The 288,358-nt window shown below is 43.3% G+C and overlaps 1 protein-coding gene across 6 annotated transcripts; it reads left to right on the forward strand.

The window, feature by feature from the left end:
* Window positions 1–128,018: 128,018 nt before the first annotated feature.
* On the forward strand, window positions 128,019–219,805 carry RGMB (repulsive guidance molecule BMP co-receptor b). 6 transcript variants are annotated; one of them, XM_077289638.1, is made up of 6 exons: window positions 128,019–128,033; window positions 128,177–128,339; window positions 129,327–129,374; window positions 172,223–172,431; window positions 193,127–193,635; window positions 216,234–219,805. In XM_077289638.1, coding segments are annotated over exons 3-6 (1,386 nt in total). In that variant the 5' UTR covers window positions 128,019–128,033; window positions 128,177–128,339; window positions 129,327–129,372; the 3' UTR covers window positions 216,900–219,805. The 6 variants fall into 6 exon arrangements, with proteins under 6 accessions (XP_077145753.1, XP_077145745.1, XP_077145763.1 ...); XM_077289630.1 differs by lacking the exon at window positions 128,019–128,033 and having other exon boundaries at window positions 128,045–128,339; XM_077289648.1 differs by lacking the exon at window positions 128,019–128,033 and having other exon boundaries at window positions 128,047–128,339; window positions 172,227–172,431.
* The last annotated feature ends 68,553 nt before the right edge of the window (window positions 219,806–288,358 follow it).

Consider the following 288,358-nt stretch of genomic DNA (forward strand, 5'->3'; position numbering starts at 1 on the left):
GGGCTGTCTAAAACTTTGGGGTTATTTCTCTGAGGCAAGTGAGGTCTTTGCTTTCTCTCTAGGGGTAGTCAGTTTCTCAGGCTGTGAAGAGGCGTCTAGGTTTTTAGGTAACGCTCCACGGCTGCCTTTAGTGTGTGTGGATAGGATCAGGATTGCGGTCAGTATAGCTTCCACATCCCCAGAACTTGTCCTAATATTCTGGTTATATGTGTCAGGTCAGTTTTGAGATCCTACCACCGGATCATAACATCAGTCACGTTTACTGCACAAGTTCTGTCAGTCACAGTGCCACTTAGTTCAGTCACGTTTACAGAATAATTTCTGTCAGTCACAGTGCCATGTAGTTCAATCATGTTTACTGCACAAGTTCTGTCAGTCACAGTGCCACATAGTCCACTCACGTTTACTAAACAAGTTCTGTCAGTCACAGTGCCACATAGTTCACTCACGTTTACTGAATAAGTTCTGTCAGTCACAGTGCCACATTGTTCGGTCAGGTTTACTGAATAAGTTCTGTCAGTCACAGTGTGACGTAGTTCACTCATGTTTACTGAACAAGTTCTGTCTGTCACAGTGCCATGTAGTTCAATCACGTTTACTGAACATGTTCTGTTGGTCACAGTGCGACATAGTTCACTCACGTTTACTGAACACGTTCAGTCAGTGTGACATAGTTCAGTCACGTTCACTGAACACGTTCTGTCAGTCAGAATTTTCTAGAATACCCGATGCGTTAGAATCGGGCCACCATCTAGTCTACTATATACTCATCTAATTCTGTCTGTTTGTCTGTAACGGAAATCCCGCGTCGCTGATTGGTCTCGCCAGCCGCCCGTGACCAATCAGCAACAGACACAGTTCTGTCAGTCACATTGCCACATAGTTCAGTCATGTTTACTGAAAAAGTTCTGTCAGTCACAGTGCCAAGTAGTTCAGTCACGTTTACTGAACAAGTTCTGTCAGTCACAGTGCCACATAGTTCAGTCACGTTTACTGAAAAAGTTCTGTCAGTCACAGTGCCACATAGTTCAGTCACGTTTACTGAAAAAGTTCTGTCAGTCACAGTGCCACATAGTTCAGTCACGTTTACTGAAAAAGTTCTGTCAGTCACAGTGCCACATAGTTCACTCACATTTACTGAACAAGTTCTGTCAGTCACAATATATTATAGTGTCGATGTACTTCTTTCGTCCGATGATTTATTTAAATACAGTTAGATATTCATGTAATGGTTTATATATTTTGATGATCTGTTTAATAATTTTGTTCAGTTGTATTAAGTTCTATGAGCAATAAAATTTAACGATAATGTATATATTTTACCCGGAAAATCCTGTGTATTCATTGCATTATTCTTAAATCTTCATAAATATACTACATACATATTCTAGAATACCCGATGTGTTAGAATCGCGACACCATCTAGTTCTGCATATAAATAGAGCAGAGATTGATTAAACCCTCAATGGAGCCCTAATACCCCACATAACTGCTTTGTGTGGATTATTGAGGTCAGTTATTGCATGTTGATAAAGCAAAATTGTTTTGTAATTCCTTTAGGTTGCTTTAAAAAATAGTGAAATTTGAAATGTGTCACAGAGATACTTGTGATCTAGATGTTAAACTTATGTAGAACAATTGCTGTAAATAATTAAATTGCTGATTCCTGTGTCCTTATTGATATGTAGGGATGTAGAGCAGGTTTCCAGCTATGTCTTACTGTAAAAACATAAGAGCGGTCTACTGAGCTTCAGACATACATGAGTAAAGATAACACTGATGTGTCTAAACTGACAGATTCTTGTGGTATGCTATGAGCCTGAAAAATGTTTGTTCTAGTGATTTTGTTCCCATGAGTTCCCATGAGAGCGACTTATGAAAGTACTACACCACAACAAATGCTGACAATCTTCTGTGTATGTAATGAGTTAAAGGCGTACAACTGTCAGAATTAAAAAGCAATATGCAAACTATGCATCTCTCATGTCTTTGACCAAAGATCATACAATAAACTGTAGAGATTTAATGAATAGGTCATCATAAAAGTAAAATGTGTTAAATCTGTTACAAATTACACAACCACAATATACAATGGGAATGACAAAAATAATACTATCTACAGTAGTGCAATCATCTACATTGCAGGGCTGATTTAGAGGAAGGAAAGCAATCCCTATAAGAAGGGGCGATTCTAGCTTTATCTGCTACCTGAGGTGACAATTGAAACGTTCCCGGCTCACTGTATTGCAATATAAACCTGCAGTGAATAAATGAAGTTCCATCATTCATTTTTGAGTTTTGCCTTTAAGCTATTCATTGTATGCTAAAAGTGATCCATGAATATTATTCCCCAGGTCAGTGCCATTACAGAGATACGAAACATTCATAGGTTTTTTTTTTTTCTGTAACAAGCTTTGGGCATGATCTGGACTTGGCCAACTGAACAGCTTATGTTGCTTCATGAGCTGATGGGGAGCAGTAGTTCCTAGACTATACAAACCAGGAACTCCACTGCATAATTTCCTCTTGTAAAGCTTGCAGAGTGCTAAAGAATTATCTAATGGAAAGTGCAAAATTTTTCACATACACAAGATGCCTACACGAACGACTTTCCACCATCGACAATAGACCTTTCTATGCCACATCATATGCTCCAGGGCTTACTGCAGAATATGGTGATTTTGCCACAGCAAATCTTTTAGCCACACCTTGCTTATGACAAATGTTGCTGTGGCGAACAACCTCACTTACTTAGCTCCCTGTCTGGTTCTCAGTTCTTATCGACCAAAGAATCATCATCATCGTACCTGAATCAGCTGACCTGACAGATGTCTCTGCATGGAATAACCTGAGCTCCCTGTCACCCCCACCTGATTCCTACTTCGAGATGTGACCTGGCTCAGAGGGCTGCTACCATTGCCAGTGTCACTAATAGTTCACAGAGGCAGTAGCTTAGCTTAGCGTTAAAGTCATGGTTTCCATCTTTTCCAGCCCATGTCATCTGCTAACAAAGGCTGGCTGTTCATCTGTTTCAAAAATGAATCACGGAATGTTAGAGTCCCCTGCTCAATGCAGGATTCACTAAACCATCTTGGAATATGTCTGTCCAGCCTCTGTTTGAAGACTTCCATTGAAGGAGAACTCACCACCTCTTGTGGCTGCCTGTTCCATTCATTGATCACCCTAATTTTCAAAAAAAAAAATTAATATCTAATCTGTATCTTCTCCCTTTCAGTGTCATTCTATTGCTTAATAATAATAATAGAATAAGGATGATCCCTCTACACTGTGACATCCCTTCAGATATTTGTAGACAGCTATTAAGTCTCCTTTTAGCATTCTTTTTTGCAAGCTAAACATTCCCAGTTCTTTTAACTGTTCCTTGTAGTACCCATTTTGCAGTCTGCTTACCATCCTAGTAACTCTTCTCTGAACTTGCTCCAGTTTTTCAATGTCTTTTTTCAAATCTTGTGCCCAGAACTGGGCACAATATTCCAGATGAGGTCTGACAAAGGAGGAGTAGAGGGGGATAATTACTTCACGTGATCTAGACTCTAAGCTTCTTTTAATACATAACTAAATCCCATAATGGATACAATCCAGCTCCTATGTTCGTTCATCATACCATAGATGAATAATGAACACTAGGCCACCAAGTCATAATAGGACACTCCATACTCAAAGCATGAACCATATACAAAAACGGAGTTCAAGTCCAAATTAGTATGTAAAAATATCAATTTTATTAATCTTAAATACTAATAACGATCATTATAAAATACCATATACCTAACATTACATGCTCAGCAAGGGAAAGCACCAACAGTGCCAGACCTGTATGACCAACTGCTCACTGCCATAACATAAATAAAGTGCTTAGTGCTATTGTCATATTTGATGGGACAAGGAAAAGAGACCCAGGATCAAGTATCATTATTTATCTAACATCAGCACGATATAATACACCTGGCACGTTTCCTTACCCATATAGCAGGCAGCGGATGGTCACACAGCACAGCCCCAACGCGCGTTTCGCATTGGCTTCGTCAGGATACTTGATCCTGGGTCTCTTTTCCTTGTAGTTCTTTGTTAGGTGGAGACAGCGTAGGGAGAGATTTAATATGAGGGAGAGTGAAAGGCTGGCACTTGGCTGTTATCACATCATCATTGCAAGTACGTGCTGCAGATCTCTGCTAGTTTCCATTGTGTTGTATAGTTTAGGATTAGGAATAGACTGTGGGATAAGGGAGAGATGGGCAGGGTTTCATCCACTACCATAATGTACAAAACAGCTTTTTTTTAGAGCCAAATAATATTAGTTAGTACCAACATATACTAAACCAATTTTTTGGAGCTGCATTTTTTTACAGCTAAATAATATTCCTCAGTGCCAGCATATAGTAACATCATTTTAAAAAGCTAAATCCTAAGTAATATTCCTCATCTATTGCTTAAATAGCAAATATTTATTTAGCAGTTGTGCGACTGTCGCAAACCCTGCAGAGCTACAGAAATGTCACTATTTACCAGTAATTTCCCTGATCTCAAAAATAAAAAAAATTCTATTGGTTAAATAAATAGCGTATTTTTATCTAGCAGTTGTGCAACTGGCGCAAACTGTGCAGAGATACACAAACGTCACAGTTTACCAGTTGCAATATTTTTCCTTAGTCTGCTGCTGCCATCAATGCGATTTAAAAAAATACTAATTTTCTATTGGTTAAATAAAAAGCGCAACTTTATCTAGCAGTTTTGTGACTTGCGCAATCCATGCAGAGATAGGCAAATGTCATAATTTACCAGTGGTAATAATTTTAATGCTGCTGTTGCCATGTGTCAGCAAGGAGATATAAAAAAATACTAATTTTCTATTGGTTTAATAAACAGTGTATCTTTATCTAGCAGTTGTGCGACTCGTGCAATCCATGCAGAGATGAACAAATGTCCCAATTTACCAGTGACAATAATTTTCCTTAGTCTGCTGTTGCTGTGTGTCAGCAAGGTGATATAAAAAAATAATTTTCTATTGGTTAAATAAATAGTATATCTTTAGCTGTTGTGCAACTGGTGCAAAGCCTGCTGAGATACACAAATGAGACTATTTACCTGTAATTTTTGTGAATCTGCTGTTGTAATGTGCAATAAAGCTGATATCTGAAAAAAATAGCCACACATTGCTAGATACTGGGAATTTGTACAAAACACCTCTGTGAGGGAACTCGTGAAAAAAAAAGCCAGGAATTTTTTTTTTTCAGAGCGCATTCAATATGAGAAAGTGTGACATTAAGGGACGTAGATGTGGTGGTGCCCACCAAGGCCATGTGACAGATCAGAAGGTGACTGTATCTCGTTCTAGATTCCTGTCAAAATTTGTTCAGCGCGCTACACCACTGTGGAACCCACACAAGTGCAAGGATGTTTTGGGTTGGATGGCAGACAAAGGCTCCAATGTTTTGACAAGCAACATGAAGTCTTCCACACAGTACAGTCTCAGTAGCCAAGAGAATGGAACTTTGAATCGTCAACCTGATCCCCCTTCCTCTCCCTATCAAGAGTCCCAGCAGACATATGACCACAACTCTGGCCACTTCAAGGAGCTGTTTACATTCCCTTGTAATTATTCAAGCATCTCAACATGAACCATTAAAGAGGGTCATGAGGGGGTGGGGTGCAGTGATGCCCAAACATTTGAGGACCCACAGCTAGGAGAAAGCCACTTTGGGAAATGTCAATTCATGTCTGAAGAAGTGGAGGATAATGATGATGCACAGTTGCCATCAGGTCAACTCAGAGGGAGGATTAGATTGAAGAAATGGAAGATGACGTGGTGGATGGTGAGGCCACTGATCCAACCTGGCACACTGGAACAACTAGTGAGCACAGCAGTGTAGAGAGGGTTGGATCCATATCAAGAAAACAGGCAGGAAGAGGAAGAAGTCAACTGTTTCACAGAGCCCCCCCACTCAGCTAGAAAATAGGCCAAGGGTGCGTTGTTCGCCTGTATGGCAGTTTTTTCTGAAAGTCCTTCAGACAAAACAACTAAGAAGAGGCAAGACCAATTAACCTGAGCACCATGAGCATGCAAAAGCACATGGCAGCCAAGCACCCCAGTAGGTAGGCGGAACACCTGAGTACAAAATCTGTGTCTGAGGGTGAAACCACTACCCCTTCCCCTGTGTTATGGCCTTCCCAATCCGCTTTCCAGGAAGCAGGCGCTGATGCCTCCTGCCTCTAACCTGCAGTTGCACAGACACAACAGTCAGCAACCATGTCCAGTTCATTGTCCCAGCGCAGCGTTCAGTTGTTCCTGCCCCAGATGTTTTACAGTACGCAGAAATATCCACCCACCCACACACCCAAACGCTAAACATCCACAATGCCAGATTGCTAGCCCTGGAAATGTTGCCATTTCGGATTGTGGGAACTGAGCTTTTCCAAGACCTATTGGCGGTGGCAGCCCCATGGTACTTGATTCCCACTATTTTTCCCAGTGTGCCATCCCCACATTACATAAGCACGTGTTACACAATATAAGCTGTGCTCTGGCCAATGAAGTCACAGGAAAGGTCCACCTAATCACAGACACGTGGACAAGCTCTTGTGGTCAGGGACGCTACATTTCCCAGATGGCACACTGGGTGAACCTGGTGGAGTCTGGGACAGAGTCAGAGGGTGGGACATCACACATCTTACCAACACCAAGAATAGCGGGCCCAAGTTCCATGAGGGATTCAGTCTCCTCGTATTCCAGTTCCTGTATCTCCTTCTCATTCTCACCCTCAGCATAACTAGCCTCCTCATGACACCCCCCAGCTGGAGGGTTTGCAGCACTGCCTTGGCAAAGTGTCAGCACACACTGCTGAAGCTAATCTGTTTAGGCAATAAAGTCAAATAAATTGACCCATGGTACAACGGTACAAGGAGAAATTTCCTTTTCTCTTGTTAGAGACAGACATGCCATTTTCAGTGTATGCATGCCAGAGGGCCATTGTGGAAGACTTGCTGAAAAGATTACCCTAAGACAATGCTGCTGACAGAGATACCTGCTCTTTTCACCCACAAGGATTACATGGGAGGGCCACGCACACCAGGTGCAACTCAGGGGGATAAAAATGTGCACCAACTGGGCCATTTTCATGAAACCGTCAGCAAGGGCTATATCTGTGGATGTACTATGATGAGGAGGGAAGTTGACCAAGATGGTGAAGGACTACTTAAGTGATCATACCAGCATCCTTCCTGATTCTTCAGTGCCCTTTAACTATTGGTTGTCTAAGCTGCACACTTCGCCCGACCTCTTCATGTACACCTTGGAGGTGCTGCCATGCCCTGCTGCAAGTGTGTTGTCTGAGCGTGTTTTTAGCTAGGCCGGTGCAATCATAACAAATAGTCACTCATGCCTGTCAACGCAAAATTTAGACAGGTTGACTCCTCTAAAATTTAACAAGGGCTGGATTTCCTCCAACTTTGTAAGCCCTACGGATGACAGCAACGTAAAGTAAATGTAGCCCAAATGTCTTTTGGGAGAAGTTGTCTTAACGTCCATGCCTTACCATCCAAACCCATTTTGTTCAGGAAATCACCTCCTCCTCCAGCTTCTGCAACAAATACATAGTGGTCATCTGTGTACACCCTACGTGGATAATGTTTTTCACTTTTTGAAAACTTTGCACATTGTGCAATGGTGAGACTTGTACTCCCTATCTCTAGCAATTATAATAACTGCAAAATGTATTGTGAGATCCCCATTACGTTCTCTTTCAGCCAGCCTCTTTCAGCGTCTTTCGGCTTGTATAATACAGATCCCTTGAGTAATTTTTTGAAAACTTTGCATATTGTGCAATGGTGAAATATGTTCTCCCTATCTTTACCTATGCAAATAACTGCAAATGTATTGTGAGGTCCCCATTACGGTCTCTTTCAGCCTGTATGATACAGACACCTTGGGTAATTTTTGGAAAGCTTTGTGCATTGTGCAATGGTGAAACTTGTACTCCCTATCTCTAGCAATGATAATTCATAACTACAAAATGTATTGAGAGGTCCCCATCACGGTCACTTTCAGCGTGAATGATACAGACCACCTTGTGGCAAGCTCTATATATATGCTGCTAGTTTGAAAATCTTACCCACACATCCCTTTATAAAGGCAAATTCAACATATTATCTCTTTTTATTACCCAGTTTCTGTACCTTTTAAGCATGTCTAAGAGACTGGATTAGACCAATTCAGGATGCAGCTGTCATGATCCAGACCGGGTTTTGAGTCCTGTTTTCCCTTTTTCCCGGTCTGGTCATGTCAAGAGTAAACCTTTCCTAGCCTCTGTCTGGGTTCAGGTTGGCTATTTATCGCAACTGCTTCCCACAGGTGATGTCAGTTATAGTTTTTGCCTAGTGCTGCTGTAGCTGACTCTGATTGGTCCTGCTGCGTTTGATGTCTGAACCCGTGTCTCTGTTTTTCCCTGTTCCCGTCTTGGCATAGTGTTTCCCTTTAGTGTGCAGACTCCCTGGTTTTGACTTGGCTTGTATCCTGACCTGTTTCTGCACTTTGTCTTTTGGCTTATCTGCTCCTGACTGTTACGGACCCCCTGGCTTGTCTCTGACCGTGTTTGCTTATTCCTTTGGTACTGCGCTACAGTTTAGATTTTGACCCGGCTTGTTTGACTATTCTGCTGCCACCTGTGATAGCCTCACTGCTGCACTGCAGGTCAGCTCTGTTTAGGTGCAGACCTGCTTCCTTTTTACTGCCATTTAGTGGAGCCTGCACCTACCTGCATTGCAGCAGCATGACATTATAACTCACCAGAAACAGACAGTTTTTTTCTCTGCTCTGCTTTCTATGGATCCGCTCTGTACCTTGGCAGATCAAATGGCTAGTTTGACACAAATTATGCAGGATCTATCTGAGGAACATAGGGCCTTCGCCATGTCTCATAATCACTTGCAAAAAGGGCTTTCTGACACGGTAAGGTCTTTGCAGAGATCTTCTTTCCAGTCTGACTGTAAGCACTCTGACACTGTTGATGTCTCATTGCACTCTCCTGAACATATGGTCAGGCTCCCAGACACCTTCTCTGGGGAAAAGGAGAAGTCCCATATGTTCAAGGAGAATTGAAAGCTATTGTTTTCTCTTAGAGCCCGATCTTCTGGAGATGAGAGTCAACGAGTGGGGACAATCATTTCCTTACTTCGGGAGGGACCTCAATCATGGGCTTTCTCTTTACCTGCTTCCGACCCTCCCACATACCTTCTCCAGGAAAAAGGAGAAGTTCCGTATGTTCAAGGAGAATTGCAAGCTATTGCTTTCTCTTAGACCCCAATCTTCTGGAGATAAGAGTCAGCAAGTAGGGATAATCATTTCCTTACTTCGGGAGGGATCTCAATTATAGTCTTTCTCTTTACCTGCTTCCGCCCCTGAATGTATGTCTGTTGATGGGTTCTTTGAGGCCTTAGGACCTATTTTTGATGAGCCTTACCAGGTCAGAGTGGCAGAGGACACAATCATGAGTCTCTTTCAGGGTAAGCTATCGGCTTAATGGTATAGCTTTGAGTTCCGTTGATTGTCCACTGAGGTGTCCTGGGATGACTCTCTGCTGAGATGTCAGTTCAGGAGAGGACTGTTGGATCACCTGAAGGATGCTCTGGCTCTCCATCCACCACCCAGCTCATTGGGGGAGGCTATCACTCAGGCTATCCCTATGGATTGGAAGCTGCGGGAGAGAGGTGTTACACAGCAAGAGGTTACATTGCTCCCTGCTAATCCTGTTGTTTTGCCACGGTCTGAACCTATGGAGGTAGGGACCACCATCCTCAAGGAGAAGGAGAGGAGACAGCAACGTGAAGGAAAGCTGTGTTTATACTGCAGAGATCCCGGACATTGGAAAAAAGACTGTTCCTCCTGCCCACCGACTAACAAGTAGCTGAGTCTGGGTGATTATGATGAGGTTATCCAGACTCTCAGATACCTTTTTCCTCATTATCTAAAGTATTGTTGGAAGTGGAACTTAGTTGTGGGAGTTGCTTCACACCCACTTCTTGGATTGCGGGTCTTCCATGAACTTGATTGACTCTAACTTGGTGACCAAGTGTAAGTTAGGGACAGTTAGGCTGGAGACACCTATTCAAATTGTTGCCATTGACAAAACACTGATGGCTAAGAATGTCATTAAATTGGTCTCAGAGGAGTTTTTCCTTAAAGTGGGTTTCTTGCACCAGGAACGTATTTCATGTTTTGTTCTGGACAATTTGCCTGCGGGACTGGTGTTGGGGTTCCCCTGGTTATGGTTACATAATCCTGTGATAGATTGGGAATCTCGGGACATTGTCAAATGGGATCCTAATTGTGTTAAAAGTTGCCTTACTACGGTACTTGTGTCATCCTTTAATGTGAAAGGTATTCCGGAGTACCTGAAGGATTTTGAGGATGTTTTTTTCGAAAAGGAGGCTGAGGTCTTACCACCACACCGCCCTTTTGATTGTAATAGTGATCTGGTTCCGGGTGTCAAATTGCCCAAGGCCCATCTGTTCAACCTTTCTGGACCGGAGCAAACCACTATGAAGGAGTATATTTCTGAAAGCTTACGTAAAGGCCACATCCAAGCCTCTGTCTCTCCTGTGGAGGCTGGATTCTTTTTTGTAAAGAAAAAAGATGGTGGTTTGCGGCTCATTTTCGGCAATTAAATAAAATCACAGTGAGAAATACCTATCCCCTTCTGCTCATCCCTGATTTGTACAATCAATTGCCGGGGACAGGGCCTTATTTGCCACTAGGCACTTGAGGGAATGTGCCTAGGGCGGGACAATGCAGGGGGCAGCACCTGAGCAAGGTTTTATTTATTTTTTTTATAAGTCCTGGGTCACCTCCCGACCAACCGCCCATATGCCCCCCACAAACCCCCCCCCCCCCAGCCGCCCGCCCGCCTCCCACCCACCCTCCTTGAAGACAATGCTCACCCTGCTCCAGCGATGCATGGTCTCGGCATCTGCAGCTCGCCCTGAATGAGCGGTCACGTGGTACCACTCATTAAGGTCATGAATATGTGCATATTCATGAGAGTGGAGAGATGAGACATGCATGCAGGGGGGGAATATGAGCCATGCATACAGGGGGGAATATGAGCCATGCATACAGGAGGGGGGGTGGAATATGAGCCATGCATACAGGGGGGAATATGAGCCATGCATACAGGGGGGAATATGAGCCATGCATACAGGAGGGGAGTGGAATATGAGCCATGCATACAGGGGGGAATATGAGCCATGCATACAGGGGGGAATATGAGCCATGCATACAGGAGGGGGGGGTGGAATATGAGCCATGCATACAGGGGGAATATGAGCCATGCATACAGTGGGGAATATGAGCCATGCTTAAGGGGGGATATGAGCCATGCATACAGGAGGGGGGGTGGAATATGAGCCATGCATACAGGGGGGAATCATGTGTGGCCATTATACACTATGGAGCATCATGTGTGGCCATTATACAGTATTGAGCATCATGTGTGGCCATTATACAGTATGGAGAACTGTGTGTGGCCATTATACACTATGGAGCATCATGTGTGGTGGCCGTTATACAGTATGCAGCATCATGTGTGGCCATTATACAGTATGGAGCACTGTGTGCCATATTTTTTTTGTTTACAATTATTGTATATAAAACAGTGTGGTCAGCAGTGTTAAATGGCTGTGGTGTGGCTATGGGTGTGACTAGTTGTGAAATGGGTGTGGTCAGAGGCGTGGCCTAAAATTTGCCTCGGCGCACTATGCGCGCCGCAAACTTTATACCTCCATCCCTTCTTCAAAAGTTGGGAGGTATGGTACCGCATTTACCAGATCACAGCAAGTGCCGCAAATCCCATAGGAAATTAATGAGGCCGAACGCAGTGTTGCCGTTACGCGGCACATGCAGAAAAACTGCTGGATCTGCTGCAAAAGGCTACTTTCACATCAGCGATTCTTGCCAAAGTCACTGCCGATAGTGTCATACTCACCAAAGGGGGAGCAGCACTAAAAGTGCCTAGGGCAGCAGAAACTCTAAATATGGCCCTGGCCGGGGGCCAAATGCTTTTCTAAATTGGACCTCAGGCACACATATAATCTTATCCGTATTTGGGAGGGGGATGAATGGAAAATGGCATTTCTCACTTCTGAAGGGCTATTTGAGAATTTGGTTATGCCCTTTGGTCTCACTAATGCGCCAGCTGTTTTTCAGAATTTTATCAACCATGAATTTTCTGATTTTATTGGGCACTTTATGGTCGTGTATTTAGATGATATCCTTGAGTTTTCATCTAACAAAAAAGTTCACATGGAACATGTATATGCGGTTCTCTAGAGGTTATGGGACAACTCACTCTTTGCAAAACCTGAAAAATGCACATTTTTTGTCCAAGAATTGTCCTTTCCGGAGTTCATTGTGTCTGACAGGGGGTTTCGTATGGACACTGGGAAGTTACGGGCCATTGTGGATTGGGTGCAACCCAGAGACTTAAAGGGTCTTCAGTGTTTTCTGGGGTTTGCAAACTATTATAGGAAATTCATTAAGGGGTTTTCACAGATAGTCAAGCCCCTCACTGATCTGACTTGTAAGGGGGCTGATCTCAAGAACTGGTCTAATCTAGCTGTGGAGGCGTTTGCTTTATTAAAGAAATCCCTTATGTCTGCCCCTGTTTTGGTCTAGCCTGATCCGTTCATCATTGAGGTGGACGTGACGGAGGTGGGGGTGGGGGCCGTGTTGTCTCAAGGACCCGCCACTTTGACCAACTTGAGGCCCTGTGCTTTGTTCTTGAAAAAATTCTCTCCGGCTGAGAGGAATTATGATGTTAGGAATCGGGAGCTTTTAGCTATCAAGTTGGCCTTTGAAGAATGGAGGCACTTTTTGGAGGGGGATGTTCATCAGATCACGGTGAGTATGGACCACAAGAATCTGTCTTATATTGAGTCGGCCAAGCGTTTGACTCCCAGACAGGCTAGCTGGTTGCTTTTTTTTTCACGCTTTAAATTTTCTATCACTTTTCGGCCTGGTTCCAAAAATGTCAAGGCGGATGCCTTATTGCGCAGCTTGAATCCGATATCACCTCACGAACCTCCTTCCTCCATTCTTCAGCACGGGTGGTCGTGGCTGTGGTGTACTCAGAATTGGAGCGGGAGATTTGTGAAGCTCAGTCTCTTGCTCCTCCGTCATTGCCTGACAACATGCTCTTTGTTCCGGTCCAGTACTGGTAGAGGGTGCTCCAGGAGTTCCACTATTCTGCTCTTAGTGGACATCCTGGAATCTGGGCCACTGGTAGAGCTATTGCTAGGCTTTTTTGGTGGTCCTCTATGGCTTCTGATGTCGCCGTGTATGTGTCTTCCTGTGATAATTGTGCCCGTGCTAAAAGCTCTCATAACCAGCCAGTTGGGGAATTGGTGTCATTGCCAATTCCAGATAGACATTGGACTCATTTGTCCATGGACTTTATCACTGATCTTCCAATAGCAAAACTGTGGTCTGGGTGGTGGTTTATAGATTCAGTAAAAGAGGCACATTTTGCACCTTTGGCAGGACTGCCTAATACTGAAGCGCATGGTGTGCCTTTGAATGTGGTTTCAGATAGGGGAATACAATTTGTGTCCAAATTCTGGAGGACGATTGGTGTTCTTTGTTATTAGTGGCTGAGTTTGCCTTTAATAATTGTATTAATCAGTCTATGGGCACCAACTCCGTTCTTTTGTAATTATTGCTTTCATCCCCATTTTGGTGAGTTTTCCAGGATGTACTCGGGGTGTCCAGAGGCTGATTCAGCCATTCAGTGGTAGAGGGAGGTATGGGGTGAGGTTCAGAGGAACATTGGGGAAGCTCAAGGCAAACATAATAATAATAAATAATAATCTTTATTTATATAGCGCCAACATATTCCACAGCGCTTTACAGTTTAACAGTTTCAAACAATCATAGGTAACAATGTTAACAATACAATAATAAAGCAAAATAAGACTACCTTGCTCATGAGAGCTTACAATCTACAATGAGGTGCGGGAGATACAAAGTACAGGTGTGTATTTACAATGATGTATTTACAATGATGGTCCAGCCATCTTCAGGGGGTGGGGGATAGATGGAGATAGTGAATGGGCTACACACACACAAACATAAAATGACTTTGATTAGTTAATGTGGTAGGCAGCTCTGAACAAATGTGTTTTGAGCGAGCGCCTAAAACTATGCAAGTTGTGGATGGTCCTAATATCTTATGGTAGAGCATTCCAGAGGATTGGCACAGCACGGGAGAAGTCTTGGAGTCGGGAGTGGGAGGTACGGATTAGTGCCGAGGTTAGTAGAAAGTCATTTGCAGAGTGCAGCAGTCGGCTAGGCCGATAGACCGAAATGAGGGAGGAGATGTATGGGGGTGCCGCACTGTGGAGAGCTTTGTGGATGAGAACAAGAACTTCGAATTGTATCCTGTAGGGTTGAGCGACTTTTATTTTTATAGGATCGGGTCGGGTTTCACGAAACCCGACTTTCTCAAAAGTCAGGTAGAGCGAAATCGGCCGATCCTATAAAAAAGTCGGGGTCGGGGTCGGCCGAAACACGAAACCCAATGCAGTGCAATGGGATACTATGGTTCCCAGGGTCTGAAGGAGAGGAAACTCTCCTTCAGGCCCTGGGATCCATATTAATGTGTAAAATAAAGAATTAAAATAAAAAATATTGAAATACTCACCCGTCCGGAGGCCCCTGGACATCACCGCTGGTAACCGGCAGCCTTCTTTGCTTAAAATGAGCACGTTCAGGGCCTTCCATGACGTCACGGCTTCTGATTGGTCGCGTGCCGCTCATGTGACCGCCACGCGACCAATCACAAGCCGTGACGTAATTCTCAGGTCCTAAATTCCTAATTCTAGGAATTTAGGACCTGAGAATTACGTCACGGCTTGTGATTAGTCGCGTGGCGGTCACATGGGCGGCCGCGACCAATCACAAGCCGTGACGTCATCTAAGGCCCTGAACGCGCTCATTCTTAGGAAGGAAGGCTGCCGGAAAGAAGGAGGGTACTGTCATGATCCAGACTGGGTTTTGAGTCCTGTTTTCCCTTTTTCCCGGTCTGGTCATGTCAAGAGATAACCTTTCTCTGCCTCTGTCTGGGTTCAGGTTGGCTATTTATCGCCGCTGCTTCCTGCAGGTGATGTCAGTTATAGTTTTTGCCTAGTGCTGCTGTAGCTGACTCTGATTGCTCTGATTGGTCCTGCTGCATTTGCTGTCTGTTTTTGTAATGATTATAAGGGATAACTCAGGAGACTCTTTGCATGGAACAAGACAACTAAAGGACACAGTTTTATAAGTGGTAAAGTCTATATTATCACACGGTGATTCAAACAGGTGCAGAGAGAAACTCAAGTCCACAACACTTGGTGTAAATATAAACACAGCTTAGCAGTCTATAGGGAACTTCAGAGGAAAATGCAATCATGCAGAAAGTCTATGAAGCACAATTATTCTTGAGGATACTTGACATGAATAAGTCCTTGGTAGTCCGAAACACAGATAGATATGCTTATAAGGCAGTTCAAATAATATCTTAGCACAACCAGGGAGGCCTGGGTAAAAGTCTCAGGTTTAAGCAGAGCAGCAACAGCTTACATGTCCAGCAAATGCAGATGGAAACAAACACAAGCAACCAGATGGAGGATTACTGGAAACTGATGTATGCAGCAGAAACTCGGAGCTGAGTAGCAGGATCTCCACACAGGTTCACAGGAGCAGGTGCAGGTGCAAAGACAAGGAGTCATCAGGAGCTGGATGCAAGGCAAAATACTCTAGCACAGACTAAAGGCTGGGGTGGAGTTATATAGCAGGAAGACACAGTGCACATGAGACCAAAGATGCCAAAAAAGGGCAGTAATGCACAAAAGGTAATCAAAATGTTCAGAGTCCTGACATTACTCCCTCCTTAGAAGCGGCCTCAGGACGATCCTGGACCTGGTTTCCCAGGGAATCTTCTGTTGGGCATTGATGTTTTCTACAGGTTCCCAAGAGTCTTCCTCAGGGTGATATCCCTGCCATCTTATAAGATATTGGAGCTGATTCCTGCGAAAAGATTAGATCCAAATAGATCACCACAAACTGGTCCAACAAATCTCTGAAAATGTCATTAGCAAGGTGTTGAAACGTTGCAGGGGCATTACAAAGCCCGAAGGGCATCACGAGATATTCAAAGTGTCCATACCGGCATCGGAATGCTGTCTTCCACTCATCCCCTGGACGAATACGCACCAAATTATAAGCCCCAGGAAGATCCAGTTTAGAGAACACCTTAGCATGGCGGACTCTTTCCAGTAATTCGGAAATCAGAGGCAAAGGGTAACGATTCCGTACGGTTACCTTACTGAGCTCTCGATAGTCCACACAGGGTCTCAGGGACCCATCCTTCTTTTTTACAAAAAATATAGGTGCCCCTGCTGGTGAAGAAGAAGGACGTATGAAGCCTTTTGTCACGCTCACGCCCTGACTGGTGGGCGTGAGCTCGGGGGGTTTGTGGCCCCACTGTGCCACAAACCAGACTACCCTGGAAGGGGCGTGACTATGACAGCTGCCTGGGTTTTCACTGGAGCCTCTGATGGTGAGGTCAGGCTTGTGCAGCAGGCAGCTGCCAGGTGCTACTCCAGGGTGGTGTCTGGCTGTGGCTGCTGATCCCATTTGGGAGACAGGAACACCAGGATTGGTGTGGGCATCAGGCAGGACTGGCAGAAGAGCACGGCTGAAACTCAGACGAGTAGGCTGGCATGGCTGAGACACAGGGCTGGCAGAGACATGGCAGAGAACACGGCTGGCAGAGACACAGCAGAGAACACAGGGCTGGCAGAGACACGGCAGAGAACACAGGGCTGGCAGAGACACAGCAGAGAACACAGGGCTGGCATGAACACAGGACTGGCAGGAATGGCAGGAAACACAGGACTGGCTAGGATGGCAGGAACACAGGACTGGAAGGCATGGCAGGAATGGCAGGACTGGCAGGAACACTGGATTGGAAGGCACGGCAGAGAACACAGGACTGGTTGATGTGATTTATGAAGGAGCAGGTAGGGACCTGTTCACACTGGAGGTGCAGGTACGGATATGTAGTGTGGAGGAACAGGTAGGGACCTATTCACACAAGAGGTGCAGGAAAGGAAACAAGCAGAAAGGAATGAGGTATGAAGGAACAGGTTGGGACCTGTTCACACAGGAAGAGAACTGAAAGGCTGCAGATAGGAATGGTAGAGCAGCAAGAGATAGTGTAGCAACAAAAGCTAAGCAGAGCAGAACCGCAAGGAATACAGAGAGGAGCTGGAGCGAGAGGTTACTGCTAGTGTTGAGCATTCCGATACTGCAAATATCGGGTATATTTGCTGTATCGGAATTCCGATACCGAGTTCCGATATTTTTGCGATATCGGAAATCGGAATCGGAAGTGTGCGGTGCGTATGGTTCCCAGGGTCTGGAGGAGAGGAGACTCTCCTTCAGGCCCTGGGATCCATATTCATGTAAAAAATAAATAATAAAAATAAAAAATATTGATATACTCACCCCTCCGGCGGACCCTGGCTCTTAGCGGTGCCTCCGTTCCTAAGAATGCAGGGAGTGAAGGACCTTTGATGACGTCGTGGCTTGTGATTGATCGCGTGAGCGGTCACATGAGCGGTCACGAGACCAATCACAAGCCGCGATGTCATCGAAGGTCCTTCACTCTGCATTCTTAGGAACGGAGGCAGACGCTTGGACTGGTGAGAACCGGGGCCGTCGGAGGGGTGAGTATATCAATATTTTTTATTTTTATTCTTTATTTTATACATGAATATGGATCCCAGGGCCTGAAGGAGAGTTTCTTCTCCTTCAGACCCTGGGAACCATTCCGATATTTTGTATCCCTTTGATATGCATTGGTATCGGGTATCGGCGATATCCGATATTTTTTGGATATCGGCCGATCCAATTCGATACCGATACCTTTGCATATCGGAAGGTATCGCTCAACACTAGTTACTGCAGCAAAGCAGAGCGGAGCCACAAGGAATGTGGAGAGGAGCTGCAGCAAGAAATAACTGCAGCAGCAGAAGATAAGCAGAGTAGAAAGGAGCAGAACTGCAGGAGTGTGGAGCAGAGGTAAAGCCACAAAGGTACAGAGCAGGCAGAGCCGCAAGAGTGCGGATTGTAAGCAGACTGAGAACACGAGGAAAGACACAGCAGGGAAGGAAGCCACAGACAAGGAGACCGAGATAAGACTAAGTTCAGACAAGGAAATGGAACAAGACAAGAAACAAGGACAAGGACACAGGGACCAGGATATTCTGCCTCCTGGAGGGTGGACAACAAGACCAAGGCAATAGCACAGAGAAAAGCCTCCAGAGAGGGAGTAACACAGAGCAAGGCCTGGCAAACTCAGAAGCTAAACACTAACTGAGCTAACACATTGCACAGGCCCAGACCACTGGGTGGAGCTGCACTATATACTGGAGGCCTCCAGGCAATTGGTCAGGAACAGATTAGACAGATGCACCTGATTCCTATAAGAACGAGAGAGTTCAGGTGCCGCCCCCCTATACACACAGCCATGAAGCATGCAGAGAGTAGAGACACAGAACATGGAGCTGGCATGAAACAGAAACCACATCATGACCTGGAGCAGTGGGTAAGATAGTGTGAGAGATGCGAGGCCATGCCGTGATGCCAGCAGAGTTGTTACAGTACCCCCCCTTTACAGCCCCTCTTCTTCAATCCCACCAGAATAACTTGTAGAAGAAGGATAGGAGCTCACATAGTCAGAGCCATCACAACATTCCTCTGGTAGAATGAGGTATATGAGACATTAGAGATCTCAGGTTGCCCAGTCTCTTTGAGTCCAGTAAGATCAGCTTCCCACACAGAAGACACAAGGGACAGGACTTCTTTCACCTGGTTAACTGAAAGCAGGAACTTAAAAGCTTGTGATTTGACCACAACATAATCTGATTCTTCGGAAACTGAAGACACGTCCACTGGATCCAACTTAAGCCCATCATAACAAGAAAATTGAACCTCCTTTAGACTGGTGGAAAGCAGAGATGAGAACACTTCTGTCTTGGGATCTTCACCCAATAGCCAGATGGAAACTGGAGGCATACATACAGGAAACATCTTCAGCCTGGTACCCTGAAAAAACTGGACCTTCTCTTCTGGATTAGAGGATGAGTATGTCTCTGTCTTAGTATCAAGTAGCCACTTGAAAGCAGAAGGCATACATTCAGGAAGCCTCATCAGCCTGTCACTCTGACAAAACTGGACCATCTCTTCCTCCGGATTGGTGAAGATAGAACAGAGATACAAGAGCTTCTGCTTCAACTTCTTCTTCCACCTGCCACATGGAGTCTGAAGGCATCTTTACAGGAAGCATCTTCTGCCCATAGTTCAGAGAAAAACTTTTAAGCGACAGGGATGTTCCTGGAAACTGGTCACTGGTATTGTCACTGGAAGTGTGCGGAGAGGACGCCACTGCTTCCTTTACTTCAGTGAGGTCAGCACACCGTGACACAATAGCCAGCAAATCAGATGGAGAGGATGTTAACACTGTAGACTGACTTTGCATTATAGGAACTAGAGACCTCTGGAGACTGGGTAATTCAAAATTCAGCACCATGCTGGGTCTTTGGACCAGACTGGACAGTAGAGTACCCGGCTCAGAACGACCGATGGGCAAACTGGTCAGCAAGTGAAAAACAAATTTCTTTACATATAATGCTCCAATTTGGAGCTGTAGTTGTCCTTTCGACACTGGACTGTTCATAAGTAGGACTCGGCAATCACCAAACACCTTCACAGGATTCTGGAGCAGTGGAACAGGAACCACACTTAGACTCCGCCTAGTTTGCAGCTTGAACACATCTGCAGGACTGAAGCTCCCACAAGGCACTAGAACAGACACAGACTTGAACGGAAGGGAGTTATTCTCACCAAGTGCAGTCTCTCCTACTGGCCCAAGGTTTTGGAGCTTTAGATCCCCTGGACAAAGGCTATCCAGGTGTTCCTCACAACAGCAGCGACATAGTAAGCCCTTCTTATGACTGGTCTTAGACTGGTGCTTTACCAGTCCACACTTGACAGTCTTTTTGGGTTCTATTTGAGAAGCTGCTTTAACGGGTAGAGGAACTGGAGGGTCACAGACGGTCATGGCTTGACGTGGAGGTTTCTTCACGGGTTTTGCCCATCTGGAGCGCCTCTCGGATCTAGATGGGGAAGACTTCACAGGAGCAGCAGGACGAGGCTTGTCAAAGACTTTACGGAAGGCCACCAGGAAGGCCCCAAGACTCATGACGATAGGATGCCCTGCTTCTCAGAGGGGAAAAATCCATAATAAAGCATCTCCTGCTAGGTAGGACATGATGTAGCCCACCTTAATCCGGTCAGAGGGAAAACAAGCTGCATCCTGCAGGATGTAGCGCAAGCACTGTTCCAGGAAGCTTTGGCATTCTTCTGGATTCCCATAGAACCTAGGCGAGTCTGCTGGGTTGTGCTCTTCCTCATAGGCCAGAAGTTGATTGTAGAGAGCATTTGAAATTATGATTGGGCCCGAGGTCTCCTCAATTGGAACGACACAGGGTGGAACAAATTCTTCAGCTTGCTCATACGGGTAGAGAGAAAGTTCATCATGCTCTGCGAGCGGTAGGACATGGGATACAGCGGAGGCTATGGCCTGTGCAAACTGTCACGCTCACGCCCTGACTGGTGGGCGTGAGCTCGGGGGGTTTGTGGCCCCACTGTGCCACAAACCAGACTACCCTGGAAGGGGCGTGACTATGACAGCTGCCTGGGTTTTCACTGGAGCCGCTGATGGTGAGGTCAGGCTTGTGCAGCAGGCAGCTGCCAGGTGCTACTCCAGGATGGTGTCTGGCTGTGGCTGCTGATCCCACTTGGGAGACAGAAACACCAGGATTGGTGCGGGCATGAGGCAGGACTGGCAGAAGAGCACGGCTGAAACTCAGATGAGTAGGCTGGCACGGCTGAGACACAGGGCTGGCAGAGACACGGCAGAGAACACAGGGCAGGCAGAGACACGGCAGAGAACACAGGGCTGGCAGAGACACGGCAGAGAACACAGGGCTGGCAGAGACACAGCAGAGAACACAGGGCTGGCAGGAACACAGGACTGGCAGGAATGTCAGGAAACACAGGACTGGCTAGGACGGCAGGAACACAGGACTGGAAGGCATGGCAGGAATGGCAGGACTGGCAGGAACAATGGATTGGAAGGCACGGCAGAGAACACAGGACTGGTTGATGTGGTTTATGAAGGAGCAGGTAGGGACCTGTTCACACTGGAGGTGCAGGTACGGATATGTAGTGTGGAGGAACAGGTAGGGACCTATTCACACAGGAGGTGCAGGAGCGGATATGAAATATGAAGGAACAGGTAGGGACCTGTTCACACAGGAGGTGCAGGAACGGATATGAAATATGAAGGAACAGGTAGGGACCTGTTCACACAAGAGGTGCAGGAAAGGAAACAAGCAGAAAGGAATGAGGTATGAAGGAACAGGTTGGGACCTGTTCACACAGGAAGAGAACCGCAAGGCTGCGGATAGGAATGGTAGAGCAGCAAGAGATAGTGTAGCAACAAAAGCTAAGCAGAGCAGAACCACAAGGAATACGGAGAGGAGCTGCAGCGAGAGGTTACTGCAGCAAAGCAGAGCGGAGCCACAAGGAATGTGGAGAGGAGCTGCAGCAAGGAATAACTGCAGCAGCAGAAGATAAGCAGAGTAGAAAGGAGCAGAACCACAGGAGTGCGGAGCAGAGGTAAAGCGACAAAGGTACAGAGCAGGCAGAGCCGCAAGAGTGCGGAGTGTAAGCAGACTGAGAACACGAGGAAAGACACAGCAGGGAAGGAAGCCACAGACAAGGAGACCGAGATAAGACTAAGTTCAGACAAGGAAACGGAACAAGACAAGAAACAAGGACAAGGACACAGGCATCAGGATATTCTGCCTCCTGGAGGGCGGACAACAAGACCAAGGCAATAGCACAGAGAAAAGCCTCCAGAGAGGGAGTAACACAGAGCAAGGCCTGGCAAACTCAGAAGCTAAACACTAACTGAGCTAACACATTGCACAGGCCCAGACCACTGGGTGGAGCTGCACTATATACTGGAGGCCTCCAGGCAATTGGTCAGGAACAGATTAGACAGATGCACCTGATTCCTATAAGAACCAGAGAGTTCAGGCGCCACCCCCCTATACACACAGCCATGAAGCATGCAGAGAGCAGAGACACAGAACATGGAGCTGGCATGAAACAGAAACCACATCATGACCTGGAGCAGTGGGTAAGATAGTGTGAGAGATGCGAGGCCATGCCGTGATGCCAGCAGAGTTGTTACACCTTTGGCCAGATTTTCATCAATATACTCCTTTATACTTGAAGCTCAGGTGCCGCCAAAGGATATTCGTTACCAAAAGGAATAGCTGCCCCAGGAAGCAACTCAATGGGACAATCATAATGCCTGTGTGGAGGAAGCTGATCTGCATTCTTCTTGTCACATATGTCAGAGAACTCTTTATATGCTGAAGGTAAAGTAAATACCTGTACAGGTGGTTCCGTAGCTGTGGACTCGGGGACAGCTTCAGTTAATGCTGAGTTGCTCCTTGTTGGAAAGATAATCTCCTTGGTCTCCCAGTTGGTAGTTGGATTCTGAGAACGCAGCCAAGGGATGCCTAAAATCACAGGAAAATGAGGAGAAGAAATTAACAAGAAAGAGAGTTGCTCTTGATGATTAGGCTCCAACAAAATCTCAAGGGGTGCGGTGTCCTGATCCACAGGCCCGGAGATTAAAGGTGACCCATCCACTGTTTCCATGGTAATTGGAGAGGCTCTTTGCTGAATTTCAATACCATGTTCCTTGGCAAATGCGATATCCATAAAATTGCCACCTGCACCAGAGTCAATCATAGCTGCACTGGAAATCCACTGTCCTGTACACAGGATCTTAATTGGGAGAGAACAGTGAGAGTTCTTTTCATTTAGCTCCTTGGCTGGTGAAATCATAGAAAATGAATGGAATACAGCGTATAAAGGCAGGCTACATTCAGAGATGTCAGATTCATCATCATAGTTGTCATACTCCCCTACTGCTGCTAGCACCTTGTTAGGCCGCTTGGGACACTTGGGACAGTTGATAAGAAAGTGGTCAGACTGGCCGCAGTAGAAACATAGACTTTCTTGAAGGCGATGCTCCCGGCACTCATTACTCTCATGCCTCTGAACAGAATCAATTTGCATGGGCACCTCCTCTACCTCTCGAGATGTTTTACCTGCAGGCTCTTTGGAAGGAAGGGAAAAGTTAGAAATACGGTTATATGCAGCAAACTTCTCCTGCCTATGCTCAGTAAGGCGAATGTCAATGCGCACACAATGCTGTATAAATGTTTCTAGCACTTGTGGTGATTCAGAGCGAGCTAATTCATCCTTTACAATGCTAGACAGACCCCTTTTAAAAATAGGTAATTGTGCATAACTGTCCCAATTAGTATCTACCGCTAATCTCCTGAATTCAGTAGCATACTCAATAACAGAACGTTTAGCCTGGCGTAAAGACAATAAAGCAGATTCAGCGGTTGCACGGCGATTAGGGTCATCAAACATTAATGCCATAGTGGCCAAAAAATCATCCAAATTATTTAACCGCGGGTCACGAGACTCAACCATCGGATTCGCCCAGGCGAGCGCTCGTGCGGTCAGCAGCATTATTACACACAATACTTTGGATCTATCATTAGGAAAACGGTCAGCATGCACATCAAAATATAGCATACATTGATTCACAAAGCCACGAAATTTGTCGCGATCACCATTAAATCTGAATGGGGGCAACTTAGGTGGGCTAGCTGGTGGCGGTTGCCCAGATGGTAAAGTCGCTTGTGCAGCCATTTGTGTGCTTATGTCCTGAAAAGCCCATCCATACTGGGACTCTATGCCAGCAAGTTTGTTTTCCTGGGCTGCCATGCGGGTGCCTAAGTCCTGCAAAGTTTGTCCAAACACTTGTTGATTGTGTTCAAAGCTTCCAAACGTCTTTTGCAGACCTTCCACATCTTTCTGCAGTGATCTAATTATGGAAAACACCTGCTCTAGTCTGCTTTCTGCAGTCATTGTTCCAGCAGTCTGCTCTTTTGAGGCTAGAGTATCCTGTAATGATTATAAGGGATAACTCAGGAGACTCTTTGCATGGAACAAGACAACTAGAGGACACAGTTTTATAAGTGGTAAAGTCTATATTATCACACGGTGATTCAAACAGGTGCAGAGAGAAACTCAAGTCCACAACACTTGGTGTAAATATAAATGCAGCTTAGCAGTCTATAGGGTACTTCAGAGGAAAATGCAATCACGCAGAAAGTCTATGAAGCACAATTATTCTTGTGGATACTTGACACGAATAAGTCCTTGGTAGTCCAAAACACAGATAGATATGCTTATAAGGCAGTTCAAATAATATCTTAGCACAACCAGGGAGGCCTGGGTAAAAGTCTCAGGTTTAAGCAGAGCAGCAACAGCTTACATGTCCAGCAAATGCAGATGGAAACAAACACAAGCAGCCAGATGGAGGATTACTGGAAACCGATGTATGCAGCAGAAACTCAGAGCTGAGTAGCAGAATCTCCACACAGGTTCACAGGAGCAGGTGCAGGTGCAAAGCCAGGGAGTCGTCAGGAGCTGGATGCAAGGCAGAATACTCTAGCACAGACTAAAGGCTGGGGTGGAGTTATATAGCAGGAAGACACAGTGCACATGAGACCAAAGACGCCATCTTGGAAAAGGGCAGTAATGCACAAAAGGTAATCAAAATGTTCAGAGTCCTGACAGTTTTCCCCTGTTCCTGTCTTGACTCAGTGTTTCCTTTTAGGCTGCAGACTCCCTCGTTTTGACTTGGCTTGTATCCTGACCTGTTTCTATCCTTTGTCTTTTGGCTTATCCACTCCTGACCATTTCAGATCCCCTGGCTCGTCTCTGACCGTGTGTTTGCTTATTCCTTTGATACTGCACTACAGTCTAGGATATGACCCAGCTTGTTTGACTATTCTGCTGCCACCTGTGGTAGCCTCACTGCTGCACTGCAGGTCAACTCTGTTTAGGTGCAGACCGGCTTCCTCTCTACTGCCATCTATTTTAAGCCTGCACCTACCTGCATTGGAGCAGCATGACAGCAGCCATACACATATTGGAACATGGTCATTGCCACGCTAAGGCCTTTACCTGAGCTCTGTAGCACAGCCTGTCACCTGAGTAATACGCTCCACAGACCTCGTCATTCTCTGGGATATATCTTGTAATTACTCCATTGTTGTTCAAAACAATGCAAAATATACATTCTGCCTGGTTGTGTAGTTTCCAGAAGAAGTGCGCAGGCTTGTGCAGATTGGTCAATGGCACTCCTGTCTCTTTCCCTTGAGGAGGCTGCTTCCAAGTAAAATGAGGCTTGTACATGTTCCTGACATGGATTTCAGGCCTGAGAGACTGACCACAATACAGGCCCTCGCTTGCATACACTGTATTCAGAATTTAATTCTAATGCTTTTGGTGTCTGGTAGAATCCAATTTACTGACATTGATCATACAGCTCCCCCAACTACTGTATTACATTCATCTTACAGCGGCTTCACCCGCTATGACAGTGGCTCCATTGTGATGTGTTGGCCAAAATGAACTGTGGAGCTCACAAAACTCATGTTTCATAGCACCTGCTGGCCCTTTGAAAATGTCAAGCGAAGGCCACATAATGACATGGCAGTGGACGTGGTGGTGGTGGCGGGTGAAGCTCAAAATTCAAATGGGCATGTTTTAGCTGGCATTGTAAAGTGATGGTAAATATGTATTCCACTATCTAGCTAACAATTTGGAATGAGGGAGGGGCCTCCCAAATGTATGAATGAGAACTCTCACTAATGTAAAAGGAAAAAACAAAGCTAAAACGCTCCTTGTGAACATATGAAAGAGGGGAGGTATCATTTTTTATTTACTTTTTTATATTTATTTCTCATTATATATATGTAATTATGAAGGAAAAAAATGTTTCTTAGCATTTTTCCCTTTAAAAAAATGTAGGTTTGGTTTCGTAGGTCTTCCTATAAATCCGTAAAACTGGTGCAACTCTCACAACATTATTCCCAGATACTATATGTGAGTCAGAAAGGCATACAGACATCTTCTCCATGCTGTTCCCATTTAGTTTTAGCTCTTTCCCATCCATTTCAACATTTTTCTCATGCCCCCAGACATGTTTGTTGGGTCCAGAAAAAAAATATTCAGCTTTCCCATTGACTTACATTGGATTCATTATTCGGTTCAAATACACGGATATTAGAAATTGTTTGTGCTGATTTTCCCGAATCCGAATATTTCACTATTCACTCATCACTAATAAAAATGTTGAACAACACTGGGGCCAGGACAGAGCCTTGTGGTACCCCACTTGAAACACTTTTCCAATTGGATGTGCAACCATTTATTACCACTCTTTGAGTACGACCACTGAGCCAGTTATGAATCCACCTAACCGTAGCCTTGTCAATCCCTTACTTGGTAATTTTTTCAATAAGGATAGTATGAGATACTTTATCAAATGTTTTGCTGAAGTTGAGATATACTATATCTACCACATTTCCCTGATCCACCCAGTCAGTGATTTCATCATAGGAGGAAATTAGATTAGTCTGGCAAGACTTATTTGCTACAAACCCATGCTCGCTCTGGTTAATTACTGTGTTCTTACTCTTAAGTATATACATACACACTGTTTAATAATTTGTTCAAATATATTTCCTGGTATAGAAGTTTTGTTTGTTCCTTAGCCACTGGGGTACTGTGGGTTAGGAGACTATGTAGCAGAATAGAAACAGTTTTCTTTAAATAAATGCAAATTCCGCTCAGTACAATATTAAGTGTTATAGTGATGGAAGAGTATCAAGGCTGGTGCTGCAGTTTCAGCAGTGCTCGGTGGTGCTGGGACTCCAGCGACATTTTGTGAAAGCTGGAGCTCCACACTTCCATTGCATCGATGCTGTGGCCTAAGGTATAATGGCCACAGGACGGAGGCGGTGCATGTGCAAACTGAGATCTCGGCAATGAGATCTCGTCTCTTGAGATCTAGGGACTAGATCTCGCTGCCGAGATCTCAATCTCTGGGAAAATGGCCGCCAGATGGAGGCAGTGCATGTGCTAACTGAGATCTCTGCAATGAAATCTCATCTCTCGAAATCTCAGGACGAGATCTCATTGCCGAGATCTCAATCTGCACATGCACCGCCTCCGTCCAGCGGCCATTTTCCCGGAGTCCACAGAATTGAGGCAATGGAAGTGCAGGGGTCCGGACTTTCACAAAATGTTGCTGGAGCCCCGGCTCCACCGAGCATGGCCAAACCTGTCGAACATGCTGCACCTGATGCATCAGGATGGGACAGTGTTGGACCACAGGAAGAATCACCCGACTCCTGCTGCCACCCCGCTAATTGTAAGTACGACACATTCCGACTATTAGACGCACCCCAGTTTTCCCCAAAAATTTTTGGGAAAAAAGTACGTTTTACATCCAAAAATACAGTATTTCAAGTGTTTATTTCTGTTTATGTTGATGATTATGGATTACTTACAGTCAATGAAAACCCAAAAGTCATTACCTCAGTAAATTAGCATAATTAGCAAAAAACACCTGCAAATGCTTTCAGAGTTCTGTATCTAATCATATTACAGGAAAGTTGAATGGAAGGAAAAAGTATGGTAGAAAAAGGTGTACAAGCAACCAGAATAACTGCAGCCTAAAAGATTGTTAAGAAAAGGCCATTCAAAAATTTGGAGGAGATTCACAAGCAGTGGACTGCTGCTGGAGTCATTGCTTCAAGAGCCACCACACACAAACATATCCAGGACATGGGCTACAAGTGTCGCATTCCTTATGCCAAGCCACTCATGACCAATAGACAACGCCAGAAGCATCTTACCTGGGCCAAGGAGAAAAAGAACTGGACTGTTACTCAGTGGTCCAAGGTGTTGTTTTCAGATGAAGCACACAATCCAAGCTGCTTGAGGTATACTGTGAACTTTCCACAATCAGTGATGGTTTGGGGAGCCTTGTCATCTTCTGGTGTAGGTCCACTGTGTTTTATCAAGACCAAAGTCAGCGCAGCCGTCTTTCAGGAAATTTTAGAGCATTTCATTCTTCCCTCTACCGACAAACTTCTTGGATATGGAAATGTTATTCTCCAGCAGGACTTTGCACCTGTCCACACTGCCAAAAGTACCAATACCTGGTTTTAAAACAACAGCATCACTGAATGATTGGCCAGCAAACTCGTCTGACCTTAACCCCATAGAGAATCTATGGAGTATTGTCAAGAGGAAGATGAGAGACACCAAACCCAACAATGCAGATGAGCTGAAGGCTGCTATCAAAGCAACCTGGGCTTCCATAACACCTCAGCAGTGCCAGAGGCTGATCGCATCCATGCCATGCCACTTTGATGCAGTAGTTGATGCAAAAGGAGCCCCGACCAAGTATTAAGTGCATTTACTGAACATATATTTCAGTAGGCCAACATTTCGGATTTTAAAATAATTTTTTAAGCTGATGTTATTAAGTATTCTAATTTACTGAGATAATGGCTTTTGGGTTTTCATTGGCTGTAAGCCATAATCATCAACATTAACAGAAATAAACACTTGAAATAGATCACTCTGTTTGTAATGACTCTATATAATATATGAGTTTCACTTTTTGTATTGAAGAGCTGGAATAAATTAACTTTTTGATGATATTCTAATTTAGTGAGAAGCACTTGTATATGCCAGGTGATTTTCACTCTAACACTTTAATGTTTTGCCCATTTCACACAGTCTTTGTTGCTTATTGTGAACTCTTTTGCCCGAAGTATTACACATGCCCATATATCTGTATATTTACCAATTATCTTGTAGGCTCCACAGTTATTGTCATTAATTTTTTCGTTTTTTGATACGTCCACCATATTATTGTATCATTGACCTATTTTTTTGGGTTTTTTTGCACAATCCCGAGTAGATCGATCCATGTGATATATGTGTATCCATCACATTATATGATAATATCAGACATATTTGCTCCATCATTACTCTTTTTTCTGACATGCATATACTATCTGTGTATTCTTTCATCCTTTTTACTAAGGTTTTTAAATAAATCAAGTAGTAGATAATTGAAGAGATGAGTATATAAATTATAAATAAGTGAGGTGGGAGTATATGGATGTTTACCAAAGTTTTCTGTTTCTCATTTCCCAATTTGAATTACCAGACAATGTAGCTTGTCGAGCCATTAGTCTCTTATGATGTTGCACTATTGACATGGGAATTCAAAAAGTCTAACGAAGCTGAAATGTTTCAATATCGAGATGTTTAGATGCCAATTAACTGTGTTGATTGGACTGAAGAGATGTTTTGCAGGAAAGGGATTTGTATAGCAAGTGAATTTGAAGCAAGCACAGGGATTAGGAGCACCTAGTGTTATGAATATGTAAATTGATTCCCATTTGCTTTTCAATGAGAAGTTTAAGAGGCCTAAAGAGAATATTTCATTATGTTTTACACATTATTAACAAAATGCTTGAGTTATTATTGTTTCAATTTAAAACCTGAACAAATGTTATTTAGACTTTCAAACCAGCTGTAGCATTTCCTTCCCTTGTGCCGACTCACAGCAGATTTCGGTTAATTACTATGGAAAGACATTGTTCCGCCAAAATTGAGCACTTAAAGTATGAGCATGAAAAGCTCTAATGTCCCATCATACACATAAGGGTCACTGGAGAAGACATGGGTATTTGTTAGTTTTATTACCCTAAATTAACTGGTATCAAACTGTAAATATGTCCAAAGACATAGGTGGCCAGAGCCAGTGAATCTCAAGCTGTGAGGTCGTCCTAACTGATGAAACATCCAAGTTGTTGGGAGAGCAGTTTTAAAGAAAATATAAATTGCACAGACCTCTCTCTGGTTGTTCCACACTCTTTTGGCAGCATGAATAAACATTTGGGCACATTTTTTATTATGATTATTAATTTTAAAGTACCATTAAATTCAGAGTGCTGTACATGCAAAGATGATTTACATATACACGTAGTCAAAATTGTTGGTACCCCTCATTTAATGCTTTCATTGCTTTTCAACCATGCTTCCACCGAATATTTAAAAAAAAAGAAAACTAATGAAATAGGCCTGGACAGAAATGATAGTACCCCTGAAAATAATGTGACAAAAGGGACAAGTTAAATCAAGGTGTGTCCACTAACTAGCATCACAGGTGTCTACAATCTTGGAATCAGTGAGTGGGCCTGTATATAGGGCTACAGATACTCACTGTGCTGTTTGGTGACATGGTGTGTATCACACTCAACATGGACCAGAGGAAATGAAGGAAAGAGTTGTCTCAGGAGATTAGAAAGAAAATTATAGACAAACATGTTAAAGGTAAAAGTTATAAGACCATCTCCAAGCAGCTTGATGTTTCTGTGCCAACGGTTGCACATATTATTCAGAAATTTAAGATCAATGGGACTGTAGCCAACCTTCCTCGATGTGGCCGCAGGAGGAAAATTGATGACAAATCAAAGAGACGGATAATACGAATGGTAACAAAAGAGCCCAGAAAAACTTCTAAACAGATTAAAGGTGAACTTCAAGCTCAAGGAACATTAGTGTCAGTCGCACCATCTGTCATTGTATGAGCCAAAGTGGACTTCTTGGGAGACGACCAAGGAGGACACCATTGTTGAAAAAAAATCATAAAAAAGCCAGACTGGAATTTGCCAAACTACATTTTGACAAGCCACAAAGCTTCTAGGAGAATGTCCTATGGACAGATGAGACAAAAATGAAACTTTTTGGCAAGGCACATCTGCTCTATGTTCACAGACGGAAAAATGAAGCTTATCAAGAAAAGAACACTGTCCCTACTTTGAAACATGGCGGAGGCTCTGTTATGTTCTGGGGCTGCTTTGGTGGATCTGGCACAGGGTGTCTAGAATCTGTGCAGGGTACAATGAAATCTCAAGACTATCAAGGAATTCTAGGGAGAAATGTGCTGCCCAGTGTCAGAAAACTTGGTCTCAGTCGCAGGTCAAAGGTCTTGCAACAGGATAATGACCCAAAACACACAGCTAAAACACGCAAGAATGGCTAAGTGGAAAACATTGGACTAGTCTGGTGGCCTTCTATGAGCTCTGACATAAATCCTATTGAGCATCTTTGGAAAGAGCTTAAACATGCTGTCTGGAAAAGCCAACCTTCAAACACGAGACAACTGGAGGAGTTTGCACTTGAGGAGTGAGCAAAAATACCTGTAGAGAGGTGCAGATGTCTCATTGGCAGTTACAGGAATTGTTTGATTGCAGTGATTGCCTCAAAAGGTAGTGCAACAAAATATTAAGTTAAGGGTACCATCATTTATGTCCAGGCTTATTTCATGAGTTTTATTTTTTTTAAATTCTGTAGAAGCATGGTTGAAAAGCAATGTCTGACTTTGATTTGTTAATTTTCACAGATTTTTTATTTATTATTAGTTTTGTCAGATTCAAGTTATTTCTGTGACCATTGTGGGTTTTTCTGTCATTAAATGAGGTGTACCAACAATTTTGACCATGTGCGTACATGTAATACACAAATAAAATACAACCAGTACAATAAACTAACAGAGACAGATTGCCACATAAGGGGGGGGACCTGTTCTCTTGGATTTACAATATAACAGGTTTAGGGGCCTTGTGAGTCAGGAAAAAGTGCAGACTCTTACTGTAATAGAATAGGCTGGTAAGGTGGTTGAATGATATGTAGAAAAGTAGTGATGTGAAGGGACTCCACGTCATTTTTTCATTTATTAGTTTATTTATTAGGTTGATCCATGTACAGAAAACTATACGCACAAGGTACTAATTATATATGTTACAGATATCTAATTATTTTTCTAGAACAAAAAAAGGTAGGCAGCACTCTAATAGTTAACAAAATAGATGGACTTTATTAGCCCATATGGTGTAGCGTAGCTACCGGGGGGACAGAGGGGGCGGTGGCCCAGGGCCCTGCGCTCTGAGGAGGCCCACCCGGAGCTACGCTACAATAACTGTATCGGCGCGCGCAGAGCGGGGAGAATCGATCTCCCTACTCTGCCGCCCACTATGGGGACCCTGAGCAGGCATGGGGGCCCTGGTTCCAGCAGTGGTCCCCCCGCCTATCATCTCAAGGTGCCCATTACGATTTAAAAAGAGAAAACACAGTAGTTTGACAATAAATGGCTTCACCCAACCACTAACCGTGAGTGTAGAAAAACTTCTAGTGTTATCATTCGTATTCTCTGAAAAGAAGCCAAGAAAGCAAAAATTCTGCCGGGGTATGTAAACTTTGAGCACAACTGTATCTATCTTGCTTCTGTCTATCTATATATTTGAACATCTTTACAATCTAAAAATCTATCATTTCTATTCTGTATTCTATTCCGATACATGCCACACGGATGTCACACAGACATCACACAGATGTTAAGTGGATGTCACACTGATGGTACACACATAGATGCAGATGGAACACGCATGATAGACGGATGGCACATGGATGACACAATGATACACACACTCACTCGGACGGCAAACAGAAAAACCACACGAATCGTAAAAACAGACTGTCTGACATGTACGCTTTTTAAGTGGATGTATGAAGAGGGACTTACATTATAAAAACATAACACAATATGGATCTTTTGCTGTATGGTGGGGTGGCAAATGGGCTGTACTTCCTGTGTTTTTTCATTGCAAGAGCTGGAAATCATTCTGTATATTGTAATATTCCCTTATAAATAATAATATAATTGACCATCCCACACCTAACTATAAGTTGGTTAATTACCATGTTGTAAGTATGACAAATATTAATCAAGTATATGTCCGCATAGGAACTGGTGTAAATGTTATTTGGGGGATGTTTTCTTCCAGCAGAAGTATCTGGTTCTTTCTTCTGGACTACATGAAGAGAAAATGAAAAACAGATTGTAGCTGCTGTGACAGGGTCACTGGCACAGTGTATGAGGGGACATATGTGTCACTGCGCATAATGGTGTCAGTGATGTGACACCAGGAGATGCTTCCTCCAGCACACTACGTGTTGAGAGGGTTAAACTAAAGTTGCTTACTAGGGCTGGTTTTAGGTGGGCACCCATGGAGCGGGTGCTCACCATATCTCCACCGGCTTGTGCACTGATAGGACCTGCGATGATGTTACGGTCATGTGATCATCACATGGTTTAGGTTAAATAGCTGGACATGAGAGTCAGTGGGTGTTGTGCCTTGGGAGAGGAGGAACTCTCACGTGGCTCCAGGAGGAGATGAGGACTTTATGTGCTACCTGCGGGTGATTCCTGCAGGGAAAGGACTCTTTTGAACTTTATATTTATTTTGTTTTACCATTAGGCTGGAAAGGCCACATTTGCTTTATTCAACTCTGCTATGGTTTATGTTACATAGTTACATAGTTATTAAGGTTGAAGGAAGACTTTAAGTCCATCTAGTTCAACCCATAGCCTAACCTAACATGCCCTAACATGTTGATCCAGAGGAAGGCAAAAAAAACCCATGTGGCAAAGAGTAACTCCACCATTGGGAAAAAAATTCCTTCCCGACTCCACATACGGCAATCAGACTAGTTCCCTGGATCAACGCCTTATCAAGGAATCTAGTGTATATACCCTGTAACATTATACTTTTCCAGAAAGGCATCCAGTCCCCTCTTAAATTTAATTAATGAATCACTCATTACAACATCATACGGCAGAGAGTTCCATAGTCTCACTGCTCTTACAGTAAAGAATTTGCGTCTGTTATTATGCTTAAACCTTCTTTCCTCCAGACGTAGAGGATGCCCCCTTGTCCCTGTCTCATGTCTATGATTAAAAAGATCATCAGAAAGGTCTTTGTACTGTCCCCTCATATATTTATACATTAAAATAAGATCACCCCTTAGTCTTCGTTTTTCCAAACTAAATAGCCCCAAGTGTAATAACCTATCTTGGTATTGCAGACCCCCCAGTCCTCTAATAACCTTGGTCGCTCTTCTCTGCAAAATCATCAAAGAGAAAAAATAAAGTACCAAAAAAGGGGAATCAGACGTGTAACATATAACCCTTTAAAAATATAATTTTATTAATTAGATATATTTTAAAAATACCACTTCCCAGTGAAAACGAAAAAAATGTATTAATATATAAAGGGATACAAATATAGGTGCACCTATCCTGATGGATAACCCTACGCTGACCTACTGCCCCTGCCTGACAGTGGAGGTTGGCACCCTGATAGTTTATTTGGTGCCCCCACTCCGCGACGGCTATCTCCTCCTGGCCCTATTAAATACCTAACCAGCTAAAGGAGAGAAAACAATGAGCAATTTAAAGAGATGAAGGAAGGGCAAGCAGGCAAAAACTAAGGTGCACGCTATATATATGTTGACCAACTCCCTACTTAAAGTCCCTATAGGGACAATATGCTAAAGGCATATAGCCAGGATAACTCATAGAATTTTAGTACAGTTGTCCTTGTATGCACTCACTAAAGTTGTACTGATGTGCATACACAATGAGACCTCGGTAGGGAGGGAAATATAGATACAAATGACCTGGTTCAGTCTGGATACAAAATTGTGCATAGCTACACTGCCTGGCAAAAGATGCTTTCAATTACCACCACTGCACATAGAATAGGATACATATAACTTAGCTGTAAGTGTTTCTTTTAGGGGGAATATCTCCCTCACTGGCTGCCTTTGTTAGCACTTAATCATTTTTTTTGGTCTAACATACCATGCATGAGCATGAACACTGACTACTGGCTACTATTGATTTATTGGCACCTGCATGTGATTTTGTATGCAGTGGTGTTACCACACTGTCTAGCTAAAAAACATCTTTTGGACACTGCCGGCTAGTTATATGTATCCTTTTCTATGTGCAGTGGTGGTAATTGAAAGCATCTTTTGCCAGGCAGTGTAGCTATGCACAATTTTGTATCCAGACTGAACCAGGTAATTTGTATCTATATTTCCCTCCCTACCGAGGTCTCATTGTGTATGCACATCAGTACAACTTTAGTGAGTGCATACAAGGACAACTGTACTAAAATTCTATGAGTTATCCTGGCTATATGCCTTTAGCATATTGTCCCTATAGGGACTTTAAGTAGGGAGTTGGTCAACATATATATAGCGTGCACCTTAGTTTTTGCCTGCTTGCCCTTCCTTCATCTCTTTAAATTGCTCATTGTTTTCTCTCCTTTAGCTGGTTAGGTATTTAATAGGGCCAGGAGGAGATAGCCGTCGCGGAGTGGGGGCGCCAAATAAACTATCAGGGTGCCAACCTCCACTGTCAGGCAGGGGCAGTAGGTCAGCGTAGGGTTATCCATCAGGATAGGTGCACCTATATTTGTATCCCTTTATATATTAATACATTTTTTTCATTTTCACTGGGAAGTGGTATTTTTAAAATATATCTAATTAATAAAATTATATTTTTAAAGGGTTATATGTTACACGTCGCTCTTCTCTGCACCCGCTCCAGTTCAGCTATGTCTTTCTTATACACCGGAGACCAGAACTGTGCACAGTATTCTAAGTGTGGTCGAACTAGTGACTTGTATAGAGGTAAAATTATGTTCTCCTCATGAGCATCTATGCCTCTTTTAATACATCCCATTATTTTATTTGCCTTTGTAGCAGCTGCCTGACACTGGCCACTGAATATGAGTTTGTCATCCACCCATACACCCAGGTCTTTTTCATTGACGGTTTTGCCCAGAGTTTTAGAATTAAGCACATAGTTTTACATCTTATTACTTCTACCCAAGTGCATGACCTTACATTTATCCCCATTAAAGCTCATTTGCCATTTATCAGCCCAAGCTTCTAGTTTACATAAATCATCCTGTAATATAAAATTGTCCTCCCCTGTATTGATTACCCTGCAGAGTTTAGTGTCATCTGCAAATATTGAAATTCTACTCTGAATGCCCCCTACAAGGTCATTAATAAATATGTTAAAAAGAAGAGGGCCCAATACTGACCCCTGTGGTACCCCACTGCTAACCGCGACCCAGTCCGAGTGTGCTCCATTAATAACCACCCTTTGTTTCCTATCCCTGAGCCAGCTCTCAACCCACTTACACTTGTTGTCTTTTAATAAACCAACAAGAGATTTACCTCAAAAGGCATTCTTGAGTCTACCTGTGCAAGCAGCCAAGTGAAGCACACATATTTTGATTATGATATCCCTGTGTTTGCATTCATCATGGGTAAGCAAAGCCATTGGCAATATGAATTTTGAAAATTATGAAATGTTATCACTTACTAGTTACTACTGTAAATATTAAATAAAGTTTTTCAAAAAGCATAGAAAAATCTAAAAATATATATCTGGCATAAGTGCAGACTTTTAAAACAGTTTTCTATGAAATGTCTATTAATGAGGCACCATATTGTGGATCTGAGTTGTATTAATTTGTAATACAGCACTCGCAGCTTTCCATACTAAACCTCCTTTTATATATTTTATCTGGATTTTTTTTTTAAAGTGTTTGGCCACCCCGATAATGATTTGTTTGAAGGCAGAGATAGAAGCAGATTGAATGACACCGGTTCTGCCCCGCAACTTCTGTCACCTCCTTCAAATAAATTATCATCAAGGGGCGGCACCTGACTCAAACTGCTTCCTTATGATGATTCATTTCAGGGAAAGAGACTGCCATGTTAGAAAGAGTGACAGTGTAGATGGCGACGATTGAAGATGTTTTCACTTATTGATCACCCCTGCTGAACCAGGATGTCCTCAGAGGACCACCTAATGATATCCTATTTCAGGAGGGGTGACAGACGGTGTAGAAGTGAGAAGCGAGTGCAGCACCAGCCTCCTGTGATGTCACATTTGAGTCTCCTCTCAAATGAAATGTCACCAGAAGTAAAGAAAAAGGAAAAAAACATATATGATATAGCAGGATAAGGAGAGGTGTAGGGAATTTAATTATAAAACAAAAGGGTTTGTTAGGTATTTATAAAGGCCGCTATAAGTATTTAACCACTCCTTTAATGTTGTACGAGCACTTCATCATATTCAAACAGTCCCTCACTACTTTCAAGACCACACTCGCCACAGCTAAACAAACCTACTTCTCATCTCTCATATCCTCCCTGTCTCACAACCCTAAACAGTTATTCAACACCTTCAATTCTCTCCTCCGTCCCCCAACACCTCCTCCCTCCCCACTTATCTCCGCTGAAGACTTTGCCTCATTTTTCAAGCAGAAGATTGATAGCATCAGAGACAGTTTTGGTCAACAACCCCCAGAGCCCTTCCTCCTGACTTCCCAGCCCTCCACCTCCAAAACCAACTTCTCCACCATTACAGAAGATCAACTCTCCACTCTACTCTCAAGATCGCATCTCACCACCTGTGCACTTGACCCGCTCCCATCCCACCTCACCCCAAATCTCACCACAGTCTTCATCCCAACCCTAACCCATCTCTTCAACCTATCACTAACAACTGGTGTTTTCCCCTCAAGCTTTAATCATGCCTCCATCACACCTATCCTCAAAAAGCCCTCTCTTGACCCATCCTCTGTATCTAGCTATCGCCCTATATCACTTCTCCCTTATGCCTCCAAACTACTGGAACAACACGTTTACCTTGAACTGTCCTCCCATCTCTCTTCTTGCTCCCTCTTTGACCGCTTACAATCTGGCTTCCGGTCACACCATTCCACTGAAACTGCCCTAACTAAGGTCACCAACGACCTCTTAACCGCCAAGAGCAAGCGACACTACTCTGTCCTCCTCCTCCTCGACCAGTCGTCTGCCTTTGACACAGTGGACCATTCCCTATTATTACAGACCCTCTCATCCCTTGGCATCACAGACTTGGCCCTATCCTGGATCTCATCATACCTAACAGACCGGACATTCAGCGTCTCCCACTCACACACCACCTCCTCACCTCGCCCCCTATCTGTCGGAGTCCTGCAAGGTTCAGTCCTTGGGCCCATGCTCTTCTCCATTTACACCTTTGGCCTGGGACAGCTCATAGAATCTCATGGCTTTCAGTATCACCTCTATGCTGATGACACACAGATCTACATCTCTGGACCAGATATCACCTCCCTACTAACCAGAATCCCTCAATGTCTGTCCACTATTTCATCCTTCTTCTCCGCTAGATTTCTGAAACTTAACATGGACAAAACAGAATTCATCATCTTTCCCCCATCTCACGCGACCCCCCCAACGAACCTAACCATTACAGTAAATGGCTGCCCACTCTCCCCAGTCCCACAAGCTCGCTGCCTCGGGGTAATCCTTGACGCTGATCTCTCCTTCAAACCACATATCCAAGCCCTTTCCACTTCCTGCCGACTTCAACTCAAAAATACTTCACGAATCCGTTCATTCCTCAACCAAGAATCTGCAAAAACCCTAGTCCATGCCCTCATCATCTCTCGCCTTGACTACTGCAACCTCCTGCTCTGTGGCCTCCCCTCGAACACTCTCGCACCCCTTCAATCTATTCTAAACTCTGCTGCCCGACTAATCCACCTATCCCCCCGCTATTCCCCGGCCTCTCCCCTCTGTCAATCCCTTCACTGGCTCCCCATTGCCCAGAGACTCCAGTACAAAACCCTAACTGTGACGTACAAAGCCATCCACAACCTGTCTCCTCCATACATCTGTGACCTCATCTCCCGGTACTTACCTACACGCAACCTCCGATCCTCACAAGATCTCCTTCTCTACTCCCCTCTTATCTCCTCTTCCCACAATCGTATACAAGATTTCTCTCGCGTATCACCCCTACCCTGGAACCCTCTACCACAACACATCAGGCTCTCGCCTACCATCGAAATCTTCAAAAAGAACCTGAAGACCCACCTCTTCCGACAAGCCTACAACCTGCGGTAACGACCGATCGACCAAACCGCTGCACGACCAGCTCTATCCTCACCTACTGTATTCTCACCCATCCCTTGTAGATTGTGAGCCTTCTCGGGCAGGGTCCTCACTCCTCCTGTACCAGTTATGACTTGTATTGTTTAAGATTATTGTACTTGTTTTTATTATGTATACCCCTCCTCACATGTAAAGCGCCATGGAATAAATGGCGCTATAACAATAAATAATAATAATACTGCATTGGAAAAATATAAAAGAACCACACAAAGACACATGGAGTGTCTTAAAGTACTATGAACCTAAATCGGACTTTGTCATTCTTTTTGGGAAACATGAATGTGTCCTAAGCAAAGAGTATCAGAGAAATTCAGAACAAGATCACAGTAAGAGCATTTTGCAACTATACTTTTTACTAAAAGGTGTCCCTTCTTAAGGAAATATTGAACAAACAAATAATTTCCCAATATGTTTATGTCAGGGTTCCTAAATACCATGTTTCCCGGATTAAAAGATGCACCTCATCCCAAATTTTGGGGAGGAAAATAGGGATTTTTTTTTTTCAATAAACTGGTGGTATGCCTTATGGTCCAATGGTATTTGCCAAGATCTCAATGTGCACATATGCTGCCTCCAATTGCCATTTTCCCAAAACCATCACAGAGAAAACAATTGGAAGTGCGAGGACTCTGCCGACATTTTCTGAAAGTTTGAGGCCCGCAGCGTTATCCCACTCCTGCCGCCAATGTCAGTGCCCTGCAACAGCCACCCTGCCTGCTGTGACTCCACTCTAATACAGCTGCCCCCATTCCCCTGTAAGCTACTTTTGGATTATAAGATGCACCCCCATTTTCCTCCCAAATTTGGGGGAGGAAAAGTGGGTCTTATAATCTGAAAAATACGGTATATACATTAAAAAATATATATGTAGTTTGATCTAAATCGTATATTTTTAAATCCCCTGCATCACTTTTTCTAGCACGTTGGCGTGTGTCAGGAAAAATAGCCAGGGTTAACTCCAGCCAAACAAAAACAGTTGTACACATACAGTATATAAATGAATCCTGCTGGAAATATAGACAAAACAAAAGCACCTTCTTCTACATATGGTTATGTATACCCCTCCTCACATGTAAAGTGCCATGGAATAAATGGCAGCACAGCGGCACTATGGGAAGGCTGCGCAGAGCCAGGGAAAGCCCCGGCCAGTGGCGTCCCTGGATACGAGCGGTGAAGAAGGATGCCCGGCAAAGGTGCCTAGCGTGTGACATCACAGGAGCTACGGGTCGGCAGAGAGACCAAAAAAAATACCGACGCATTTCGAAGGAGTTGCGTCCTTCTTCATCAGATAGTGCTGCTGTGCTGCGGTTGATTCCTCCTGCCTGCTTGCTTCTTCGTTCACTACGTACACACCGGGCGCTCCACCGCAGAACCGGACGGACACTGCTGCATCATATACCGTTACACCCGGACCTCAGTGAGTCCTTGCCTGGTGCACTAGTATTTGTGTCCTAGATGTCTAGTATGGTCTGCTTCCATGTGCTGCACAGGCTCAGTTGCATTTCATAAGTTGACTTTTTATGCGGCTTGCAGGATCTATTAAATACATCTATCATTAACCCATTTGGGTTTACTATATTACTGTACCACTATTAATTTCCCTGGATCAGTGCACAGCACAGAGATTTGTTTGATGTGTTTGTGAGATCACAGCAGGTTTATTCCTTTGTACCCCTTTTCTAAATAACTTCCCTTATATGCATGGCTGTTTGAGCATTACTCTCTCGAGCGCGGTTTCAGCTGTATTATAACTATTGGTAGTTTATCTGACAGTGGTGGCACCTACCTGTCTTGATTCCTGCAGCTGAGGGCTATCTCTGGGAGTTAGCGCTTGTGTGTTCTCTTACACTAATGAAATGTATGTTAACTTTGCAGTAAGTGATAACAATGCCTTAAAACATTCTCTCTCTCTCATTATTCTGGCATTTGGCAAATATTAATAATTATGGTAATCCTAATTGACCTAAAATGGGAAAGGTATATTCTGATTTCATGTCAGATATTGAGAAAAACTGTAGTGCCCGCATCTCTGCCTGCAGTCCCTCTCTCCCTGTAGAGAAACCAGCGCACTCCCGTCCTGCTCCTTCCGGGTCTGCTGCTGCCCAGGGTGCGTGCACGCCTAGCAGGTCTCCAGGCACTGTGCATAGGGCACGCACACTTCCTCTTTCTTAAAGGGGCCTCGTGCGTTCCTCTAAAGTGTCCACAGTCTATAGCTGGAGGTCACTTACTATTTAAGGCGCCTCCCCCAACATGGAGGTGCCTGTGCAATGTTTTTATTACTATTATTATTCATTATTATAGCGCCATTTATTCCATGGTGCTTTACATGTTGTGAGTTTGTTCCTTACACGCTTGTCAGTTATCAGGTCCAAGTACTTGTATCTTAGCCTGCTGCACCTGCCAGTGCTTTTGTTGAATGGTGGCCAAGTCTGCTGCATCCGCCAGTGCTTTCTTCAATGGCAGCCGAGCCAGCTGCACCCGCCAGTGCTCACATCAATAGCAGCCGAGTCAGCTGCACCCACCAGTGCTCACCTCAATGGAAGCTGAGCCAGCTGCACCCACCAGTGCTCACTTCAATGGCAGCCAGCTGCACCCGCCACTGCTTACCTCAACGACAGCTGAGCCTGCTGCACCTGCCAGTGCTCATCACTCTGTCAGTCTGTCTTGTCTGCACCTGCAGTTCTCGTCATCTTCTCTGCCTGCCTGCATCTGTTGGACATTCACCCGGGCCATCAAAGCTACCTGTTCCTAGGGGTCAGCTGCCATCTACCCAAGGTCAGTCCTGGAGTAGCACCTGGATCACCTCCCTTGTCTCTTCACAGACCTCAGTGTCGATAGCTGTTGCATGTCCATAGTCAGATTGGGTGAGGCTCCTAGTCACTCCCCTCCAGGTCTTCTTTGGGCTTTAGCAAAGTGGTTCCACCACCTAGCCCATTACAAAAACATGCTTATGTGTCTTTTTATATAGTGTATGTAAACTTCTGGTTTCAACTGTAAGAGGCAGTTTGCAGGATTCCCATACAAGGACCACAAATTATTGAACTGACCAATGGGTCATGCAAATCATTTCACTCTTCTCTAGAGTCAGACTAATATGAGTGAAACGTACAAGATTTTGGATTCTTTTGAATATAGTTAGTAAGGCAAGAAATTAAAAAAGAAACATTGTTTCTGAAAAAAAACCTGTTTGAAGGATATCTGCCTCCAGGTTTTGCTACCTCACCTGAGAGCAGCATAATTTGGGAAAAGAGACCCTGAATCCGACAATGTATCACTTAGTATACTGGGTGCAGCAGTTGTAATGCAGCACCCCAGAGTCCTGGTCGTTGCAGTAATGTCGCTCTCCCACCAGGGGGGGTGATATTACGTCTGATGGTACTAAAGGAGTTCACCTGACCAAGTATCACAAGTCACACACTACACTTCACACTCCAGTCCACCAGGGGGAGCCTTGCTTCTATCTATTAGGACAGTCCTCACACACGGGTAAAACTGGTGGGTTGGATAGGAAGTCAGTCAGAAGCTACCTGGCTTTGACCCAGAAAGGACCTGTCAGGCAGACAGGGGGAGAAGGAGGAACATCTGAGCTGCAGACAGAGGGTCCCTGTCAGGGGTGGGATCCTGACAGAGGCCAAGCACAAGATAGAACGTTACGGAGCTGCGCCTGCACCCATTGTGGCAGCATCCTAAGAAAGGACAGGAAAGGAATTATATTGTGGAGAGTGAGAAACGAAGTCACAGCACAAGGAGATAATACCGGGAGGAGTTCTGCCCCAAGATCGGCAGCCTCCTTCTGAGGCGCGCAGCCGGTGGCCGGAACACCGAGGGAGTAAATGACGCTACGTATTACTTCAGAGACCGGCAGGACAGTCAATTCCAAGTTGGTTGCCCGACCTTAATACCTAAGAAGACACGGAGGCAAATTGTGGGAGAGGGGCATCTCTAGGGGTCCCTATAAATAAGCTCCAGGCCTACCCCGTCATACGGGTTGTCCTATCCATACCATCTGGGGGACAGAGAGAGAGAACATCAGAAACATCCACAAAAGTTGTGAGGACTATCCCGTGGTGCTCAGCAGGGAAGTACTACAACACACAGGCGCTAGTAGGAAGGCTACTGATTTCCACCTGGATAAGGAAACTCTGGATGTGCCTTCGGACCGGCCGGATTCTGCCTGCCCTGTGAACGGTACTCTGGACTGTGGACGCTGAAGTCTTCAGTAAAAGGTAAAGAGACTGCAACCTTGTGTCCTCGTTATTCATTGCGCCTTACATCGCCCACCATCACCACCTACACATCTGGGAAGCCCTGGGGACATGCTTCACCTGTGGGGAGGTATACCATCTAGCTGCCATTCCATCACCCCAGCGGACCCCTAAGCAGCATCGGCCACCCTGACCGAATACTACAGGTGGCGTCATGAACACCAGACAACTTCACCTTTAATTGGGCGCCCCTCAAAGGGCCACGGACCGGGTCGGGCCACTGTGACATCCCCAGAACCGAGAGAAATAGACCCGGTACCGACTACCCCATTCCCCTACTCTGGGGGCGATCCAGTAACACAATCAGAGTTTTTAGGTGCAGCATGAAGCAGAGCTGAAAAAGCTGCCCATGTCCACACCACAGCTTTCTGTGTACATTAGACATTGACAGTGAGCTGCTTATCACAAGACGGGTCGTGATCGGACCAGGACTCATGTGAGCTGTAGTTCAGAAGTGATAATTTCCCGGTGATAAAACATTCATTGTATTGAAACAACAACACACAGCATAATAAGTGACATCGCTGAAATCTGGGTCTCGGTCCCTACCTCATGTTGTCCTCAGATTACAGTGCAAAAACCACCTGAAGGATTTCCTTTATCATAAAAACTTGATTATAAGAATAGGGCATTTTCTATTGGTGCATTCACTTTAAAGGCACATGCATTTGATGAACTTACTGAGGTGAGCAAACTTACTGAGTTTATCAAGTGGAAGAAGCTTCATGGAACGCAGGAGCATTTTTTTCACCCGAATCATCTTTTTTTTATAGTTTTTTGTCGTTTCCTGGGTGCTTTTTCAACAGTTTTTACTCCCAGTGTTTTTCTTTGAGCGTTTCTCCCATTTTTGAGGAGTCTTTTTACTGGTGTTTATCGTAAATTTTTTACCTTAGTTTCACAATAAATAAACCTCTAGCGGTTTTCAAGCAAAAGTCCTCACATAGACACCTGGGCATTATCCATCATCGTTTTTGAACCTTTCCTATTGACATCTGTTAGAAAGCATAGTGCGTCTTCAGAGCGGAAAACACCAATAGAATGGTCAGCTTTCTTCTTATAACCGTTTGGCATCTTTGGAAACATAAAACAGTTAAAAGACGCTCAAAATCCTGAATATATGAACAGCAAATTGCTTTTTACATAGAAATGCCTTCGTGTTTAGGTAATGCTTTTTAATGCGGAATCCACTTGAAAAAGATGTTTTATGCACATCCTACATCAAATTTCTAGATTTCTATCCAATTTTAAGGACAAAAATGTAATATGTATAAATGTATAAACAATATTACATGTCTTTCTGACATGAAAAGTATGGCTCCAGTCTGAATCTGTAAAAGAAAGCAATTCATCATGCTACCTGTGAAGCTTAACAACTTGATTAAGTCAATATTGTGCAATGTCAAGAGTCTATTATTCTGCCATTTGATATGTTGAACCTGTTTTGAGAAAGAGGTTCTGTGTGAATATTTAACCTTTTCTTTCATGTTCTCTTTAATATCACATAATTAAGGCATAACAGTTATATTTCTCCTGCATTAAGTCTACTAAAAGTGCAGTAAGAACTTAAAGAGTTACCGTCATTAAAAATTTTATTTCTTAAATCAATAATACACATGAAAACAAGAAACTTTGTAATATATCCTATCAGAGACATCTGCTTCATTCTCCTCCTGAACTGATCATTTATTTTCAATTTTCTCAATTTTCACATAAAATCTGTAGTCAGTGAAAACAGAATGCTGAGATAGGAGATGGAAGACAAGATTCTGTGTATATGGAGTGAGAGGAGGAGGAGAGAGGAGTTCTGCTTGTAACTCCACCACTCTCCCCTTTACATAGAACGCCTGGAGTAAGATTTCTGCCATAAGAAAAGCCACAACTCCTCATATATTAGATGAGCTGTGGCGTCACATCCCCACGTCATGTGCCAGCTCCATCTATTTTGGTAGAGTTGAGTGAAGCAGGCGTGAACAGTTGAAAGCCACATATTTTTTTGAGCAATTCTGAGTTTCATTAGAATTTACCAACTTTTCAAAGCAAGTTGTGCCAGAATTCCGGCAAAATTGCTTTGATGAATCGGTGCCAAGGTCTTCAAACCTAAATCAAAGCAGTAGGCTCACATGCCCCCATGGAGAATGAATTGGGAGGTATATTATTTTATTTTTTTTAGTACTTTAGTTCCAAGTCAAATAAATTGGGATTCAATGACCTCTACCTATCAAAAGTGAATTTGTTAAATTGGAAAATCATTTTTATATCTTTATATCTTTCTATTCCTTGTCCTGCTCCAGTGACATCTGCCTCTGTAGCCAAATGAGGCCAACATTACTCTGCAGGGGGCAGTAGTAATGGAGTAGACGGCTATGTGGTCTTACTAAATAACATAGGCGCGGTCCAGCCAAGTTTATTAGTGTGATTGGGACTTATGTAGCCAGGAGTGTGTGTGTTTCTATTAAAATCTAATTTAAGGATATGCGAACATTTAGAGAATTAGATAACCACCATATTTTGCCCTAATGTCAATATGGACATAAATATGTATTTGTATGCATGTATATACACACATGGCTGTGTGTACTAGGTTATATAAATTAAAAAACATAACAGAAAAAGGCAGCTGTACTAACTAACACTATGTCACAAATACACAAGCAAATGCAGCAATTCCCCCATGATAAAGGCATGGACCGCACAAGTGCAAAATGCTAATGAAACAATCACTTGTAAACCCACCTTACATCAGGAGGTGATTGCTAGGTATTCCAAATTCACCCATGATTGTATAGGGTGCCATTCACACCATTACATGAGTCACACTTTTGTCCAGCTCAAAGCCCTTTACTAACACCACTACTATTAGATCAGGCAGGCTGCTCAGTACCATAATTTCGCAAAGGACAGACACCCCAAATTGTGCAGCCACCACTGAAGAGCCCGGCCTACACCCTGCAGAAAAATGAAAAAATGTGTTGTAACTTGGTGTTGGCAATTTAGTACTGCTGCCTTTTTTTCTGTGATGTTTTATTTTTACTATGTAAAAGACTATTGGAATCAACTTTTTCAAATAAAGATTTTAGTAATTCTGAATGTGGATTAATCCAAATATTCTAATTCTCTTTCAGAACTGGAACATGTAAAGCTAAGTCTTCGCTTGTTGCTGTTGAGGTATTCCACATGCTCATCCAAATCTACAGATGTACCTTTTCAAAAAAAGATTAGGTCGTTAATGTACCTCTTATTCATTATAATATTATCATACCACATATGAGTCTTGGTGATGTATGTGTGTTGGAAATCTCCCATATATCAGTTAGTAAACGAGGGGCAAAATGTGTCCCCATGGCTGTACCTTTAATTTGTAGAAAGGTTTGGGTTTAAAATTTAAATGCCTTATGTTTTAGAATAAATTATATCCCATCAAGAATTAATTCCTTTTGTAATGTTGGAAATAAGGAATCATTATTAAAAAATTTGGCTATAAATACAACACCTAATTCATGTGAGATATTACTGTCCAGTAACTGCACATCCAATGTAACACATTTATTGGAGGGGTCCCATGTACTGTATATGATTTCAACATATAATTATTTAGTGCTATTTTTCCTACTTTCATAAGGGTAGTGGACTAATGTTTTTTATATCTCCTATTATTGCATTGCTATCAATGTGAGCTTTGCAGACACATGGGCAGAAAAGGTCTCTGTTCTGTTGGGAAGAAGAGTATCTTTCTCTAAGATTGGTTGTAAATGGAGAGGGTCCTAATATTGAAGGAATTGGTGTGGTATCTGATTTGTTTGCAATACCATTAGAATTTTGTTATTTTTTAATGGAACAATATCCACTGAGCATATCCACTGAGCATGAGTTAAAATCTCAGATAAACAATTCAATTTAGATGAAATCCATTAAAATATTGTCATAGCAGAAGAGTAAATTTTATTTAATCGTATGAACATATATTTAAACATCATATAAGAATACATAAATGATAAACAGTGATTGAAAAGAACAAAGGAACAGAAATCAGAGTCGGATATCGAGATTTTCTATGTATGCAATAACATTGTCATTTCCAGTATAGAAATCATTCTTGTCACCAGTATAAGATCCGAGGGGACATTCCTCGACAATGTGCTGAATTGTTAGATGGTCAGCTCCACAGTCACAGGCAGGAGAGTCAGATTTTCCCCACTTATGGATAAGATCTGCACAGACACCAAAGTTTGTTCTGATACGATTCAAAGTGACCCAGGTTTTCTTTGGCAGATTGAAGCCTGGTGGTGGATTTTGAAAGTGAGGAAAAGTTTGAGGCTCACCGTCTACTGCACTGACCCAAAGTTCACGCCATTTCTCTTCTAAATTGAAATCATGTTCATACAGGGTAGTTGCGGTTCGGATGGGTGGATGTCTTGATTTCAGTCGCTGTATTTGAACATCTTGGATATTTTGATGTATTGGAAAATTTTCATTATTCACTACTTTGGTGCATTCTTTAAGTAGGAGCTTTTGTCTTCTCAGATTTGCAGGTGCGATATGGGTCAAGACAGGCAACCAATGGACGGGCATAGGTCTGATAGCACCAGAACTTATGCGCATAGAGTTGTTCAACTGATTGTCGATTGCATTCACATGACAACTATTCAGCCATACTGGAGCACAATATTCTGCGGTAGAGTACACCAAGGCAAGGGTAGACGTTCGCAAGACAGGTGTGGAGGAACCCCAGGAAGATCCGCAGAGTTTCTGAATAATATTATTGCGTGCTTTCAGTTTCTGTGCTGTTTTTTCCAAATGAGATTTGAAGGTTAGGCTTCTATCAAGGATTATGCCTAGAACAGTAAAATGAAATGTTGATGTGTTTCAACCCTCTGGTCTTAATCGTGTCCGATCCAGTATATAACCCCTCATATACCACTGTCAAAGGGAGATCACTCCCTCTGTCAGCCCATTGACACTTCCGCACTGCGATCGCGGGATGCCAATAGTTGCTATGGAAACAGGAATTGTGAGGTAATGTATAAGTAATCAAGAGGAAATGAGAGCTGGAACTGGCCGCTCACTTCCTGTTAATTACTTATACGTCCAAAGGTAGAGACAGTGAAGCCGGCATTGATTGGTCGCAGGGCTCGCATAACGTAACCATCTTATGTGAGCCCTGGGAGAATGAGTGCTGACCCTGCTGAGACAGCACCTGTATGGGTGGGGAGTATAAGCTTTTCTTTTTGAATGGGGCCACAAACATGGGGAATGAGAAGGGGTTGTCCAAGTAGTAAATTATTCCTTTAAGGCTCAGGCTCCTCCACATCTTTTGTTTGAAAAAAAGTGAAGGTTACTGTGGCAGTTGTGCAACTATAATGTTTGCTTTCTCAAGCCCCCCTTGAGAATGAGTGTGGACCCCTGAAACATCCTCAGGTGCGGGTGTTTTGTGTCTGATATGGTGTCTGTGCCCGACCTACCCTGGAATGAAGTTTCTCCCTCTTCCACGACTTTACCATGGTAGGATGTTTTACATCATGGTGAAAGTGATGAAAGTTCGACGATTGATACTGTAAGATGGATGGATACTTTTTGATATAAAAAAGCTTTGAGAAGAAAATGATGGTGTGCCATAGATTTTTTAGATTTTTGTTATACAATATACACTGTACCCTGCAATTTTTCAGTAACCATCCCCCAATGTAAGTCATTATGTAGCCATAGCCTTGGGTTAATACATAATGTATAAAATAATATAGACAGTTACATCCTATTTTTATATATATAGTAGGGGCTGCTTCGTATTTTGAACCATATAACATTAACTTTTGATGTTAAAAAAGGTCAGGGAATCTAAGAAAAAATCAGGGGCTGAATTAAGTCGAACACCACTAACAACCTTCGCCATGCCAGAAGCATTCGTACCGGAGCTTTGAACTTCTGTCATTATTATTTCATGCTCAGCACGTCTTTGTGCTATGACTATGATGGGAGAGGGACTGAATAAACTCCTAGGATTTTATTATCAAAGCTAATGCCCTGGTTTACTGATTACGGTGGAGCTGTATTTCATAAATGAAAGCGCTGAGTAAATTACCAACCCATGTTAATATATACTGCAAGAAGGGATTTCTAAATCCTTCGTAATGAGAAGAACATATTCAATTGTGTGTCTAAAGCCCATCAATTCCCGCTCTGCTTAAGAAGAGCAGCCAGCCTATTATGTCCAGTAGCATTTCCTAATTTAACAGTGGCATCATTAGAGGGATAAATAAACCACAGACTGTCTTCTCTCATAACGGAGAATAGTTTTGCTCAACAAGAAGATTAGTGTCACCACTCTACTTTTCGACACTGTGTTTACTACCTCAGATTGCAGCAGTATTGGCATAGATGAACTCAGGAATGCAGTTCAGCAAAAAATTTCATTAGTGCTACCCTAATTTGTACAGCAATTATTGAGAGACATGTTGGGAACTCATGACTTACATTCTTTCTATAACAGCAATGCTTAAATCGTTATTCTCATAATTACAGAGAATCTGTCACCAAGTTTTTGCCACCTAATTTCAGAGCAGCATATCGTAAAGACAGAGACCCTGATTCCAATGATGTATCACTTACTGGGTTGCTAGCTGTAGTTTTGATAAAAACCAATGTGTTATTTGCAAGAGATTATCACTAGAGGACTAGTACAAAGGCTGATATGTAGTCCTCCATATTCATGAGCTTTGTATAACCCAACCTCCACCACTGATTGTCAGCTTTCTGCTTATGCACAATGTATACAGTAAGCTGCTAATCAGTGTTGTGGGCGGGATTATATGGAGCTAAGCATTCAGAGTACTGGTAGATCTGCAGCAAATAAAATATTGATTTCAACAAAATTAAAGCAAGCAGCCCAGTAAGTGAAACATTGCTTATCAAATAGATCTCTTAGACCAAATTAGGATGGTGTACAAGCTCTTGAAACTCTTGAAATATGGTTGTTTATTATTTTAATTATGTTACAGGAGTCATTGGCTTCAGTGGATTGGACGATGATGTAAGTATGGTTTAATTTAGATTAGCTAAAGGAATCTGTCATTCTTTCAATTAAAGGAGTTTATCCAGGGTATGTGTTTTTTTCAAACCAATATCGCTATGGGGTTAGTACTGGGGGCATCTAATAAACACCTCTGTATTACTGATCTCTGGGCTTGATGTCACCTGATAATACAACGGTAACATCAATGACCCAACTATCACCCCACTTGCCACCGCACCAGGGCAAGTGGGAAGAGCGAGGCTAAGTGCCAGATTTGGCACATCTTATGCATATGCCTTTTCTTGAGCGATTGAGAGCTGATATTTTTAGTTTGGGAGGGGGGCAATATAAATGGCCCCTACATAGGCTATTAATATCAGTCCACAGCGGTCTGCCTAGCTTTTGCTGGTTACTAATTAACCACTTATCAACATCAGGCACAATAGTACGCCGATGTCGGTATCCCTCCCTTTGATGTGGGCTCTGGCGTGAGCTCACATCTTTCCTGGGATATGTCAGCTGTTTTGAACAGCTGACATGTGCCCGCAATAGACACGGTTGAAATCGCGATCCATCCGCAGCTATTAACTAGTTAAATGCCGCTGTCAAACTCTGACAGTGGCATATAAGTGGCGCTTCCGGCAATCGTGCAGGAAATATGTACACCGGTGACCTGCACATATTTGGTATCGCCGTGTTTAGAATTGCCCCATCTATCAATAAATAAAAAGGATTAACCTGATTGCTAAACGGCATAGCGAGAAAAAAGTCAGAAAGCCAAAATTACGTTTTTTTGGTTGCCGTGACACTGTATTAAAATGCAATAACGGGCGATAAAAGATTGTATCTGCACCAAAATGGTATCATTAAAAATGTCAGCTCGGCATGCAAAAAATAAGCCCTCACCTAACCGGAGATCACAAAAATGGAGACACTACGAGTATCGCAAAATTGGCGCAATTTTTGGGGAATTCTTTTTCACCACTTAGATAAAAAAGAACCTAGACATGTTTGGCATCTATAAACTTGTAATGACCTGGAAAATCATAATGGCATGTCAGTTTTAGCATGTAGTGAACTAGACAAACAAAAGACAAGTGTGGGATTGCACTTTTTAGCAATTTCACCACACTTGGAATTTTTTCCCATTTTCTAGTACACGACATGGTAAAACCAATGGTGTCATTCAAAAGTACAACTCGTCCTGCAAAAAACACACCCTCACATGGTCATATTGACAGAAAAATAAAAATGTTATGGCTCTGGAAATAAGGGGAGCGAAAAACTAAAACTCAAAACCAAAGAAAGCTACGGGGGTTAAGGGGTTAAAGGGGACCCTACATCATTTTTTGGTGGGGTCCCTCATTTTAATAACCAGGAAAGGCTAAGTATACAGCTGTGAGCTGATATTAATAGCCTGGGAAGCTCAATGGGTATTACCCCCTTTCTAGGCTATAAACATCTGCCCCCAGCTCTCCCCTTTCCCTCTGCTGGTTAATAAAATGTTGGGGGATTTCACACAATTTTTTTCAGAAAATAATTTAGTATATAAAAAAAATACAGACAGGGTTTTGGGAAGACCGTATCTTATGGTATCTGTCTTCTCTGTCAGCTACAGGCTCTATGGTAGGGACAGGTTGCATCTCAATTGGGAGGGTGCAGCTGTGTTTTGTGGAAAAAGTGGTCAGGCAGATGGAGGAGCTTTTAAACTAGAATCTGGGGGAGGGTAGATGTGCTAAAAAGGGATACAAAGAGTAGATAGAGTGAAACAGTTGGGGTCATTGAGGATTTGAGGGGGGCTGGGAAATGCAAGGAACATCTTAAAGTGAGAAGGAGTAATAAATGTGCTAATAGTATTAAATGTCTACTGGAAAATGCAAGAAGTCTTGCAAACAAAATTAGTGAACTGGAGACTCTCATGTCAGTACTGTAGAAAACTTACACCCTCCGGTACTAAAATGACCAGGAATAAAAAGAAACAATTATGGATAAATAAGACACTCTAAAGTTTAATCAGACTAAAACAAAGGGCATTCAAAATCCTGAAGGCCAAAAATACAGACATAGCATTTCAGGAGTATAAACATCTAAGTAAGAAATGTAAAAAAGAAATAAAGCTGGCAAAGTTATCAACACAGAAACAAATTGCCAGTGACATTAAAATAAATCCCAAAACATGTTATAAACACATACATGCCAAAAAGGAAAAAAAAGATGTTACAGGCCCCTTAAAAGACAATAATAACAAGATAATAATAGAGGACAAAGAAAAGGCTGAGGTATTAAACATGTACTTTTCACCAATGAACTAACTGTTCCAGGGATCATTCAACAAGGCAAAAATCAAAATTTACCACCTGATATAACTAGTTTAATATGAGAAGAAGTATGCCCGTGTCTGAGAAAATTAAACATTGACAAATCCTCTGGCCCAGATGGCATTAATCCACAGATACTGAAGGAATTGAGCCTAGTAATTGACAGACCGCTGTATCTTATATTCTTAGGCTCTCTTGTAACAGGTAATCCTACAAACGGAATCATGATAATTTATTAAACATAAACATATAATACAATACACATTAAAAAATATGGGGATACATGTACAAAAACAACTGCAAACACAGAGTATAGCTATCTAATCGAAAATAATAAATATATGAGTTATAGGTAAATCCCAAGATTAATAGATAATGTGCATATTACACATAGATCATTTATGATCAGGTTATTCCAAGGAGAGTAAATGGGTAAAGGTAATTTTCAAAAAATTAAATCCATTAGAAAAACCTGTGCATATCATAAGCCAATCTATTTCACAATTATGTTGTTAACATATTAACACTAAGCTACTATATACAGTGCCTTGCGAAAGTATTCAGCTCCCTGGAACTTTTCAACCTTTTCCCACATATCATGCTTCAAACATAAAGATACCAAATGTAAATTTTTGGTGAAGAATCAACAACAAGTGGAACACAATTGTGAAGTTGAATGAAATTTATTGGTTATTTTAAATTTTTGTGGAAATTCAAAAACTGAAAAGGGGGGCGTGCAATATTATTCGGCCCCTTTAACTTAATACTTTGTTGCGCCACCTTTTGCTGTGATTACAGCTACAAGTTGCTTGGGGTATGTCTCTATCAGTTTTGTACATAGAGAGACTGAAATTCTTGCCCATTCTTCCTTGGCAAACAGCTCGAGCTCAGTGAGGTTTGATGGAGATCATTTGTGAACAGCAGTTTTCAGCTCTTTCCACAGATTCTCAATTGGATTGAGGTCTGGACTTTGACTTGGCCATTCTAATACCTGGATACATTTATTTGTGAACCATTCCATTGTAGATTTTGCTTTATGTTTGGGATCATTGTCTTGTTGGAAGAAAAATCTCCATCCCAGTCTCAGGTTTTTTGCACACTCCAACAGGTTTTCTTCAAGAATGGTCCTGTATTTGGCTCCATCCATCTTCCCATCAATTTTAACCATCTTCCCTGTCCCTGCTGAAGAAAAGTAGGCCCAAACCATGATGCTGCCACCACCATGTTTGACAGTGGGGATGGTGTGTTCAGGGTGATGAGCTGTGTGGTTTGATTTTGGTTTAATCTGACCAGAGCACCTTCTTCCACATGTTTGGTGTGTCTCCCAGGTGGCTTGTTGCAAACTTTAAATGACACTTTTTATGGATATCTTTCAGAAAAGGCTTTCTTCTTGCCACTCTTCCATAAAGGCCAGATTTGTGCAGTGTACGACTGATTGTTGTCCTATGGACAGACTGTCCCACCTCAGCTGTAGATCTCTGCAGTTCATCCAGAGTGATCATGGGCCTCTTGGCTGCATCTCTGATCAGTCTTCTCCTTGTTTGAGATGAAAGTTTAGAGGGACAGCCGGGTCTTGGTAGAGGCTTATGAAGATAATACATAACCTGAGGATGCAGACCAGAGCCTCGATGCGCATTTCGCATAAGCTTCTTCCTGGGGGGTTTTGTTGTGTCACCTCTTTCCCTGTTCACACTTGCTGTTTACTTGTAATATGGGTGCAATATTGCTTGTTCTTATTATATCTCTACATTCAGCACATGGCACTTCAATAATGTATACCTAGCTTGTTAATACTGGTCATTTGCACTTTGCACTAACTATTGTTTATTTCTAAGCTGGAGTGCTTACTTTAATGCAATATTAATGTACTTTTTGGATTCCCCATCTGACTAATCTAGTCTTAGTGCCTGTATATGAGCAATATCATCCTTAGCACTTTGCACTTGTAATTGTTTCAATTTTATTATTGTATCTATATTGAGCACTAAGCACTTTAATGGGATATGAAATAATAACTGTTTAATATCTTATATGTGCGCTTTGCAAGTTTACTCTCTCTCTCAGTGTAATATTTCGCCCATTCAAGATACTTGGGCATTTTCTTTGCACCATATACCATTGTACGTATATAGTAGCTTAGTGTTAATATGTTTACAACATAATTTTGAAGTATATTGGCTTATGATATGCTCAGGTTTTTCTAATGGATTTAATTTTTTGAAAATTACTTTCACCCATTTACTCTCCTTGGAATAACCTGATCATAAATGATCCATGTGTAATATGCATCTTATCTATTAATCTTGGGATTTACCTATAACTCATATATTTATTATTTTTGATTAGATAGCTATACTCTGTACATACTTTTGTACATATATCTCCATATTTTTTAATGTGTATTGTATAATATGTTTATGTTTAATAAAATATGATTAGTCTTTTGAAAATTGGCATATGCTTCCGTTGTTTGTAGGATTGCTAATTTTGGAAGTGCCAGCAATCTAGGCCTATTTATTGGTTCTCTTGTAACAGGGGTGGTGCCACAGGATTGGAGGATGGCTGACGTGGTACCAATATTTAAGAAGGGTAAGAAGGTGGAGCCAGGCAACTACTGTCCGGATAGCCTGACATCAGTAGTGTGCAAAATTTTTGAGGGAATTATAAGAGATGACCTGCAGAAATATGTTGCAGAGAATAATATAATACCTGGCAATAAACATGTATTCATGATGATAGGTGGTGTCTAACTAACATGCTGAGTTTCTATGAGGAGGTAAGTGCAAATCTGGATGTTGGTAATGCGTCTGATGTGATTTATCTGGACTTTGCAAAGGCATTTGATACTGTACCACTTAACAGCCTTATACTGAAGCTCCATAAGCAAGGACTGTGGGAATTATATGCAGATGGGTAGGGAATTGGCTAAATGACAGGAAACAAAGAGTAATTATAAATGGTACCTTCTCTAAATGGGATATAGTCAGCAGTCGCGTACCACAGGGATCTGTGCTAGGGCCAATTCTTTTTAACCTCTTTATTAATGACCTTTTGGATGGGATTGAGAGTAAAGTGTCAGTGTGTCTATGCTGATGACTGCTTACTACTAGAAAACCCTCTCTAAAATCTAACTTTTATTCAGTTAATGGTAAAAACAATCTACATGCCTACTCAATGAAGGTGACACTGTGTGCTCAAAGAAAAAACACAAAAAAGTGTAAAAAATATATTATAAAAATATAAACTGTGCAGGGCTATCTACCACCCAAGGGAGTCTACAGTAGTGATAGACATATAGCCTAGGGGTTATAGTAGTACTCCTGAGATACTTTTGTAGCTCATAAATAGTGTTGAGCATTCCGATACCGCAAGTATCGGGTATCGGACGATATTTGCGGTATCGGAATTCCGATACCGAGATCCGATACTTTTGTGATATCGGGAATCGGTATCGGGATTGATATTAATGTGTAAAATAAAGAATAAAAATAAAAAATATTGATATACTCACCTCTCCGACGCAGCCTGGACCTTACCGATGTAACCGGCATCTTCCGTTCCTAAGAATGAGCGCTTGAAAGACCTTAGATGACGTCTCGGCTTGTGATTGGTCGCGTGAGCGGTCACGTGACCGCCACGCGGCCAATCACAAGCTGCGACGTCGTCTAAGGTCTTTCAAGCGCTTGAAAGACCTTAGATGACGTCTCGGCTTGTGATTGGTCGCATGAGCGGTCACGTGACCGCCACGTGACCAATCACAAGCCGCGACGTCATCTAAGGTCTTTCAAGCGCTCATTCTTAGGAACGGAAGCTGCCGGTTACATCGGTAAGGTCCAGGCTGCGTTGGAGAGGTGAGTATATCAATATTTTTTATTTTTATTCTTTATTTTACACATTAATATGGATCCCAGGGCCTGAAGGAGAGTTTCCTCTCCTTCAGACCCTGGGAACCATACAGGATACCTTCCAATACTTGGTGTCCCATTGACTTGTATTGGTATCGGGTATCGGTATCGGCGATATCCGATACTTTTCGGGTATCGGCCGATACTATCCGATACTGATACTTTCAAGTATCGGACGGTATCGCTCAACACTACTCATAAAACAATCTCTGCTCAGAGGATAATATGCAGAGTATAGCCCCTGTGAACATGAAGCCTCAAAAAATACCCTACGGTCCTGGGTACTATCTAGAGAGTATAGGATATATCATAAGGTGATCTATGATAGTGCACCATCCATCACATTATTACTCAGCTGAGGGGCCGAAATGAGTGATGTAATCCTGCGTTTGTACCTGTCTGACCACCTACCTAGACGCGGAGGTTGGCACCTCCCAGATACTTGGAGAACACTCAAGCAGGCTAGGAAATCTCGAATAATGAACACACTCTCTCATCACTAATAACAACTTTTAAAAAGGGGCTGGATGATTTCCTCAATACACATAACATTGTGCGTTATAGTTAATTTAGTGACAAAATGAACAATTGGCGGAGAAAGGTGGAGCTTGAAGGACCTATGTCTTTTTTCAACCTATGTAGCAATGTATAAGGCCATTTCCAAAGACCTTGGTATCCCAGTTTCAACAGACCGCTATAATATTAAATAGTTTGCCAAGCATGGAATGGTGAAGAATTTCCTGGACATGGGGGGAAAAGGAACATTGACAAGGGACATCTTCAAAAGGTTGGTGTGAATGGTGACAAAAACATCATGTCAAACATTCAAAGACCTGAAGGCTAATCTGGAACAGTCTGGGGTTATGATTTCAACAAGTACCATATGTCACTACCTAAACCAAGCAGAGCTTTATGAGTGAAGACCAAGAAATAAACATTACTGCAGAAATGACATAAAAATGAATGACTGATCTTTGCCAAAGAGTACCTTCACAAACTGCAATCCTTCTGGGAAAATGTTCTGTGGACAGATGAAACAAAAATAGAGATTTTTAGCAATGCAAAGCAACAGTTTGTTTACAAATGGCGCAATGAAGCTTATAAGGAAAAGAACACCCTACCAGCAGTTAGGCATGGTGGAGGATCCATAATGCTGTGGGGTTGCTTTGCTGCATTTAGTACTGGAGGTCTTGACCGTATCAGAGAAATCATGAAATTAGAGAATTATCAAGAGATTTTAGATCGAAATGTCCTGCCCAGTGTAAGAAAACTTGGTTTGAGTCGAAGATCATTTGTCCTTCAGCAAGGCAATGACCCAAAGCACACATCCAAAAGTACATAGGACTGGTTGAAAAAGAAAATACAAACTGTTTTAAAATGTCCATCAATGAGTCCTAACCTCAATCCCATTGAAAATCTTGGGGTGAGCTGAAATCTGCCATTGGGAAAAAGAACCCTGCAAACATTTAAAAGCCTGAACAAACTGCAAAGGAAGAGTGGGAGAAAACACCAGCTGAGACATGCAAGAAGCTTATAGATGACTACAAGAAACCTTTGGAGGCTGTTGTCAATGCCAAAGGGTGTGCAACCAAGTATTAATTAGGGGTGCTTTTATTACTCCGCATGCTGTTATTCTGTTTCTTATTTGAAATTGCAACATGTAAGTTCAAAAACAATATTTCATTGTTGTATTACTTCTGATCACTAGTTAAAAAGACCTGAGGGTAGAACTTTGGTACATTTACATTTATTTCTGAAAATATTGTACAGTCTATGAAAAAAATGAAGGGGTGCCAATAAAGGTGAGCAACACTGTATATATGCATTCCATCTATTCTATTATGTCGGGTCACGCTGTGATTTTACTGTACGCGTGTAAAAATCGGGGGGACTCGCATAGTCCGAGTGTGATTTTTTTCTGGCTCCCATTGACTTGCATTTGAGAGTCTTGTCCGAGATAAGAGGACAATTGCAGCAGGCTGTGATTTTTTTCTCAGTCCGATTTAGGCTGAGAAAAAAAAATTGGAAAAGAGTTGTGACTCATTGGTCAGAGTGCAATGCGATTTTTGATCAGATTGCACTCATCTGTTTTCCTCGCATATGAGAATGAGCCCTTATGGAAATACACAGGTGAAACCATGGAGATGTTCGTGTGATACCACCCATATTTGCACTAGATGTTAATGTAGGAATCATGCCAGTAGAACCTACAGCTAATTTAGAACAACACATTTGTGCAATTCAAAGAGAAACAACCCATTAGAAAACATCAATGCAAGCCATCTAACCTGTTGATGGTTTCCAGGTAGCACCAAGAATTCTAATTTTAGAAATAAGTAAAAATGCGGGTGGATTTTGCTATATAGAGAATATTTAAGATAATGACATGTGGAGCTTCTTGGCAATGAAGCTTATGCCTTTCTCAGAACTCCAATTACATTAGATGTGTTACATTATTGATACTTTGTACTCACATAACAATTATATGGATCTCCGCTATGTATAGAAATCTGCCAGATGCATGCTGCTTAGAATATTGTTGGTTTCAACAGAAATTTTCATTACTGAAAATGTGCAAAAGTTCTGTATTGCATTCTCTTCGCATTAAGAATGTAATCTATCACACAACCTGCCATATGACAGCTGAATGTTTACAGAATGTCAATAAGTCCATTGGTAAAATTCTGCTACTAAATCAATATGTCAAGAGTTTATAAAAACACTATTTGACATAACACTGATGGATAAAATTGACTACAGTGCTGCACTATTTTGCTTAGTATATTGATGACCACCATGACCTATATATTTATATATATTTATATGGATATATATCTTGGAACATCCAGGATGGAGAAAAAACTATCAGGGTCATTATTGTCTTCACTCTCTCTCTGAAATGTTACATGAATGGTCTAAATAACTGTTATGCCTACATCCAGTCCATGAAATGTTTGCAAATAAAAAAGGCTCTTATTAATTATGCAATAGTGCACCACTTGTTTGGAAAAAAAAATCAAAGGGGATCTCTGGCAATAGAAAAAAATAAACAACTGAAAGAAATGCAATTATAAATAAATTCGTTAATACATTTAATTAGCAGATCACATTTAATTTTATCTGTTATAGTAATTATTGTAAATTAAAGAAGTACTCCCATCAAAGTTTTATCTTCTTAATATATTGCCATCATCATCATAAGGCTTATTTTACACTAACCGTGATTTTGCGTCCTGTTTTTGCAATAATTCCATGGTGCACTGTGCCGTATGGCCGTAAGGGCCGTATTTACGGCAGTGACAAAAGATCGAGCCTGCTCGATCTTTTTCACGGCTTACGAACACGGCCCCCATTGAAAATCAATGGGGCCGCAAAAACAACAGGAGCTTGTTTTTATGGTGCACCGTGACTTCCGGTTTTGCGGAACGCCGTTTTTTTTTTTCCAATACTTTTTCCATAGCATTAGAAACCCGAAAAATGGCAATCTGCAAGTTTTTTGCGGTCCGTTATTGCAGCAGACCGTGAAAATTGAGGTGATACGGCCTGCAAAAAAGCCTGCAATAACGGACCGCAAAAAAACGGGTAAGTGTAAAAGAAGCCTTACACATACCACTCTGTACTTACAGTTGCTCATTTTGCCTTTCTACCCAGTTGATTATTCTGTTTCCTCTGGTCTTTCTTAGAAACAAGAAGTATCTTCTCGTCCCTGAATTTATCATCTCCTTCTTGAACTTCTGACCCAACTGCTTTCTCCTCTCCCCGGCCAGGGACTTTTGCAGTGACTCATAATTTATGCAGAGAAAATTGACCTCCTGCTTCTACATAGAGCTTAGAAGGAATCAGCAAATCAGTTTTTAATCATGTGATGTCATAAACCTAATGGAAAACAGAAGAATTAAAGGGATTGTCCATACGAAATCGATAAATCAGCAGTCACTCTGTGTGACTGCAAACTTATGAATACCCGTCCCCCAGCTCATGCACTGTGTGCTGTGGGGATTTGCCAGTTTCTCAGCCACCAAAGGGAATGTGTTATATAAATTCCCAGGCAGTGGGCACAGGCTCGTTTCCATACACTTGTATGGAGCAGGGCCCTGCCCTCTAGTCAGCCATGCCAACTGAATGACCGCGTCACTAGTGTATGGAGCAACACCGCATACAAGTTTATGGAGTGACACCACGCCCACTGGTCAGGAGTATGTATAACTCATACATACCCTTCGTTCCTGGTTCATAAACCAGCAAAACCCCACAGCGCACAATGCCCGTGTTGGGGGGGATTCATACATCTGCAGTCACACAGAATAGCTGCAGACTTACCGATTTGGACTGGACAACCCCTTTAACTGGGTAGAAGGTCAAAATGAGCAATTGTAAGTACACAGTGCTATATAATATGATGATTAAAAACCACAAAAGGAGGAAAAAGAGGAAAAAACTGCACTATTCTACAAATAAACTACAGAAAAAGAGGCAAAGGTGCTTACCTGTCTAGGCCTTGAATCAAATGCACTATCATGGTGCAGTGGGCCCAAGTAAAGATGGCAAATACACAGGTGCGGTAATACCAATGAGACGGCCAGCCTACAATCAGGGATTGGCTGCTTGGCACACCAGTGCAAACAAATAATCTGTAGTAGTGTTCACATAGAGAATGCAAAGCATCTGGATCATAGCCTATTAGTAACGCTCTGTGGCTGGCTGCCCACTGCTAACTGTAATGCGTCCCGTGTGAACAGAGGCCTAGACAGGTAAGCACCTTTGCCTGGTTTTCTGTTGCTTTTTTTCTATTATATGATGATTGTAATATATTAAGAGAATACAAATTTTGATGGGAGGTGTGCTTCTTTAAAGAGGCCACCGAATTGTTATACTGACAGAAACCTGTGCTACAATGTTATTAGGACACATGCTTATGAGCATGTGCAATATAAGCTCCCCCACCTTCATGAGTAGAAATATGTAATCCCAGAATATATTCTGATCTAAAACTGCAGATATCCTGACTCCTGAGGCTAAGAAAAAGATACTGGAGATACTGTTGGTGCCGAGGTAGAGTAGAGGCACTTACATTAATGTCCAGCCTGTCTTTCTAATTTAGTACTGGAGATGCCAAGGGTGGTGAAGTACATACATTGCTGTCCACCCTGTTCTATTCTAATACTGGAGGTAATAGGGGTGCTAAGGTAAAAAGAGGCTGCTCATATTGCTGTACACCATGTGTTTCTGAAATAATAATAAAGATATTATGAATGCTGAGGCAAGAAGAGGCTGCTCACACTGCTGTCCACCCTGTCTTTCTCATCTAATACTGGAGATACCAGGGGTGCTGAGGTAAGAAGAGACTGCTCACACTGATGTCCATTCTATCTCATCTAATACTGGACATACCAGGGCTGTTTAGGTAAGAAGAAGCGGTTCACACTGATGTCCATTCTGTCTTTCTAATTTAATACTGGAGATACAAGGAGAGCTGAGGCAATGAAAGGCCGCTCACACTCCTATCCACCTTGTCTTTCAAATATAATAGTGAAGAAGATAATAGATGTGCCAAAGTAATAAGAGGCTGCTCACACTGCTGTACACTATGTCAATCTGATGTTATAGTGGAGATAACAGCGGTGCTGCAGTAAGAAGAGGCTGCTCACACTGCTGTACACCATGTCTATCTGATGTTATAGTGGAGATAACAGCGGTGCTGCAGTAAGAAGAGGCTGCTCACACTGATGTATACCATGTCTATCTGATGTTATAATGGAGATACCAGTGGTGTTGCAGTAAGAAGAGGCTGTTCACACTGCTGTACACCATGTCTATCTGATGTTATAGTGGAGATACCAGCAGTGCTGCAGTAAGAAGAGGCTGCTCACACTGCTGCACACCGTGTCTATCTGATGTTATAGTGGAGATACCAGCAGTGCTGCAGTAAGAAGAGGCTGCTCACACTGCTGTACACCGTGTCTATCTGATGTTATAGTGGAGATACCAGCAGTGCTGCAGTAAGAAGAGGCTGCTTACACTGCTGTACACCGTGTCTATCTGATGTTATAGTGGAGATACCAGCAGTGCTGCAGTAAGAAGAGGCTGCTCACACTGCTGTACACCGTGTCTATCTGATGTTATAATGGAGATACCAGCGGTGCTGCAGTAAGAAGAGGCTGCTCACACTGCTGTACACCATGCCTATCTGATGTTATAATGGAGATACCAGCAGTGCTGCAGTAAGAAGAGGCTGCTCACACTGCTGTACACCATGTCTATCTGATGTTATAATGGAGATACCAGCGGTGCTGCAGTAAGAAGAGGCTGCTCACACTGCTGTACACCATGTCTATCTGATGTTATAATGGAGATACCAGCGGTGCTCTAGTAAGAAGAGGCTGCTCACACTGCTGTACATCATGCCTATCTGATGTTATAGTGGAGATACCAGCAGTGCTGCAGTAAGAAGAGGCTGCTCACACTGCTGTACACCATGCCTATCTGATGTTATAATGGAGATACCAGCAGTGCTGCAGTAAGAAGAGGCTGCTCACACTGCTGTACACCATGTCTATCTGATGTTATAATGGAGATACCAGCGGTGCTCCAGCAAGAAGAGGCTGCTCACACTGCTGTACACCGTGCCTATCTGATGTTATAATGGAGATACCAGCAGTGCTGCAGTAAGAAGAGGCTGCTCACACTGCTGTCCATCCTATATTTCTGATATAACATAGGAGATAAAAGGAGTGTTAGTTAAACAGAAGTTACTCACACTGCTATCCATGCTGTGTTTCTGAATTAGTACTGGGAATATTCTGGGGTGCTGAGGTAAGAAGAGGGCTGCTTCCACTACTGTCCACCCTGTATTTTTAACCGTGAATGCTATACTACCTGCTATCTCCAAGTCACAGAGCTAACTATTGCACATGCTCACAGGCTGCTGTCTGATTATCATCCAAGGACAGATTTCTGTCAGTCAAGCAAAACAACAGCCATTTTATAGTACTATAGTGATTACCTTCAGAAAAAAATGTATTATTTGCTTATTAAAGTCATCCAGGAACTTATTTGTGTATTCAATTCCTTTCATTATTATTATTTTACCCTGAAACACAGCAGAGTCACACAGTAAACATACTTTGAAAATCTGGGGCTATATGTCTTGGCTAACGAGTCCAAGGCATGTCCCTGGCCACTTATCCTTGCCCCAATCCTTGTGACTGACTGCTCTCTCCCTATGCATAGACATGGGAGAGAGCACAGAAACATAGTACCCAGCCAGATTTTCAAAGCATGTTAATTCTGATACAGAGCCAAACTCTGATTCATGCAGCCTGTGGTTCCAGCCATGTCTGCAGGATGTTACAGTGCCTACAAGTAGTATTCACTCCCTGCAGATTTAGCAGGTTTACACATTTGGAATTAACTTGGCATTGTGACATTTGGACTGTAGATCTGCCTGGAAGTGTGAAATGCACTGCAGCAAAAAAGAATGTTATTTCTTTGTTTATTTTTTTTTTAAATTGTGAAAAGTTTTTTCAGAGGGTCATTTATTATTCAACCCCTCAACCCCCCAGAATTCTGTTTGGTTCCCCTAAAGTATTAAGAAGTAGTTCAGGCACAAAGAACAATGAGCTTCACATGTTTGGATTAATTATCACTTTTTCCAGCCTTTTCTGACTATTTAAGACCCTCCCCAAACTTGTGAACAGCACTCATACATGGTCAACATGGGAAAGACAAAGGAGCATTCCAAGGCCATCAGAGACAAGATCGTGGAGGGTCACAAGGCTGGCAAGGGGTACAAAACCCTTTCCAAGGAGTTGGGCCTACCTGTCTCCACTGTTGGGAGCATCATCCGGAAGTGGAAGGCTTATGGAACTACTGTTAGCCTTCCACGGCCTGGACAGCCTTTGAAAGTTTCCTCCCGTGCCGAGGCCAGGCTTGTCCGAAGAGTCAAGGCTAACCCAAGGACAACAAGGAAGGAGCTCCGGGAAGATCTCATGGCAGTGGGGACATTGGTTTCAGTTAATACCATAAGTAACGTACTCCACCGCAATGGTCTCCGTTCCAGATGAGCCCGTAAGGTACCTTTACTTTCAAAGCGTCATGTCAAGGCTCGTCTACAGTTTGCTCATGATCACTTGGAGGACTCTGAGACTGACTGGTTCAAGGTTCTCTGGTCTGATAAGACCAAGATCGAGATCTTTGGTGCCAACCACACATGTGACGTTTGGAGACTGGATGGCACTGCATACGACCCCAAGAATACCATCCCTACAGTCAAGCATGGTGGTGGCAGCATCATGCTGTGGGGCTGTTTCTCAGCCAAGGGGCCTGGCCATCTGGTCCGCATCCATGGGAAGATGGATAGCATGGCCTACCTGGAGATTTTGGCCAAGAACCTCCGCTCCTCCATCAAGGATCATAAGATGGGTCGTCATTTCATCTTCCAACAAGACAACAACCCAAAGCACACAGCCAAGAAAACCAAGGCCTGGTTCAAGAGGCAAAAAATCAAGGTGTTGCAGTGGCCTAGTCAGTCTCCTGACCTTAACCCAATTGAAAACTTGTGGAAGGAGCTCAAGATTAAAGTCCACATGAGACACCCAAAGAACCTACATAACTTGGAGAAGATCTGCATGGAGGAGTGGGCAAAGATAACTCCAGAGACCTGTGCCGGCCTGATCAGGTCTTATAAAAGACAATTATTAGCTGTAATTGCAAACAAAGGTTATTCCACAAAATATTAAACCTAGGGGTTGAAGAATAATTGACCCACACTTTTATGTTTATAATTTATAAAAATTTAACTGAGCAACAAAACTTTTTGGTTTGTAAGATTTATGCATCTGTTAATAAATCATGCTCTTGTTTGAAGTTTGAAGGCTCTAACTTATTTGCATCTTATTAAACCTGCTAAATCTGCAGGGGGTTGAATACTACTTGTAGGCACTGTATATACGGTTTCCTTTTTTGTGATAGACCTTGGATCATGTGATAGTGATCAAAGAATGATGCATAAAACACAGCAGTTAATAAAAACTGCTTGTGAAAAAGGGTTGTAAAAGATAGAAAAAACAGTCCTTGGATTGAGTCTGACATTGCAGCCTGAAGCCATTGAAGTGCAATTATGCTATACCAAACACAACTTATAGATAAGTATGGCTCTGTTTTTGAAAGAAAGCACACAAATGTATCATCACGGGCTCAATCTCTGGTTGCACAAACAATCAACACAGTTTAAGACACTTTATAGCAATGATCAGTGTTTCACCTTGTGTGACCATGCATGTTGGATACCCTTATGGCCATCATAACCCCATGGTAGCATGGTGACTGATGTTGCAGCATTCTTCTATTTGCTGCTTTCTCACATTGGCTATATAATCTGAGCTGCTCCTTTCTCTTTCTGTTACTAGTTGCCAGAACAGCGTAAGTAAATGGAGCAGGTTGGGGATATTACTTAGCAGCATGTATCAGGCTACCTTTTTCTGATGCCAGTTGGTGGAGGAGCCACAAGGACACCGTGATAGGTAGTCACTTAAAATAATTCCTACATTTATATTTCAATGCCAAAATATTGGTCTCCCCAAAAATTAGGAGAATCCTTGATTCCTTACCACACAAGGAATGTGAAATTGATTGTCCTTTTTACCTCTCACATTTCTTGCTATTAAATATTGCAATTAAGAAAATAAATAAATAAACTTGTGGTTCGGAGTATATTGAAGTTACTTGCTTTGTATTTAGACATATAGTGTTATACTGAATAATTTTGCTTTATTACCACCCCTATGACATCAGCTGTATTCTGGGGTTTTGATGATGACATTAAAAGCTCATCCCATGGGGAACTTTTGACTTCTTCTGTCATTGCTATGAAGAATGGGGCTCAGATGGATGCTAGCGAACAAAGTGTATTATGTAAACCTTAGCTAACAAATCATGGGCTGATAGCATGAATCTGGCTGTGTCAGCGGACAATGAAAAGTCAAACATAGCCAGAAGGAAACATAGGTAAAGTAATGACTTTCAGTCAATCCCTAGAAATTAAGAGCATATGATTAAAAGATGTAGTGGAATAATAACCTTTGGGGATCAATGAGACGGTGTATAAATATGTATGGAAGTAAATGAACATAGTAAAGAGAGTGAATGCATGACATCTGAAGATAATGAGAAGTGAAAATACAAAATACAAACACCTTTATCATAAAGTGAAAGGAAACAAAAACCCAAGGAGAGCTCTGACGCATATAGAATATTTTACTTGTCTTGATCTCCTCGGTCATGGATGATTCTGGACCTCTATAGCTTACCTTCACAATGACCTAAAGGTTTGTTAACCAGATTTATTTAATTTTGCATGCCATTTATTTCTGCCCTCTTATCCTCCTGGTCTCTCCCTGTGCCTTGTGACCCTGTGCCCCTCTTTGTTCATGTGGTCTATTACCACAGTCTTACCGATTCCTTGATCCTAATATTTTCAGATCAGGAAAAATTCTGCAATCCTTTGTCAGATATAATGTCATTTTATTAAAAATTATTTTCTAGTTGTGTTGATGCAAATGTTATTAAAAAGAAGAGAAGAAGGCAGCTAATAGATATTTGAAATCCAACATGGCTGACCCTTCTTTACTTTAATGAGTAGGATGAACTTCTTGATTTTGGCAAGGTTGACCAACAGTCTACTGTGAATGCTCCCCCTTGTCTTATGCATCACGTTAAGACACCTATGCTAAATGTCAGCGTGAACCAACCTACCATCTTATTTCTGTAGGGGTCACGAGACTCAACCTCACTGTAGATGTTAGGGGAAAGGAAGATCAGGCAAGTTGGATTTCTTGAGGATTCTGGTAGAGGCTTGTCTCCCGATTCACACTGAGACAAAATGCAAGTTTCGCTGATCCTTGCATATAAGTTTATCTTAGGCCCTGTTCACACTAAATTTCTGCTTGACTCTGCCTGAAAATGAGATTTAGATGAACCCCTGATGGAGCCATAAAATGCAGTGATACAAGCAAAGTTCAATTAAACTCTGATTGTGTTTTTTTCTGAAAGTATTCGTCTTTTCAGACGGACATATAAATGTAGGCGACTATGTTTACTTGCTAGTTTTAAAAGAGGGGCGTATGACGAAAAACGCACAATTGGAGTTTACTTGAATTCTGTTCATGTTGTTGCATTGTAAGGTCCCAACAGAGTTCATCTGAATTTAGGCAGAACTTCTGAACTCACTGCAGAAAAGCAGTGTGAACATAGCCTTAGGTACCATTGTTTACATACACATTGCATAAATAGGAAGTTGCATAGGGCAGCATGGTGGCTCAGTGGTTAGCACTAGGGTTGAGCGAAACGGGTCGATCATTTTCAAAAGTCGCTGACTTTTGGCTAAGTCGGCGTCTCATGAAACCCGATCCAACCCCTGTGCTTGTCGGCCATGCGGTACGCGACTTTCGCGCCAAAGTCGCGTTTCAATGACGCGAAAAGCGCCATTTCTCAGCCAATGAAGGTGAACGCAGAGTGTGGGCAGCGTGATGACATAGGTCCTGGTCCCCACCATCTTAGAGAAGGGCATTGCAGTGATTGGCTTGCTGTCTGCGGCGTCACAGGGGCTATAAAGGGGCGTTCCCGCCGACCGCCATCTTACTGCTGCTGATCTGAGCTTAGGGAGAGGTTGCTGCCGCTTCGTCAGAAGCAGGGAGAGCGTTAGGCAGGGTCCACTAACCACCAAACCGCTTGTGCTGTAGCGATTTCCACTGTCCAACACCACCTTCGGTGTGCAGGAACAGTGGAAGCTATTTTTTTTTTTTTTTCCTCAGCGCTGTAGCTCATTGGGCTGCCCTAGAAGGCTCCGTGATAGCTGTATTGCTGTGTGTACGCCACTGTGGAAACCAACTGCTTTTTTCAAAGCACATATCCTCTTGTTCCTTCCTTTCTGCACAGCTATCTTTTTTGTTTGTCCACACTTTTTATTTAATTTGTGCATCAGTCCACTCCTATTGCTGCCTGCCATACCTGGCTTAGATTACTGCAGGGAGATAGTAATTGTAGGACAGTCCCTGTTTTTTTGTTTTTTTGTTTTTTTTTTGTGGGAGATTAAGATTGGCATTTCTGCTACAGTGCCATCCCTGTGTGTGCCATCTCTCACTGAGTGGGCCATAGAAAGCCTATTTATTTTTTCCGTGATTTGTGTTCTAAATTCTACCTCAACACAAAAACACTACATCAATTAGTGGGAGAAAAATATTGGCCTCAGTCAGGGCTTGTGTGTCACTGCTGTGTGTGCTATCTCTCATTCAGTGGGCTATAGAAAGCCTATTTTTTATTTTTTTTTTTTAAATATTATTTGGTTTCTAAAGTCTCCCTGAAAAAAAAAAAAATACCTAAAAAAACAGTGGGAGAGTAATATTGCCCTTTCAGCTTGTGTGCCAGTCTTGACTCCTGGGTGTGCCACCTCTCTCTCTCATTCAGTGGGCCATAGAAAGGCTATTTTTTTTTTTGGTTTTTTTAATATTATTTGGTTTCTAAAGTCTCCCTGAAAAAAAAAAAAAAAACATAAAAAAACAGTGGGAGAGTAATATTGCCCTTTCAGCTTGTGTGCCAGTCTTGACTCCTGGGTGTGCCACCTCTCTCCCTCTCATTCAGTGGGCCATAGAAAGCCTATTTATTTATTTATTTTTTTTCTTATTATTTGGTTTCTAAAGTCTCCCTGAAAAAAAAATAAATAAATAAAAAAACAGTGGGAGAGTAATATTGCCCTTTCAGCTTGTGTGCCAGTCTTGACTCCTGGGTGTGCCACCTCTCTCTCTAATTGTGGGCCATAGAAAGCCTTTTTTTTTTTTTTTTTTAAATATTATTGGGTTTCTAAAGTCTCCCTTAAAAAACAAAAAATACATAAAAAAACAGTGGGAGAGTAATATTGCCCTTTCAGCTTGTGTGCCAGTCTTGACTCCTGGGTGTGCCACCTCTCTCCCTAATTGTGGGCCATAGAAAGCCTTTTTTTTTTTTTTTTTTAAATATTATTGGGTTTCTAAAGTCTCCCTTAAAAAACAAAAAATACATAAAAAAACAGTGGGAGAGTAATATTGCCCTTTCAGCTTGTGTGCCAGTCTTGACTCCTGGGTGTGCCACCTCTCTCTCTCATTCAGTGGGCCATAGAAAGGCTATTTATTTTTTTGGTTTTTTTAATATTATTTGGTTTCTAAAGTCTCCCTGAAAATAAAAAAAAAAAAACTTAAAAAAACAGTGGGAGAGTAATATTGCCCTTTCAGCTTGTGCGCCAGTCTTGACTCCTGGGTGTGCCACCTCTCTCTCTCTAATTGTGGGCCATAGAAAGCCTTTTTTTTTTTGTTTTTTTTTTAATATTATTTGGTTTCTAAAGTCTCCCTTAAAAAACAAAAAATACATAAAAAACAGTGGGAGAGTAATATTGCCCTTTCAGCTTGTGTGCCAGTCTTGACTCCTGGGTGTGCCACCTCTCTCTCTCATTCAGTGGGCCATAGAAAGGCTATTTATTTTTTTGGTTTTTTTAATATTATTTGGTTTCTAAAGTCTCCCTTAAAAAACAAAAAATACATAAAAAAACAGTGGGAGAGTAATATTGCCCTTTCAGCTTGTGTACCAGTCTTGACTCCTGGGTGTGCCACCTCTCTCTCATTCAGTGGGCTATAGAAAGGCTATTTATTTATTTATTTTTTTTCTTATTATTTGGTTTCTAAAGTCTCCCTGAAAAAAAAAAAAATAAATAAAAAAACAGTGGGAGAGTAATATTGCCCTTTCAGCTTGTGTGCCAGTCTTGACTCCTGGGTGTGCCACCTCTCTCTCTAATTGTGGGCCATAGAAAGCCTTTTTTTTTTTTTTTTTTTTAAATATTATTGGGTTTCTAAAGTCTCCCTTAAAAAACAAAAAATACATAAAAAAACAGTGGGAGAGTAATATTGCCCTTTCAGCTTGTGTGCCAGTCTTGACTCCTGGGTGTGCCACCTCTCTCTCTAATTGTGGGCCATAGAAAGCCTTTTTATTTATATTTTTTTTAAATATTATTGGGTTTCTAAAGTCTCCCTTAAAAAACAAAAAATACATAAAAAAACAGTGGGAGAGTAATATTGCCCTTTCAGCTTGTGTGCCAGTCTTGACTCCTGGGTGTGCCACCTCTCTCTCTCTTTCAGTGGGCCATAGAAAGGCTATTTATTTTTTTGTTTTTTTTAATATTATTTGGTTTCTAAAGTCTCCCTGAAAATAAAAAAAAAAAAACTTAAAAAAACAGTGGGAGAGTAATATTGCCCTTTCAGCTTGTGCGCCAGTCTTGACTCCTGGGTGTGCCACCTCTCTCTCTCTAATTGTGGGCCATAGAAAGCCTTTTTTTTTTTGTTTTTTTTTTAATATTATTTGGTTTCTAAAGTCTCCCTTAAAAAACAAAAAATACATAAAAAAACAGTGGGAGAGTAATATTGCCCTTTCAGCTTGTGTGCCAGTCTTGACTCCTGGGTGTGCCACCTCTCTCTCTCATTCAGTGGGCCATAGAAAGGCTATTTATTTTTTTGCTTTTTTTAATATTATTTGGTTTCTAAAGTCTCCCTTAAAAAACAAAAAATACATAAAAAAACAGTGGGAGAGTAATATTGCCCTTTCAGCTTGTGTGCCAGTCTTGACTCCTGGGTGTGCCACCTCTCTCTCTCATTCAGTGGGCCATAGAAAGGCTATTTATTTTTTTGGTTTTTTTAATATTATTTGGTTTCTAAAGTCTCCCTGAAAAAAAAAAAAACATAAAAAAACAGTGGGAGAGTAATATTGCCCTTTCAGCTTGTGTGCCAGTCTTGACTCCTGGGTGTGCCACCTCTCTCTCTCATTCAGTGGGCCATAGAAAGGCTATTTATTTTTTTGGTTTTTTTAATATTATTTGGTTTCTAAAGTCTCCCTGAAAAAAAAAAAAACATAAAAAAACAGTGGGAGAGTAATATTGCCCTTTCAGCTTGTGTGCCAGTCTTGACTCCTGGGTGTGCCACCTCTCTCCCTCTCATTCAGTGGGCCATAGAAAGCCTATTTATTTATTTTTTTAAATATTATTGGGTTTCTAAAGTCTCCCTTAAAAAACAAAAAATACATAAAAAAACAGTGGGAGAGTAATATTGCCCTTTCAGCTTGTGTGCCAGTCTTGACTCCTGGGTGTGCCACCTCTCTCTCATTCAGTGGGCCATAGAAAGCATTTATTTTTTTTTTCCTTGATTTGTGTTCTAAAATCTACCTCAACACAAAAACACTACATCAATCAGTGGGAGAAAAATATTGGCCTCAGTCAGGGCTTGTGTGCCACTGCTGTGTGTGCTATCTCTCATTCAGTGGGCTATAGAAAGCCTATTTATTTATTTTTTTTTTTTCTTATTATTTGGTTTCTAAAGTCTCCCTGAAAAAAAAAAATACCTAAAAAAACAGTGGGAGAGTAATATTGCCCTTTCAGCTTGTGTGCCAGTCTTGACTCCTGGGTGTGCCACCTCTCTCTCTCATTCAGTGGGCCATAGAAAGGCTATTTATTTTTTTGGTTTTTTTTAATATTATTTGGTTTCTAAAGTCTCCCTGAAAAAAAAAAAAACATAAAAAAACAGTGGGAGAGTAATATTGCCCTTTCAGCTTGTGTGCCAGTCTTGACTCCTGGGTGTGCCACCTCTCTCTCTCATTCAGTGGGCCATAGAAAGGCTATTTATTTTTTTGGTTTTTTTAATATTATTTGGTTTCTAAAGTCTCCCTGAAAATAAAAAAATAAAAACTTAAATAAAAACTTAAAAAAACAGTGGGAGAGTAATATTGCCCTTTCAGCTTGTGCGCCAGTCTTGACTCCTGGGTGTGCCACCTCTCTCTTTCTAATTGTGGGCCATAGAAAGCCTTTTTTTTTTTGTTTTTTTTTTAATATTATTTGGTTTCTAAAGTCTCCCTTAAAAAACAAAAAATACATAAAAAAACAGTGGGAGAGTAATATTGCCCTTTCAGCTTGTGTGCCAGTCTTGACTCCTGGGTGTGCCACCTCTCTCTCTCATTCAGTGGGCCATAGAAAGGCTATTTATTTTTTTGGGTTTTTTAATATTATTTGGTTTCTAAAGTCTCCCTGAAAAAAAAACAAAACATAAAAAAACAGTGGGAGAGTAATATTGCCCTTTCAGCTTGTGTGCCAGTCTTGACTCCTGGGTGTGCCACCTCTCTCCCTCTCATTCAGTGGGCCATAGAAAGCCTATTTATTTTTTTTTTTAAATATTATTGGGTTTCTAAAGTCTCCCTTAAAAAACAAAAAATACATAAAAAAACAGTGGGAGAGTAATATTGCCCTTTCAGCTTGTGTGCCAGTCTTGACTCCTGGGTGTGCCACCTCTCTCTCATTCAGTGGGCCATAGAAAGCCTATTTATTTTTTCCGTGATTTGTGTTCTAAAATCTACCTCAACACAAAAACACTACATCAATCAGTGGGAGAAAAATATTGGCCTCAGTCAGGGCTTGTGTGCCACTGCTGTGTGTGCTATCTCTCATTCAGTGGGCTATAGAAAGCCTATTTATTTATTTATTTTTTTTCTTATTATTTGGTTTCTAAAGTCTCCCTGAAAAAAAAAAATACCTAAAAACACAGTGGGAGAGTAATATTGCCCTTTCAGCTTGTGTGCCAGTCTTGACTCCTGGGTGTGCCACCTCTCTCTCATTCAGTGGGCCATAGAAAGGCTATTTATTTTTTTGTTTTTTTTAATATTATTTGGTTTCTAAAGTCTCCCTGAAAATAAAAGAAAAAAAACTTAAAAAAACAGTGGGAGAGTAATATTGCCCTTTCAGCTTGTGCGCCAGTCTTGACTCCTGGGTGTGCCACCTCTCTCTCTCTAATTGTGGGCCATAGAAAGCCTTTTTTTTTTTTTTTTTTTTTAATATTATTTGGTTTCTAAAGTCTCCCTGAGAAAAAAAAATAAATAAATTAGGTGGGAGATTAATATTGACATTAGTGCTTGAGTGACAGTCCTGCGTGTGTGTCATCTCTGTGATTTTGTGCCACAGAAAACAGAGTGTGTAACATTGTGCCTGATTTTCCTTGTGGTCTCACCAACCTGTTAAGGGATATTGAAATCATACTGAAGTTATAGCTCACCGTGTAAGTTGTTTGACAGCAACAAATAAAGTTACTTTGGTTAAGATTTTAAAACAATGAGGAAGTCTGGTGCAAGATGTCGTCGTGGGCGTTCATTGTCAGCTGGTAATGATGGTAGTGGTAGTGGAGCATCAGGTGGTCGTGGGGATAAAAATATTCCACCTAAGTCTGGAGCTGTGGAGCCAGTTTCGTCGTCAGGCTACACAAGGCCTCGAACGCTCTCTTTTCTGGGAGTAGGAAAACCGCTTTTAAAGGCGGAGCAGCAACAGCAAGTTTTGGCTTACATTGCAGACTCAGCCTCTAGCTCTTTTGCCTCCTCTTCCGAAACTGGTAAATGTAAAAGCAGCGCGTCGCTTGTGGATGTTCACGGTCAGGGACAAGTCGCTTCCTTGTCCTCCTCAGCAAAAACTACAACAAGAGAGAAGGATGCAGCAGGCGACACAACGGGTCACTTCATGGAGCTCTTTACACATACCGTCCCTGGCTTAGAAAGTGAAACATTTAACAGGCCATGCCCATTACAAGTAGATTCTGACATGGAGTGCACTGATGCACAGCCACAGCCAGAGTACTATGCTGCTCCTTTGACTCAGACCACCACATTGCCCTCTCAGGGTACAGATCCACAATCAGACCCTGATGAGACTATGTTGCCCCGCCACGAATGCTATACCACCGACCGACACAGTGACACAGACGAAGTTGCACACGAGCTCGAAGAGGAGGCAATAGATGACCCAGTTATTGACCCCGATTGGCAGCCATTGGGGGAACAGGGTGCAGGCGGCAGTAGTTCAGAAGCGGAGGTGGAGGAGGGGCCGCAGGAGGCATCAACATCGCAACAGGTTCCATCTGCCGGGCCCGTATCTGGCCCAAAACGCGTGTCAAAGCCAAAACCTGTTGGAGGACAGCGTGGCCATCCGGTTAAAGCTCAGTCTGCAATCCCTGAAAAGGGATCCGAGTCTAGGAAGAGTGCAGTCTGGCATTTTTTTAAACAACATCCAACTGATCAGCGCAAAGTCATCTGTCAAAAATGTTCAACTAGCTTAAGCAGAGGTCAGAATCTGAAAAGTCTAAATACTAGTTGCATGCATAGACACTTAACCACCATGCATTTTCAAGCCTGGACTAACTACCAAACGTCCCTTAAGGTTGTAGCACCCTCGGCCAATGAAGCTAGTCAGCAACGCAACATCCCTTCCGTCACTGTAAGGCCACCATTTTCCGCACCACCGGCAGTATCTGTGCAGGTTTCTTTGCCAGCCAAAAGCAGTCAGGGTCAGGGAACCACCAGTTTTGTAGGAGGAAATATTGCATCTAGGGCACCGGCGGAAACAATACCGTCTCCAACCGTCTCTCAGTCTGCCATGTACACCGGCACACCCGAAAGTTCCACGATCTCCAGCTCTCCAGTCCAGCTCACCCTACATGACACTCTGGTTAGAAAAGGAAGTACTTATCCTCGCATCCGCGTACACAGGGTTTTAACGCCCACATAGCTAGACTAATCTCGTTAGAGATGATGCCCTACCGGTTAGTTGAAAGCGAAGCTTTCAAAGCCCTGATGGAGTACGCTGAACCACGATACGAGCTACCCAGTCGACACTTTTTTTCCAGAAAAGCCATCCCAGCCCTGCACCAGCATGTTAAACAGCGCATTGTCCATGCACTCAGGCAATCTGTGAGTACAAAGGTGCACCTGACTACAGATGCATGGACCAGTAGGCATGGCCAGGGACGTTATGTGTCCATCACGGCACACTGGGTGAATGTGGTGGATGCAGGGTCCACAGGCGACATCAATTTAGGGACAGTTGTGCCTAGCCCACGGTCTAGGAAACAGTTGGCTGTAGGCGTTCGCACCCCCTCCTCCTCCTCCTCCTCGTCCTCCTGCAGAAGCTACAGCTCTTCCACAGAACGCAGTCTGCCAACCACTCCATCGGCAGATGACACTGTTGCACACCAGTTGTCCCATTATGGGCCAGCTACTGCCAAGCGTCAGCAGGCTGTATTGGCTATGAAGTGTTTGGGCGACAACAGACACACCGCGGAAGTTCTGTCCGAGTTCTTGCAACAAGAAACGCAGTCGTGGCTGGGCACAGTAGATCTTGAGGCAGGCAAGGTAGTGAGTGATAACGGAAGGAATTTCATGGCTGCCATCTCCCTTTCCCAACTGAAACACATTCCTTGCCTGGCTCACACCTTAAACCTGGTGGTGCAGTGCTTATTGAAAACTTATCCTGGGTTCTCCGACCTGCTCCTCAAAGTGCGTGCACTTTGCTCACATATCCGACGTTCGCCTGTACACGCCAGCCGTATGCAGACCTATCAGCGGTCTTTGAACCTTCCCCAGCATCGCCTAATCATAGACGTTGCAACAAGGTGGAACTCAACACTGCACATGCTTCAGAGACTGTGCGAACAGAGGCGTGCTGTTATTTATTTGTGGGAGGATACACGGGCAGGCAGTAGGATGGCAGACATGGAGTTGTCAGGTGTGCAGTGGTCTAAGATACAAGACATGTGTCAAGTCCTTCAGTGTTTTGAGGAATGCACACGGCTGGTTAGTGCAGACAACGCCGTAATAAGCATGAGCATCCCCCTAATGCGTCTGCTGATGCAAAGTTTGACGCACATAAAGGAGCAGGCGTCTGCACCAGAGGAAGAGGAAAGCCTTGATGACAGTCAGCCATTGTCTGGTCAGGGCAGTGTACAGGACGAGGTAGCGGGCGAAGAGGAGGTGGAGGACGAGGAGGATGATGGAGATGAGTATATTTTTAATGCCGAACCTTTCCCGGGGGCACAGGAAATTGATTGCGTGTCACGGCCGGGTTCTGGTTTTTTGAGGGACACAAGTGACGTAGATTTGCCTGCAACTGCCCCTCAACCAATCACAACCGGAGATTTGACAACTGGAACTTTGGCCCACATGGCGGATTATGCCTTACGTATCCTAAAAAGGGACACACGCATTACGAAAATGATGAACGATGACGATTACTGGTTGGCCTGCCTCCTTGATCCACGCTATAAAGGCAAATTGCAAAATATTATGCCACATGAGAACTTGGAACTAATATTAGCAACCAAACAATCAACTCTTGTTGACCGTTTGCTTCAGGCATTCCCAGCACACAGCGCACGTGATCGTTCTCACACGAGCTCCAGGGGGCAGCAGACTAGGAGTGTTAGGGGTGCACACATCAGAAGTGGCGTTGGACAGAGGGGTTTTCTGACCAGGTTGTGGAGTGATTTTGCTATGACCGCAGACAGGACAGGTACTGCTGCATCAATTGAAAGTGACAGGAGACAACATTTGTCCAGTATGGTTACTAACTATTTTTCATCCCTTATCGATGTTCTCCCTCAACCGTCATTCCCATTTGATTACTGGGCCTCCAAATTAGACACCTGGCCAGAATTGGCAGAATATGCATTGCAGGAGCTTGCTTGCCCGGCAGCAAGTGTCCTATCAGAAAGAGTATTCAGTGCTGCAGGTTCAATATTAACCGAAAAAAGGACTCGTCTGGCTACCCAAAATGTTGACGATCTAACATTCATTAAAATGAACCACAACTGGATTTCGAAATCTTTTGCCCCACCTTGCCCGGCCGACACCTAGCTTTCCTATGAAAAGCTCTTGCCTGTGAATTACTTTTCTAATGTCTAATTTGCTGCAGCTGATTGTACAGCATACGACATGTTTACACCTCCCTAAATGGCAAAACTCCCCACACGGGGCCGTGGTATCGCGACTTGGCGCAAGCACCCGTGAGACTGCTGTTTGTCTGAAGAGGTGGGTGTGCTCGCTTTTGGTTGACGGCATTGCTACTGGGTCCCTCATAGTACAATGTAGTGTCTCTGGCGGTGGTGGTGCGCACCCAACGTCAGACACACCGTTGTAACATGAGGGGCCCTGGGGCGGTCCCGCCGGCCTCAAGAGAGTTCCCCCCTACCCCAGCTCAAAATGTGCTCTACCACGTGCAAAATTATGTCGCACAGCTCCACCAATCTTTAGTCTATTCGCTGACATCATTCAATGTCTGGCACTGACAATACAAATTTGTAGACATCTATGATGCAACTTAAAGTAGTCTGTGTCTGTGTCCTATATTGGCACCATTAAATAGTTACTGCCAAATTACTATGTCAGAAACTCAGTAGATGAGCCCACCCCTGTACCTAAGTATGCCACCTTTTTTTTTGTTTTGGTTGTTTTGCGAGACATTAACATCTATTTATATTTTGGGAGTACTGGGACAGACACTCCTTGCACTACTCCTCCACTCACCACCAAGCTGCCTGTGTATCCATGTAACCGCTGTAAAGCTGCCATGAGCCTATTGTTTGTTATTTTAGGCCTTTGATAGCCTGTCTGCGGTCCCTACTTTAAATACTCCTCCACTCATCACCAGCTGCCTGCCCGTGTATCCATGTAACCGCTGTAAAACTGCCATGAGCCTATTGTTTGTTATTTTAGGCCTTTGATAGCCTGTCTGCGGTCCCTACTTTAAATACTCCTCCACTCACCACCAAGCTGCCTGTGTATCCATGTAACCGCTGTAAAACTGCCATGAGCCTATTGTTTGTTATTTTAGGCCTTTGATAGCCTGTCTGCGGTCCCTACTTTAAATACTCCTCCACTCACCACCAAGCTGCCTGCCCGTGTATCCATGTAACCGCTGTAAAACTGCCATGAGCCTATTGTTTGTTATTTTAGGCCTTTGATAGCCTGTCTGCGGTCCCTACTTTAAATACTCCTCCACTCACCACCAAGCTGCCTGTGTATCCATGTAACCGCTGTAAAACTGCCATGAGCCTATTGTTTGTTATTTTAGGCCTTTGATAGCCTGTCTGCGGTCCCTACTTTAAATACTCCTCCACTCATCACCAGCTGCCTGCCCGTGTATCCATGTAACCGCTGTAAAACTGCCATGAGCCTATTGTTTGTTATTTTAGGCCTTTGATAGCCTGTCTGCGGTCCCTACTTTAAATACTCCTCCACTCATCACCAGCTGCCTGCCCGTGTATCCATGTAACCGCTGTAAAACTGCCATGAGCCTATTGTTTGTTATTTTAGGCCTTTGATAGCCTGTCTGCGGTCCCTACTTTAAATACTCCTCCACTCATCACCAGCTGCCTGCCCGTGTATCCATGTAACCGCTGTAAAACTGCCATGAGCCTATTGTTTGTTATTTTAGGCCTTTGATAGCCTGTCTGCGGTCCCTACTTTAAATACTCCTCCACTCACCACCAAGCTGCCTGCCCGTGTATCCATGTAACCGCTGTAAAACTGCCATGAGCCTATTGTTTGTTATTTTAGGCCTTTGATAGCCTGTCTGCGGTCCCTACTTTAAATACTCCTCCACTCATCACCAGCTGCCTGCCCGTGAATTTATGTAACCGCTGTAAAACTGCCATGAGCCTATTGTTTGTTATTTTAGGCCTTTGATAGCCTGTCTGCGGTCCCTACTTTAAATACTCCTCCACTCACCACCAAGCTGCCTGCCCGTGTATCCATGTAACCGCTGTAAAACTGCCATGAGCCTATTGTTTGTTATTTTAGGCCTTTGATAGCCTGTCTGCGGTCCCTACTTTAAATACTCCTCCACTCACCACCAAGCTGCCTGTGTATCCATGTAACCGCTGTAAAACTGCCATGAGCCTATTGTTTGTTATTTTAGGCCTTTGATAGCCTGTCTGCGGTCCCTACTTTAAATACTCCTCCACTCATCACCAGCTGCCTGCCCGTGTATCCATGTAACCGCTGTAAAACTGCCATGAGCCTATTGTTTGTTATTTTAGGCCTTTGATAGCCTGTCTGCGGTCCCTACTTTAAATACTCCTCCACTCATCACCAGCTGCCTGCCCGTGTATCCATGTAACCGCTGTAAAACTGCCATGAGCCTATTGTTTGTTATTTTAGGCCTTTGATAGCCTGTCTGCGGTCCCTACTTTAAATACTCCTCCACTCACCACCAAGCTGCCTGCCCGTGTATCCATGTAACCGCTGTAAAACTGCCATGAGCCTATTGTTTGTTATTTTAGGCCTTTGATAGCCTGTCTGCGGTCCCTACTTTAAATACTCCTCCACTCACCACCAAGCTGCCTGCCCGTGTATCCATGTAACCGCTGTAAAACTGCCATGAGCCTATTGTTTGTTATTTTAGGCCTTCGAAGCCTGTCTGCGGTCCCTCCTTCCACTAGGCCTCCACTGACCAGACCACTGCTGCCCGTGTACCCCTGGAACCAATTTTAAAGTGCCTACAGCCAGCCCATTTTATTGTGTTAGGCCTTCAAAGCCTGTCTGCTGTCCCTCCTTCCAATAGGCCTACACTGACAAAGGTACACCTGACAACAGACACATGGACCTGTAGGCATGGCCACGGAAGGTTACGTGTCCTTTGTGGCTCAATGGGTTAATGTATTGGATGCATGGTCCACACAGGGGACAGCCTGCTAAGTCTGTATGCAGTCCCTAATTCAAGTTGTCCTCAACTGAATAAAGCTGAGCTTCTACCTTCTGGCTCTCATTAAGTGTTTTTTAAAAAACAAAATGGTGGTTAGGGCCTACTAACGGCTTCTGCCCCTCCCTGGTGTTGCCCTCAACTGAATAAAGCTGAGCTTCTACCTTCCGGCTCTGATTAACTGCTGTTTTTAAACACATTGCTGGTTCCGGCCTACTAACGGTGTCTGCCCCTGCCTGGTGTTGCCCTCAACTGAATAAAGCTGAGCTTCAACCTTCTGGCTCTCATTAAGTGTTTTTTAAAAAACAAAATGGTGGTTAGGGCCTACTAACGGCTTCTGCCCCTCCCTGGTGTTGCCCTCAACTGAATAAAGCTGAGCTTCTACCTTCCGGCTCTGATTAACTGCTGTTTTTAAACACATTGCTGGTTCCGGCCTACTAACGGTGTCTGCCCCTCCCTGGTGTTGCCCTCAACTGAATAAAGCTGAGCTTCTACCTTCCGGCTCTGATTAACTGCTGTTTTTAAACACATTGCTGGTTCCGGCCTACTAACGGTGTCTGCCCCTGCCTGGTGTTGCCCTCAACTGAATAAAGCTGAGCTTCAACCTTCTGGCTCTCATTAAGTGTTTTTTAAAAAACAAAATGGTGGTTAGGGCCTACTAACGGCTTCTGCCCCTCCCTGGTGTTGCCCTCAACTGAATAAAGCTGAGCTTCTACCTTCCGGCTCTGATTAACTGCTGTTTTTAAACACATTGCTGGTTCCGGCCTACTAACGGTGTCTGCCCCTGCCTGGTGTTGCCCTCAACTGAATAAAGCTGAGCTTCAACCTTCTGGCTCTCATTAAGTGTTTTTTAAAAAACAAAATGGTGGTTAGGGCCTACTAACGGCTTCTGCCCCTCCCTGGTGTTGCCCTCAACTGAATAAAGCTGAGCTTCTACCTTCCGGCTCTGATTAACTGCTGTTTTTAAACACATTGCTGGTTCCGGCCTACTAACGGTGTCTGCCCCTCCCTGGTGTTGCCCTCAACTGAATAAAGCTGAGCTTCTACCTTCCGGCTCTGATTAACTGCTGTTTTTAAACACATTGCTGGTTCCGGCCTACTAACGGCTTCTGCCCCTCCCTGGTGTTGCCCTCAACTGAATAAAGCTGAGCTTCTACCTTCCGGCTCTGATTAACTGCTGTTTTTAAACACATTGCTGGTTCCGGCCTACTAACGGTGTCTGCCCCTGCCTGGTGTTGCCCTCAACTGAATAAAGCTGAGCTTCAACCTTCTGGCTCTCATTAAGTGTTTTTTAAAAAACAAAATGGTGGTTCCGGCCTACTAACGGTGTCTGCCCCTGCCTGGTGTTGCCCTCAACTGAATAAAGCTGAGCTTCAACCTTCTGGCTCTCATTAAGTGTTTTTTAAAAAACAAAATGGTGGTTAGGGCCTACTAACGGCTTCTGCCCCTCCCTGGTGTTGCCCTCAACTGAATAAAGCTGAGCTTCTACCTTCCGGCTCTGATTAACTGCTGTTTTTAAACACATTGCTGGTTCCGGCCTACTAACGGTGTCTGCCCCTGCCTGGTGTTGCCCTCAACTGAATAAAGCTGAGCTTCAACCTTCTGGCTCTCATTAAGTGTTTTTTAAAAAGCAAAATGGTGGTTAGGGCCTACTAACGGCTTCTGCCCCTCCCTGGTGTTGCCCTCAACTGAATAAAGCTGAGCTTCTACCTTCCGGCTCTGATTAACTGCTGTTTTTAAACACATTGCTGGTTCCGGCCTACTAACGGTGTCTGCCCCTCCCTGGTGTTGCCCTCAACTGAATAAAGCTGAGCTTCTACCTTCCGGCTCTGATTAACTGCTGTTTTTAAACACATTGCTGGTTCCGGCCTACTAACGGTGTCTGCCCCTGCCTGGTGTTGCCCTCAACTGAATAAAGCTGAGCTTCAACCTTCTGGCTCTCATTAAGTGTTTTTTAAAAAACAAAATGGTGGTTCCGGCCTACTAACGGTGTCTGCCCCTGCCTGGTGTTGCCCTCAACTGAATAAAGCTGAGCTTCAACCTTCTGGCTCTCATTAAGTGTTTTTTAAAAAACAAAATGGTGTTTAGGGCCTACTAACGGTGTCTGCCCCTCCCTGGTGTTGCCCTCAACTGAATAAAGCTGAGCTTCAACCTTCTGGCTCTCATTAAGTGTTTTTTAAAAAACAAAATGGTGGTTAGGGCCTACTAACGGTGTCTGCCCCTCCCTGGTGTTGTCCTCAACTGAACAAAGCTGAGCTTCCACATTCTGGCTTTCGGCCTATACTATCAGATATTAAACTGCATTTGGCCTACTAGTGTGGTTAGGCCCTTGAAACAGTGTCTGCTGCTCTTGGGTTTGCTACTCCACTGAACAAAGCAATGCCGCCTGTTTAGTCCTGTTACCAATTTTGATCTGCATTTAGCCTACTTTATTCTTTGGCCCTATATCTGTTTCCTCATCATCCTGCCCATTGCCCAGCCACTGCTAGATGAGTCTGCTGGTACATTGACCTAGACCACTACATTCCCCTTGTACTCTACACAGCCAGAATCTGACCCTGCTGAAAGTAAGGTTCCCCTTCCCGCATATTATACCACCTTACACAGGGACAAAGAGGAAGGTGCAGATGAAAGTGCAGGTTCCTTCATCAGGTGGGGGGGCATACTCGTTGGCGACGTCACTGGCACAGGGCCACTCAGAGTACGCAAAAGTGTCGCTGCTGGTGGGAGGCGCCCCCGCCATGCAAACACACCGCCGTACTTTGAGGGGCCCTGTGCCAGTGCCAATGCGAACGAGTGGGCCCCCCCTGCTTGCTCAGGATCACAGCACTTGCAACGTTGAAATACTTACCTCTCCCTGCTCCACCGCCATGACGTAGTCCATGTTTCCTGGGCCCACTAAAACCTTGAACCAGCCCTACCCCCACAACTTTTGCCAAATGACCCCCAATTTCCAGTGCCCAACTATTATTATAAAGTTAATTAAGATTGACAAGCTTCAGAAAACAAGAATGGATGTTTTTGGCAGTAAAATGTGCACTGTAGGTGTTTTCCTGGCCTCCACTCACTGCCGGCTATGCTTCCCCATTGACTTGCATTGGGTTTCGTGTTTCGGTCGATCCCCGACTTTTAGCGATAATCGGCCGACTTCACTCGACTCGACTCTGGACTAAATCGGGTTTCACAAAACCAGACTCGATCTTAAAAAAAAGGAAGTCGCTCAACCCTAGTTAGCACTGTTGCTTTGCAGCGTTGGGGTCCTTGGTTCAAATCCCACCAAGGACAACATCTGCAAGAAGTTTCTACATTCTCCCCGTGTTTGTGTGGGTTTCCTCCCACACTCCAAAGACATACAGATAGGGAATTTAGATTGTGAGCTCCAATGGGGACAGTGATGATAATGTATCTAAAGTGCCGTGGAATTAATTGAGTACATTAAGTAAATAAATCAATAGTACAAACAAAATACACAAAGCTTTGTGTAACCATCAAAGAGAAACATTTCTTCACTTATGAGTCACTTCTTCCATCCTAGGTAGTGCATAAAGATTAGTAGTGGCTATTAAGATGAATACTGTACATATACTGTATAATGTTGATTTTAATATCAGGACTATACAGCCGTTTGGACATGGATTTTCAAAAAAAATTACATCAGCTTCATCAGGTCTAAGAGATCTGCATACTAATGTATGCAGTTTACATTATGAAATCAGGAGACATACAGTATCTGCTTTAATTTGAAGAGCTGGGGAAAATGTGCTAGGATTCCTATTGTGTGGTGAAACATTTCATTTTCTGTGTATACCAACCATATTATCCTCATATCAATAGCAGATCTCACCAAATCTCACCAATAGTCTAGACATCTCATGCCTATAGCCAGGCATGGAGCTACACACGTGGTCAAAATTCTTGGTACCCCTCGTTTAATGACAGAAAAACCCACAATGGTCACAGAAATAATTTGAATCTGACAAAAGTCATAATAAATAAAAGATCTATGATAATGAACAGATGAAAGTCCGACATTGCTTTTCAACCATGCTTCCACAGAAATTTAAAAAATAAAACTCATGAAATAGGCCTGAACATAAATGATGGTTCCCTTAACTTCATATTTTGTTGCACAACCTTTTGAGGCAATCACTGCAATCAAATGATTCCTGTAGCTGTCAATGAGACTTCTGCTCCTCCCTCTCGACAGGTATTTTGGCCCACTACTCAAGAGCAAACTGCTCCAGTTGTCTCGTGTTTGAAGGTTGCCTTTTCCAGATGGCATGTTTCAGCTCTTTCCAAAGATGCTCAATGGGATTTAGGTCAGGGCTCACAGAAGGCCACTTCAAAATAGTCCAATGTTTTCCTCTTAGCCATTTTTGGGTGTATTTAGCTGTTTTGGGTCATTATCCTGTTGCAAGACCGATGACCTGCGACTGAGACCAAGCTTTCTGACACTGGGAACCGTCTGCGAACATAGAGCAGATGTGCCTTGCCAAAAAATTCCATTTTTGTCTCATCTGTCCATAGGACATTCTCCCAGAAGCTTTGTGGCTTGTCAACATGTAGTTTGGCAAATTCCAGTCTGGCTTTTTTATGATTTTTTTTTCAACAATGGTGTCCTCCTTGGTCTTCTCCCATGAAGTCCACTTTAGCTCAGACAATGACAGATGGTGCGATCTGACACTGATGTTCCTTGACCTTGAAGTTCACCTTTAATCTGTTTAGAAGTTTTTCTGGGCTCTTTTGTTACCATTCATATTATCCGTCTCTTTGCTTTGTCATCAATTTTCCTCCTGCGGCCACATCCAGAGAGGTTGGCTGCAGTCCCATGGATCTTAAATTTCTGAATAATAAGTGCAACTGTAGTAACAGGAACATTAAGCTGCTTGGAGATGGTCTTATAACTTTTACCTTTAACATGTCTGTCTATAATTTTCTTTCTAATCTCCTGAGACAACTCTTTCCTTCGCTTCCTCTGGTCCATGTTGAGTGTGATACACACCATGTCACCAAACAGCACAGTGAGAACCTGTAGACCTATATACAGGCCACTCACTGATTCCAAGATTGTAGACATCTGTGATGCTAGTTAGTGGACACACCTTGATTTAACATGTCTCTTTTGTCACATTATTTTCAGGGGTACTATCATTTCTGTCCAGGCCTATTTCATGAGTTTTATTTTTCTTTTAATTCTGTGGAAGCATGGTTGAAAAGCAATGTCTGACTTTCATTTGTTCATTTTCATAGATCTGTTATTTATTATTACTTTTACCAGAATCAAGTTATTTCTGTGACCATTGTGGGGTTTTCTGTCATTAAACGAAGGATACCAACAATTTTTACCACGTGTATATATAACAGCACTACTGCAAAGAATTAGGAAAATGGACTTAGCAACATAATGTTAATGCGGTTGTCCAATTGTTGATCTAACAATATGTTAATTCTTGCTTATAGATATTGCTGAGACATTACATTTTCTTCACAGTTGGCCCTACTTCATTTGAACTCTTCAGTGACTCCGACACAGGTCGCTATAGTTTTTGTGCGTCTGTGGTGGTTAGAACTTCATGTTTAGACTATTATTATTATTATTATTTATTATTATAGTGCCATTTATTCCATGGCGCTTTACATGTGAGGAGGGGTGTACATAATAAAAACAGGTACAATAATATTGAACAATACAAGTCACAACTGGTACAGTAGGAGAGAGAACCCTGCTCACGAGGGCTCACAATCTACAAGGGATGGGTGAGGATACAGTAGGTGAGGATAGAGCTGGTCGTGCAGTGGCTTGGTCGATTGGTGGTTACTGCAGGCTGTAGGCTTGCCGGAAGAGGTAGGTCTTCAGGTTCTTTTTGAAGGTTTCGATGGTAGGTGAGAGTCTGATATGTTGTGGTAGAGAGTTCCAGAGTAGGGGTGATGTGTGAGAGAAATCTTGTATGCGATTGTGGGAAGACTCACTGTTTAGGTAAAACACAAGACCAAATTAAAACCAAGCCAATTTCTTATAGAAATAGAAACTATAGGCAGGGTCGGACTGGGCCACCGGAGAACAGGAGGATTCTCCGGCGGGCCCAGGCCCTGACACCCACTGCTCCAAGGGCCCCCAGCCAGTGGGGTGTTGCTAATAGCGGCATACCACACAGCTGCTATGGGGCCCCCCGGTGCCAGCAGAGCAGCAGCGGGTGACAGGAAGCCTAAGCCTGTCCCGCTGCTAATGTGAAAGAATATTCACACTTCCCCACATTAATAGCGGGCAGTGTTTGCCGCAGGCTGCAGCTAACACTGCCCGCTATCAGTGCCCCCACACCCTCAGGGGCCCACGCGGGGCTGCATTTTACCTTATGAGGGGGTTGCACTATACTCTAAGGGGGCTACATTATACCCTATGGAGGCTGCATTATACTCTATAAGGCTGGTTGCATTGTATTCTATGGGGGGCTACATTATATTCTATGGGGGGCTTCATTGTATGCTATGAGGGGGCTACATTATATTCTTTATGAGGCCTGCATTATATTCTGTGAGGGGACTACATTATACTATATGAGGGGGCTACTTTATATTCTATGAGGGGCTACCCCAATCCCTGCCACATAATTAAGACGTGTACTACTTTATATTATACCCTGATATTAGCGCGTTTTACCGCACAATTGGTGGTCTTGTATTTATTTCTATGTAGCTACATAGTGGGCCCCAAGAATGATTTTCTCTGGTGGGCCCAAGGTGCTCCCATTCCTACGCTGACTATAGGCAACTAATCAAATAGGATCTTCTGCTGAATATTTTACATAAGGGAATCTTCCTGATGCCTTTACAAATTAAACCTTGTGTATTTTTTCCACTACAATAAAAGTTATTATTAATGAACCCAGGATGATGAATGCAGGAAAAAACCTAAACTCACCTCCCAGACCGACACTATTTTGCTGCACTCCATTTTATGTCCCCCAATGGTTCACAGGCATCAACATCCATCCAAAGGGCTGGATCTACAGCCAAGATGAGAGAGGAAGCTGCTGCTTCCTTAGAACTGCCCGGATACATTGGCTAGGACAGACGTGTTTCACAGACGGGGCACTGCCAGACCCCCCGAATAGGAGAGGTCTGTTGCCCCAGGCTTCAAGGACTTTAAGGGCCCCAGGGACTCAGGAAGGGTCCCGAAAACTACAGGACTGAAGACTGCAGCACTGGCCCCAGGACTCTGGAAGGACCCCCACTTCTGAAGGGTTAATCCTGGCGTGTGTATATTGTTATATTTGCATAGTCCATATTCTAATGCAATTAACGTGCACGTATGTCTGTTAGGACCTGAGACTAAGTAATGTGACAAATAAGGTTTATGTGATAGGCTGATGTGCACTATAAAGTATTTCAAGGTGAGATACAGAGCTAAGCTGTGACAAAGATCTGTTTAGATCAAAGCGCGTCGCTTAATTCCTCTTTCTGGCATGTTGGCACCCGCCTAATACAAGGATTTTATGGCCAACTATGAAGTTTTAAAATGGATCAATAAAGACTATTATTTTTAAGGAGCTGGAACGCCTCCCTCTTCAATTACTCTAACACCTATTACTGCCAACTTAATAAAGCAGACGGTGTAATAGCAGTTAGCACTCTCTGCACAGGGAGACCAATAGAATAATGCCGGCTGATCCTTGGGTGACATCCTGCTAGTGTATGTGCTGACCTGCTTATTACTCAAAGATCAGTGGACATGATCACCGTGCTACCTTTGCGTAACATTTGATAAATGCTCACTGTCTCACCGCTGCCCACTTGACTGGTAGCAAGCAGTGCAGGGAGAATAAAACTTCATTTTTTCCCTGGAGCTAAACATCCTGTTTGACTGCTGTATGTGTTTTGAATGGCATTTACCTGCATATTAGTGCTATGGCTATAAGTAAAGAAAACATGTCTAGGACAGTTTTCATTGAGCTAATCACACTCTAGTTTTAAGTAGTAGATCCATGTTCTTTCTCATTAAAATTGCTTGTGAAGCATTGATCCACAATAGATCCCTTTTTTGCAACCCCGTAAAACATACTTTCAGATAAAAAAAAGGCTGCAGAAACAGCTGTCAAATTTGATAGTCTGTTTAAAGAGAATTTGATCATATGGGAGCCAGTGGATTCCTTGTGTAAAGCATATACTCCATTGTGTATCTGTCATGACTGGTGGACAGGAGGTCTAAAGGCCCCACAAATACGGGTGCTTCTCACAAAATTAGAATATCATCAAAAAGTTCATTTATTTCAGCTATTCAGTACAAAAAGTGAAACTCTCATACACTATGTTCCAAATTATTATGCAAATTACATTTTTATCAGATTTTCCTAAATGGTCGGTGCAAATGACAGTCAGTCTAATAAAAGTCATCACCCGTTAGATTATACATCGTATTTTATTGAAGAAACCTCCCAATGATAACAGTATAATCTCCAAAATGAATAAAAACTCAAAATGCACTGTTCCAAATTATTATGCACAGTAGAATTTCTAAACACTAGATATGTTTTAAGGAACTGAAAATGCTCATTTGTGGAATTTGCAGCATTAGGAGGTCACATTCACTGAACAAAAAAGCTATTTAACGCCAAAACATCCCAACAGGCCAAGTTACATGTTAACATAGGACCCTTCTTTGATGTCACCTTCACAATTCTTGCATCCATTGAACTTGTGAGTTTTTGGAGAGTTTCTGCTTGTATTTCTTTGCATGAAGTTGGAATAGCCTCCCAGAGCTGCTGTTTGGATGTGAACTGCCTCCCACCCTCATAGATCTTTTGCTTGATGATCCTCTAAAGGTTCTCTATAGGGTTGAGGTCAGGGGAAGATGGTGGCCACACCATGAGTTTATCTCCTTTTATGCCCATATCAGCCAATGACTCAGAGGTTTTCTTTGCAGCATGAGATGGGGCATTGTCAGCATGAAGATGATTTTGCTCCTGAAGGCACGTTTCTGCTTTTTAGACCATAGAAGAAAGTTGTCAGTCAGAAACTCTATATACTTTGCAGAGGTCATTTTCACACCTTCAGGAACCTTAAAGGGCCCTACCAGCTGTTTCCCATGATTCTGGCCCAAAACATGACTCCTCCACCTCCTCGCTGACGTTGCAGCCTTGTTGGGACATGGTGGCCATTCACCAACCATCCACTACTCCATCCATCTGGACCATCCAGGGTTGATCAACACTTATCAGTAAACAAGACTGTTTGGAAATTAGTCTTCATGTATGTCTGGGCCCAATACAACCATCTCTGCTTGTGAACACTGTTTAAGGGTGGCCGAATAGTAGGTTTATGCACCACAGCAAGCCTTTGAAGGAGCCTACACCTTGAGGTTTGAGGGACTCCAGAGGCACCAGCAGCTTCAAATATCTGTTTGCTGCTTTGTAATGGCATTTTAGCAGCTTCTCTCTTAATCCGATGAACTTGCCTGGCAGAAATCTTCCTCATTATGCCTTTATCAGCACAAACACATTTGTGCTCAGATGCAGCCACAAATCTCTTAACAGTACGATGATCACGCTTATGTTTTTAGAAAATTTCTAATGTTTTCATCCCTTCACCAAGGCATTGCACTATTTGATGCTTTTCAGCAGCAGAGAGATCCTTTTTCTTTCCCATGTTACTTGAAAACTGTGACCTGCTTAATAATGTGGAACATCATTTTTAAGTAGTTTTCCTTTAATTAGAATCACCTGGAAAACCAATTATCACATGTGTTTAAGATTGATTTCAGTGATCCATTGAGCCCTGAGACACAATACCATCCACGAGTTTATTTGAAAAACAAAACAATTAAATCTTTATGACACTTAAATCCAATTTGCATAATAATTTGGAACACAGTGTATATTATATAGAGTCATTACAAACAGAGTGATCTATTTCTTGTGTTTATTTCTGTTAATGTTGATGATTATGGCTTACAGCCAATTAAAACTCAAAAGTCCTTATCTCAGTAAATTAGAATACTTCATAGCACCAGCTGGAAAAATTATTTTAAAATCCGAAATATTGGTCTACTGAAATGTATGTTCAGTAAATGCACACAATACTTGTCTGGGATCCTTTTGCATCAATTATTGCATCAATGCGGCATGGCATGGAGGAGATCAGCCTGCAGCACTGCTGAGGTGTTATGGAAGCCCAGGTTGCTTTGATAGCAGCCTTCAGCTCTTCTGCATTGTTGTGTCTGGTGTCTCTCATCTTCCTCTTGACAATACCCCATATATTCTCTATGGGGTTAAGGTCAGGTGAGTTTGCTGGTCAATCAAGCACAGTAATACTGTGGTTTGTAAACCAGGTATTGGTACTTTTGGCAATGTGGACAGGAGCAAAGTCCTGCTGGAGAATTACATTTCCATCTCCAAAAAGCTTGTCATCAGGGGGAAGCATGAAGTGCTCTAAAATTTCCTGGTAGATGGCTGCGCTGACTTTGGTCTTGATAAAACACAGTGGACCTACACCAGCAGATGACGTGGCTCCCCAAACCATCACTGATAGTGAAAACTTCACACTAGACCTCAAGCAACTTGGATTGTGTGCCTCTCCACTCTTCCTCCAGATCCAAATGCAAAATTTACTTTCATCTGAAAACAACACCTTGGACCACTGAGCAACAGTCCAGTTCTTTTTCTCCTTGGCCAAGGTAAGAGGCTTTTGGCATTGTCTATTGGTCATAAGTGGCTTGACACAAGGAATGCGACACTTGTAGCCCATGTCCTGGATATGTCTTTGTGTGGTGGCTCTTGAAGCAATGACTCCAGCAGCAGTCCACTCCTTGTGAATCTCCCTCAAAATTTTTGAATGGCCTTTTCTTAACATCCTTTCAAGGCTGTGGTTATCTCAGTTGCTTGTGCACCTTTTTCTACCACATTTTTTCCTTCCACTCGACTTTCCATTAACCCTTTCACCCTCTGAGCTTTTTTTCAGTTTTGCGTTTTCGTTTTTCACTCCCTTTCTTCCCAGAGACATAACTTTTTTATTTTTCCGTCAATATGGCCATATGAGGGCTTGTTTTTTGCGGGACGAGTTGTACTTTTGAGCGACATGATTGATTTTACCATGTCGTTTACTATAAAACGGGAAAAAAAATCCAATTGTAGTGAAATTGCAAAATAAAGTGCAATCCCACACTTGTTTTTTGTTTGGCTTTTTTGCTAGGTTCTATAAATGCCCAAACTGACCTGCCATTATGATTCTCCTGGTCATTATGAGTTCATAGACACCAAATATGTCTAGATTCTTTTTTATCTAAGCGGTGAAAAAAAAATACAAACTTTGCTAAAAAAAATTGCGCAATTTCCATTACCCGTAGCGTCTCCATTTTTCATGATCTCGGGTTGAGTGAGGGCTTATTTTTTTGCGTGCTGAGCTGACATTTTTAATTATACCATATTGATGCAGATACGTTCTTTTGATCGCCCGTTATTGCATTTAAATGCAATGTCACGGCGACCAAAAAAAGTAATTATGGCATTTTTACTTTTTTTGACGCTACTCTGTTTGCCGATCAGGTTAATCCTTTTTTTTGACAGATCGGGTGATTCTGAAAGCGGCGATACCAAATATGTGTAGGTGTGATTTTTTTTTTACTGTTTTATTTTGAATGGGGCAAAAGGGGGTGATTTGAACTTTTATATATTTTTTTTTACTATTGCCATGCTTCAATAGTCTCCATAGGAGACTAGAAGCTGGCACAACTCGATGGGCTCAGCTACATAGAGGCGATGTTCAGTTCGCCTCTATGTAGCTGAATTGCTAACTTGCTATGAGCGCCGACCACTGGGTGGCGCTCATAGCAATCCGGCACTGACAACCATAGGGGAGACCTCTGGTTGTCATGCCGATTACCGGATGACCCCCGATCACGTGACAAGGGTCACCGGTGTGCGTATTTCCCACCCGATGGCTGGGAGTTTGACAGTGGCATTTACGATACGATACGATATGATACGATACACTTTATTGATCCTGTGGGAAATTATGGTATCACAGCAGCACAACTTAAATCATAACTAGTTAATAGCTGCGGGTGGATTGTGATTCCACCCATGGATATTGCAGGCACATGTCAGGTGTTCAAAAGAGCTGACATGTCCTGGAAAAGATGTGGACTCACTGATGGAGCCCACATCAAAATGAGGGATACCAACAACAGTGTACTATTATGCCCAATGTAAGTAAGGGGTTAATAAGGGGTTATTATGCTTGGATACAGCACTCTGTCAGCAGCCAGCTTCTTTAGCAATGACCTTTTGTGGCTTACCCTCCTTGTGGAGTGTGTCAATGACTGCCTTCTGGACATTTGACAAGTCAGCAGTCCAGAGAAACATAGGAAAAACAAAAATATGTAGTAGACACAAACAAATACAATAAGAGGGGGGAACGGATGTGCAAAATAATTACTCAATTCATAATGTATTATACCATAATTATCCATAAGATGCAATGTGAGACATCAGGTATAAATCAATAGAAGTTAGAACAAGACCACTGCATACAATCTAGGGTATAAAGGAATCATGAAAAAGTGCTGCGTGCAAGATATACACTCACCGGCCACTTTATTAGGTACACCTGTCCAACTTCTTGTTAACACTTAATTTCTAATCAGCCAATCACATGGCGGCAACTCAGTGCATTTAGGCATGTAGACATGGTCAAGACAATCTCCTGCAGTTCAAACCGAGCATCAGTATGGGGAAGAAAGGTGATTTGAGTGCCTTTGAACGTGGCATGGTTGTTGGTGCCAGAAGGGCTGGTCTGAGTATTTCAGAAACTGCTGATCTACTGGGATTTTCACGCACAACCATCTCTAGGGTTTACAGAGAATGGTCCGAAAAAGAAAAAAAATCCAGTGAGCGGCAGTTCTGTGGGCGGAAATGCCTTGTTGATGCCAGAGGTCAGAGGAGAATGGGCAGACAGGTTCGAGGTGATAGAAAGGCAACAGTGACTCAAATCGCCACCCGTTACAACCAAGGTAGGCCTAAGAGCATCTCTGAACGCACAGTGCGTCGAACTTTGAGGCAGATGGGCTACAGCAGCAGAAGACCACACCGGGTACCACTCCTTTCAGCTAAGAACAGGAAACTGAGGCTACAATTTGTACAAGCTCATCGAAATTGGACAGTAGAAGATTGGAAAAACGTTGCTTGGTCTGATGAGTCTCGATTTCTGCTGCGACATTCGGATGGTAGGGTCAGAATTTGGCGTAAACAACATGAAAGCATGGATCCATCCTGCCTTGTATGGAGCATCTTTGGGATGTGCAGCCGACAAATCTGCGGCAACTGTGTGATGCCATCATGTCAATATGGACCAAAATCTCTGAGGAATGCTTCCAGCACCTTGTTGAATCTATGCCACGAAGAATTGAGGCAGTTCTGAAGGCAAAAGGGGGTCCAACCCATTACTAGCATGGTGTACCTAATAAAGTGGCCGGTGAGTGTAGTGTTTATACATGATCTGATCAAATAAAAAAAGATAATAAATAAACAGTTTTTATATCAAATGGAATCAATTTATAATTATAATAAACAACTGATCAGACAATAGCTAGGTGTATTGCACATAGCCACATTGCATGATGCCCAAATCCAAAAGTAGAAAATGTAATCCTATAAAGCGAAAAAGACAATTCAAGGCAAATAACCACCATCAAATAGAAGACACAGTGGATACTACTTATAAACCTGTATATTGGGCCTGATGGAAGATAAATACATACCAGCAGCAATGGAGCACACCACGTCCCCCTCCACAAACTCCAACGTGCGTTTCGCACCGCTTCATCAGGGAGAAGTGGTCTTGTTCTAACTTGTATTGATCGATATCTGATGTCTTACATTGCATCATATGGATAATTATGGTATAATACATTACACTGGTCTACAAAAAAAAAAAATTCTGGCATGGACTTTAAGAACAGTTTTAGACTAATTTGAGGGTGCTGAATTCAAATCTGATCTTATGATTTCTCTATCACATCACGTTTTTGCGCTATAGGTATATAGCCCATTTTCATGAATTCCATGATAAATATAAGTAGTGTATGAAAAGTGCCGCTTTATACGGTTCACTAAGGTGAATTTAGTTTTCATTTAGTCTCCCAATAAATGTGAGAATATCTTTGTTTTCTTTGAACATGCATAATTCCCATTTGTTATGATAACACTCTTGTTTTCTGTGCTACTGGGACAGTAGAGCTACAGCAGAGCATTGGGTGAAAACTGAATGGCCTCAGCGACAGAGTTTGGCATCTGGTGATAAGAATGTCATCCATGATCCTCTAGTGGATAGGAAGGACATTGTCTTTCCTCCCTTACACATAAAACTTGGATTGATGAAGCAGTTCGTCAAAGCTCTCAATCACAGTGGAGAATGCTTTAACTATATATGTCCAACTTTTCCTGGTCTTAGTGAAGAGAAGAAAAAGGCTGGAATATTTGATGGACCTCAAATAAGAACACTTATGAGAGACCCAAATTTTATCACATCAATGAATGAGACAGAAGAAAGAGCTTGGAATGCATTTTGTAATGTGGTGCAGAATTTTCTAGGGAATAAGAAAGCAGACAACTATGAAGAGATTGTGGAAGAGCTACTAATGAGTCTGCGAAATCTTGGATGTAGAATGAGTATCAAGATTCACTATTTACACAGCCATTTGGACTTTTTTCCAGAGAACCTTTGGGATGTGAGCGAGGAACAAGGGGAGCGTTTTCATCAGGACATTAAAACAATGGAAGAACGGTATCAAGGCCGGTGGGACTCACATATGATGGCTGACTATTGCTGGAGCTTGATGAGAGACAACCCAGAAGCTGTACATTACAGATCAGCCAAGAAAAGAAAGTTCAAATAACTGCCATTTGTCATTCATCTGTGTGCCATATATATGTGTTTTTATATTTTGCAGTTTAATTCTGTAAGTATATTTGATTTGCTGTACACAGACTTTGTGATCTTTGTTATTCCTTGATTAAAAATATACAAAATGTAGTACCGAAAATCATGTGTTTTTATCATAAAACATTAGGAGTAATTTTCATCAAAAATTGAAAATATCTCGAAATCCTGATGTGATAGCCAAAAACAGAGTTCATATTCGTAATCAGCAGCCAAAATTGACTTAAAATATGTTTTAAAACCTTTTGCCAGAAAAATTGCGTTGACCAGTGTTATGAATTGATTGTTTAATTATTTTGCACACCTGTTCCCCTTCTTATTTGTATTTGTTTACTACATATTTTTATTTTTCCTATGTTTCTCTACTTTTATGGTGTTATGTGTTATATTGTGCCAATAAAAATCTGATTATTTTTAATATATTTTGATTGTCTTTACCTAATTCTTGAACAATTTTTGTAGGTTTTGAGTATAATAAAAGGTCTTTTTCTTGTCTTGCAAGTCAGATTGGGGGCAGATATAAAGCATTACAGAATGCTGTATATCAGGCCTGAAAAGTGGTGGCCTTACTTCATATTGGCCAAAACTGGTGACATGTTCCCTTTAACATTGCAAAGTATAGGAGAAGTATTGTAATTTCATTCTTTCTTTATCCATACCGGAAAAACACAAACGACACACTGATGGCACACTGCTGGCTCACTGATGGCACACTGATGGCTCACTGATGGCACACTGATGGCTCACTGATGGTACACTGATGGTACACTGCTGGCTCACTGATGGCACACTGATGGCTCACTGATGGCACACTGATGGCTCACTGATGGTACACTGATGGTACACTGCTGGCTCACTGATGGCACACTGATGGCTCACTGATGGCTCACTGATGGCACACTGATGGTACACTGATGGCACTGTGATGGCACACTGATGGCTCACTGATGGCTCACTGATGGCTCACTGATGGTACACTGATGGTACACTGCTGGCTCACTGATGGCACACTGATGGCTCACTGATGGTACACTGATGGTACACTGATGGCTCACTGATGGCACACTGATGGCTCACTGCTGGCTCACTGATGGCACACTGATGGCTCACTGATGGCACACTGATGGCTCACTGATGGTACACTGATGGTACACTGCTGGCTCACTGATGGCACACTGATGGCTCACTGATGGCACACTGATGGTACACTGATGGCACTGTGATGGCACACTGATGGCTCACTGATGGTACACTGATGGCACACTGATGGCTCACTGATGGCACACTGATGGCTCACTGATGGCACACTGATGGCTCACTGATGGCACACTGATGGCTCACTGATGGCTCACTGATGGCACACTGATGGCTCACTGATGGCACACTGATGGCTCACTGATGGTACACTGATGGCACTGTGATGGCACACTGCTGGCTCACTGATGGCACACTGATGGCTCACTGATGGTACACTGATGGTACACTGATTCAGGGCTGTCCCACACGTCCAGATAATTCCGGTACCGGAATAAATCGGTACCGGAGTTATCCGTGTCCGTGTGCCTGGGAACTCATGGAGGCCATACCTGCGGCACACGTGTGCCGCCCGTATGGCGAGTGGGTACCACACGGAGCGTGTGGTACCCACTCTGCATGGTGCTGAAGCTGCGATTCATATCATCCCTGCAGCAACGTTTGCTGTAGAGAAAATATGAAGAATAGTGTTTAAAATAAAGATCTATGTGTCCGCCGCCCCCCCACCCCCTGTGCGCCCCCCCGCTGGTCAGAAAATACTTAACCGGGTCCCCCGTCGGCTGTCGCTCCTTCCTGGTCTAACCGCGGCTTCTCCTGCATGCGGTCACGTGGGCCCGATCATTTACAGTCATGAATATGTGGCTCCACCTCCCATAGGGGCGGAGCCGACTATTCATGATTGTAAATGATCGGCCCCACGTGACCGCATACAGTAGGAGGCGCGGCCAGACCAGGAAGGAGCGAGGGAGCGGGTAAGTATTTTCTGACCAGCGGGGGGGCGCACAGGGGGTGGGGGGGCGGCGGACACATGGATCTTTATTTTTAACACTATTCTTCATATTTTCTCTATAGCAAACGCTGCTACAGGGAAGATATGAATACCGGCTTCAGCACCATGTGGGGGGGACAGCGCTTACTGTAGCGCTGTCTCCGGCACGCACACGGACCCCAGACGGAGAATGTCCGTGTGAGGTCCGTGTTTTACGCGGACCCATTGACTCTATTGGGTCCGTGTAAAACGTGCGCTCCCACGAACACTGACATGTCTCCGTGTTTGGCACACGGAGACACGGTCCGCAAAAAATCAATGACATCTGAACAGATGCATTGATTTTTATGTGTCTACGTGTGTCAGTGTCTCCGGTACGTGAGGAAACTGTCACCTCACGTACCGGAGCCACTGACGTGTGAAACCGGCCTCAAAACACTTTTGACAGTTTTAGGCCGGTTTCACACGTCAGTGGCTCCGGTACGTGAGGTGACAGTTTCCTCACGTACCGGAGACACTGACACACGTAGACCCATAAAAATCAATGTATCTGTTCAGATGTCATTGATTTTTTGCGGACCGTGTCTCCGTGTGCCAAACACGGAGACATGTCAGTGTTCATGGGAGCGCACGTATTACACGGACCCAATAGAGTCAATGGGTCCGTGTAAAACACGGACCTCACACGGACATTCTCCGTCTGGGGTCCGTGTGCGTGCAGGAGACAGCGCTACAGTAAGCGCTGTCCCCCCCACATGGTGCTGAAGCCGCGATTCATATGTTCCCTGCAGCAGCGTTTGCTGCAGAGAAAATATGAATAATAGTGTTTAAAATAAAGATCTATGTGTCTGCCGCCCCCCCACCCCCTGTGCGCCCCCCCGCTGGTCAGAAAATACTTACCCGGGTCCCCCGTCGGCTGTCGCTCCTTCCTGGTCTGGCCGCGGCTTACTGTATGCGGTCACGTGGGGCCGATCATTTACAATCATGAATAGTCGGCTCCGCCCCTATGGGAGGTGGAGCCACATATTCATGACTGTAAATGATCGGGCCCACGTGACCGCATACACTAGAAGCCGCGGCCAGACCAGGAAGGAGCGACAGCCGACGGGGGACCCGGGTAAGTATTTTCTGACCAGCGGGGGGGCGCACAGGGGGTGGGAGGGCGGCGGACACATAGATCTTTATTTTAAACACTATTATTCATATTTTCTCTGCAGCAAACGCTGCTGCAGGGAACATATGAATCGCGGCTTCAGCATGATGCAGAGTGGGTACCACACGCTCCGTGTGGTACCCACTCGCCATACGGGCGGCACACGTGTGTCGCACGTATGGCCTCCGTGAGTTCCCAGGCACACGGACACGGATAACTCCGGTACCGATTTATTCCGGTACCGGAATTATCTGGACGTGTGGGACAGCCCTTAGGCCGGCGTCACACTGGCGAGTTTTACGGACGTAAGAGCGCAGAAACTACGTCCTTAAAACTCGCATTACATACGGCACAATTATTCTCAATGGGGCTGCTCCTATTAGCCGTATATTACGGTTCAGTATTATACGGCTTTCTACGGCCGTACAAAATCGCAGCATGCTGCGTTTGTCAGCGTATTGCGCAAATAATACGCCAATGAAAGTCTATGGGGGCGAGAAAAATACGGATTCCACACGGACCTGCAGTGTGACTTGCGAGAAATACGCAGCGGTGTTAGTGAAAAGTCGGTAATTCAATTGCCGGCTTTTTCCTTCTCCTTCACAAACCGACATGATATGAGACATGGTTTACATACAGTAAACCATCTCATATCCCCATTTTTTTTGCATATTCCACACTACTAATGTTAGTAGTGTGTATGTGCAAAATTTGTGCACTGTAGCTGCTAAAATAAAGAGTTAAATGGCGGAAAAAATTGGCGTGGGCTCCCGCGCAATTTTCTCCGCCAGAGTGGTAAAGCCAGTGACTGAGGGCAGATATTAATAGCCTAGAGAGGGTCCATGGTTATTGGCCCCCCCCGTGGCTAAAAACATCTGCCCCCAGCCACCCCAGAAAAGGCACATCTGGAAGATGCGCCTATTCTGGCACTTGGCCACTCTCTTCCCACTCCCTGTAGCGGTGGGATATGGGGTAATGAAGGGTTAATGCCACCTTGCTATTGTAAGGTGACATTAAGCCAGATTAATAATGGAGAGGCGTCAAATATGACACCTATCCATTATTAATCCAATTGTAGGAAAGGGTTAAAAAACACACACACACACATGATTAAAAAGTATTTTAATGAAATAAACACAGCGGTTGTTGTAATAATTTATTGTTCTCTCAATCCATCAGGAACACCCTCGCTTGGCAAAATAATAAACGCACAATATACATACCTTCTGATGTCAGATCACGTCACACGATGTAATCCATCTGAAGGGGTTAACTAATATTACAGGCAGGAGCCCTGCTAAATGCAGCTGTGCTCGTGTCTGTAATCCCCCTGCGAATGAATGAAATGTAGGTCATTGACCTACATTTCCTACAGTCGCGGTGATGCGCCCCCTGGTGGATGTCCTCATATGACCTGGAGCGTGGGAAAAAGTTCCCAGGCTGAAGTTCATGAGAACATCCAGCAGGGGCGCATCACCGCGACTGAATGTAAGTATAGATCACTGCTTTCCTTTCAGCACCCAGGGGATTACAGGCACGAGCGAGTGGTTTATCGCAGCTCGTGCCTGTAATATTAGTTAACCCCTTCAGATGGATTACTTCGTGGGACGTGATCTGACATCAGAAGGTATGTATCTTGTGCGTTAATTATTTTGCCAAGCGAGGGCCTGGAAATGGATTGCGAGAACAATAAAATATTACAACAACCGCTGTGTTTATTTCATTAAAATCCTTTTTAATAATGTGTGTGTGTGTTTTTTAACCCTTTCAAACAATTGGATTAATAATGGATAGGTGTCATAATTGACGCCTCTCCATTATTAATCTGGCTTAATGTCACCTTACAATAGCAAGGTGGCATTAACCCTTCATTACCCCATATCCCACCGCTACAGGGAGTGGGAAGAGAGTGGCCAAGTGCCAGAATAGGCGCATCTTCCAGATGTGCCTTTTCTGGGGTGGCTGGGGGCAGATGTTTGTAGCCGGGGGGGGGCAATAACCATGGACCCTCTCCTGGCTATTAATATCTGCCGTCAGTCACTGGCTTTACCATTCTGGCGGAGAAAATTGCGCAGGAGCCCACGCCAATTTTTTCCGCCATTTAACCCTTTATTTCAGCAGCTACAGCGCTGAAATTTTGCACATACACACTACTAACATTAGTAGTGTGGAATATGCAAAAAAAAGGGGATATGAGATGGTTTACTGTATGTAAACCATGTCTCATATCATGTCGGGTTTGTGCAGGAGAAATGAAAAGCCGGCAATTGAATTACCGGCTGTTCACAGATATCGCGCTGAATGAAATCTAAATACAGAATATATATATATGTGTCTCAATGACATATATATATATATATATATATATATATATATATATATATATATATATATATATATATATACTGTATATATGTTTTAATGAACATTTGAGCACATAAATCCATTAGATGTCGGTTTTGCAAGCCTGCGCGAAAATCTCGCAGTACGGATGCCATACGGATTACATACGGAGGATGCCATGCGCAAAATACGCTGACACACCCTGACTACGGATCACTATTTTGGGAACATTTCTCCGTATTACGGCTGTAGTACGGACGTATAATACGTGGCGTATTGTCTTACGCCAAGTGTGACGCCGGCCTTATACAGATGGGCGAAGGTACCTAAAGGTGCATGGGTCCTATTTTGGGGGATAAGGTTTAATGGTAAGCTCTGCCTGGTTTCCTTTTCACTCTCCATTCAGATGAGGCCTGGTTTGGTACATGGAGAGGCAGGACAGCAGTGACAGTGACCATCCATATTTAGGTACACCTTGACATGGCTGGATAGGTTTTGTGATGTTTGATCAAAAAACACTAACGGTTAGGCTTTTGACATTTACAGCAATTGTGGAGATCACATATTCATGAGTCGCAGTGTGCTCACGCATCTACTGCACATGTTTGTATATTGGCCACAGAGCATATTTGTGTATCTGTTCTACTGTATAATTTAATACTAGAGATAAGCGGGGGGATTTTTGTTGTTGTTTTTTTACTTTCCATGGTTTTTATTTATTTACTTTCATTGCTTTTTTTCTTAGTAAACCCAATGGGTCTGTTTGGTCTCCAATGAAAAATTGAGCAGCACACCGACACTTCACAGAGATGCGGGAATGCAGCCTAAGGCTGCGTGTCCACGTTCAGGATGGCCGGCGGTATCGCCGCAGCGGCGAAGCCACTCGGCGCTAAGCCCCGCCCCCTTTCTGGGACGCGATGATGCCGGATGTGTACTGTACACATCCGGGATCATCGCACCCCTCGCCATAGGGTCCTGTGATATTACCTGCGGCGACGCAGCGTTGCCGCAGGTAGCGCGGACATGCTGCGATCTGAAAAGACGCGCAGCATGTCTGGAGTCGCAGGCCCACCGCGTGCGGGTTTCCACGCATAGTGGACACGGGATTTCAAAAAATCCCCTCCACTATGCTGGAACATCTGGACGCTGCGTGTTTGACGCTACAGCGTCAAACACGCAGCGTCTACTGACGGTGGACACATACCCTTAATGTGAATATGATATATATATATTAATACACAGTAATAATACAGTAATTACGATCCTAACAATTATTTTAATATTATTCTGCAATTTTGCTAAACACTTGTATCATATTGCCAAATTGGATTTGACTGAGTTTTCCAGTGTTATGCAAATGTGAAACAAGCCTTTCTTGCAGTTTGGGATGAGTTAAAATGAGGAGTATACAGTATTTAAGATTACATGACAGCATTTACTTGACTATTTTATTGATAAAGATATTATCATGTCTTCATAAAAGATTTATCTTCATAAAAACAGGCTGCACAACTGAAAGGAAACATTTCCATTCTTACATCATAGATCTTTGTGCTTTTGAACAAAAGAAGGTACCGATGGCAGCGGAGGTGTATAATAGCACTGCTATAATAGGAGAAATGGAAAATAACATATAATTACTCTGTTCTAATGATAGTTATAAGAAATTGTGAAGTCATTTTGTACTGAAACGCCTATGATTTATTGTTATATACAGTATATTATGAGAATATATTTATTACCTTATAATGCTCATCTTACTAATTTATTCATAAAATATCCTCTCTTTTGATCATATGCTGTCTCATCTTATTAAACTCTAAGAAATGTATCCTTTATATGTCTAAAGAAATCTGCCATTACCTCCTTCTCACAAACCTGTGTCTGACTGTAAGGCTATGTGCCCACGTTGCGGATTCCATTGCAGATTTTTCCATGCGGATTCTGCAAAATCCGCAGTTAAAACGCCCTGGATTTACTGCGGATTTAGTGTAGTTTTTGTGCGGATTTCACCTGGGTTTTTACACCTGCGGATTCCTATTATGGAGTAGGTGTAAACCGCTGTGGAATCCACACAAAGAATTGACATGCTGCAGAAAATAAACAGCAGCAATTCTGTGCGGTATTTTCCGCAGCAGTGCACAGCGGATTTGGTTTTCTATAGCTTTACATGCTACTGTAAAACGCATGGAAAACAGCTGCAGATCCGCAATGTGTGCAAATACCCTAAAGTTGGCAGTGGACATAGGAATCACCTGATGGTGTCATGTGTATTTGGGGCCTCCCTACTCTTCTTCATCAGCAGATGTCAGAGAACGAGGAATTGAGTATGCTTCCAGTAGACAAATAGCTGTCTTTTGGTTGACAGTTGGTTGACAGTTGACCCTAGTGTATGGCCAGCAATCAATCATTGGCTTTAGACTGGGCCTTTCCCCAATGCTACACCACCTGCAGTTGGCAACTACTAAGAATCACCTTTATTAGTAAGATAAAAACACTCAGACATCAGGAAAAAATTAATGGACTTCAGATAGCTATTGAGGGGTGTATATATTACAAAAACATGAGAAAACAAAGAGCATTATATTTAATTGCAGTGATGAGGGAGTGATGACTGTAACATCAGTATGTTACAGAATAAACCGACTGACGACATGGTGTATCAGGTGTAAGTAGTGTCAGACTGGGGTGTCAAGGGCCCACCAGTAGGGTTGAGCGAAACGGGTCGTTCATTTTCAAAAGTCGCCGACTTTTGGCTAAGTCGGCGTCTCATGAAACCCGATCCGACCCCTGTGCTTGTCGGCCATGCGGTACGCGACTTTCGCGCCAAAGTCGCGTTTCAATGACGCGAAAAGCGCCATTTCTCAGCCAATGAAGGTGAACGCAGAGTGTGGGCAGCGTGATGATATAGGTCCTGGTCCCCACCATCTTAGAGAAGGGCATTGCAGTGATTGGCTTGCTGTCTGCGGCGTCACAGGGGCTATAAAGGGGCGTTCCCGCCGACCGCCATCTTACTGCTGCTGATCTGAGCTTAGGGAGAGGTTGCTGCCGCTTCGTCAGAAGCAGGGATAGCGTTAGGCAGGGTACACTAACCACCAAACCGCTTGTGCTGTAGCGATTTCCACTGTCCAACACCACCTTCGGTGTGCAGGGACACTGGAAGCTACATTTTTTTTTTTTCCCTCAGCGCTGTAGCTCATTGGGCTGCCCTAGAAGGCTCCGTGATAGCTGTATTGCTGTGTGTACGCCACTGTGCAAACCAACTGCTTTTTTCAAAGCACATATCCTCTTGTTCCTTCCTTTCTGCACAGCTATCTTTTTTGTTTGTCCACACTTTTTATTTAATTAGTGCATCAGTCCACTCCTATTGCTGCCTGCCATACCTGGCTTACATTACTGCAGGGAGATAGTAATTGTAGGACAGTCCCTGTTTTTTTTTTTTTTTTTGTGGAAGATTAAGATTGGCATTTCTGCTACAGTGCCATCCCTGTGTGTGCCATCTCTCACTGAGTGGGCCATAGAAAGCCTATTTATTTTTTTCCTTGATTTGTGTTCTAAAATCTACCTCAACACAAAAACACTACATCAATCAGTGGTAGAAAAATATTGGCCTCAGTCAGGGCTTGTGTGCCACTCCTGTGTGTGCCATCTCTCATTCAGTGGGTCATACAAAGCCTATTTATTTTTTTGTTTTTTTTAATATTATTGGGTTTCTAAAGTCTCCGTGAAAAAAAAAAAAAAACATAAAAAAACAGTGGGAGAGTAATATTGCCCTTTCAGCTTGTGTGCCAGTCTTGACTCCTGGGTGTGCCACCTCTCTCTCTCTAATTGTGGGCCATAGAAAGCCTATTTATTTTTTTGCTTTTTTTAATATTATTTGGTTTCTAAAGTCTCCCTGAAAAAAAAAAAAATACATTAAAAAACAGTGGGAGAGTAATATTGCCCTTTCAGCTTGTGTGCCAGTCTTGACTCCTGGGTGTGCCACCTCTCTCTCTCTAATTGTGGGCCATAGAAAGCCTATTTATTTTTTTGCTTTGTTTAATATTATTTGGTTTCTAAAGTCTCCCTGAAAAAAAAAAATACATAAAAAAACAGTGGGAGAGTAATATTGCCCTTTCAGCTTGTGTGCCAGTCTTGACTCCTGGGTGTGCCACCTCTCTCTCTCTAATTGTGGGCCATAGAAAGCCTATTTATTTTTTTGCTTTTTTTAATATTATTTGATTTCTAAAGTCTCCCTGAAAAAAAAAAAATACATAAAAAAACAGTGGGAGAGTAATATTGCCCTTTCAGCTTGTGTGCCAGTCTTGACTCCTGGGTGTGCCACCTCTCTCTCTCTAATTGTGGGCCATAGAAAGCCTATTTATTTTTTTGCTTTTTTTAATATTATTTGGTTTCTAAAGTCTCCCTGAAAAAAAAAAAAAAGTACATAAAAAAACAGTGGGAGAGTAATATTGCCCTTTCAGCTTGTGTGCCAGTCTTGACTCCTGGGTGTGCCACCTCTCTCTCTCTAATTGTGGGCCATAGAAAGCCTATTTATTTTTTTGCTTTGTTTAATATTATTTGGTTTCTAAAGTCTCCCTGAAAAAAAAAAAATACATAAAAAAACAGTGGGAGAGTAATATTGCCCTTTCAGCTTGTGTGCCAGTCTTGACTCCTGGGTGTGCCACCTCTCTCTCTCTAATTGTGGGCCATAGAAAGCCTATTTATTTTTTTGCTTTTTTTAATATTATTTGGTTTCTAAAGTCTCCCTGAAAAAAAAAGTACATAAAAAAACAGTGGGAGAGTAATATTGCCCTTTCAGCTTGTGTGCCAGTCTTGACTCCTGGGTGTGCCACCTCTCTCTCTCTAATTGTGGGCCATAGAAAGCCTATTTATTTTTTTGCTTTGTTTAATATTATTTGGTTTCTAAAGTCTCCCTGAAAAAAAAAAAATACATAAAAAAACAGTGGGAGAGTAATATTGCCCTTTCAGCTTGTGTGCCAGTCTTGACTCCTGGGTGTGCCACCTCTCTCTCTCTAATTGTGGGCCATAGAAAGCCTATTTATTTTTTTGCTTTTTTTAATATTATTTGGTTTCTAAAGTCTCCCTGAAAAAAAAAAATACATAAAAAAACAGTGGGAGAGTAATATTGCCCTTTCAGCTTGTGTGCCAGTCTTGACTCCTGGGTGTGCCACCTCTCTCTCTCTAATTGTGGGCCATAGAAAGCCTATTTATTTTTTTGCTTTTTTTAATATTATTTGGTTTCTAAAGTCTCCCTGAAAAAAAAAAAATACATAAAAAAACAGTGGGAGAGTAATATTGCCCTTTCAGCTTGTGTGCCAGTCTTGACTCCTGGGTGTGCCACCTCTCTCTCTCTAATTGTGGGCCATAGAAAGCCTATTTGTTTTTTTGCTTTGTTTAATATTATTTGGTTTCTAAAGTCTCCCTGAAAAAAAAAATACATAAAAAAAACAGTGGGAGAGTAATATTGCCCTTTCAGCTTGTGTGCCAGTCTTGACTCCTGGGTGTGCCACCTCTCTCTCTCTAATTGTGGGCCATAGAAAGGCTATTTTATTTTTTTGCTTTGTTTAATATTATTTGGTTTCTAAAGTCTCCCTGAAAAAAAAAAATACATAAAAAAACAGTGGGAGAGTAATATTGCCCTTTCAGCTTGTGTGCCAGTCTTGACTCCTGGGTGTGCCACCTCTCTCTCTCTAATTGTGGGCCATAGAAAGGCTATTTTATTTATTTATTTTTTTATTAGTATTTGGTTTCTAAATTGTCCCTGAAAAAAACATTTTATCTTATTTGGTTTCTAAAGTCTCCCTGAGAAAAAAAAAAATAATTAGGTGGGAGAATAATATTGACATTAGTGCTTGAGTGACAGTCCTGCGTGCGTGTCATCTCTGTGATTTTGTGCCACAGAAAACAGAGTGTGTAACATTGTGCCTGATTTTCCTTGTGGTCTCACCAACCTGTTAAGGGATATAGAAATCATACTGAAGTTATAGCTCACCGTGTAAGTTGTTTGACAGCAACAAATAAAGTTACTTTGGTTAATTTTTTAAAACAATGAGGAAGTCTGGTGCAAGAGGTCGTGGCCGTGGGCGTTCATTGTCAGCTGGTAATGATGGTAGTGGTAGTGGAGCATCAGGTGGTCGTGGGGATAAAAATATTCCACCTAAGTCTGGAGCTGTGGAGCCAGTTTCGTCGTCTGGCTACACAAGGCCTCGAACGCTCTCTTTTCTGGGAGTAGGAAAAACGCTTTTAAAGCCGGAGCAGCAACAGCAAGTTTTGGCTTACATTGCAGACTCAGCCTCTAGCTCTTTTGCCTCCTCTTCTGAAACTGGTAAATGTAAAAGCAGCGCGTCGCTTGTGGATGTTCACGGTCAGGGACAAGTCGCTTCCATGTCCTCCTCAGCAAAAACTACAACAAGAGAGAAGGATGCAGCAGGCGACACAACGGGTCACTCCATGGAGCTCTTTACACATACCGTCCCTGGCTTAGAAAGTGAAACACTTAACAGGCCATGCCCATTACAAGTAGATTCTGACATGGAGTGCACTGATGCACAGCCACAGCCAGAGTACTATGCTGCTCCTTTGACTCAGACCACCACATTGCCCTCTCAGGGTACAGATCCACAATCAGACCCTGATGAGACTATGTTGCCCCGCCACGAACGCTATACCACAGACCGACACAGTGACACAGACGAAGTTGCACACGAGCTCGAAGAGGAGGTAATAGATGACCAGGTTGTTGACCCCGATTGGCAGCCATTGGGGGAACAGGGTGCAGGCAGCAGTAGTTCAGAAGCGGAGGTGGAGGAGGGGCCGCAGCAGGCATCAACATCGCAACAGGTTCCATCTGCCGGGCCCCTATCTGGCCCAAAACGCGTGTCAAAGCCAAAACCTGTTGGAGCACAGCGTTGCCATCCGGTTAAAGCTCAGTCTGCAATCCCTGATAAGGGATCCGATGCTAGGAAGAGTGCAGTCTGGCATTTTTTTAAACAACATCCAATTGATCAGCGCAAAGTCATCTGTCAAAAATGTTCTACTAGCTTAAGCAGAGGTCAGAATCTGAAAAGTCTCAATACTAGTTGCATGCATAGACACTTAACCACCATGCATTTTCAAGCCTGGACTAACTACCAAACGTCCCTTAAGGTTGTAGCACCCTCGGCCAATGAAGCTAGTCATCAACGCAACATCCCTTCCGTCACTGTAAGGCCACCATTTTCCGCACCACCGGCAGTATCTGTGCAGGTTTCTTTGCCAGCCAAAAGCAGTCAGGGTCAGGGAATCACCAGTTTTGTAGGCGGAAATATTGCATCTAGGGCACCGGCGGAAACAATACCGTCTCCAACCGTCTCTCAGTCTGCCATGTCCACCGGCACACCCGCAAGTTCCACGATCTCCATCTCTCCAGTTCAGCTCACACTACATGAGACTCTGGTTAGAAAAAGGAAGTACTTATCCTCGCATCCGCGTACACAGGGTTTTAACGCCCACATAGCTAGACTAATCTCGGTAGAGATGATGCCCTACCGGTTAGTTGAAAGCGAAGCTTTCAAAGCCCTGATGGAGTACGCTGAACCACGATACGAGCTACCCAGTCGACACTTTTTTTCCAGAAAAGCCATCCCAGCCCTGCACCAGCATGTTAAACAGCGCATCGTCCATGCACTCAGGCAATCTGTGAGTACAAAGGTGCACCTGACTACAGATGCATGGACCAGTAGGCATGGCCAGGGACGTTATGTGTCCATCACGGCACACTGGGTGAATGTGGTGGATGCAGGGTCCACAGGGGACATCAATTTCGGGACAGTTGTGCCTAGCCCACGGTCTAGGAAACAGTTGGCTGTAGGCGTTCGCACCCCCTCCTCCTCCTCCTCCTCGTCCTCCTGCAGAAGCTACAGCTCTTCCACAGACCGCAGTCGGCCAACCACTCCATCGGCAGATGACACTGTTGCACACCAGTTGTCCCATTATGGGCCAGCTACTGGCAAGCGTCAGCAGGCTGTATTGGCTATGAAGTGTTTGGGCGACAACAGACACACCGCGGAAGTTCTGTCCGAGTTCTTGCAACAAGAAACGCAGTCGTGGCTGGGCACAGTAGATCTTGAGGCAGGCAAGGTAGTTAGTGATAACGGAAGGAATTTCATGGCTGCCATCTCCCTTTCCCAACTGAAACACATTCCTTGCCTGGCTCACACCTTAAACCTGGTGGTGCAGTGCTTATTGAAAACTTATCCTGGGTTCTCCGACCTGCTCCTCAAAGTGCGTGGACTTTGCTCACATATCCGACGTTCGCCTGTACACGCCAGCCGTATGCAGACCTATCAGCGGTCTTTGAACCTTCCCCAGCATCGCCTAATCATAGACGTTGCAACAAGGTGGAACTCAACACTGCACATGCTTCAGAGACTGTGCCAACAGAGGCGGGCTGTTATGTTTTTGTGGGAGGATACACATACACGGGCAGGCAGTAGGATGGCAGACATGGAGTTGTCAGGTGTGCAGTGGTCGAAGATACAAGACATGTGTCAAGTCCTTCAGTGTTTTGAGGAATGCACACGGCTGGTTAGTGCAGACAACGCCGTAATAAGCATGAGCATCCCCCTAATGCGTCTGCTGATGCAAAGTTTGACGCACATAAAGGAGCAGGCGTCTGCACCAGAGGAAGAGGAAAGCCTTGATGACAGTCAGCCATTGTCTGGTCAGGGCAGTGTACAGGACGAGGTAGCGGGCGAAGAGGAGGTGGAGGACGAGGAGGATGATGGGGATGAGTATATTTTTAATGCGGAACCTTTCCCGGGGGCACTGGAAATTGGTTGCGTGTCAAGGCCGGCTTCTGGTTTTTTGAGGGACACAAGTGATGTAGATTTGCCTGCAACTGCCCCTCACCCAATCACAACCGGAGATTTGACAACTGGAACTTTGGCCCACATGGCGGATTATGCCTTACGTATCCTAAAAAGGGACACACGCATAACGAAAATGATGAACGATGACGATTACTGGTTGGCCTGCCTCCTTGATCCACGCTATAAAGGCAAATTGCAAAATATTATGCCACATGAGAACTTGGAACTAATATTAGCAACCAAACAATCAACTCTTGTTGACCATTTGCTTCAGGCATTCCCAGCACACAGCGCACGTGATCGTTCTCACACGAGCTCAAGGGGGCAACAGACTAGGAGTGTTAGGGGTGCACACATCAGAAGTGGCGTTGGACAGAGGGGTTTTCTGACCAGGTTGTGGAGTGATTTTGCTATGACCGCAGACAGGACAGGTACTGCTGCATCAATTGAAAGTGACAGGAGACAACATTTGTCCAGTATGGTTACTAACTATTTTTCATCCCTTATCGATGTTCTCCCTCAACCGTCATTCCCATTTGATTACTGGGCATCAAAATTAGACACCTGGCCAGAATTGGCAGAATATGCATTGCAGGAGCTTGCTTGCCCGGCAGCAAGTGTCCTATCAGAAAGAGTATTCAGTGCTGCAGGTTCAATATTAACCGAAAAAAGGACTCGTCTGGCTACCCAAAATGTTGACGATCTAACATTCATTAAAATGAACCACAACTGGATTTCGAAATCTTTTGCCCCACCTTGCCCGGCCGACACCTAGCTTTCCTATGAAAAGCTCTTGCCTGTGGACTACTGTGAATTACTTTTCTAATGTCTAATTTGCTGCAGCTGATTGTCCAGCATATGACATGTTTACACCTCCCTAAATGGCCAAACTCCCCACACGGGGCCGTGGTATCGCGACTTGGCGCAAGCACCCGTGACATTGCTGTTTGTCTGAAGAGGTGGGTGTACTCGCTTTTGGTCGCCGGCATTGCTACTGGGTTCCTCATAGTACAATAAAGTGTCTCTGGCGGTGGTGGTGCGCACCCAACGTCAGACACACTGTTGTAACATGAGGGGCCTTGGGCCTGTAACGCCGGCCACAAGAGAGTTCACCCACCCCCAGGTCAAACATTGCTCTACCACTTCCACAGTTATCTCTCACACTTCCACCAATGTTAAGTCTATGCGCTGACATCCTTCCATACCTGCCACTGACAATACCATTGTGTTGACATGTATGATGGTACTTAACATAGTCAGGGGCAGTGTCCTCTATTTACCACAGTAAATACTTTGCGCAAAATTAGTAGGTCTGAAACAACGCAGAGGATCCCACCCCTGAACCTAATGATTGCACCCTTTAGTGTTTTTGTTTTGTTTTAATGCGAGACATTCACATTTAGTTGTTGTTTTGGACTACTAACTGGCAGACACTCATTACAATCGGCCTCCGTTGACCAGACCACTGCTGCCCGTGTACCCCTGTAACTAATAATAAAGTGCCTACAGCCAGCCCAATTTAATTATGTTAGGCCTTCGAAGCCTGTCTGCGGTCCCTCCTTCCACTAGGCCTCCACTGACCAGACCACTGCTGAACGTGTACCCCTGGAACCAATTATAAAGTGCCTACAGCCAGCCCAATTTAATTATGTTAGGCCTTCGAAGCCTGTCTGCGGTCCCTCCTTCCACTAGGCCTCCACTGACCAGACCACTGCTGCCCGTGTACCCCTGTAACTAATAATAAAGTGCCTACAGCCAGCCCAATTTAATTATGTTAGGCCTTCGAAGCCTGTCTGCAGTCCCTCCTTCCACTAGGCCTCCACTGACCAGACCACTGCTGCCCGTGTACCCCTGTAACTAATAATAAAGTGCCTACAGCCAGCCCAATTTAATTATGTTAGGCCTTCGAAGCCTGTCTGCGGTCCCTCCTTCCACTAGGCCTCCACTGACCAGACCACTGCTGCCCGTGTACCCCTGGAACCAATTATAAAGTGCATAGAGCCTATTTTTTAATTTAATTTAATATTAATAAAGCCAGGATGAACTACGATATACCACGCTATGAGCTACCCAGTTGACAATTCTTTTGCGAGAAAAGCCATCCTACCCCACCACCTGCATGTTAAAGACCGCATTGTCCTTGCATTCTGTCAATTTGTCAGTCCAAAGGTATACCTGACAACAGACACATGGACCTGTAGGCCTGGCCACGGAAGGTTACGTGTCCTTTGTGGCTCAATGGGTTAATGTATTGGATGCATGGTCCACACAGGGGACAGCCTGCAAAGTCTGTCTGCAGTCCCTAATTCAAGTTGGCCTCAACTGAATAAAGCTGAGCTTCTACCTTCTGGCTCAGATTAACTGCTGTTTTTAAAAAAATTGGCTTTTCCGTCCTTCTAAAGGTGTCTGCCCCTGCCTGGTGTTGTCCTCAACTGAATAAAGCTGAGCTTCAACCTTCAGTTCCAAACATACAACAAAAAACTGGTACAATACAAAAAGTGGCCTCCAGCTACAAAAACTTTCTCCTACAAGTAGTTAACTGACAGTTTTTTTCCAGTGAAAACACAGATATGGCATCCAACGAGTGTTGTCCTGTCTCGTCTTCTTTATATTATTGCCAAGAAGCTGCAACTGAATAAAGCTGTGCTTCAACCTTCTGTTCCAAATTACCATTTTTAAAAATGCAATTGGCTGTTCCGGCCTACTAAAGGGGTCTGCCCCTGCCTGGTGTTGTCCTCAACTGAATAAAGCTGAGCTTCAACCTTCAGTTCCAAATTACCATTTTTAAAAATGCAATTGGCTGTTCCGGCCTACTAAAGGTGTCTGTCTGCCCCTGCCTGGTGTTGTCCTCAACTGAATAAAGCTGAGCTTCAACCTTCAGTTCCAAACATACAACCAAAAACTGGTACAATACAAAAAGTGGCCTCCAGCTACAAAAACTTTCTCCTACAAGTAGTTAAATGACAGTTTTTTTTCCAGTGAAAACACAGATATGGCATCCAACGAGTGTTGTCCTGTCTCGTCTTCTTTATATTATTGCGAAGAAGCTGCAACTGAATAAAGCTGTGCTTCAACCTTCAGTTCCAAATTACCATTTTTAAAAATGCAATTGGCTGTTCCGGCCTACTAAAGGTGTCTGTCTGCCCCTGCCTGGTGTTGTCCTCAACTGAATAAAGCTGAGCTTCAACCTTCAGTTCCAAATTACCATTTTTAAAAATGCAATTGGCTGTTCCGGCCTACTAAAGGTGTCTGTCTGCCCCTGCCTGGTGTTGTCCTCAACTGAATAAAGCTGAGCTTCAACCTTCAGTTCCAAACATACAACCAAAAACTGGTACAATACAAAAAGTGGCCTCCAGCTACAAAAACTTTCTCCTACAAGTAGTTAAATGACAGTTTTTTTTCCAGTGAAAACACAGATATGGCATCCAACGAGTGTTGTCCTGTCTCGTCTTCTTTATATTATTGCCAAGAAGCTGCAACTGAATAAAGCTGTGCTTCAACCTTCAGTTCCAAATTACCATTTTTAAAAATGCAATTGGCTGTTCCGGCCTACTAAAGGTGTCTGTCTGCCCCTGCCTGGTGTTGTCCTCAACTGAATAAAGCTGAGCTTCAACCTTCAGTTCCAAACATACAACCAAAAACTGGTACAATACAAAAAGTGGCCTCCAGCTACAAAAACTTTCTCCTACAAGTAGTTAAATGACAGTTTTTATTCCAGTGAAAACACAGATATGGCATCCAACGAGTGTTGTCCTGTCTCGTCTTCTTTATATTATTGCCAAGAAGCTGCAACTGAATAAAGCTGAGCTTCAACCTTCAGTTCCAAATTACCATTATTAAAAATGCAATTGGCTGTTCCGGCCTACTAAAGGTGTCTGTCTGCCCCTGCCTGGTGTTGTCCTCAACTGAATAAAGCTGAGCTTCAACCTTCAGTTCCAAATTACCATTTTTAAAAATGCAATTGGCTGTTCCGGCCTACTAAAGGTGAATGTCTGCCCCTGCCTGGTGTTGTCCTCAACTGAATAAAGCTGAGCTTCTACCTTCTGTTCCAAATTACCATTTTTAAAAATGCCATTGGCTGTTCCGGCCTACTAAAGGTGTCTGTCTGCCCCTGCCTGGTGTTGTCCTCAACTGAATAAAGCTGAGCTTCAACCTTCAGTTCCAAATTACCATTTTTAAAAATGCAATTGGCTGTTCCGGCCTACTAAAGGTGTCTGTCTGCCCCTGCCTGGTGTTGTCCTCAACTGAATAAAGCTGAGCTTCAACCTTCAGTTCCAAATTACCATTTTTAAAAATGCAATTGGCTGTTCCGGCCTACTAAAGGTGTCTGTCTGCCCCTGCCTGGTGTTGTCCTCAACTGAATAAAGCTGAGCTTCAACCTTCAGTTCCAAATTACCATTTTTAAAAATGCAATTGGCTGTTCCGGCCTACTAAAGGTGTCTGTCTGCCCCTGCCTGGTGTTGTCCTCAACTGAATAAAGCTGAGCTTCAACCTTCAGTTCCAAATTACCATTTTTAAAAATGCAATTGGCTGTTCCGGCCTACTAAAGGGGTCTGCCCCTGCCTGGTGTTGTCCTCAACTGAATAAAGCTGAGCTTCTACCTTCTGCCTCTTACTAACTGCTGTTTTTTAAAAAAAATTGGCTGTTCCGGCCTACTAAAGGTGTCTGTCTGCCCCTGCCTGGTGTTGTCCTCAACTGAACAAAGCTGTGCTTCAACCTTCTGTTCCAAATTACCATTTTTAAAAATGCCATTGGCTGTTCCGGCCTACTAAAGGTGTCTGTCTGCCCCTGCCTGGTGTTGTCCTCAACTGAATAAAGCTGAGCTTCAACCTTCAGTTCCAAATTACCATTTTTAAAAATGCAATTGGCTGTTCCGGCCTACTAAAGGTGTCTATCTGCCCCTGCCTGGTGTTGTCCTCAACTGAATAAAGCTGAGCTTCAACCTTCAGTTCCAAATTACCATTTTTAAAAATGCAATTGGCTGTTCCGGCCTACTAAAGGTGTCTGTCTGCCCCTGCCTGGTGTTGTCCTCAACTGAATAAAGCTGAGCTTCAACCTTCAGTTCCAAATTACCATTTTTAAAAATGCAATTGGCTGTTCCGGCCTACTAAAGGTGTCTGTCTGCCCCTGCCTGGTGTTGTCCTCAACTGAATAAAGCTGAGCTTCAACCTTCAGTTCCAAACATACAACCAAAAACTGGTACAATACAAAAAGTGGCCTCCAGCTACAAAAACTTTCTCCTACAAGTAGTTAAATGACAGTTTTTTTTCCAGTGAAAACACAGATATGGCATCCAACGAGTGTTGTCCTGACTCGTCTTCTTTATATTATTGCCAAGAAGCTGCAACTGAATAAAGCTGTGCTTCAACCTTCAGTTCCAAATTACCATTTTTAAAAATGCAATTGGCTGTTCCGGCCTACTAAAGGTGTCTGTCTGCCCCTGCCTGGTGTTGTCCTCAACTGAATAAAGCTGAGCTTCAACCTTCAGTTCCAAATTACCATTTTTAAAAATGCAATTGGCTGTTCCGGCCTACTAAAGGTGTCTGTCTGCCCCTGCCTGGTGTTGTCCTCAACTGAATAAAGCTGAGCTTCAACCTTCAGTTCCAAACATACAACCAAAAACTGGTACAATACAAAAAGTGGCCTCCAGCTACAAAAACTTTCTCCTACAAGTAGTTAAATGACAGTTTTTTTTCCAGTGAAAACACAGATATGGCATCCAACGAGTGTTGTCCTGTCTCGTCTTCTTTATATTATTGCCAAGAAGCTGCAACTGAATAAAGCTGTGCTTCAACCTTCAGTTCCAAATTACCATTTTTAAAAATGCAATTGGCTGTTCCGGCCTACTAAAGGTGTCTGTCTGCCCCTGCCTGGTGTTGTCCTCAACTGAATAAAGCTGAGCTTCAACCTTCAGTTCCAAATTACCATTTTTAAAAATGCAATTGGCTGTTCCGGCCTACTAAAGGTGAATGTCTGCCCCTGCCTGGTGTTGTCCTCAACTGAATAAAGCTGAGCTTCTACCTTCTGTTCCAAATTACCATTTTTAAAAATGCCATTGGCTGTTCCGGCCTACTAAAGGTGTCTGTCTGCCCCTGCCTGGTGTTGTCCTCAACTGAATAAAGCTGAGCTTCAACCTTCAGTTCCAAATTACCATTTTTAAAAATGCAATTGGCTGTTCCGGCCTACTAAAGGTGTCTGTCTGCCCCTGCCTGGTGTTGTCCTCAACTGAATAAAGCTGAGCTTCAACCTTCAGTTCCAAATTACCATTTTTAAAAATGCAATTGGCTGTTCCGTCCTACTAAAGGTGTCTCTCTGCCCCTGCCTGGTGTTGTCCTCAACTGAATAAAGCTGTGCTTCAACCTTCAGTTCCAAATTACCATTTTTAAAAATGCAATTGGCTGTTCCGGCCTACTAAAGGTGTCTGTCTGCCCCTGCCTGGTGTTGTCCTCAACTGAATAAAGCTGAGCTTCAACCTTCAGTTCCAAATTACCATTTTTAAAAATGCAATTGGCTGTTCCGGCCTACTAAAGGTGTCTGTCTGCCCCTGCCTGGTGTTGTCCTCAACTGAATAAAGCTGAGCTTCAACCTTCAGTTCCAAATTACCATTTTTAAAAATGCAATTGGCTGTTCCGGCCTACTAAAGGTGTCTGTCTGCCCCTGCCTGGTGTTGTCCTCAACTGAATAAAGCTGAGCTTCAACCTTCAGTTCCAAATTACCATTTTTAAAAATGCCATTGGCTGTTCCGGCCTACTAAAGGTGTCTGTCTGCCCCTGCCTGGTGTTGTCCTCAACTGAATAAAGCTGAGCTTCAACCTTCAGTTCCAAATTACCATTTTTAAAAATGCAATTGGCTGTTCCGGCCTACTAAAGGTGTCTGTCTGCCCCTGCCTGGTGTTGTCCTCAACTGAATAAAGCTGAGCTTCAACCTTCAGTTCCAAATTACCATTTTTAAAAATGCAATTGGCTGTTCCGTCCTACTAAAGGTGTCTCTCTGCCCCTGCCTGGTGTTGTCCTCAACTGAATAAAGCTGTGCTTCAACCTTCAGTTCCAAATTACCATTTTTAAAAATGCAATTGGCTGTTCCGGCCTACTAAAGGTGTCTGTCTGCCCCTGCCTGGTGTTGTCCTCAACTGAATAAAGCTGAGCTTCAACCTTCAGTTCCAAATTACCATTTTTAAAAATGCAATTGGCTGTTCCGGCCTACTAAAGGTGTCTGTCTGCCCCTGCCTGGTGTTGTCCTCAACTGAATAAAGCTGAGCTTCTACCTTCTGTTCCAAATTACCATTTTTAAAAATGCCATTGGCTGTTCCGGCCTACTAAAGGTGTCTGTCTGCCCCTGCCTGGTGTTGTCCTCAACTGAATAAAGCTGAGCTTCAACCTTCAGTTCCAAATTACCATTTTAAAAATGCAATTGGCTGTTCCGGCCTACTAAAGGTGTCTGTCTGCCCCTGCCTGGTGTTGTCCTCAACTGAATAAAGCTGAGCTTCAACCTTCAGTTCCAAATTACCATTTTTAAAAATGCAATTGGCTGTTCCGGCCTACTAAAGGTGTCTGTCTGCCCCTGCCTGGTGTTGTCCTCAACTGAATAAAGCTGAGCTTCAACCTTCAGTTCCAAATTACCATTTTTAAAAATGCAATTGGCTGTTCCGGCCTACTAAAGGTGTCTCTCTGCCCCTGCCTGGTGTTGTCCTCAACTGAATAAAGCTGAGCTTCAACCTTCAGTTCCAAATTACCATTTTTAAAAATGCAATTGGCTGTTCCGGCCTACTAAAGGTGTCTGTCTGCCCCTGCCTGGTGTTGTCCTCAACTGAATAAAGCTGAGCTTCAACCTTCAGTTCCAAATTACCATTTTTAAAAATGCAATTGGCTGTTCCGGCCTACTAAAGGGGTCTGCCCCTGCCTGGTGTTGTCCTCAACTGAATAAAGCTGAGCTTCTACCTTCTGCCTCTTACTAACTGCTGTTTTTAAAAAAAAATTGGCTGTTCCGGCCTACTAAAGGTGTCTGTCTGCCCCTGCCTGGTGTTGTCCTCAACTGAACAAAGCTGTGCTTCAACCTTCTGTTCCAAATTACCATTTTTAAAAATGCCATTGGCTGTTCCGGCCTACTAAAGGTGTCTGTCTGCCCCTGCCTGGTGTTGTCCTCAACTGAATAAAGCTGAGCTTCAACCTTCAGTTCCAAATTACCATTTTTAAAAATGCAATTGGCTGTTCCGGCCTACTAAAGGTGTCTGTCTGCCCCTGCCTGGTGTTGTCCTCAACTGAATAAAGCTGAGCTTCAACCTTCAGTTCCAAATTACCATTTTTAAAAATGCAATTGGCTGTTCCGGCCTACTAAAGGTGTCTGTCTGCCCCTGCCTGGTGTTGTCCTCAACTGAATAAAGCTGAGCTTCAACCTTCAGTTCCAAATTACCATTTTTAAAAATGCAATTGGCTGTTCCGGCCTACTAAAGGTGTCTGTCTGCCCCTGCCTGGTGTTGTCCTCAACTGAATAAAGCTGAGCTTCAACCTTCAGTTCCAAATTACCATTTTTAAAAATGCAATTGGCTGTTCCGGCCTACTAAAGGTGTCTGTCTGCCCCTGCCTGGTGTTGTCCTCAACTGAATAAAGCTGAGCTTCTACCTTCTGCCTCTTACTAACTGCTGTTTTTAAAAAAAAATTGGCTGTTCCGGCCTACTAAAGGTGTCTGTCTGCCCCTGCCTGGTGTTGTCCTCAACTGAACAAAGCTGTGCTTCAACCTTCTGTTCCAAATTACCATTTTTAAAAATGCCATTGGCTGTTCCGGCCTACTAAAGGTGTCTGTCTGCCCCTGCCTGGTGTTGTCCTCAACTGAATAAAGCTGAGCTTCAACCTTCAGTTCCAAATTACCATTTTTAAAAATGCAATTGGCTGTTCCGGCCTACTAAAGGTGTCTGTCTGCCCCTGCCTGGTGTTGTCCTCAACTGAATAAAGCTGAGCTTCAACCTTCAGTTCCAAATTACCATTTTTAAAAATGCAATTGGCTGTTCCGGCCTACTAAAGGTGTCTGTCTGCCCCTGCCTGGTGTTGTCCTCAACTGAATAAAGCTGAGCTTCAACCTTCAGTTCCAAATTACCATTTTTAAAAATGCAATTGGCTGTTCCGGCCTACTAAAGGTGTCTGTCTGCCCCTGCCTGGTGTTGTCCTCAACTGAATAAAGCTGAGCTTCAACCTTCAGTTCCAAATTACCATTTTTAAAAATGCAATTGGCTGTTCCGGCCTACTAAAGGTGTCTGTCTGCCCCTGCCTGGTGTTGTCCTCAACTGAATAAAGCTGAGCTTCTACCTTCTGCCTCTTACTAACTGCTGTTTTTTTAAAAAATTGGCTGTTCCGGCCTACTAAAGGTGTCTGTCTGCCCCTGCCTGGTGTTGTCCTCAACTGAACAAAGCTGAGCTTCCACATTCTGGCTTTCGCCCTATACTATCAGATATTAAACTGCATTTGGCCTACTAGTGTGGTTAGGCCCTTGAAACAGTGTCTGCTGCTCTTGGGTTTGCTACTCCACTGAACAAAGCAATGCCGCCTGTTTAGTCCTGTTACCAATTTTGAACTGCATTTAGCCTACTTTATTCTTTGGCCCTATATCTGTTTCCTCCTCATCCTGCCCATTGCCCAGCCACTGCTAGATGAGTCTGCTGGTACATTGACCTAGACCACTACATTCCCCTTATACTCTACACAGCCAGAATCTGACCCTGCTGAAAGTAAGGTTCCCCTTCCCGCATGTTATACCACCTTACACAGGGACAGAGAGGAAGGTGCAGATGAAAGTGCAGGTTCCTTCATCAGGTGGGGGGGCATACTCGTTGGCGACGTCACTGGCACAGGGCCCCTCAGAGTACGCAAAAGTGTCGCTGCTGGTGGGAGGCGCCCCCGCCATGCAAACACACCGCTGTATTTTGAGGGGCCTTGTGCCAGTGCCAATGCGAACGAGTGGGCCCCCCTGCTTGCTCAGGATCACAGCACTTGCAACGTTGAAATACTTACCTTTCCCTGCAACACCGCCGTGACGTAGTCCGCATTTCCTGGGCCCACGAAAAACTTGAGCCAGCCCTACTCCCCCCACAACTTTTGCCAAATGACCCCCAATTCCCTATGCCCAACTATTATTATAAAGTTAATTAAGATTGACAAGCTTCAGAAACAAGAATGGATGTTTTTGGCATTAAAATGGGCACTGTAGGTGTTTTCCTGGCCTCCACTCACTGCCGACTATGCTTCCCCATTGACTTGCATTGGGTTTCGTGTTTCGGTCGATCCCCGACTTTTAGCGATAATCGGCCGACTGCACTCGACTCGACTCTGGACAAAATCGGGTTTCACAAAACCCGACTCGATCTTAAAAAAATGAAAGTCGCTCAACTCTACCCACCAGTAACCAACTCCAGGGCCCCACTTTTCAGCTACATGCAAATCCGACATTATCCTCAATCACAATTTCATAAAACAATGAATCGGGAAGATTGTTAAATGAATAATATGCTGCCTTTGTCTATACATAGTGAGTCAAGTACGTAGTGCCAAGTACGTGTGTGTTCTGTTTTTGAGTGGAAGCTAAGTAAACAAGGTGAAGCCAGGCCAGTAGCCCCAGGTATAATCCTTAAGTGAGTTGAAATGGTCTGTAGTACTGAGTGGAGGGGAATGTGGTGTGCATTGGTGCAGAAATGGCTCATGAGACTGGCTTGTGTATTTAGTCAGATTGTACCCACAATGTGGGTCAGTCAGCAGAGTGTAAAACAGGGATAACACTGCTGCCTTGCCCTGCAAGTATAGGGAGAGTGGGAGTAGCGTTCTAGTTAAGCTACAATAGAGAAGATTATCTCCTTGATTGTCCTGGTCTTAAAACATCAGCTAATGTAGGGTAAGAAGAAGGAGTCTTTCCTTCTTTGAGCTAAAAAATGGTTTAAAAAGAGACAGGGAAATGTTTTACCTCACAAAAGAATCAACTGTACTCCCACGCTGTCCTGTCTGTATACTCTTTTTTGATCCTCCCCTGCCCATTAGATGTGGTATGATCAGACCATGTCCCTGTATGGTCACACACAGCTATTACACAGTACACAGCAGGGGAACATTTTATAAGAATATCTCAGCACAGGAACTTTTTAACACATCCAATTATATAACAATTATTATTCCAAGATCAATTAATTAAAATGTACTTTGTTCATGGGACAACCCCTTTAAGGAGCAATGAGCCACACCCCAAGGGGAAAGATTGCTGTCTATTAGAAGCCCACTGCAGGACCAGTGGCCTGAGGTGCAGTTATGAGATGAGCAGAGTTCTGCTGAGAGATCAGAAAGAGTTCTAGAGGTCACGTGCACACGTTCAGCATTTGGTCAATTTGGTCAGTATTTTACATCAATATTTGTTATCCAAAACCAGGAGTGGGTGAAAAATACAGAAGTGGTGCACAAGTTTCTATGATACTTTTCTTCTGATTGTTCCACTCCTGAATTTGGCTTACCAATACTGATAGAAAATACTGTCCAAATACTGAATGTGTGAGCGTGGCCTTAGGGTACCGTCACACAGTGCCATTTTCATCGCTACGACGGCACGATCCGTGACGTCGCAGTGTCGTATGATTATCGCTCCAGCGTCGTAGACTGCGGTCACACTTTGCAATCACGGCGCTGGAGCGATGCCGAAGTCCCCGGGTAACCAGGGTAAACATCGGGTTACTAAGTGCAGGGCCGCGCTTAGTAACCCAATGTTTACCCTGAGAACCACAATTTAAGCGGGCACCATCCACTAACAAAATATATCACGGGGATCACCAGATGCATATACAATTGACTAAACACTCTATAAGAAAAAAGACTGCATCATAGAAATGGGATCACCACAACACAATTTACAAAAGTATAACAAATTTTATTGGAACCACACCACAACAACAACTGTAGTAAAAACAATTAAAAACACCCATAAACAATGGGAAATGAGGGTCCATATAATGCAAAGTACAATACCATAACAGCATGTTAGGGTCTCATCATTCTGATTAATGCCGGCTCTTACAATAGTGGGAGAAAGAGGCAAGTGTCAATGGAACATAGGTCCTAGGTGCTAATACACAAATGTAACCTATTTATACATTCCCAATGGTAGGAGAAAGGCACATATTAATATAGTTTACAGCCCCTATGTGCATACTGTGTCACCTGCAACACTCTGCTTGACCACTTATCCTAATCAACATAAATATGAAGCAAAAATAATTTATGCAAGCCGGTGACAAAATGCTGAACACTACCCAGGGGAAATAGCTGAGATCGGCTAAGAGATGAAAAAGGGCCACCCAGTATAGACCCCCCTTCCCACACAAAGAGCAAGTGAGCGGCTGAATAAAAACCCGACCCTACAGCTGCACGACCAATGTTTACCCTGGTTACCATTGTAAATGTAAAAAAAAAAAAACACTACATACTTACATTCCGGTGTCTGTCCCCCGGCGTTCTGCTTCTCTGCACTGTGTAAGCACCATAGCCGGAAAGCAGAGCGGTGACGTCACCGCTGTGCTCGCTTTCCGGCCGGCAGGCGCTCACAGTGCAGAGAAGCTGAGACGCCGGAGGACAGACACCGGAATGTGAGTATGTACTGTTTGTTTTTTTTACGTTTACACTGGTAACCAGGGTAAACATCGGGTTACTAAGCGCGGCCCTGCGCTTAGTTACCCGATGTTTACCCTGGTTACAAGCGAACACATCGCTGGATCGGTGTCACACACAACGATCCAGCGATGTCAGCGGGTGATCAAGCGATGAAAGAAAGTTCCAAACGATCTGCTACGACGTATGATTCTCAGCGGGATGTCTGATCGCAGTAGCGTGTCAGACACAGCGATATCGTAACGATATCGCTAGAACGTCACGAATCGTGCCGTCATAGCGATGAAAATTTCACTGTGTGACGGTACCCTAAGAGTGATCCTCACTGTGAAGCCAGAAGATCATAGGAGAGAGATCCGAAGGGTTGGACTGCCACATGATGGGATAAAAGTCCAGTGTGCACTGAAGAGACCGGGCAGAGAGGCCTGTATGGGGTGTGTAATGGAGGCGCAAGTTCCCGCTACCCTGGCAAACTCAAAGAAGTGACCAGAGCTATAAATAAACTGTAAATAGTTCTACTAAAACTTTTAAAATGAAATGCCTTCTGTGGGAAGAAACTGAATAAACAACCTTGATTTACCATTATTATGTCATGAGGCTGATTATAAGGGTTCCCGATGTAGTCCTCAGAATATAGAGCTCGTTCTACATGCATCACGTGACATATAGAAAATATATAAGAGATGTGACGGATTAAGGCAAAGAGGAGCTACTGGAGCTGGGAAGAAATTTAGATATATGGGGCAGTGACCAAACAGCCCTTCATTTAAATTTTTTAAATTTGCATGTTTGTTAAAGATTAGGATGAAAGTTAATGTAAGAGTATAAAAGATGTTAAAAAATATTAAAAGGAATCTGTCAGTAGGATGATCCCTCCTAAGCAGTCTATGTGAGCATGTAGGTCATAAGAAGATAAATAAATTGACACCTTGATATCTGCGATCAGATGTCTTATTCCAGAGAAATCTACATTTTTCTTATATGCACATGAGCTGTTAAGATCTATGGGCAGGACACTGATCTCCTTGAGAATCTGCCTCCAGAGATTATTATAAATGAAAGAGGGAGTGTGGTGATCTGAGATTTTGGGTTGTAATAATCACCTAGGCAGGTTAACAATGCAACTATTTTTTATTCCTAATGTCCATGGTCTTACAGCAGCTCTGGGCAAATGGCCAAAATACAATGCCGCCAGTCCACAAGATCCCAACCTGAGGCCAATAGTTTCACTGCCCCCATTCCCTGCGATACCCCCTGTCTCCCAACTTTTGGTTGGCACACAGCTTTTTTATCTCCCACCAGTATAGTCTGTAGTCACAGTCCATGCAACTTCAGATGACGGATACTACGACCATAGTACGTGTTTCCAGTTCCAGCCAGCAACAACCTCTGTATTCCCTTGTCAGTGTCCTAAAATCCCCCAAATCCCCCCCTGAATTGAGCCCGACCCTCGGGAAACACTCCCCCCCAACAGCTAAGCTGTGCATTGATGGAGGTATTATCTTGATGCTGAGCCCATCACCTGGGACTACATGTGAGATCTCCTGTGATAAAGGCTCCACTAGGTCTACTACCCCCATCCACATAATGGGACTAGAGACTGGGAGACCAACAAGATTGACATAAATGGTGGTCCGTGCTGGAAAAAGTCTGCATCCCTTAGAGCCGTGGATTCCTCTCTATGTCTATTGGTCCTGTAATCTTTAGTCTGTGGACAGCTCCTCACATTCCTCCCCCACTGCCAGAGCTGGGCTCCAGTTCATGGGATGACTATCCTCCTTCACTTGTCAAGGACTGTCCATCAACATTTCTTTCAGCACAGACACGGATGTAAGAGGTTTCACCTTCATAAGAACAAAACTTTGTATCATCCAGTTTCTTCAAGGCATATTCCATGTCTTCCTTGAATATAAACTCAACAATCTCCATTCAGTCCTTGTGAACATCAGCATAGCAGAAATCTGTAGCTTCTCTCATTTGATCTTTCAGATCCTGCCAGCTCCCTGATGGGGAAAGCTCTGAGACGAGGACTCTGTACTCAGTTCACTGGGACAGGGATTTGTTAATCCACGGGGTCCATCATATCTCCCTGATCCGCAGATTGACCTGGGGATCTCCACATATACCCAATGAGACCCAATCTTGTATCCGCTGTGTTCAACCATGGCGTCCTCCGCATTCTGCGGATCCTGGAAACTGATGAAGGCGAACAGTGCTGTGCTGCTCCCAGCTCAATTCTTCACATCAATGGTATGGGTCTGCTCGTACCAATGGAACAACTACTCCAGCTCCTCCTCCTGTACAATGGCCTGTTCTTTTACACATAGATGCGCCCATCCCCGGAGCACTATCCAATACAGTTCAACCGGAATCAGCATAGGGTTTGGTACAATAATTAACAAATTCCCGAATGGCAAATAGGCCCTAACTAAAGATTCTGAGATTAATAAACTAAAACTTTTAATGGTTAGATTATAATGATAATAATAAGAAAAATGTGCTCATTAAAATTACAGAGTCCACATTAGTTATTGGTGTCCTAGCTTAATGTATTGATCATACAGTGTAGACGTACTACCTCATGCAGTGTGGCTGTTGACTTCTGGGGGCTATTAATGCAGGGATCAATATTGGAAAATTCACTAATAATGTATGAATATAATATTCATAGGCTAATTCATGTGGGGGTAGATATTATTCAATTTCTTCTTTTGCGCAAATTTTAGTGATTCATTTTGCTGGCTGGTTAGCCTTTGTGGGGTAATATCTCTCAGTACTTCCCCACATGAAGCCTATCTACAATTTTTAGAACATCAAGTGTAACACCCCAGGTAACCAGTTGTTACAGTGATGTTGCCTTCCTTTCAGGGAGGACGATATCATGCTCAGAGGCAAGGAGGATTCCCTTTACCAGGTAACGCACCTACATACAACACATTCTGAATCCAGGCCAGAAGGGGGAGCTCTGAACCCGGATTCAGGGGAGCTTCCCTCAGATGGTTATATCCTGGTCTGAAGGAGTTAGCCAGTTGTTGCGAGACAGTGGAAGAGAGAGGACAGAGAGCAGACTGTGGGGCCATGCAGCCACGTGTGAGTTGCAGCTCCAGGAAAAGAAAGGGAACCTGAACGGTTGCATGTCAGTGAGCACCAGAGGAAAGAAGCACAGGAGCAGGAAAGGGCTTAGAGGGGAACTGTGACCGGGCACCCTCAGAGCCGAAGCGCAGGAACTGGGCACCGGGAGCCCGAGGCTGTGTTGTATTCCAGGTCACACGGCTGAATCGGAGGGCATAAGACTTTATGTAATTTGCCAGCATCCACACCTGAATGTGCAGCCGTACACTAGGAGCCCGGGTCATGCTAGAGACCCTATAAAAAGGCTCACACTGCCCACCATATGAGTAACTGTCACAGGACAGGAGAGAGAGGACTTTGCCAGCAAGCTACAGGCAGCAGGGACCTCGCATACGAATGCAAATAGGAAGGCTTATGGACCTCACCTGGGAGAGGGATCAACCTTTGCCTCCAGGCTGGCCAGACCATATCACCACCTGTTCCTGGTACCCTGGACTGTGGCTGCTTACAACCAATAAACCAGGTAAAGACGTTACAACCTAGTGTCCTCTGTTTATTTGACGGCACCCACCATCCCTGCCAATGCACACTGGGAGCCCTGGGGACCCCGCTTCACCTGTGGGAAGTGTTACCATCTTTGTTGCAGTAACATCACGCCAGAGAACCCCTTTAAGCAGCATCGGTCACCTCTGACTGAGAACCACAGGTGACGTCACGAACACAAACTTTATTACTACTCCCTTTAAAAGATCTTTCCCTTTAACTGGGTGCCCAGGGCCATGGACCGGGTCGCAGCCACCATGACATCCCCTTTAAGTGCAACAGGACCCGGTACCGAGTGCCGCACTGCCCTGGCAGCGTTCCACAGTTATTATAAGATTTTAGCCTTAAAGGGAACCTGTCACCACGTTTTTGGAAGATGGGATAAAAATAGCGTTAAATAGGGGCAGAGGTGGGCGTTACATTAGTGTGTGTGTTATGCGTTTATTACCCACCTAAGTTGCCGAAATAACTTTGCAAAGTCTCCGTTTTCGCCTGTCAATCAGGCTGGTCAGGTCACATGGGCGTGGTGTCTTCACCCAGATTTGGCGTAGTTTTCCGTTGGTGGCGTAGTGGTGTGCGCATGCCCAAAGTCCGGAATCCTCTTCCAGGGGATTTAAAATAGCGCGGTGTTCGTTATTGCATTGGTGATCGGTGGGCGCGGCCATCTTCCTTTGGCCGCGCGTGCGCAGAAGCGGCGCTCTGCTGGCCGCGGCTTCAGGAAAATGGCCGCGGGATGCCGCGCGTGCGCAGATGGATATCGCGGCGGCCATTTTCCTGAAGCCGCGGCCAGCAGAGCGCCGCTTCTGCGCACGCGCGGCCAAAGGAAGATGGCCGCGCCCACCGATCACCAATGCAATAACGAACACCGCGCTATTTTAAATCCCCTGGAAGAGGATTCCGGACTTTGGGCATGCGCACACCACTACGCCAAATCTGGGGGAAGACAACGCCCATGCGACCTGACCAGCCTGATTGACAGGCGAAAACGGAGACTTTGCAAAGTTATTTCGGCAACTTAGGTGGGTAATAAACGCATAACACACACACTAATGTAACGCCCACCTCTGCCCCTATTTAACGCTATTTTTATCCCATCTTCCAAAAACGTGGTGACAGGTTCCCTTTAATGGCAGCGGACCCCTCTTATGGGGTTTTGCAACAGTGTGGACTATCTGATCTAAAACCAAACAGCTGTCCCCTGACATGTTTCACCATTACTGACTTCTTCAGGGAAATGAGGCTGCAATTGGTCACCATATGGGACCTACAGGCTTATATAAGATTGGTCCATGATGTCATAAAGGGTCATCCTATAAGAGAATCAGAAGGACTGGACCAATCAGGGATATTTGGAGGTTAAAGTAAGGTTATTGCTAATGGGTTAAGCACGGTGTCCATCAAGGAGAAGGGACCTATAAATGCTTATGGCGCAACAGCGTTTTAAGATTATGTTTTATAGTGATCACCGTCTATAACAAGCCAGTCCAGAGAGTTGGCGCCATGTGAGGACCAATGAAGTATCCTTCCAGGTTATTTCCTCGGAGTGGAAAGATACATGACCTTTGTAAGAAAAACATGGAATGGATCACAGATGCCCATATAGACGACATAGGAAGATTGATCCTACTGACAAATTCCATTTATTGCTTTGGATTTGTGAGAGGAGAGAAACATGAGTGACATTTGAACCCCTGCTTTGCGAATAAAGTCTTGTCTTTCTTCATTAATGTAATTCAAAATTAGTGACATTGCAATTGTAATAAATATAGTCATAACACTATTAATACATGATCGTATGCGTGTTGTTACCTGTGATTAAAAGCTAAAGCTTTCCACACACAGGGCATAATAATCTGCCAGTTAAATCAAACTCCGATTTGGCTCCTTTGTAGTTTTCTACGGATATTTTCTTCTTAATGATATACTTAGAGCATAGGTCTAGTTACATTATAAATAAAGGTATGAAAAGCAACATGATTCAATGTCTATTTTGCAGTGTGATCCATTTATTTTTTATTTTAGAAAATCAACCAATAAAGTCTATACAACAAATCAATTCATGAATCCTTTAAAATGAAAATGTTAATTAGCTATTGCACATTAAAGGTTTACACCCATAATACAGAAGATCCCACCGAGTATTGTCTAACTGTACTGCATTTACAGAATATTGATAGCATCCATGATGGTCATGCATTATACAGAGGGGGTAGTAATGAGGTTTATTGTGACCAGCCGAAATACTAAGTAACAATTGGTGGCTACAGGCTCTTGCATGGTTTGTATGTGTAATCTGCTTTCAAAACAATAGTTGGAAATGTATTCTGTTTTCCAGCATGGTCCATCCTTTGTCTGTCTGGAAATGATCCAGAGGGGTGAGTGTTACAGACATCACTGGCTGTGTCTGATTCTGTTTCTGTGCCACCCATGCCAAGATGCCACACCAGACGGTCTCTACTTCACGCTGCTAAGTGTGTCACAGTTTTCAGTGACAGGAGCCTTCATTTTCCTCTTACAGCTCAGAAATAAAACAGACACACACAAAGAAAGGGCGAGCAAGGCAGGCAAAGCAATGCAAGCATCCTAGATGAAGGCAGCAGCTACCTGACTCCTGGCTGCTATGTCTCAGCACCCCCATCAGCTGGGCATCACTCATAAAGCCTCCTTCTGTCACCTGCCTGGTAAGTACTTTGAATGCTTCTACTTCATTCTTTGCTTCTTTGTCCAGATGCAGAATATTATTGTGTCTTACAAGGTGGGAATCCTTACATGTAGTCATTCTTCCACCTGCCATTGCAAAGAAATAAATGGAAATCATAGAAGTGTCAATTATGCAGTACAGGATTTCACTGTGTTCTGAAAAATTGACTTGAAAATTCTATTTGTTTAGTGTGACACAAAGACCTGCCAGGTGAGTACATATACTGCCTAGCCTTGTCCCTGATATCTTGCCTAACATAGGCTAGCTGTGAACTGTAAAGTTTCTGGAACTATACGATAGGACATAGACTGATTCACAAATAGCCAATTCTTTATTTATATTTTCATTTACTTGTTTCTAGTCTTTATTTTCAATGTTTTAATATTTGCTTTCACTTATGGTATTTTACAAAAATACTGTCATGTTAAACCCCAAATTGAAACAGAAGTAAAAAAAACCAAATGTTTAACCGAAATTGGAAGCGGACGTACGTTATTTGACAGAAGGTATTGCGTTTGTGCCTGCAATGTTACTGGGACAAGTAAAGATCACAAAGGCCAAAAAGCATCTGGTCCTTTTAGTAATTGACTTTACATTACTTCACCTTGAAAAGACATTATTGACTGGGTATTCTCACCGTAGAGCTTCCCTGAGTGCTTGGCTAATGGGGAGCTAAAAGTGTTTTAGGACTGGAGGCTGTGTGCAGTTTAGCAACTTACCTTAGGCAACAATATTCTCAGAACACTGGATCTAAAGGGAAGATGCAACATCCAAATCTTTAGCCAATTTGCTATTATTGTGATTATTTATTAATGATCTGTCAAGCTCCCTGGCAGAGATCAGTCTAAACCGGATGCTCAATAATTGGAAAGCTCATCCAGGGAGCTTACAATCAGATCTGGGTTACAAACTAGTTAAAAAAAAGTCTTTGAAGTCTCTGAAGAATATCCCTAATAATGTTTTATAGCTTGAAGATTGGAGAGACCCCTTGAATCGCAGCATCTTATAGCATCATGTAAGTATTACTATATGTTCCTTATCCACCTGTTACTATTGTGTGCTGTTAGGGTTTAACCCTTTCACTTCATTTTTTTTTTTAACCTTGCTGTATATTGAAGGTTTTTCTTCTTTTTCCAATTTTCTTCACATTCATGTTTATCGTTCCACGTCTTTCTTTCACTTCTTCCATTACACATCCCCTCCCGCCTTCGCAGTCCTTACCTCCCCATTGTCTGTTCCTTTAGTCTTTTTCACCTCCACCCTATTACCCATGCTTCTCCCTATCCATCCTATACCCTTTGTCTTCTTGATACGCGTCTCCCTTTCTTAGCATCCGACTTTCCATTACACATCTATCTCTCCTCTTATGCTTAGCTGTATTGATTCCTTGTACTATAATAACCAGCAACATGTGAAAAGTTAATAGTTTACAGATTCCTGCGGAAAGATTACTTGGGTCGCATCTTATATATCTCTAAGGATCGACCTTTCTTTGAAACAGAAAAAATTATCTTGCTGCTTCACACAAAGCTTCCGGGAAAAAAAAAAAGGGAAAATGTATTCTCTTTAAAATCCATTAATGCCTCTCGCATGTGTTTGAGCACATCCCATCTGTATATCACTTTTGCTGTGTTTCCGACAGTCCCCAGGCAAAACGAAGGATATGTGATGTGGCAACAAGATCATTGTTTCAACAATATTGGATAAATGGCACACTCTAAAGATATGCTGAACCAATAAAAGAAAAATATTAACATAGCTCAGGGTCACAGAGGCTTATTGCTCGAACACGGAGAGAGTTAATCAAGTAGAAGATTGCAAAATAATGTTTTTTTAATAATGTGCCCAGAGTGTCACAAAGAGCGATAGTGTAATTGCATTGTAAAAACGGTGTAATCTTGAAGTATAGCTATGAAAATTAATATTTTGTAACAGGGCTATAAATGCATAATAATCATAAATATTCAAATGCAAGTACACCGGTTATTGCTAGACTTTCTTCTCCAGCTGCGCACAACCTGATTTGCTGCTCGTTATACTTCCAGATCTTATAACTCAACACTGCCCTCTATGGTTTTTATAGTTAAAAAACAAACACTGATTACAAGGCAGTTAATCAGGGCTCAGCTCAAATTTGGATTTTTACACAATTTTCAAAAGTTAAAAGAACATAACAGAACAAGATGGGTCAGAATTAAAAAAATACAAGAAAAATAAAGACTCAATTTTTTTTGAAGATTAGACAATTCGCCTGATCATACATCCAAAGAAATTTTGTTAAAGGTAGAAGCTGCTGCACACGACCGTTTTTTGTCTCCATCTGAGAAAAATAGAGTTTGATCAGAGCGGGATCGGATTTTCTCGGTGGTGGAGAAAAAAAAAAAGTTTCTCCACCTTCTCTGTTATGTCTGTTCCATGAAAATCAGATCGCATTTAGATGTCTTCCCAGTGTGGTCTGAATTTTTTCACGGACCCATAGAGTTGAATGGGTGAGTACCATCCGATTCTTAGAGGCAAATCATGCATGCTGGGATTTATTTCCTCGGACCACTCGGTCTGAGGAAAAGATCGGTCATGTGCACAGCCACATAGAATAACATGGGTATTAGTGCTATCCGTGAACACCATGGATGACATTCGTGATCAGCGAAAATGTGCCCCATGTGCACTTAGAATTTTTTCTCGTTTTCCAGTACATTATATGGTAAAACCAATGGTGTTGTTCAAAAATACAACTTGTTCCGCAAAAAACAAGCCCTCACACAGTTTTATTGATGAAAAATAAAAACGTTATGGCTCTGGGAAGAAGGGAAACAAAAAACGAAAACTCAAAAATGGAAAAATCCAAGGTGGTAAAGGAGCTAAACTTTTGGGTAAAGGAGCGTCAAAGAGATGGTTTGCTATGGTCATAGTTCACACCTTTACGGTTCCACGTGGACATAAATTAAAAACTATGATAGTAGTAAAAATGACTAGTGAGTAGGGCTAATAATTAAGCAAGTCTCAAGAGAAAATGATAAGGAACCTTAACAACGTTCAGTAGGCTTGCAAAATACAACTTGTAATCCCCCCATTCGAGGCATGAGAAGATGATTTCTCTCCATCAGTTTTAGGGTTCGCTCACACGGGTGTTTAAAAAATCAGCCCCATTCTCATCCAGGAGAGTGGGATGATTATTCCTCACTTGTCATCCATGTACTGTCCGTATACAATCTGTTTTTTTACTCAGCACATATTAATCTTTTACAGGACCATTTACAGTTTCCCATCTTAGAGAATTGTAATGTAGCTATAAAAATTGTATGCCATACTGATGGTCCATATGGCATCCGATTATTTTCTTGCACCCACCCAATATTGGAGTCAAATTATAACATTCTGTGATTTTTGACTCACGACAAATACAGCTTAGAAAAAATACTCAGATCTGCAGAGCCTCACTGAATAACATTGGTCTGAGTGCAATACGTCTGTTGTCAGATCGCACTCGTCCGATTTATACCCTAGTGTGAGCAGGGCCGGACTGGGACTAAAATTCAGCCCTGGCATTTGAAGTTACACAGGCCCACTTGTCACATGGTGACTGTATAATATCTTTGTACACTTGTAGGCAGGGCCGGTTTTAGGCAAAGTGGGGCCCTAGGCAAAGTTTAAAATGGGTCCCCAAATGCTAACATATTGCACATCACACAGAAGCCTTTCTGTTGTATTTACGTGCGCTGAGTTCAGGCCGCTAAACGAGTTTGATCGACAATACTGAAGTTGTTCAACGCTTGTTTCCCGGCCTCTTTCCACCAGCTGAGGAATAATGATGAGACAGAACGATCACTAATAGATCACCATACAGTATCATGTTTTCAGCAGCACATCTACAGTTTACACTGGCAATGTGCTGCTGACAACAAGGCTTTTTGTTCCAGCAAAAACAATCCGAATATGCAGCATTTTACTTGTTTAGTAAAATACACCCCATAGTCCTCCATATATTATAATGTGCTCCATAGTCCTCCATATAGTATAATACACTCCCTATAGTCCTCCATATATTAAAATACACTGCTCAGTCCTCCACATAGTATAATACACTCCTCATAGTCCTCCATATAGCATAATACAATCCTCATAGTCCTCCATATAGCATAATACAATCCTCATAGTGCTCCATATAGTATAATGCACCGCCACAGTCATCCATGTAGTACAATTCACTTCCCATAGTATAATGCACCCCATAGTTCTTCATATAGTATAACGTATTCCCCATAGTCCTCGATACAGTATAATGCAGCCCACATATAGTATAATGCAGCCACCCCAGAGTATAATGCAGCCACCCCAGAGTATAATGCAGCCACCCCAGAGTATAATGCAGCCACCCCAGAGTATAATGCAGCCACCCCACAGAGTATAATGCAGCCACCCCAGAGTATGTAACCCCCATAGAATATAATACAGCCCACCCCCCCATAATATATAATGTAGCCCCCCATAGAATATAATGCAGCCCCCCATAGTATATAACGCAGCCTCCCCCATAGAATATAATATACCCCCACAATAGTATATAACAAAGCCACATAGTACATAACATGGCCTCCCCCATAGAATATAATATACTCCCCATAGTATATAGCAAAGCCCGCATATTATATAGCACAAACCGCATAGTATACAGCACAGCCTGCATACTATAGCACAGCTCGCGTAGTAGATAACACAGCCCACACAGCAGTATTCAGCACAGACCACACAGTAGTATACAGCACAGACCACACAGTAGTATACAGCACAGCCCACGTAGAAGTATACAGCACAGTCCACACAGTAGTATACAGCACAGCCCACAGAGTAATATATACAGCACAGCCCACAAAGTAATATATACAGCACAGCCCACAAAGTAATATATACAGCACAGCCCACAGAGAACTATATACAGCACAGCCCACAGAGAACTATATACAGCACAGCCCACAGAGAACTATATAAAGCACAGCCCAGAGTACTATATACAGCACAGCCCAGAGTACTATATAAAGCACAGCCCAGAGAGTACTATATACAGCACAGCCCAGAGAGTACTATATACAGCACAGCCCAGAGAGTACTATATACAGCACAGCCCACAGAGTACTATATACAGCACAGCCCACAGAGTACTATATACAGCACAGCCCACAGAGTACTATACACAGCACAGCCCACAGAGTACTATATACAGCACAGCCCACAGAGTACTATATACAGCACAGCCCACAGAGTACTATATACAGCACAGCCCACAGAGAACTATATACAGCACACAGTAGTATACAGCACAGAGCACAGCCCACAGAGAACTATATACAGCCCACAGTAGTATACAGCACAGAGCACAGCCCACAGAGAACTATATAAAGCACAGAGCACAGCCCACAGAGAACTATATACAGCCCACAGTAGCATACAGCACAGAGCACAGCCCACAGATAACTATATACAGCCCACAGTAGTATACAGCACAGAGCACAGCCCACAGAGAACTATATACAGCACAGAGCACAGCCCACAGAGAACTATATACAGCCCACAGTAGCATACAGCACAGAGCACAGCCCACAGATAACTATATACAGCCCACAGTAGTATACAGCACAGAGCACAGCCCACAGAGAACTATATACAGCACAGAGCACAGCCCACAGAGAACTATATACAGCCCACAGTAGCATACAGCACAGAGCACAGCCCACAGATAACTATATACAGCCCACAGTAGTATACAGCACAGAGCACAGCCCACAGAGAGCTATATACAGCCCACAGTAGTATACAGCACAGAGCACAGCCCACAGAGAACTATATACAGCCCACAGCAGTATACAGCACAGAGCACAGCCCACAGAGAACTATATACAGCCCACAGCAGTATACAGCACAGAGCACAGCCCACAGAGAACTATATATAGCACAGAGCACACAGTAGTATACAGCACAGAGCACAGCCCACAGAGAGCTATATACAGCCCACAGCAGTATACAGCACAGAGCACAGCCCACAGAGAACTATATACAGCCCACAGTAGTATACAGCACAGAGCACAGCCCACAGAGAACTATATACAGCCCACAGCAGTATACAGCACAGAGCACAGCCCACAGAGAACTATATACAGCCCACAGCAGTATACAGCACAGAGCACAGCCCACAGAGAACTATATATAGCACAGAGCACACAGTAGTATACAGCACAGAGCACAGCCCACAGAGAGCTATATACAGCCCACAGCAGTATACAGCACAGAGCACAGCCCCCAGAGAACTATATACAGCCCACAGTAGTATACAGCACAGAGCACAGCCCACAGAGAACTATATACAGCCCACAGCAGTATACAGCACAGAGCACAGCCCACAGAGAACTATATACAGCCCACAGCAGTATACAGCACAGAGCACAGCCCACAGAGAACTATATATAGCACAGAGCACACAGTAGTATACAGCACAGAGCACAGCCCACAGAGAGCTATATACAGCCCACAGCAGTATACAGCACAGAGCACAGCCCACAGAGAGCTATATACAGCCCACAGTAGTATACAGCACAGAGCACAGCCCACAGAGAACTATATACAGCCCACAGCAGTATACAGCACAGAGCACAGCCCACAGAGAACTATATACAGCCCACAGCAGTATACAGCACAGCCCACAGAGAGCTATATACAGCCCACAGTAGTATACAGCACAGAGCACAGCCCACAGAGAACTATATACAGCCCACAGTAGTATACAGCACAGAGCACAGCCCACAGAGAGCTATATACAGCCCACAGTAGTATACAGCACAGAGCACAGCCCACAGAGAACTATATACAGCCCACAGCAGTATACAGCACAGAGCACAGCCCACAGAGAGCTATATACAGCCCACAGTAGTATACAGCACAGAGCACAGCCCACAGAGAACTATATACAGCCCACAGTAGTATACAGCACAGAGCACAGCCCACAGAGAGCTATATACAGCCCACAGTAGTATACAGCACAGAGCACAGCCCACAGAGAGCTATATACAGCCCACAGCAGTATACAGCACAGAGCACAGCCCACAGAGAACTATATACAGCCCACAGTAGTATACAGCACAGAGCACAGCCCACAGAGAGCTATATACAGCCCACAGTAGTATACAGCACAGAGCACAGCCCACAGAGAACTATATACAGCCCACAGCAGTATACAGCACAGAGCACAGCCCACAGAGAGCTATATACAGCCCACAGCAGTATACAGCACAGAGCACAGCCCACAGATAACTATATACAGCCCACAGCAGTATACAGCACAGAGCACAGCCCACAGAGAACTATATACAGCCCACAGCAGTATACAGCACAGAGCACAGCCCACAGAGAGCTATATACAGCCCACAGTAGTATACAGCACAGAGCACAGCCCACAGAGAGCTATATACAGCCCACAGTAGTATACAGCACAGAGCACAGCCCACAGAGAACTATATACAGCCCACAGCAGTATACAGCACAGAGCACAGCCCACAGAGAGCTATATACAGCCCACAGCAGTATACAGCACAGAGCACAGCCCACAGATAACTATATACAGCCCACAGTAGTATACAGCACAGAGCACAGCCCACAGAGAACTATATACAGCCCACAGTAGTATACAGCACAGAGCACAGCCCACAGAGAGCTATATACAGCCCACAGTAGTATACAGCACAGAGCACAGCCCACAGAGAACTATATACAGCCCACAGCAGTATACAGCACAGAGCACAGCCCACAGAGAGCTATATACAGCCCACAGTAGTATACAGCACAGAGCACAGCCCACAGAGAACTATATACAGCCCACAGTAGTATACAGCACAGAGCACAGCCCACAGAGAGCTATATACAGCCCACAGTAGTATACAGCACAGAGCACAGCCCACAGAGAGCTATATACAGCCCACAGCAGTATACAGCACAGAGCACAGCCCCCAGAGAACTATATACAGCCCACAGTAGTATACAGCACAGAGCACAGCCCACAGAGAACTATATACAGCCCACAGCAGTATACAGCACAGAGCACAGCCCACAGAGAACTATATACAGCCCACAGCAGTATACAGCACAGCCCACAGAGAACTATATATAGCACAGAGCACACAGTAGTATACAGCACAGAGCACAGCCCACAGAGAGCTATATACAGCCCACAGCAGTATACAGCACAGAGCACAGCCCCCAGAGAACTATATACAGCCCACAGTAGTATACAGCACAGAGCACAGCCCACAGAGAACTATATACAGCCCACAGCAGTATACAGCACAGAGCACAGCCCACAGAGAACTATATACAGCCCACAGCAGTATACAGCACAGAGCACAGCCCACAGAGAACTATATATAGCACAGAGCACACAGTAGTATACAGCACAGAGCACAGCCCACAGAGAGCTATATACAGCCCACAGCAGTATACAGCACAGAGCACAGCCCACAGAGAGCTATATACAGCCCACAGTAGTATACAGCACAGAGCACAGCCCACAGAGAACTATATACAGCCCACAGCAGTATACAGCACAGAGCACAGCCCACAGAGAACTATATACAGCCCACAGCAGTATACAGCACAGCCCACAGAGAGCTATATACAGCCCACAGTAGTATACAGCACAGAGCACAGCCCACAGAGAACTATATACAGCCCACAGTAGTATACAGCACAGAGCACAGCCCACAGAGAGCTATATACAGCCCACAGTAGTATACAGCACAGAGCACAGCCCACAGAGAACTATATACAGCCCACAGCAGTATACAGCACAGAGCACAGCCCACAGAGAGCTATATACAGCCCACAGTAGTATACAGCACAGAGCACAGCCCACAGAGAGCTATATACAGCCCACAGCAGTATACAGCACAGAGCACAGCCCACAGAGAACTATATACAGCCCACAGTAGTATACAGCACAGAGCACAGCCCACAGAGAGCTATATACAGCCCACAGTAGTATACAGCACAGAGCACAGCCCACAGAGAACTATATACAGCCCACAGCAGTATACAGCACAGAGCACAGCCCACAGAGAGCTATATACAGCCCACAGCAGTATACAGCACAGAGCACAGCCCACAGATAACTATATACAGCCCACAGCAGTATACAGCACAGAGCACAGCCCACAGAGAACTATATACAGCCCACAGCAGTATACAGCACAGAGCACAGCCCACAGAGAGCTATATACAGCCCACAGTAGTATACAGCACAGAGCACAGCCCACAGAGAGCTATATACAGCCCACAGTAGTATACAGCACAGAGCACAGCCCACAGAGAACTATATACAGCCCACAGCAGTATACAGCACAGAGCACAGCCCACAGAGAGCTATATACAGCCCACAGCAGTATACAGCACAGAGCACAGCCCACAGATAACTATATACAGCCCACAGTAGTATACAGCACAGAGCACAGCCCAGAGAACTATATACAGCCCACAGTAGTATACAGCACAGAGCACAGCCCACAGAGAGCTATATACAGCCCACAGTAGTATACAGCACAGAGCACAGCCCACAGAGAGCTATATACAGCCCACAGTAGTATACAGCACAGAGCACAGCCCACAGAGAGCTATATACAGCCCACAGCAGTATACAGCACAGAGCACAGCCCACAGAGAGCTATATACAGCCCACAGTAGTATACAGCACAGAGCACAGCCCACAGAGAACTATATACAGCCCACAGTAGTATACAGCACAGAGCACAGCCCACAGAGAGCTATATACAGCCCACAGTAGTATACAGCACAGAGCACAGCCCACAGAGAGCTATATACAGCCCACAGTAGTATACAGCACAGAGCACAGCCCACAGAGAACTATATACAGCCCACAGTAGTATACAGCACAGCCCACAGAGAGCTATATACAGCCCACAGCAGTATACAGCACAGAGCACAGCCCACAGAGAACTATATACAGCCCACAGTAGTATACAGCACAGAGCACAGCCCACAGAGAGCTATATACAGCCCACAGTAGTATACAGCACAGAGCACAGCCCACAGAGAACTATATACAGCCCACAGCAGTATACAGCACAGAGCACAGCCCACAGAGAGCTATATACAGCCCACAGCAGTATACAGCACAGAGCACAGCCCACAGATAACTATATACAGCCCACAGCAGTATACAGCACAGAGCACAGCCCACAGATAACTATATACAGCCCACAGCAGTATACAGCACAGAGCACAGCCCAGAGAACTATATACAGCCCACAGCAGTATACAGCACAGAGCACAGCCCACAGAGAACTATATACAGCCCACAGCAGTATACAGCACAGAGCACAGCCCACAGAGAACTATATACAGCCCACAGCAGTATACAGCACAGAGCACAGCCCACAGAGAACTATATACAGCCCACATCTCTTCTCTTCCTCCCCTCACCTCCTCCGAGAATGGCCCCACAGTCCAGAAAAAAAAAAACTCTCCTCACCTCTCCTCGTGCCCCGCGTTGCTTCCTGGTTCCTGCTCCTGTCTCAGCAGCTGCAGTCTGCCCGGGACACAGCAGGTACGTGATGATATGACATCATCGCGCACCCGCAGTGTCAGAGGCAGAGCGGGGAATGATGGGAGAGGAGCGTCTGTAGACGCTCTCTCCTCCATCATTGCATTCAACTGTACCGGCGTCTATACGCCGGTATAGTTGAATGCGACGGCGGGGGCGGCGGATTGAGCGGCCCACCACTGGCACCGGCCCTTCTGGCATTTGCCAGAAGTGCCCTATGGCCAGTCCGGCCCTGAGTGTGAGTGAGCCCTAAGACTGGAGGAAAATGTAATTATTTGTGTAAAGCAGAATTATCATTTATTTGATGAATTTGCGCATTATTATTTACAGATCCTTTGTAGCCATATAAACATTGGGAACAAACTGTTTACAATCAGCCAATGTTTGCTTCTACTGTTAAAAAGACAAACAGAAAAACACATAGAGTAAAATATCCTGCCCCACCGAGAAGTGAGATGTCCTTTACAAGGACCATTGAGAAAGTTAACAGAATTTGCAATGTGTAGATGGGCGTGGGGGATGGGCTTTGACAATGTGTATTCAAGTGGCAGAGACCATTCATGTAGATTAGATGGCACTTCACACTTACTGATAACAAAACCCTCTAATCTGTCTTCACCACCACTTAATATGACAGGTGATTTATTGTAATGTATTATTTACAGTGCATTTCCATGTAGAGCAGCCTGTGCCTAAAGCTGAACGTGAAGCTTGCAGGGAAAAGCACTAAGGGTATGTGTCCACGTTCAGGATTGCATCAGGATTTGGTCAGGATTTTACATCAGTATTTGTAAGCCAAAACCAGGAGTGGAACAATTAGAGGAAAAGTTTAATAGAAACATATGCACCACTTCTGTATTTATCACCCACTCCTGGTTTTGGCTTACAAATACTGATGAAAAATCCTGACCAAATCCTGATGCAATCCTGAACGTGGACACATACCCTAATAGTTTGGAGCAGTCTTGTGAGCCCCCTCCCCCTCATCACATACATGTTGTCACTACATTCCTCTCCCTTTGGCTTCAGCTAAAACTGTGAAGCAATTAGGTGAAGACAGGCGGCAGATAAGAAAGGGATGTCTGAAAATGCAGCGCAAGCACAAGTGGCATTCAGCTTGTCTCTCCATGATGTTAGCAATACGATTGTACCACATCTGACTCTCAGGTTATTCTCTGAGCAAAATGAGCTACAATCGAAACCCCCTGAATAATCACATTGATGGCCTCTTTGGATATCTTCTAACCACATGCTTGCTAAAAAACCTCCACATTAGCCAGAACAGAGCGATAAGGAAGATATTCCTTAGTAAACTTCTTGCTCAGGTGGCCGTTACATCTTCAAGTATTGAAGGATTCCTCTTGACCTGATATCACTAGAAACTCCACAAACACAACCCAATCAGCTAAGTTTTCAGGGCCAATATTCAGTTATCAATCACTCCTAAGGCTTCTTTCACAATTCAGTTGTTTGGCGTCAGTCAGCTCCGACATAGTGACGGATCGACAGATCCGTCACAATTGTTGAGAAAACGGTTCTAACGGATCAGTTTTTTTGACGGATCCTTTACTTGGGGGTTGTCTGGGAAAAGTATCTACTTTTTGGAGCATGCGCAATTGAAAAAGCGGATTGGGGCGACGGATCCGCCGAAATGACGGTCGTGACGGATCCGTCACCCATAGGTGGCCATTCTATGGAATGGCGGATGCGACAGATCCGTCGCGAACCGCCATTTCGGCGCAGACAAAAAACGTTATAATGTCCGTCAATGTCTAGATGACGTCCGCCAAATTTCGACGGATCCGTCACATGGCAGATGGAACGGACGACCATCCGCCACAATCCGTCGCTAATGTATGTCTATGGGAAAATAGTGGATCCGCCAAAAAAGAAGAGTGTAACCTCTTATAGTCAGCAGGGTCCTCTCTTTCTCCTGTAGAGTGTAAGCTCTTATGGCCAGCAGGGTCCTATCTCTCTATTTACTGCAGAGTGTAAGCTCTTATCATAAGCGGAGTTCTCTCTCTCTCCTGTAGATTGTAACCTCTTATAGTCAGCGGGGTCCTCTCTTTCTCCTGTAGAATGTAAGCTCTTATGATCAGTCACATGTATTTTCTGAGCAATTACACGCTTTCCATTAAGATTCACCCAAATTTATTAGTCGCAAATCGAATTCTTTGTGAAACCTACAGATTTAAATATTATTATTATTTATTATTATAGCCCATTTTTTTCATGGCGCTTTCCATGTGAAAAGCAGTATACATAATAAAAAAGAAGTTCGATAATCTTGAACAAAACGAGTCATCGACTGGTACAATAGAAGAGAGGACCCTGCGCGTGAGGGCTCAAAATCTACAATATCAAAAGATCCTCTCATTTCTAGTCAGGCTTCTATACACATTAAATGTGATGGGTTTGGCAACTTTAATCTAATACTGTGAATTGTTAAAGGGAACCTGTCACCCCCAAAATGGAAGTTGAGCTAAGCTCGCCAGCATCAGGGGCTTATCTACAGCATTTTGTAATGCTGTAGATAAGCCCTGATGTATCCTGAAAGATGTGAAAAAGATGTTATATTATACTCACCCAGGGGCGGTCCCGCTGCGGTCTGGTCCGATGGGTGTCGCGGTCCGGGGCCTCCCATCTTCATACGATGACGTCCTCTTCTTGTTTTCACGCTGCGGCTCCGGCGCAGGCGTACTTTGTCTGCCCTGTTGAGGGCAGAGCAAAGTACTGTAGTGCACAGGGCCTCTGACCTTTCCCGGCGCCTGCGCACTGCAGTACTTTGCTCTGCCCTCAACAGGGCAGACAAAGTACGCCTGCGCCGGAGCCACAGCGTGAAGACCAGAAGAGGACGACATCGTAAGAAGATGGGAGACCCCGGACCGGACAGCGACGCCCATTGGATCAGACCGGTGGCCCAGGTGAGTATAATCTTACCTCTTTCTCTCATCTTTCAGGATACATAGGGGGCTTATCTACAGCATTCCAGAATGCTGTAGATAAGCCCCTGATGGCAGTGGGCTTAGCTCAACTTCCATTTTGGGGGTGACAGGTTCCCCTTAACCCCTTTACCCCAAGGGTGGTTTGCACGTTATGGACCGGGCCAATTTTTACAATTCTGACCACTGTCCCTTTATAAGGTTATAACTCTGGAACGCTTCAACGGATCCCGGTGATTCTGACATTGTTTTCTCATGACATATTGTACTTCATGACAGTGGTAAAATTTCTTTGATATTACCTGCATTTATTTGTGAAAAAATGGAAATTTGGCGAAAATTTTGAAAATTTCGCAAATTTCCAACTTTGAATTTTTATGCAATTAAATCACAGAGATACGTCACACAAAATACTTAATAACTAATATTTCCCACATGTCTACTTTACATCAGCACAATTTTGGAACCAAAATTGTTTTTTTTAGGGAGTTATAAGGGTTAAAAGTTGACCAGCAATTTCTCATTTTTACAAAACCATTTTTTTTAGGGACCACATCTCATTTGAAGTCATTTTGAGGGGGTCTATATGATAGAAAATACCCAAGTGTGACACCATTCTAAAAACTGCACCCCTCAAGGTGCTCAAAACCACATTCAAGAAGTTTATTAACCCTTCAGGTGTTTCACAGGAATTTTTGGAATGTTTAAATAAAAATGAACATTTAACTTTTTTTCACAAAAAATTTATTTCAGCTCCAATTTGTTTTATTTTACCAAGGGTAACAGGAGAAAATGTTGTACAATTTGTCCTGAGTACGCCGATACCCCATATGTGGGGGTAAACCACTGTTTGGGCGCATGGCAGACCTGGGAACGGCGCTTTGACATTTCAATGCAAAATTAACAGGAATTGAGATGGAACGCCATGTTGCGTTTGGAGAGCCACTGATGTTCCTAAACATTGAAACCCCCCACAAGTGACACCATTTTGGAAACTAGACCCCCTATGGAACTTATCTAGAGGTGTGGTGAGCACTTTGACCCACCAAGTGCTTCACAGAAGTTTATAATGCAGAACTGTAAAAATAAAAAATCATTTTTTTTCACAAAAATTATCTTTTCGCCCCCAATTTTTTATTTTTCCAAGAGTAAGAGAAGAAATTGGACCCCAAAGGTTGTTGTACAATTTGTCCTGAGTACGCTGATACCCCATATGTGGGAGTAAACCACTGTTTGGGCGCATGGGAGAGCTCGGAAGGGAAGGAGCGCCGTTTGACTTTTCAATGCAAAATTTACAGGAATTGAGATGAAAGTAGACCCCCTAAGGAACTTATCTAGAGGTGTGGTGAGCACTTTGACCCACCAAGTGCTTCACAGAAGTTTATAATGCAGAGCCGTAAAAGTAAAACAAAAATTTTTTCCCACAAAAATTATTTTTTAGCCCCCAGTTTTGTATTTTTCCGAGGGTAACAGGAGAAATTGGACCCCCAAAATTGTTGTCCAACTTGTCCTGAGTGCGCTGATACCCCATATGTGGGGGGGGGAACCACCGTTTGGGCGCATTGGAGGCCTCGGAAGGGAAGGAGCGCTATTTGGAATGCAGACTTAGATGGAATGGTCTGCAGGCATGACATTGCGTTTGCAGAGCCCCTAATGTACCTAAACAGTAGAAACCCCCCACAAGTGACCCCATATTGGAAACTAGACCCCCCATGGAACTTATCTAGATGTGTTGTGAGAACTTTGAGCCCCCAAGTGTTTCACTACAGTTTATAACGCAGAGCCGTGAAAATAAAAAATCTTTTTTTCCCACAAAAATTATTTTTTAGCCCCCAGTTTTGTATTTTCCCAAGGGTAACAGGAGAAATTGGACCCCAAAAGTTGTTGTCCAATTTGTCCTGAGTACGCTGATACCCCATATGTTGGGGTAAACCCCTGTGTGGGCACACGGGAGAGCTCGGAAGGGAAAGAGCACTGTTTTACTTTTTCAACGCAGAGTTGGCTGGAATTGAGATCGGACGCCATGTCGCTTTTGGAGAGCCCCTGATGTGCCTAAACAGTGGAAACCCCCCAATTATAACTGAAACCCTAATGCAAACACACCCCTAACCCTAAACCCAACGGTAACCCTAACCACACCTCTAACCCAGACACACCCCTAACCCTAATCCCAATTCTATTCCCAACTGTTAATGTAATCCCAACCCTAACTTTAGCCCCAACCCTAACTGTAGTCTTAACCCTAGCCCCAACCCTAACCCTAGCCCTAACCCTAGCCCTAACCCTAACCCTAGCCCTAACCCTAACCCTAGCCTTAACCCTAACCCTAGCCCTAACGCTAGCCCTAACCCTAGCCCTAACCCTAGCCCTAACCCTAACCCTAATCCTAACCCTAGCCCTAACCCTAACCCTAGCCCTAATGGGAAAATGGAAATAAATACGTTTTTTTAATTTTTTAATTTTTCCCTATCTAAGGGGGTGATGAAGGGGGGTTTGATTTACTTTTATAGCGGGTTTTTTAGTGGATTTTTATGATTGGCAGCCGTCACACACTGAAAGACGCTTTTTATTGCAAAAAATATTTTTTGCATTACCACATTTTGAGAGCTATAATTTTTCCATATTTGAGTCCACAGAGTCATTTGAGGTCTTGTTTTTTGCGGGACGAGTTGACGTTTTTATTGGTAACATGTTCGGGCACGTGAGATTTTTTGATCACTTTTTATTCCAATTTTTGTGAGGCAGAATGACCAAAAACCAGCTATTAATGAATTTCTTTTGGGGGAGGCGTTTATACCATTCCGCGTTTGGTAAAATTGATAAAGCAGTTTTATTCTTCAGGTCAGTACGATTACAGTGATACCTCATTTGTATCATTTTTTTATGTTTAGGTGCTTTTATACGATAAAAACTATTTTATAGAAAAAATAATTATTTTTGCATCGCTTTATTCTGAGGACTATAACTTTTTTATTTTTTTTGCTGATGATGCTGTATGGGGGCTCTTTTTTTGCGGGACAAAATGATGCTTTCAGAGGTACCATGGTTATTTATATCTGTCTTTTTGATCGCGTTTTATTCCACTTTTTGTTCGGTGGTATGATAATAAAGCGTTGTTTTTGCCTCGTTTTTTTTTTTTTTTCTTACGGTGTTTACTGAAGGGGTTAACTAGTGGGACAGTTTTATAGGTTGGGTCGTTACGGACGCAGCGATACTAAATATGTGTACTTTTATTGTTTGTTTATTTTATTTAGATAAAGAAATGTATTTATGGGAATAATTTTTTTTTTCTTTATTTAGGAATTTTTTTTTTTTTTTACACATGTGGAAATTTTTTTTTAAACTTTTTTACTTTGTCCCAGGGGGACATCACAGATCGCTGCTCTGACAGTTTGCACAGCACTCTGTCAGATCACCGATCTGACTTGCAGCACTGCAGGCTTGCCAAGAGCCTGCACTTAGCAGGCACTCGGTAAGCCACCTCCCTCCCTGCAGGACCCGGATGCCGCGGCCATCTTGGATCCGGGACCTGCAGCGAGGAAGGAGGTAGGAGACCCTCGGAGCAACGCGATCACATCACGTTGCTGCGGGGGTCTCAGGGAAGCATGCAGGGAGCCCCCTCCCTGCGCGATGCTTCCCTATACCGCCGGCACACCGCGATCATGTTTGATCGCGGTGTGCCGGGGGTTAATGTGCCGGGGGCGGTCCGTGACCACTCCTGGCACATAGCGCCGGATGTCAGCTGCGATAGGCAGCTGACACCCGGCCGCGATTGGCCGAGCTCCCCCCGTGAGCGCGGCCAATCGCGCTGGATGTACTATTCCGTCCTTGGGAAGTAGGGCCCACCCCACATGGACGGAATAGTACGTCCAATGACAGAAAGGGGTTAAAGTCCCAATAAACATTAGACTGACAGTGCACAAACCTGCCAATATTGATAGGTTCAGTCAATGGTCTAATGTGTAAGAGAGCCTCCAGATGCTACCCTGACAGATAATATTAGAGGAAATAAGGATTCAACATGGAGAAGATACAGGTTAGATATTAGAAAAAACATTTTGACAGTGAGGGTTATCAATGAGTGAAAAAGGCTACCATGAGAGGTGGTGAGTTCTCCTTTAATGGAAGTTTTCAAACAGAGGCTGGACAGACATCTGTCTGAGATGGTTTAGTGAATCCTGCATTGAGCAGGGAGTTGAACATTACCGATTAACACATAATTCAACGCATACCAAGAGGAGTGAGGAGCTACTCGCAGGCTTACAATCTATGAGAATTTGGATTTTAGCCCAATGTTTGACAATTATGACCAATTTCAGTATAAAACAGTAGAAATTTATTTCAGAAAGGTGTTTTAGGATTATAACAGAAGAAAGGATTGAGCATGTTGAGGTTCAGCATGCCCTACCCTTTTTTCCTCAAACATCTGCTGTAAGGACACCCCATATGCATTTCACTTCCATCTTACATGTATGGGCCAAGGCAGCAGATATCCATTATATGCAATATTTTATCACAACCATTTCTTAAGACAACAGTGGGCATGGCCAAATCTTAGTATTGTTGAGAAAGCCAAATTATTTTTATTCATTTATTTTTTCTATTTACAAGTGATATATTTCTTTTAAGGTAGGTTTAAATCACATTGTGTAGGATCATTTTACAATCTAATCTAGAAATCTGTATAAAGATCCATGCTTGCCGCTCTCCTAATAGAAGTTAATAGACAGGCGGCCACAGATTATAGGCGGTAAAGTCTTCATTATACAATATACTAGATGGCAGCCCGATTCTAACGCATATTCTAGAATATGTATGTAGTTTATTTATGAAGATTTTAGAATAATACATTGAATACACAGGATTCGGCCAACCGCGACCAATTAGCAAAGCGTGGTTCAAATCCCGCGACAATTTGCTGCCGGAATGCGCCTGTCGCTGATTGTTCGTGGCCGGCCACGTAGTATATAGCAGAGCCACGTAGTATATAACAGCCCACGTAGTAAATAGCACAGCCACATAGTACATAGCACAGCCACGTAGTATATAGCACAGCCACGTAGTATATAGCACAGCCCACGGAGTGTATAACAGCCCACATAGCATATAACACAGCCATGTAGTTTATAACAGCCCACGTAGCATATAACACAGCTCACGTAGTATATAACAGCCCACGCACGCAGTATATAACACAGCCCACGTAGTGTATAACACAGCCCACGTAGTGTATAACACAGCCCACGTAGTATATAGCACAGCCCACGTAGTATATAGCACAGCCCACATAGTATATAACAGCCCATGTAGTGTATAACACAGCCATGTAGTATATAGCACAGCCCATGTAGTATATAGCACAGCCATGTAGTATATTACACAGCCACGTAGTATATTGCACAGCCCACGTAGTATATTGCACAGCCCACGTAGTATATTGCACAGCCCACGTAGTATATAGCAATGTGGGCATCATATCCCTGTTAAAAAAAAAATGAAAATAAAAAATAGTTATATACTCACCTTCCGTTGGCCTCTGGATCCAGGCGAAGCGTTTACCAATGCTCCTCGCGCGCTCCGGTCCCAAGAGTGCATTGCGGTCTCGCGAGATGATGACGTAGCGGTCTTGCAAGACCGCTACATCATCATCTCGCGAGATCGCAATGCATGGAGCGGTCACCGGAACGTTGCGAGGAGCGGGAAAGGCCTGTTCTGGATCCGAGGGGCCGACGGATGGTGAGTATATAACTATTTTTTTTCTTATTATTATTTTTAACATTAGATCTTTTTACTATTGATGCTGCATAGGCAGCATCAATAGTAAAAAGTTGGTCACACAGGGTTAATAGCAGCATTAACGGAGTGCGTTACACCGCGGCATAACGCGGTCCGTTAATGCTGCCATTAATCCTGTGTGAGCCCGTCGCTGATTGGTCGTGGCTGTTTTGCCGCAACCAATCAGCGACTTGGGATTTCCATTACAGACAGACAGACAGAAAGACAGACAGACGGAAGTGACCCTTAGACAATTATATAGTAGATATGCTACATTTCACTTTTGTGAGTATTCTCGGGCTTTAGAAATACTCATGTTCACCACCTGAGACTATCGCTCATCAAAGTAATCACTGCATATAATCTAGATTTAATTTATCATTTTTATACCAAAGCTCATGGCAATTATTTTCATACTCAAGCCTATCATGGCGTTATTGCAGTAGGTTTATGGGGGATGACACCTGAACTTTTATAGTCTTGACTTGGCTATTAAAGTGACGTTACAATATTGATATGAATTTTGAACATTTGTCACAGAGCACATTTCAAAGCAGTAATAAAAGGGAAATTAAATTGTGATCTGTAGTATATTGCAGTTTCACAAATTGACTAAACATAATATCATCCGTAATATAATCTAAAAAATAATCTAACATTGGACCATACGACAGGAGAAGCTAATTGTCCAAGAAGCGAGAACAAAGGTGACAGGTGCCTAACCAGTCCACCATTTCTAGTTTGGTAAAATAACCACAGAAAATTCAACCAACACATCCTTTTTGCCATAAAGTATCCATTGCAATGGTCACTTTACAGCTACAGTTTGATGCTGGCTATGGATAGCTATTGGACAAACTCTCACATTCATGCTCAGCTAACAGTTATCTCATGTAAAAATCACCTTCAAAGAGGACCTTTCACCAAATGTTTCATGTTCAACTGGACACACAATGTACTAGTAGTTGCAGAGCGGAATACAGCTTTTTTTTTAGTTTATTTAGCAATCAAAGTATGTAACACGTAATAAGTGAGTTATCTTTTGTTAAGTCCAATTGAATGTTATCATATAGTTTTCACTGGGGACGTGTACATTTCCATGTAAGAATTGCCTGATCATAAGCAGGCAGCAACACAACAGAGAAAAAAAAACATGCCTCCACCATAGCTGAGGATCCTCAGTGTGTGAGATGTAAGGATACAGCTCTAATGATTAAAAAGTGCAGCTGAGCTTAGCTGTGTCACATTACAAAACCTTCTAACAGCTCTCCTCTTCTCATAGAACTGTCACCTCAGTTGTACTGGATGTCCCCAAACATTGCCTGTCTGGAAATGGCACACTTATGTCTCTTGTGCTCAGGGAAATTTATTGTCCCTGTGCCATGAGAGCAGAGCTTGGTGTCATCACATCTCACATAGGAATATTTTTTTGCACTCTCACGGCAGAGCTATTACAAGTTGCCCTTAGTACAGCAGACATCACTGTGATACTGACACTTTTGACTTCTCAACTCCAGATTGGTATTGTGGGGGTGAGAAGCAGTACAGTAGATTTGGTAATTAGTAATGAGTGAGTGTACTCGTTGCTCGGGTTTTCCCGAGCACGCTCGGGTGGTCTCCGAGTATTTGTTAGTGTTCGGAGATTTAGTTTTTGTTGAAGCAGCTGCATGACTTACGGCTGCTAGCCAACCTGAGTACACGTGGGGGTTGCCTGGTTGCTAGGGAATCCCCACATATAATCAAGCTGGCTAACAGCTGTAAATCATGCAGCTGCGGCTACTAAAACTAAATCTCCGAGCACTAACAAACACTCGGAGGTCACCCGATCGTGCTCGGGAAAACCCGAGCAGCGAGTATACTCGCTCATCACTAGTGGTAACGCTTTGAGAGGAGTAGGTCCTGCAGCCATTATTACATCATATATCCAGATCAACATGAAAAATTTGGTGAAACCCTTTAAAGTTATGTTATCTGGGACATCTATGACATATCCAAAAGTGTAGCCAGAAATTTGTGATACATGCAGATGCCACCTTTCAGACCTGCACCTATTATAAGAACAAGGACCTGTCTTACACCACAAAGAATGATAGGTGGTTGCACATGCATAGTTCTAGCCATTCACTTCATAATATAGTTCAGTAAGCATGCTTTACAATTGTTGAAACTCCAAATAGATGTGAATGGAGGGAGCTGTGCATTTGCGTTGTTTATGTGTCAACTGATCCACAAAAGCCTCTGATCCAGATGAGTAAGTCTTAATGGAAATCTGTCACCAGGCTTTTGCTATGTAAACTGAGAACATCATGTAGGCACAGAGACCCTAATTCCAGTGATGTATCACTTACTGCACTGCCTGGTTCAGTTTTGATAAAATCCCTGTTTCTCTGCTGCAGATCTAGCAGTTCTCTGAATGCTGAGCACTGTATAACCCTGCCCACACCACTGATTGGCATCTTCCTGTGTACACTGTGCACAAGCAAAAATCTGCCAATCAGCGGTTGGTGTCAGGGTTATACAGAGCAGGAGGACTACATGGCACAAGGAGGCTAGTCCTCCAGTGATAATCTCATACTGATGAAACACTGATTTTAATGAAACAATAAAACACAGGCCAGAAAGTGATACATCACTGAAATTAGGATTTTTGCCTCTCAATTAGGCCGCTCTCACATTAACACATTCCTGCTGACAGATTCCCTTTAAGAAGTATGGACAAGTGGCACTAGGGCCACAAGGCAGATGAGTTGCTAATGTAGCAGTGCTGAAAATGTAGGAGTAGTGAAGACTAGGATGTAGCAGAGCTGAGCAGTGGCACTGGAGTTGTGGAGGCTTGGAATTAGCAGAGCTGAGATACAATAATTGAGTATTGGAGACTTGGATGTAGCAGAACTGAGCCATGCTGGCTACATTTCCCTTACAGTGAAAAATACATAGTGGCTCTTTGAGGGGTTCTGAGAGTGGAATCCTCTTTATGACCACTGTATACCCTAATATACACTGCTAAAAAAAATAAAGGGAACACTAAAACCCCACATCCTAGATATCACTGAATGAAATATTCCAGTTGTAAATTTTTATTCATTACATAGTGGAATGTGTTGAGAACAAAAAAACTAAAAATTATCAACGTAAATCACAACTAATATCCCACGGAGGTCTGGAGTTGGAATGTTGCTCAAAATCAAACTGGAAAATGAAGTTACAGGCTGATCCAACTTCAGTGGAAATGCCTCAAGACAAGGAAATGATGATCAGTTGTGTATGTGGCTTCCACGTACCTCCATACAATGCCTGGGCATGCTCCTGATGAGGCGGCAGATGGTCTCCTGAGGTATCTCCTCCCAGACCGGTACTAAAGCATCCATCAACTCCTGGACAGTCTGTGGCGCAACATGACATTAGTGGATGGTGCGAGACATGATGTCCCAGATGTGTTCAATCAGATTCAAGTCTGGGGAACGGGCGGGCTAGTCCATAACTTCAATGCCTTCATATTGCAGGAACTGCTGACACACTCCAGCCACATGAGGTCTAGCATTGTCCTGAATTAGGAGGAACCCAGGGCCAACCGCACCAGCATATGGTCTCACAAGGGGGGTCTGAGGATCTCTTCTCGGTACCTAATGGCAGTCAAGCTACCTCTGGTGAGCACATGGAGGGCTGTGCGGCCCTCCAAAGAAATGCCACCCCACACCATTACTGACCCACTGCCAAACTGGTCATGCTGAAGGATGTTGCAGGCAGCAGATCACTCTCCACAGCGTCTCCAGACTGTCACGTCTGTCACATGTGTTCAGTGTGAATCTGCTTTTATCTGTGAAGAGCGCAGAGCGGCAGTGGCAAATTTGCCAATCCTGGTGTTCTGTGGCAAATGCCAAGCATCCTGCACGGTGTTGGGCTGTGAGCACAACCCTCATCTGTGGACGTCGGGCACTCAGACCATCCTCATGGAGTCAGTTTCTAACCGTTTGTGCAGTCACATACACATTTGTGGCCAGCTGGAGGTCATTTTGCAGGGCTCTGGCAGTGCTCCTCCTGTTCCTCCTTGCCCAAAGGCTGAGGTAGCGGTCCTGCTTCTGGGTTGTTGTCCTTCTACGGCCCCCTCCACGTCTCCTGGTGTACTGGCCTGTCTCCTGGTAGTGCCTCCAAGCTCTGGACACTACGCTGACAGACACAGCAAACCTTCTTGCCACAGCTCGCATTGATGTGCCATCCTGGATGAGCTGCACTACCTGAGCCACTTGTGTGGGTTGTAGAGTCCGTCTCATGCTACCACGAGTGTGAAAGCACAACCAACATTCAAAAGTGACCAAAACATCAGCCAGAAATCATTGGTACTGAGACGTGGTCTGTGGTCCCCACCTGCAGAACCACTCCTTTATTGAGTGTGTCTTGATAATTGCCAATAATTTCCATCTGTTGTCTCTTCCATTTGCACAACAGCATGTGAAATTGATTGTCAAACAGTGTTGCTTCCTAAGTGGACAGTTTGATTTCACAGAAGTTTGATTTACTTGGAGTTATATTCTGTTGTGTAAGTGTTCCCTTTATTTTTGGAATCTCTAGAAATCTCAGGCCCGTTGTACATTTTTTTACACTACATAAACTGTGCGGATTTTCCTCACAGAATAATGTCAAAAGACTATGGAGCGCCCCATGGGGCCATGGGGTACTCAGTACCGGATCCAACACGGCAGTTTTTAAAGGGGAAGGTCACAGCAGCAGTGACCCAGTCCGTGGCCCTGGGTGTCCAATAATAAAGCGATGTTTTTGTGGTAAATGGAAAATGAGAAATGGGAGAGAAGGGGAAATGTTCGTGACGCCACCCGTGGTGTTTGGCAATGAGGTGGTGGCCGATGCTGCAGTTCAGATCCTCTGGGGCAGATGGTGGTGCAGCAGAGTTGGTGCAGGTCTCCATGGGTAGAGCTAACCCCAGGGCAGATGTAGCGTAGAGGATATAAGATGGCAGTAGGTGGCTATGCCGGGCAGGTGCGATTGTAATAACGCAAAGGACACAGCAAGATTCAGTTTCCAGACTTTTACTTACAGTTCTTAATGGCACCCAGCCGGGTGTGCTGTATCCTCCAGGTCTGTGGTCCAGCAAACTCCCATGTAGATTGGGATGCATCTTTCAAGGACTCCTTTCATATGCCTTTCTCTAGCCGTCTCTCTATGCTGGCTTCCACTTCTTGTCCCAAGCCTGCAGCCACAAACCTGGTCGGGCGACATCCTCTGAGTTCCCTGGATTCTCTACAGCTGACTTTTTGGCGAAGTATGGGTGGATGTGGCTGCGACTCTTGCAGAAGCCACAACCTCCGGGTTTCTTAGCTAGACTTGGAGTTTCTCACTAAGTTGGGGCCGGTCCCCTGATTACGACTTGGTCCCTCCACATCTGGATGCGGGCTCCATCAGTGGCTTCTGCACTTCCCGTGCCCCTAGCACCCCTTCTGTCCTCCTGGGAGCTTCTTTCTGTCTCTATTTCACACTTCTTCTGTTCTGTCCGTCAGGAGCTGCAGACCCGCATGTCTGCTCAGCTCCACTTCCTCCCTCCTTCTCTTCACATTCCCTCCTAATTAGCTCCTCCCCTACTTTACCTACCCCACGCACTCCCAACACCCATTCCTATTCAGCCTGGGATGAGGACTTCCTCCCTAAGGGTATGCCCAGGTGCCTCGACTGAACTGGTGTGTGTTGGATGTGAGTGTTAGAGTCCTGGGTAGTGCTCCCTCCTTATCTGAGAGTGGGATACCACACCTCTGGATGAGGTGCATGTTGTGAATTTGGATTCTGGGCTCCCCCGGTGGCTACTGGTGGAATTGAACTTGTGACATCATCTTCCCTGTTCACCTGTTCTGATTAGATCTGGGTGTCGCTATATAACCTGGCCTCTCTGTTAGATGCTTGCCGGTCAACAATGTTATCAGAAGCCTCTCTGTGCTTGTTCCTGCTCCCAGACATCTTCTAGATAAGTTGGACATTCGTCCATGTTTTGTTTTTGTATTTTGGTTCCAGTTCACAGCTGCAGTTTCGTTACTGTGTCTGGAAAGCTCTTGTTGATCAGGAATTGCCACTCTGGTATTATGAGTTAATGCCAGAGTCCTAAAGTAATTTCTGGATGTGTTTTGTTAGGGTTTTCTACTGACCATGAAAGTATGCTTTCTGTCTTCTGCTATCTAGAAAGCGGACCTCAAATTTGCTAAAACTATTTTCCTGCTGCGTTTGTTGTTTCATCTCATATCACCGCCAATATATGTGGGGGGCCTCTGTCTCCTTTTTGGGTATTTCTCTAGAGGTGAGTCAGGTCTTATATTTCCCTCTGCTAGCATTATTTAGTTCTCCGGCCGGCGCTGGGCATATAGGGATAAAAAGTAGGACATGCTACCTGGCTACTTCTAGATGATGCGGTAGGTTTAGTTCATGGTCAGTACAGTTACATCTTCCAAGAGCTTGTTCCTATAGAGGCTTATGCTAGTTCTCTGGCCATGGAGATCATGATAGTTTGACCGGCCCACTAAAGGGTTAAAATCCTTGGCTGAGAAAGGAGAGAAATAAGAAGTCTGCTGAAAATTTTTTTTTTTTTTTTCTCTAGTAGTTAGTGTGCTCTTAATTGGATCACTTGCCAGTCTGTCTATGCTGCAGTCTTTCTTTTTTTTCTCTCTCCTTCTAATCTCTGAATGGCTCTATGTTCACCTGTCTATAATGGATCTACAGAGTGTAACTGCAGGTTTGAATAATCTCGCCCTCAATAATCGGGCCAGCTCTGCCACTTTGGTGTCCCCGTTTTTCTGTAATTCGGGGTTCCACCCTCGATTTTCCTCCGGTCAGATGGAATCCTCGGATTGTCCTGGAGTGGATGCGGTGGTGGAGAGATTGCATCATATCTGGGGGCAGGTGATGGACAATTTAAAGTTGTCCCAGGAGAAGACTCAGCTTTTTGCCAACCGTCACCGTCGTGTTGGTCCTCGGCTTTGTGTTGGAGATTTGGTGTGGTTGTCTTCTCGTTTTGTCCCTATGAGGGTCTCATCTCCTAAGTTTAAGCCTCGGTTCATCGGTCCGTATAAAATATTGGAGATTCTTAACCCTGTTTCCTTCCGTTTGGACCTCCCTGCATCCTTTTCTATTCATAACGTTTTTCATCGGTCGTTATTGCGCAGGTATGAGGCACCGGTTGTGCCTTCCGTTGAGCCTCCTGCTCCGGTGTTGGTTGAGGGTGAGTTGGAGTACGTTGTGGAAAAAATCCTAGACTCCCGTGTTTCCAGACGGAGACTCCAGTATCTGGTCAAGTGGAAGGGATACGGCCAGGAGGATAATTCTTGGGTCACTGCATCTGATGTTCATGCCTCTGATCTGGTTCGTGCCTTTCATAGGGCCCATCCTGATCGCCCTGGTGGTTCTGGTGAGGGTTCGGTGCCCCCTCCTTGAGGGGGGGGTACTGTTGTGAATTTGGATTCTGGGCTCCCCCGGTGGCTACTGGTGGAATTGAACTTGTGACATCATCTTCCCTGTTCACCTGTTCTGATTAGATCTGGGTGTCGCTATATAACCTGGCCTCTCTGTTAGATGCTTGCCGGTCAACAATGTTATCAGAAGCCTCTCTGTGCTTGTTCCTGCTCCCAGACATCTTCTAGATAAGTTGGACATTCGTCCATGTTTTGTTTTTGTATTTTGGTTCCAGTTCACAGCTGCAGTTTCGTTACTGTGTCTGGAAAGCTCTTGTTGATCAGGAATTGCCACTCTGGTATTATGAGTTAATGCCAGAGTCCTAAAGTAATTTCTGGATGTGTTTTGTTAGGGTTTTCTACTGACCATGAAAGTATGCTTTCTGTCTTCTGCTATCTAGAAAGCGGACCTCAAATTTGCTAAAACTATTTTCCTGCTGCGTTTGTTGTTTCATCTCATATCACCGCCAATATATGTGGGGGGCCTCTGTCTCCTTTTTGGGTATTTCTCTAGAGGTGAGTCAGGTCTTATATTTCCCTCTGCTAGCATTATTTAGTTCTCCGGCCGGCGCTGGGCATATAGGGATAAAAAGTAGGACATGCTACCTGGCTACTTCTAGATGATGCGGTAGGTTTAGTTCATGGTCAGTACAGTTACATCTTCCAAGAGCTTGTTCCTATAGAGGCTTATGCTAGTTCTCTGGCCATGGAGATCATGATAGGTGCAGTACCTCTCTGGCGACTGGACCCCAGGAGCGCCACAACTATATCAATAAAGTTTTGTCAGAGCCAAATACCAGGAAGTATAAAAAACAAAGCAGCTTTATTTACAACATAACATACCAAAAATAAACAAAAAACACAGCTTCAAAAATGTAATAAAAAATACAATGAAAAAAATACAAGTGACCTAAATCAGCAAAGAGGTGCAGAAATCTACAATATCAAAAACTCACTAGATACTCATTGTGGAAATGTAGCCTTAAGGTAAAGAGATTTTCTATTACTCAGAGAACCCCTTAAATCCCATAGTACCCTGAGTCAAATAAAAAAAAACCCTTAGGCCAGGGTAACACTTGCAAGTGCAATGCGAGAAACTCGCGCGAGTCTCTCGCCTTAATACCCGGCACGGCCACCGGCACTCGGAACCGGAGCATTCACTAGCAAGTGTGACCCCGGCCTTATACTCACTTTCCTCATCATTACAGTCATGTTGGACTGAGTCGCCCAGCTCTTGTGTGGCACCCCAGGAGTTCAGGCACCACAGTGGTATTGCCTTCCTCTCGGAGAGGGTGATTCCATGCCTGGAAATGAGGAGGATCCCTTTGACAGGTCCCTTTGACACTTTCTGACTCCAGGCCAGAAGGGGCAGCTCTGGACCTGGTTTCAGGGGAGCTTCCCTAGATAGATAGATATTCTGGCTTGGAGGAGGAGTTAGTGAGTTCAGTCTGGAGTTTGTGTGAGACAGAGGAGGAAGGAGCACAGGACAGATAAGGAGCTGGAGGAGAGCTGCGACTGGGCTCCCTCAACGATGGAGTGCAGGAACCGGGCACTGGGAGCCTGAGGCTGTGGGGAACTGCATGTCCCATAGCTGAACCGGAGGGCAGGGGATTGAAAGTAACTTGCCCACATCTACACCCTGAGGTACAGCAACATACAGAGCCCGGAGTCACCGTGAATAGAGACCCCTATAAAACGGCTCACGTTGCCTACCATGCAGGAATGGTCTCAGGACAGAGATTGAGAGAGAACCTTGAAAGAAGCCATAGGCAGCAAGGGACTATTATACAGCGTATAGTGGAAGGCTCCCAATCTGACCTGGCAAGGGGAATTCAACTCGTTTCCAGGCTACCCTGGCTCCACCGTCACCTGTTGCTGGTACCCTGGACTGTGTCCGTAAACCATCAGTAAACCAGGTAAAGAGACTGCAACCTTGTGTCCTCTGAATATTTCTGGCACCACAATATCTTTGCCAAATACATTGGGAGCCCTGGGGACCCAGCTTCACCTGTGGGAAGCCATACTATCCTTGCTGCCATCACTCCCCAGAGGACCCATTTAAGCAGCGTCAGTCACCCCTGACCGAATACCACAGGTGGTGTCACGAACATTCCTATTTCTAATCACTCCTTTAAAGACATTTCCTTTAATTTGGACTCACAGGGCCACCGACCGGGTTGCTGCCACTGTGACTTTCCCTTTAATGACGACCGGACTTGGTACCGAGTACCCCTATGCCCTGGCGGGTGCCCCACTTGCATGACATAATTCTGTTATGTGAGGGCAGCAACCAATCTGTGGCTGCTAATGGGTTGTTCACCCACACTTCCCTCTTATGAAACTTTACATTAGCTGCCATTGATTATCTAATGAGTGCTGGGAGATCTGATGCTGACATTGCTGGAAGGGAGCAAGATGCGAGCAGAAAGTTTTTTGTTATTTTACTTGGGGAACTGCAGCATTTAAGAAGGGGTTGTCCAAATAGTGGACAACCCTTTTACAAGAAATCTGTCAGCAGATTCTACACTTCAAACTATGTATATGTTCATTTAGCTCTTTCAAAGGCAAGTCCAGCAATACTTTTGCATGGTCAATCCGTTCCTTCGTTACTGAGAAATCAATGTTTGAATTGATAAGCAAATAAGGATGTGGATCTGAAGCCTCTGTCACTCTAGCTCTATTCCCTGCCCAGCAGGAGGAGGCGCCGATCAGGGAATAGACCTGGAGTGCCAGAGGCGTCAGATCTACAATAGCCCTTCAGCCTCATTTGCATATCAATTTAAATGCTGATTTCTCAGTTAGAAAGGAACGAAATGACCATGGAAAGGTATTGCTGGACTTGTATTTGAAACAGCTACATGGGCATATAAATAGTTTGGTTGGCGAAATCATGCTGACAGATTCCCTTCAATGTCAGGTACTGACCACGTGCCACAGCTTATATAAGACAAATTATATATTTATATTATATAGTTATACCATGTAAAAAAATCTGTAAGAGGGTTGTCACATACCTTTGGGACCAGCGATGATAATGTCTGTAAAGCGCTGCGGAATATGTTAGCACTATATTAAAATAAAGATTATTATTATTATACCATGTGTCAGTTATAATACTTCTGTGAAAAGGGGTCCTGTAGACGCCATATGATAAATGGGCCTAGGTGCAGCAAGAACATTTGCATATCCCTCTGAATATATATGATATAAATAATAATTCAAGTAATGATCTGCAACTTATTTCTTATCACAGATTAAAATACTGAACATGTGTCAAATACAAAAAACATTATATATTACATAACAACATAATCATGTTCGTGTCAAGCAGAAAAAAATGCAAGCATGCGATGCTAACAGGGTACGGAATGATTTTTTTCCTTAAAGGCATAATATTTTTCTTGGTCAGTAAACACGCATTTGGCAAAGAGAATATTAGTCTGTACTTGAACGCATTAAATGGAAAAGGACGCATTGTAGGTGGCAGTTGTCAACACATTCCTCCAGCAGCCCTGAATGGGGACTATTATAAGAGGTCTGGCCAGAAGAAAAAAAACGGAGCACATAGCTGAGTTCACATGGTTTACTAGTGGCTTCCGCTTGGATGCTGGATAGCATGGAGAAGAAACTCTGAGATAGCTTGTGATATGCCAGAAATATGTCACCGCATAATAAGATGAAGGACCACCCATATATACCCTGGTGTTCACACTCCTCCAACACCATCTCTGAGCTACAGAAATAAAAAGGCGCTCAACATTTCCTGTATCTTATAGTAACTCTGTCCCTTTACTGAATGTTGCCAAGATCATTCTGAACAGTGCCATCATTGAATAATGTATCTAATATATAATTGCCTAGAATACTACTTCCTGCAATTTGTGCCAACTTCCGTGGCTTTGTCCGGAGCTAATGTCCGGAGATAATGTCCGGAGCTAATGTCCGGAGATAATGTCCGGAGCTAATGTCCGGAGCTAATGTCCGGAGATAAGTGACGTCACCAGTGTCCTACACCCAGGCAGAGCACAGGGGCCCCAGGCAGCATATGGGGCCCCAGGCAGAGCACAGTGGTCCCAGGCAGAGCACAGGGGCCCCAGGCAGCATATGGGGCCCCAGGCAGAGCACAGGGGCCCCAGGCAGCATATGGGGCCCCAGGCAGAGCACAGTGGCCCCAGGCAGAGCACAGGGGCCCCAGGCAGAACATGGGGCCCCAGGCAGAGCACAGGGGCCCCAGGCAGAGCACAGGGGCCCCAGGCAGCATATGGGGCCCCAGGCAGAGCACAGGGGCCCCAGGCAGAGCACAGGGGCCCCAGGCAGCATATGGGGCCCCAGGCAGAGCACAGGGGCCCCAGGCAGCATATGGGGCCCCAGGCAGAGCACAGTGGCCCCAGGCAGAGCACAGGGGCCCCAGGCAGAACATGGGGCCCCAGGCAGAGCACAGGGGCCCCAGGCAGAGCACAGGGGCCCCAGGCAGCATATGGGGCCCCAGACAGAGCACAGGGGCCCCAGGCAGCATATGGGGCCCCAGGCAGAGCACAGTGGCCCCAGGCAGAGCACAGGGGCCCCAGGCAGAACATGGGGCCCCAGGCAGAGCACAGTGGCCCCAGGCAGAGCACAGGGGCCCCAGGCAGAACATGGGGCCCCAGGCAGAGCACAGGGGCCCCAGGCAGAGCACAGGGGCCCCAGGCAGCATATGGGGCCCCAGGCAGAGCACAGTGGCCCCAGGCAGAGCACAGGGGCCCCAGGCAGCATATGGGGCCCCAGGCAGAGCACAGTGGTCCCAGGCAGAGCACAGGGGCCCCAGGCAGCCTATGGGGCCCCAGGCAGAGCACAGTGGCCCCAGGCAGAACATGGGGCCCCAGGCAGAGCACAGTGGTCCCAGGTAGAGCACAGGGGCCCCAGGCAGCCTATGGGGCCCCAGGCAGAGCACAGGGGCCCCAGGCAGCATATGGGGCCCCAGGCAGAGCACAGGGGCCCCAGGCAGCATATGGGGCCCCAGGCAGAGCACAGTGGCCCCAGGCAGAGCACAGGGGCCCCAGGCAGAACATGGGGCCCCAGGCAGAGCACAGGGGCCCCAGGCAGAGCACAGGGGCCCCAGGCAGCATATGGGGCCCCAGGCAGAGCACAGGGGCCCCAGGCAGCATATGGGGCCCCAGGCAGAGCACAGCGATATTTTGGACCACTGTGCGGTGTTTCAGAACCCCTGTGTGATGTCTGGGGCCCTGTTCTTAAGTATATTAAAGATTAAAGTAACGTATATTAAAGTATATTATAGATCAAATTTGACACGTTTATGAGCACCATTGAGTGATATACTCAAGAATGACATAATTTTTCAACATTTTATGGTTTCAAACTGTAAACACTCAGAGTTTTTTTTTACTTCAACCAGAAAACCTTAACGGTTCATAAAAAACTTGACTGTTCAGGATATGATAAAAGTCATAGTATTCTGAATCTTTAACTTATAAAGATACCTTTACATGGGGTGATTATTGGTTCCAGAGAGGCTTTCGGCCGATAATCGTACACATGGCTGGTGACAGGACAATACAATATAAACGTTCAAAGGTAAACACTGATAACATTAAAATCTAATATATAATTGCCTAGAATACTACTTCCGGCAATTTGTGCCAACTTCCGTGGCTTTGTCCGGAGATAATGTCCGGAGATAAGTGACGTCACCAGCGTCCTACACCCGCTCAGGGTGGACAAAGATATATGCCTTCGTGGTGCGCGGCACTTTTCTGATTGGTTGCCGCCTGCCGCGAGCGACCAATCAGAAATGTGCCGTACTGTCAAGAATTGTCAAGAGCTGGTGAGTGCAGCCATTTTTTGTTCTTTCTTACTATTATTTATTAATTGTATTATTCTTACATTTGAATAAATAAAGTATATATGGATTCTAGACTCCCGATTCTTTAGAATCGGGCTGCCATCTAGTAAAATATAAAAGGGTTATTCCAATCTCTGTCTTTCATGGCCGAGATGGGACCACCAGAGGAAGGAGTGATAGATAAAACCGAGGACAGCTTCACGACACTCGATGTGTAATTCCCATAGAAATGAATGCTACTGAGAGAAGAACCAATCGATCCGCAGAGGATTGAGCTTGAGTTGAAATTCCTGAAATTCACAATTTGAAAATTTTGAGATTTGATTTGTGGTTCAAAAAATTTGCCTAGCACCATTTCCCACACTGCTGAAGCTTCAGAAAGCAGGCTAACGTCATTTTGTGTTGCCGCTCGGGCCTCCCCATAATCCCATGCAGCTGTGACATCTACATACCTGAAAAAAATATTGGAGTACAAGTCCAAAATAGTATGAAAAAGTACAAGTTTATTATACACTGCATCATAGACAGAAACATACACGTTTTTTAATTAGTATTGCAAAAAACAGTAATACATGTTCAGCAGGGATTGCAAGGTGGAACCAAAGAGCGGTGTACCCTCCTAATACTACTGCAAGTATATTACATAAATAAAGTGCTTAGTGCTAAGAGGTAAATGGGGAAAAGGAAGCGGACTAGGTAATAAGTAATGTCATTATTAAAGTATCTATAGGAGTCCCCAATCATAAAGAAACCATTTTCATAACTATTTCCCTAATTCAGCATTCCTTATCCATGTTGCAGTGTATATGGAGTCCACACCGTAATGCCCCAACGCGCGTTTCGCGTCGGCTTCGTCAGGGGGCATTACGTGTGAGGACTTGAAACGCGCGTTGGGGCATTACGGTGAGGACCGCTCTTTGGTTCCACCTTGCAATCCCTGCTGAACATGTATTATTGTTTTTTGCAATACTATTTAAAAAACATGTATGTTTCTGTCTATGATGCAGTGTATAATAAACTTGTACATTTTCATACTATTTTGGACTTGTACTCCAATATTTTTTTCGGTTATGATGATGTATTAATAGGAGTGTCCTAATATTTTTCTTATGTGGCTTCTCCCTCCCATTAATTTCATCACTAGGTGTTGAGCATGTGTGGAGGGTCACTTTGATGCTTTCCATTTTGGGCTGTTTTTATTAGCTGTGACATCTAGCAGTTGCCAGTAGCTTCTCCCCATCCACTACCCTAGGGTGACATCTCTCGCTGTGTGCGTGTATAGGGAGAGACCCGTCAGTCACTGGCAGCAGGCAGAAGCTGCCAGGACCTGCCTGTACGACTAGACTTCATTAGGGTAAGTCCCTGTTAAACTATGTTTTTTCTCTGAAACACTGCAACTTTTCATAGTTAAACATATATGGTTGAAAACATGTGCGGAGCGCCCCCACACCGCCGCAGGGCCGAGGGGTACCCGGAGCCGGGCCTCTGGGATCTCAGTCCTGGGGTTGTCACGGTGGCTAGACCCGGTCCGTGGCCCTGTCTGTCAGTGGGGGACGTCCGTTGCAAATAGGTGCTGTTAATGGTGGTATAGCGGTGCAGTTGTGGGGTGCAGGTCGCGGTAAATAACGAGGACACCAGGTTGCAGTCTCTTTACCTCTTTACTGGAGATCTCTCGGTCCTCAGTCCAGAATCCGGTCCACCAGGCTGCGCAAGTCCGGCCGGTCCAATGGCACTTCCAGAGTTCTCCTCACAGGTGGAAATCAGTGCCTTCCTTCTTAGCGCTTTGTGTTGTAGTCCTTCCCTGCTGTGCTTACGGAAAGTACCCCACAACTGTTGTGTCTGTTTCTTAAGTTCCCTCACAACTCGATTAACTGATCTTCTGCTAATCTTCCGTCCCTTCCTGATGTTACAGTAAGAACGGCACCCGTTTGTCAGGTAGGCCTGGAGTTCTTCTGGGACCCTAGAGACGCCCCTCTCCCGCAATTGCCCCCCAAGACTTCATAGGTGATATGTGGTAGACAGCCCGCCTGAGACTGACTGTCCTGCCGCTGTTTGGAGTATGGCTTAAAGCTGTATATTATTCCACTCCCTCGGCGTTCCGGCCACCGGTAATGCGCCTCAGCAAGGTGCTGCCTCTTTCAACAAAACCCCTGCTGGTATTCTCCTTCTGCTTGATTTCGTTTCTCACTCAGCACAATCTATCTCGCTTCTAATCCTTTCTTAGGGCACCGCCGCTATTCTGAGCAGGCACGGTCCCGTTACGTTCTTTCAATGCCAAGCCTCTGCCAGGATCCCACCCCTGGCAGAGACCCTACTGTCTCTTCCTCCACAACACCCTCTCTCTCTAGGTGTTGCTTCGTTCGATCCAGTCAGCTTTCTCTACTAACTTCCTGCCTGACCCCCAGTTTACCCACTATGGTGGGGAGTGGCCTAATGAATAGCACCCTTAGCTCCCCCCGGAGGCCCAGCTGTGAAACATATTGGTGTCTGTGATACCTGATTGGAGGAACTCCTTCAGTGCCATCGAACGCACCATGGCTCCCCTTAGTGGCGGAGCCACAGTACTGCAACGACCAGGACTCTGGGGCGCTGCACTCCCCCCTGGTTAAACACAGTACTCCGGGACTGGGAAGAAAACAACAATACAGGTTAGCAAAAAGACATACAAATTTGTTGAGTGCAAAACAATAAGCATACTTGAACAGGCTTCCCTTTATGGGAGGTGAGGACACTTTAACGTTACAAAACATAATCATATATCATAGCAACAGGCTACAATTAACTCTCATTACCCAACCGGGTATTCTACTAAGTGCAAATGCTGGAACAATAAATTAACATTGCCTTTAAGAAACATACACTCTTAGTTTATCAAAGGCCTTCCTATAATCACATTACAGGGCAAGGTAACTCTTCATTCTCCTACTTTTGAACCTGCAGGACCGCCTGTCCCTATGGCACCAGACCTACTGCCTCTCCTTTCTTTTACAGGACCGCCCCGTTCAGCCAGGGCCTACTGCCTTTCTCTACTATACATAGTATAGACATAACATTCCTTTCAATTTGAGAGCATGGAGCCCACTCTGCTTGGCTCCTATAAGGACTCACTCATTAACCCCTACGGGTCTACTTTCTGTCCTTAGTAACGAACTAACTTTCTATGGGGACGCAGGGTTTACCTTCTATCCTCACATTCGTTATTACTTCTTTACTTTCAGTTAAATGGAACTCTACATCTACCCCTACGGGCTTTCTGCATCTTTCTCTTCAAAGAACATTATCTAGGTTTCACATTTTAAACAAATTAAACACACATAACTTTTCCATGAAAAACAGTTACATTTTCTTCAAAGCATTATCTCGACATTACTGTTCTAAAACAGTATCACTTTCAAGTTCAATTCTAACCTCCCCTTTAAGAGGAGATCAAGTCTTTCTGAGGTAGCTCTTCTTCTCAGCCTACCAGTCCATGCAAAGGCTCCGGAATGGTATCTTCGCAAAATGTCTTTAAACAAAACCAGTAGGAAGCACCTTTAAGAAGGTGCAAACTATTTACAAGAAAGTTCAAATCATGCACAGTCCATGATTTCGCAGTTTGTGTAACTTTGTGCAAAACTTCAAGAAAACAACAATAGTGACCCCGGGTCAACAAAGGGGTCACCTTTTTTTTTTTTTTAAAGTTTACCCTGGACGGGTTTAGCAGCAACTTAAAGAACAAACAGTAACTATTTCCATTTCCATAAAAGAGCATTCAATTCAGAATCCCCCACGAGGCGCCACCTGGCGGGGGAACCCCTGCAATACAGGCAGGTCAGGTTCCAGATTCACTCCCGCGGCCAGGTACACCCCATGGGTGCGGGTCTGTTGCACAACCAGATCGTGTGCGGTGATGAGGGTCTGCGTTCCCACGTCTTTCTGCGCTGGTACATCAGGAACATTGGTCACTTGGAAAGGCACTTTCTTGGCCACTACGGTGGTTGCGGGGGTCATGCGGCAGATCGCAGGTTCTGTGATCAGACAGGTGGGGGCAACCGGGGTGGTTACGGATCGATCACACGGTGGCACCTTGGCTACAGGGGCTGGTTTCTCTTTCTTGTAGACGTTCAGAGCAAACCACCCCTTTTCCCCAAAATGCCGGGTGTAAGTAACGCTATCCCCCGGGTAGAGGTCCCGATCGGGGTGGCCCTCTCTAAGGTGTGACTCAACATCCCGTCGGTTGACAAAGATCTCCGCATATAGCCCCGGTTCCTTAATAAAGCCCCAGCCTCCTTGGAGCTTAAAGGTGGTGACGATGCCCTGCCTGCGCGGGGCCTGGTGAGTGGTGGGGTCCTTGCGGGCCCGATCCTTGACCGCCAAATCCTTTTGATGGTGGGCCTCCCGCCCAGCCTGATGTACTTTCTCCTCCTCTCGCCACCGATGTTCTAGCTGGATTTGGTATTCCTCCCAGCTTAGGGCCTGTACCATCTCCCCCTTCTGGGTCTCCACCCCGGGGAACCCCATAAGATTGGATCCGGGGTTCACCCAGCGGCACACCGTGCGCTCCGCGTGGACCTCACACAGCAAGGGAGTAGGGGTGATTGGGGCTCGCATACGGTGTTCCATGCCCGTGGCTTCCTCCCATGGTAGCAGGCGTTGGAGTCTGTGGGTTCCCGGGAGAGGTGGTGCCGCTACAGGACCCACTAACACACCCTCGGCTGGCGGGGCAGGATCGGCGGACTCACCAACTGGTACGAGTTCACTTTCCGTAGCAGGTCCCGCTGGTTCTTCCGGGGAGAACTCCGATGTCCGGGAACCCTCTACCGGCTCCACCGGGTGCGGAGCCTGGACTCTCACATTCAGTTGGAGGAGCTGGTTATATAAGTCCTCCATCTCAGCTCTCAGGAATCTGGTGTTATCCACGGAGGACGGGCTACTGGGCTCATCCGGGTAGTCGGGGGAGACTTCCACTTCAACCCCACTGTCGGGTTCGGAGCTGCTGGCCATAGCGTCCTCCACGCGGGTCACTTCCTGGTCTTTTTCCCGCTCTCTCCTTCGGGAGCGGTTTCGTTTTCTCTGCCTCCGCCCCCCATTAAGAATTAGGAGGCGGATCTCTGCTGCTGACGGACACGTCCTCACCGTGCAGAAATATTTAGACTGGGCGGCCATTGCTGTTCGCGCTCTCCAACTTGTCTACGCCCACTCCACGCCCCTCTTCTCTTCCTGCGCTCTCCTCAGCGCTGCAATGGCGGCGGATTTTGGCGGCAAATGGCACAACACAGTCTTTTCAATAAAGTACGGTTCAAGTACAGTAAATCACAGTCTCTAGGCACACATGACCTGATTCTTCAGGCTTAAGTAGATCCTGTTCGTGACGCCAAGTTGCGGAGCGCCCCCACACCGCCGCAGGGCCGAGGGGTACCCGGAGCCGGGCCTCTGGGATCTCAGTCCTGGGGTTGTCACGGTGGCTAGACCCGGTCCGTGGCCCTGTCTGTCAGTGGGGGACGTCCGTTGCAAATAGGTGCTGTTAATGGTGGTATAGCGGTGCAGTTGTGGGGTGCAGGTCGCGGTAAATAACGAGGACACCAGGTTGCAGTCTCTTTACCTCTTTACTGGAGATCTCTCGGTCCTCAGTCCAGAATCCGGTCCACCAGGCTGCGCAAGTCCGGCCGGTCCAATGGCACTTCCAGAGTTCTCCTCACAGGTGGAAATCAGTGCCTTCCTTCTTAGCGCTTTGTGTTGTAGTCCTTCCCTGCTGTGCTTACGGAAAGTACCCCACAACTGTTGTGTCTGTTTCTTAAGTTCCCTCACAACTCGATTAACTGATCTTCTGCTAATCTTCCGTCCCTTCCTGATGTTACAGTAAGAACGGCACCCGTTTGTCAGGTAGGCCTGGAGTTCTTCCGGGACCCTAGAGACGCCCCTCTCCCGCAATTGCCCCCCAAGACTTCATAGGTGATATGTGGTAGACAGGCCGCCTGAGACTGACTGTCCTGCCGCTGTTTGGAGTATGGCTTAAAGCTGTATATTATTCCACTCCCTCGGCGTTCCGGCCACCGGTAATGCGCCTCAGCAAGGTGCTGCCTCTTTCAACAAAACCCCTGCTGGTATTCTCCTTCTGCTTGATTTCGTTTCTCACTCAGCACAATCTATCTCGCTTCTAATCCTTTCTTAGGGCACCGCCGCTATTCTGAGCAGGCACGGTCCCGTTACGTTCTTTCAATGCCAAGCCTCTGCCAGGATCCCACCCCTGGCAGAGACCCTACTGTCTCTTCCTCCACAACACCCTCTCTCTCTAGGTGTTGCTTCGTTCGATCCAGTCAGCTTTCTCTACTAACTTCGTGCCTGACCCCCAGTTTACCCACTATGGTGGGGAGTGGCCTAATGAATAGCACCCTTAGCTCCCCCCGGAGGCCCAGCTGTGAAACATATTGGTGTCTGTGATACCTGATTGGAGGAACTCCTTCAGTGCCATCGAACGCACCATGGCTCCCCTTAGTGGCGGAGCCACAGTACTGCAACGACCAGGACTCTGGGGCTCTGCACATGCACCCAGCGTCTAATATATGCTGTCCATGGCTCTTGTAGCATGTGTCAGCTGTCAGGTTCCTTTTAATATGGATTTACACTTCTCGATTATCGCTAATCTGTCAGAGTTTCAGCTGAGTGTCAATTTACTGTGATCCGATTTTCTTGCATGAGAGAATATATCACAATTGAGAAGATGGAGAACTTAATTTCTCCATCTTCTCCATTGTATGTGTCCGTGTAAATCGGACTGTACGCAGATGACATCCGAGCGCAGTCCGATGTTTTACACTCACCTACAGACTTGAATGGATGCGCTTGGCCTGATTTGCGGAGCCACTCACAGCACGCTGCAATTTTTTTCTCATGCCGAATTGGCATGACAAAAAAACCCACAAGACCTGCACTGCTCCATTGTATAACATCGGTCTGAGTGCTATCCAATAAAACATTGGTTAGAACTCGTCCGATGTATGCGCTCGTGTGAGCAAGCCCTCAATTTCAGAAACAGCAGCGGCAGAGGATTTTGATTCACATACAGCTCATACATATATACGACTAGATATGGCCATTCCATTCCCCTTTTCAGTTGTATCAGTGCCAATCAGAGTCAAACTGTGAATAAACCACAGTCAGGCGACATTCACACATTCAGCATTTGGTCAGTGTTTTACATCAGTATTTATAAAACAATATCAGAAGTGGAACAATCAGAGGGAAAGTATAATAGAAACACGTCACCACTTCTGTATAATCACCCACTCCTGGTTTTGGCTTACAGATACTGAGGTAAAATACTGACCAAATACTGAATGTGGCCTAAAGGTACCTTCACACTGAACAACTTAACAACGATAACGATAGCGATCCGTGATGTTGCAGCGTCCTGGATAGCGATATCGTTGTGTTTGACACGCAGCAGCGATCAGGATCCTGCTGTGACATCGTTGGTCGGAGCTAGAAGGCCAGCACCTTATTTCGTCGCTGGCTCACCCGCTGACATCGCTGAGTCGGCGTGTGTGACGCGGATTCAGCGATGTCTTCACTGGTAATCAGGGTAAACATCGGGTTACTAAGCGCAGGGCCGCGCTTTGTAACCCGATGTTTACCCTGGTTACCAGTGTAAATGTAAAAAAAAACAAACACTACATACTTACATTCCGGTGTCTGTCGCTCCCCCGGCGTCCCCTTCCCTGCACTGTGTCAGCGCCGGCCGGCCGTAAAGCAGAGCACAGCGGTGACATCACCGCTCTGCTTTACGGCCGGCGCTTACACAGTGCGGGAAGCGGACGCCGGGGGACGCGACAGACACCGGAATGTAAGTATGTAGTGTTTGGTTTTTTTTACATTTACACTGGTAACCAGGGTAAACATCGGGTTACTAAGCGCGGCCCTGCGCTTAGCAACCCGATGTTTACCCTAGTTACCCGGGGACTACGGCATCGTTGGTCGCTGGAGAGCTGTCTGTGTGACAGCTCTCCAGCGACCACACAACGACGAAACAGTGACGCTGCAGCGATCGGCATCGTTGTCTATATCGCTGCAGCGTCGCTTAATGTGACGGTACCTTTAGACTGGATGTTAAAACGACTTACGATCAGATACTTGTTTGCTGATCGGCAGACGTTTAATAGCCTGTATAGATTATCTGGAAATGAGCATTCCCATGACCACTATTTCAGGATAATCAAATAGCTTAAATCAAGCATAAAGGGATTTTGGATTTTCAGAAATCCCATGGCCACAAGCACAGGTAACAAAAACAAAACAAAACCTTTCCTTTACCCACCCCCCAGGGGTCCAGTGCTGAGTCTCCAACTTTGCTTTCGGTTTCTGTTGTTGTCTGCAGCTCTGATGTAACGTCGACAGTGCTTCAGCCAATCAGTGAGCTCAGTGGCTCTGCCCATGTAGACAACACAAGATACTGAGATCACTAATTGGCTGCAGCACTATTGATGTGATGTCAAAGTTGCAGCCAATAACAGGCACCCAGAGCAACAGTGGAGACTCAGCACTGGACCAAGGAAGGTTGAGTAAAGAATGGTTTGTGCCAAAGAAACTTTCAGGGGAGATGGTGGGTCCTTTTTAACCCGTTCACGGCATATGACATAAACTTACGTCATATGTCGTGTCCCTGCATTTGGTGCAGGCTCGCACGCCAAGCCTGCATATTTACCTACACATGACAGCTGATTTTAACAGCCATCATGTGCCTTTAACGGCCGAGGGTGGAACGGAGCTCTGCCCGCAGCTGTTAACCCGTTGAATGTTATTGTCAATCTCTGATAGCGGCATTTAACACGCATTGGCAATGAGTGCATCGTTCCATCCGGGGCCTCCCATCTTCATACGATGTCATCCTCTTCCCCTTGCTTCTGTTGCGGCTCCTGCGCAGGCGTACTGATTTGCCCTGTTGAGGGCAGCGTAAAGTACTGCAGTGCGCAGGCGCAGGGAAAGGTCAGAGAGGCCGGCGCCTGCGCACTGCAGTACTTTACGCTGCCCTCAACAGGGCAAATCAGTACGCCTGCGCAGGAGCCGCAACAGAAGCAAGGGGAAGAGGATGTCATCGTAAGAAGATGGGAGGCCCCGGACCGCAACACCCATCGGACCAGACCACACCAGGACCGCCCCTGGGTGAGTATAATATAACCTCTTTTTCTCATCTTTCAGGATACATCGGGGGCTTATCTACAGCATTACAGAATGCTGTAGATAAACCCTGATGCCGGTGGCCGCAGCTTATAGGGCAAAGTTAGGTGACAGATTCCCTTTAATAAAGATTAAAACAACCTATACCAATTACAATATACAATATACAAGAACAGATTGCCCAGAAGGGGGAAGAAACGGCCAATCTATAGATATGAGGTAGGTATAAGATGTCAGAGCGCTAAGGCTGCTTTCACACTAGCGTCGGTACGGGGCTGTCGCGCTGCGTTAGCCCGACGTACTGACGCATGCTGTGAAGAAAATGCCCGACGTTGGTAGCGGAAGCAGTCTTAAGACGCTTCCGCTGCCCCACTGTAAGGTCCGGGGAGGAGGGGCGGAGTTTCGGCCGCGCATGCGCAGTTGAAAATGGCGGACTCGACACACAAAAAAAGTTACATGTAACGTTTTTTTGTGGCAGCGGTGCGACAAAACACGACGCAACCATCGCACGACGGTTGCGACGTGTGGCACTGCGTCGCAATGCGTCGGTAATGTTAGTCTATGGAGAAAAAACGCATCCTGCACAACTTTGCAGGATGAGTTTTTTCTCCTGAAGGACGCATTGGGACGTGCAGCCAAAAACGCTAGTGTGAAAGTAGCCTAATGCCTACAATAGTGCAGCTCCAATAAATGGTCGGTGTGATGTGAACCTAGCCTTATACCTACCTCACATCTTCTGGGCAATCTGTTCTTGTATATTGTAATTGTTATAAGTTGTTTTAATCTTTATTAATAAAATACTGTATGATATTTGAACGTTGTATTCGCTTCATCGGCTATCTAATGAAAGTCCAAATTGTGTGCTTATGGTATATTATTTCTAGTACCATATATTATATTATTAGTAATACAGTATATTATATGGTATATTCAGATGTTGCTGTTAGTAATAATAACTGTGCAGTATCTATTCTATATTGTGTATATTATCAGCAGTTCAGTATATTATATATTAATGTATTAGTAGTACAGTATATTTTATGATATATTAATAATACAGCATGTTATATATTATATTATTAATAATACACTATATTATGTTATATTATTAGCAGTACAGTGTATTATATTGTATATTATGGAATCGGTGAAGTATATTATGTAGCATATTATTAGTAGTACAGTCAGTATATTATATGGTCTATTATATTATCAGTGCTGTATATTATGTACTATATTATAATATTGCTCAGTAATATATATTATCAGTGCTGTATATTATATAGTATATTATTAGTAATATAGTATATTACATAGTATTTTATTAGTACAATATATTTTATGGTATATTATTAGAAATACAGTATGTTATATAGTATATTATGATATTACTCAGTAAAAATATATTATCAGTGCTGTATATTATATAGTATATTATTAGTAATACAGTATATTATATAGTATAGTCTCATATTGCTGTCAGTAATATAAATTATCAGTGCTGTATATTATATAGTATATTATGCTGTGGTCAGTAATAATATATTTATTATCAGTGCTGTATATTATGCTATTGCTCAGTAATAATGTATTATCAGTGCTGTATATTATATAGTATATTATGATATTGCTCAGTAATATATATTATTTATTTCGTATATTAGGCTATTGCTCAGTATTCAGTAATGTTATTATGAGTGCTGTGTCCGTCCTGGATAGTGCAGCTCTCAGCAGTGCAGTACAGAGTGACACCGGTGCTGGATAGAAGTAATGCTGCACAGCTCCAGTGTGAGAGACCACCTTGCCCGGCCGCCCCCTCCCCGGCCCCGGCCGCCCCCTCCCCGGCCCCGGCCGCCCCCTCCCCGGCCCCGGCCGCACGGTCCGCCCAGCACAGGGAGTGTCTGCCGGCTGTCAGCAGAGGAGGAGGGAGCGGTGCGGAGCCGCCCAGTCCTCCTCCTCCCTGTCCTGCTCGCACTGTGGACGGCTCCCCGGGTTCGGTGCCCCGTTGTGTGTCCCGTGCGCTCCGGTCGCAGTATAACTCTCATCCTCTTCGCTTTCTCTTTGTTTTCCTTCTTATTTGTGTCTCCTGGAAACTTTCCCGCGATCCTTAAGGAAGAAGAGAAAGCGGCTGTGCCCCGGCATCCTCGTCCTGACCAGTGAGCGCTGCCCTCCCGCTGCTGTGCCCCCGAGCCCGGCACTGCGACCTGAATGGATGGGTATGGGGAGAAGGGCCGCACTCTCCTGCCCCGGGGCTGACCGCCGCGGCACTCTGGGGCCCCTGCACCTCCTGCTGCTGCTGCTGGCCCTCTGGGGGGACACAGGTAAGACCCTCTTCTGTTACTACAGATGTCCTGAGGATTGCCAGTGTGCCTGTGGGGCCAGGATGCTGAGGTGCAATCACTATTAGTGCCCATGGGCCTGCCCACCATGATCCCAGGCTATAAATGATGTCCATGTCAGTAGGAGTGAGCAGTGCCAGTAATGGACCTTCTCGGCAGTACAATGTCCATGGTACCGGAACCAGGCTAGTCAATAGATAATCCTCCAACTATGACTAGGTCCCTGCTCTGGGAATCGGATCATGTCAACAATAAGCTGTCCGGATGGTGATTACCGTATGTCCTTGGTACCAGAACTGGTGCCGAGCCCTCCAGACAGTAGTCTGCTTCATGGTACCAGAACTGGACCATGACAATATGTCTTTGTATCTATGATACCAGAACCGGACAATACCAGTACTGAGCCCTCTGGACAATAGTCTTTATGGTACCAGAACTGGATCATGTCAATATGTCTTTGTATCTATGCTACCCTACCAGAACCAGACAATACCAGTACCGAGCCCTCTGGACAATAGTGTGCTTCATGGTACCAGAATTGGATCATGACAATGTAGCTGTAACTTGGTTTATGGTGCCTCATCTCATCCGTAATGGCTTACAATAAGCGCTGGCACCAAACTGATCAGAAGGTCTGTATGGGGGTCCCAACCATAATCCCTGTGTGTATGCACCATGAACTGATCAGATAAAGCCATAACAATATGAATATTGGACTTATAGAAAATTCTTCTCGCGGTTGATTGGATCTATTAAGTGAAGAGTGGATTATTTTTATTTTTTTGGGGGTGGGGAATGTTTAAAGAAAGTCATAAGGCCTTTGGCCCAGGTGTAAAATGATGGATGTAGGGGCAGGTGGGGGTGATTTAACCATGGAGTGGCTGACCCTGGAGGAGCCTGGAGCAGTTGATCTCCAGAAGTGTTGTTTGTCCTGTGCTCAGATGTGACAGCTCTGGTGTGTAGATCTGTCAGGACTGATGACTATAATGACAGTGACTCTGGCCATGCTCCGTGGTTCTAGAGTTTCCTCTCCAGACCGACATGACGTTCTGGGTTCTTCATGGGTGAAGCCTCCATCACTAGATGAGCATCTCCATTTCTCCAGGAGTCGCCTCCTGCCTCTGCTCCAGGTCACTATTCAGCACTTCACCTTTTATCCTAATCATTTATTGATGAAATGCCAACATGTTCAGCATTGTGAAGTGTTACAAAATGGCACCACCACATTGAGAGCTGAGATCATTAACGTTGATCCAAATCCCGTGAGTAATGTGTGTGCAGTTTGATCACGTGTAGTCATAAGAGCTGCTGTTTGTCATCAGTGTTACCATAAGACCCTCAAATGTCATTTCCAGTTTTTATTGTGACTCTAAAGACATACTGATAGGGAATATCGGAATCTGGAGTGTGAGCCCCCATTGCGTAGAGCACTGTGGAATATGATGGCGCTGTAGAAGTAATTAAAAAAAAAAAGTTATATTAACATTAGTGCAAAAGTAGACAAGGTTTGTAGGAATGGGCAACATAGTGCGACACTGATCATCTCAGACCTGGAACCAGTTTGACTTTTTAGTGGTTTAACACTGAAATCTGGTTACAGACATCAAGGTATAGTGACCCAGACAGGTTTCTAGACAGTAGTAGACCTTCAGCCCTGCCATAGACACCAAGGGATGGCCATGATGAAACCTCATGGTGTGCAAATAGCTGCATAAAGATTGTATCTATTAAAGTAGGACTTTTTCTCACTGAACATTTGCAATGCCCTACATGACAGATGCACCATCAAGTAAGTGGCATATTGATGGCATGAAAGTCTCTTCAGTGTGAAGAATGAGCTGTCCAGTTTGTCAGTCCTGTGTGCAAACATAAAGACAATGACATGGCCCTTGAAGACATCACATCACACTGTACTGTGTGGAGAAGGACATCAAAGGTGTCAGGCGCTGGACCAGGAGGTGGCATCACTTTGTCATGAACCTGGCACTTGTCATAGAGGGCAGTGCTCTGGTGCGCTGAGCCTACATGTGATTACCGTTATATGTGAGCATCTGTGTCCTTTTGTCCTACATATTGGCAGAGGTGTGGAAGCTTGGCCATGTTGACTTGCACAGCTGGCAAATATTCCCCGGTGAGATCTGTACAGTGAAGCATCTGTGATTTCCCCAAGGTGGCATTGCATCCAGAGTTCTGGGTGATGGTGGCTATGGAACCTTCTTAAGTGACTTTCTTTCAGAAGTGCTACCAGAGTATATTGCCAGTGTATATATATTATTGATTATATTGATTTTTTTCTTTAAATTGTATCTGGATCATATATTGTACAAATTGTTTACTTTTATGGTGTTATGTGTTTATTATTGTTTTATTAGTGGTTATTTTTATTATATACGTCAATATTTATTTTCCTTTTTTGTACTCCAAATATTGACCTTGCGATATTCCCCTTTGTAGAAATGCCTACAATGATCCCATTCATTAAAATTCAGTCTGACTTGCCTAAATCTGATCCAAACATTTATCCAGACTGAAATGCCCTCCTAAATCTTATCTTTCTTCCCATATATGGTGTGTGCACTTTATGGCAGGCATGTAAGAGTTAAGTCATCCTTGTTAGGTATATGGTGTGTAATGATCCAGATGTCTCCCCCACCCCCCAATTCCTTTCCTGGTGTTTGCAGAGAGTCAGGCTGAGATCAGGTTTCCAGCTCCTACAAGGAGAAAGGGGAGCCTTGTGCTGATTCTGCTCTGAATGGGAGTCGGAAAAAAATTAACCCCTGCAAAACTCCAGTTCTGATGCCCACTCATTATCTGCCAGCAAGTTATCAGTGCGGGGCATTACGGCTTGGCATGGCAGGCACTGCTACAACTCTTGCTGTTTGTTTCTGTGCTTTGCGAAGCTAATTATGGCTGTAATTGTAACAATTGATGTGTGCAATGATATGTGGTTTGCTGCAGCCGTTCACAAGGAGCAGATTGGATTACATCCCCAAGCCTGCTTCCTCCCCTCTGGCAGTGAATGGTTAAGTTAGGGTTGCTCCAGAGAGGTTAGAATCGCATACTGGAGTTTCTGAAACATGCAGGGTCCACATATGTGATTTGACCTTTGCATAACGTCCTAATATTTGTGGCTTGTGACTAATTTGAACAGTTTGTACGAGCCTGGATGGCTGAGAGGTGCTTTTGTTCAAGATCATTACCTTGAATAATTCCTGCAGCGATTAGCCGGGGAAAGGTTGAGGCGGGCTAATCTAAATCTGATCAACAAAGCCTGATTATCTATTAAATGTTTACATCTGGATTTCTATCAGCGAGTTATTATGTAACCACATTGGTAGCTCGGAGATTAGTCATTTGTGACCACCAGTCTGCAGATAGCACTGTTATTGGCTAGTACCACCTGATTATCTAATAATAGCTGTTATTATTATTGCACTTATGTTACTCCTATGATATAACTTTTAAAGTGGGTTTCCCAAGTTCCTAACAAACTCATCAAAGAAGACGAAACGCCATCAATTAATGGAATACGGATTAAATCCCGGTCGTTCCAGCGTTCCTGCTCCAGTAATGGTTACATGGCGGCACCGATAACTTGCTGTCTACCATTTGTGGCCATTGCAGCCAATCACTAGCCCCAGTGGTGCACTAGGAGAAATGAAACATTTCATGGTGCTCTTAGAAATTAATAGCCTGTCAGGGTAATGCATGGACGTGCAGGGTCCTCCAGTAACAGACTCTTTGTAGTCGCTCTTCTTGGGATAATGGAGGGTTTCTTGTAAGTAGGACTTTCATATATTAACTTTTAGTTGGTTAATTTGAAAATTAGTTTTTCAATCCGACTTTCCCTATGAATTAAAGGGCTTATGGAAGACCTGCTTACATGTACCGCTTCCTCAAACAATCAATTTCACATGCTGTTGTGCAAATGGAATAGACAACAAATGGAAATTATTGGCAATTACCAAGACACCCTCAATAAAGGAGTGGTTCTGCAGGTGGGGACCACAGACCACATCCAAGTACCAATGCTTTCTGGCTGATGTTTTGGTCACTTTTGAATGTTTGTTGTGCTTTCACACTCGTGGTAGCATGAGACAGACTCTACAACCCACACAAGTGGCTCAGGTAGTGCAGCTCATCCAGGATGGCACATCAATGCGAGCTGTGGCAAGAAGGTTTTCTGTGTCTGTCAGCATAGTCTGGAGACGCTACCAGGCCAGTACACCAGGAGACGTGGAGGGGGCCGTAGGAGGGCAGCAACCCAGCAGCAGGACCGCTACCTCAGCCTTTGTGCAAGGAGGAGCACTGCCAGAGCCGTGCAAAATGACTTCCACCAGGCCACAAATGTGCATGTGTCTGCAGAAATGTTTAGAAACCGACTCCATGAGGATGGTCTTAATTACCCGATGTCAACAGCCCAACACCGTGCAGGACGCTTGGCATTTGCCACGGAACACCAGGATTAGCAAATTTGCCACTGGCGCCGTGTGCTCTTCAAAGATGAAAGCAGGTTCACACTCAGCACATGTGACAGACGTGACAGAGTCTGGAGACCCCATGGAGAGCGATCTGCCTGCAACATCCTTCAGCATGACCGGTTTGGCAGTGGGTCAGTAATGGTGTGGGGTGGCATTTCTTTGGAGGGCAGCACAGCCCTCCATGTGCTCACCAGAGGTAGCCTGACTGTCATTAGGTACCGAGATGAGATCCTCAGACCGCTTGTGAGACCATATGCTGGTGCGGTTGGCCCTGGGTTCCTCCTAATGCAGGACAATGCCAGACCTCATGTGGCTGGAGTGTGTCAGCAGTTCCTGCAAGATGAAGGCATTGAAGCTATGGACTGGCTCGCTCGTTCCCCATATTTGAATCCGATTGAACACATCTAGGACATCATGTCTCGCTCCATCCACCAACGTCACGTTGCACCACAGACTGTCCAGGAGTTGGTGGATGCTTTAGTCCAGGTCTGGGAGGACATCCTTCAGGAGACCATCCGCCGCCTCATCAGGAGCATGCTCAGACGTTGTAAGGAGGGTCATACAGGCACGTGGAGGCCACACACACTACTGAGCATCAGTTCCTTGTTTTGAGGCATTTCCACTGATTTTGATTTTGAGTATCGTTCCAAATCCAGGCCTCTGTGAGATATTAGTTGTGATTTACATTGATAATTTTTTAGGTTTTATTGGTCTCAATGCTTTCCACTATGTAATGAATAAAGATTTACAACTGGAATATTTTATTCAGTGATATCTAGGATGTGGTATTTTAGTGTTCCTTTTATTTTTTTGAGCAGTGTGTATAGAACTGAGCTGCAGCACTAGGTGTAGCTGCTTCCAAAAATACAGAGCAATGCCTAGTATCAAAGTAGGCGCCAATAAACCTTCAGTCATCTGACCAATGGAGGATATCAGGAGTTGAACCCACTCCATTTTTAAATTGATTCTCTCTCCTAAGTGAGAGAATTGGGTCCATTATGCTAGTCCCACTCTTATTAGCGTTTGATCATAGTGCAATACGATTTTTTTGGAGAAAATATTTCTCCATCTACTGCATTCTGTCAGTGCACAGAAATCGGACTTCACTCAGATGTCATCCAAGTGCAGTCCGATGGTTTACATTAACTCACTGATTTGTATGGCCAAATGCTCTCCGAATATCGGATCAAACTCTGGAATGCTGCAAATTTTTTTTTCTTCACGGACCGGATCTGTACGAAGTAAAAATCGGACATGTGCACAGCCCATAGAACAGAATGTGGAACAATGCTATTAGTCAAAACAACGGATAGCACTAGTAAAATTATTACAGTCATTTGTGCAAGCCCTTAGAATAGGCCATCAGTCTCGGAGATGCCATTACAATGAAAAGAATCTCAATATTTCTGTATCACAAATTCAGGATCATGTCAGTGCTAAATCCTGGCATTATATATGAATGCTGTTTCATGATTTTTTTTAATATAAGCAATAATAATATTAATAATAAATCTATATAAAAGAAGAAAAGAGAAGTATCATACATCATGGACATTTCTTCTTTGAACAGCCACTTCCTTATGCTTTTGATTCTAGTTTTGCATTATTTATTGCTAACTTCCTTTGCATTGCGGACCACAGCAGAAATATCTTTCTGTTCTTGAGGCCCCAGCAGTAACTGTCTGCTGCGTCCTATCCATCATTTGTGGAATTCTTCATGAACAAGCTTTGATGGGAAACTCTTAATACAATCCATCTATAGTTTGCATATTGTTTAGGGTATACAGGTCCTTCTCAAAAAATTAGCATATAGTGTTAAATTTCATTATTTACCATAATGTAATGATTACAATTAAACTTTCATATATTATAGATTCATTATCCACCAACTGAAATTTGTCAGGTCTTTTATTGTTTTAATACTGATGATTTTGGCATACAACTCCTGAAAACCCAAAAAACCTGTCTCAATAAATTAGCATATCAAGAAAAGGTTCTCTAAACGACCTATTACCCTAATCTTCTGAATCAACTAATTAACTCTAAACACATGCAAAAGATACCTGAGGCTTTTAAAAACTCCCTGCCTGGTTCATTACTCAAAACCCCCATCATGGGTAAGACTAGCGACCTGACAGATGTCAAGAAGGCCATCATTGACACCCTCAAGCAAGAGGGTAAGACCCAGAAAGAAATTTCTCAACAAATAGGCTGTTCCCAGAGTGCTGTATCAAGGCACCTCAATGGTAAGTCTGTTGGAAGGAAACAATGTGGCAGAAAACGCTGTACAACGAGAAGAGGTGACCGGACCCTGAGGAAGATTGTGGAGAAGGACCGATTCCAGACCTTGGGGAACCTGAGGAAGCAGTGGACTGAGTCTGGTGTGGAAACATCCAGAGCCACCGTGCACAGGCGTGTGCAGGAAATGGGCTACAGGTGCCGCATTCCCCAGGTAAAGCCACTTTTGAACCATAAACAAGCAGCACTGGACTGTTGCTAAGTGGTCCCAAGTACTTTTTTCTGATGAAAGCAAATTTTGCATGTCATTCGGAAATCAAGGTGCCAGAGTCTGGAGGAAGACTGGGGAGAAGGAAATGCCAAAATGCCTGAAGTCCAGTGTCAAGTACCCACAGTCAGTGATGGTGTGGGGTGCCATGTCAGCTGCTGGTGTTGGTCCACTGTGTTTCATCAAGGGCAGGGTCAATGCAGCTAGCTATCAGGAGATTTTGGAGCACTTCATGCTTCCATCGGCTGAAATGCTTTATGGAGATGAAGATTTCATTTTTCAGCACGACCTGGCACCTGCTCACAGTGCCAAAACCACTGGTAAATGGTTTACTGACCATGGTATTACTGTGCTCAATTGGCCTGCCAACTCTCCTGACCTGAACCCCATAGAGAATCTGTGGGATATTGTGAAGAGAAAGTTGAGAGACGCAAGACCTAACACTCTGGATGAGCTTAAGGCCGCTATTGAAGCATCCTGGGCCTCCATAACATCTCAGCAGTGTCACAGGCTGATTGCCTCCATGCCACGCCGCATTGAAGCAGTCATTTCTGCCAAAGGATTCCCGACCAAGTATTGAGTGCATAACTGAACATTATTATTTGATGTTTTTTTTTGTTTGTTATTAAAAAACACTTTTATTTGATTGGACGGGTGAAATATGCTAATTTATTGAGACAGGTTTTTTGGGTTTTCAGGAGTTGTATGCCAAAATCATCAGTATTAAAACAATAAAAGACCTGACAAATTTCAGTTGGTGGATAATGAATCTATAATATATGAAAGTTTAATTGTAATCATTACATTATGGTAAATAATGAAATTTAACACTATATGCTAATTTTTTGAGAAGGACCTGTATAAAGACCAGTGCATGCAAAGTCCCTTCCAGTAGTGATTCACTGCAGAGACTACGGCCAGTTAAGAGAAGCATAAAGTTTCATCAAAGGTTTTTTTCACATTTAATGAGTTTTGCAAGACATTTTTTTTTTTTCAGATATAATAATCAGCTGCAACGACCCACTGAATATCCAGTGATCCATCTCCACAGCTGCCCCTAGTTGCTGTCAACGAGCAGGAGTGGTGACATCACAAGTACAGCATGTGACCGCTGCAGCCAATCACTGCTCAGTGATGATGCTAAGGTAGTCAACACAAGAGTGGTGAGCCCAGGGATTGGCTGCAGCAGTCATGTGCTTGACATCACCAGTACAGCCTGTCAACATAGATCGGCAGCAGAGACATCTGCAAGCCTATGGAATAAAGAAGATTTTCTGTGGAAAACCCTTTTAATTTTTTTTTTTTTTGCGTGACGGGAAATTGTATAAAACAAAAAATAATTTGGTATATGTTTCACGTGCCAAAAACTGCACTAAAAATGCATAGTGTAATGCATTTTTAAAGGGAACTTGACAGCTGATATATATGTTGCCCAATCCATGGGCAGCGTGTACCAGACCGTGGTTGTATGATCTCAGCCAGGTATGTTTGATACTGAAACGCTAAGCTGTTTCAGAGTAAAACATATACGGTAGTTTAATAGCTGCTTTTCCCCACCTGCTCCACTGTGAAAGATAGGTCCCTATACACATGTCTGACACATGTTGTCCGTGTATCATGCAGCATGTTTCAGCTGTCAGGATCCCTTTAAAACCACATGCATATATTTTGTAAATCCCAACCAAAGCAGAAAAATATATGTTCTTGGAACATGTCAATGCAATTTAATCAAATTCTGTTCTTAGCATATTTCAAGAGATAAATCTGCAGGTTTTAAACATATCATAAAATAGGCATCATTTTATTCACGCATGAGCAATACATGCAGTCATGGCCGACAGTGTTGGCACTGTTGAAGTTGTTCCAGAAAACAAAGTGTTTCTAACAGAAACTTTTTGTAATTACCCATGTTTTGTTATACACATGTTTATTTCCTTTGTGTTTATTGGAACAACACAAAAAAAAACAGAGGAAAAAAGGCAAATTAGACATAATTTCACACAAACCCTCCAAAATGGGCCGGACAAAATAGTTGGCGCCCTCAACTTATTATTTGGCTGCACACCCTTTGGAATAAATAACTGCAATCAATCGCTTCCTATAACCATCAACAAGCTTCTTACAACTCAACTGGAATTTTGGACCATTCTTCTTTTGCAAACTTCTCCAGGTCTCTCATATTTGAAGGGCGCTTTTTCCCAACAGCAATTATAAGATCCCTCCACAGGTGGTCAAGGGGTTGCTGGTCACTTCAGAACTCCCCTTGTGCCTTGTTTCCATCCATTTCTGGGTTCTTCATGAATCATGTTTGGGGTCATTGTTCTACTGGAAGACCCATGACCTAGGACGCTAACTCAGCTTTGTGCCACTGGGCATTAGATTGCAATCTAAAATCCTTTGATAATCTTCACATTTCATGATGCCTTGTGCACAATCAAGGCACCCAGTGCCAGAGGGAGCAAAACAACCCCAAAACATCTTTGAACCCACCATATTTGAATGTAGGTGCTTTGTCCTTTTCTTTGTAGGCCTCATTCCATTTTCTGTAAACAGTACAACGATGTGCTTTACCAAAAAGCTCTACCTTGGTCTCATCTGTCCACAAGATTTTTCTAGAAGGATTTTGGCTTGCTCACATACATTTTGGCCAACTGCAGTCTAGCTTTTTTATGTCTCTGTGTCAGCAGTGGGTCAGAGTTTGATTTCATTGAAATGTTGATGGATAGTTTGCGCTGACACTGATGCACCCTGAGCCTGCATGACAGCTTGAATTTCATTGGAACTGCTTATCCACCTTCCGGACTACCCTGCACTACAACCCTTTGTCAATTTTTCTCTACCGCCGACGTCCAGGGAGATTAGCTACAGTGCCATGGGTTGTAAAGTTCTTGATTATGTTGCTCACCGTGGAGAAAGAAACATCAAGATCTCTTGTGATGGAGTTGTAACCTTGATACTGTTGATATTTTTCAACAATTTTGGTTCTCCAGTCCTTAGACAGTTCTCTTCTTTTTTATTCTCCATATTTCAATGCAAAGATTGAGTCAACTTCTCCCCTTTTTATCTAGTCTCAGGTGTGATTTTCATATTGCCTATACCTGTTACTTGCCACAGGTGAGTTTGTGTGAGCATCGCATGCTTGAAACAAGGTTATTTACTCACAATTTTGGAAAGATGTCAACAATTTTGTCCAGCCCATTTTGGGGGTTTTGTGTGAAATTATTTCCAATTTGTCTTTTTTTCTCTCTATTTTTTGTATTGTTCCAACGCACACAAAGGAAATAAACATGTGTATAACAAAACGTGTAATTTTCTGGGAGCAATACTTCCTTTTCTGGAACAAATTCAAAGGTGCCAACACTTTCAGCCATGACTGTATATATAGAAAAATATAATAAAGTTCATACAATTCAACAAGATAAGATGTACATAAAAATTTATTTTCCAAATTTGTAGTGGTTCCAAGTTACATGATGTTCTCTTTTCTATCCATGTCTAAAATTAATTTCAGAATTCTGCAGTTTTCCTGTTACCATTAAGCAGCTTATTGTGGGAACTCAAGTGGTCGTCACACAGAGCGGCGTGGTTAAGTCACATGGCAGATTATAGAAATCCTTGTTTGTTTCTAATGGCCGTACCTTATTTTTATGGAAAGCTATCCTTATGAATGGAGAAACTACACAATATTGTTTTTTGCAAGCATTGGCAAAGTTATATAACTGTTAAATCTAAACAATAAAAATGTGCTAAAAGCAGACTTCCAGGCTTGTATTCTAATTCAGACTCGTGTATTGTGCATGCCTATCGTTTTAAACGATTTTTCATATTCATTAGCAAGGCATGTGCAAAATTAATGAATTCGATACATGCTGCAATAAGGAGGCATAATAGATCACCACAAATCAGTATTAAAGGGTTACTCCTGTCTTCGTAAATGAGTATTGCTGGATAGTGCCTGTGAATATCAGCAATTTTGCAATTTACGACTTCTGAAAATTTTCAACCATTTTTGAGATATTAACACTTTTGAAGCTAGCAAGGATTTTTGTTATCTCCTTATCACAGACTGCTTACAAGCATCACAGCGGCGGAGGTCAGTCTCTTAATTAATATTTCAAAGAATGGCTGTAAATTGAAAAAAGTGCTTGTCCATTAGGATGAAAATAACCCTTTGGCCGGGGTCACACTTGCAAGTGCAGTGCGAGAAACTCGCATCAATACCCGGCACTTGGGACCGGAGTGTGCGGCTGCATGTATTTCTATGCAGCCGCACGCTCCGGTCCCCAGTGCCGGGTATTGATGCGAGTTTCTTGCATTGCACTCGCAAGTGTGACCCCAGCCTTTAAAAGGAACCTGTCATCAGATTTCACACCCAAAACTATTTAGATGCACACGTAGCTTTTTCAAAGACAAGTCCAGCAATACCTTTACATCGCCAGTCTGTTTGTCTGTTACGGAAAAATCAGCATTTGCATTGATATGCAAATGGGAACTTGTAGATCTTAAGCCTCTGTCACTCCAGCTCTATTTTCCGCCCAGCGCCATCTCTTCTTTCTTGACTGATAGCCTCCGTGCTATGTGACCTCAGGCAAAGGAACCGGCAGTCAAGTTAAAGGAGGTGGCACTGGGCTGGAATAGAGCCGGAGTGACAGAGGCTCAAGATCTACAAATATCCATTACAAATCAATGCAAATGCTGATTTTCTCTGTAACAGAGGAACAGACTGGTCATGGGAAGGTATTGCTGGACTCGTCTTTAAAAGAGCTACACGTGCATATAAATAGTTTCAGGAGTGAAATCCTACTGACAGATTCGCTTTAACAAATCCCCCCCAATCCTGCTCACAGCACGGTGATTTGTGTAGCGATCTGAGCACCCGTGTGTCCATTACATAACTAGGACAGATTGTTTTTGCCACTGGAATAATGTTCATTTTTTAATACCAGGAAGCAGAGATCACGAAAGCCGATGATTCATATACCAGAAAATGGTAGAGCTTTCTATCTTACAACGAATAGCCTTTAATTTGAAGAAACCGTAGTACCGTTTTTTTTTTTACCCTTCCGGGTATACTTTCCCACTACTGATTAATATAGATAAAATAATAGAATTACTGCTCTGCGCTCAGCCATTTAAAAGCTCTTTGTGTTAGGTAATGCACGGTGTTTATTTCACATTTACCACGTTGTCACTCACAAAATGCCCAACAAACAAACCATTAATCTCATCTTGTACGACCAAAATGCACATTTAAAAGCAGGATTCCATTAGTAAGTGCAATCTATCCCAGGAATCTTGAGAAAATATGATCTGCTGTATGAAGAGAAGAGTAATGTTTCCCACATCCAGATAAGATTTAATCACTTTTCTGCCTCCCGCAAATGGGAATCGGAGTCATTCTTTTTCATAATACAAAGGGTGACAGAATTTGCTTTGCTAAGTGCATAGCTGTCGGCACGTGGTATCATGGCACAGATTTGCTTGCCTTGCTAAAGGGCCTCTATGGTTTGTTGTTCTCTTTTGCTATGAATTATTGTGAAAAAATTATTTTGGAGAACCTTTTCTCTCCCAACAGAAGGAGACCCCAAACGTTGTCTCTCAGAGAGCAAATCTTAAAGGGAATCTGTCAGCAAGCTTGTACCACTTAAGAGCAGGATAATATAGAGACCGAGATCCTGATTCCAGTGATGTGTAACTTATTGGGCTGCTTGCTGTAGTTTTGATAAAATTACTGTTATCAGCAGGAGATTGTCACTAGAGGACTAGTAAACCTGATGACAGGTAGTCTAACCACGCCCCCACCACTGATTGGCAGATTACTGCCTATGCACCTTGTAAACAGAAGCTGCCAATCAGTGGTGTGGGCGGGGTTATACAGAGCTCAGCATTCAGAGCACTGCTAGATCTGCAGTAGATAATAAAACAGTGATTTTATCAAAATTGCAGCAGGCAGCCCAGTAAGTGATACACCGCTGGACTTTTCTTTTCACTCAATGTAAACTGACCTGCAATGTGTTTTTCCAGTCCGCAGAACTGTGCGAACTGGAAAAACACTGTGCGGAAATTCCCATAGACCTGCATTAGATGTGGAAAATCTGCAGCAAAAAAAATGCACATTTTGATTTGGTGTGTTTCCATTGTGGAACTGCATCAAAAACACTTGTATTTCGTACCTAAGTATCAATACATTTTTGTCAAAGCAAAAAATCAGGAAGTAACAAAAGCAAAGCAGCTTTATTTAAATCATGGCAAACTAAATTAGAGACAAAATGCTGCATCAAAAACGTATGTAACAAAAAAACGCACACAAATGCGCAAGGAAAAAAACTCAAGTAAACTAATTTGCATAATAGGTGCAGAAATTCTGCAGTGTCAAAAACTCAACAAATACTCATCTTGGGAATGTAGCCTAACACGCTGTGTTTTTATGCAGTGAAAATACGCAGCATAAAAACTCATCAAAAATCTCCCAAAGGCACAAAGTCTTCTGAGTAGCACGGCATCATTTACATTCCTTGCTTCAAATGTACGATGAGGCGGAAGGAAGACTCTTGCGTTTTTGTACTGAAAGATCACTGAAAACTCTATGTAGTCAATGAATTGTATAGAGAAAGAATGGAAAAAGGACACATGGCATAAGGTAAGACGGCGAAACTACCAATACCTGGTTTATAAACAACAGTATCACTGTGCTTGATTGGCCAGCAAACTCGCCTGACCTTAAACCCATAGAGAACCTATGGGGTATTGTCAAGAGGAAGATGAGAGACACCAGACCCAACAATGCAGATGAGGTGAAGGCTGCTATCAAAGCAACCTGGGCTTCCATAACACCTCAGCAGTGCCAGAGGATGATCGCCTCCATGCCACGCCGCATTGCTGCAAGAGGAGACCCGACCAAGTATTGAGTGCATTTTTGTACAGAACATACATTTCAGTAGGCCAACATTTCGGATTTTAAAATCATTTTTCATGCTGTTGTTATAAAGTATTCTAATTTACTGAGATAATGACTTGTGGGTTTTCATTGGCTGTAAGCCATAATCATCAACATTAACAGAAATAAACACGTGAAATAGATCACTCTGTTTGTAATGATTCTATATAATATAGGAGTTTCACTTTTTGTACTGAGGAACTGAAATAAATGAACTTTTTGATGATATTCTAATTTTGTGAGAAGCACCTGTAATTGTAAGGTGTAAATCCAGCCTAAGCTGCAAATAAGAGTTTTATTGCATTGCTGTGTAGATGTCTGCCGATTTGGTAACGATGAGGGCAAAAAAAAGCCCAAACTGGATCTGACAATCAATGCAGAGCATTACCTCTGTGTAATCTTATCCCGATGCCAGGTACAGGCGTCTGATTTCAGCAAAGCAATGCATGCATTTCCTGAATGAAGATTGAATGGAGCGCAGGCTGCTTACCCATACACTTCATGGCTGTTCTTGGCCGGCTCCCCAAGATTCTTTTACTAAGCGTTGCACTGGCATTCTGTCAAGTGTTTTTTGTTTTTTTTTCCTCTCCTATTAGGCACCCTGTCTAACCAAAGTGTGTGCTGTCATTATAAATTTATGAATAATGGATATTTCTGGGTGTAGGCAGTACAGGATGTTCAAAAAGCAATGAGGTAAAAGCTATTTGCAAGGATCAGAAGGGTCTTAATATCACATTAGTTCCAATACGCCTAGCTTTGGTGAACTTGTCTTCACCTCATATTCAGAGTATATATTTTAACTTAGAGAATAAATGAAAAGTATACAGCAAAGCAGAAAACGGATACACTGGGTTATGCCAAGTGAAGGGCCTGAGGGGCCAGTAATGAATTTATTTCCATTTATTGAGATTTATTACTAATTAACTGAGAGAAGCACTTCCAACACATGTATATTAAATGTAGATGTAGTAATATACTCACTGATCGTCGGCTTTACCAGTCTCCAGCACTATTCTGGTCCTCTTCTTCCGGATCACATGACAACTATCCCGACTTGCCAGATCGCTCTGCTCTGTGTGACCCGGAAGTCTCTATTAGGGCTCATACTTACGTGCGAGAAACTCGGATGAGTCTCACACGGCAATACCCGGCACTGTACCCCGCTGTCAGGAGCGGAGCGTGCAGCCGCATAGCAATACATGCAGCTGCACGCTCCGCTCCTGAGTGCCGGGTGTTGATGTGCGAGACTCATCTGTGTTTCTCACATGTGAGTATGAGCCCTTACACTGTAAGCCCATGGAGCCGTGCAATGTATAGAGACGCTTCCGGTTTGCACTGCGAGCAGAGCGATCCAGCACACTTACACTACATATACCTTACATTTCCACAGGTTTAGGTAATAAAAGATGTAGTGGAAGTGCTCCTTTAAATTAGCAAATTAGGAGTTTTTTCATCATTTATATTTTTAAGCCAAATAATTTAGCAGTATATAGACATAAATGTATCAAATTCCCCGCTCTGGATCGCCGGGCGGCGCTCATAGCTATCCGGCAATGACAACCACAGGGGTCTCCTGCAGACCCTGGGTTGTCATGCCAACGCATCGGCGACCCATGGTCATGGGTGGTGATATGTGAGATTAGTGACGCGCACCCGGTGTGAGCATGTTAAATGCCGTAGTCAGAGATTGACAGCGGCATTTAACATGTTAACAGCCACGGGTGGATCACGATTCCACCTGCGGCTGTTCTGGGCACCTGTCAGCCCACAGCAAACGGGGAGCCAACCCTAGACGTATCTATACGTCTAAGGTTGGAAAGGGGTTAAAAGCAATATCTGATTTTCATTAGTTGATATTCGCTACATTGAAATTGAAAATAGTTTGTCAGTTTCAAATTATTTTGGTGAGCAATGTGGGATTTCCTTACTTTAACAGAAGGGTAACTTACTAATATCATGAAATAGGATCAACACTGGTTGTAAGTGCAGAATAAGAATACTTATGCGTTCTCTTGTTGAAGCAGGAACTTTCTATACAATGCATGTCAGAGACACTCCCGTCAGGTTATAGTTTAATTTATGATGTTTATCTGCTATTTGGTAAAGCATCTCCAAAATGTAGGATTGCACTGTTGTGCATAAATTGTAATTCATAATTGGTTTGATTGTGTGTACTTTATAATCGGTATTTCCTTAAGGCTTCTTTCACACTAGCGTCGGGCCGAGGTTACAGACGCTAGCGTTGTCTCCGCCGCACAACGGGGGCAGCGGATGCATTTTTCCAGCGCATCCGCTGCCCCATTGTGAGGTGCGGGGAAGTGCGGGGAGGTGGGGGCGGAGTTCCGGCGGAGTTCCGGCCGCGCATGCGCGGTCGGAAAAAGCGGACCGTCGTGAGCAAAAAACGTTACATGTAGCGTTTTTTGCTCCCGACGGTCCGCCACTGCACAACGCATTCGTCGCACGACGGGTGCGACGTGTAGCAATCCGTCACAATGCGTTGCTTCATGTTAATCAATGGCGAAAAAACGCATCCTGCAAACACTTTTGCAGGATGCGTTTTTTTCGGCAAAACGACGCATTGTGACGGAATGCAGGTAACGCTAGTGTGAAAGTAGCCTAAGATATTAGAAATCTTCTCTCCATGCTCTGACTTCCTGGGGAGCCTGTGGCAGATTTGTACATATACACATCAGCCAATCTGGAGAGGGCAGAGCTGTAAGGGGCGGGAGAAAGCAGCAGATTGGCCAATGATGAGACAGGGGGTGTGTCTCAGACTCCCTGCAGACACTTTGCAAAGAAGAAATTGGAGTAACCATAAACCACCAATGAAATTAAAACAATAATATTTATTAGAAAATAATAATAAAAATAATTATCAAAATGTCAAAATAAGGAGGATTAACAGATAGAGATCCACCAGACCAATCCAGAATATCAAGCAGTATAACATAGATACTAAACCTATACACTCTCAGTCACCATATGTAATAAAGACCCAACGGACATAGGATGAAACAAGATCGGTTTATAGGTTGTAATGCTTACCCATAGTGAAGGAGGAAGAGAGGAGACTTGTTGGGGCTCACGTGCAGCTTTCTCAGGGGAAGGTGTCCCTGCAGACGCTGTAGCTAAACTGTACTCGCTGATCATAGCTCTGCCATTAAAGACCTGAGTTAAACAGACACCGTCTTTGAGCTCCTGGCTGAAGAGTTCGTTAAACTCTGATAGTTGATATGTTACGATTGGTTGAATTACCAATTGTTTCTGTACTTTTAGCTGACAAATTTCGAATGTTAAAAGATTTCACAAATTTTGTTTGTGTGTGTAAATCTTGAAATACTTATAATCTGTAAACATGGTCCCCATGCCAAAATAAGACTTCACATGTCATACGTTGTTTCCTAATATAAACCTGTAAAGGGGTTTTCCTCTACTCAGACAAAACCTTCTAAATCCCTATGTTTCCTTAGTAAAATAATAATACTCATCCCTGGTGCTGGTGTCATTCTAGCGGTGTCGCAGATAACGGCAGTGTGGGGCCTTCATACTCTGGATTACTATGCACTGCCTGGACTGGAATTGTAGAATACAAATGTCCTGATTTTACTTATGAAAAATCTTCCTGTAAATATTCATTGCTTGGAAAATGTGGAATTTGATTTGTGATTTTTTTTTTTTACATCTCCTATTTCTGCACACTCTGAATGTGACAAGATCTAAGCCATGCCTTTTAGTCCAGGATCCTCTGTAGCCCCAGTGTTCTGCTTTCCCAGCGGTGCAATTTTCCAGAGGAGGAATGCCCTTATTTATTCAGGGGAGGCCTGCTATGTGGCCAAGCTGTTTGTTTGGACTTTTTGCGACCTTTGAAGAAGTGACAAGCTACAAATGTATCTTCCCTGGTTGTGGCATGCCTTGTGTTTTTCTTCGAAGACGTCTTGTGAGAAGCAGAGCAGGCTTGAAATTCGATTTGCTCCATGCAGGAGAACTAGATTGTTCTGTCTGTGAGAAGTGTAGCTAGAATTTTCGTTGGCGTAGACTGAAATTTGATATTCATTTTTTTTTCTTCCTCTGTATGTACATGGATTGGAATATTAGCTTACCACCTGTGTTTTCCTGGCAAGGTTTCCCAGGCTGTAAAGTAACATCAGGGTGGTCAAACCTAATAGCCACAAAGAATGTATGTTTAGCAGCATTCTTCTCTTGCAATGGCTAGTCTAGGTTTTTCTGTTGTACCACACCGATTTACAGATATCATCATTCAGACTCATAAAATGTGATTGTATGGAGGTTGTAATCATTACTTTATCTGATATTTCACCATGTAAGAATCGTACTGGTCATGAATGCAATATGTGGTAGGAAATTCATACATCCACATTAGCTAATAATATTTTTGTCTTGTGAGAAAATCCTGTATGAGTAGAAGCAAATGTGAATAGGGGTCTCTGTAATGTAGCCATGCTGACCCTCAGTGAGAGAGGGAAATCGGTATGGCGGTCTTCTCCATAAATGACCATAAACATTTTACAGATTTTGTTTGAATGATCATATTTCTGAAAGGGAATTTTCCAGCCTGAGAAGAAAAGTCTGTGTGACTGCAGACTGACAAATTGTGACAGTGTTCGATACACTCTATCACGATCCCACAGTATTCCCTGTTCGAATAGGCGGTCATGTGTTGGCAAAAATGCATTTGCACAGTTGCCATCACTTGCCCTTCGCGTCTCTTAATGCTCTTTTGGAGAAGTCAAGGAGAATGTAGTCGGCACGTGACGGTAAAGATGCAAATTCACATGGTCATGTGATCCCCACCTTCTCCAGTATTGTAACAGCGTGCACATTCCATACTGCCAGGATTCAGCAGTCTGTAGTCATGTAGAATGACTGCAGACTTTTCTTCTCAGCCTTGAAAACCATTTTAAAGGGAATCTTGTAAAACAACCTAAGCCCACAATTTTTTGGGGGGGTCATTTTACTGTCTGAAAAATAACGTCATCCACACCTTAACTTATGCGACCTAGTGCTCCCTGTCCGAACAATCTCTGATCATATGAAAATGTGGTTGAAGTGCTCTGGGAGTGTCACAGCACTTCTCTAGCATCTCCCTTTCCAGCTGTATGACCCACCTTCATGTTCTTGACTAAGGGGCTGAATCCTTCTGACAGATTCACTTTAAATTCATTAATCTCAACTCCCTGAAACATATGTTCACTTGTGTCTTGTTTATTTTCAATAGTAGGAATGAAAAAGGGCACTATCGGACACCTCTGACAATGGCTTACTTTTTGTGGAACAAGGGATGGAGCATGTTGAAATCCCAACCTAAGCGTAGACTAAAATTGAAAGGTTTACAACATAGTTATCTAATGGACATTAAAAGAAAAGATTAAGAGCTATAAAGATAGCAGTATACACTAGTAGCATTGCTTTTATTCATGTAGCCCTGGGTCTTTTCTTTAGGCATATGTTTTATGTTATGCGAGCATGTAGCACGTACAGATTATATGTGGGTTGTGCTTGTTGATTTGCTACATATTTATTGTATATTGACACAATTAATACCATCACCACCCTTTCACATTAAATGGGTTGTCCTGGAATCTCAGGGGTCTGCATAAATTAAAAATAGCTATACCTACCTATTGGTATCCCAGCTTAATCAATGTCTTGTCACCTCTGCAGGAAATCGGTGTCCACTGATCACCTGTGGCCTCTACATCTATGCCCGAGCAGAGGAAACACTGTGGACAGGATGGTAATGGCCTGAACCAATCAGCAGTTTCTGCATGTGTTAGTCCGACCTCAAGTTGGCCAACACCTTCAACAGTTGTGGACAAAAAAACGATCAGCTGACAACTATTTCTCCCAACCTTCACAAACACAAGCACTCTAGGTTTTGAATATGTAAAGGGGAGAAAACTAATTGAGCATGTGTACATAGGACATGACCGATCCTTTTTTTTTCTACATCAGTAGAAGATTGTTCTGTGCTCAGTGCTCATAGATTGAGACTGTCGTTGTCCTTGACAGCACAAGTCCTGTTTAAACATGTTGATGTGCTGCTGAGAAAGATGATCTTTTGTGCAAACCAAAAGATCACTTCACCCAACAGACGAACACTTTGCTCGTTTGTCAGGTGATCAGAAAGCAAGTTGATGCTACTCAATTATGGGGAAACGAGCGTTCACATTAGGGTTAGACTAATAATGCATGGCTACCTGTAGATACGTTTACCCTAATGCTTTTTTTCTCCAGAGGATTGAAATGAGTACACTTTTATCATTTAGATCCTTCCTTTTCCATAATTGGAATTTCTCCTGGATCTAAGGACATAGCTGTTGATTTTCCTGGCCCATATGACATTTTTTGATTATTCCCTGTTCTGTACAAGCCTAGCTATAAAGAGAAATGTCTTGTTCTGTTGTATTAAAATAAAATGTGCTAACTCCTCTATTTAAGAACAATACTATACATTCGTGGACAGGACATGTTAGATCCTAGATAGCAGCATTCACCCAGAATGAATTCTGCATTATTTCTTGCTACTGAAACTCTTGGGAATCCAGCGGACTGTAGAGTCTCAAATTTTGCCATTACATATTTGTCATTTGCAAGTTCTTCATTTCATTGTTGCTAAACGTATGCTTGATATTAAGACATGTTTTAGTATTTAATTCTTTCTGCTACCTACTACCTACTTATAGCTACAGTATATAACTTTTTTTATAATGTGTCAATATTTTTCTCTAATAGGTTACAGTCAGCAGCAAACACAGTGCCGCATACAGAAGTGCACAACAGACTTTGTGTCTCTAACGTCACATCTAAATTCAGGGAGTGATGGCTTTGACTCTGAGTTTTGTAAAGCCTTGCGGGCCTATGATGGCTGCACACAGAGGACTTCGAAAGCTTGTCGTGGAAACTTAGTCTACCATTCTGCAGTGCTGGGAATCAGTGATCTTATGACTCAACGAAACTGCTCAAAGGATGGTCCCACATCTTCTACAAACCCAGAACTTTCAAATGACCATTGTAACTTCCACAGCAAAGTGACAGCCCGAGAACCAGGGGCTGGAGAAAAGCCTCAGCCCAATTACCTCTTTTGTGGCTTGTTTGGAGATCCACATCTCAGAACTTTTAAAGATCATTTTCAGACTTGCAAGGTGGAAGGAGCTTGGCCACTCATAGACAACAACTATTTGTCTGTACAAGTGACCAACGTGCCTGTAGTCCCTGGATCCAGCGCTACAGCCACTAACAAGGTAACTAAATAACAAGCTGTGACTTGCTTTAACTTTGTGGGAGGTGAGGCGTGTCTGAAATCAATGGTAGGACTTTGTTTTACGTGTGAGTTTTCTTTTACAGCTAGTAATGTTTACTTGATATATTAATAGCCATTAAATCAAGCATCCATGATCTGTGGTTCAAGCTGCCATTGTGTAGGCTTATTTCATAAAAATGCACTTGGGGAGTCCGAGATACTTGAGCCAATATACAATATTTTTTTTTTCATTTTACTCACTCTGATTGCGCAATTAATTCCACAACATTTTATAGACTCTATCACAGTCCCCATTGGGGCTCACAATCTAAAGTCTCTATCGGTATGTCTTTGGCTGGTGGGAAAAAAATGTAGTACCTAGATGAAACCCAAACAAACATACAAACTCCTTGCAGATGTTGTCCTTTACTGGGAACCCAGTACTGCAAAACAATAGTACTAACCACTGAGCCACTATGCTGCTACACAATGGATGCCAACAAGCAGGGAAAGGTTTTCTGGAAAGAGAACAAATCTGAATCTTGTAGCTTTGAATGATGTGGGTACAGGTAGCAAATTGAAGGCCATCTTTTGCCATCTAAATCTAAAAATTTGAAATTTTGCATGCTGACATTTCAGTTTTATATACAGTGGGTACGTAAAGTATGAATACTCCTTTAAATTTTTCACTCTTTGTTTCAAAAAAGTTCATTTTTATTCTCACTAATGTACACTCTGCACCCCATCTTGACTGAAAATACAGAAATGTAGTAACTTTTGCAAATTTGATAAAAAAGAAAAACTGAAATATCACATGGTCATAAGTATTGAAGGTAAACTGATTAAATTTGAGGGTAAACTGATTAAATTTGCTCATGACAAAGCTAGGAGGGATAGCTAATAATAGAGAAGAGAGAGAGGATTCAAAAAGATATAAATAAACTGGAGCAGCTAACAATGATTTTTAACAGGGAAAAATGTAAAATACTACATCTGGGCAATAAACATGAAAAAAGCATATACAGAATGGGAGGAATAGGGCTAAGCAACAGCACATGTGAAAAAGACTTGGGTATACTAATAGAACACAGACTGAACATGAGTCAACAGTGTGATGCAGCAGCAAAGAGGGCAAATACAATTCTGGGTTGTATTAACAGCAGCATACAGTCTAGATCACGTGACGTCATTATTGTCCTCTACTCCTCTTTGGTCAGACCTCATCTGCAATACTGTGTCCAGTTTTGGGCACTACTTTTGAAAAAAGATGTCTGGACAGACATCTGTCTGGGATGATTTAGTGAATCCTGCTTTGAGTAGGGGATTGGGCCAGATGAGCCAGGAGTTCCCTTCCAACTCTAACATTCTATGATTCTATTCAGACCCTTTGCTCAGTATTGAGTAGATGCACCCTTTTGAGCTAGTACAGCCATGAATCATCTTAGGGATGATGCAACAAGTTTTTCACACCTGAATTTGGGGATCCTCTGCAGATTCTCTCCAGTTCCGACAGGTTCGACAGTGAATGTTAGTGGACAGCCATTTTCTGGTCTCTCCAGAGATGCTCAATTGGGTTTAGGTCAGGGCGCTGGGTCAGTCAAGAATGGTCACAGAGTTGTTCTGAAGCCACTCCTTTGTTATTTTAGCTGTGTGCTTAGGGTCATTGTCTTAACGGAAGGTGAAACTTCGGCCACGTCTGAGGTCCAGAGCACTCTGGTAGAGGTTTTCATCCAGGATATCTCTGTACTTGGCCGCATTCATGTTTCCTTCAATGGCAACCAGTCGTCTTGTCCCTGCAGCTGAAAAACATCCTCATATGCTGCCACCACCATGTTTCACTGTTGGGATTGTATTGGGCAGTGCCTGGCTTTCTCCACACATACCGCTTAGAATTATCAACATAAAGGTCTATCTTCGTCTCATCAGACCAGAGAATGTTTTTTCTCATAGTCTAGGAGTCCTTCATGTGTTTTTTTTTTTTTTAGCAAACTCTATGCGGGCTTTCATATATCTTGCACTGAGGAGAGGCTTCCGTCGGGCCACTCTGCCATAAAGGCCCGACTGGTGGAGAGCTGCAGTGATAGTTTACTTTCTAGACCTTTCTCCCATCTCCCTACTTCATGTCTGGAGCTCAGCCACAGTGATCTTGGGGTTCTTCTTTACGTCTCTCACCAAGGCTCTTCTCCCACAATTGGTCAGTTTGGCTGGACGGCCAGGTCTAGGAATACTACTGGTGGTCCAGAACTTCTTCTAGTTAAAGATTATGGAGGCCACTCTTCTCTTAGGAAGCTTCAGTACTGCAGAAATTCTGTTGTAACCTTGGCCAGACCTGTGCCTTGCCACAATTCTGTCTCTGAGCTCCTTGGCCAGTTCCTTTGACCTCATGGTTCTCTTTTGGTCTGACATGCACTGTGAGCTGTGAGGTCTTATATAGACAGATGTGTGCCTTTCCAAATCAAGTCCTATCAGTTTAATTAAACACAGCTGGACTCCAATGAAGTAATAGAACATCTCAAGGAGGATACAAGGAATGGACAGCATGTAACTTAACTATAAGTGTCTGAGCAAAGGGTCTGAATTCTTATGACCATGTGAAATACCAATTTTTCTTTTTTACTAAATTTGCAAAAATTTCTACATTTGTTTTTTCTTCAATCAAGATGGGGTCCAGAGTGTACATTAATGTGAAAAAAATAACTTTTTTTAATTTACTAAATGGCTGCAATGAAACAGAGTGAAAAATTTAAAGGGGTCTGAATACTTTCCGTACCCACTGTATGTGTATATATATATATATATATATATATATATATATATATATATATATATATATATATATATATATATATATATATATATATATATATATATATATATATATATATATATATTATTTTTTTTTTTTTTTTTTTTTTTCTATCCCAGACATTCCCAAAAAAATATTTACATACCTCCACATTGTCAAAGAACTTTCTGCCAGTAGTAAGAATATAGATCTATGAACCTTGCACTCTCGTTTTCTGTTCATGCCAATGAATACTGTGTATACAGGACTGCATTTTTAAGTTCATAAATTGTTTCACCAAAATTAATTTTCATCAGAAGCAGATTTTGCCTTGTTTTCTAACATGTGGATCGGAGAACACTTAGTGGTTTACACAAGTATCTTTAGCTCTTACAAATCATAAATAGGCATGCATGGCTTGCTCTTCGTCTGTGGTCTGATATTGGTGAGGGTCATAGGGGATGGACGCCCACTGATTTATGAACCATTAAACTGCAGGTGTGTTAAAATACTGTGGACATTAGGGGGACAGTTTTCTTGCACTGGCTACTTGTCCCATATACTGGTAGCTAGGTAGCCATTTTCCCTGCATGTAGTAGAAGGGTGATTTACATCCAACAGAACTATAGTTGATCGCTATTCTGTAGTCTCCAGTATTAACAATTTGTATGTTTTATGCTGAAGCATTGCGGAGTTTCAGAGAAAACATACTTTGAGCCTAAACCCGCAAAGAGGTGACCAAGATGACTCGGCACTGGGGTGGGTCTCTGCCAGCTTCTGCTGGACTAACTGCTGCCTCGTATGTGGGTATAGGAAGAGACCAGACAATCTAGCACAGCCATGTAGTAGAGTTCGGCGTGCACACCTGTAGGAGACGAGGTGCGAGTGGAACGGGAGTCTCAGATAATAAGGTAGAGAGTCCACTGCGTCCTCCCTTCATGCAAATGTGACATTTGATTGAAGTTGTGCAGAGAACAATCAAGGGTTCGGTGGTGCTCTCCATTTTAATTGAAAATTTTTGTGAGGTTTCGGTTTTCTACAAAATTTTTCTCAAGCTATTGCTTCTGGATCACGCTGTGGTCCCAAAGAAAACGTATAGGGTGCTATACAGTGCCTAGCTTATAAGGTCTCCCATTCATGGAACCCTTTGTTTGGGAGCATGAATTATCTGAAAAGTTCCCTTCAAACTCTATATCAATAATACTACCATCATATTGGGTATTTCATGATTCAGATTAGCCCGGAGAAATATTTCACTGTCCTCTAAACCATTGCAGAATTATGCCATGAGGCAGAGCAGCTATAATTCATATAAAAATGTCGTCTGTCTTCTACACGCATTAAGTCTTAATTTTGAGAACAGCAAGCTCCATAGAAATAGAAGGCTGTAGTGCTCCTGGTAAAGCTGGGACAGATGGGGCCCTGCCGGCGGTGCACAGACTGTGCCAGGATGTATAAAACTGTGCATTTTACTGAAGTTCTTAAAAATTGGTAGCAGCAGAAGAGAGAAGAGCCTGTAAATGACTGCTCTCCTGTGAGCGCCGCCGTGCAGCGGGGGAAGAGCAGCTACAGGGAACAGCCATTAATGAATAACCTGCTCTGTTATAGTGTCTCATAGTATGTGCTCCTGTATATTGGTTACTAGGAAGGAGCTTTGTCACATGGTACCTCATTAGCCGTAGAAATCTTGGTGTCATGGATATGCATTGCTGACATAGAGCCCTGTGCATGTGTGTGTCCTTAGTATGTACTAGGTAAGGCTACGTATAGCTTTGCCCATACAGACTGCATTCCAGCTACCAGACCAGTTCGTATGGATTTTTTCATTTAAAATCTCTCTTAGCCTCTATTTGAAATTGGAAGTGAATTGAATAAACCACTGTTCAATTGTACATTTTGTCTGTTTCAGGATCAGTTGGCAGCGCGCATCATAACCTACAAATCCTCCTACTCAGCGAGTGTTTGAAATTGGAGGAACATGGGAGTAGAGAATAGACCTTATGGAGCTGCACGTTGTGGCACATTGACACCAGTAGTTTTTAGGCCATTACGCGCACTGTTAATACAACCAGTCAGCGCTCGATTGAAGATCTGTAGACACAAACTGTATGGGGGAATTTTCCCCAAATCACAAGTTGTTCCCTATCCTTATGATAGTTAGTAACTTGCTAATTGCTGGGAGTCCGACAGATGGGATTTCCGAGAGATCCCAAAAATGTTTCAAATGTAATGAAGGTGCATGATCAGCCCGTGCTCCTTTCATTGTCTATGGGATTGCTGAGTAGAGCACTATCGGGTTCTCCGTTCTCAGGATTGCTGTCATGCTGGTGGATCGTGGACCCACCGCGCCATTGAGCGGGTTTTACCTGGAGGGATGTAACTAAGCAGCTACCTGATATTCACTGGAGCCTCTGATGGTGAGGTCAGGCTTGAGCTACAGGTAGCCTCCAGGTACCACTCCAGGGCAGTGTCCGGTAATGTCCCCTAGGATCAGGAATGTTAGTTCAGATTCGGAGTCCCAAGCAGGATAGGATACTGGTGCTGGTTCAGATAGCCTGACTTTTGGATTATAAAGACAGTATGGACAGTACAGGTTTGGATTACTAGAGAAGTTACAGAGAATCAGGACAGGTTGCAGGAATTGGGACATGACAGTGGCCTTAGCAGCTTAAATACAAACTAAACTCTGAAGTTTCTCAGGCACCTCCCTCTTGGGGAAGGTGCTTTAAATACTTGGCGCCTCCCAGATATTGGCTGGGGACACAATCGGACTGTGCACTGGCCCTTTAAGAAGTGGGGAGTGCACATGCTCTAAGCATGCTGTCAGGAGACCTACGTGACGTGCGCAGGTCCTTGGACACAGGAGGTGCGGCAGGAGCCGGAACAGCTGGTCGGCCACGGCGGGTTGTATGTCAGCATCCCTGCTGGAGAGAGGGTAAGGGCACTGGCGTTACAGTTGCTGTGGGTCGGAACGCCAGGAATTAGCAAGTCATCCTATAGATAGGGGTTAACTTGTAATTTTGAGAAAGCCCCTTAAATGGTGATCATTAATTTTACATATGGTTTTTATAATGTCGACATCTCCCGAATAACTATCAGATTGGCCATATAAAATATCCGATCAGCTGGTAAACAAGCGTTTGATGGTTCTTCAGCAGATTGCTGCCATGTTTGTGCCGGCCAGTGATCTGAGCGAGAATATTTACGGCCCATTCAATGCGATGGTTGTGACAGTAAATGAAGGTTTTGGGGACTTCCATTTAACAAGTTTACATAGCAGGAACCTGAGCTGAGAGTGGCTGCTAGGGACAGACTGCCTAACAGCAGCCATTACACGACGACTGTCAGCACATCCTTAGCAACCGTTCTGCCTTGGAATTTCTGCAAGACTGAGGACATGGAATATAGCGGTGTATTAGTTGTGTCTTTTCTAGTGATGTGCTATGTGGCAGTTACAGGGTTTTCTCTTTCTGTGGCAGCCTATAACATGTATTTTCTTCTCGCCTCCCGGTGTAAAGTGTGAGTGCCGTATTTCTGATCTGCGGGCCTTCAGCAAGGTGTGTGTCGTGCGTAAACTCTGAGCTGACTGCTGCATTGTGTTTAGCAAACAGGCGTGTTGTTGCGATGGGCTTTGTAACATGTTTCAATTTGTGCGCATTTGTGTATCTCCGTGTGGTTTCTGACAAGTGCTTCATAGTGTCTACCTGCTTTACATGACTCACTCCCATTACATCACCTTTATACTATGTTGACATTTTTGCAGACAACGATGATGATGAGGAAACTAATTATTTTACCAGGGCAAAATAAATGGATTATCATTCAGATAAGTAAATCAGTCTATGATTGAAAGTGAACATTGTCCATTGTAGATAAAACATGTGTTTTACATAGCTGTTTGAGGTTTTTTTTGTTAAGTTTCTTTCCTTATTTATTTCAGAAATCTGAAATGGTTGTCAGAGGTTAGAAAACAGCACCACTTTGTCAGCTGGTTGTGTCTGGTAGTGCAACTGAGCTTCAGAAGTTGCAGTACCAGATTTACCTCATAGCACTTGAGCAGATTTATCAAAAGTGTCCTTGTTTCTCATACCAACCAATTAGAACTCAGCATTCATTTGTTAAACTACTCTGGTAAAATGAAAGCTGTGCTGTGATTGGTTGGCTGTAAGAAACAACAACTTTTTTTTTTAGAAATCTATCCAAGTGTTACACTTAGTGCGTAGTGCTGGGCTGTTGACTGTTTGCATGACTTTTCTATTTAGTACTTTGTGTCTCCTTCCTCTGGCCCTATTGTTGGCTATATCTATAAAGCAATTACACAATTTTTGATTCCAGTATAGGTTCCAATTAATCAACAAGACTTGAAAAGAACCACCTACTGTATTCAAAGCTTTATTACACAAATATATTAAAAACGGTCAGAGATATGGGCGAGTAGGGATACTGACCCTAATAAAGGTCTCATGGTTCCGCTATCTTACTTAGAGGTTGGCACCCTAAGAGAAACGAAGTGGTGCCCCCGCTCAACGTCGTCTCACCCTTTTTAATATATTTGTATAATAAAGCTTTGTATATAGTAGGTGGGTCTTTTCTAGTGTTTTTTTATATCTATAAAGCCCCTATAAACTATATGTAGCCGTCACCCGACTCTGCAATGCACAGGAGTGCTCACTCTGCCAAGCGCTCCTGTATTCTCTATGAGAGAGACACTGCCAGACTCTCCAGTCTAAAATAGAAAATCTTTAACTTTATCACGTAATGATAAAGTTTACAGATTACGTAAACGATTACATTGGAGGGATCACATGGTATGGTCTCCCCACTTGCACCAACGTGACATTCTGCACCCCCTGGGGACACGTAAGGTCATCTTGCACAGTTTTACACAGACTGTACCAAGCTATCACCCCTGTCCACATGGGTCCCGGGAGGCATGGGGAGTGAGAGGATGTTGCCCTTGCAGTCACTGACGTGGCATCACACTCACTCAAAACCCTGACAAGCTGAGAGGCTCCTTTCACTAGCACCAGTGAAACAGAGCGCTGCCAGCCCTTTAGGAATGCCACCAGTTCCTCGTTGGATATAAGTCCTGTCCGTTAACAGGATTATATTGGGCCAGAAACCAACCCTAGTAGCATGGAAATTTAAACCAAGAAACGGACGTGTGGATTTATGGATCAAGATAAAAGAGCAGCTGAAGGTTAAATTATATATTTAATCACATTAAGGGCACACTAGACAATACACTATATACAGTGGTAAGATATGCAAATACAATACTGATATCACAAAAGATATATTATAGATGGATCATGTCAATTACCGGGATGATTTTCAACCTTGTATGTGCTGGTCCGCAGGAGGCATGGACTGCGAGCTGGCTCTAAGGTACTTCATGGCACATTACTCGACGTGACCCCCCCTTTTCAAAGTTTACTGCATGCATAACAGAGAGGGAGACCACATGGCCTTGCACTATCATTTATCCCCTTTGGGTCACACCCCTTCTGCCCTCTGGACTGATCCTAAATCCCCTCCCCTTGTCTTTTGCAGCTAAAATCTCCAAAACCTAAGATGAGTCATAACTCTTTAATGGACAGTCCTAGGGAGAAGGTTTTGCTATCTGTTACCAATTAACAGTGCTGCTGAATATGTTGACGCTGTAGAAATAAAATAATTATTATAATTAACTATTCTATGTATCTCCTCTCCCTGAGGTGTTAGAACGTAGCGAGACCCTGGGAGGGGTTTGGTCCGTTCCAGAGAAGTCAAAAGTGTACACGATGTACGGCTACGTTGTATAGTATCTCCATATGTTTTTATGGTTTTTTTAGAATGTTCTTTGGCAGCCTCATCATGACTACGGTATATTGCAAGCAAGCCTTTGTCCTGCTCTGAGCTGGCTGTCTCAAAGTGTGAGGTCTGTCACTCACATCTTTTTTAGGTTTGACCCCCCCTCCCCCCTTAGAGCTAGGTGTTCTCATACAGCTGCATGCTGAAGAGGGTTTTATAATCACATGCCAGATAGGATACAAATGATTGACCTGAAATTATATCTCCCATATTCTACACGCCTGGTTTCTGGACATTCTTTAAACATTGTATTTTGTACTTCTCTTTTTCTCTACTTTGAACTTTATAGCATTTGTACTTGCTGGTATGCTATGAATTTTCAGATTACTGGGATGTCCTTTTATGGCCGAGATGAAGCTGCAGGTTCACTATCTGTTATAAAAGATCCTGGAACAGATTTCTGAATAGGTCAGGCACCTCTGTTTTTTGGTCTGTTTCCCAATGGTTAGATCAACACACATCATTTTAATTTTTGGAATGTAATGATTCATCATGAAACCCCTTTAGCATAGAAACCATACTTGGTTGGCAGTATGATGTTACACCATGACGCTTAAAATTTGTGTGTCAATCTTGGCGTCATCTTGATCATTTGTATGTGGTGTACTTTGCTTTTCTAAGTGCAGAATCAGTCTGTAAAATAACTTAATTAATGTCTTCTGATAAAAGCCAGTCTCTGGTGGAAATTCAGAAATGTACCGTATTTAGAATATTGTAATCTATTGATCTCTTGTCTGAACATATTTTATAGTCATTTTGCAATTAAACATATTATCTAACATCACCTTTATGCTGTGTACGATGTAAAACAAAATGGCTTTCATTACTTGTTGGATGAAAAACAAAATGGTTAAGAACAAGAGCTGGATGTTGTGTGCTCCACCAGCAATGAGGCCAGTTGCTGAGGTTGGAGAAGCAAGATTAAAGGGAATCTGTCAGTAGGATCACCCCTCCCAACCGTCTATATGGGCATGTAGGTCAAAGGAAGTTGAATAAAGTGATACTTTGATATCTGCAATGTGATGTTTTATTCCAGCAAAATTTAGTTTTTTCTTATTATGTAAACAAGGTATTAATGTCTATGGGCCAAACAGATCTTTATGAGAATCTGCCTCCAGTATTTATTTTAAATGAAAGGAGACATTACCAGTGTGAGACATGTAATGACTGCTGTTTTGTGGCATCTTTGTGACATATCACATTATTTTCTAGAATGCAATTTCGCTCTCACAAAATGATGTTCCCGAGGAGAGTTGTGCACTGAGTTAGGTTCTTTCATTCTGTGAGAAGGCCAATTTACATGTAGCATTGTTAATAAGATGGTGTCCTCAGGAGAACAAGTATTTCCCTCCACATAGTGTCAAGACCACTGCACTGTCCAGCCAGACTCTGCACTTTATTGCTTAGGGGAAATCTCTTAGAAACAATTTGTCTGTTAATGAATTTCTGGCTTTGCGTTTACATGATGCCATGCTCAGGTCAGACAGTGATGTATTTGGTATCAACTTGAACTTGCAGGATAGTTTTCATTCATTTTGTAATTGGCCTAATTTGTATACTTATTCCCATGGAGCCTTGCTCCATATTCAGTTATTCTATTTAAAGGGGTTGTCAGGGACTTTTAACATTCATGGTCTATCCTTATGATAGGTCATAAATGTCTGATTGGTGGGGGCGTGACACATGGCAGCCCCGCCGGTCGACTGAGTAGTGGACGCGGCTGGGTACTGCACATCCGTCACCTGTTCAAATCAATAGGGGATGTGCAGTACCCGTACGTGGCCACTATTTTTGTTGCCGGAGCTGTGCTGTGCAGCTCTGTAACTGAGCAATTCCGATCGATGACTAGATCAGGAACAGCTGATCGGCGGCGGTGCAAGGTGTTGCACCCCCACCGAACAGACCTTGATGACCTATCCTAAGTATAGGCCATCAATGTTAAAATCCTGAGCAACCCCTTTAATGGTAAGCCATACATTTCCCAGGTGTTCATCTCTAGAAGCAATACTGTTTGTATGCGTCAGTGACTGTAAAAATGCGTCACTGCTTATCCTTCCATATATAGCTAATGTGTAAGGCATTTTACGAGCCTAGAGTTTTGAATGAAAATGAAGAAAAGTCTTAGTGGTTACTGCAGTTGAGCGAGATGATGTAATTATTTAGCATTTCTCCCAATAAGCTTTAGCAGTCAGTAAGCATTGACTTAAATATTGTCCTGCTCTATCAGTCTCTACTAAAAAAGTTATAGGGAAATACGGAACAAACGTTCATACTTTCCATCTTTCAGTGGTCGTTTACTGAAGGTCTTGAGATGTCTCTTCTTACGTCACTTGTTTTTCCTCTAATGATATATATGACGCTGTGTGACAAATGTAAGGTACGGTATATGATGTTATTCACTGCCATACCTTCTCATATAGTACATTTACAAGAGATTGTATTTTGCCTCCACAGACACCAGTGTTTCCTGTTCTATCAATTCTTTTGAATGGCTTTGCATAAAATAGTAAGAAAGCCTTTCGATGTTAACACGTTAGCACTGTGGATTGTACAAACTCTTCTGTTTCTGGCATAATAAGTACATTTTATATAATGAAATTATAACATGCAACCAAAAGCTTGCAGTATGCCAATAGTACTTATTAATCCAAGAGCTAGCCTGGTGCTGACGCCATGTTTTTCCTAGGGTCTACCAGTAGATTAAAGGAGAAAGGTCACATATAAGGTTAGAATCCAAGTAGAATGGAAGGACTAGCACAATAGATACATAAGTTGTTTCCCATGTATTAGGAAGAGGAATATTAATACATCTGTATCAAGCAGTCACCCAGCCAGCATCTGAGCCAACCTGGATATAACGTGATGAATAATTAAAGAGGTTTTCCACCACTGTAGCATTGATGACCTATCCTTAGGATAGGCCATTTATGTCTGATTGGTCGGGGTCTGACACCTGGCACCCCCACCGATCAGTTTTTAGTGGTCAGAAATGCTAACTTGCAGAGCTGCTCCGTCTTCTCAGCAGCTGAGTCTTTAAACATTGTAGAGAGAGTGGAGTGGAGTGGTATCTGCAACCATGTCATATTGTTGTAGAAAAAAACTAATTGAGATGTCATAGTTCTCCTTAAAGACTTGACATTTCAACTCGCACTTACAACTGGAAATGTTAAATTCTGCCAAGTCCAGACATTTCAATGGAGTGTATGGTGGGCCATCCAACTAAAGATCATTTTGTTCTTCTGGAGGTAAGACTCTCCTCTTACCATTGAAACCCATAAACTCCTGACTTAACCAACAGTTCATGTTTATGGGGACTTCGGAAGAAATAACTGTTAGCCATTGGCTCTCCAAAGTGCATGGACATATTTAGGAGCAAGTCCAATGGTATGGGCAGTGTTTCCTACAGATTGGGGGCGGCACAAGGGATTTTCTGCATATGTAATAAGGGAAGGGAAGTATTAGTGGTGGCTCATTGGAAAAGAAAATGGCATAAGTAGATTGAGATCGGAAGATGTAACTCATGGGGGGGAAATTGTCCCTAAAATAGGTGTTTTGCTTTTTTTAATTTAATGAAATTTTGTGCTTAGTTTTTTAATCTATAGCATTAATTAAAAGCGCCCTTATACTTTTTCGTTATCAGACATGTTCTTTCTGTAAATAACCTAGTGGTAGTTGGAAACCCAGAGGACTCCATGCAAATCATTTAATGGTAACCAAGATTTAATAGCAATTAAACTCTCATCAAACCAAATGGCTTGTATAAACCACATGACACAGTTTGAAGCTCATTTGCAAATTATATTGGCTCTAAATGGCAAGTTAAATTCTGTTCCCAGGTTCCCGGCACATGTACACTGTTAAGAATTTATAGCTCATACACAGAAGTTTTAATTGAGCACCCTAAAGATTTCATTTACCAGATGGACGCGAGATACTGACTGTTTCCGACAGCGGCTTCGCCGTGAAGTCCAAGCCATTTGCAGATTTCTGTTTGAAAACACACTACGCACATATATAATTCTGGAAGGAGTGATTGCATTACATGGCATGCTAATGGTAACATATGAACAGATGTCTTACTTTAATGATTCTAATTGAAGAAAATGAGCTTTTCTAATCATCCTGGGATACAGCAGTTCTTTTACTTTACAGCTGGCTTTCTAACCCCTTTGTGATGTGTAAGTAATTATAGAAAAAATACATTCATTGGAGCTTGTTGATCACTTATCCAGTATGGTAATTATGGCCAGATGGAGAAGACATTTCCTGATATTTAATGACTGGGCCAGCATGTCTACAACTTTGTCAGAGGCTCTGCGGATTCTGTCATTCACGGAAGGATGAGGCTTGTGATGTTCCAAGCTGTATGCATGTCTGTCACAGTAGAGGAAAACTAATTCCTAAGTGTCATTCAACGTGGCTGTACTTCCTGTTGTAATTTTTACAAAACAGAAAAATGGCACAGAACCATGACGCTGATAGCTCGTGCTTACAAGATTGTATGTGGGCTGCCTCTAGAGTATATTTTAAATAAAAGGGGGCATTACCAGTGTCAGTGTAATGACTGACAGTCTCATTATCACACACAGCTCTGCATTGAGATCAGTACAGTAGAATTGAACTTTGTCTCATTACAAACATTTGCAGCAGCACTTGTCCTCTCAGTGATGGCAGCTCTGCTGCTGAGCTGTACCTAATTATAACTAACAGTACAGCAGAGTTGAACCTTGTCTCATTACAAACACATAATAATCTCCAGAGCCAGATTCTCATGCAGATTAGTGTCAAGCCCATAGATTTTAACAGCTCATTTGCATAACAGATTTCTCTGTAATAGGATATCACATTGCAAATATCAAGATATCGTTTTATTCAGCTTCCTATGACCTGCAGGTCCATATAGACAGCCTACTGACAGATTCCCTTTAAAAGGATTGGTCTCGTAAGCAACATTTATCTGGTAGTAACAAGATAAAATATGAATGTAAGATTGCTAGTTGATGAGACCTCCAACGCTACTCAAGAACAGTCATGAATAGAGTGCTAGTGAGCATTTTTGGCCACCCGTCCTATAGATAGTGAATGGAGCAGGTTTGCATTCTCGCAGGGGACTGTAGGAGTGGTGATCAGTACTGTAATTGGGTTCCTGCTGTTGGAACCTGAATCACGCAGTTGTCGCTTATCATTTGGATAGGTGATATGTTGTTTATGGAATAACCCCTTTTTCCAAGAAATATTTTCTAAAGAGGATATATACACAGAAAATACCTTTACAAAATAAAATAAGCTGCTGTTGATTTGCATGTGTCCTTAGTGATCAGTGCAAAACCACTTGTTGATAATTATTACAATCTCCCATTATACATCTGGCACTCACAAATAATCACCCAAAACTGCCGCCACTACGGTTTGGTTCCAGAGCTAGCTTTCTAACAATGAGCGTTCTCTTCTCTCCACATAATGAAAATTGGCTCAAAGATTTAAGAAACCAAGAGTGACCTTATTAAATATAGTTTAAAAAACAGTCACAATGGTTAATTAATAAATATAAAATGAAGAAAACAAATGACATCCAGTAAAAGGTTTAAAACAAGTTTCCTAAACTAAAAGGAAATAAAGCAGAAACCTTAACACTCAGGTCTCGTATATACCGTAGTATTCAGTCCCTGAGGAAAGCAGAAACTAGGACAAATCTTCAGTCCCGTTTACCCCCCAGAAAAAACTAGCATCCAAATAATTTCACACATTTTAGTACCAGGCCTTTTGAGTTCTCTTCCTCCCATCTTGTGATGTCACTGACATGGCCTGGGTCTGATAATTTCATTTTAGAATTCTTGGTATTGATGCTGTCCTCACCAGCTAAGAGTTGTGATACGTAGCTTCAAAGAAATGCGATTGGCAGGCCCAACGGGGAAAAAACAGTCTAGCCAGGAAACTTGTTAAATAAACCCCGTTACTTACAATAATATTACATTTTCCATAACATGAAGTATCATGGGATCTCATGTGAGAAAAATGGCCCGTTTATGATGACTTCACTGTGTCTATACAGTAAGAATGATGTCCCTGTGATTGCAGCTCTTGTGATTGTCACAATTTTTCTCTCTATAGTGAAATACTGAGAATGCGCACGAATCCGGTTAATGCCATAATTTCACCACAATTCACAGATTTACAAGGTAATCTGATAACAAGATAATCTGGTTACATGCTGTCATCACCAGAGGGCGCTTATGATGTAGCTGCATATTGGCATAAAATGAATTTAAAGAGGCAGTCCAGCAATTTGGCCATTCGTGCAGCTACTCCTCTGTCACTTTCTTAATTTCCTTTATGTGTTTATTCCTTTCTGCTCTATCAATAGCATGAAGCATGAGCATATCATCACATGGGCAGCTAGAGCCAATACCGTCCCTTTATTTTCTGGGATGACATTGCGATTATCCTTCTTTCTACTTTCACGCATACACAAGTATGTTTTAAATACTCAGTCAGGAGACTGAACTGTGATCTACTTTATTATATCAGTGTGACAGGAGCTGTGTAGTCATCATCATTATTTGTGATAACTCCTGTAAACAATTTCAGTGGGACAGTTCATGCAGTTTCTTCGTACAGTAACCTCAGCTAACTAAGCTAGTTACATTGGTTGAAATAACTTCGGTCCATCAAGTTAACCAAGATGGTTATCCTAATTAAAGAACAGAAAAGTTTGTCATTCGCAGAGTATCACCAATAGATCACATAACCTATCTGGAGAGAAGGGTACTATTTATTTTCAGATAGAAAGAGAATACTAGCTGAATTATATATATTGGACAACCATTGACCAGATGGATTAAAAAAAAATCACTGGAGTGCAAAACTTTAATAATAGCACACTATGCAGTGAGCTGCTAAGTTCTCCATAGTTATGGCTGCTGACAGCAACGTGTTTTACTTTTACATGTAATAATTTGCAAGGCATTTGGAGCTCTGTATCATTCAGAAAGTGATGTTTTCAGACGTTATAAATAGATAAGAAATTAATCATAGAGCATTTTCAGCATTAAACCAACTTGGTTATGAAAGTTGGAAATTTACTTAATTTTAAAGCTGACAGGTTTCCTTAAAAAAATAAATCATTATCAGAGGGTGTGACTGGATGTAGAATATACATAGTAGGCAAAGACCCGCAGGATCCGTGCGGTACACTTGTGATTTTCATTCATCTTGTAATAGGGTCCCACACAATAGAATCAGGGTTGGATCTACCCTTAGGTTTCACTTCTCCTCACTTGAGTGCTCTCACATTTCAGCTTGTTTTCATCAAGGCTCCAGAACTTTATGTAAACTTTTCCATCATGCTTGGTGCCAAGTTTAAAATTAAACTTTCTCCCACTCTTCTCTCCACAATCCCGGCATTTTATGTGCATTTATATCGTTTCACAACCATGTTTAGTACAAACGTTTCGTAGCTGTACAGAGATAACAATAACAATTGTGTGAAACTGACTGATAGGAAATATTAAGAAAATGTTTCCTTGCTGTGTCACCAGATTCACTGGTCCTTTTGTATGGAGAGAGGAGCCGCTTTTATTCGCCTTGCGCTGGCATTTGTTCACTCGATTTTTGTCATTTCTAAATATTCCATAAAATGTGTTCTTTTTCTAAAAATGAAAGCAATAAATAAGGTTGTGTGACTGAGCTAGATTCCAAAACTTTGGATTTGCAAAAATGTTATTAAAGGAATTGTAAGAATTTACAGCCCATTTGTTTCTTCTTTAGTTGCTATATTAGGTCATCTGCCATTGGGGTTGACATTGCTTTCGAGGGCCTGAAGCTTTATTCTGTTTTGTACCTTGATGTTACTGTTTTCACAGCTGGTTAGAAGCCAAGGAGCAAATTGTTTAAAAATGGATGAGTGCAGCAGCTCGTCCGGGAAAGAAACTTAACATAAGCATTGATGTTTTAAATACACAGCAATTCTGTTTATCAATAATAAATGACCCTAGGAGGGCGCAAACGTGCCAAATACCTGGACATTTGTATAATGAGCAAGGACACTATAGAGGTCATGCATGAGAGTGTCGGCATTGAAACCACTGAACAAAAGAAAGCTATTTTTTGCCATACATGTTACACTTTGTCCACTTTTTACATGGCTAGGGCTACTCCACGACCTGTAATGGTTAAGTTGAAATGTCGCTCTACCATATAGCAAGTAAATGCGGTCATATTACTACCTTTAAGCTGCCATGACCCAACAAGCATAAAAAATCCCTGCTGAATTCCTGCACAACCTTTTTCATTATCCTTGAGCTGCTTTCACATTAGTGTTTTTAAATTCCATTGTTCTGTTCCGTCATTTGAGCAGGGCAATAGGGGCCATCAGATCTCTGTTAGGCCGTGTTCCCACACAGCTTTTTGTTTGCACAGCGTGTTTACGCGTCTGCACCAAAGTAAGCGATCTGCTCTGATTATATTTTTGGCTTTTTCAGTTTCTTTCAGTGTTTTTTCTCTTGCTGCCTTTCCCCTTTTTTTGATGCGTTTTTGATGCAGATTTGACATAGCATTTTTTGGTGCAGAAACAACAGGATCCTGCATTTAAAGCACCTCTCCTGCGTGGGTTTTTTTCACCACTGGAGTGGCGCTTTAAACGTAAGTCCCCTGGCCCCAGTTGTGATCGCAGCTGCCAAGTGGCCAGAAGTCAGAAGCTACATCACAAGCTCTCAATGTAAATCTATGAGAGCCAGAATGAGGTTCTCATAGACTTACATTGATTAGTGACCTCTGGCTTGCTCCATAAAACACTGGAGCAGCCGGCAGGTCACAAACTGCAGGAGATGGACCAGAGCGGTGGCAATGACAGATGAAAATGCTGGAAGGTATCAGGCACGGGGAAGGGGACTTGGATTTTGCACCACTTCATGCGTGAAATAAAAAAAAAACATGCTGGAGGGGGGCTTTAACCGAGCACTTAAAATTTTAGTTTTTACATGCATTTTTAGGCTCCCTAATGGAAGCCTATGGGGAAAAATTGCAATAAAACCAGAGTTTAGCAATGTCTATAAATGCACAGTAGGCATAAGTAAAAAAAAAAAAAAATACATCCAAGATGAAGGTTATACTCAGCAGATTTTTCTGCAGAAAAAAACGCAGTTGAAAAAAATGCAGCATCTACGCTACTTGTGAACATGCCCTTATGGAGACCAACACTGTGCCTGAAAAGATTGCATTGTTGGCTGCACTAATATGGTCAGCGTTTTTGGCCAGAATGGCGATGGATCCTCCAGTGCAGATGTGAACAGAGCCTCAGTTGTGACTTTCAATAAAACATTTGCATGCTTGATGTAAAATGTTCACAAATAGCTGTGTAGCCCCAGCCAATATATACGAGATAAAGACCATGATGTGATTCTGCCCCATTATATTGTGGTCACGTTCTAGTAGCAAAAAAGAAAAGACCTGTTGGAATTTTGGACGCAAGTCACATGCAACTTTGTCCCCATAAACTTCAATATAAGTCGCATGCCCCTGTGACCATACATGCAAATTGGTTTTCTAAAACTAGTCCGTAACAAATTGCACAAAGTTTATAGTGCTGCCCCTTATTATCACTGGCTAGCCTGATCCTGAATATTTCACCTTTTCACTTCGCATTGATGTGTGCTCCAGACGGAGAGGCTTTGTATTCCCACTGGAGCTTTCAGTAGTTGACAAAATGTTGTAATTTATCCTAAATTGAATTTGAGATTTTTTTAAAGTGTGTTTTAATCAAGTGAAACTAATATCTTAGATTAAAAGTTCAGTTTAGGAAGATCTCAACTAAAGAATAATTTTAGTATAATATTGACCCCCCGAATTTGGCCTGAATTTGCAGACAGGGTATATGCGGTGCCCTAGTAACGTTATTGAATATGATGTGCAGTGCTCTTCTCTATATCTGCTTGCCGTGGTGTAATAGGAAACTGGCAGATAGCTTCCATCAGGCAGCTCCCTAAGGAAATGACGGGATATGTTCATCCATTAACTTAAATAGAATGGCTTAAAAATGTAAGGTGCAAGTGGTTATTATTTTAGGCACATTGGCTTCCTGACTATGTCTGTCGCGGCAGCCAGTTAGGACGTCACCAGTTCACATGATCCTGGTGGAAAATTGTTCTACTACATAAGTATCTGTTACCTCCATGCCTGGTTTCATATTTAGCATTGGTGCTTGCATCCATCTTCTTTATAATATATAAAGCAGCAACATGGAATATAATATAACTACACAATAATCATTATTATTAGTCTAATATGACCTTGTTAGTGTCCTTGCATTACCTTTTGTAATTGCAAGTTTTGTCTTAGAAACTCATGAAATCTACTCTTCTGTGTGTACCAGAATACACCACATATGATCCAAACCCTATTTCTGGCTTTGATAAATGTCCAAATTTGTAACCGGATACTAATAAATAGAAATATACCCAATCCATTTACCCAACCATTTAAAGGGAACCTATTAGAAGGTTTTTGCTACCTCATCTGAGAGCAGCATAATGTAAGCAAAGAGACCCTGAATCCAATGATGTGTCATTTAGACTACTGGGTGCAGAGATTCTGACACAATCAAAGCTTTTAGACTTAGAATGAAGCAGAGCTGAGGAAGCTAGCCCCGCGCACATAAGACTCACAGTGTACAAAGTCCATAGACAGTGAGGTGCTTATCACAGGAGGGGGTGTTGCCAAACTATTCTGGCAATATTAATCTCTAAGGTTTTGTTTCCACGGTCAGTAAACGCCGCAGGTTGGACACTGCGTACAGCCACAGCGTCCAACCCCCAGCGGCCAGATGTTACAGCATAGAGGAGGGGATTTCATGAAATCCCATCTCCACTATGCGTGCAGGGACGCCTCCCACGCTCCATCTCCAGATAAATATCACCGCCCAATGTATAGGACGAGGTGATTCCGCATGATTCAATGAACAGATATGGAATCACCGGCGTTCAAAAGCCGGCAGCGCTTTGGACGGAGCGGACATGTGCTGCATCCAAAGCGCTGCCAGTTTCTGCCTGTGGAAACATACCCTTAGTGATAAAATCCAAATGACACATCCCTGAATTCTGTGTTTCAGCCTCTATCCCCTGCTGTCTTCAGATTCCATAGCCAAAACCTGCTGACAGATTCCCTTTAAAGGATTTCCAATTACTGGTACCAAGAATGTAAAAAAAAACATAGGTTTTGTAAAAATGTGCAACCCTTTTAGGGCATATGAATATAATAAAAAGAGGTACCGTGCTTGGGACCTTCATCTATTACCTAGAGCGGAAAACTTTTGCAAAGAGCAAGGTGGTATCCCAATGTTGCCTGGTCATGTGAATGAGTGGAACTTAATTCTACATTTGCCGTCTATTGAACGCAGGTGATTCCGCATGTGTTCATTGAACCGTGCGGAATGACCGCTCCCAATACATTGTTCGGGTGAGATTTATCTTGCGGAGACTCGCGTCTATACTATACTATACGGTAAAAAACACTGGTGAGCACTGCATTATTTCACATATTTCTAGAAGGTTATGCCAGATTGCATTGGGATTTTCCGGGAGCATATGATGCCCACAAAAATTGGTCAGAGTATTTCATAAAATTCCGGACCAATTGATCTCCTGTAGGCTCTGACTTTGTTGATTTACACTTGGTCAATTGTAATACAGTGCTAGTTGTATACTCAAACCTACTTATAGATTAATAGGGTGCTGTTTGTGTAATGGAAATATGAGTCCTCCATTCCAGATCTATTTTTTATCATGAGATGCTGTTGCATGGTTTGTTTTATAACGTATCATGAAATCAAATTCCATCTTTCTATTACGTCTCCTGCCAGATGGATGTGCGCTCGAGCAACCTGATTGTTCCCTGTTTAGTCATTTGATTACGTATAAGGACTAATACTACCTGATTTATTTCCAAATATAAAACGCGGTGTCCATGTAAGAACGTGGGTCCTGCTGCTCTCCACAAACTGATATTTCAGCAACAGCAATACACTTGAGAGACTTTTATGAGTCACGGCTGTCAAACAGACAAATTGCTCAGCTTTGTAAGAAGAGTGGATTCTCTAATTTAGTGCGCTAATGTTATGATTGTGGCTTGCCTAAGGTACTTATTAAATGGAGAGACCTGTCATTTGCCGCTCATTATGACTGCTCCTGTTAGATCGCTTCACTCTCCCAGGTGTTGAGTAAACCTGAGCAGAATGTTGCAGGTCTTGTATCTTTGGTGTGTAGAGATGTTCCTCATGTTTCTGTCTAGACTGGACTCTAGTGTTCTTCTGACAAGCCATGGGGAAAAATGTATTTTTTAGTGATCACTTCATTATTTTGCATATTTAGTCCTTAGAACCTTCACATATATTTACATACATATAAATTATGCCTAAATAGTGTGGAAGACACATGTCCATCAAGTACAACTGAGGTTGGGAGCGGAGACTAATGGGTGGATTGACATGATTCAGATATGTTGTAAAAAATTATGTGCTTAAAGGGAACCTACCACCCCGTTTTTTAAAAATTAGATAAAAATAGTGTGAAATAGGGGCAGAGCTGGGCTTTATATTAGGGCCTTTTCGGTGCCTTTACACCCCCGTTAGGCTGCCCAAATACCTTTGTGAAGTGGCCGTTTTCTGCTGTCACTCAAGTGGGTCAGGTCGGATGGGCGTGGTCACAGCGCTGTTTGTCCCCCAGGATCCTGCTCATCATTACGTTGGTGGCGTAGTGGTGTGCGCATGTCCAGCAGGCGAATCCACTGCCCAGGAGATGAATAACGGCGCGGTCTTCGCTATTCAGCCGTTTAACGGTGGGCGCGGCCATCTTTCCTGTGGCCGCGCCTGCGCAGATGGAGCGCTCTGCTGCCCGGGACTTCAGGAAAATGGCCGCCGCGATCTCCATCTGCGCACGCGCGGAATCCCGCGGCCATTTTCCTGAAGTCCCGGGCAGCAGAGCGCTCCATCTGCGCAGGCGCGGCCACAGGAAAGATGGCCGCGCCCACCGTTAAACGGCTGAATAGCGAAGACCGCGCCGTTATTCATCTCCTGGGCAGTGGATTCGCCTGCTGGACATGCGCACACCACTACGCCACCAACGTAATGATGAGCAGGATCCTGGGGGACAAACAGCGCTGTGACCACGCCCATCCGACCTGACCCACTTGAGTGACAGCAGAAAACGGCCACTTCACAAAGGTATTTGGGCAGCCTAACGGGGGTGTAAAGGCACCGAAAAGGCACTAATGTAAAGCCCAGCTCTGCCCCTATTTCACACTATTTTTATCTAATTTTTAAAAAACGGGGTGGTAGGTTCCCTTTAAAATCACTACTGTTCATCAGAATAGGGGGAATCACATGGGTTTCTGCAAGATACATACGGTACAGTATGAGCCCATTTGCTCACAGCACCTATAAGGACTTATTCCATGTATTATGTGAGTATGTTTTTGAGGAGCTCATGTTCTTTACATGGCTGGTTTGGATTACCCTGGTGAGTTTATTAGTACCGTTTATCAGAACCAGAACTTGAATAATACTGGTAATTAATGCATCTAGAAGTTTTCCACTGGTTTGCTTTTCTTTTTTTTTGCAAGGTCACCAAAAAGTCACAATGGCTCCTTAATTGATTTAGCTAGCTCAAAACATTTACAAAAAATTAAAGGATATGAGCTGCGATTGGCTCAAATCTTATCCAAGATTTTTCTAAACCAAAAAGATTCATGCCCTTTGTTATAAACCCCTTGGAATCCTTTGGCACTCACCACAGTTTATTGGAAATCTTAGACCCAATTTCCATGGTACATTTCCTTTAATTTAATATTTGTTGCGCTGGACATTTTTGCTTCTAGATTGATCCTATTTTTTGTGATTATAGCCACGTCTTGATATTCAATCTTTATTAATTTTTCTAACATTTATCTAATTTTTGTCTGTTCAATTCTAGATAACCATAATATTCAAATCCTACCAAGACTGCACGGATCAGAAGGTGTACCAGGCTGTGACGGATGATCTGCCTGCAGCGTTTGTGGATGGCACCATCAGTGGTGGGGATGGTGACTCGAAAACCTTGCGGATTATAGAGAAAGTCGGTGGAAAGCATGTTGAAATGCATGCCAGATACATTGGGACAACCGTCATTGTTCGGCAGCTCGGAAACTACCTAACTCTAGCAATTCGAATGCCGGAGGAGTTGGCCATAGCGTATGAGGAAAGCCAAGACTTGCAACTGTGTATGAATGGCTGTCCATCCAGTGAACGCATTGATGAAGGTGGACATCTGCCCCTCCCGGTGACCAGTACGAATTCACCCAGCTCATCATCTGGACAATCACAACCAGCATACACACTGGAAAGTGCTATTGCCAAATGTCTTGAAAAATTCCAAGTCAGGCACATCTATTTCCATTCATGTGTTTTTGACTTACTTACAACCAGTGACGCTAACTTTACAGCGGCGGCTCAGAGTGCTTGGGAGGATGTGAAGACCTTACACCCCAGAAAGGAGCTTTGGATAATCTTTCCAACTAATGGAAATATGGTCAAAACCCCCACCTTGCCTGCTATCATTCTTGGGCTTGTGTGCTTGGTCTTTGTTGCTCTTTTGTAGAAGTTTTCTTGTGTATAAAAAATTGTAAAATATATATTGTTATAATATATTGAGCAAGGATAACAGCATATATGTATATACCGTGTATATGAAGGGATGTTTGTCTCGGGATGCCCATGAGATTGTACATATTGTCTTATTGTTTATATTTCAGCTGGATGTAGTATTACTTGTTTTATTTTGTCTTGTTTTGTTCTTTAGTTTATTTTTTTCAGTTGTACAATGTTTTATATGTTCCTTTGCTGGAACCTTTTAGAAAGCACTTTATTTTTTATAAGATATTTATGTGTCTATACAAGTGAGATATGATATGTGTGAATGCACACATGCTAAGCTCTGGTATTGTATTGTATTGATACCTAAGAAAGTTTTGTATTGTGTGACTTGGCCGGTTAGACGTAGTTTCCATGTGAGGGCAGTAGGGTTGCCATGGATTGTCATGGAATTTTTCTAATAGCTCATTGAAAAGAAACCATACGGACTTTCTCTTCTGTTCTGACAAACCACATGAAAGGTTAATAGGGATGAATTGTAGGCTGGATGACGCTGTTCACACAGGTACATTTTATTCTCCTCTGTGCATAAACAAACTTAGAGCATTCCGGTGTCATGGTTGTCCTTGTGGTTCTGTTTGTGAACAGCTTTATAGGCCATATTCTCAAAAGCGGTAAACTGCAAAAGTTTTTTTTTTATATAGCTTTTTTTTTTTTTTATTATAAACCATCCTTTTATATGAGCATCAGTGTTTGCCATTGTAAAACCTACATTACTGTACCACTTTCCCCCAAAACCGTAATTCTTGTAGTAGAAACATGTATTTCAGCCTTATTCGTGTGAATGGCACTGCGCTGCAATACCACACAGGCCCTGTAGACAAGAGTGGCACTGTTGCTAAGGAAGACAAGACCCAATTTGTAGAGTTTTATATAACCAGTATGCCATAACCTAAAGGCAGTTCACAATTTGCATCATCTCCAACAGATGACAGGGTTTAAGTGATTTTCTTCTTATTTACTGCCCTTTTACCATAAATAGTGGTCAGCTTAATAATACTTGTTATGATTCATCTAAGATGGCATCTTTCCCATCCTCTACCCAGAATTATAAACATTTATATTGCTGTTGTGTCCTATTAAGTCATTATTAGAAACTGTTCATTTATACTAAGGCAGGAAGAAAATGTTCATCTTATAAATTGATTCCCTAATTTTGGCTGCCCCCCAAACCCTACTGCCGGAGACAGCTGCCTCAGATTTCCTCATTATAGGGCCACTTCTGCTCAGAAATTATATTATTTTAGAATATTTACTCAAAAAGCATAATTGCTCCTATGTGGATTTGCCATTTTTTAAACTTGATTTCTATTATTCCATTTTGAGTATATGACCTATAGACCATAAATGACCCCATTACAGCTACATGCCTATTCTGCTAAGAAGACTGTTGAGATGTTATTTTACTATCTTCTCTTGCTTTTCAGAACTGTGAATTAAACCACAAACCTCTCATCTGTTCTAGCTATGACTGCTTGTGACAGCAATAAGCATTTTTTACATTCTGCAATTAATATACTCTTATTCTGAACAGTTGTTTTTGTTCTTCATGTGGGCGAATCCCAAAATGCTGTGCACCTAAAAGATTAACTGCCGAACATTGAGGATAGGCGATGCCAATATATTTGGCTCACAATGTTTCCTCTACCTTGCTTTCTTTTCATTGAAAGATAAAGAATGCAGGATGAACTTGGTTGACTTTCATAGTAGGATCCCCCATTTTTGGGTGAAAGCCTTTTTATATTGATATTGGCTTTTGTTGTTCCAGTTGGATGTATGAAACACTTTGTTAGCCAAAATAGCACTATGTCAGGTTAGTTAAAGTTTTAGATTTTCTAATATAAGGTTTTATTAGCTATAGCAGAAAGGTCTATCTCAATTTTTCATGGAGGGCTGAAATAGAGCATGTGTTACCACTGCTTTTTATATAAATGCACCATGGAATGTCAAAATTTATAAGGAAATATAGCACTTCTGGGATATTTTGGTGCTCAGATGGGGTCCTCTCCCATAAGATTCAAGTGTAGAAAGAACCAGCATCCTATTAAGATGCTAAAGAAATTGTTTATTGGTACCATCCTGATCACAGCGTAAAGGGTGACGTTCCGGTCTTACCGACCTTCATCAGGCAAATAGTCAAGAAGCGGAGCAGGAAGCAAAGCAGTGATATGTATAGCACAACTTTTGTCGATATGGAATTGGTGCCTATTACACATCAGGCCAATCAAACAAGAGGAAAAAGCTATTTAGCATAAAGTACATCTCCTATTATGTCACCACAAGGAGGACATTGTCTAGTAGATACTCATCTGTTTGGCTGAAAGCATTTTCCGTAAATCACACCCGGCCTCCTCTGCCGACCGATCGGTAACTGTACATACTGTTACTGAGGGATTAGTGCAGTTTTCTACTAAACTAAACTCTCATTATGGAAAAATGAAATTCTGAAACGCGCCCGGAAAACTTTAACTAACTTCTACATCTTTCTCTTAGTTTAGCACTTCTTAGATTTTTTCACTCTTGGCCCAGCTCTGGGAATTAAGAAAATGTTATTTGCACATGTTCTTGAAGGCTGTTGTGGCAAAGAGAGCTTTAGATAATGCCAAACATATGGATATTTAGAACTTAGTAAATGCTCTCTGGGGAGAGCTAAATCGTTTGAGAGGATGTGCTCAAAATGGCTGCCCCCTCTCTCAAGCTTAGAGAAAGCCACAAATGTGTCTTTGCAGAAACTTTTAGATGTGGTTCAAAGTTATGCCAATACGTATCTGTTTGTGTAAGAGTGACTGTGCATTGTGTAAATAGGTTAACTTATTACGCTACAAGAATAAAGTTGGTTACCCTACAGTGAAACGTCTCCAGTATGTGGTGTTATTCCGACCGCCTCCATGCTCTGATTAATCAGTGGGATCTACAGACAAGGTGAGAGGTACTGGTGGGACGGGTGGTTAACAAGTCCAGATAAGTTGTTACGCACCTTGCAGATATGCTGTGACTCATTTCTTAGCAATGCAATGGTAATTGGAACCATGTGTGTGCTTGATAATCATGTATCTCATCGTTTCTTTTACTATAACTCTTGAGTTATGCCTCCCTGGCTTTGGATATGTTCGGAGCCTCGCAGGCGTCGTGCTTCTTCATGCTAAAGTATTTACTTGGCCTTTTCTAGAACTCGGGGGAGCACTGTAGCTGCAGTTCAAAAATGAATTCATATCCTCATGTTTGGACCTGTGCTTTAGTTAAAGAACTGTTTTAAATAATACTTGTTTCTAAAAGTTGTACAATTTCCATGGTAAGTTATTGATTCTGCATTTCCTTAAAAGGGGTGTCCAACGAGAAATAAAGCCAGGTTCTAGAAATATTAAGAATGTTGTGAGTACAGTACACAAAGAGTGACTGCAGACTTGAAATTTAAGACTGGACAACACATTTAACCCCTTAGTGACAGAGCCAATTTGGTACTTAATGACCGAGCCAATTTTTACAATTCTGACCACTGTCACTTTAAGAGGTTATAACTCTGGAACGCTTTATCGGATTCCGCTGATTCTGAGATTTTTTCGTGACATATTGTACTTCAAGTTAGTGGTAACATTTCTTCGATATTACTTGCGATTATTTATGAAAAAAATGGAAATATGGCGAAAATTTTTAAAATTTTGCAATTTTCAAACTTTGTATTTTTATGCCCTTAAATCAGAGAGATATGTCACAAAAAATAGTTAATAAATAACATTTCCCACATGTCTACTTTACATCAGCACAATTTTGGAAACAATTTTTTTTTTTGTTAGGGAGTTATAAGGGTTAAAAGTTGACCAGCAATTTCTCATTTTTACAACACCATGTTTTTTTTAGGGACCACATCACCTTTGAAGTCATTTTGAGGGGTCTATATGATAGAAAATAACCAAGTGTGACACCATTCTAAAAACTGCACCCCTCAAGCTGCTCAAAACCACATTCAAGAAGTTTATTAACCCTTTACGTACTTCACAGGAACTGAAACACTGTGGAAGAAAAAAATGAACATTTAACTTTTTTTTGCAAACATTTTACTTCAGAACCATTTTTTTAAATTTTCACAAGTGTAAAAACAGAAATTTAACCACAAGTTTTGTTGTGCAATTTTTCCTGAGTACGCCGATACCCCATATGTGGAGGTAAACCACTGTTTGGGCGCACCGCAGAGCTTGGAAGTGAAGGAGCACCGTTTGACTGTTTCAATGCAGAATTGGCTGGAATTGAGATCGGACGCCATGTCGTGTTTGGAGAACCCCTAATGTGCCTAAACAGTGGAAACCCCCCACAAGTGACACCATTTTGGAAACTAGACCCCTTAAGGAACTTATCTACATGTGTGGTGAGCACTTTAAACCCCCAGGTGCTTCACAGAAGTTTATAACGTAGAGCCGTGAAAATAAAAAAATCGCATTTTTTCTACAAAAATGATCTTTTTGCCTCCAAATTTTTATTTTACCAAGGGTAACAGGAGAAAATGGACCCCAGAAGTTGTTGTACAATTTGTCTTGAGTACGCCGACACCCCATATGTGGGGGTAAACCACTGTTTGGGCGCATGGCTGAGCTCGGAAGCAATGGAGCGCCATTTGACTTTTCAATGCAAAATTGACTGGAATTGAGATCGGACGCCATGTCGCGTTTGGAGAGCCCCTGATGTGCCTAAACAGTAGAAACCCCCCAAAAGTGACCCCATTTTGGAAACTAGACCCCCCATGGAACTTATCTAGATGTGTAGTGAGAACTTTGAATGCCCAAGTGCATCACAGAAGTTTATAATGCAGAGTCGTGAAAATAAAAAATATATTTTTTTTAACAATAAAGATTTTTTAGCCCCCAAGTTTTTATTTTCACAAGGGTAACAAGAGAAATTGGACCCCAAAAGTTGTTGTCCAATTTGTCCTGAGTATGCTGGTACCCCATATGTGGGGGTAAACCACTGTTTGGGCGCACGGCAGAGCTCGGAAGGAAAGGAGCGCCATTTTGGAATGCAGACTTTGATAGAAATGTCTGCGGGCGTTATGTTGCGTTTGCAGACCCCTAATGTACCTAAACAGTAGAAACCCCCAACAAGTGACCCCATTTTGGAAAATCGACCCCCCAAGGAACTTATCTAGATATGTGGTGAGAACTTTGAATGCCCAAGTGCTTCACAGAAGTTTATAATGCAGAGTAGTGAAAATAAAATAAAAAATTTTTCCCACAAAAAAGATTTTTTTAGCCCCCAAATTTTTATTTTCACAAGGGTAACAAGAGAAATTGGACCCCAAAAGTTGTTGTCCAATTTGTCCTGAGTATGCTGGTGCCCAATATGTGGGGGTAAACCACTGTTTGGGCGCACGGCAGAGCTCGGAAGGGAAGGAGCGCCATTTTGAAATGCAGGCTTTGATAGAATGGTCTGCGGGCGTTATGTTGCGTTTGCAGAGCCACTGATGTACCTAAACAGTAGAAACCCCCCACAAGTGACCCCATTTTGAAAACTAGACCCCCCCAAGGAACTTATCTAGATATGTGGTGAGAACTTTGAATGCCCAAGTGCTTCACAGAAGTTTATAATGCAGAGTAGTGAAAATAAAAAAATATTTTTTTTTCCACAAAAAAGATTTTTAGCCCCCAAGTTTTTATTTTCACAAGGGTAACAGGAGAAATTGGACCCCAAAAGTTGTTGTCCAATTTATCCCGAGTACGCTGATGCCCCATATGTGGGGGTAAACCACTGTTTGGGCGCACGGCAGAGCTCAGAAGGGAGGGAGCACCATTTGACTTTTTTAGCGCAAAATTGGCTGTCGTGTTTGGAGACCCCCTGATGTACCTAAACAGTGGAAACCCCCAAATTATAACTCCAACCCTACCTCCAACACACCCCTAACCCTAATCTCAACCCGATCCATAATCCTAATCACAACCCTAACGATAATCACAACCCTAACCCCAAAACAGCCCTAATCTCAACCCTAACCATAACCCTAATCAAAACCCTAAATCCAACACACCCCTAACCCTAATCCCAAACGTAACCCTAATACCAACCCTAATCCCAAACATAACCCTACTCCAAACCCTAACCCTAATCCCAACTCTAACCCTAACTTTAGCCCCAACCCTAACCATAACTTTAGCCCCGTCGTCACAAAAAAAGTTCAATGTAACCTTTTTTTTGTACGTCGCGTCCGCCATTTCCGCGCATGCGTGGCCGTAACTCTGCCCCCTCCTCCCCAGGACATAGACTGGGCAGCGGATGCGTTGAAAAACTGCATCCGCTGCCCAAGTTGTGCACAATTTTCACAACGTACGTCGGGCCGACGCATTGCGACCGCCTCGTACCGACGCAAGTGTGAAAGAAGCCTAAGGCTACTTTCACACTAGCGTCGTACTCGGCCCATCGCAGTGTGTCGGGCCGATGTACCGACGCTAGCGTTGTAAGCGCCGCACAACGGGTGCAGCGGATGCTGTTTTTTCAACGCATCCGCTGCCCCATTGTGAGGTGCGGGGAGGCGGGGGCGGAGTTCCGGCCGCGCATGCGCGGTCGGAAATGGCGGACACGTCGCACAAAAAAGTTACATGTAGCTTTTTTGTGCCGACGGTCCGCCAAAGCACGACGCATCCGTCGCATGACGGATGCAACGTGTGGCAATCCGTCGCTAATGCAAGCCAATGGAGAAAAAACGCATCCTGCAAGCACTTTTGCAGGATGCGTTTTTTTCTCCAACGACGCATTGCGGCGGAAGCCAAAAAACGCTAGTGTGAAAGTAGCCTAACCCTAACCCTAGCCCTAAGCCTAAATTTAGCCCCAACCCTAACCCTAAATTTAGCCCCAACCCTAACCCTAAATTTAGCCCCAACCCTAACCCTAAATTTAGCCCCAACCCTAACCCTAACCCTAAATTTAGCCCCAACCCTAACCCTAATTTTAGCCCCAACTCGTCTCTCCTGTCGGCCGACAGATGGCAGCAGATGGCGGGCGCACTGCGCATGCGCCCGCCATGATGAAAAAGCCGGCCGGCAGGAGAAGACAGAAGAGGACCCAGGGACACCGGGTGAGTATGTTAGGGTCCCCGAATCCCCCTATTTCTCTGTCCTCTGATGTGTGATCACATCAGAGGACAGAATTACAGATCGCTTTTTTTTTTTTTTTTTTTTTTTTTTTTTTTGCGGTCGCCGGTAAACTGTTAATTACCGGCGATCGCAAAACGGGTCGGTGCAAACCGACCCCGATAATGTTCTTTGGGGTCTCGGCTACCCCCGGCAGCCGAGACCCCAAAGATCTTCCGGGTGCCGGGCCCATCGGGAGCCACGAGGAGCACCGGGGGAGGTAGGTGAGTATTGGGGGGCTATCGGGGGCCATCGGGGACCCTATTTCTCTGTCCTCCGATGTGCGATCACATCGGAGGACAGATAAATTAAATGGCAAATCGCGTTTTTTTTTTTTTTGTTGCGACCGCCGGTAAACTGTTAATTACCGGCGATCGCAACTCGGGGGTCGGTAAAAACCCCCCGAATCATGTTCTCTGGGGTCTCGGCTACCCTCGGCAACCGAGACCCCAGAGAAAATCCGACTCTGGGGGGCGCTATTCACTTTTTCCACAGCGCCGTTAATTAACGGCGCTGTGGTTTAAGTACCTTTAGCGGCCGCCGTTAAAAGGCCTATCGGCGGTCGTTAAGGGGTTAAAGAGATTAGAGAACTTTATTTCAATGTTGTTTCTACAGTGACAAGCGATCATACATCTGATCATTCTGACCATCAATATTCCTGGCTGAACTAGAATATAAAGTATATAATGGGCAGGGCTTAAAGAGAACCTCTCATGTTGAAAATGCTATCTGATCTGGAGGCAGGATTTTATAGAGCAGAGGACGTGATCAGATTGATGTATATTTTGTGGGAAAATATTTAGAATAACTTGTATTAATTGAAAACCCTAGTGTTTGTATGTAAATGAGTCCAGTGGGTCGTCCTAGTCAGTGACTGACGGTCTTCTTTGTATGACTGATTCAGAGTAGGCCCACCCATTGGACTATCGAATACAAAGAGCAGGGATTTCAGTGAATAAAATACAACAAGCCATCGTTATACTCAGGTTCTCTGCACCATGGTGTGCACAGATTGGACTGCATGTACAACCTGAGAGGTTCTCTTTCAAGCAAATCTGTCACCAGATTTCACAATACAAAATGCATACATTGTTGAATAGTTCTCAAAGACCTTATGAGGGTGTTATAGCTACTTGGAAAATACATATAAAATTACTTTAATATCTTGATATTAGCATTAGAAAATTCTCATGTGGTTACTTGGAAAATCGAATTAAGAATGCCTGGATAATCTTGCTATTAGAATGACAAAAAGGCTTATTTAAATATTAGACAGGGAAAATTACAAAGCCATTCTTACAAGGCTTTTCAAAAAGTAGATGATCGAGTTAGAAAAACAGAAGTTTAAGGGTATGTTCCCACAGTCAGTAAATGCTGTGGGTTGGATGCTGCGTACATCAGCAGCGTTCATCCCGCAGCAGCCAGATGTTACAGCATAGTGGATGGGATTTGAAGAAATCCCATCTCTATTATACGTGCTGAGACGCCTCCGGCTTCCCTGTGGAGACAGACATGCGGCGCGGCTTTCCAGACTGCAGCATGTCAATTAATCTTGCGGAGATGCTCAGTCTCCGCAAGATAAATGTCCCCGTACAATGTATAGGATGCGGTGATTCCGCATGGTTCAATGAACACATGCGGAATCACCTGCTTTCAAAAGCTGGCAGCGCTTTGGACAGAGCGGACATGTGCTGCTTCCAAAGTGCTGCCGGTTCCTGACGATGGAAACAGGAGCTTTTGGTGCATTTTTTACAAAGTACATTTTAGAAAAATGCAAGTAGCCTATTTTACTTAAAAGCAGTGCAGAAAATCTGCAACATCCAAAAACTTGCCAAAAGCTTATCATGTAAATGAAGCCTAAAGCTGATAAGTGAAAAAAATACAATACAAATTGCATACATTATTAAGTAGATCTCTAAGACCTGATGAAGCTGGAATGCTTTCTTGGAAAATCCTTGTTACAATGGCTGTATAATCCTTTAAGTTTTAAAAATGAACATTTTCCTTCCAACAGGTCGGTTTCCACTGACAATGCTACAATGAGGGTTACAACCAGAAAAGACAAAACATGCCCCTAAAATATAACTTTTATTAAATCAGGTAAAAATGACCTGTTAGGGTCAGGAGACAGTATTACTTAACCATACACTATAAAGGATAGAGGTAAATAGGTGAGGGGGGTGCTCTCTCCCTAACTCACCCTACCTTAACGCGGAGGTTGGCACCCTAAATTCGACATGGCGCCCCCACTCGACGACGGCTCTCCCTTAAGACCCTAGCGGGGACTACCAAAGAAACACCACCACCGACACCAATAATAATTAAATTAATTAAAGTGCAAATGTGCAAAAAAGTGCTTAAATAACACCTGCAAGGTATATATCGGTTTTCTCATATACCAGATATTTTGTTTCAGGATTCATTAGTAAGAGTCCTGATGCCTAATAACTAGGGTGCAGTTTGTGAGCAGAGATCGATGACGTTATGGTATGTGCCTGATATTAAGATATGGACTGATACATCTTATCTCAGAACAAATATAGGCTAATAGATCTTATCTCATCAGTTATAAATATTAGACAGTATACAAAGAGAGAAATAACCAATATAGAGCAGTAGCACTGTTGCTGGTTCATTTAGATATTAAATTCTCAAAAACAGATAAATAAGGATGTATCCATAAATGTAGAAACACCATCACGTTCGTGGATGCTTATGAGATATTCTTATACACCACAATACTTAGTATACCATAATGAGAATATATAATAGCCAGCTAGTGATTCAATTCATACCATAATCAAACTGCCCAGTATCATAAGTCACAATATAGTCACAGCTATAAAGGCACAAAAACGCTCACAAAAGCTCAATCAGAGATAATAATACCCAGTTATATAGCACACTGCAGGGATTTAGGTGATCCATAGTTAGATCATGGTCATAGAAAAATTTATGGATACATCCTTATTTATCTGTTTTTGAGAATTTAATATCTAAATGAACCAGCAACAGTGCTACTGCTCTATATTGGTTATTTCTCTCTCTCTCTCGTCAAAAAATCCATGCGCAGTAAAGAAAGACGGATGCGCCGGATCCAGCTAAAAAACGGATCCGGTGCATCAGTTTTTTCAAAATTTACGCCTGATCCGTTTTTTGTAAATTTGCCGGATTGTGCCTGAAACAAAAAAACTGATGTGTGAAAGCAGCCTTATCTCTGCAGTTCTGCCTGTTTAGACGGTGTGAGCTACTGAGCATAGTGACTGGCCACAGCGGTGATGCCTGTTGATGGCGTCAGGACATCACTGCAGCCAAACCACAGAGACCATCGCTGGAGTTAAGGAGGGTAAATAACATCTGGCTTTATTATTTTATATGTCTTCAAGAATTTGGAGTCCACTTTGCTGAAAGTGGAAAAGTCCTTTAAGGTTATTGTAGATGTAAACCAGACGCAGAAGTAACATTTTAATGTAACCCTCATATTCTGGTTAAAGGGTGTCCTGTCCAAATCAATAAGTCTGTAGTCACTGCAGACTTATGAATCCCCCCAGCACATACACTGCGCTGTGAGGTTTCACCGGTTCCTGAGCCGAGACCGGAGGGTCTGTATGAGTTATACATACTCCCGGCCAGAACCCGACTAGTGAGCAATTTCTGAGGCCGCACTCCGACAAGTAATATACAAGAAATGACGTGCACTCTGAATAAAATGAGGAAGGTGCTGGTTGAACTTGGAGAGATCCAGACCATTCAAAAATTGAAGAAAACAACCGCACTCAATTTGTATATTTGCATCATGAATGTGAAAAGTCTTTTAATAGGAACACCACCGTGATACAGACAATATCTGAGGTAACGTTTCGACCATATAGGCCTTTGTCAAACCTCACTGGTGGGTCCTGTGTCAGGAGGAGCAGCAGCGGTGGTGTCCACCACCGCTGCTGCTCCTCCTGACACAGGACCCACCAGTGAGGTTTGACAAAGGCCTATATGGTCGAAACGTTACCTCAGATATTGTCTGTATCACGGTGGTGTTCCTATTAAAAGACTTTTCACATTCATGATGCAAATATACAAATTGAGTGCGGTTGTTTTCTTCAATTTTTGAGCACTCCGACAAGTGACATGACCGTGTGGTGGACGTGGCTGATTAGAGGGCACAGTCTTGCTCCTTACGATTGTATGGAGCGAGGCTACACCAACTGGATGGGCTCATACATGGGCTGGGATGGGCTCATACATATCCTCCTGTCCCGACTCATCAACCGGTGAAAACTCACAGCACACAGTGTGTGTGTGCTGGAGGGATTCATAAGCCTGCAGTCACACAGAGTGACTGCAGACTAAAGGTACCGTCACACTCAGCGACGCTGCAGCGATATAGACAACGAGCCGATCGCTGCAGCGTCGCTGTTTAGGTCGCTGGGGAGCGGTCACACAGACAGCTCTCCAGCGACCAACGATCAGGGGGATGACTCCGGCATCGTTGAAACTGTCTTCAACGATGCCTAAGTCCCCCTGCAGCACCCGGGTAACCAGGGTAAACATCGGGTTACTAAGTGCAGGGCCGCGCTTAGTAACCCGATATTTACCCTGGTTACCATTGTAAAAGTAAAAAAAAAAACACTACATACTCACCTTCTGATGTCTGTCACGTCCCCCGCCAGCGGCTTCCCTGCACTGAATGTGTCAGCGCCGGCCGGCCGTAAAGCAGAGCACAGCGGTGACTGACATCGCTATCCAGGACGCTGCAACGTCACGGATCGTCGTCGTTCTTGCTGCAAAGTCGCTTAGTGTGAAGGTACCTTTATCGATTTGTACCGGACAACCTCTTTAACGGGTTCTAAGATTTAAGGGGATTTGTGAACAATTGTAAGAACATGTCTGTTATAGTAGATGCTTGCATTGTTGATAAAATAATTCTAGAGCATTCTTTTTACACTGAACAGTTCCTTTGTTACCCCTCTGTCCAAAACGCCTCTGGGGAATGTAGAAAAAAAATGTTATTCCCCTTATCAATGGGATAAGTTTCTTTACAGTCTGAGGCTGGATTCACACTTCTGTGTTATGCAGTACAAGAAGACACCAGGATACACAGAGCGGTCACTGGTCTCCTGACCTGAATTTGACAACCTCATAGTCAGATGTGAAACTGTTGAGTTCGCGTCAAGAGACCCATGGCTGGTCCATGCATCGTGGTTCACACACAGTCTGCAAAACACAGATGTGTCAGTTGGGCCTAACAATGACTAATCCGTGATCATTCACACCACAGTATTTCACGGGTAAGAGCTGTCTGTATTTTTCATGGATAGCATTCAAACTGTGACCGTGTGTGGGGATGTTCACATGTCTGATTTTTGGCAGACCGGTCCGAGCAAAATCACGGAAATGACCAATACTGATCCAAGTGTTGGATCAAGCTCAGCAATGCAAGTCAATGGGTCCGTGAAAAAATTGGATTGCATTCGGGTGGCATCCATGTGCTGTCTGCTTTTCACTGACTGATAGATATGAGAAGGTGGAGAAACTTTTTTTTTTTCATCATTGAAAAACTGATGAAACTCTGACCAAACTCTGATAAAAATCACTGATGAAACTCGCTCTGTTTTTCTTGTATGAATTCAATAAATAACTGCAATCATGTAAAAAAAACTGTGATCCGGTTAAAAAATAGATTCTCCTCTGACATGATCTAACATGTCAGAGTAAAGAGAAATGATGTCCCCGAGCCCCCCACAGTATGTTTGTACTGGATCCAACATCCCCGGCCCCACTCCTGCTGAAAGAAAATGGAGCATTTTCAGTGCGCCTGCCAAGATTTGCCTCCCTGCATCGGGCAACAACAGAGATTTTTTAAATAGGCTGCTTGCTTTTGATTACTATGATAGACCCTATCACAATGATCAAAAGCCCCCAATATTTGTAAATATGTCAGCACTTGGGCTGTGCCTCTCTCTTCTCTGTTTGCAGTTCTGGGAGAGAGGAGAGAAACACTACGTCCAAGTGCTGTCCTGTCAGAGAAAAAAACTTCTAGCTCAGTTTCTGTAAATCCATCCACAATCACCCCCTTGATCACCCCCCATGTCAACCCTCTTCCCCTCCTCAGATTACATTTTTTTCATTCTTTGCAGTTAGGTTTAGGCTTGTTAGGGTTAGGCCGTGTTCACACATTGAGAATTTGGTCAGTATTTTACATCAGTGTTTGTTCCTCACCTGGTTTTAGCTTACAATCAAAGAAAAAGTATAATAGAAACACCTCACCACTTCTGCATTTTTGACCCTCTGCTGGTTTTGGTTTACAAATACTGATGTAAAATACTGACCAAATCCTGAACGTGTGACTCTTCATCCACGGGATCTTACAACCCGATGGTAGAGGAGTCGGTTGTCACTGCTGAAGTGCCAGAGGCAAAGCCAAGTTCCGCAGTCCCCCTATCTCTGTGGAATCAGAACAGTTCATTTTCCTCTCAAATTCCCCTTTTTTATAGCAGCCCCTAATATAAAAGTTATTGTAACTAATTTTACCTCATTCCAAATTTTCAATACCCCAGAAATCTTACATTGCCTACCAAACAAATTTATATGCCTGTCAACACATTTCCCAAAAACCCTCATCCTTTCATCCCTGTTCCTAGATTCCCACAAATGTCCCCGATATAAAAAAAAAATTAGGTATTAACCTAAACATGGGATTACTAAAGAAACACTCTGCTCCTACTGGGTAACAAAATCTTCCCAAAGTACCCCTTTATTTGCAGCTGTAATGTCCCAAGCCCATTATGAAACCCTAATGAGATTCTTCCATTTTAGTGACAATTCCCAAGCCCCTCAAGAACTGATCCCAACTTCGATCACCTGGACAAAGTGAGACCCCTAATTTACCTCCTGACAAGATTTATTTCTAAATTCATACACCCCTAAGAAAAATGTGGCAGTCGACAAGTTTTGATGAGTTTCATAGGGCGTCTGTTATTCCAACAATTCCTCTCCTCCAAGCAAGCAAAATACGTTGTGATGCTATACAAAATGTGCAAGTGCACAACACGCTATACATCCACCTTTATAAATTACAAAAGTAGAGACTGCCAAATTAGCCCCCTTACTGTCCCCAGACAATTGGCATCCCAGGTAAAATTGTCTGGGAGCTAATGATGCACTTTCTTCATCAAAACTATCATGTGTACACAGACTCAGACTACTACTACACGAGTATCCCCTATGCAAATCCCTTCATGATGCAAATGCAGGCGCCTGTGGAACAGTCAGGAAAAAGAAGTACGGTTTCCATCACAGTTGGTGTCTAGACGTTTGGAGAAGGGGGCGTCATTCTCACATGCAAGTGACCAACTTCTTGCAGATAAGTGGAATGACCAGAAGGATGCCTACATGCTGACCACGCTGCATGCGGACACTATTGTGGCGGTCATAGACGGGCGCCACCAGGGGCAAGGAAAAACCTTTCTGCATCACAGACTAGTAAATATATGGGTGGCATTGACTTGTCGGACCAGGTGCTTCAACCGCATCTAGTGAAGCGGAAGACCAGATCCTGGTATAAAAAGGTAGCAATCTACCCCATTCAGATTGATACCTACAACAGCGTTGTTCTCTGTAAAAAGTCACAAGGGGCACTCCCATTTCTCCAGTAACAGGGGAGAATATGGTCGAGTGTCTCCTATTTGACTCAAAGGAGGCTGTCTTCGAGTCATAAGATGTCTGGAGAATGTCAGAGCGACATTTTATTCTCCTTGTCCCACTCCCACCCAAAACCATCCCCAATAAAGATGCCATGTTTATAGGATGCACAGTAGAAGGAGTGATTCCCAATATTATTGCCCCATGTGCCCATCCCAACCAGGCCTTTGTGTTACCCACAGTTTTGAAATCACACAACTTCCCATTATTAATTTGACATGAATAAGACCAAATTGTGTGGTAGCATCTTTATTTTACCCTTCGCCACGACAGCACCCCACATGAGAGGGATCCGCCCCATAGGAACAGGAAACCTACAGAATAAAAGGAGGCGGTCCCCTCTCCTCAGTTTAGGTTTCCTGTTCCTATAGGAATCCCTGCTTACCTACAGATGAAGAGGATCCCTGGGCCATGCACCCGCCTGCGTTGGTCTCTGTGGGAGCGGCAGGGGCTGCGGTTCCAGAAGCAACGGCGGGGGAGCCCCTGCTTGCAGCCTCCCCCCTCGTCTGGCCAAACATCCGTGGTCCGGGTCTGGTCACCGTGGGTCCGCCCGGCACCATGAGGACGCGCGCACTGCAGCGGCCAGCTTAATACCTCTGGCCGCCGCATGGTGAGTGAGAGCGGCGCGTCTAACCTGGAAGTCGCTGGAGCACTTCCGGGTTGGTCCGGGGAGGCAGGAGATTCGGCGCCAGATTTAAAAAGTGACGCTGGCGTTGGACCGGTGTGTGTGAGTATGGCTTCACCGGCCGACGAAGCGCACCTACCCGCAGCAGAACAGCATTCTCCCAGCAAGGAGAGAAGCGCTAGGAGCAGCACAAAAAGTGGTGGTCGACCTCCAGAAAAGAGATCTACCACCAAACAGAATCCGCCTCCAGAACCGGTACCTGTCAGCTTCACTGGGTGAGTTTAAAAAAAGTCTCTTCCTATATGCTGATATATGTTCCTCCTGTATCCCTTCCTCTAGACTAAGAAACGGACACACAAGTCCAAGCACAAAGAATGTGCTTTATGTACGCAGCCCCTCCCGGATGATTATGCTAAGAGATTGTGTTCAGAATGTATCATGCAAACATTGCGGCAGGAGAACATAATGACTCCATCTAATGTCAGAGCCATAATCCGGGAAGAGATGCAGGGTTTGGCGCATACAAGTAGCACCAGTACCCGTCAACCTAGCAGGTCCCGATCTCCGGTAACCTCAAAGTCAGAGGATGTACATAGATCCTCGGACGAATCAGGATCTCAGCCGAGTTCATCCGAAACTGAAGGAGGACTTTGTCTACCCAATAGCAGTGTAGACAACTTAGTGAAATCTGTCAGGAGCACGATGGGGTGCTCAGAAGAGAAGGGGAAGAAATCGGCTCAAGACATAATGTTTGCGGGGTTAGGACAGAAAAAACGTAGATCCTTCCCCGTCATTCCAACTATTAAAGAAATTATTAAAAAAGAATGGGATAAGCAAAACACAAGAGGTTTCCTACCATCATCCTCTAAAAGACGCTATCCCTTCAGCGACGAGGAGCTGAATTCCTGGTCAAAAGTACCAAAGGTTGATGCCGCAGTAGCCTCCACAACCAAGCAGTCGGTCTTACCAGTTGAGGATTCAGGGGTCCTGACAGACCCGCTGGACCGTAAAGCAGAAGCCCTACTAAAGAGATCGTGGGAAGCTAACACGGAGGCTTTCATTCCCCCTATATCTAGTACCTGCACTGCAAGGTCGCTGCTAGTGTGGATGGAACAACTGGAGGAACAGATTAGAGGTAGAACTTCGAGAGAGTCAATCTTGCCGAAATTCCCTCTAAATAAAGAAGCAGTAGCATTCCTGGCTGATGCCTCCGTGGATTCGCTACGCCTAGCAGCCAGGTCAGCCGGCCTAGTGAACACAGCCCGGCGAGCACTCTGGTTAAAAAACTGGAAAGGGGACACACAGGCAAAAGCAAAACTTTGTGCGATCCCCTGCCAGGGTGAGTTCCTTTTTGGGAAGATGTTGGATGAACTCCTAAATAAAGCAGGAGAAAGGAAGAAAGGCTTCCCTAACCAATATCTTCCGTCTTACAGGAGAGCCTTCAGAAGATGCCCCTTTACCAGGAACAAACCGTTCGAACAAAGGGAGCGATGGGAGACAAAAGATCCGAAGCAAAAAGGTGCCCTTTTTAGCAGATCCCATAATCCAAAACGTAACAAATACCGCTAACCATGAAGTGGGTGGCAGATTAAAATTTTTCCTTCCCAAATGGGAACAAATAACATCTAGCCAATGGATTCTGGACATTGTGCAATACGGCCTAAAGTTGGAGTTTGATCGAATCCCTTGGGATTCTTTTATAGTAACATCACCAAAAGGACGAGATCAACAAAGGGCTCTGGAATCAGAGATCCTATCTCTTCGATCTAAAAAAGTCCTGATAGAAGTTCCCCAGGATCAAGAAGGGAGAGGATTCTATTCCCCTTTATTCTTGATCAATAAACCAGATGGTTCGTTCAGAACCATCATAAATCTCAAAAAACTAAATTCCTTTCTGCGTAATCATACCTTCAAAATGGAATCCATTAGTTCTACCATAAAACTCTTATTCCCTAGGTGTGTCATGGCTGGGATAGACCTAAAAGATGCCTACTATCATCTTCCCATACATGCCGAACATCAGCAGTACCTAAGGGTAGCAGTCATCCTGGAGGGACAGGTTCGTCACTTTCAATACATAGCAATGCCATTCGGGCTTTCTATGGCTCCCCGCATCTTCACTAAAGTGATATTAGAAGTGATGGCTCATCTACGCAAACGGGACACTTTGATAATACCCTACCTAGATGATTTTCTAGTAGTAGGAAACTCTATACCTCAATGCAATATTTGATTATCTAACACGATCTCGTCCCTACAGGAGTTAGGTTGGATCGTCAACTTCGAAAAGTCCAGGCTGAATCCAGAAAACGTTCAAACATTTCTAGGAATCCAGCTAGACTCCGTAAGTCAGAAATGCTTCCTTCCTCAGTCAAAAAGACTGACTATACAATCAAAGGTATCAGAGGCAATGGACAACCCCTACATGACACTAAGAAAAGCCATGTCCTTACTGGGATCATTATCCTCATGTATCCCAGCTGTACCGTGGGCACAATTTCATACCCGCCAATTACAGTATGAAGTATTGTCGGCTCAGGGAAAAGAAGGACATCTGGAAAGTAAATTAACTCTTTCCAAAGATGTCTTAGAATCTCTATCCTGGTGGCTAGATATGGAACACCTTTCAAGAGGTGTACCATGGATAATAAATCCTTCTAACATAATTACCACCGACGCCAGCCCTATTGGGTGGGGTGCACACATGGAAGATAGTCTGGCCCAAGATACTTGGGACCAGGCAGAATTGACATGTTCTTCCAATTGGAAAGAGTTAGAAGCGGTAGAATATGCCTTAAATCATTTTCTTCCGCAGATTCAAGGAGCACATGTAAGAATTTACTCGGACAATTCCACCACAGTGGCATATGTGAACCGTCAAGGTGGTACACGGTCAGGAAGTCTGATGACCATAGCAGCAGACATCTTCCAGCTAGCAGAGATTCATCTCGCATCCCTAACAGCCCTACACATCAGAGGGGTAGAGAACATCAGGGCAGACTACCTGAGTCGAAACGAGTTACGTCAAGGGGAATGGACCTTAAACAAATCCATATTCAAAATGATAACAGAATCATGGGGGATACCACAAATAGACCTGTTTGCCACAAGAGACAACCGGCAAGTAAAAAGGTTCGCTTCCCTGAACTACATGGATCACCCAGATATGTTGGACTCTCTCCACCATCCTTGGAAGTTCAAACTGGCATACGCCTTTCCTCCGATGTCTCTGATTCCACTAGTGATCAGAAAAATCAGGAGGGAACAAGCAAGAGTGATCCTCATTGCACCGTTCTGGCCGAAAAGACCATGGTTCTCTTGTCTCCAGACCATGTGCCTATGCGACCCATGGATTCTCCCATCAGACAAGGAGCTACTGTCCCAGGGCCCCTTTTTCCACCCGCAAGTGAAAGGTCTTCACTTGATGGCGTGGAATTTGAGAGGCAACTATTAAGTTCAAGAGGGTTCTCAGTAGAACTAGTAAACACCCTTTTACTGAGCAGGAAAAGATCTACCACCCTAATATATAGTAGGGTATGGAATACGTTTTTGGATTTTTACACAGTACCGTTCACTAAGCAAGTTCCAGTCACTCCTATTCTAGAGTTCTTGCAAAAAGGCCGAGAGTTAGGGTTATCAGTAAATACCTTAAGAGTTCAGGTCTCGGCGTTAGGAGCCCTATATGGATGCAATATAGCAGCTAATAGGTGGATCTCCAGATTTATAAAATCGTGTGAACATAGTAAACCGGTCCATATTCCCCGTCTACCTCCGTGGGATTTAAATCTAGTACTAGAGGCCTTAACCAGCTCCCCCTTTGAGCCACTAGATTCCATACCTTTAAACATCCTAACATATAAAGTAGCCCTATTGGTAGCCCTAACCTCAGCTAGAAGGGTTAGCGACATCCAGGCCCTATCAGTAGACCCACCCTTCTTACTGATATTTCATGATCGGATAGTCCTAAAACCAGACCCCTCATACCTCCCTAAGGTGGCATCCACCTACCACAGATCACAGGAGATAGTTCTCCCTTCCTTTTTTGATTCACCTGTAACTCCAGAACATCATAAGTTCCACACCTTAGATGTCAGAAGAGCCATCCTGACTTACATAGAGAGGTCTCAGACAGGGAGGCAGAGTAGGGCTCTGTTTGTCTCCTTTCAGGGCCACAAGAAAGGACATGGGGTCACAAGAGCTACCATATCTCGGTGGATCAGAGAGGCTATCTGCTTGGCCTAAACGTCAAAAGGCGAGATTCCTCCAGTGGGTATTAAAGCGCACTCAACACGAGCCATGGCTTCCTCCTGGGCGGAACAAGCAGATGTACCGATCCATTTAATATGTAAGGCCACAACCTGGTCTACACCTTCTACCTTTTACAACCATTATAGACTCGATCTATCTACATCTTCTGATCTGACCTTTGGTAGAGCTGTTCTTAGTACAGTAATCCCACCCAAATAATGACTCTCTGAAAATCTCTCATGTGGGGTGCTGTCGTGGCGAAGGGTAAAAAGCCGGATTACTTACCGGTAATGCTCTTTTAATGAGTCCACGACAGCACCCATTTACTACCCTCCCTAATTATGCACAGTTTCTTTCTTTTAAGCTCACAAATAATGGTTGTATAGAGTTTAAGATAATTATGTTGCTGAATAAGAATTGATACTAAAGCTTTTGCGGTTCCCTTTTTTATACTCTGTAAACTAAACTGAGGAGGAGAGGGGACCGCCTCCTTTTATTCTGTAGGTTTCCTGTTCCTATGGGGCGGATCCCTCTCTCTCATGTGGGGTGCTGTCGTGGACTCATTAAAAGAGCATTACCGGTAAGTAATCTGGCTTTTTTTCTCAAAGAATTTATATTTTCTGTTTAGTGGGCCCCAGTAGATAAGAGTTTTTATTGGACAAGTAATAAAAAGAATATTTTTATCAGTAAAACACATTTTTCCCCATTTAACAATTCCAGGACTTGTACATCACATAACGAAATATTATTCAGACAAATTCTTGTTCACGTGCCTACAACTGTCCACTCCGAAATGTGGACCCCACAAATGTTCTTGAAAAAAGTCAGGTCATCTAACAATTCCTGGACTTGATTAATCACATACCAAACTATTTTTCAGACAAATTCTCACCCACATGCCCACATCTGTATACGCTAAAATTTTGGACCCCACAAATGTTCTTGAAAAAAGTCAGGTCATCTGACAATTCCGGGACTTGATTAATCACATACCAAACTATTATTCATACAAATTCTTGTTCACATCTGTATACTCCAGAATGTGGACCTCACAAATGTTCTTGAAAAGTCAGGTCATCTGGCAATTAATTCCAAGACTTGATTACTGACAAACATTTTTGACCATTCACCTTAGTTTGACTGTTTTTACGATCTCTAATAATGAGGCTGTTCCATACTTATACACTATGGGCTTTATTGCATGGTTCTTGCTGTACCTCCTGTACCAGACAATACTTTTATAAATCTGTAGGGGATTGGTTGTTTTGTGCACATAGCGGTTCCTACTAGTGATGAGCGAGTATACTCATTGCTCGGGTTTTCCCAAGCACGCTTGGGTGGTCTCCGATTACACAGGTCTGCGACTAAAAAGCTGTTTGATTATTTTCATCTAATTTCCATGTATTTTGGTGTGCTGAAAACGAAAAAAATATTGAAAAAAATCGTGGACGTCAGGATTTGCCACATAATGCAAAATTCTCTTCAAATTTAGTATAGTTTTCTCAATTTTTGGTATTTTTTTTTATCTTAGGGTTTTGAAAGGCAAAATTACTATTAATTAATTCACATCAATGCATTGAAGATATACAAGACCCTGACTACAAAGAAATTGTCGGACGAATGCTGAAAGCATTTCAAGCTTTAGGTTGCCTGATGAGTTTGAAAGTGCATTTCCTCCATTCCCACCTTGACAACTTTCCTGTAAATTTGGGAGCTGTGAGTGAAGAGCAAGGTGAACAATTCCACAGGACATTAAAGAGATGGAAAGAAGATACCAGGGAAGATGGAGCATTACAATGATGGCAGACTACTGTTGGACGCTTCAGAGAGACATTCCAGATGCTACTCACCATCGAAAATGTACCAAGAGAAGCCTCACAGGGAAGAAGAATCGATTTTAGTGTGTTAGTGAGCTCATTGCAGTTAAAAAAGGATTTTCATGAAACATTTGTAATAAAAAATTAATGATATGAGTCTATTTTCATTTATTTTGAGGTATTATCTTATTTAACATAGTTACTTAAATTGTCAGAAAACGTGATGTTCTATGACAAAATGCAGGTCATTTTCGGATTCAGCGCACATAAAAACATAAAGATTACGTGGAATAACCAAAACAGCTCTTGAAAAAAAATTTTTTGCAGACCTGTATTATTTGTGAGTGCTCGGAGATTTAGTTTTGTTGACGCAGCTACATGATTTGCAGCTGCTGGATAGCCTGAATACATGTGGGGGTTGCCTGGTTGCTAGGGAATCCCCACATGTATTCAAGCTGTCTAGCAGCCGTAAATCATGTAGCTGCGTCAACAAAAACTAAATCTCCGAGCTCTCACAAATACTCGGAAACCACCCGAGCAATGAGTATACTCGCTCATCACTAGTTCCTACCTTGGTGGATGGGAGCTTGCTATGGTGGACCATGTCTATTGGCAAATTTGTCCCTCATATAGGGATTGATGGAACATCTAAACAGATGTTGTATGACCAGTCTCTGAAAGATAAACCTGTCATTCTAGCCCTGCTGGTGTTCTTTCATCTTTGGAACAGGCTCAGGTTATCCACATAGTTCACTGCATTTTGCTCCACATTTTGCCGTTCATTTCAGTACAGTTTATTTTTCCTGCTACAATATACACAACTGCATGACAACTATTTTGTTAGCAAGACCAAGTTTTATAATAAGCAAATGTGTTTTAGGTGCATGCCTCCCTCTGTGAGTAATATTATTCCTTGAAAGATTTTCTTGTGTGGTAGCTCAATGTCTCTGTAAGCTTTGAATGGGTCCTGGAATTTCATCAATGTTACTAGTTAACCCAAATGATCAAATGGTGCACCATCTATTAATATGGGCACAGCCGTGTGTCAAGTACTCACATTCGTGCCATGTTGGATGTATTTCTAAACACTGAAAAACTAGTGCTATAAAATTTGAGGTGTGTTCCCCAGAACATACAAAAAAGATTCATAAGTGATAGTGGAAAAAATACAAATTTTAACTTTTCAAACTTGTGTTGCATCAACGGCATAAAAAAAGGTGGTATCGAACTACTCACTACCTCCCTAAATAAATACATTAGAAGGTATAATTTACAAAAAATACATTTATGGGGGATTTATGATGCTCTTGAACCACACAGGCTCTGCAAATATGACAATCTATTCTAAATAGAGCTAAGTTTGTGTTCCAAAATTCAAATTGGACCCTTTCCGTTCCGAGCCCTGCTGTTTGTCCAAACAAAAAACTTTGAGAAATTTTGAGTGAGAAATTTTGGGCTAATGTTATTAAATTCTGTGTCGTAACTTTGGGTTCAAAATGCTCACTATAGGTCAGTTGTGTCTGCTATTTAGGAACTTTAAGAACCCTGTAAATGCGACTTGGTACCCGCTGTCTCTTTCAGCCAAATTTGTGTCACAAAATTTAAATATTGCTCCTTCTGCTCTGAGCTCTGCCGTTTGTCCAAATAGAGCATTTTGACATCATGTGGAGTATCGCCATGCTCGTAACAAAGTGGGTAACAAATTGTGGGGTCCGCTATTTGGTGTTACCGCTTGAAAAAGTGAGAATTTTGGGGCTGAAACAAGACTTTTGTGAATACATTAACTTTTTCAATATGACGTCCTAATGTTATCAAATTCTGTGTCCTACCTGTTGGTTCAAAATGCTTACTATAGCCCTGGATAAAATCCTTGAGGGGTGTAATATCCAAAATGGGGACAGTTGTGATGTGTGTCTGCTTTTTAGGGATTTTAGGCCTTCACATTCTTTGAACCTGGTAAATACGAGACAACAAAGTCAAAACGGGAGAAAAACAATGACCAGCGGGCCTGTCTAGGATTCAGGCGTTTAGCAGACTCGAGATACATCAGATTTTTGTGATCAGTCAAGACCACCACACGATGCTTAGCACCCTCGAGCCAATGACGCCACTCCTCAAATGCCCATTTCATGGCCAACAACTCCCGATTGCCCACATCATAATTTCGCTCAGCAGGCGAAAACTTCCTAGAGAAAAAGGCGCAAGGTCTCATAACAGAGCAACCAGGGCCTCTCTGCGACAAAACGGCCCCTGCTCCAATCTCTGAAGCATCCACCTCAACTTGAAAGGGAAGCGAGACATCAGGCTGGCACAAAACAGGCGCCAAAGTAAACCGACGTTTCAACTCCTGGAAAGCCTCCACGGCAGCAGGAGCCCAATTAACCACATCGGAGCCCTTCTTGGTCATATCCGTCAAAGGTTTCACAATGCTAGAAAAGTTAGCGATAAAACGACGGTAGAAGTTAGCGAAACCCAAGAACTTCTGAAGACTCTTAACTGACGAGGGCTGAGTCCAATCAAGAATAGCTCGGACCTTGACTGGGTCCATCTCCACAGCAGAAGGGGAAAAAATGAACCCCAAAAAGGGAACCTTCTGTACACCAAAAAGACACTTTGAGCCCTTGACAAACAAAGAATTTTCACGCAAAATTTTAAAGACCATCCTGACCTGCTCCACATGCGAGTCCCAATTATCAGAAAAAACCAGAATATCATCCAGATAAACGATCAGAAATTTATCCAGATAGTTCCGGAAAATGTCATGCATAAAGGACTGAAAAACTGAAGGGGCATTAGAGAGCCCAAAAGGCATCACCAAGTACTCAAAATGACCTTCGGGCGTATTGAATGCGGTTTTCCATTCATCCCCTTGCTTAATGCGCACAAGGTTGTACGCACCACGAAGGTCTATCTTGGTAAACCACTTGGCACCTTTAATCCGGGCAAACAAGTCAGACAACAGCGGCAAAGGATACTGAAATTTGACAGTGATCTTATTTAAAAGCCGATAGTCAATACAAGGCCTCAAAGATCCGTCCTTTTTAGCCACAAAAAAGAATCCCGCACCAAGGGGGGAAGAAGACGGACGGATGTGTCCTTTCTCCAGAGACTCCTTGATATATGAACGCATAGCGGTATGTTCAGGTATCGACAGATTAAACAGTCTTCCCTTAGGAAATTTACTGCCTGGAATCAAATCTATTGCACAGTCACATTCCCTATGAGGAGGCAATGCACTGGACCTGGACTCGCTAAAGACATCCTGATAATCAGACAAGTACTCCGGAACTTCCGAAGGCGTAGAAGAAGCAATAGACACAGGCAGGGAATCCTCATGAATACCACGACAGCCCCAACTAGACACTGACATAGCCTTCCAGTCAAGGACTGGATTATGGGTCTGTAACCATGGCAGCCCCAAAACAACCAAATCATGCATTTTATGTAGAACGAGAAAACGTATCACCTCGCGGTGTTCAGGAGTCATGCACATGGTAACCTGTGTCCAATACTGCGGCTTATTTTCTGCCAATGGCGTAGCATCAATACCCCTAAGAGGGATAGGATTTTCTAATGGTTCAAGAATAAAACCACAGCGCTTAGCAAATGAGAGATCCATAAGACTCAGGGCAGCACCTGAATCTACAAACGCCATGACAGGATAAGATGACAGTGAGCAAATCAAAGTTACAGACAGAATAAACTTAGGATGCAAATTACCAACGGTGACAGGACTAACAACCTTAGATATACGTTTAGAGCATGCTGAGATAACATGTGTAGAATCACCACAGTAGTAGCACAAGCCATTCCGGCGTCTATGAATTTTCCTCTCATTTCTAGTCAGGATTCTATCACATTGCATCAAATCAGGTGTCCGTTCAGACAACACCATGAGGGAATTTGCGGTTTTTCTATCACATTGCATCACATCAGGTGTCTGTTCAGACAACAACATGAGGGAATTTGCGGTTTTTCTATCACATTGCATCACATCAGGTGTCTGTTCAGACAACAACATGAGGGAATTTGCGGTTTTGCGCTCCCGCAACCGCCGGTCAATTTGAATAGCCAGGGACATGGTATCATTCAGACCTGTGGGAATGGGAAAACCCACCATAACATTCTTAATGGCCTCAGAAAGGCCATTTCTAAAATTAGCGGCCAGTGCACACTCGTTCCAATGTGTCAGCACGGACCATTTCCGAAATTTTTGGCAATACACCTCAGCCTCGTCCTGGCCCTGAGACATAGCCAGCAAGGCTTTCTCTGCCTGAATCTCAAGATTGGGTTCCTCATAAAGTAAACCGAGCGCCAGAAAAAACGCATCAATATCAGCCAATGCCGGATCTCCTGGCGCCAACGAAAAAGCCCAATCCTGAGGGTCACCCCGTAAGAATGAAATAACAATTTTTACTTGTTGAGCAGAGTCTCCAGACGAACAAGGTTTCAGGGTCAAAAATAATTTACAATTATTCCTGAAATTCCTAAACTTAAAACGGTCTCCTGAAAACAGTTCAGGAATCGGAATCTTGGGTTCAGACCTAGGATTTCTGGTAACATAATCTTGTATACCCTGCACTCGAGCGGCAAGCTGGTCCACACTTGTAATCAAGGTCTGGACATTCATGTCTGCAGCAAGCTTAAGCCACTCTGAGGTAAAGGGGAAAAGAAAAAAAAAAAAATGAGAGAGGGAAAAAAAAAACTCAAAATTTTCTTTCTTATAATCCCACTTCTGCAATGCATTAAACATTTAATACTGGCCTGGCATACTGTTATGACCCCAGTGGACAGGGTCTCAGAGGAACGTGTAAGTCTGCAAGATACAAAAATCCAGCTCATAGGGCTGTGGTAACTGGGTTGACCAAATGGCTACTCCTAACGCCAACACTAGAAGTAGCCGGGGATCATGCCTACGGTGATCGCTAGATGACTCGCGCCAGCCGGAGAATCTAACTACCCCTAGGAGAAGAAAACAAAGACCTCTCTTGCCTCCAGAGAAAGGAACCCCAAAGCAAGATACAAGCCCCCCACAAATAATAACGGTGAGGTAAGAGGAAATGACAAACACAGAAATGAACCAGGTTCAGCAAAGAGAGGCCAGCTTACTAATAGCAGAATATAGCAAGATAACTTATCTGGTCAACAAAAACCCTATAAAAATCCACGCTGGAGATTCAAGAACCCCCGAACCGTCTAACGGTCCGGGGGGAGAACACCAGCCCCCTAGAGCTTCCAGCAAAGGTCAGGATACAGATAGGAACAAGCTGGACAAAAATACCAAACAAAACAAAAGCAAAGAAGCAGACTTAGCTTGAAAAACAGGAACCAGGATCAGAGGACAAGAGCACAACAGATTAGCTCTGATTTCAACGATGCCAGGCATTGAACTGAAGGTCCAGGGAGCTTATATAGCAACGCCCCTGAACTAACGGCCCAGGTGAGGATATAGGAAAAGACAGACGCTCCAGAGTCAAATCACTAATGACCACTAGAGGGAGCAAAAAGCAAAATCACAACAACAGACCAGCCGTAACACTAAAAGCCACCAGAGGGAGCCCATGAACAGAACTCACAAAGTACCACTCATGACCACAGGAGGGAGCCTGAGAACGGAATTCACAACATGCTTGGTTTCAAGTGGTAAGGTGAACTTAAATGTTTGACTTCACCATGATGCACCTTGGTTTGCACCGCTATTCTCTGATGACAGAGTCACTTTAAGTGCCTCATAGATGTTCCCGACTCCAATATACAACAACATTCATAGGAAAATGTCTAATTAAGTAGACGTTCTCCTCTGAAGCTCAAATCATAAGAGAACTAACAAGGCACTATTGGGGCCTTAAGCAGAGCCCCAGCTACCATGTTAACTTAGCCTTGGGACTAACGGGTGTTGATGCCACTGTCCGTGATTGAAAATGTCATCTAAATGGTTAAACAATAGTTGTCGGAGCTAGCTCTGGTTACTATTGTCACTGGCAGATACTGACTGTATAACACAGCCAGCATCTGCGGGTACGGTTTATGCTCAGTTTCTGAGCCCACTCCATACACCCCCAGTGTCCATATGATGCACATTGATGTTATATAGTCACAAAGGGATTAAAAAAGTTCTTCAGAAATAGAAAAAAATATTTCCACAAAGAGCATCAGTTTGTACCATGGACTTTGGTTGCCAATGCAGCGGAGACCTTATCACCTGACTAGAGATCGGTTGCAATACGAGACATAGCCGATAGATTGTGTGGCACAGTTTTTAAGGAAGAAAAAAAGTGATTTGCCTAATTTCTAGACAAGACCCTTACCTAGTCAAGAACCAGTGAGGCATTGATGCTTCTTGTCATAGTCTAGTTTTTCCCCAATGGCGGTTTGATATTTGGGGCTGAAGCCCCCAGGACCACAACAGAATGACTGAGTGGTATTTCCTACACATGCTCAGCTCCTCACACTTATGGACAGGTGCGCCTGGTACTGCAGTTCATTCTCATCCCAGTACATGGAGCTAAGCTGCGGTACCAGGCGCAGCCATTCCCGTATGTACGTGGCTGAGTTGTGTAAGGAATAAAGGATTCATGACAATCACGAAAAACCTTATTAACAACATTCTGCTAAAATGCAGCTAGTGGCAAAAAGTTCAGTGTGCTGTGAAAAAAATTGACATTTGGTTTTCTTTCTTCCTTTTTTGACTTTTGAAGTTGGGAATCTTTGGCTCGCATATAACTGATGTGGATAGTGGATACTGAAAGAAAGAAAGAACGAAGCAGACAGGTTTTCTGAAGGGCATACTGAATCGATTGCAGATGTTTTTTCAAAGGTGGGGGAGGGAACATACTGGAACCGGGCTCAGCTGCTGGATTAGCAAAGGTTGTAACCCTCAGCTTCCCACGACTCTTATTTAAACATTTTTTTGTATTTGTGTTTGAGATTTGAATTCAAATGATAAATAATTGCAATGTCATTTCTGCTGCATCTTTTTAGAAGATGATGAAGAACAAGTCAGGCCAAATAATTCATCCATTTTGCAGCATTTTAATTTCTCTTTTTATTGAACTGACAAGATCCAAATAAGTTAGAATATATAGATTTTTTTTAATTTTATTTACATTTTACGTTTTTTTGAGTCTATATACTTCAACTGAATTGTGGGAAATTTGTACTTTTTCTTGGGATATTTCATATTAATTTTTAATCTTCAGTCATTTCATATCTTATGTATTACACTTTATTTCCCAGAGAAAGTCTAAAGCGGAATTGCCCCCCCGCCAACCGCTCTTCACAGCAGAAGAAAGATGCTTTACAGCTGAAGCAACTGAGTCAGAAACTGACGATGGGCAGTGACCTCACCAAAAGTCTTCACAAAAACCAGCTCACTTTGCAGTCTGTTCTCTACACACACTCTTTGAGTTTAACTTGATATTGTAAGTTATTCTGCCATTACAGGGTTATTCCCAAAACTGCAAGTGTATCCTCTCTCCATACAATAGGATCCCTCAGTGATCCTAATTTCAGGGCTCTGTAGCCCCATATTTAATGGGATCGAGATGCCCATGCTTGATCTCGTCATTTATTGTCTATGGGACAGTAGGGAAAGCCAAATGCTTTAGGCTACGTTCACATTTGCGTTCGGCGCCGCAGCGTCGCCGCATGCGTCATTCGCCCCTATATTTAACATGGGGGCGCATGGACATGCGTTGTGATGCGTTTTTTGACACATGCGTCTTTTTGGGCGCACGCGTCAGGGCGCACAGGACGCAGCAAGTTGCATTTTTTGTGCGTCCTTTTTTGTATGAAAAAGGACGCACAAAAAATGCAACTTGCTGCGTCCTGTGCGCCCTGACGCGTGCGCCCAAAAAGACGCATGCGTCAAAAAACAATGCGTTTTGCATGCTTTTTGCATGTGTTGTGCGTTGCGTCGCCGATGCGTCGCCGACGCAACACACAACAACGCAAATGTGAACGTAGCCTTACTCTGCTTTCTCCATCAGTCTAGTGGACAATGAATGGAAAAAATAAATAGGGTTTAACTTGTTTATTTTGGGGAGGAATTACGTTTTAAAGGTACTCATACGTCTTCAATAGCTGAAAAATGTGGCTGGTAAGAGTTTTCATATCTTTTCAATAAACCGCTACCAGAATTCTCTGAAGGATTATCTATCAAGAAAACAAGAGCAATGGGTACCCAATCCTTCTACATCATCAGTTAGAGGAAAGTTGTAAAGTCCCCATACACATTAGGTAGCCCAGTAAAATTTGAGGGTTTGCTTTTCACTAATGTTAATGAGGGATTTTCATTACTAATATTTATGTGAATGTTTGCAGATCCTCTGATCTCTGTAGGGGAGCGGTTCTACTAAATCTCAACTACAGATGTGGAAAGAAACATTTTAACCTACTAATTCTTTATTTCCCCCAGTAGATAGGTCCCTGCCATAGGTAAACATACAATTATATGAAGGGGTCGGAGGCAAGTACAAGTCAGAAACATGATTCTTATTTGAAACGATGGTGGCTCTCTATCACGTGGCACAGTACTTCTCTGGAAACACCATCCAATAACCAGTCCTTAGTTTTCTGCCTGCTCTTGATAATGAAGTGATAACATATGATTTCACTGAAGTCTGAGCACTAGATGGTAGCTCATCCAAAACCGTCAATATTTCATAGTTTATTAATAGAAAAAGGGTGATGTTTGTGCATGCATTAAGCATCAGCAGGGCTCACAGAGGAAATAAATTACACAGTTGTCAATTGCAGTTGGAAAATGAAGGTGAAAACTGTACAGTAATAAGAGTGCACACCCAAACATGAGATAAATGTATAAACAACCAATTGTAACACTACCTCCGACAAAGCTACATCAGATAGCAACGTGCGTCGAGGTTCCTTCCATCAGACACCTTCTCATACACTTGCATGTCCCTTTGGTTTTAACTGTTGACATCTATTTACTGAGGTTTCATTTTCAAAACAAGAAAACAACACGACTAAAGGACTCCAAAATAGTTAACTAAGTATAATAAATATTTTATTAGGGAACACAGGTACAGATGAAAACCAGGAAAAGGAGGAGATACACCTACTAGCACATGCCAGAAATGGACGCTCTGCAGGACATACAATGATGTGACAGGCAAAGAAAATAACACTATTAAATATATATATATTGCACCAATACCATACAGCCTGATTTAATATTAGCCCCATACAGGAGGAAATAAATAGGTAAGAAACATCACATATCGTCGGGGGGACGCTCCTGGACAGTACTTGGCCGTATATACGGGTAATATGTTATTCTAATATGTGATGTTTCTTACCTATTTATTTCCTCCTGTATGGGGCTAATATTAAATCAGGCTGTATGGTATTGGTGCAATATATATATATTTAATAGTGTTATTTTCTTTGCCTGTCACATCATTGTATGTCCTGCAGAGCGTCCATTTCTGGCATGTGCTAGTAGGTGTATCTCCTCCTTTTCCTGGTTTTCATCTGTACCTGTGTTCCCTAATAAAATATTTATTATACTTAGTTAACTATTTTGGAGTCCTTTAGTCGTGTTGTTTTCTTGTTTTGGTACTGTTTTTGCGACTGGTCTCAGTCTTAGGTCCATAGCCATAATCGTCACAGCATCAATATGATTGCACTTATAGTTTAAAAACATTCTGTGATGTTTCCGTTCATGAAGTGTGTTGAGGTTTCATTTTGCAGATTATATTGCACATTATACTATAATTGTTCAGGTTATTATTACAGCACTTATATGATTATCATAGTATTCATATATCTATCACTTATTCTGCTCATGGGAGTGTTCTGTTACCTGGGACATCAGTAATATTTATATTTTTGTGTATGTCTGGTATGTTGAGGTATATACATATTTCTTTGAATATTATATCCTTCCTCTGGCTGTTTGTCACAACTCGGGTTGTCAGGTGTCCCGGGACCAGGGGCTCCTTCTCTGTCCCTAACGCTAGGGGCGCCTTAGCTCTACCTTTCTCCTGGATTACTTCTGAAAAAGGAAAATACAAATTATACAAATACACTCACACAAACAACAGAGGTAAACACTAGGTAGTGGAGGATGAGGTGAAACCAAAGTATGCAGTAGCAGTGATGGTACACAGGACTTATTTTTTGAGTAGAGATGGATGAAACACATTATGAATCCTAAAAGTGGGCGGCAAAGCAAGGCGGAATGCTACGCGATTGACGACACTATCTTATAAGGAACGATGAACCTGGGACCCAGTTTCCAAGAGGGAACCTTCAACTTAATGTTCCTTGAGGACAACCACACCAAGTCACCAAGACAGAGGTTCAGACCCACCAAATGTCTCTGATTAGCCACACTCTTACTGTATATGTGGACCCCATCTTCCTCAAATTATCAAGAACACCTTGCCACACAGATGTAATTGATGATGAAAACAGTTCTTCAGGTATTCCTGAAGAACAATCTCTATTAAATGAGCTGAACTGAGGATGAAATCCGTATGCCCCGAAGAATGGGGACTTCCCAGTAGACTTGTGGCAACAATTACCGCACTTTTAGATAGAGGTAAGTAGGTAACCCAATCCTCCTAATTCTCAGACACGAAACACCTAAGATAAGTCTCAAGATTCTAGTTAACACATTCAGTTTACCCATTAGACTGTGGGTAAAATACTGAAGAGAATGACAGATGGATCCCCAAATGAGTGTAAAACACCGTCCAAAATTTGGAAATAAAATGCACCCCCTGATCAGAAACAATATTGGTAGGGATCCCATATAATTTTACAATTTCTCTGATGAAAATTTGCACCAAGGTCTTGACGTTAGATAAAGCGGGCAGCACAATGAAATGTGACATTTTACTGAATCTGTCCACCACCACCAAAATTACAGTATTACCCACCGACATGGGTAGATCAGTGATAACATCAACTGATAAATGAGTCCAAGGTCTACTGGGAATCGCCAATTGTTGCAGAGACCCAGACGGACAAGTATGAAAGGTAGTAGAACACTCACAGACACTGCAGGTGGCTACATACTCCCCAACATCCTGATGTACCCCTGATCACCAAAAATGCAGAGTAAGAAGATCTGTGGTGGTTTACCGGGTTGTCCGCCCAAGACCATGTCATGATGTTCACTAATAACTCTCAGATGGAGATTCACAGGTACAAACAGTTTACCTAATGGGCAGGCAGCAGGGGCATCTCCCTGAGCCTTAACAACCTGTTTCTCAATATAGATGAGGCACATATAGATGCCCTTTTTGTAGTATAGGAACCAATTCACAATTATCTCCTCCCCCAGGAAAACAACGAGATAAGGCATCCACCTTTATGTTCTTGTTCCCCAGCCTATATGTAACAAAAAAGTCCACCCTAGTGAAGAACAATGCCCATCTTGCCTGTCTAGGCATAAGACATTTCGTCGACTCTAAATATGCAAGATTCTTATGATCCATGATTACCATAATTGGGTGAACTGCCCCCTCCAGAAAATGACGCCACTCTTCTTCAAATGCCCACCTGATTACCAAGAGTCCCCTGTTAGAAATGTCATAATTTTTCTCCACAGAAAATTATTCATATAGACACCATTTACGAGTAGATGCACCCTGCGACAATACAGCCCCCACCCCCACTTCAGACTTGTCAAGTTCTGCAATAAATGGCTGAGTCACATAAGGCTGTATGAGATTCGGTGCACATAGAAATCACTCCTTAAAGATACCAAATGCCTCCCTGGCTGGACTGAATCCTGTGGAAAAGTCTGTCCCTTTCATGCTCATATTCGTCAGAGGTTTGGCAAATACCGAAAAGTTTTTTTATTAACTTACGGTAGTAGTTGTCAAAACCCAAAAATCTTTGTAACACCTTCAAATCCTCAGGATGATCCCAATCCAGTACCACTCTGGAACAACTCTGAAACTCTGAGCAATACTCTTCCGCCCTCAGTCTCTTTGCTTAAGCTGACATACTGTGGACACAGCCAGGGAGATGCGGTCAGGAAAGTCGTATATATGACCCAGCACCAGAAAAAATTCCTTCACCATCTGGAGTGACTGGGCGCCCAATGGGAGAGAGAATGCCCATGCTTGGGGGTCACCCTGAAAGAGAGACATTGTAATCCCCACTCGTTGCTCCTCGGTTCCTGAGAAAAAGGACGTAACCTAAAGTATGGCTTACAGGCCTCCCTGAAAACAACAAACTTATCACATCCCCCAGAGAATCTGTCAGGCAAAGCAATCTTGGGCTCCTCTAAGGGTTGCCTAGGAGTCACAGTCCCAAACCTGATGTGTTTGGGTGCTGCAAAGCAACAGTGCGTAGGTCTGACACCTCCAGGCTTAGTTGCTGCAGTTGCCCTGTCAAAACAGTGATAAGATCCATAATGGATCAAAAAACTGTTTCGGCCAGAACTAATGTCATGACTCTGTTGTTGGATGTCTCGGGACTAGGGTCTCCTTCCCTATCCCTATTGCTATGGGTGCCCTAGCTCACCCAGTTCTCTGGATTACTTCTAGTGGTGAAGATGTCGGGGCCAAGTACATTGAGTTAGCTCCTGAATCTGCCCTCAGTCTGTACCGTTCACCCACCCAGGGGAGTAGTAGTGTACCGTAATACACCAACCTGACTAACAAGGTAATACAAACGGGAAAAAGAAAAGTATCAATCATAAAAATATGCTCACACAAACAGCAGAGATAAACATCAGGGAGTGGAGGATGGGGTAAAACTACAGTAGGAGAAGGAAGAGAATTAGCACACAACCAAAACCTAGCAACAGTCTCAGATAAATCAACCAAATGCCTTCTCAAACAACAACAAACCACCATCTCCTAACCATGCAGCATGAAGCTAGTTCTGGCAATGAGTGCTTGCCACAGCCAGGAATATAAAGGAGAGGGGAGTGGCCAACAGTGAACAGCTGAGAGCCTTTATGCAGGAAAGCTTCCAGGAGCTCTCAACTGAGCAGATTAGATGCTGCACTGCTTAAAGAAACTTGCACCATTAAATATGAAGTACTGCTAAACAGTGCATGAGTAGGAGAAATTAGGCCTCTTTCACACTAGCGTCGTGCACTGCACGTCGCTATGCGTCGTTTGGTTGAAAAAACGCATCCTGCAAAAGTGCTTGCAGGATGCATTTTTTCATCATTGATTAGCATTAGCGTCGCATTGCGACGCTTTGCCACACGTCGCAGCCGTCGTGCGATAGTTGCGCCATGTTGTGGCGGACCGTCGGCGGCAAAAAACGTTACTTGTAACGTTTTTTGCCGCCGACGGACCGCCATTTCTGACCGCGCATGCGCGGCCGGAACTCCGCCCCCACCTCCTCGCACCTCCCCGCACCTCCCAATGGGGCAGCGGATGCGTGGAAAACCAGCATCCGCTGCCCCCGTTGTGCGGCGCATTCACTGCTAGCGTCGGTACGTCAGCCCGACGCCCTGCGACGGGCCGAGTACGACGCTAGTGTGAAAGTAGCCTTAGATGTTGTCGTCCAATGGCTCCTGTCTGTCACTGTAAACCCATGACATAGTTATTCTGCCTTTGTTTGTTAGTACTTTTTTGATGATCAATAAGAATCATGTTTATCCATTTATTTCATATTTGGGTGTGCACTCTTACTTACTGTGCAGCTTTTTGTCACCTTTTCCTTTATCTTGAATTTTTGCACAGTATTCTGTAGGTCCCCTTTATCCATTTCTGTATCATTGCATCTGTGCTGCCCAGTGCACCTTTTTAGTATCACACAGGTGATTCACACTATTTTTGCATAACCAAGATTGTGGGTCCTAAGTCACGTTGTGATACACACACAAAGTCCTTAGGGTACCGTCTCACCTAACGATTTACCAACGATCACGACCAGCGATACGACCTGGCCGTGATCGTTGGTAAGTGGTTGTGTGGTCGCTGGGGAGCTGTCACACAGTCAGCTCTCCAGCGACCAACGATGCCGAAGTCCCCGGGTAACCAGGGTAAACATCGGGTTACTAAGCGCAGGGCCGCGCTTAGTAACCCGATGTTTACCGTGGTTACCAGCGTAAAAGTAAAAAAAAAAAAACAGTACATATGTAAGTACTTACATTCCTGTGTCTGTCCCCCGGCGTTCTGCTTCTCTGCACTGTGTCTGCGCCAGCCGAAAAGCACAGCGGTGACGTCACCGCTGTGCTCGCTTTCCGGCTGGCCGGCGCTCACAGTGCAGAGACGCAGAACGCCGGGGGACAGACACCGGAATGTGAGTATGTACTGTTTGTTTTTTTTTACTTTTACGCTGGTAACCACGGTAGACATCGGGTTACTAAGCACGGCCCTGCGCTTAGTAACCCGATGTTTACCCTGGTTACAAGCGAACACATCGCTGGATCGCTGTCACACACAACGATCCAGCGATGACAGCGGGAGATCCAGCGACGAAAGAAAGTTCCAAACGATCTGCTACGACGTACGATTCTCAGCAGGGTCCCTGATCGCTGCTGTGTGTCAGACACTGCGATATCGTAACGATATCGCTAGAACGTCACGGATCGTACCGTCGTAGCGACAAAAGTGCCACTGTGTGACGGTACCCTTAGTCCAAGTCCTCCTCACAGTATATCGTCTCTTTTGAAAAGTGTTTGTATAGTAATTTCATTGTTTCTTACACCTCTTAGGATACTGTCCATGATACTGCAGCACTTCTGTGGGGTTTGTTTTGAGCCATGCACCATTTAGGTGTGGCGGCTCAACTAAAGGATGATAGTTGCGAGTAGGACATGATGCTCTGAAACTGGCTTTCTAATCTTGAATCTTAACTTGTTATTTCTTTTACAGCAATACACGCGCAGCTTACACAGTGTACGGTTCTATGGTCCCGAGTAGCTTTGGGACGTCACTGTGGCAGCAAAAGATCCCATTGTATCAGCAGCTCTTTCTTCCCTCGTGATAACTGTAATCTTTTACCTTCTGTTTCCATTTTTTTTTTAATTCTGTGGAAGAATGGTTGACAAGCAATGTCTGACTTTCATTTGTTCATTATCTCATTATCATAGATTTTTTAGTTATGTTTATTTTTTCAGATTCAAGTTATTTCTGTTATCATTGTGTGTTTTTCTGTCATTAAACGAGGGGTACCAACAATTTTGACCGTGTGTGTATATGTATATATATATATATATATATATATATATATATATATATATATATATATACAGTTGTGCTCAAAAGTTTACATACCGCGGCAGATTTTTGCTTTCTTGGCCCATATGAGTGATAACACCAAAACTTTTTCTCCATTCATGGATAGTGGCTGGATGAATCCATTTATTGTCAAACTGCTGTGTTATCTCTTTTTAAATCATATTGACAACCCAAAACATCCAAATGACCATGGTCAAAATTTCAAAAACTCCATTTCTTAATACCATGTATTGCCCTCTCTAACATAGTTACATAGTTACATAGTTATTAAGGTTGAAGGAAGACTTTAAGTCCATCTAGTTCAACCCATAGCCTAGCATGCCCTAACATCACTGACAGCTTGAAATCTTTTGTGGTAGTTGTTCATGAAGTTCTTTATTTTCTCAGATGGTACAGCTGCCCACTCTGCTTGGAAAAAGCTTCCAGTTCCTGTAAATTCCTGGGCTGTCTAGAATGATCTGTGTGCTTGAGATCTCCCCAGAGTGGCTCAATGATACTGAGGTCAGGAGACTGAGATGGCCACTCCAGAACCTTCACTTTGTTCTGATCTAGCTAATGACCTGATTAACTTGGCCTTGTGTTTTGGATCGTTGTCATGTTGAAACATCCAAGTACGTCCCATGGGCTGATGAATGCAAATTTGCCTCCACTATTTGCTGATAACGTACTGCATTCATCTTTCCTTCAACTCTGACCAAGTTTCCTGTGCCTTTGTAGCTCATACATCTCCAAAACATCAGCGATCCACCTCTGTGCTTTACAGTAGGAATGGTGTTCCTTTCCTCATAGGCCTAATTGACCTCTCTCCAAATGAAATAGTTAGAGTTGTGGCCAAAGAGTTACATTTTTGTATCATCACTCCAAATTACCTTGTTCCAGAAGTTTTTAAGCTTATCTCTGTGCTATTTTGTGTGTTGTAGACGAGATAATTTGTGGCATTTGCACAGTAATGGCTTTCTTCTAGTGACTCGACCATGCAGATATTTTTCTTCAACTGCCTCCTTATTGTGCATCTTGAAACAGCCACGCCACTAGTTTTAGAGAGTCCTGTTTTTCAGCTGATGTTATTTGTGGGGTTTTCTTTGCATCCGGAAGAATTTTCGTGGCAGTTGTGGACAACATATTTGTTGGTCTACCTGACCGTGGTTTTGTTTTTACAGAGCCCCTGATTTTCCATTTGTTAATCACAGTTTTAAAGCTGCTGACTGGCATTACCAGTTCCTTGGATATCTTTTTGTATTCCTTTCCTGTTTTATACAGTTCAACTATCTTTTCCCATAGTTCCATTGACAATTCTTTTGCTTTCCCCATAACTCACAATCCAGAAACATCAGTGGTTGGATGAAAGATACAAGAGTCTGTCTGGATCCCAGAAACTCACTCAGCTTTTATGCACACACACTGATTACAAGCAAACAGGTCAGAGGTGAGGATGTTACCTTTAGTTGCCATCAAAACTCATTTGTGTCAACTTCTGTGCATGTTATCAGGCCAAAATCACCATTGAATGTGAACTTTTGATCAGGGTCATTTGGATGTTTGGGGTTGTCATTATGATTTAAAAAGAGAAACCACAGTAGTTTGACAATAAATGGCTTCATCCAACCACTAACCATGAGTGAAGAAAAAGTTTTGGTGCTATCAGTTCATATTCCCTGAAAAAAGGCCAAGAAAGCAAACATTTTGCTGGGGTATGTAAACTTTTGAGCACAACTGTATTTATATATTTTGAAGAATATTTCCATTGAAAATGATGTGTAACTCACATAGAGAATTGCTCTATGTAAAAGCTCATGTTAAAGGTAACCTGTCACCCCCCCAGGCGTTTGTAACTAAAAGAGCCATCTTGTGCAGCACTAATGCTGCATTCTGACAAGGTGGCTCTTTTAGTTATTGTTCGTTGCACTGCAGAAATAATCACTTTAGAATTTTTTCCCTCATACCTGTGAAATCGTCAGGGAGGCAGGTCTTTCCCCCCTCATCCAAACGCCTCCCTGCCGTCACTCTGCGAGAAGGGCGCCGCCTCCTTGGCGTTAATCAGTTGTCCAGGCACCTGTGCGGTCATATTCTGCCTTGGGCATGCGCAGTTCACGCTGCCCGACAACTGACATCACTTGATGTCTTGTTTACTGCGCCTGCGTGCACCCGCGGGATCTCAGGCCGATTATGGCTAAAAATAAATGAAAAACAATAGAGCATAAATTAACTAACAGCAACATAAATGACAAAGATTCACGTCAGAACTGTGTATATACACTCACCGGCCACTTTATTAGGTACACCATGCTAGTAACGGGTTGGACCCCCTTTTGCCTTCAGAACTGCCTCAATTCTTCGTGGCATAGATTCAACAAGGTGCTGGAAGCATTCCTCAGAGATTTTGGTCCATATTGACATGATGGCATCACACAGTTGCCGCAGATTTGTCGGCTGCACATCCCAAAGATGCTCCATACAAGGCAGGATGGATCCATGCTTTCATGTTGTTTACGCCAAATTCTGACCCTACCATCCGAATGTCGCAGCAGAAATCGAGACTCATCAGACCAAGCAACGTTTTTCCAATCTACTACTGTCCAATTTCGATGAGCTTGTACAAATTGTAGCCTCAGTTTCCTGTTCTTAGCTGAAAGGAGTGGTACCCGGTGTGGTCTTCTGCTGCTGTAGCCCATCTGCCTCAAAGTTCGACGCACTGTGCGTTCAGAGATGCTCTTAGGCCTACCTTGGTTGTAACGGGTGGCGATTTGAGTCACTGTTGCCTTTCTATCAGCTCGAACCAGTCTGCCCATTCTCCTCTGACCTCTGGCATCAACAAGGCATTTCCGCCCACAGAACTGCCGCTCACTGGATTTTTTTTCTTTTTCGGACCATTCTCTGTAAACCCTAGAGATGGTTGTGCGTGAAAATCCCAGTAGATCAGCAGTTTCTGAAATACTCAGACCAGCCCTTCTGGCACCAACAACCATGCCACGTTCAAAGGCACTCAAATCACCTTTCTTCCCCATACTGATGCTCGGTTTGAACTGCAGGAGATTGTCTTGACCATGTCTACATGCCTAAATGCACTGAGTTGCCGCCATGTGATTGGCTGATTAGAAATTAAGTGTTAACAAGAAGTTGGACAGGTGTACCTAATAAAGTGGCCGGTGAGTGTAAGAGTATAGGAAGGAAACAACAAGGTGCGTTCGCAGCCCGGGGTCCACCATGCAGAGATATCTGCTGCAAAGTAATTGGTGGCACTATATGGCGGTATAAGCGAACTCTGTTAACTTCACAGAATCGCAAAGATATGAAAATGCTGTGCCCTGTTAACCTCACATACCTAACTGAGCAAAGCAAAGAGTGGTCATGCAGACAGCATAGCACACAAACAACTCCTCACCGGAGGTTCCGGTATTCTAGGGGCTTATTTCAGCCGTGCCCTGAATCCAAGCATACAAAACTCCTCACCGGAGGTGCCGGTATTCTAGCGGCTTATTTCAGCCAACCCTGACCACATGCAGACATGGCCACCAAGTAGCAAAGCTCATAACATAGGTTATGGCCGTGCGGCCTTGCGAACCTTATATAGCTGCAGCAGACAAGGACCTACCTAGTGGTCCAATTGGAGCTGCTACAGGACCTGAGCATGTGAACCCCGACCTCCAATGAGAGGTCCTCCCGTGGGCATGCTCAGTGTGTGCAAAGCAGGATTTAGTCCCAGAAAAACCTGCTCGCCGCTGACCAATGCTGGCTACACAAGCAGAGCCTGGAAAGGCAGCAGTAACCCTTTGCACAGTATCAGGCTGAGCGAGACGCTGGGACCGACGTCTCCGCTGAGCAGGCTCCACTGCGGCTGATGCAGAATGGGAGACCACAGCAGACATGGTTCGAGATTCCCCCTGTGCAGCAGCGTGAACTCGACCCCTAACATTACCCTCCCTGCTAGGGCCTCGCCAAGGCTGCAATGAGCAGCGGAGCCCAAATGTGCTCCACACGCTCCCAGGTTCTGTCCTCTGGGCCGTGACCCTTCCAGTCCACCAGATAATATTTCTTGCCACGTACCTCCGTGCACCCCACGATAGAGTTCACCTCAAACTCATCCATGAACGAACCTGATATCCCGGCAGATGACTCGGAAAACCGGGACAAATAGACGGGCTTTAAGAGGGAAACGTGAAAGGTGTCGGTGATACCAAGGCACGGAGGAATAGCCAAACGGTAGACCACAGGGTTGACCTGTTCCAGAACCTTGAAAGGGGCTATGTAGCGAGGCACAAACTTAGTGGACTCAATGGGAAACCACAGCAAACATAGCTCGAGATTCCCCCTGTGCAGCAGCAGGAACTCAACCCCTAACACTGTGGACCTTTAATTTTTAGGGTCAGGGTTCCTCAGCAGTCAGATTGTGTTTGATTAAAAAAAATCATATAGATTGGAAAGCTAGAATGAAGTTACCCAAAGTCAAAGACCAACTTACTGTTCAAGAACTTTTCGGGGAAAGCAAGGAGCAGGCATGTTGGATTTTGACATGTTGGTTCCTTTATTGTGATGAATCATTATCAGAAGTGTCATGCACCTTCAACCACTTGTTACTGTATATTGTGTGTGTGGTCAATTTGAAGGGGTGTACAGTAGCTTTTATTTTTATTTTTTTTACAAAACACCACATAATAGCCCAGAAAGTAAAAAACAAACATATATCAGCTCTGATGAATCATGTGACTTCTGCAGACAGCAAATAACCTCATAAGTGAAATAATCATCATATTGTAGCCAGTGATTGTCTGCAGTGGTGTCACAAGTCTGTATAGCCATAATTGGATGTATCAAATGGGTATTATTTCATTACTTTTGACAAGATGTCCTTATGGAGAATTCTTCCCTTATTCAATAAACAATGAATTTCATTCTCTTATCAAATATATAAAGCTGAATGTGTGTATGTATGTGTGTATGTGTGTATGTATGTCCGGGATTGGCATCTGAACCGTCGCAGCTACAGCCACAAAATTTTGCACAGTCACACGTCTGGACCCCGAGAGCGTCATAGGCTATGTTGTGAGGTGAAATTTTAACCTCGCGCTTTTCAATTCACCAAACAATTTTGCCCCTATCTACATAATGGGGAAAAAATGAAAGGAAAAGTGTTGGAGGCAAATTAACAGCTGCCAGATGTGAACAAGGGGGACTTAAAGAATGAGAGCGATGGCGCCAAAGAGTATATACTGTACAGTTGCTAAGGTGGGGCCCCAACATGGGATAATCACCACACCACCACGGAGATATGAACACACACACAAAATGCGCCACACACTACTACGTGCTCAAACACATATACCACCCTCAGCGCACATTTCACCACACATACACCAACCTCGCCACATAAAAGTTGAAACACAAAAGTCGCAGCTCAAAACTCGCCACACGCAAAACTCTCCACATGCAAAACTCACCTCATGGAAAACTCGCCACACGCAAAACTTGCACACGCGGAAAAATTGCCACATGCACAAAAGTTGCAACACATGCAAAAGTTGCCTCACACAAAACTTGCACATACTCAAAAGGCACCACACATAAAACTCGCCACGCGCAAAACTCGCCATGCGCAAAACTTGCTGCACACAACTTGCTACACTAACCTGTCACATGCAACTCGACACACAAAAAGTTGCTACACGCATGTCGCCATACAAAACTCATCTCACAAAAGTCGCTACATGCATGTCGCCACACGTAACTCAACACACACAACTTGACACATGAAACTCGCCCTAAAATACACACAAGTCTGGTATTATCCTTCAAAAATAAAAATCTGATTAATAAACAGACAAACTACAAGAGCAACAAATGTACCATATAGGAAATACAGCACATGACCAGTCTATTATGTGTATGTGGGAGCTAATATATACTGCCAGGGGGTGGGCTTACTGTTGGCTGGAGATTTATCAGGCTGCCAATTTAGCTTACAAATACTGAGATAAAAATACTGACCAAATAACGTGTGAACGAGGTCTAAAACAGGAGGAGATGACATACAGATATATACTATATACAAAAGGAGATGACACACAGGTATATACTATTTACAGGGGAGATGACACACAGAAATATACTATATGCAGGAGGAGATGACACACAGATATATACTATATACAGGAGAGATGAAATACAGGTACATACTACATACAGCAGGAGATGACATACAGGTATATACTATATACAGAAGGAGATGACACACAGGTATATACTATATACAGGAGCAGATTACCTACAGGTATATAGTATATACAGGAGGAGATGACATACAGGTATATGCTATGTATAGGAGGAGATGACATACAGGTATATACTATATACAGGAGGAGATGACACACAGATATATACTATATATAGGTGAGATGACACACAGGTATATACTATATACAGGAGGAGATTACATACAGGTATATACTATATATAGGAGGAGATGACATACAGGTATATACTATATACAGGGGAGATGACACACAGCAGGTATATACTATATACAGGGGAGATGACATACAGGTATATACTATATACAGGAGATGACATACAGGTGTATACTATATATAAGGGAGATAACAAACATGTATATACTGAGGTGAAAATGAGAGGTGTGAGGTGAAAATGAAAAGGTGTGAGTGCAAAATGAGAGGAGTGAGGGAAAATAGTGGAGTGATCGGAAAATGACAGATGTGAGGTCGAAATGACAAGTGTTAGGGGGGAATGAGAGGAGTGAGGGGGAAAATAAGAGGAGTGAGGGGGAAAATGAGAGGTGTGAGGGAGAAAATGAGAGATGTGAGGGGGAAAATGAAAGATGTGATGGGGAAAATGAGAGGCGTGATGGGAAAATAAGAGAAGTGAGGTGCTATAACTAACCACAGATATTTACTATGCCCAGGCAACGCCGGGCTCTTCAGCTAGCTTAGATTTACAATCTCCATGCTTTTCTCATGGTCAACTTTATGTGGCCTGTTCAAGAGTTGGAACAGCCAAAAATCTGTTTGTCTTTGCACCTGAAGGAAAAACTAAGAATGTCGTTTATCAAAAGGCTCTCGAATAAGTAGTAGAAGATTACTTCACATTACTTGGCCAATTTAGTTAAATCTGTGTGGAATATCTCTGGTGTTGAAATATATGTTGTAAAATGCTTCTATTAGCTTAGTTATTGCCTTTTAATAATTACATTTCTATCTATTTGTTTTGTGGTTTTTTTGTGCAGAATAAATTTTTGTTAACACATTCTATTTTGCTAACAGCAGTTATTAACCCGGGCGAAGCCGGGTAGTACAGCTAGTATTCTATATAGAAGATATTGGTATAAAATTTTCCAGATTCATATTGTGACCCCAATTAGTCACTGATTTAGTCAATATACCTCCACATGTAAACTAATGAAAGCAGCAGAGAAACAATGGGAGTTTTTGTATAAAAATATCAAACGACTTTATTATAAACCGATACAAAACAATTTAAAAAACACAAACAAGTCATGAAAGTGTTAATGAACAACGACACCAGATATAAGTGGCCCTCAGTACAAAAATAGATATATCCTTGCATCAATGCATTTAACAAATACATCCAGTGAAGACCAAGCCCTCATAAAAGTATCCCAGGCAAGCACAGCCCTCCACATCAATGGTGGATGGGGTCATAGTGATATTAACAATCTCTTATATTCATCTATGGGAGTGTGTATGCCATACACCGCCAGTTTTGTGAAACATCTAGCCGTAACATGTACCCGGCCTGGTGGGTCTAAGGATGGATACCAAAAGAGAGCATGTCTCACCTGAAACTGAGGGGCCCACTGCACGCATCCCGACGCGTGTTTCGCCACTGTCAGCACTCGCTTTCTCAAGGGGAAGTGTGGTTTGGGCTGTCTACAGGACCTTAAGTATCCATGGAGATTTATCATGTGACCATCACCTGACTTGTTACAATCAGCGCTGTGTAGATATGGTGCATGCGCCGGCCGCCGGCCAGGTTAACCCCCACCTGCCCGGACGTACCCGACCGCACACACGAGTGGGCACCAGCAGGTCCCAGTCATGCCCGCAGGAGGATGGTGCTGGACAAGGAAGGACAACCGCAGACAGCCTGCACACCACAGCTGAAAATCTTAAAGGTGCAGACATGAATTTATCCATAATTGTTAGACATCAGTATAACAGTAATTCAAAAATAATGAACACAAGTCATCATGTCCACTTATCAATAGTCAGATGTAACTTCCATCCAGGATCTGACAAACTGAATTAATTTATTCATCACTTCTTATAGAAATCTTTTTTCATGTATTCCAATATAATCAAATCCAGAGGAAGCCAGTTAAGTACCATTTATCCAGAAGGAACCTATATATAATATATCACAAAAACAGAAAATATTAAAACCAAAACACACATATACAATTTTAAAAACAGGTGCAGAAGACTATTTCAAGGGATGAAGACGATTCTACAAAAAAGAGCCAAAATTCAGGGAATCATTTAGACCAGCAGGTTTCATGGTCCCCAGGGTCACTATCCATTTCAATTCTCGTTGTGCTAAGAGGTTTTTTTACATTACCCCCCCTAATACCAACATGTACCATGTCTATGCCTCTAACCCTAAAATCTTTAGGGTCACAATTATGAATCATCCTGAAATGTTTCGGGATGGGCTTGAGGGTTGACACATCCTCCACTGCCCTGGCTGCGCCAATGTCCCGTACATGTTCTCTCACGCATACCCTCAGTTCACGTGATGTAAGTCCTATGTAAATAAAAGGACAGTTGCATGTCGCATAATAGATCACATTCTTGGTATTGCAAGAGATGTACTCTCTAATCTCGAATTCTTTGTGATCTACCGAACTGAACTTCGTTGTTTGGAGAACTTTGGCGCAAGCCATGCAGTGGCCACATTTGAAAGAGCCATGCCTGGGTTTAGGACTACCAAAATGTACAGTTGGTGCTACATAGTGACTTGTTGTTAATAAGTCCCTAAGATTTTTTGATCTGCGAGGAGTTATTAGTGGTTTATCTGACAAAAAACGCCCCAGGGAGGGCTCGGCCCCGAGTACCGGCCAATGTTTGGTTAAGATGGCCCGCATATTATCCCACTAATGATTAAATGCGGAGATAAAACGTATCCTCTCTTCCTGTTTATCCTTCTTGCTTTTGTGATACAATAGCGAATCCCGAGACACCGACCGAGAGGGATACCATTCGGATATTGGAGCAATTACTGGAGGAGCAAATCCCCAACGATGCAGGTGGGTTCCCCAAAAGTATCCTCCCGAGAGCAACAAAATTCCCCCCCTTGTCACTCTGCCCAGCAGTGGAAGTATTCACGAAACTTGTATCGGAGGATCTTAAAAAATTATCTACACACCGCCGGTATGATAACCTTACCTGTTGTGAACTCTATTTTTGGGCTCCCTCTAGTGGTCACAAGCGGTACTGTGTAGTGTTGTCTTTCTGCAGGTGGCCTCATCAGCTGGTTCTTTATCCTTGGTTGGTTTCCTATTTAACTCACCTGGATACTCAGTTCCTTGCCTGCTATCAATGTATTCAGTGCTCTTCAGATTCCTTGTGACTACCTTGCTCCCAGTCTCTCCAAGACAAGCTAAGTCCTTGTTTGTTCATTTTCTGATTATCAGCGTTCATCATGTTTTTTTGTCCAGCTTGCTAAAATGTGATTTCTTACTTGCTGGTTGCTCTAGGGGACTGACTTTCTCCCCCCACACCGTTAGTTGGTGTGGGGGTTCTTGAAATCTCAGTGTGGATATTTTGTAAGGGTTTTTTACTGACCGCATAGACCCCTTTGCTATTTTCTGCTATCTAGAATTAGTGGGCCTCTTTTGCTGAATCTGCTTTCACCCCTGTGTATGTGCCTTCCTCTTACCTCACCGTTAATATCTGTTGGGGGCTTCTATATCTTTGGGGATTATTTCTCTGGAGGCAAGAGAGGTCTTTCTTTCTCTCTAGGGGTAGTTAGTTCCTCAGGCTGGCTAGAGACGTCTAAGATTTTTAGGCACGTTCACCGGCTACTTCTAGTGTGTTTGGATAGGTTCAGATTTGCGGTCAGTCCAGTTTGCCACCTCCCTAGAGCTTGTCCTATGTTTTGTTACTTATCTGGAGTAATTTGTGATCCTCAACCACTAAGGATCATAACAGTATAGCAGGCCAGAAAGTGTTTAATGCATTGCAGAAGTGGGATTAAAAGAAGACCTGAGTACATTTTTTTTTCCCCCTCCCGCTTTTCCTTGCTGCAGTCTGTCTAGCTTCTTTCATCCCCTTGAACTCTGAGTGGTTTTGAGCTCAGCTGCAGACATGGATGTTCAGACTCTGACTTCTAGTGTGGATCATCTTGCTGCACGGGTGCAAAGTATTCAGATTTTTGTTATTCATAGCCCTATGTCAGAACCTAAGACACCCATTCCTGAGTTGTTCTCTGGAGATAGATCTAGGTTTCAGAATTTTAAGAATAATTGTAAGTTATTTCTATCTCTGAGACCTCGTTCCTCTGGTGATTCCGCTCAGCAAGTAAAAATTGTTATCTCCTTGTTGCGTGGCGACCCTCAGGATTGGGCCTTCTCATTGGCGCCAGGAGATCCTGCATTGCTTAATGTGGATGCGTTTTTTCTGGCTCTTGGACTACTTTATGAGGAGCCTAATCTTGAGAGTCAGGCAGAAAAAGCGTTGCTGGCCCTCTCTCAAGGGCAGGATGAAGCAGAGGTGTATTGTCAAAAATTTCGGAAATGGTCAGTGCTTACTCAATGGAATGAGTGTGCCTTGGCTGCAAATTTCAGAGAAGGTCTTTCTGAAGCCATTAAGGATGTTATGGTGGGGTTCCCCACCCCTACAAGTCTGAGTGATTCTATGGCTTTAGCCATTCAGGTTGATCGGCGTTTGCGGGAGCGCAAATCTGCTCATCCTTTGGCGGTATTTTCTGAACAGAGACCTGAGTCTATGCAATGTGATCGAACTCTGACCAGAATTGAGCGACAAAGTCATAGACGTCAAAATGGGTTGTGCTTTTACTGTGGTGATTCTGCTCATGTTATCTCAGCATGCTCTAAACGCTTAAAAAAGGTCGCTAAACCTGTCACCATTGGTACTATACAGCCTAAATTTATTTTGTCTGTTACTTTGATTTGTTCTTTGTCGTCCTACTCGGTTATGGCCTTTGTGGATTCGGGTGCTGCCCTGAATCTGATGGATTTGTCATTTGCCAGGCGCTGTGGTTTTGTCCTGGAGCCTTTGGAATTTCCTATTCCTCTGAGGGGAATTGATGCTACGCCATTGGCTGAGAATAAACCTCAGTATTGGACGCAAATGACCATGTGCATGACTCCCGTTCATCAGGAGGTGATTCGCTTTCTTGTTCTGCATAATTTACACGATGTTGTTGTTTTGGGTCTGCCATGGCTGCAGGCTCATAATCCAGTTTTAGATTGGAAAGCTATGTCTGTGTCTAGTTGGGGTTGTCAGGGAATTCATGGCGATACTCCATTGGTGTCTATTGCTTCTTCCACTCCTTCTGAGGTCCCTGACTTTTTGTCTGACTACCAGGATGTATTTGATGAGCCCAGGTCCAGTGCCCTGCCCCCTCATAGGGATTGTGACTGTGCTATAAATTTAATTCCTGGTAGTAAATTCCCTAAGGGACGATTTTTTAATTTGTCTATACCAGAGCATGCCGCGATGCGGAGTTATATAAAGGAGTCTTTGGAGAAGGGACATATTCGTCCATCCTCTTCCCCTCTTGGTGCAGGATTCTTTTTTGTGGCCAAGAAGGACGGTTCTTTGAGACCGTGTATAGATTATCGCCTTCTGAATAAAATCATAGTCAAATTTCAATATCCTTTGCCACTATTTTCTGATTTGTTTGCTCGGATTAAGGGTGCCAGTTGGTTCACCAAGATAGATCTCCGTGGTGCGTATAATCTTGTGCGCATTAAGCAGGGAGATGAATGGAAAACAGCATTTAATACGCCCGAAGGCCATTTTGAGTACTTGGTGATGCCTTTTGGACTCTCTAATGCTCCTTCTGTGTTTCAGTCCTTCATGCATGACATTTTCTGAGAATATCTGGATAAGTTTATGATTGTTTATCTGGATGACATTTTGGTCTTTTCTGATGATTGGGAGTCCCATGTGAAGCAGGTCAGGATGGTGTTTCAGGTCCTACGTGCTAATGCTTTATTTGTGAAGGGCTCAAACTGCCTCTTCTGAGTACAGAAGGTCTCCTTTTTGGGTTTTATTTTTTCTCCTTCTTCTGTGGAGATGGACCCAGTCAAGGTCCAGGCTATTCATGACTGGACTCAGCCCACGTCTGTTAAGAGTCTTCAGAAGTTCTTGGGTTTTGCTAATTTTTACCGTCGTTTCATCGCTAATTTTTCTAGCGTGGTTAAACCTTTGACGGATTTGACCAAGAAGGGCTCTGATGTGACTAGTTGGTCTCCTGCGGCCGTTGAGGCCTTTCGGGAGCTGAAGTGCCGGTTTTCTTCGGCTCCAGTCTTATGTCACCCAGATGTCTCTCTCCCCTTCCCGGTCGAGGTTGATGCTTCCGAGATTGGAGCAGGGGCTGTTTTGTCGCAGAGAAGCTCTGAGGGCTCTGTGATGAAGCCGTGTGCTTTCTTTTCAAGAAAGTTTTCGCCTGCCGAGCGAAATTATGATGTTGGTAATCGGGAGTTGTTGGCTATGAAGTGGGCATTTGAGGAGTGGCGTCATTGGCTCGAAGGAGCTAAACATCGTGTGGTGGTCCTGACTGATCACAAAAATCTGATTTACCTCGAGTCTGCCAAGCGCCTGAATCCTAGACAGGCTCGTTGGTCGTTGTTTTTCTCCCGTTTCAACTTCGTGGTCTCATATCTGCCTGGTTCGAAGAACGTGAAAGCTGATGCTCCGGTGCTGGTCGAGGGGGAATTGGAGTACGTGGTGCAGAAGATTTTGGATTCTCGTATCTCTAGACGGAGACTTCAGTATCTGGTTAAGTGGAAGGGCTATGGTCAGGAGGATAATTCCTGGGTTGTCGCCTCTGATGTTCATGCAGCCGATTTGGTTCGCGCCTTCCACGCGGCTCGTCCTGATCGCCGTGGGGGTCTTGATGAGGGTTCGGTGACCCCTCCTCAAGGGGGGGTACTGTTGTGAACTCTATTTTTGGGCTCCCTCTAGTGGTCACAAGCGGTACTGTGTAGTGTTGTCTTTCTGCAGGTGGCCTCATCAGCTGGTTCGTTATCCTTGGTTGGTTTCCTATTTAACTCACCTGGATACTCAGTTCCTTGCCTGCTATCAATGTATTCAGTGCTCTTCAGATTCCTTGTGACTACCTTGCTCCCAGTCTCTCCAAGACAAGCTAAGTCCTTGTTTGTTCATTTTCTGATTACACAGGTCAACAAAAAAAAAATTTTTTTCTGGTGTCCAAAATATTTTAATGAATTTGGGGTATTTTTGGGGTGCTGATTCTGAATATGCTATCAGTTTTGCCAGATTGGCTCAAGTTTTTGACATTTTTGGTATCTTATTTATAGCACTTGTTGGTAAATGCGACGCATCATCTCATTAATTTCTTTGGATTAGTACTTGAACTGAGCAGTTCTCAATATAGTTTTGTGTTAATTAGTGTTCTAAAAGTTTGTTCATAGCTTGATTTTTGCACTAACTTTATGTTGTTGTCTGTTTTCCAGTGAAAAGCATGAACTCATCAAGAAGAAGTTGTCTTAACGATCCAGACTCATTCTGTTACATTTGTGGTGAATACACACTGCCAAAACATAGAAGAAACATAACAGACTTCGTAAAAAAAGTGTATTTTGCCTATTTTGGGGTTATGCTTGGGGACCAAGACAAGTTTTGGGCACCACACATAGTGTGCAAAGCATGTATCGAATTATTACGAAAATGGAGCAAAGGACAAAGAAAAAGCTTCAAATTTGGTGTTCCAATGGTGTGGAGAGAGCCAAAAAATCATCATGATGACTGTTATTTCTGTGCAGTGCAAGTGCAAGGATTCAATAAGCATAAGAAACGAAAATGGGAGTAACATGGAATCTGCAAGAAGGCCTGTCCCTCATTGTGAAGATATGCCTGTACCTGTGTTTACCATAAATAACAATTGCAAGAATGTGATCTATTATGCGACATGCAACTGTCCTTTTATTTACATAGGACTTACATCACGTGAACTGAGGGTACGCGTGAGAGAACATGTACGGGACATTGGCGCAGCCAGGGCAGTGGAGGATGTGTCAACCCTCAAGCCCATCCCGAAACATTTCAGGATGGTTCATAATTGTGACCCTAAAGATTTTAGGGTTAGAGGCATAGACGTGGTACATGTTGGTATTAGGGGGGTAATGTAAAAAAACTCTTAGCACAACGAGAATTGAAATGGATAGTGACCCTGGGGACCATGAAACCCACTGGTCTAAATGATTCCCTGAATTTTGGCTCTTTTTTGTAGAATCGTCTTCATCCCTTGATATAGTCTTCTGCACCTGTTTTTAAAACTGTATATGTGTGTTTTGGTTTTAATATTTTCTGTTTTTGTGATATATTATATATAGGTTCCTTCTGGATAAGTGGTACTTAACTGGCTTCCTCTGGATTTGATTATATTGGAATACATGAAAAAAGATTTCTATAAGAAGTGATGAATAAATTAATTCAGTTTGTCAGATCCTGGATGGACGTTACATCTGACTATTGATACGTGGACATGATGACTTGTGTTCATTATTTTTTAATTACTGTTATATTGATGTCTAACAATTATGGATAAATTCATGTCTGCACCTTTAAGATTTTCAGCTGTGGTGCGCGTGCGAATGCAGGCTGTCTGCGGTTGTCCTTCCTTGTCCGGCACTGTCCTCCTGCGGGCATGACTGGGACCTGCTGGTGCCCACTCGTGTGTGCGGTCGGGTACGTCCGGGCAGGTGGGGGTTTACCCGGCCGGCGGCCGGCGCATGCACCATATCTACACAGCGCTGATTGTAACAAGTCAGGTGATGGTCACATGATAAATCTCCATGGATACTTAAGGTCCTGTAGACAGCCCAAACCTCACTTCCCCTTGAGAAAGCGAGTGCTGACAGCGGCGAAACGCACATCGGGGTGCGTGCAGTGGGCCTCTCAGTTTCAGGTGAGACATGCTCTCTTTTGGTATCCATCCTTAGACCCACCAGGCCGGGTACATGTTACAGCTAGATGTTTCACAAAACTGGCGGTGTATGGCATACACACTCCCATAGATGAATATAAGAGATTGTTAATATCACTATGACCTTTACCATTGATGTGGAGGGCTGTGCTTGCCTGGGACACTTTTATGAGGGCTTGGTCTTCACTGGATGTATTTGTTAAATGCATTGATGCAAGGACATATCTATTTTTGTACTGAGGGCCACTTATATCTGGTGTCTTTGTAAATTAACACTTTCATGACTTTGTCTGTGTTTTTTAAATTGTTTTGTATCGGTTTATAATAAAGTCGTTTGATAGTTTTATACAAAAACTCCCATTGTTTCTCCGGTGCTTTCTTTAGAAGATATTGGTCAGGTGTCGACTGATGAACCACCCCTTTAAATTTTAGAATTTGCGAGAGGCAACACAAAACATTGTACTTCTTGTTATTAGAATTGCCTAACAATATAATACTTTCTCAATGTTGCTATAATGTTTTATCAATGGCCACTAAGATGAAGAACATCAGCAAGGTAGAGACCCTAATAATATACCTAGTACATCTGCTAAGCAGCAGGAGGGGAACGTCTTTTTTTTCACCAGCAAAGTCTAAAAGTAAAATACCAGGGTTCTCTGAGGGATAAAGTAATGAGGGCCAGCTCTCTGCAGAGGAATATTTTGGAGAACATATTCCAGTAAGGACTGACAGAGAAAAAAAAAGAACTCAAGAGTATTTGAGCATAATGGATGGAATTGCAGCTGTTTCCACTCAACTAAAGAAGGAAATAGAGTATTTCCCACTAAGTATTTTGGAAATTGCAAATATATTGCTCTACTTGGCTTCTATATTTATTTTTTTATTCTATGACTTTTGAGCAATTTTACACATACTTTTTCTTTTATAAAGAGAAAATAAAGGTTAACCCTAACAAAATTGTATCACTTCACGAGTCACGACCATCAAAGTTGGCCATACGTTTCATATGATTGCTTCACTACAGTATATGAGACAGTCTAGGGGCTTGAGAGCATAATCACCTGTTTGAAGAAATTAGTTTATTAGGATTGCTTTTAATATAATAGACACGTACTTGTTATATTGTACACTTGAGATGTTCTATTGAGTGATAACTATAAATCCTTGTTTTCAGGGAAACATCTATGTTTGCCCGGCTTGGAGGTACTGTAGCAAATGATTACTCCACCTGACCATTTTGGTCTCCCTATTCTTAGGATTAGTGAGTGTCTTGGCAACTACACCCCCAGTGATTATACATTTCTTATCTATCCTTTGTGCACTTTGTAGACTTATGGATCAACTCCATTAAAATAAAGTAATTAAATTTTTAATTTACTCGCTTATATGGCACCATTATTTCCACAGCGCTTTATTAACATCATCACTGTCCCCATTGGGGTTCACAATCTCTGCATGGAGAGCTCCATTGACCGCTTGTTTACTTCACAGCAAAACCTTCCAAATGCAAGCACCACAACTTTTATCTGCTTAATTGAGAATGACATAATGAAGGGATTGCACACCTGTCCATGAAATAGCCTTGGAGTCAATTGTCCAATTACTTTTGGTCCCTTTAAAAAACAGGGTGGCACATGTTAAGGAGCTGAAACTCCTAAACCCTTCATCCAATTTTAATGTGGATACCCTCAAATGAAAGCTGAAAGTCTGAACTTCAACTGCATCTGAATTGTTTTGTTTAAAATTCATTGTGGTAATGTCTATAACCAAAATTAGAAAAATGTTGTCTCTGTCCAAATATATATGGACTTAACTGTACATTCCTCATCAGTATGTCTTTGGATTGTGGGACGAAACCGGAGAAAACCCACATAAACACGGGGAGAACATACAAACTTATTGCAAATGTCATTGGTGAGATGACCCAACACGGCAAATCAGCAGAGTTAACCACTGAGCCACCATACTGCCAAGTGTCATTCAATGGCCAAATCACCTGTCAGTAACCTGACCTCAGGCTGATAAAATATGCTTGTAACTAAAGACAAAACTGAAGGAAGAAAGACTAATAAATAGCAACTGAAGATTCCCGCAGTGCTGTAAAGGTCTTGTCAAGCACCCCAAACAAGGAATTTCAAGTGTTTCAATGTTAATATCCATGTCAGTGGAACATGTAAGATAGATTAACTTTTTATTCTTTGTTTCAAGTGCATTACATTAAACATTTCTGAAGTGCAATGGATAATGCTTTCTCACAAAGGCAGCAAGTAAATAGTTAGTGTTTGAAGTTGATATGTTGATAGGAAAAAACATGGGCAATTGTAAAGATTTTGACAAGGCCCAAACTGTAGTAGCTCGATGACTGCATCAAAACAGAACCAAACAGTCAGGCCTTGTGGGTTGTTCCCAGAATGCAGGTTATAGTATATAAAAAAAGGAGTCCAAAAAGAACAACCACTGAACCAGGGACATAATCACTGGTGCCCAAAGGAATGAGCCATGTAGGGAGCAAAAGTTAGCCCATCTCATAAATTCCAAGAAAGAGCTACTGTAGCATAAACTAGTCAAAAAGTTATTGCTGGCCATGCTACAAAATGTAATACAACCCACAAGGCATTACAGCCTGCTGCATAGTGGAATTATCACAGCAGATAAGAAGGTTCTTTCTAACAAAATCACTGATCTCCAACAAAGGTGCCTAAAATGTTAATGTGATCATCAGAACTATACCAATAAGCAATTAAGAAGGTGTGTACAGGTCACTTACCTCGTGATGACACCAAGGTGCACAAAACAGAAGCCATCAGATACGTTGTAATGCTCTGTGGTGCAATATTCTGCTGCAAAATGGAATGTCCTGGCAGTCACGTGACCATTAGTTTGACACATGACACCTAATCAAAAATTTTGCAGGCCAAGTACAACCTTTCATGTCCTAATTGCAGGAAGTGTTAGATATGCTGAAAAACAAGTCATATCCACCTCAGGATTTAAACATTTTTTTAGACTAAATTCATGGTGCCAAATATCACAAGACAGCTTTAAGACTTTTGTTGAACTCATATCTGATGGGTCAGAACGAGCGCTGGTGCAAGTCTGTAAGAAAATCCCATTCCGTCAGCCATGACAGTTGACTGCCGTCGGGAGAAGGGGAACTGCCTCTTATCTGCTGTCATCTTTGGCTCTTCTTCTGATTTGCCAGTCTGTCGCAATGTCACAAGTGTGTCATGCCACAAAGATGACGTCACGCCAGGCCACCTAATCGACAGATGAACCAGAGATGATAGCAGGAAAGAGGCAGTTTGCTGGACTCCAGTGTCACAGCCTCACAGAAGATTGCATTGGCTGATAAAATGGGATGAATAAATTCGCACCAACTCTAGTCACAACTTTTTTTGGTGGTCCAGAGTGACTTGGCAATTAATATAAAGGTTGTTTTAATCTACAATCCTCAACATTAAAAATTCAAGACAAAGAAGGAATGTACTGGATTCATGAAAATCACAGGATCATGCACAAAAGTGTTCAATGTGGTAGTTAATTCCTCAGAAAACCTCACTAATAATATGCCAAGGTGTCTAATTGAGTGTGTTTCTGCTCCTAACACTCGTACGCTATACCGAATAAATCAAGATTTAAAAATTTTGTTTTCATTTTTCATAATTTGTATATCATTAACATGTTTTTTCATCTTGTGATTTTCATAATTTCAACTTTTTCTTCTTGATGTTATAATTTCAATTTTGAGAAGTGTATATGTGAACCAGATGGACAAAATTATTGGAACACTTACACTTTACATCTACAGAAGCTTTAATGACATCTCATTTTAAAGGCAAAATGTCACCACATTTGATCTGTCTAAACTGTTAATATAGGCATATCAGTTATAGGCTGCTGAAAAAGTGATACCTGCCTCATGAGATGTCTTGTTGAAAAATCATATTTTATTAATTTATGTAAATGAGCTCTTCCAGGCCATTGGGAGGATGTTGCCTGGAAGATAACTGGGGTCTAGGCTCTGTATGGGCCAGTCAAGTTCTTCTACACTAAACTCCCCCTATCAAACTGTTATAGACTTTGCTTTGTGCACTGGGGCACACTCATGATGGAACAGAAAAGGAGAAAAGGATCTTCCCCAAACTGCTCCCACAAATTTGAAAACATATAATTGTCCAAATTGTCTTGCTATGCTTAAGCATTAAAATTTGAGAGGTAAACATCTCCTTGCATTCATTAAACACATCCAAAACATTACCAGAGAGAAATGTGTGATTCATCACTCCACAGAACATGTTTCCAGTGATCCAGAGTCCAGTTGCAAGTTTTTTGCACCACAACATCTGACACTTGGCATTGTGCTTGTTGATGTGAGGCTTGCATGCAGCTGCTAAGCCATGGAAACCTAGGAACTGAAGCTCCCACCACACAGTTTTTATTCTGATGTTAATGCCAAAAGAGATTTGAAACTCTGAAGTTACTGATCTTATGCCACCGCTTTCAAAGGCTCTTGTAATGCATAGTAAGACAGAAATAGAGGGCGGAGTGGCAGTCAATCCTTTTCTGCAGTGAGTCCGGCTTTTGTCTTGGATGCATTGACAAACAGAGATTGGTCTGGAGACCATCTGGGCAACACCATGAAGGGGCATTCACGTGGGAATATCATTACCATAATTATAGTGTAGAGTGGCATAATGTATGGTAGCCGGATACCTCTAGTTTTTATTTCAAGAACACTAACAGCTTGGCATTACATTGATTTGATGGTGAAACCAGTGGTACGGCCATTTCAACAAGGTGTCCCAAGAGTCATTTTCCACATGAGAAGTCCAATCGGAAAAAGATTTGTGCTACCGTCAGGAGGCTGTATGATCTAAGAGCCCTTATTCGAAAGTTCATTATTGTCGTTTTGTTAGCTATTTCATATATTTTGCATTTGTCTGTTTATCTGTTCTTTTATAAAAATTCAATAAAAAGAACATTGAAAAGAAAAAGGAGGCTGTATGATCTAAATGTGTTACCATGGCCTACAGCATCTCTGGACTTGTCTCCCATCTAGTATATCTGTGACCACTTTGGTCGGCAGCTGCAAAGTAAGCTGCCAGTTGTGGATCTTGATGATTTACTTGCCCCAGTGCATTCAATGTGGCAGAACATTGCTCAGACAACCATTATTACCTCATTTATAGTATTTTGAGGTGTATAAGTGTGTATATTTCTGCACGTGGCACCCATACTTGATACTGAATAAATTGAAAAGCTTTGAAAATGTTTCCATTTTTTCATGACATGAATATTAACAAAATTTCTGTACTATGATTTCCATAAGTCCTCGATTTTTCCTTCTTCCTGTTGCAATTTCAATATGGAGGAGTATATATATGTATATATACAAACAGTTGAATGTGTAGCCTTTGCTTATAATAAATGTGCATATACTAATTCTATTAAATATTGCACATGTTAAGGATGTTTGGCTGAGGAAGGAAGTCAGTGATTAGAGTCGTTGTATTTCTTTGAGTAAAACAGGTGAAGTCCATTGCTTGAAGTCATCCTTGCATGGCTGTGTGTCAATCACAATTAACTTATTAGCATTCCAGACATGCTAGGAGAACTAACTCTTGATTGAAAGAAATTTTAGTTGTAGCTTATTCTGCTTAGAAAGCACCCAGGGTTTTTCTCTGAATTTTTCCATATAAATGTATATATTTCCAGATGAACAGAATTGTAATAGAATGGTAATGCTGTTCTTTTAAGTTAATTTACAGATTATATGGGGTTTTTCATAGATAGAAAGCTCACAGGAAAAAAATGATTTTTAGATTTTATAAGTTAGCAAGATAGCTGTAGATAAGGAATTTGCACTGCTTTCTTACAACACTGGGTCTCACATATGTACTCTTTGGCCCCTGATTCATCATTTGCGTTTTCTTTTTAAGTTACTTTTCTATTTTAATTTGAGGTATTCGTTGAAGTTTAGTGAGCCAAGTTCATCAAAATGGTACACTTAGTTCATGAATTTGGTGCAAAGTAAAAAAGGGCTTCCATTACTACCGTATTATTATCCATTTTTTATTGCTTAAAAGATGTGACTTTTGAAAAACATGCATAAAAATACACCAGAGTTGAGTTGAACCATATTTTGCAACTTAAAAAAAAAAAAAAACTGTTTCAATTGGTAAATCAGGCGAAAACATCTGGAATCACTAAACTTTACCCACAAAGCTGAAAACAAAAATATAGGAGAGCACATAAAAAATAGACGTAAAAAAGGCAAAAATGGAATAAAAATTGGATGAAAATAATAATAATGCACAAGACACACAAAACCAGACAAAAAACAAGCACAAAGGCAATGATGTATGGGGGCTTTGTGTTTACTTGGTTTTTCTCCATGCATACTGGTTTTCTCCAAGACGCAAAGATCATACTAGTAGATTTATTGGCTTGCTAGGAACTTGACCTGAGCTTGACCTTAACACCCCTAAACATCTTTGACCAAAATTGGCCAAACCTGTCAATATCGACCAGATTGACCAACAGTCTACTATGTATGGGAGCTCCAACAGATAATGTTGGAGAAGAGTAGGATCCAGCCTGTTGGATTCCCCACATCTAATACTTTTGTTCTCACCAAAGATATACCTCTGTCAGACATGTCTAGTTGCCGCTCTCTGATGGAGAACAAAGGAGCGGTCAACTGAGCCAAGACTTTCTGTGTGTGTGAAAGTTGGGTGAGATAGCTGGCAGTTGACATCTATCCAATGTGTATGAGGGCCTTTAGTCTGTGTGTGTCTGAAACAGTATATTTAGATTGTGAGCCTCAGTAAGGACAGGGACTGACATGAATGATTACCAGCTTTGTACAGTTTTTTGGAATATGTTGATATTAAATAATCAAATGAATAATAACTAACATCTGTCCCGTTACAGTTGGTAAGGTGTGAAACGCTACATTTTCTATAGACCAAAGATTAAATGGTCTTAGATCAAGGATTTCAGTAGATTAATGGCCTCAATAAATATTAATTCTGTTGTGTCCCTGACATATCAATCATTCACCTTGAAATCGTGTGTTTGAATTTTGTGTTCTCCACAGTGATTCATTTTAAGTAATCTGTGTTGTATCATGACAGCACTGGGGTGTTTAACATGTCTCAGATCATTAGACAACAAGGGAATAAAAACCACATGTGTAGGAGAAATAGGTATCTTTCCTGAGGATTATGAACATGAGTCATTTGTCAGTTTTTATGGAATGGTTTACGATATTTATGTCACATTCTTCAATTCTCCCTAAAAAATTAAAAGTGTGCGTACAATTGTCTGCTGCAAACAAGTCAGGAGTGTGAATAGTACAAGGGTAAATAACATACTATTTCCAGTGCTCCTTATCATTATACTACAACTGGCATATACATAACCAACAACAATAGCTAGAGCTGGCCGTGCACTAAACATTATTGATGATTATAAAGAAAAACAATTAAAAAATGTTCTGTCAATTTTCATTTTGTTACATTAAACAGGAAATACATAGTTATTCTGCTTCCAAAGTTGTATGTGAAATAGAAAGATGTGCAGCATGGTTCATGCTCAGATATGGCCAAGACTACTCTATGGCTTTCTCACCTCGTCAATAGAGTCCCAGTCAAGCGTACAGGGCAAAGCAAAGATATTTTTCCAATTGTAGCTCATTTCCCATTATCGTTGATGGAGTTGTTTTTTCAGGTGAAAACCATAACAAACCATCTTTAAGTTGTGGCTACTGCTAGTTTTTCTTTGGTGTTGCTTTTCTGTAGTTAAAGAGGACCTTTCATCAAATTTTTCATGTTTAACTGAACACTCTATGGAATACTGGCTGTAGAGTGGAATAAAACATTTTGGGTTTTTTTTCGGTTTGTTTTTTAATTTTCATCTCTCCGTTGCGGAGATACTAGCAATCAAAGTATTTGGTTCCTAATGAATTAACTGTAGTTAAGTCTAAGTTGGTGTTATTAGTTACTTCTGAAGGTGTGCACTTCTCCCTGTATGAGTTTCTATCTGATAACACCCGCTTGGAACAACCAAAAGTTAATTAGGTGTCAAATACGTGCTAATTTCTCCGCAACAGAATCGACAGAGTCTTACTAGTAGCATGAGCCTCCGCACTATGCCAAAATCTCACTCCAGTCAGGTACCACCACTCATAATAAATTATACAACCCCTGGCAAAAATTATGGAATCGCCGGCCTTGGAGGATGTTCATTCAGTTGTTTAATTTTGTAGAAAAAAAGCAGATCACAGACCTGGCACAAAACTAAAGTCATTTCAAATGGCAATGTTCTGGCTTTAACCCCTTCACGACCTTTGACGCATACGCTGCATCATGAAAGTCGGTGCCAATGCGACCTATGACGCAGCGTATGCGTCATGGAGGGATCGCGTCCCTGCAGATCGGGTGAAGGGGTTAACTCCCATTTTACCCGATTTGCAGAGACAGGGGGAGTGGTGCTTCAGCCCAGGGGGGGTGGCTTCACCCCCCCGTGGCTACGATCGCTCTGATTGGCTGTTGAAAGTGAAACTGCCAATCAGAGCGATTTGTAATATTTCACCTAAAAAACTGGTGAAATATTACAATCCAGCCATGGCCGATGCTGCAATAACATCGGCCATGGCTGGAAAACCTAATATGTCCCCCCCCACACCCACCGATCGCCCCCCCAGTGCTCCGTTATGGGGTCCGGTCCCCTCCGTCCGCCTGCCGGCTCCCCCGTCCTCCTGCCCGCTCCCTCCTTGTTTGAATAAACCCCCCCTGTGGTCCGATCACCCCCCCTGTGCTCCAATCCACCCCCCCACCACCCCTTCATACTTACCGATCCTCCCGGTGTCCGTACGTCTCCTCGCTGGGCGCCGCCATCTTGGAAAATGGCGGGCGCATGCTCAGTGCGCCCGCCGAATCTGCCAGCCGGCAGATTCCTTACAAGTACATTTTGATCGCTGTGGTAGGTTCTATCACAGCGATCAAAATAAAAAAAATAATAAATACCCCCCCCCCCTTTATCACCCTCATAGGTAGGGACAATAATAAAATAAAGAAAATATATATATATTTTTTTTTTTCGTTTTCCACTAGGGTTAGGGTTAGAACTAGGGTTAGGGCTAGAACTAGGGGTAGGGTTAGGGTTAGGGTTACGGGTAGGGGTAGGGTTAGGGTTATGGCATGTGCGGATTTGGCTGCGGATCCGCAGCGGATTTGGCTGCGGATCCGCAGCGGATTGGCCGCTGCGAATTCGTTGCAGTTTTCCATCAGGTTTACAGTACCATGTACACCTATGGAAAACCAAATCCACTGAGCCCATGGTGCGGAAAATTCCGTGCAGAAACGCTGCGTTGTATTTTCTACAGCATGTCAATTTTTTGTGCGGATTCCGCAGCGTTTTACACCTGTTCCTCAATAGGAATCCGCAGGTGAAATCCGCACAAAAAAACACTGGAAATCTGCTGTAAATCTGCAGGTAAAACGCAGTGCCTTTTAGCTGCAGATTTTTAAAAAATCGTGCGGAAAAATCTCACACGAATCCGCAACGTGGGCACATAGCCTTAGGGTTAGGGTTGGAATTAGAGTTAGGGTACCGTCTCACAGTGGCACTTTGATCGCTACGACGGTACGATCCATGACGTTCCAGCGATATCCATACGATATCGCTGTGTCTGACACGCAGCAGCGATCAGGGACCCTGCTGAAAATCGTACGTCGTAGCAGATCGTTTGGAACTTTCTTTCGTCGCTGGATCTCCTGCTGTCATCGCTGGATCGTTGTGACAGCGATCCAGCGATGCGTTCGCTTGTAACCAGGGTAAACATCGGGTTACTAAGCGCAGGGCCGCGCTTAGTAACCCGATGTTTACCGTGGTTACCAGCGTAAAAGTAAAAAAAAAAAACCGTACATACTCACATTTCGGTGTCCTTCAGGTCCCTTGCCGTCTGCTTCCCGCTCTGACTGTCTGCCGGCCGGAAAGTGAGAGCACAGCACAGCAGTGACATCACCGCTGCGCTCTGCTCTCACTGTACGGCGGCACTCAGTCAGAGCGGGAAGCAGACGGCAAGGGACCTGAAGGACACCGAAATGTGAGTATGTACGTTTTTTTTTTTTTTACTTTTACGCTGGTAACCACGGTAAACATCGGGTTACTAAGCGCGGCCCTGCGCTTAGTAACCCGATGTTTACCCTGGTTACCCGGGACCTTGGCATCGTTGGTCGCTGGAGAGCGGTCTGTGTGACAGCTCCCCAGCGACCACACAACGACTTTCCAACGATCACGGCCAGGTCGTATCGCTGGTCGTGATCGTTGGTAAATCGTTATGTGAGACGGTACCCTTAGGGTTGGAATTAGGGCTAGGGTTGGAAATAGGGTTAAGATTAGGCTTGTGGTTAGGGTTAAGGATAGGGTTAGGGTTGTGTTGGGGTTACAGTTGTGGGTAGGGTTGGGATTAGGGTTAGGATTAGGGTTAGGGTTGGATTTAGGGTTACGGGTGTGTTGGGGTTAGGGTTGTGGTTAGGGGTGTGTTGGGGTTAGGGTTGTGATTAGGGTTATGGCTACAGTTGGGATTAGGGTTAGGGGTGTGTTGGGGTTAGTGTTGAAGTTAGAATTGAGGGGTTTCCACTGTTTAGGCACATCAGGGGTCTCCAAACGCAACATGGCGCCACCATTGATTCCAGCCAATCTTGCGTTCAAAAAGTCAAATGGTGCGCCCTCCCTTCCAAGCCCCGACGTGCGCCCAAACAGTGGTTTACCCCCACATATGGGATACCAGCGTACTCAGGACAAACTGGGCAACAACTATTGGGGTCCAATTTCTCCTGTTACCCTTGCAAAAATAAAAAATTACTTGCTAGAACATAATTTGTGAGGAAAGAACAATTATTTTTTATTTTCATGGCTCTACGTTATAAACTTATGTGAAGCACTTGGGGGTTGAAAGTGCTCACCACACATCTAGATAAGATCCTTTTGGGGTCTAGTTTCCAAAATGGGGTCACTTATGGGGTGTTTCTACTGTTTAGGCACATCAGGGGCTCTGCAAATGCAACGTGACGCCCGCAGACCATTCCATCAAAGTCTGCATTTCAAATGTCACTACTTCCCTTCCAAGCCCTGACGTGCGCCCAAACAGTGGTTTACCCCCACATATGAGGTATCAGCGTACTCACAGCAAACTGGGCAACAAATATTGGGGTCCAATTTCTCCTGTTACCTGTTGTGAAATTGGATTCTGGGCTCCCCCGGTGGCCACTTGTGGAATTGAACTTGTGTGCATCATCCCCTCTGTTCACCTGCTCCTATCAGGATGTGGGAGTCGCTATATAACCTTGCTCCTCTGTCAGTTTCTTGCCGGTCAACAATGTAATCAGAAGCCTTCTGTGCTTGTTCCTGCTACTAGACAACTCCCAGCTAAGTTGGACTTTTGTCCTTGTGTGTTTTTGCATTTTGTTCCTGTTCACAGCTGCTGTTTCGTTACTGTGTCTGGAAAGCTCTTGTGATCGGAAATTGCCACTCTGGTGTTATGAGTTAATGCTAGAGTCTTAAAGGAATTTCTGGATGGTGTTTTGATAGGGTTTTCTGCTGACCATGAAAGTGTCCTTTCTGTCTTCCTGCTATCTAGAAAGCGGACCTCGATTTTGCTAAACCTATTTTCATACTACGTTTGTCATTTCATCTAAAATCACCGCCAATATATGTGGGGGCCTCTGTCTGCCTTTTGGGAAAATTTCTCTAGAGGTGAGCCAGGACTGTCTTTTCCTCTGCTAGGATTAGGTAGTTCTCCGGCTGGCGCTGGGCATCTAGGGTTAAAAAACGTAGGCATGCTACCCGGCCACTTCTAGTTGTGCGGCAGGTTTAGTTCATGGTCAGTATAGTTTCCATCTTCCAAGAGCTAGTTCTCATATATGCTGGGCTATGTTCTCTCGCCATTGAGAATCATGACAGTTTGACCGGCCCAAAAAAAGGGTTAAATTACTGGCTGAGAAAGGAGAGAAAAAAGAAGTCTGCTACAATTTTTTTTTTTTTTTTCCTCTAGTTCTGAGTGTGCTCTTAATTGAATCACTTGCTAGTCTGCCTATACTGCAGCCTTCCTCTCTTTCTCTCCTTCTAATCCTTGAATGGCTCTGTGTTCACCTGTTTCAAATGGATCTTCAGAGTGTAGCTACAGGTTTGAATAATCTCGCCACAAAGGTACAAAATTTGCAAGATTTTGTTGTTCATGCACCTATGTCTGAGCCTAGAATTCCTTTGCCTGAATTCTTCTCGGGGAATAGATCTCACTTTCAAAATTTTAAAAATAATTGCAAATTGTTTTTGTCCCTGAAGTCTCGCTCTGCCGGAGACCCTGCACAGCAGGTCAGGATTGTAATTTCCTTGCTCCGGGGCGACCCTCAAGACTGGGCTTTTGCATTGGCACCAGGGGATCCTGCGTTGCTCAATGTGGATGCGTTTTTTCTGGCCTTGGGGTTGCTTTATGAGGAACCTCATTTAGAGCTTCAGGCGGAAAAGGCCTTGATGTCCTTGTCTCAGGGGCAAGATGAAGCTGAAATATACTGCCAAAAATTCCGCAAATGGTCTGTGCTTACTCAGTGGAATGAGTGCGCCCTGGCGGCGATTTTCAGAGAAGGTCTCTCTGATGCCATTAAGGATGTTATGGTGGGGTTCCCTGTGCCTGCGAGTCTGAATGAGTCCATGACGATGGCTATTCAGATCGATAGGCGTCTGCGGGAGCGCAAACCTGTGCACCATTTGGCGGTGTCTACTGAGAAAACGCCAGAAAATATGCAATGTGATAGAATTCTGTCCAGAAGCGAGCGGCAGAATTTTAGACGAAAAAATGGGTTGTGCTTCTATTGTGGTGATTCAACTCATGTTATATCAGCATGCTTTAAGCGTACTAAGAAGCCTGACAAGTCTGTTTCAATTAGCACTTTACAGTCTAAGTTTATTCTATCTGTGACCCTGATTTGTTCTTTGTCATCTATTACCGCGGACGCCTATGTCGACTCTGGCGCTGCTTTGAGTCTTATGGATTGGTCCTTTGCCAAACGCTGTGGGTATGATTTGGAGCCACTGGAGGCTCCTATACCTCTGAAAGGGATTGACTCCACCCCATTGGCTAGTAATAAACCACAATACTGGACACAAGTGACTATGCGTGTTAATCCGGATCACCAGGAGGTTATTCGCTTTCTGGTGCTGTATAATCTACATGATGTTTTGGTGCTGGGATTGCCATGGCTGCAATCTCATAACCCAGTCCTCGACTGGAGAGCTATGTTTGTGTTAAGCTGGGGATGTAAAGGAACTCATGGGGACGTACCTTTGGTTTCCATTTCATCATCTATTCCCTCTGAGATTCCTGAATTCTTGTCTGACTTTCGTGACGTTTTTGAAGAACCCAAGGTTGGTTCACTACCTCCGCACCGGGAGTGCGATTGTGCCATAGACTTGATTCCGGGTAGTAAATACCCTAAGGGTCGTTTATTTAATCTGTCTGTGCCTGAACACGCTGCTATGCGAGAATATATAAAGGAGTCCTTGGAAAAGGGACATATTCGTCCTTCGTCATCTCCCTTAGGAGACGGTTTTTTCTTTGTGTCTAAGAAAGACGGCTCTTTGAGGCCGTGTATTGATTATCGACTTTTGAATAAAATCACGGTTAAATATCAATATCCGTTACCACTGCTTACTGATTTGTTTGCTCGTATAAAGGGGGCCAAGTGGTTCTCTAAGATTGATCTCCGTGGGGCGTATAATTTGGTGCGAATCAAGCAGGGGGATGAGTGGAAAACCGCATTTAATACGCCCGAGGGCCATTTTGAGTATTTGGTGATGCCTTTTGGTCTTTCAAATGCCCCTTCAGTCTTCCAGTCCTTTATGCATGACATTTTCCGCGATTATTTGGATAAATTTATGATTGTGTATCTGGATGATATTCTGATTTTTTCGGATGACTGGGACTCTCATGTCCAGCAGGTCAGGAGGGTTTTTCAGGTTTTGCGGTCTAATTCCTTGTGTGTGAAGGGTTCTAAGTGTGTTTTTGGGGTTCAAAAGATTTCTTTCTTGGGATACATTTTTTCCCCCTCTTCCATCGAGATGGATCCTGTCAAGGTTCAGGCTATTGGTGATTGGACGCAACCCTCTTCTCTTAAGAGTCTTCAGAAATTTTTGGGCTTTGCTAACTTTTATCGTCGATTTATTGCTGGTTTTTCTGATGTTGTAAAACCATTGACTGATTTGACTAAGAAGGGTGCTGATGTTGCTGATTGGTCCCCTGATGCTGTGGAGGCCTTTCGGGAGCTCAAGCGCCGCTTTTCTTCCGCCCCAGTGTTGCGTCAGCCTGATGTTGCTCTTCCTTTTCAGGTTGAGGTCGACGCTTCTGAAATCGGAGCTGGGGCGGTGTTGTCGCAGAGAAGTTCCGACTGCTCCGTGATGAGACCTTGTGCTTTTTTTTCCCATAAATTTTCGCCTGCCGAGCGGAATTATGATATTGGGAATCGGGAGCTTTTGGCCATGAAGTGGGCTTTTGAGGAGTGGCGTCACTGGCTTGAGGGGGCCAGACATCAGGTGGTGGTATTGACTGACCACAAAAATTTAATTTACCTTGAGTCTGCCAGGCGCCTGAATCCTAGACAGGCGCGCTGGTCGTTGTTTTTCTCTCGGTTTAATTTTGTGGTGTCGTACCTACCGGGTTCTAAGAATGTTAAGGCGGATGCCCTTTCTAGGAGTTTTGAGCCTGACTCCCCTGGTAATTCTGAGCCCACAGGTATCCTTAAAGATGGAGTGATATTGTCTGCCGTTTCTCCAGACCTGCGGCGGGCCTTGCAGGAGTTTCAGGCGGATAGACCTGATCGTTGCCCACCTGGTAGACTGTTTGTTCCTGATGATTGGACCAGTAGAGTCATCTCTGAGGTTCATTCTTCTGCGTTGGCAGGTCATCCTGGAATCTTTGGTACCAGGGATTTGGTGGCAAGGTCCTTCTGGTGGCCTTCCCTGTCACGAGATGTGCGAGGCTTTGTGCAGTCTTGTGACGTTTGTGCTCGGGCCAAGCCTTGTTGTTCTCGGGCTAGTGGATTGTTGTTGCCCTTGCCTATCCCGAAGAGGCCTTGGACGCACATCTCGATGGATTTTATTTCGGATCTGCCTGTTTCTCAGAAGATGTCTGTCATCTGGGTGGTGTGTGACCGTTTCTCTAAGATGGTCCATCTGGTTCCCTTGCCTAAGTTGCCTTCTTCTTCCGAGTTGGTTCCTCTGTTTTTTCAAAATGTTGTTCGTTTGCATGGTATTCCTGAGAATATCGTTTCTGACAGAGGGACCCAATTCGTGTCTAGATTTTGGCGGGCATTCTGTGCTAGGATGGGCATAGATTTGTCTTTTTCGTCTGCTTTCCATCCTCAGACTAATGGCCAGACCGAGCGGACTAATCAGACCTTGGAGACATATTTGAGGTGTTTTGTGTCTGCGGATCAGGATGATTGGGTTGCTTTTTTGCCTTTGGCGGAGTTCGCCCTCAATAATCGGGCCAGCTCTGCCACCTTGGTGTCCCCGTTTTTCTGTAATTTGGGGTTTCATCCTCGATTTTCCTCCGGTCAAGTGGAATCTTCGGATTGTCCTGGAGTGGATGCTGTGGTGGAGAGGTTGCATCAGATTTGGGGGCAGGTGGTGGACAATTTGAAGTTGTCCCAGGAGAAGACTCAGCTTTTTGCCAACCGCCGTCGTCGTGTTGGTCCTCGGCTTTGTGTTGGGGACTTGGTGTGGTTGTCTTCTCGTTTTGTCCCTATGAGGGTTTCTTCTCCTAAGTTTAAGCCTCGGTTCATCGGCCCGTACAAGATATTGGAGATTCTTAACCCTGTGTCCTTCCGTTTGGACATCCCTGCATCCTTTTCGATTCATAATGTTTTTCATCGGTCATTGTTGCGCAGGTATGAGGTACCGGTTGTGCCTTCCGTTGAGCCTCCTGCTCCGGTGTTGGTTGAGGGTGAGTTGGAGTACGTTGTGGAAAAGATCTTAGACTCTCGTGTTTCCAGACGGAGACTCCAGTATCTGGTCAAATGGAAGGGATACGGTCAGGAGGATAATTCTTGGGTCACTGCCTCTGATGTTCATGCCTCCGATCTTGTCCGTGCCTTTCATAGGGCTCATCCTGATCGCCCTGGTGGTTCTGGTGAGGGTTCGGTGCCCCCTCCTTGAGGGGGGGGTACTGTTGTGAAATTGGATTCTGGGCTCCCCCGGTGGCCACTTGTGGAATTGAACTTGTGTGCATCATCCCCTCTGTTCACCTGCTCCTATCAGGATGTGGGAGTCGCTATATAACCTTGCTCCTCTGTCAGTTTCTTGCCGGTCAACAATGTAATCAGAAGCCTTCTGTGCTTGTTCCTGCTACTAGACAACTCCCAGCTAAGTTGGACTTTTGTCCTTGTGTGTTTTTGCATTTTGTTCCTGTTCACAGCTGCTGTTTCGTTACTGTGTCTGGAAAGCTCTTGTGATCGGAAATTGCCACTCTGGTGTTATGAGTTAATGCTAGAGTCTTAAAGGAATTTCTGGATGGTGTTTTGATAGGGTTTTCTGCTGACCATGAAAGTGTCCTTTCTGTCTTCCTGCTATCTAGAAAGCGGACCTCGATTTTGCTAAACCTATTTTCATACTACGTTTGTCATTTCATCTAAAATCACCGCCAATATATGTGGGGGCCTCTGTCTGCCTTTTGGGAAAATTTCTCTAGAGGTGAGCCAGGACTGTCTTTTCCTCTGCTAGGATTAGGTAGTTCTCCGGCTGGCGCTGGGCATCTAGGGTTAAAAAACGTAGGCATGCTACCCGGCCACTTCTAGTTGTGCGGCAGGTTTAGTTCATGGTCAGTATAGTTTCCATCTTCCAAGAGCTAGTTCTCATATATGCTGGGCTATGTTCTCTCGCCATTGAGAATCATGACAGTTACCCTTGTGAAAATAAACAATTGCTTGCTAAAACATCTTTTTTGAGGAAAGAAAAATGATTTTTTATTTTCACGGCTCTGCGTTGTAAACTTCTGTGAAGCACTTGGGGGTTGAACGTGCTCACCACACATCTAGATAAGTTCCTTGGGGGGTCTAGTTTCCAAAATGGGGTCACTTGTGGGGGGTTTCTACTGTTTAGGCACATCAGGGGCTCTGCAAACGTAACATGATTCCCGCAGACCATTCCATCAAAGTCTGCATTCCAAATCGTCACTACTTCCCTTCCGAGCCCCGGCATGTGCCCAAACAGTGGTTTACCCCCACATATGGGGTATCAGCGTACTCAGGAGAAACTGCACAACAACTTTTGGGGTCCAATTTCTCCTGTTACCTTTGGGAAAATAAAAAATTGTGGGTTAAAAAATCATTTTTGAGGAAAGAAAAATAATTTTTTATTTTCATGGCTCTGCGTTATAAACTTCTGTGAAGCACTTGGGGGTTCAAAGTGCTCACCACACATCTAGATTAGTTCCTTGGGAGGTCTAGTTTCCAAAATGGGGTCACTTGTGCGGGAGCTCCAATGTTTAGGCACACAGGGGCTCTCCAAACGCGACATGGTGTCCGCTAATGATTGAAGCTAATTTTCCATTCAAAAAGCCAAATGGCGTGCCTTCCCTTCCGAGCCCTGCCGTGCGCCCAAACAGTGGTTTACCCCCACATATGGGGTATCATCGTACTCAGGACAAACTGGACAACAACATTTGGGGTCCAATTTCTCCTATTATCCTTGGGAAAATAAAAAACTCCGGGCTAAAAATCATTTTTTGAGGAAAGAAAAATAATTTTTTTATTTTCATGGCTCTGCGTTATAAACTTCTGTGAAGCACCTGGGGGTTTTAAGTGCTCACTATGCATCTAGATTAGTTTCTTGGGGGGTCTAGTTTCCAAAATGGGGTCACTTGTGGGGGAGCTCCAATGTTTAGGCACACAGGGCCTCTCCAAACCTGACATGGTGTCCGCTAACTATGGAGATAATTTTTCATTCAAAAAGTCAAATGGCGCTCCTTCCCTTCCGAGCCTTACCATGTGCCCAAACAGTAGTTTACCCCCACATATGAGGTATTGGCGTACTCAGGAGAAATTGCCCAACCAATTTTAGGATCCATTTTATCCTGTTGCCCATGTGAAAATGAAAAAATTAAGGCTAAAAGAAATTTTGTGTGAAAAAAAAGTACTTTTTCATTTTTACGGATTAATTTGTGAAGCACCTGGGGGTTTAAAGTGCTCACTATGCTTCTAGATAAGTTCCTTGGGGGGTCTAGTTTCCAAAATGGGGTCACTTGTGGGGGAGCTCTAATGTTTAGGCACACGGGGGCTCTCCAAACGCGACATGGTGTCCGCTAAAGATTGGAGCCAATTTTTCATTCAAAAAGTCAAATGGCGCTCCTTCCCTTCCGAGCCCTGCCGTGCGCCCAAACAGTGGTTTACCCCCACATATGAGGTATCAGCGTACTCAGGACAAATTGGACAACAACATTCGTGGTCCAGTTTCTCCTTTTACCCTTGGGAAAATAAAAAAATTGCGAAAAGATCATTTTTGTGACTAAAAAGTTAAATGTTAATTTTTCCCCTCCATGTTGCTTCTGCTGCTGTGAAACACCTGAAGGGTTAATAAACTTCTTGAATGTGGTTTTGAGCACCTTGAGGGGTGCAGTTTTTAGAATGGTGTCACTTTTGGGTATTTTCAGCCATATAGAACCCTCAAACTGACTTCAAATGTGAGGTGGTCCCTAAAAAAAATGGTTTTGTAAATTTTGTTGTAAAAATGAGAAATCACTGGTCAAATTTTAACCCTTATAACTTCCTAGCAAAAAAAAAATTTCTTTCCAAAATTGTGCTGATGTAAAGTAGACATGTGGGAAATGTTATTTATTAACTATTTTGTGTCACATAACTCTCTGGTTTAACAGAATAAAAATTCAAAATGTGAAAATTGCAAAATTTTCAAATTTTTCGCCAAATTTCCGTTTTTTTCACAAATAAACTCAGAAATTATCGACCTAAATTTACCACTAGCATGAAGCCCAATAAGTCACGAAAAAACAATCTCAGAACCGCAAGGATCCGTTGAAGCGTTCCTGAGTTATTACCTCATAAAGGGACACTGGTCAGAATTGCAAAAAATGGCAAGGTCATTAAGGCCAAAATAGGCTGGGTCATGAAGGGGTTAAGAAACACTAAAAGAAATCAAGAGCAAAAAATGTGATAGTCAGTAATGGTTACTTTTTTAACCAAGCATAGGGAAAAAATTATGGAATAGCTCAATTCTGAGGAAAAAAATATGGAATCACCCTGCAAATTTTCATACCCAAAAATAACACCCGCTTCAAATTAGATCTGCTCGTTAGTCTGCATCTAAAAAGGAGTGATCACACCTTGGAGAGCTGTTGCACCAAGTGGACTGACATGAATCATGGCTCCAACACGAGAGATGTCAAATGAAACAAAGGAGAAGATTATGAAACTCTTAAAAGAGGGTAAATCATCATGTAATGTTGCAAAAGATGTTGGTTGTTCACAGTCAGCTGTGTCTAA

The sequence above is a fragment of the Ranitomeya variabilis genome, chromosome 1 (assembly GCF_051348905.1).
Source record: "Ranitomeya variabilis isolate aRanVar5 chromosome 1, aRanVar5.hap1, whole genome shotgun sequence".
In the NCBI taxonomy this organism is placed as follows: Eukaryota; Metazoa; Chordata; class Amphibia; order Anura; family Dendrobatidae; genus Ranitomeya; species Ranitomeya variabilis.

Coding starts and splice junctions, on each gene's coding strand:
- RGMB (XM_077289620.1), top strand. Junction 172,432..193,126: donor GGCCCTCTGGGGGGACACAG/GTAAGACCCTCT, acceptor TTTCTCTAATAG/GTTACAGTCAGCAGCAAACA. Junction 193,636..216,233: donor GCGCTACAGCCACTAACAAG/GTAACTAAATAA, acceptor GTTCAATTCTAG/ATAACCATAATATTCAAATC.